This window comes from Eschrichtius robustus, chromosome 15 (assembly GCF_028021215.1).
Source record: "Eschrichtius robustus isolate mEscRob2 chromosome 15, mEscRob2.pri, whole genome shotgun sequence".
Classification (NCBI taxonomy): domain Eukaryota; kingdom Metazoa; phylum Chordata; class Mammalia; order Artiodactyla; family Eschrichtiidae; genus Eschrichtius; species Eschrichtius robustus.
In genome coordinates, this window is record NC_090838.1 from 2,218,767 (window position 1) to 2,507,124 (window position 288,358).

At 44.9% G+C, this 288,358-nt stretch overlaps 2 protein-coding genes and 1 non-coding gene across 3 annotated transcripts; 2 read left to right on the plus strand and 1 right to left on the minus strand.

Annotated features, from left to right (window-relative positions):
• Positions 1 to 16,262: 16,262 nt before the first annotated feature.
• ALLC (allantoicase) lies at positions 16,263 to 39,989 on the plus strand. Its single transcript, XM_068565130.1, is given in 13 exon segments — positions 16,263 to 16,352; positions 18,611 to 18,661; positions 21,048 to 21,187; positions 21,836 to 21,975; positions 23,339 to 23,352; positions 23,354 to 23,465; positions 24,662 to 24,741; positions 25,930 to 26,054; positions 34,128 to 34,291; positions 34,699 to 34,772; positions 35,757 to 35,865; positions 38,490 to 38,611; positions 39,681 to 39,989. Coding segments are annotated over 13 exon segments (1,530 nt in total).
• Positions 37,853 to 38,048, minus strand: LOC137778224 (U2 spliceosomal RNA). Its single transcript, XR_011076801.1, has one exon. It is a non-coding gene; the product is annotated as a U2 spliceosomal RNA (small nuclear RNA).
• Positions 39,990 to 40,371: 382 nt separating the features above from the next.
• Positions 40,372 to 189,714, plus strand: DCDC2C (doublecortin domain containing 2C). The gene is given in 18 exon segments (XM_068565131.1): positions 40,372 to 40,377; positions 40,498 to 40,675; positions 40,744 to 41,134; positions 50,164 to 50,215; positions 64,244 to 64,320; positions 69,057 to 69,185; positions 73,767 to 73,831; positions 73,834 to 73,903; positions 77,563 to 77,605; positions 90,043 to 90,094; positions 90,411 to 90,485; positions 92,707 to 92,807; positions 99,435 to 99,497; positions 146,187 to 146,255; positions 146,385 to 146,392; positions 146,513 to 146,623; positions 189,331 to 189,475; positions 189,577 to 189,714. Coding segments are annotated over 18 exon segments (1,773 nt in total).
• The last annotated feature ends 98,644 nt before the right edge of the window (positions 189,715 to 288,358 follow it).

Here is a 288,358-nt window from a genome sequence, read left to right on the forward strand (position 1 = left end):
AGGTTGCTGGTGGGATTCAGCGCCACACAGGTGGCTGGATCGAGGCCTGGGTTCCTTGCCGGCCACCTCTGCCCTGGGCACCTCCCCAAGGACCGCTGGCCGCCTCAGAGCAGTGTATGTGGCTGACTGAGGAGTACGCAATAAGTGATTTTAGGTCTGTTTGACGTAGACAGATAGAGCTAGTTATGATTATTCCTCATAGGGAGAGTATGAGGAAGGGGTATGCTATGTGTTCCGTCAAGGGTTTGAGCATGGATGTGATCTGTAGCATGCCGTAGCCCCCGAGTTTTAGTAGTACGGCTGCAAGGACTATGGAGCCTGTGACAGGGGCTTCTACGTGTGCCTCGGGTAGTCAAAGGTGTAGTCCGTAGAGGGGTATTTTTACTAAAAAGGCCATTATACAGGCTAGTCATATGAGGGTGTTGGATCAGGAAGTGGGCAGTGGTTGAGCTCAGGATTGTAATAGTAGGAAGTTTAAGGATCCTGTTGTGCTCTGCAAATATGTTAGTGCTACTAGTAATGGGAGGGATCCGATTAGTGTATAGAATAGGAAGTAGAGTCCTGCATTAAGTCGTTCTGTTTGGTTACCTCAGCAAGTAATGATAATAAGAGTGGGGATTAGTGTGGCTTCAAATATAACGTAGAATAGGATTAGTTCTGTGGCGGGAGCGTGCGCCCATCCTGGAAAGTGACCCCCCCCCCCATCACTGTCTGCGTTCTGGTCTCAGAAGCCTGTCCTCAGGTCCAGCCTGCACTTGGGGAGGGGACTCCTGGAGACGGGACTGCTGGGGGCCATTCCAGAAGCTGCCTGCCAGTCACCCATGGTTCTTCCTTTTGTACATCAGAATCCCCAGTAAAAAATAATAAACATCTTCATTTTTCAAAGAAAACAGGCAGACACGCACACACAAAGGCAAACAGCTGGGGCTGGGAGCCAGAAGGGGGCTCTGGGGAAACAGCTCTCCAGGGCTTCTCGTGTGTCTGCGTGTCTTGGGAGCGGGGCCCTGGCTGACCGTGCCTGCAGGATGTTTGTGTATCGACTACTTTGGAGGAAGGGGAGGGTCTGCCTAGAGCTGCTGGGGTGACCGGCAGGCAGGCGCGGTGAGAGCCCAGCGCGGCTTCCTCCCCAGGGGCTGGTCCTCTTTGTGCCCTGCGGACTGGAGCTCAGGCCCCGGTGCTGTTGCTGTAGGTGCCACAGGGGCCAAGGCAGCGGCTCTGCTCCGGGGATCTGCGGGACCCCCGCTGCACCCACGGGCCTGCGCGCCAGCCAGGCAGCCCTGCCCACAGCCCAGGGCCCATGACCTTGAGCTGGCCCAGGTGCCGGCCCCTCACAGGACAGACAGATCCAGTCCCGGGGGCCTGTGCAAGGGACCTGACCAGGTGGTGACTGCGGTTGGGCAGGGCGTCCTGAAGCCGGAGCTTCTCCAGCATCGCCACGACGGCCTCGGCCCATGCGACTGCCCTCAGTCACCTGGACAGAACTGCCCTGGTTCTAGGGTCGGTCAGGGGTGCCCCCCCCCCGGGGTCTTCACCGGGGTCAAGTGCAGCCCAGGGCAAGCCGGCGCCTCCCTGGGTCTGGGTTCCTCGCTCGTGGGGGAGGAGTTGGGATGGGGCCACTTCTGTGCCCTCGTGTCGCCTCGGCTCTCAGGTGAAACCAGGGAGCCGATCCACGTCCCCTCCTGTCGCCGCCTCCGCTGAGCCCTCCTCCGAGGCTCTGTGCCAGCACGAAGCGCAGGAAAGCACGCCGGCCTTTGTCTGCGCCCGGGTCACACACCTCTACAGGGCGGTGACGGTTTCAAAGCGAATTCGATAGGACAGGCGCAGCCGGCAGGAAGCCAGAAGCACAGCCGCTAATTGAATCCCCCAGCTCGGCAGGAAGGGCCCGCGGGGTGGGCCGCGGCCCCTGATTTGCAGCGCAGGAGGGAGGCGGTCTGGTTGAAGGGAGAACCGGGATTTATTACGTGCTGCATCGAGGCGTGACCGAAAAGCTGGTGCGCGGGCCGGTCTCTGAGCCCCCGGTGCAGCGTGGGCGGAGAGGATGGGCGGCGGCGGTGCAGCCGCGCGTCCACACTGCCACCCAGCGGCCGCGGGGGGACGTGCACCCGCGAGGCGATGCTGCAGGGGTCCCGGGCCCCCTAGGCTGCCCGCCGCACTGAGGCTCTGGGGGTTCCTGTGTGTGTTTGTGTGTATGCGCGCGCGTGTGTATGTGTGTGTGTGAGAGAGAGGTATTGAGAGAGTGGGGATCAGTCAGAAACGGAGAAGGGAGACAGATGCAGAAGAACAAAGGGACAAAGGGCAGCAGGGAGGGGAGGAGGGCCCCCCAAGACCCAGCAGTGCCAGACCCTTCACTCAGCCGTGCTCCGTGTGGCTTCTCATCGAGGGCTGAGTGTGACTCCAGGTGGCGGCAGCCATGGAGACCTGACAAACAAAGAGGAGTCGGGAAAAGCATTGGTCGTCTGACCGTAGGGGTCACGGCGAGCTCTAGCATGGGCTTCCACTCCTCGCCCTGGTCCCGGTGCCCCTGCAGCACGGGGCGCCGAGCGGGGTCTCGGGGGGCTGCAGCGAGAATGGCAAGAGGGTGGATCCTCTCGGGCGGGGGACCCGCGGCTCTCCGCCTTCTTGTCCCCGGGGCAGCCTCTGTCTGTCCGTTCCTGCCTCTGTCTGTCCGTTCCTGCCTCACCCAGACTTGACAAACGGCTTCCGCGTCTGCTGCCCCGGGTGTCTGGACGGCGCGCCCACCTGCTTCCTTGGGGGCGGGTGGCAGGCGAGGGCCCAGGAGTGGTCACCAGGGGTAACCCAGTTTAATCTAGCAGATCAGAACCAAGGACAGGTGGCGTTTCTTAGCTGTAAGCAAGAAAATCTGAGTCTGGCTAATGTAAGCAGAAAGGGAATTTGTTGAAAGCTTTTTGGCAGTTCAAAGGAATTTTGGGAAGACTGGAGAATGTCTTGGGTGCTACACGGAAGGGAGAAGCCCATACACCATGCAGGGCCTGCAGGGTCCCTCTGCCGGAAGCCGGCTGCAGACAGGAGTAACTGCCCTGCACGCCCGCACCGAGCTCCGCATTCAGCATTGGGATCGAGTCTGTTTGGGTACCTAGATCTCCAGGCCAATTATGCGTGTCTGCCCAGGTTGTGCACTGCACAGATCCAGAGGCACCACACAGAGAACATTCCACACACAGTGGCTTTGTATGTGTCTGCGCCCTGGATATGAAGAAGGCTGGGAAAGCTTGCAGTTTGCAGTGTTGATGGTGGGACACTTCACAAGGATGGGGGTATCCCAAGCAGACCATATCAGGTAGCTTAAACCACCCCCAAACTTAGAGACTTTAAACAGTAACTCTGGGTTACCCATTAACTGTGATTCCAGAGGTCAGCAGCTGGGCAGTTTTTCTTGTGGCTACAGGGGCGGCGGAGCGTCCAGAAGAGCCCACCCACTGTAGCCAGCACCTCCCATTAATGCAGGATGCATGATCGCTCTCTCGTCTCCTGGGAAACCTGGGGACATGGATGGTGGCTCTAAACTTATCCTGCAGATGCCTCTGCGTGGCCCAGCCCTTCTCACCAGAAATCCTCTGTATCCTGACAGGACTAAGACGGGACCATTTAAGGCCCTTCCGAAGCCCCGGGAACAGCCTCAGAGCGGACTCGGGGCTGCTGCCCCGGGACCACCGCTCTGCGTGCTCCTTTTTCTGAGCCCGCTGAGTGGTCCGGCGGAATGTTCTACAGTGATGGAAAGGCTCTGAATTTGTGCGGGGCCGTTGGGCACGTGAAATTTAGCCAGTGAGACAGAGTGTCTACATTTTACATTTCATTGAACTTAAATTCACTTACATTTTAATTTAATTTTAAATAGCTCATGGCTGCATATCAGACAGTACAGCTTGTAGAACGTTACTCTCAAAGTGTGGTCCACAGGTGATTTGATGCACATCAGCCCTTTGGAGCCGGGCTCCAGGCGTGGACGTGAGGGCCGGGCAGGCTTTGCTACTCTGAGCATCCTTCCGTGGCTGTTCCCCATGCCGGGCCTGGACTCAGAGAAGCGGAGGACGACAAGGCCCTCCTGCTGTCTGGACCCACTGGAAGCAGTGGCCCCGAGCACTGTGGCTGCCGCCTCGGGAGAGGCCGTGGGTGACAGGAAATATCAGGATAGAATCACATCGTTAATTTATTGAAACACAATCTGCTACATTAAGAAGCACAGGACGAGTTTTGTTCTTAAGAATTTCATCTGGAAGGGGAGACATGTGCCCCCTGAGACCAGAGGGTCCAGTGGGAGCCGAATGGGGGAGGGCCAGGCAGGTTCTGGAGGGGGATGGGGGCAGCCTCTCCCGACGGTTTGGTTTCATCCCGGAGGACTGGGGTGCAGGGGGGAGCAGGGCAGGCCAAGACCCGGTGAAGAGAACCCAGGAAGGAAAGTGGGAGGGGTTCCCGAGGCAGGAAACCCCTCCAGGCATCAGGGGCTCCCTCGCTCCGGCACACTTGGTGCTCTGAATCCTTGCTCGGTTCAGCCGCTTACGACTTAGGCTCCCTGGGATAACCTTGGCCTCAGTTTCTCCATCTGTGATAACACCGCTCTGCAGGGTGGTGTGATGATGAGTGTGATCACCTGTGCCCCTCGTGTGTCAGGTGTGGCCACGTGTGTCAGGCATGATCATGTGTGTCAGGTGTGACCACATGTGTCAGGCAGGTGCTCAGCTGTCCCCGTCTCACCGGAAGCCCTTCCCCAGACCCCAGGCTCCCAGGGCTGGGACACGTGTCTTTCTTGCACCACGAGGCACAGGTGTGCTTTCTCAAGGTCCACGAGCCCCTTTAACCCCCCTGGAAGCTCTGTGTGCGTCTGCACTTTCCCGGCTGAGGGTCCTTCCCACTCTCAGTCCCCCAGGCTCTCTTCTCTGCTGGGAACCACTGCTGGGTGTGCTGAACACATGCTCTCACGGAGGCCTCCTAGAGACAAAGCCCAGGGGACCCGGGAACCAGGGAGGAGGGGCTTCAGGCCAGGTTGCTGTTAGGGATGGGGGGCGGACAGTGGCACGGTCAGCGACAGCGGGTGGCCCAGGTCTGCCTTGGCCTCTCACAGAGGTCTTGCAGGGGAGCCCTTGGCTTCTCCAGGGAGGGGCCACTCAGCTTGGAGCTCCAGCTCCCCGCAGCCCTTGTGACATCACACAGGTGAGGCCCGTCCCCGGGAAACTCTGACTCCCCGGCTCGGGCCCCTATAAACTTTCTCCTGCTGGCACCTGAGCACCATGGGACCTTGGCTGGCTAGTGGGAAGCAAGAAACCCGATTCTGAACACTGAACGTCAGGACTCCTGGTGAGCTTGGAGGGCTGTTTATAAACTACTTGCTATTTTAAAGTTGTTATTGCAGAAAAAACAGGGCGACAGAGAGGAATTTATCAGCACAGCAAGCGTTTGACCCCTTTGAGAGGTGACGGTGGGACGGATCTCCGCAGACGTTTGGTGTTGGGGGTGGCTGAACGCCGGGAACGGTATTTGCGGAGCTGGGAACAGCCCGAGTGTGCTGAGTGGCTCTGGGCTCTGGTCCTGCTCTGCTGGGGTTTAAGTCACTTTGGTTTGTACAAAAACACTAAAGAACTAAGCCCACAGGTGAAATGAAACTTTGTCCCAAAGAACAGCCACACATCCGAGGGAAACTTGAACAAATCCCCACGCACGTCCACCAGGGATCTCAGTGCTGACCTTGGGCTCCTCCACATCGCTACTTATACGCACTCTAGTTTTGTCCCACACTTGAATAAACTTCTTTTATTTCACTATAAGTCTCACCCTTTTGCCCAGAGGCTTTTTTATTAGCACTCATCACAGTGATGACAAAAGCCACTGCTCTTGAATGGGAATTGGCAGGACAGCCTGGCTTCCTCAAAGGAACACCATCCTCCCACATTTCTTAGACTCACCCCGTTGCACCTTCCTATGTTAAGGCAAATCCCAAAGGAAAACAGCTTTTGACTGTGTGAAACGTCAAGATTATGCTTTTTCCACCAAGAGAGAATAATGGCCTCACTGCATTGGAATAACCCATTATAATGCTCCTCGCTTCTGATGACCAAGTTGCAGTTTGCATGAAAAGCTTTAGCATATTCATTAAACATCACAGCCTGGCCTCAGTCACAGCCCCTTTTAGAGGGGATCTTGCTCTTTGCCTAAAATTATTTAAAAGCTAATTTTATTTTATTTTTAAAAATAAATTTATTTATTTATTATTTTTATTCTTGGCTGTGTTGGGTCTTCGTTTCTGTGCGTGGGCTTTCTCTAGTTGTGGCGAGTGGGGGCTACTCTTCGTTGTGGTGCGCGGGCTTCTCATTGCCGTGCCTTCTCTTGTTGCAGAGCACGGACTCTAGGCGCACAGGCTTCAGTAGTTGTGGCACGTGGGCTCAGTAGTTGTGGCTCGCGGGCTCTAGAGCGCAGGCTCAGTAGTTGTGGCGCACAGGCTTAGTTGCTCCGCGGCATGTGGGATCTTCCTGGACCAGGGATCGAACCCGTGTCCCCCGCATTGGCAGACAGATTTTTAACCACTGCGCCACCAGGGAAGCCCCTAAAAGCTACTTTAAAATGAACTAGTAAGGGATTCCAGATTTAGACAGATTTAGAAGTAGATGCCATAGGTGGTCTGAGCGGGTGGTCAGGTCTGGGGGCTCCTCCCCGTTTCCCTACAGACCTGGCTGTGCCATCAGTAGAGATGGTGGGGGCCGTGAGCAGAGAGTTTGGTGAGCCCGCAGCCCCTGGGTCCCAGAGCTGTGGACCCCCCACTGAGGGCAGAGCACTGGCTTCCCTGAGACACCGCAGGTGATTAGACTAAACCCACCTGGATCAGCCAGAACTGCCTCCCTCTCATAGGGTCTATGACCTTAGTCACAGCTGCAAACTCTCCTTGCCGTGTAAGGTGACGCAGGCACAGGTTTCCGGGGCTAGGGAGCAACATTGCTGGGGGGCCTTCTGCCCGCCACAGGGCGGACGGGCTGTGCCGACACCCAGGCTTCCGTGCATGTCTTTGTTATTGGGATCATTGGTGTGCCCTGGCTTCTCTCTCCTCCTGGATTCATTCCTTGCAGTTAGGAAGTGTGTGTTTATGGGTCCCCTTATTGAACTCAGACCCAATCAACTAGGGAGTCTGCATATGGGCAAAGTCTGACTGGACACCAGTACAGAGTCCCCGGGCGCTGTGTCTGCATCTCCAGAGAAGATGCACCACCCCCGTCTGTTTCTGGGGAATCTCAGCTGGCCTCACGTTTGTTCCCTCAATGCCCACACAGCAGCCCCCCTCCAGAGGACCTCTCTGCCCCCTCCCACGCTCCAGCTCCGCCCACCTCATCCTGCCCACTCTTCTCCCAGCGTGCTGTCTTTGAAGGCAGGTGTGTCAGTTTAGATTTTCGTCCTCCGTGCCCAGTGGTACACAGCTGGCCGTCAGGAGATGCTCTGGAAATGGATGGCTGATGAGCTACACAGACCGATGACGGGGTGCCTGAGGCCCGTGGGCGGGACGGACAGATGAGATCCTTGTGGGGGGAAGATGCCGTCCTGCCTGTGTCCGGGGGGTGGTCTCAGGAGTAGGTGGTGTATTTTCTTCTCTCATTTTGTGCAAATATGGGACTTTTTAAAAGGAAAACAAATAAATGCATGATTAAAAGAATGCATTATTCTTTAGAGTTCCTGGAGCGTTTCCTCCGGCTTTGGGGCTGAGGCTGAGCTCTAGGTCCACGGTGGGAGGTGGCAGGGCTGCAGGAGTGACCTGCTCTGAGGATATGCGTGTGGCCGCCACCCAGTGAGCTGAGAACAGGGGCGACGCCCCCTCGCTGGCTCCTTGACCAATGCTTCTCAGAGGGCAATGCTTTCAGCCTCCAAAGCTGCTGGGGGAAATTTCCAGAGCCTTCCTTCTGCCAGCAGCTGTGAGATGGTGCAGAGAGAACACCCTGCCTAGCTCTGCCACTTTGGAGAAGTGGGCACCAGGCACTGCAGGCTTCTCACCTGGAAAATGACGGAGTTGGGCAGAGTTAGAGACCCTCAGCCTGGCTGTCCATCAGTCCATCCCACGCTGTCGATTCTGCTTCATCTGTCTGGGGTGCAGCCAGGACCTGAGGTTTCAAGAGCCCAGGAGGTGATTCAGAGAAACCGACCAAGTGGAGAACAACTGCACCCTCGAGCCGCTGCCAGCGTGGGGTCCTGGCCAGCAGGCCTACTCGGGGGCTGTGCACAGACCACAAGGGAGGCACGCAGGTGCCTCAGGCTCTGGTTCCCTGGCTCCGGACGGGATGGTCTCTGCAGTGGGTGTGTGGGGGGCAGAACATGACCTGGCCCGCGTTTTTTTTTTATATAAAGTTTTTAAAAAATTAATTAATTAATTAATTTTTTATCTTGTCTGTGTTGGGTCTTTGTTTCTGTGCAAGGGCTTCCTCTAGTTGCGGCGAGCGGGGGCCACTCTTCATCGTGGTGCGCGGGCCTCTCACTGTTGCGGCCTCTCTTGTTGTGGAGCACAGGCTCCAGACGTGCAGGCTCAGTAGTTGTGGCTCACGGGCCTAGTTGCTCCGCCGCATGTGGGATCTTCCCAGACCAGGGCTCGAACCCCTGTCCCCTGCATTGGCAGGCAGATTCCCAACCACTGCGCCACCAGGGAAGCCCCGACTGTTTTTTTTTTAACCTAATAAATAGGAAAGAAACTAATCCCACGTATAATTGTAAGTAAATATTTGTATATCTGGGGTGCAGTCGGGAGACCGAAGCCTGGTCTGTGGCCCCCATGTGAGTCGCACCTTCCCGAGAGCTCGGGGACCTGAGGGGCCAGGCTCTCTGTCACAGTGGAAACAGGGGTGAAGGGGTGCCCAGTCACCAGTGCCCCTGGCCCTCCAGGCCCTGCGGCTCCACAGCTTTGTATAATTGGTCCCTTTTTTCCTGAAAGGTCTTTTCTTCCCACACGGCGCCTCCCAAGGGTGTGAACGATTTGGGAGTTGTCTGTGCAGCAGAGAGGCCCTCTGGCCTCAGCTCACACCCCCGACTTTCTCCAGACTCTTTTCCATGTGTAGAAATAATCAGACCATCGGCTGGGGTCTTGGAACATCCCAGAGCCAGGTCATGGCCCGGTGCATGGACATGGGCCATGTGGCCATCCTGACGCCCATGGCCGTGAAGCCAAGACAGAGCCCTCGAGCGATGCTCTCACGCCGTCTGCCGGCTGCGTCTGTTTCCCAGACGGTAAAGGCGAGGTGAGGTCACCCTCCCAGGTGAGAAGGTGGCAGAGGCCCCTTGGCGAGCCGCTTGGCCGGGGCTGTGCTGACCGCCAGCTCAGGAGGTGGGGCTGGGAGAGGCCTCGTGCTCATCCAGGAAGGGGACAGGGGCTGAGCGGGGCTGGGAGGTCAAGCGCTGGCCTTCCAGAACTGGAATGAGGCCGGGGTGCGGGTTCCGGGCACCTGCGTTCAGATTGCGGCTGAGGCTCTCATGTGGGTGGGGTCCTCATCATCAGCCCCCAGGGGGGGTGACCCAGGAGAGGGAAGCTCGGGGAAGGAGGACAGGCCCAAGCCGCGGGGCGGAAGGCATCTGTGTGAACAATGACACGGCTCGCCCGGCCCAGGTGGGGAGGAGGGCTTCTGAGGACCACCCAGGGGCCTCACCGTCCGCTGGCCGCCCTCTCGGGAGCCGAGAACTCGCTCGTCCACGGGGCACCCTGTCCTGGGGGACTTAGATGTCGGGGTCACAGAAGGCACAGGAGTGAGGGCATCCTCACTCCCTAAGGCACTGCGGCCCCGCGCTGGGCCACCTGGGGCCCTGTCACCCCCCGGGACCCCACGCCCTCTCTGAACACTTTCCAAGACGTGCACATCCTGCACGATATCCTCAAGAGAAACCCCGCATACAGCGGAGGGAGGTTAGCCCGCCGGGCCCCGCAGCTTGGCCCCTGGGCAGGATGGAGACCTGGGCTGTCTCCGCAGAGACCTGCCCGCCCTGGCCTCCCGCTGAGCCTCGCCCCCCCCCCCGACCCCCCCCGCCCCCCGCTGTCCCCTACCACCTCCAAGACCATCTCTAAGGCTGGTGCTCCCAGGTCTGGAGCCTGGGCCCCGAGCGTCTCTCTGTGGACCCTCTCATCCTCCTCTGGTTTCAGTTACTGACTCTGGGCCGAGCCTTCCCATTGAAGGCTTTGCTCGCAGACGTCTCACCCCCGCGCCTTGTGTCCGGCACTCCGCCGCCCCGCCCCCCTCCGCCCCCCTCCGCCCCCCTCCGCCCCCCTCCGCCCCCCTCCGCCCCCCTCCGCCCCGCCCATCACGTCGGTCACGCAGGCCTCTGGCTCCTCCCTGTCCCCCTCCTCCAGCCGCTTCCTAAGCGTTTCTGAACGTGCGCCGCTCGGGCACTCACCATGTCTTCGTGGGATTCCTCCAGGATGCTCTCCTGCTCCAGCCTGGTCTTTGTCTGGCCCGCCCTTCACGCTGTCTGCGAGGGGGCAAAGCGGACCGTTCCCCTCCTGCCCCCAACGCATCCCTGCAGGACGGCCACGACCTCGGAGCTCTGCTGTTCCTGCATCCCTGCCACTGGCTCATGTTTGCTGCGTGTCTCTCCCTTGTGGGGCCCTTGGAAAATGGGGACGGGGTCTTTTTTTTTTTTTTTTAATTAATTAATTAAATTTTGGCTGCGTTGGGTCTTTGTTGCTGCACGCGGGCTTTCTCTAGTTGCGGCGAGCGGGGGCTACTCTTCGTTGTGGTGCGCAGGCTTCTCATTGCGGTGGCTTCTCTTTTTGTGGAGCACGGGCTCTAGGTGCGCGGGCTTCAATAGTTGTGGCTCACGGGCTCTAGAGCGCAGGCTCAGTATGTGGGATCTTCCCGGACCAGGGATTGAACCGTGTCCCCTGCATTGGCAGGCGGATTCTTAACCACTGTGCCACCAGGGAAGTCCCCAGGACTGGCTCTTATCTGCCTTTGGTCTTTGGTCCTTACAGAGTTCTCAGGAAGGAGATGGTGGGCAACAAATATACAGTGGATGGAAGGTGGTGACAGGCCAGCAGTAGCCGACATCCTACTGATGATTTTTAAAGCTTTTGTGTGATGTACAGTAAGACCAGGAAACTATGCCCGAGGGCCGAATCCAGCCTGTCGCTTTTTTATACAGTCCGAGAGCTAAGAATAGATTTTACACTTTGAAGTGGCTGGAAAAAATCAAAAGAAGACTATTTCCCGACACATTAAAATGATATGAAATCAAATTTCAGTGTCCACATACTTTCACTGGGACACAACTGCATTTTACCATTGATATTGTGTACAGCTGCTTTTGTGCAAGAGGCCGTATGGCCTGTGAGGCCAGAAGTATTTTATTTTTTTAGAGATTTATTTTTATTTATTTAGTCTGTGCTGGGTCTTAGCAGTGGCCTGTGGACTCTTAGCTGCAGCATGCGTGCAGGATCTAGTTCCCCAACCAGGGATCGAACGCTGGACCCCTGCATTGGGAGCCCGGAGTCTTACCCGCTGGACCACTAGGGAAGTCCCGAGGCCAGAAGTATTTTGACCCAGAAGTATTTGCAGCCCGGCCCTTAACAGAGCGAATCCGACAGCCCCTGGTGGTGGATGAGCATTGGCTTTGGAGGCTGCAGAGGACGGTTTGAGCTCACTCTCCTGGTCTGGACCGAGCTGGGCTGTATGAGTGTGGTTTCCGTGGGGAATGTGGGGACAGTCACGGCCAACTTGTAAAGAGGCCATGGGAATTAGAGAGCTTGTATCATCGTCTGAGCACCGTGCCTGGCGTGTAGTAGTTCTCCAATGGTAGGAAGCCAAGTAGATGGCCTTGCAGTACTGCTGAGGCTTTCCTACATTGATGGGAGATTGTTAAAGCCTTCTGAGACTATTACTGAAAATGGATATTGTGTCCAAGGTCCTTCATAAAAAGGGATAAAAATAACGAATGCACTCCTCTAACGTGCACGGACGTGCTTTGCATCCACACACCTGCACCTTGACTAGAACTTTCTATAGCGATGGAAATCTCTCTTCTGGCTGTTCAGTACATACCTGGCTTCTGAGCACTGAATTTTAAATTTCATCAGCTTTAAACTTAAATGGTTTAAATGACAAATGGTTACCATCTTAGCTCAACCATGGAGCATGTAGACACTTCAGCAGCATTAAAACTTGTGCGTTCAGTACCCAGGACTGAAGGTCTCTATTTAAAGGTCTGAATGCTTTGTCTAAACACAGGGTAGTAGAAGAAGGTGTGACTGGCCGAAGAGAAAATGGTGGCTGGATTTCACATCCCCCCACCTCTGCCACTGCTTTGTCTATTAAATCGGGTTAGGAGTTTAATTCTCCTTTGACACTTACCTCTATCCTGGCTCCTCTACAGTATTTCACAAAGGTCTGTTTTTCTTTTATCTCATTGTAACACGTTTTAAACACACTTGAGTAAGCGGGCTCTTAACTGCTAATGGAGCTTTGCCATGAGAATGATAAAGCGTTAAGGTCACTAGATCTTGGAGTAGCTGCAAGGTCCCTTTGTGATGCCTCCGTTCTAGTGAAGCTTGCAGGCTCGGGGAGAGAGCGGATGTCAGCTCCAGGGAAGGCCCAGGAAGATGCTATGGAGAATTTCTGCCCCAAACCAAGTTCATTCTGCCCATTAAAATAGGTGTTTCCAAATGCCAGAGTACGTTAGGAAAAACAAAGGTTAGCCTTGGAAAGAAATTTCCACCTGTTTTTCAAGTGCTCTTTGATGAATATATATATCTGTATATGTATTTTCATGAGCTTGAGGAAAGCATGTTCAGCCCATCTGAGAAACAGGCCATGTTAAATGGCCCTGCGTGTTGGCCCCGGACATTGCCTGTAACACACAGACGACACGGGAAAGGTTATGCCTGCTTTACATGTCAGCTATAGAGGGCACTGCTACGCTGACTAACGTGGACCCAAGAAGGGCTTTTAATTCATTTATTTTCCAAATGGAAACATTCATTTCCAGAAGGAAGTGTTCTTTTTTTTTAATTTTTATTTTATATTGGAGCATAGTTGATTAACAATGTTGTGTTAGGGAATGATCTTTTTTTAAAAAAAAACTGCTGAACTGAAGGGTTTTATTGTCTAAATGGAGTGGCAGTTTTCGGGGGGGTGGGAGTAGAAAAACCTGAACCGGTGATACCAATATCTTGAAAAAAAGTGTGAAATGCCTTTATTTCCCCTGATCTCTTTCTCCCTTGAATCTGCAGCCTTTGGTCCACGCATGTCACAAGGACTGTTTGGTGTAGTCCCAGGCACATCAAAAGAAAAAGATAAAAGACAGCAAAGATGCAAAAGATGCCCTCCACCCCCACTGTTCTCTGGGTGGCGGGGAGGTAGAACGATGCCCGCCCATGTGGTATCGCCTGTGTTGCCATGACACCTGCTTCTCCCATCCAATGGGGTACCGAGCCAGGAACACTACATCCCTGACTCATGCAAATGTTTGGATGCTCTGTCCTGGGGCACCTCGAGCTCACTGCAACTGACTGAGAAACAAAGTCGAGCCTTTTTGAAACTACGGGTACCTCAAATGTTCTGTAATTAGTTAAGAAAAAGAAATACAAGTCTTTGTCGAGTGTGCATGACTGGCCTGGCCCTGTGGGTTTTGTACTGGATACAGGACAGGTACTGACTGAGCTGTCACGGTTGGGGGCGTCTGAGTGACCCGCCGAGTCTGGGACGGGCCCACCTCCTGGCCCGGCCTTGCCCTGCGCCTCTGAGCCCCCATTGCCTCGGAGAGGCCGGCAGAGCTGAGCAGACCATGTGTCTGAGCTCTGACGGCTGCCCCAGAGCATCGTAGGGAGGCTCTGGAAAGAAGAGGCTTGATCAGCTGATGTGAGGGTGCGTGTCTGCCTGGCGGGTTAGTGTTGCCCGTCGTTTGGAATTAAAGGTGGTGATGGGACTTCCCTGGTGGTGCAGTTGTTAAGAATCCGCCTGCCAATGCAGGGGACACGGGTTCGATCCCTGGTCCAGGAAGATCCCACGTGCCGCGGAGCAACTAAGCCCGTGCGCCACAACTACTGAGCCTGCGCTCTAGAGCCCGCGTGCCGCAACTACTGAGCCCACGTGCCACAACTGCTGAAGCCGGCGTGCCTAGAGCCGGTGCTCCGCAACAAGAGAAGCCACCGCAACGAGAAGCCCGCGCACGCAAGGAAGACCCAACGCAGGCAAAAAATAAAAATAAATAATAAATTAAAAAAAAAAGGTGGTGGTGGCTCTGTGTGTGTGTGTGTGTGGTGTGTGTGTGGGGGTGTGTGTGTGTGGTGTGTGTGTGGTGTGTGTGTGTGGTTGTGTGTGTGGTGGGGGTGTGTGTGTGTGGTGTGTATGTGTGTGGTGTGTGTGTGTGTGTGGTGTGTGTGTGTGTGTGGTGTGGGTGTGTGTGGTGTGTGTGGTGTGTGTGTGGTGTGTGGGTGTGGTTGTGTGTGTGGTGGGGGTGTGTGTGTGTGTGTGTGTGTGGTGTGTGTGTGTGGTGTGTGTGGTGTGTGTGTGTGGTGTGTGTGTGGTGTGTGTGGTGTGTGTGGTGTGTGTGTGTGGTGTGTGGTGTGTGTGGTGTGTGTGTGTGGTGTGTGTGTGTGTGGTGTGTGGGTGTGGGTGTGTGTGGTGTGTGTGTGTGGTTGTGTGTGTGGTGGGGGTGTGTGTGTGGGTGTGTGTGTGTGTGTGTGGTGTGTGTGGTGTGTGTGTGTGGTGTGTGTGTGGTGTGTGTGTGTGGTGTGTGGTGTGTGTGGTGTGTGTGTGTGTGTGTGTGTGTGGTGTGTGTGTGTGTGTGTGTGGTGTGTGTGTGTGGTGTGTGTGTGTGTGGGGGGCAGTGGGGTGGTGCTCCCCGCCATGGTCTTCTCCGGCCAGAAAACGTCCTGCGAGGATGGAAAAGTTCTCTGTGCCATCTGACACGGGAGCCACATGTAGCTCCTGAGCAGTTGAAATGCGACCAGTACAAGGAGGAACTGGAATCGTGATTTATTTACTTGTAATTAATTTAAAATTTACTAAGTAGCCGCACGTGGCCAGTAGACTCCAGGTTGGACCTCAAACAACGTCTGGACCGGTGTTGCCCTCCAGCTCCCGGGGCCCTGGAGCCCACCCGCCCACGTGCAGTCTCTCTTACTCCTTCTCCTGGCATCCCAGCTCGGGTGTCCCCTCCTAAAGGGGGCTCACGAGGTGTGTGTCCTCTGTGCCCTGGGAATGCACCTCTGTCACTGCATCTCCTGCTGTGTCTGCGCCCTGCTCTCCGCTGTGAGCCCCTGGAGAGCAGGTGTGACCCCCACGCGTGGCCCCGGGCCTGGATACCGGGGAGCTCCAGCCACGGCTGCTGGATGAACAAGCGCTAACGGAATGAACACCCCTTAGGCTACACTGACGTGTGCCGGAACTGCGTTGAGAGCTTTCAAATATCAGTCACGTGAGGACATATCTGGGTGGAAATAGTGTTCACTTCCTAGCTGTGTGGTTTGGACAGTTTACTTGGCCTCTCAAAGAGGCATTCTCTTCATTTGTAGGATGTGCATAATACCGAACTTGCACGGTTGTTCTGAGGATTCAAATGAGATAAAATAAATGAACTGTGCATGACAGTATTGTAATCTCAAAGAAATGTTAGTAAATTCCTTCTTCTGTAGTTTTCTTTTCCACCATGAGGACTAGGAAGAAACGGTGGGAAGGAGGGGTCACCCTTGGCTCAGGAGTGGGGCGACGTCGGCTGGCCCTCCTTCAAGGCCTTGCTCCATTTCTCGGAATCTGCTTTCTCAACTCAGAAATTAGGGTGCTGGGAGTTGCTGATATGATCTCCCGTTGCTGAGTCCTCCCAGATGGAGAAACCTCTGTGACTCAGTCTCTGCTTGAGAGGCCCAGGCATCTGTGGATGTCTGTTCCCACCGCGGGGGGCTCCCAGGGCGGGCGTACTCTGTCCTCTGTCCTCTGTGCCCACTTCCAGCAAGGACCTGCCACCCAGTGGCTCAATCCATGTTTTTTGAAGGTATCCAAAAACTACTAAAAGCAAATTGTTCTTTTCTAAATTAAAATATTTTTTCCTCTTTGAATAATAAACCTTTGCAGTTTGTGGCTGTAGAATCTGAATATTTTATTCTTAGCTACTTCAGATGGAGGCCGTGCGCTAATTCCCTCCCATTTCAGCATTTGTGCAAAGTCGCCCAGAAGGGACCCTGGAGCTGGCGGGCCTCATCCGGTTGGAGGCACGTGTGTCGTTTCAACGGCTCAAGCCTCGGTCTGGGGGACCTGATGGGGGCCTTGCTCGCTCCCTAGGACTTTCTCCTTGCAGGAAGCATGGCTGACTCTCCCAGGGAAGGAAAAGTGGCCAGGCCTGCGGACTTCACCCAGCTGATTGACATGGCATCTGAGTTCGTAGGAGGAAAGGTCAGTGGGTCTCTCAGGGTGAGAACAAGTACTTAAAGCACCCAGGCCGAGGTTCCAGCTCACTTAGCACTGCAGGGACCCCGAGTAGAAGAGCACGAATCAGGCCGAAGGGCGGCCTGCTTGAGAAAGCCCATTATTGCAGAAGGCCTCCGAGAACTTCTCTTAAATTGGCGACAGTTATGAGCAAAGGCAGCACTGCCCGAGGTTTAAACAAAAAGACATTTTGCACCCGTGAAAAGAATTCCCTGTCCCTCTGTGCTCTCTTACAGTAGAGATGAGTGGGCCTCAGACTTTAGTAGGAGAATCACGTGGAGAGCTTAACACGGTGTGCGAGGCGCCAGGCAAGGCACGGAGGGAAAGACCCAGGCCTGCCCTCCAGAGCTTACACTCTGCCCGGAGACGGGCAGACCAGGGCTGGCATCAAGGCAGGCCAGGGCGCCGCGTGGGGTGGGGAAGGGGGGACGACCATGTAGGTAAGTGATGCTTAAAGGACTCCTCCAGAGGGGAGGGAGCTGGCCTGACTGAGGATGCAGCAAAGGGAGTTGACGTGGGGCGTGAGGGGCAGGAGCCTGGAGGCGTAGGTGAGGGCCCCTGTGTCGAGGGTTTAGGCCCTGGAGCAGGGGAGGGACTCCCAGGTCAGCTCCCCTGTGCTTCGCTCACTCTGCTACATTCTCAGGGGCAGGTGTCAACCAAAAAAACCCCTGCACAACCTAAAAGTTGAGAGTTATGTTTTATTTGGCGGACAAAACTGCGGACTTAAGCCCAGGACGCAGCCTGTCAGTAGCGCTGAGGGACCGCTGTGAAGAGGTCAGGGAGGGGCCAGGATCTACAGGGGTTTTTGCCACAAAGGCCAGGCAGCCGGAACATCAAAGATGACTGTTCATTAAAGAAAACCAGACATCTCAGGTTAATGAATTCAGCCCTTTTCTATGCATGGGAAGAGGCAAGAGTCTGGGCTCACTGGAATCGTTCCATTGATCCGCACCTCAGCTCCCTGGGGCCAGCATCTTGTGCTTTCCCATCCTGAGTCCCCGCAGGGGGCCCCGTCTTCAGGGGGGCGCTGCAGGGGCTGAGGGCTTGGTGGCGGGCATCCTGTGTCCATCCTGAGCTCCGTCAGGGCTCACCGTCTGGGTGGCTGTAATGTGACGGCTCGATGGCCGCGACATCCTTTGCTTACTGATATGGCAGCAGCATTTTTTCATTGCTACAGGTCACACAGAGCAGCGGCCCCACAAGCCTGGTCACAGCTCCAAAATAGCCAGGTCCTCCCCTGCCTTTTAGGTTCTGGCTGGGGTCAGAGGCCAGGACACTGCATCCCTTCCAGACCACAGGTGTCCCTGGGCCCCAGGTTCAGTAGGGTGGTCAGCAGCCAGTTTACACCTTACTCTCACAAATGGTCTGCTTTTCCTATAAAAGGGTTTCATCTTCAAGGAATTCATGGAAAAGACTCTGACAAGTACAGGTTTCTGGTAACCGACTATACTGCTGAACTGAATGAATAAGCATTTTCAGAACTCTAATGGAAAACTAATGAATTCATAAAAGTGCCAACAAAAGATCAAGATTAAAAAAATTAATTGCATGGGACTGAATGAACTGATGAGGATGATTATAATTGTTGTGACTTTCTGTTTGAATAAAAAAAAAAAAATCCCCCCCCCCCCCAAAAAAAAAAAAAAGTTCTGCTTTGGGAGTTCCCTGGCGGTCCAGTGGTTAGGACTTGGTGATTTCACTGCCATGGCCTGGGTTCAATCCCTGGCCGGGAACTAAGATCCTGTTAGCCTAGCAGCGTGGCCAAAAGAAAAAAAAAGTTCTGCTTTGGTTAACGAATCACCAGAGCAAACTACCTGCAGGGCATCCTCTGACGAGCTGGCTAAGCCACAGGGGGGACCTTGTGCCACATTTTTTTTTTTTTTTTTTTTGCCCTTGCTCTGTGAAAGATTCACAAAGCGCAACGTCCTTTGTTCTTGAAAATAAGTTGGTTTATTTTCTTTCCAAGTGTAGGAAGTTAGCACTTTTGCATCCAGATGGTAAAGGGGATTAAGAAAAAAGGGTGGGAAGGAAAGATTAAGGGGGAAGCAGGCAATGAAATCTAAACATTTAAAAAGCATTGTGGCTTAATTGCATTTTGTTTCTCTTCCCCTAGGCAATGTCACGTTTTCTTTTTACTGCATCTCCTAATGTTTCACTAGGGAGTGAAATAAAATGGTTTGTAATTTACGGTTATTTTATCCTTACTTCTTTCTTTCTTTGTTTAGATTTTATTTGCAACAGATGACTTTTTTGCTCCTGCAGAAAACCTTATAAAGGTACTGTAAATTGGCCTCTGCAAAGTGCTGGGGTGGGGTGATCCAGGAAGCCCTGTTAATTAAAATCTCCCTGTGTACTTGGGCTGGGAGTCACATGATGCGAACCAGTGAATTAGCATATTAGAACAGCAGAAAAGTGTAGAAATCAGCCTCCACTCATGCTAAGACATGGCAGAGACAGACGGGGACCTGACACAGGAATTTGGGACCACTTTGCTCTACAAGGGAAATCACTGAGATCTTCCTGTATTTCTCTCTGCCCCACGTGGTGTTCATAATCTGTGATGGGAAGAAAAGTGGGGCAGATCTTGAATTTTTCCGAAAATGTTTTACCTGCCTAATTATAAAAATGTAGGACGTGTTTATTAAAAAGAGAAAATATTGATAAATATGGGGAAGAACTGGAACTGCTGGAACACTGCTACCCTGTTCCACCAGTGAGAGCTGCGAGAGTTCTCTCGTGAGGGATGATGGACGCAGGGGCCCGGCAGCGGGTGTGACTGCCGGCGGGTGGGGTGCGGGCTCTGGCCTGGTGATGTGCTTTCTGGCCACCTGGCCACTCTGGTGGCACAGCTGCTCCTTCTGGGCAGGACCTGGCCAGGTCCAGAGCACGCTGAAGTCTGACCCTCTGAGGACACCTCGCATATGCTAACTTACCCGTCGGAGAAAATGATCATAAAATGAGGAACAGAGATGTTGATTAGCTTGCTCTAGGTCACACAGCCGTCATTGTCAGAGCTCTTACGATTTACCATACGTCTATCTTTGAAAAAACTGAAATGCATCCACACCTTGACTTTGCTTATTCCACAGACTTACCTTATTTGCACAAGTACACAAAGATATGTAGAAAATAATTCATTCCGGTGTTGCTTGAAGGGGAAAAAGCCAACCTCGATGTCCACTAGTGGGGAACTAGTTAAAGAACCCTGGGGTCTTTCAGATATGGAATGATGTGGCCATCAGAACCTGAGCTGGCTGCCCACGCGCTGGGACAGAGGTCCAGGCAGGCCATGTGTGCAGGAGACATGCTGGAAAGGGTTCACGCCAACTGTGAGGCGGGGTGTCTGTGAGGAGCCGGGCTTGGGAAGTTGGGGAGAGAGAGAATGGGCCTTATTTCCTATACTCCACTCTAGTGTACATACATATATATATATATATATATATTCTCTGTATATATACACACTTACATATATTCACACTTACAGACCACTTAAGATGTGTATGTATGTATATATATACACACACACACATTCTCTTTTTGAAAAAAAAAGGATATTACACATAAAGCTAAAGCCCCTTTCACCACCAATTCAATGCCCATCAGCTCCTTCCCTTTGTAGAATTAACACTATGATAAGATTGGCATATTCTTCTAATATATTATGTGCTTTTATATATTTATTTATTTTTTATAAATTTATTTATTTTATTTATTTTTGGCTGCACTGGGTCTTTGTTGTTGCGCGCGGGCTTTCTCTAGTTGCGGCGAGCAGGGGCTACTCTTCGTTGCGGTACGCGGGCTTCTCATTGTGGTGGCTTCTCTTGTTGTGGAGCTTGGGCTCTAGGCACGTGGGCTTCAGTAGTTGTGGCACGCAGGCTCAGTAGTTGTGGCACATGGGCTTAGTTGCTCCGCAGCACGTGGGATCTTCCCAGACCAGGGCTCGAACCCGTGTCCCCTGCATTAGCAGGCCGATTCTTAACCACTGCGCCACCAAGGAAGCCCTATTATGTGCTGTTAAATACCTATGTCCATATCCATGTATAGAAAATAGTACTGCTCTTTAATTTTAAAAGTATATACATATTATCGTAAAGCACTTACTGTTCTGCCAGCGCGCTTCTTCACTGGGTACCCATGAGCCCCATCCACGCTGATGCACAGAGGTGGGGCTGTCCCTTACCTGCTGGGTGGTAACCCACCACAAGCCTGTCCTCCGTGGATGCGTGTTTAGGGCGGTTACTTTTTAACTATGGTAACCGTCCTTGTGCGGGTCTCTGCGTGTGTGCAGGCTTATCCCTGGGATTGGCCTTTGGTTTTCTTTTCTTTTGAGACCGTACTTGTCACTGCAAGTCGAGTACCGTACTGTCTTCTGCCAGCAGCTGTCAGGGAGTGTGACTGCACCTTCCCTCGGGCCCCCCGACCCATCTCAGTCACCGTGACAGCAGTAGCAGCACCACCAGAGCTCAACTAAGCCCCCAAAAGCTTGAGGCCCGAGTGGCCTGGGGTTAAGGGGTGGCGTAGCCCCTCTTCTCGCGCTGGGTTCGGGACAGAGCTTCGCAATTCCTTACGAGCAGAGGAAGGCTGGAGTGTGCATGTTGAATGTGTAATCGGATTGTAATAAAATTCAAAATTCCACCAAGTTTGATATCCTGATGCTGACAGACACTGGGCACCTCCCGTGTGCCAGGCACCACGGCACGTGCTTCCACGCTCAGGAGGAGACTGAGGCACGGGATGGCCGAGGGCTCCGTGCTGGGCCCTCGCCTGGGGGGCGAGGCCGTGGCCCGCTTGCTGGACCCTCCGTGGGAGCCCTGCCCAGGCCCCACTGGCTGTGCCAGGGGCTTCGCAAGCGTTACTTCAACTTGGAAACAGTCTTGGAGGGATGTGCTCACCACTGCTGTCCTCCGGTGAAGCGGTGGGACTCAGCCGTTTGTCTAAGGCTCCACGAGGGGCCGAGCTGAGCCTCCCCTGACCCCGCCCGCGGCTTCCGTGATGTCAGAGTGCTTGCTTTCACACGTGGCCACAGAGCAGCTCGGAGCGTGGGGCGCTGGGGGCTCAGCTGGACCCCAGCATCGAGCCTACTCTTCCTCTGACGTCAGCTGAATTCCTGGGTACGTGGTCTTTTCGGGGTTGCTTTGGGAATCCGACTGCCCTTTCTCGCTTTGCTCGACGGCCTTTTGGGAGGCACCTAGGTTGCAGTCGGGAGTTGCACCAGTGATGGGGCTCATGGAATGAATCCTATGTGGTCTTACCTTTTGCTGTCAGTGGCTAATTCTGTGAATGAAGGCCCACAGACAAGGAAGACTTCTTTCTCTGAAGGCAATACAGAGATAAGGAGGCACCCCCTGATTTGGAGCCGGTTCCCTGGGCGTGAAGGTGGGGCAGACACCACCACGCCTGCTAAGGTCTCGCCTAGAGCCCCTGTCTGCACTGCCCATCTGTCCCTTTAGCCTAGGCTCTCGCATGGATGTTAACGATCCACTGCCACACGTCTTTGCTTTAGACGGAGGGCCCAAGTTTGAAGAACACGAGTACACTGAGTTTGGGAAGTGGACGTCTGGATGGCAGACCAGAAGGAAAAGGATCCCAGGTAAGATGACACTGACTCTGTTCATTCACTCCTGCGAAGTTTAAAACCAGGGGCTGTTGGAAAGCAGTGTACGTTTGGGGTCGATTTTAACCTGGGGCCCTTGGAATGCTCTGTCGCCTCTGATGTCCCTTCTGACCATCAGGCTCTAAGAATTCAGGAGAGGTCGTGCGAGCCCTGGTCATCTGTGCAAACAGGAGGGTGTAAACACTTTGTTAGGAAAAGGAAAAGCTGATGAGGGCCGTGGATGAAGGATCCTGAGCTGCGCAAACATCATTTGGTATGTGCGTTGCATCTGGCTTCAGCACCACTCTCTGAAGCAGGTGTTCTTGTCCCACCTGATTGCCATGGAAACAGCCTCATTCACTTAGCCCAGGTCACATCACTGGTAACATAAACTGGGAACTGAGCCAAGATCCATCCTATCTTCTATGTAACCTTAAGATGCTACTTTCACTCATTGCTACTCATCAATCAAAACACAGTTAAAGAAATGCCTGTAAAAGGAAACCAATCCAGCATTAGGCTAATAACTGGGATTTTTGCTACCATCTCAAGTATTACAGAAATATTGGCTATTTCTAATTTTCTATATTTCTGTGGTACTCCAGACCTTATGAGATTCTAATATGTCTGGACGTTTTAAGGTGGGCCTGCATCTGACTGCCAGAAACCAAGAACTACACAGCGACACATTGATCAAGAGTTCTTAGACTTAGCTGATGCCAAGGAGGGCGTCCTGGCTGGGGCCGTAGGAAACCCCTGAAGCTTGAGATGGCAAAGAATACGATGTTTCTAAGAGATCCAGCTTGATACCGAGCGCCGGCCGAGCTAGACTTGGTGTTCCCTACACCAGAGTCACAGCTAAACTTTTTGTTTCTTTGTTTTGGCCGTGCAGCTTGTGGGATCTTAGTTCCCGGAACAGGGACCGAACCCGGGCCCTCAGCAGTGAAAGCGCGGAGTCTTAACCACTGGACCGCCAGGGAATTCCCACAGCTAAACCTTTTGGAAGCCAACCTCGTCCTTGATTCGCAGTTAGAAGACCTGAGACTCAGAGAGGTCAATTTGCCAAAGACACACACAACTCAGGAAATGATGAGTTTGGAATCAGAATTGCTCTCAGAATCCAAGGCCTATTCACGTTCTGGTCTGATTAGAGTTGAGGAGTCACGTGGGGAATGGTGGTCATGTACGGCCACGTCAGGAGAGATCTTGAAGTCACGGTCAAGAATGAACCCACACACGTCTTTCTGTGATGGGAGGGGCGCGTTTCTGGTGTTTTGTTTTCATTGTCGTTTTGCTCAATCATGTGCTTCGCCTGCCGAATTCAATCTAAGGCGGGTGCTGCTGTTGTTTACGTCTCCAGGTCATGACTGGTGTTATCATCCAGCTGGGAGTACAGGGGGTCATCCGGGGCTTCGATGTGGACACTTCTCACTTCACACGAGATCATGCTCCTCGAGTGTCGATTCAAGCAGCAAACTTTGAAGAAGGTGCCTCGGGAACCAGTGGCCCTACCCCGGGAAGGAGCATCGTGGGGTGGTGAGGCCCCTCTGCCCCCGCCCGCACACGTCCCACCCAGACAGGCTCAGCAACTTGTCTAGAGGCCCCTTTATTGCCACAGGAGCTTTACAGTGAGATTCCCACTCAAGTGCTCTGTGATTTTGGATTTTTAGCTTAACAATGTTCTTCGACCCGATTTAGATTTCATTATTCCCATGCTCTGCAAGCCACCCTTCCCCACCCCATGGCGCCCCTGCACGTCACCATGAGGTTTGGTGAGCAGGTGGCAGGGGTGGGCTGCCCGGACCGCCTGGACGACGTGAAGCCGGGTCTGAGCCACCTGTGCGGCCAGCGTACCTGCCCACTTTTGGCTGCCCTGGTCTGCGTAATGACATGGCAGCCATGGGCTTTCCAGAAAGGGTTCCTTTCCACACCCTGGAATGCTGGGCCATGTGACTTATAAGGCTCTTTAATTGGCATCCTCCGAGGTTGGTCCCAGAGTTAATTTTTTAGAAACATGTACCATTAAGTGCATGTCTGTACATGTACTTGGGAAAGAGAAATCATGTCAGTTAGCAAACGTATTTTGGAAGCACTCTGTGCACAGCACTGTACGAGGCTCCGTGGACATGAATGGGCTCACCTCCTGGAAGACAGCTGGGGAACCCGAAAAGTCACATGATGATAGGAGGGCTGCTCCTTTACAAGCAGGAGTGACTAGTAGACAATGACTAAGATGCCTTCAGCAAGCCCTTCAACTGTCCACGAGTGCTTCTATTTCTGAATCGCCCATGTATCCATTCTAAGGATGCCTTTGGGGGAAGTAGTGTTTCTGGAATTGACTTACAATATTCCAAAACTTTACTAATCAAGCTTTCTGAAAACTCTAGTCATGTGATAAATTTGTTGAAGTTTGACTGAACTTGGAAACGATATTTATTATTTAATGAGCAGATGTACCACCAGATGTTCTGCACCCCTTTTTGAAGTTACCATCGGTAATTTAAATACTGAGGAACTTTAACATGTGTGTCTGTTACTTTGATCATCTGATACTTTGACTTAAGAAATGGTCTTTAGTGTTATTTGGCAAAATGAAAATGACCACACAACCTGCTAAGAGGGTACATATATTCTCTTTGATTTTGAACACAAACCGTAACCCTAACGGTCACTCTAACTTCAGATAAACAACCAGAAATCCCACAACGAGAAGTCAGGACATGAGCCACAGCCAGCCCTGAGCAGTCTGAAGCCATTGCTGAGGTAGGTCTCCCCAAGGAACGGGGTCTTGTCAGGGGCTGTTAGGACAGCAAGGGAGCAGCCCTCCTCACCCGGCCACGCACTCAACCTGGCACAGCTCGTGCATGTGTACTTGCCCTGTGTGACCCTGAAGATGTTTCTGGAGAGGTTTGTGCCACCCCTGTACCACGGCCCATGTTGAGGTCTAGGGCACTGCTTCCCACAGGGCGGTCTGCTCGCAGGGACCCCGCTGCAAAATGATGCCCGATGAGGTAAATACAGAAATTGACGCCTTAAATACTTTTGATAGCAATTGGACAAAGTAACTTTATGCCTGATGAATTTAATACAATAAACAATTTGGATTGTGTTTCGGTACATTCCTGTTTTTCCAAGTTTGTCTAGTAATTAATTTACATTGTGTTTTACAAAAGCGTTGATGCAGCGCTGGCTGGGAAATACATAATGGTAACAACAAATGGGCCCTTCCAGTTGAGGAGCACTGATCTCGGGAAACTGCTGCGAGCTTCAGGCTGACGCATTTATGCCACGGTCCATGGGAAGAGCCCGGGCTTCATGTGAACATTCACATCACGTTCCGGCTGCTTCTTTCTGTGAGCCTCAAGGTGAAGGCATTTGGAGGCTCTTTCCCAGCCCTCCCGGTCCATCCCCTTTCACCACCACCCAGTGGCTATTATTTTTTTAAATTAATTAATTTATTTTTGGCTATGTTGGGTCTTCGTTTCTGTGCGAGGGCTTTCTCTAGTTGTGGCGAGCGGGGGCCACTCTTCATCGCGGTGCGCGGGCCTCTCACTGTCGCGGCCTCTCTTGTTGCAGAGCACAGGCTCCAGACGTGCAGGCTCAGTAGTTGTGGCTCACGGGCCTAGTTGTTCCGTGGCATGTGGGATCTTCCCAGACCAGGGCTCGAACCTGTGTCCCCTGCATTGGCAGGCAGATTCTCAACCACTGCGCTACCAGGGAAGCCCCCCAGTGGCTATTTTGATCAGGGTGAAAAAAAAAAGCAGGCCTTTATTCTGTTTATTACAACTGAGACTTGATCTTTATTAGTATTTTTATTAAAGTGTTCCATTAGGCATCCATCATTAATTTTTATTCCAAAATGTCCTGCCCTGTAAGCCCCACACGGGCATTAGAATGAGAGAATTTATTGTTGCCTAGAGCCATTACTAACATTTTTATATTTACTGCTAGCTAAAGTCCAGCGACTGGAATTGTTTGGTTCCCATGACAGAGCTTAAACCGGGAAATCCTGCTTCCAGCCACAGTTGTTTTCCTGTCAACTCCCGGCAGAGGTGAGGTCACATACGACTCAACCTTTCCCTGGTAAATATGATGTGGACCCCTCTCCAGCGCTGTGGCTTCTTTAGCTAATGTTGGCAGGTTTTAAAAATACAAAATGAAGTCACCCTTTCCTTCTTGCTCTAGCATTTTAGGGTTATAATTTGCCCTTTTAGTGCGCTAGGAAATTCTTGTCTTAGCGTCCCCATCCATAGGGAGTTAGGAAAAACTATCAATTAAATTAGGATGTGATGGAACTAAGTTGTATTGGGTTAGATATCTCCTAACAACTTCTATTTCACAGGTATATTAGCAGTTGAAGTGCTATGTACAAATAACCCTCATTTTATTTTATTTAACAGCTTTATTGTAATTCACATAACATGCAATTCACCCATTTAAGTGTACGATTTAAAGTCTATGTAAATGATATATACGTGCAACCACCCCTGCAGTCAACTTTAGAACAGTTTTTATCACCTCAGAAAGAAATTTGATACTCTTGAGCTATCAACCTTCATCTCCCCCAGCCCTAAGCAACCATTAAGCTTCTTTCTGTCTCGATACATTTGACTACTCTGGACATTTCATATAAATGGTCTTTTGTGACTGTCTTCTTTTACTTAGCATAATGTTTCCAAGGCTCATCCATGTTGTAGCATGTGTCAGTACTTTATTCCTTTTTTTGTGGCCGAATAATGTTCCGTTGTACGGATAGACACAGTGTTTATTCATTCATCAGCTGATAGACATTGGGGTTGTTTCCACCTGTTGAATACTTATGAATAATGCTGGTAACATTCCTGTACAAGTTTTTGTGTGGACATATGGTTTGCATTTGGGTATACACCTAGGATTGGAATTGCTGGATCATATAATAACTCTATGTTTTTAATTGTTTGAGGAATTATCAGACTGTTTTCCAAAATGGCTACACCATTTTACATTCCCACTAGCACTGTATGAGGGTTCCAATTTCTCCACATCCTCCCAACACCTGTTATTTTCTGAATTTTTGATTACAGCCATCCTAGAGGATGTGAAGTGGTATCTCACTGTGGTTTTGATTTGCATTTCTCTCATGACTAATTACGATGAACATCTTTTCAGTTGCTTACCTGGCCATTTGCATATTTCTTTGGAAAAATGTTTATTCAGATCTTTTGCCCATTCTTAAATTGGGTAAAAATCCAACGTTATTATTTTATTATTAGTCTTTTATTACTGAGTTGAAGAGTTTTTCGTATATTCTAGGTACAAACCCTTTATCGGATATATACTTGCAGATACTTTCTCCCTTTCTGTGGGTGTCTTTTCACTTTCTCTAGAACGCCTCCTGAAGCACAGCAGTTCTCAATTTTGATGAAGTTCCACTATGTGTTTCTGTTGCTCATGCTTTTGGAGTCATACCTAGAAAATCATTGTCAAATCCGAGGTCATGAAGAATTACTCCTAGATTTTTTTCTAAGAGATTTATCATTTTAGCTCTTAGATTTAGGTTTTTGATCAATTTTGAATTAATTCTTTTATATGGTAAGGTTTCAACTTCATTCTTTTGCATGTGGATATCAGTTGTCCAAGAGCCATTTTTTTGGGAAAAGACTCTTCTTTCCCAGTTGAATGATTTTGGCAACTTGTGAAAAATTAGTTGACCCATACATACATGGGTTTATTTCTGGACTCTCAATATTATGTGTTTATCTTTATGCCAGTCCCACACTGTTTCGACTAATGTTGCTTTGTAGTAAGTTTGGAAGTCAGAAAGTTCGTCTTCCAAATTTGTTCTTTTGGAAGATTGTTTTGGTTATTTGGAGTCCTTTACAATTCCATACGCAATTCTGTATTTCAGAATCAGCTTGTGAATTTCTACAAAGAAGCCAGCTGGGATTCTCATAGAGATTGCATTGGATCTGTAGATCAATTTGGGGAGTATTGCCATCTTAAAAATACTAACTCTTCCAATCCACGAACATGCGATGTTTTCCCATTTGTTTACATTTCCTTAATTACTTTCAACAACATTTTGTAGTTTTCAAAGTATACATTTTGCACTCCTTTGTTAAATTAACTCCTACATCTTTTATTCTTTCTGAATACTATTGTAAATGGAATTGTTTTCTTAATTTCATTTTTGGATTGCTCATCGTAAGTGTATAGAAATACAATTGATTTTTGAATATTAATCTTGTGTCCTATGACTCTGCTGAACTTGTTTATTAGTACTAATGGATTTTTAGTGGAATCCTTAGGATTTCTATAGACAAGATCATATTATCTGTTAATAGAGATAGTTTTACTTCTCCCTTTCCAATATGAACGCCAGCTTCCTTCCTTCCTTCCTTCTTTCCTTTCTTCCCCCTCCTCTCTCTCTCTCTCTGTTTCTTAAAATCTCCAGTGCAAAGTTGAAAAGAAGTGGCAAGAGCAGAATCCTTGCCTTTTTCCTGATCTTGGAGGGAAATTAGTCTTTCACAATTAAATATGTTGTTAGCTGTGGGTTTCACAGATGCCCTTTATTAGATTATGAAAGTTCCCTTCTACTCCTTCTTTGTTGAGTGTGTTTATCATGAAAGGGTGTTAGATTTTGTTAAATACTTTTTGTCTATGAGATTACCATATGGCTTAATGTCTTTTATTCTGTTAGTACAGTGTATTACATTAATTGATCTTCAGATGTTAAACTTGCATTCCTGGGATAAATCCCACTTGGTCATGGTGTATACTTTTTTGTAATGTGTTGCTGGATTTGGTTTGCTAGTGTTTTGTTGAGGATTTCCATGTCCCTGTTCATAAGAGCTATTTGCCTGTAGTTTTCTTTTCTTGTGATATCTTTGTCTGGTTTCAGTATCAGGGTAATACTGGCATCATGAAATGAGTTGGGAAGTGTTCCCTCCTGTTTTATATTTTGGGAAGATTTTTATGAAGAATTGATATATATTTTTTGTTTACTAATTCAATCTATTTACTTGACATTGGTCTATTCAGATTGTTCTTGAGTCATTTTCGGTAGTTTGTGTCTTGTGAGAATTTGTGCATTTCATCTAAGTTATCTGATTTATTGGTATATAATTCCTCTTTTATAATTCTTCTTACTTCTGTAGGTCAGTAGTAATGTCCTCTCTTACATTTCTGATTTTAATAATTTGAGTCTTTTCTCTCTTTTTTCTTAGTCAATCTACCTAAACGTTTAAGCTTTTCAAAGAACTGGATTTCAGTTTCATTGATACTCTCTATTTCATTAATTTCTACTCTAATCTTTATTATTCCCTTCCTTCTGCTTGCTCTAGGTTTAGTTTGCTTTTTTTCCCAGTGTCCCAAGGTGAAGGTTCTAATTTTTTAATATGGGTATTTATAGCTATAAATTTCCCTTCAATCACTGCTTATTGGACACCATAAGTTCTGGCATGTTGTATCTTCATTTTCATTCATCTAAAAGTATTTTCTATTTTACTTTTTGATTTCTTCTTTGACCCAATGGTTTAGAGTGTGTTGTTTACTTTTCACATATTTGTGAGTTTTCCAAATTTCATTCTCACTGATTTCTAATTTCATTTCATTGTGATTGGAGAACACACTTTGTATTATTTCAACCCATTTGTTTATAACCACATATATGGCCTATTTTGGAGGATGTTCCATGTGTACTTGAGAAGAATGTATATTATGCTGTTGTTGAGTGAAGTGTTTTATAGGTCAACTAGGTATAGTTGGTTTATAGTGTTGTTCTATTTCCTTTTGATCTTTTTTCTAGTTTTCCTATCCGTTATTGAAAGTGGAGTACTGAGGTCTCCAACTATTATTGTTGAGTTGTCTATTTCTCCTTTCATTTCTGTCAGTTTGTTTCCTTTATGATTTGGTATATGTTATTAGGTGTGCAAGTATGTTTATAATCATTATAGTTTCCTGAAGGATTGACCCTTTTATCATTATAAAATGTTCCTCTTTATCTCTAGTAACATTTTTTGTTGTTGTTGTTTTAAAGTCTATTTTGTCTGTTATCAGTAAAGCCACTCCAGTTTGTTTGTGGTTGCTGTTTGCATGATCTAATTTTTCCATCCTATTACTTTCAATATATTTGTATCTTTGAATATATAGTGTGTCTCCTGTAGGCAGTATATAGTTAAGTTTTGCTTTTCCATGCAGTTGGACTATTTCTGCCTTTTGATTGTTTAATACATATTTTGTTATTGTTTGTTATTATATAGTTGGAGTTACAGCTACCATTTAACTTTTTGCTCTGTGTCTCATGTCTTTTTTTATTCCTCTTTTCCTCCTTCACCGCTCTTTTAATTGAATTTTTATAAACAGCATTTTAATTTATTTAGTAATTTTTCCCACTATTTTATTTTTACTTTCTTTCAGAAACATTACTCTTATATAGCTCTATTTCCATGCCCCCCTTTGGTGGCATTGTTGTTTTACAAAGCACACCTATAAATGTTACAAACCCAACAATACACCATTACAATTATTTACATAATTTTATGTCTTATGAAGAAGCTGAGAGAAGAAAGGACAGCAAGTTTATTTACATTTACTTAAGGTTTGTTATATTCGCCTTCCTGTTTATCATTTCTGGTTGTCTTCACTTGTTCCTGTGGATTTAAGTTACCATATGTAGTCATTTTCTTTAGCCCAATACAGCTGTGCTCCCAACAACCTCCGTTGTGCAGTTACTGGTAAATATATTACACATAGATCACATTTTTATTGATCAAAAGCCCAACATGCAGTATATACATATTATTTTATACTATTGTTTTTTAAATCACTTAACAGAAGAAGGGACAGGAGCCGTGTATTTATACTCTCTCTTATAATAATTATATAATCACCTTTACAGGTGCTCTTTGCTTTTTCATGTTTAGCTGCTGGCCGTGTTACTCTAGTGAAGTCAATTTCACCCTCACAGTGTGAAGCTTTTGGTGCTGCCCCTTGGGGGGCACAACCCTGGGGATGCCCACAGTGACCCTGAGATGACAGTTTGGGCGGAGCTTTGAGTATCTCTTTCCTTAACCACATTCACAGTTAGCTCCACTAATTGCCATCCGATTGCTCTATTTTTTCAACAATGCCCTGGGCATAAATTGCTCCACATACCAATCCAATTAAATTTGGGTTTCTTTTAAGTGATATTTTTTGAGGTCAGTGTTTGAGATTTGTTCTGATCCCAGAAAGGCTTCTTTGAGCTCTTTCCCTGTTCTTTCCAGCCAACTGTCTCACTTACAGTTTGTACTGCAGTTTTATAGTTTATATATATATATATATATATATATATACATATACACATATATACATCTGATGAATGCATTAGTCTCAGTCTCCTCTTACAGCTTTTCACCATCACCGCCATTGTTTCTGAGAGAACCCTTAGGCTTGAACTTCTCCATACTCTGTTGCACGTGAAGCCCATTTTCTGGGAAGAGATTTGGAGCTCTCTGTTCTAGGACCCACTTCTCCCTGATCTCTGAGCCCTGGCTCTGGAGCTGGGTGCTCAGTGGAGGGGGGCAGTAGCCTCAGGTCTTCTTGGCTTGTCCCTCTCAATGTGGACCCCCTGCCTTGTGAACTGAGACACAGGCGATCATGGCCCTAGTATCTCAGTGGGGCTGTGTGCAGGGTAGAGCCCCGTCTCCCGAGTGGGGGCTGGGTGGAAGGAAGGTGCCCCCTCTTCTCAGCCACACTCACCTGGAACTTAGCCTCACAACAGGCGGATGGGGCAGAATGAGAACCCTCCTGGGAAGAAAGCACCCAGCTGAGACCTGGGGACCAGCCCTGCGTTCGTGGCTGCACCTGTGTGGAGGGGATACTCCACCCCATTGTAGTGGGAGGAGGGAGTGAAGGTGCTGGCCTGGTTCACATACCACAGACTCTCCCTGGTCTTGCTGAGTTTTAGTAGATTTTTGGAATAAATGTGGCTTCATTTTCTGTGTGCCCTTAGGACTATTCCCAGAGACTTTAAGTGGTTCCTTTTCTCCTAATTTTCACGAGCTTCCCTGGGGAATGGGTCAGCAGAGATCCATGTGCCATCATGCTAGAAGTGGATCTCTTGACCCTCACTTTAGATGCAATGTGTTTCTGGTTATCATGCTTTAAAGTAAGACACCAACATGTAGAGACTCGAACACGTTTAGTGATATTGATTGCTCATGGAAACCATCTGTTCTAAAATCAATGGAAGCAACTGAAAGAGCAAAGCCAACAGGAGAGATTTAGGACTTTTCCCATTTGCTAATTCAACAAACACTCATGGTATAGCTGTGTTGAGCTAGGGGCTAAGCACTGGCCGTATAATCACTTCCCAGATGATGAGTAGGGCAGAGGCAACAGAACGCAAGCTTCCTGAAGACAGGGGTCATGTGTCTGGGTTGTCCTTTGCTCATGCCCACTTCCTAGCACAGGCTGGGGGGACAGAGTAGATGCTCAGTAGCCATTTGTTGTTAAGACTGAATTGACAGGGTCCTTGCCCTTACAAAGTGAACAACCCAGGTGGGAGATGCACAAGAAAAATCCTGCAAAAATAGTGATAAGTGTCACAACAAAAGCACTTAGTAAAGCCCTGAGAAATTTCTATTTGGCAATTTTTGATAGCTGAAATAGCAACTTCATATGTTCAACCCAGTGTGTACAGAGCTTAGGAGTTGAGGGAGGGTCTGAAAAGGTATCGGGTGGGAGCCCTGCTTTGTGGGATTGGTCCTTGAAGTTTCCTGCACACATTAAATCTTGTTCTTGACTGGCAGCCTTAATAGATAGAAGGTGAGGGGTGGGCATGTCTGTATGGAGATTTCTCCTCCCCATCTCCCCCGCTGCACCTTTAACTGCTCCATGAGGATTCTACCTGGATCCAAGTTTAAAAGGGAGAGGAAGCAGTAGGAGACCCCAATGGGACACCTGGGGTGGGAATGGGGTTGCTTTATTGAGGCTTCCTCAAAGTACCAAGAGGCATATCTAATATTCCATGACAGTTTTGATAAAAGTGAGGCTGGATATTAGTTCTGTAAAGAAGAACCTCATTTTTTTAAAATGTAAAACCAGCTTTATGTTAACAGACATTAACATTCTATACCATTAAAGCAGATCATAACGTTCAATGAACCAGAATAGTGTTGTGAATTACTCTCGCTAGTATATTTTCTTGGGTCTTATGCCAACACAGTCTGGTTTCATTTACTGTAAATATCAAGACTTCCACTGTTCTACTGAAATTTTTTCAGATCACTCAATTTCACCAAATTTTTCATGTACAAATATATAGGGCTGGCTTCAGCAGAATACTCTGATGAATGATTTTGAGCTTCTATATAAAAAAGCTTGGCTTCCACCTTCTAGGAAATAATCAAACAAATAAAAAGCATTCATTTTATTAGAATCAGATAATGTGAATGGATCTTGGTAGCTATTTTCTGCTCTGCAAACCTAATCTCAGGCTGCTGTGGTTCTCAGCAGCTTTTTGATTTTGAGAATATTAGCTTTAGTATTCTCAATTGCATTGCAAAGCAATGTGTTGTAAAAATAAAAATGTAAGGCTCTCATGCGAGTCCGTGTAGGATTTAGCAATGCTGATTTCTGGCACCAAACATTTATCTGTGGTGAATTTCCCAATTGCTTTTTGGACTTCCTGGAGTTATTAGTTCAGCAACAACAGAACAATGCAAGCACCTACTATGCGCCATACAAAAAGCATACAAGACAGGGAGTTATTCTGGCCTTCAGAGATTTTATATTCTGGTGTTGGGAGACTGTTATTATCAGGGACTTAAATTAAGAACAAGATCATTTCAGACTGTGATTAGAACGACAGAGTAAGTAAGCAGGGGAGATGATAAAATTAACGTGCGGAATCAGACAGAGGCCGTGGCGGGGTGGGAAGGAGATAATTCTAGAGAGAGGGAAAGCCTTTCTGAGACCACGACACCAAAGCTGAGGCCTAAGAACGGCAAGCAGTCTTTTGGGGAGCTGGAAAAGTTGTTCTAGGACAAGGGGATGGCAAGTGCAAAGGCCCTGGGGCAGCGGGCTTGGTGTATTTGAGAACCAGAGCAGGCGGGTGTGGAGAGCTCTGTAGTTTATGATCTGTAAACCGCCACTTTTCCAAGTAGGAATAACTAAACTTTCCTTTCCTTTTCAGATGGCAGAATTGCACGTCTTAGGGTATATGGTACTGGACAAAAAGACTAGACTGCCAGTGACCCTAAAGAACCGTTAGACCTGGTGACCATCGTTTATGGGGGTGCCTGTGTAGGATTTAGCAATGCACATTTTGGGCACCCAAACAATATAAGAGGTGAGGCGATGCTGTAGGAGCTGGCTTTTACTTGGGACATCTGGGCGCCGCATTAAACACCCCAATGTGGTCTGAATTACTTAAGAGCAAGGGGCCATCTCCAAGCATGAGAGTGGATGAGATCCATCATCCATATATAGGATTTCATGCCTTTATGACGCGACATAAATCAATAGCAATTTTCCTTCCTAACTTTGGCTTAAGCAGTTGCTATAAAAGGAAAAGTAAAATTTACTAACCCTATGGTTGTATGTGAATGTACTGAAACATTAACTTTAATGAAAATAATGTATGTAGCAATGCTCGGGTGCATGGGATCTGCAATTAATCACACCATGCATTCATTCTCACATTTAAAATAAAATGGGATGATCCTGTGATATCCCATTAAACGTTGTTTTTGGTAGCAGTCGGCATGGCAAAGTCTATGGCAGACGGTTGGGAAACAGCACGAAGGCCGGACAGGCCACCGATACTGGAGGTGAGAAGTGAAAACACCATGGCCTAATGCTTCCTAAAAAGTAAAGGGTTTTTTCATTTGATGTGAAGGAGACTTTTATTTTAGAAACCTCTTAGGCATTTTTCTAAATACTTATTACGTCTCCACGTTTTCCAACTTCCCTACTGTTTCATTATAATATCAGGGCCAGACTAAAGACCCAGAAGGCCAAACTTGCTGCTTAATGCTGGCTGTTCTAATGCATTGTTGGAATTATCCCTCTGTTTTTTTTCAGTAAGAAAACAAGAATATCTACAATTTAATGATACAAAACCCACGAATAAATTTGTTGGCTGATCTGGAGAAAAAAACACCATTTCATCATTTCTAATATCTGTGTATCCCTGGGTGAGACCACTTTTGTGAACCTGTGACAGGGGGCTCTAGAGACAGCCCAGCTGTTTAATTTGGCCAGTAACTGACCTGAGGTAAGGCAGTAAACAAGGAAAGGAAACACAAGACTTTTCAATGTGTAAATCTCACTGCAAACATAATCGTAAACGCCCCTTTCTTGGGTTAGTTTTTGTGTCACCCAATGCTTCAGATGTAAATAAACTCTCCTCGCTAGAAACTAGTGTTTGGAGGCAGGTCATATATTGGTATAGTTTTGACCAAAAACATGTCTACTTTGAAAGATCAAAACAAACTGATCACAGGATTATGGGCTGCGTTAGATTAAGACCCTTTCGTGTATAGCATCCTACCTGAATTTATAATTGACATACAAAATCATAACAGAAATTCATAAAAATTTACCAAGTGCCCAGAAAACTCCTGAGCTGGCACAAGGCATTTACGGAATGATAGCAAAGAGGCACTTTATACAAGAAGTAATTTACAAATCAGGTCACAGGAAATACTCTTTTATAGTAAGAAATAACAAGTATTGATACATACCAACATTTTCACATGCTGGTTTTAAGGACTGGTGTCTTGAGTGATGCCAAGCTGGTTTACGAATTCCAGAATGATGAGAATGGTGTTCTCCTGGTTCTGGGTTGTGAATGGGCAGTTTTCTGACTGGCACATCCTGAAGTAATAACTCAAATTGAAATCGATACAAACTATTTCAAAGGTAAATGCAATGCCATGAGAAAATGCCTTATAATCGGTGTGCTGGTTATAAAGACAGCGAGTTCCTACGGGGGTGGGACTCAGGACAGCAGCTGTGGACCTGGCTTCCACTCGTAGGTGTGCGGGTTTGAGCGCGTTACGTTAACCCTTTGTGCTCTGTTTCTCTCTTTATAAAACGTCAGAGTTGAACTAATGACCACAAAAGTCATGAGATTCTATGATGCTGTAAGGCTTTCCACCACAGGGGCCCTGAATTCCACATGGAAAAAGCCTATGAAACACTCCCTGGTTAAAGTCATGAGAAGAACTGGGTGGGGCTATCCTCTCACGGGGAAGGGTCCCAAGCAGATTGGTGACCATTTCTTCTCTGGGCCGGACTTTGAAGGCAGTGATCTACACATTTTTAAAATTGTGCACTTCCATTAGTAAAAAAAAAAAAATTTGGACAAGTACCCTTAATACTCTGTATTTACTTTCTTGTGAAATAGATATGTGTATCATCATATTAAGAAAGTTCAAAAGAGTTTACTAAACTTTTATAACTGTTAGGTGAAATTTTGGTAAGTACTGGGGTGGGTACCTCATGATTGCTTGGCCGTCTCTGAATAAATACAGCAGTTTATATTCATACATTGGATGCCTGATTTTTAAATGTCTTGTGAATCATTATGACCTCACTCAATTATTAACTGTTTCATCAAGGCACGGTATATATTTAAGGTGAAGTTCATCACCAATGGTAGTGGATGTAAATTATTTCAAGAAATCTTGATAATTTAAACTTCTGTCTGGAAGCCTGTGGTTTAGATCTCATGAGCGGTCATTGTTTTTTCACTTTTCAACGTGGCTGACCAAGGGCTCATCCTGAAGGTCCGGAGAAATGTCAGCTCTGCTATTTTCCTGTTGTTCGTGGATGTTTGCAAATCATCTCTCGTCATATCCTTTTTTTTTAATTTTATTTTTTAAAATTGAAGTACAGTTGATTTACAATGTTCTGCCAATCTCTGCCGTACAGCAAAGTGTCTAGTCGTATCTTCAATCCATGGTTCTCTGCATGGATAGCTTAAAATCACTTGTTTATTTCTGTGAGGGATAGTTTATTCAAAACCAGGTAACAACAAGCAAATCCACGTAACCAGGGACCCCAGACTGCAATATGCCACGGATACACTGCTGGTGGTCCTTGGGGTATCTCTGTCACCACGATGACAGTCACGGGACGAGGGAGCATGCCAGTATTCAGTTACGATATCAGCCACGCAAGGCTTAATATACATATACACACATGTGTGCTTACATATATTAAAGGATTAGAAATAGTCATCCTAGTGTTCTCCTCCCGCACCCCAGGAGACCGCTGTTTCAAAGAGTATCCTCTTCTGCCAGGGTTTTTGATCAGCGGCTTCTCCTCTGTTGATCTTCAAGTCTTGGGGACCCCTATAGAAACTCTCCTCACGACGAGTGTGGGACCCTTTCACTAAGATCCTCTCACCCCACTGGGCACACGATTCTGATGAAATTCTAAAGAGAGGAGAGAAACTCAGGACCATATATTTTCACCTAGAGAACGCTTAGAAATCCTTGAATACGGCGCCTTTGATTGCTGCTAAGCCCTGGTTAGTTTAGCTCAGTATTTCTTCCTCTTCTGATTATATGATTTTATTTTTTATATGATGCCATAAGGAAAATATTTTCCAGCCTCATAATAATTTCAGACGAGCCATATAACAGTTTGCAAGTAATTAAATATGCAATCTAGGAAGCTTACCAAATACATTCACCTTCCAAAGTAAAATGCCCTACATTCAAACTCAAATGCACCAGCCTATTAGCATATGCCAGGCTTTCCTGATTCCTGTGAGAAACACTCATTGATTTCATGAGGCACTCCAACTCCCTCACAAACTGGTAGGTTCCTTCTTTCACATACTTTATACCTTTGCTTTTGTTCAGAAAGAACATTGATCTGTTTTTTTGCTGGCTTTTTTTTTTGGTGCACCGTTTCTGGAAGTACTGCAATACCAGGTCGAGGCATGGAATGGACAAAGCAAGCTCCTGTTGCATCTCCTGTTTACCACAGTCCATGAGATATTATATATCGTCCTCGGAGAGAGGACGTATCAGATATTAAACTGATAAGAACAGATACTACACCTGATCTTAGCCAAAAGGCTGAGAAGTGATTTTTTGCTGTTTTTTTTTTTTTAAACTTTTGGGTTTGTTTGTTTATTTGTTTGTTTATTTATTTATTTATTTATTTATGGCTGTGTTGGGTCTTCGTTTCTGTGTGAGGGCTTTCTCTAGTTGTGGCAAGCGGGGACCACTCTTCATCGCGGTGCGCGGGCCTCTCACTATCGCGGCCTCTCCTGTTGCAGAGCACAGGCTCCAGATGCGCAGGCTCAGTAATTGTGGCTCACAGGCCTAGTTGCTCCGCGGCATGTGGGATCTTCCCAGACCAGGGCTCGAACCCGTGTCCCCTGCATTGGCAGGCCGATTCTCAACCACTGCGTCCCCAGGGAAGCCCCTTTGTTGTTTTTTTGATCCAGTTAAAGAAGCTGATATTCTATAAACCGAACTGCGCTGAGTGCAGAGTGGAGAAGGTCACTGTTTATTTTGTTCCAATAGGCAATTCTGACAGCTGTAGGCTGGATGGCTGCAGCCGGACGACTCAGGAGGAGGAAGACATGGTCAAGCAGAAGTGGGATCTTCCGGGCCATAAGTGGGAGCCACTGCTTCCAGTCACAAAGGTTAGAGTGGTATCCGATCCACCAGGAGCTGTGTAGGCCGGCCCTCCCCCTGGGCCACTTCACTCAGCCTGGATTTCGAAGGATTATGCTACAACCCCAAAACTTCTGCTCAGTTTAACAGTAAAATGAATGAGCTTTTACAAACCGCATCTGCACTTTTTTTTCTTTTTTTAGAATTCTGCCATAGATAGCAGCAGGAGGGGTCTACTTTTTTTTTTTTAATTTATTTGTTTATTTATTTATGGCTGTGTTGGGTCTTCGTTTCTGTGCGAGGGCTTTCTCTAGTTGCGGCAAGCGGGGGCCACTCTTCATCGCGGTGCGCGGGCCTCTCACTATCGTGGCCTCTCTTGTTGCGGAGCACAGGCTCCAGATGGGCAGGCTCAGTAATTGTGGCTCACGGGCCCAGCCGCTCTGCGGCATGCAGGATCTTCCCAGATCAGGGCTCGAATCCGTGTCCCCTGCATTGGCAGGCAGATTCTCAACCACTGTGCCACCAGGGAAGCCCCGCATATGCACTTTAACATAACAAAAAGACGGGCTCTGTTTTCTCCTACTTTTGCACCTCTAACAATCAAATTTTGTTTTAGACCATCTTGTCGAAGGATATAAACATGGAAAAATGTTTCTGTATTACATTAACTTTTTAGGAGGGGCAAGTAGCATATTTAAAGCTATCAGGGTATGTCCCCCTGTGGGATGGATGCTGAGATGTTCCAGAATCGTTTTTTTTGGATCACAAGGGAGGGAAGTGGTCATTTTCGGGTCAGAGTCAGGGGTGAGGGCTGCTCCCCATAATGAAGGGTGAAGGCCTCCGGGAGACACCCACGTGCCCCCCTTTTGCTTTTGCTCATCAGTTTGTCCGTTTAATTAACTATTAAAAACGAACACCACAGAGACCTGAGTATTCATGTTGGTCTCATTTGGACATCCTTTCCCTATTAGCAGATTGCTATGTGGTAAGCCAAATTATTACCATTGAATAACTTTTACTTTTTAAGGCCCCCAAGTCCAAGCCGATGGGCAGCCTTGGGCGCGTCAGCCCAACTGGTTACTCCAAGGACCTTTTCAGCTAAACCCCGACGCGAGCCACGTGTTGGACAGCCTAACCCAGGACCTGCAGGACAGCATCGCCCACGCGAAGTTCACCGTCGCCCCGGAGTGGGGCGTGAGCCGCCGCCTCCGACTCAAGGGCTTCCGCAGCTCCATCTGCCTCCTGCGGCCCTGCGGGAGGCCCGCGACCCCTCAGGAGGCCCGCGACGAGGTCCTCAGGGAAGGGCGGGCTTCAGAGCGAACCTCTAATCCCACGCGAAACCAGGGTGGTTACACAGTGGCTCAGTCAGACTCTTCTTCTGAAGGGTTTTCAGCACCCGAACCTTAAGAGTTTTCTAGCAATTACTGTTTTGAAGATCAATATAATTCTTGGTGATGTAATAAAGTGGTCACTTTCACACACTGGTATCTGGGCCATGGAGCTCTTGGCAAAATTGGCTGCGGCTGTGAATGGCGGGATTACTTTTTTTTTTTTAGCAGTACCAGATATTGATATTTATAGTATCAGTATTCTGTGCCTTCAGAGGTATTTCAGCAGGTAATACGTAGCCTATTGTCTTTAACAGTTTGTTTAAGCCCATCAAAGCCACTGGAAAAACATATTCCTAGAATCCTTCACTGTCCCAGCTCAGAGGACTGGCCTCTCTTCACCTAGAAAAGGGCACGACTCTCCCAAGGACATACAGGCCCGTGAATTGTCCTTCCCCCAAATGAAGGTGCGTCCTGAAGCTTACACCTTGGCGATACCACGTGCCAGCTGCGCGTAGTATTCCAGTTTCCCCCACGCTCTGGACGGTTCCTGACAAGTCCTCCCTGACGCAGTTGTAATTGTCAAGCCGGTCCTGCTACCCGCCATCTCGCCACGTCTTGCGCGTCGGAGGGCGGAGGAGTGGTGGGAGGGGTCGCGGTGGGTGCCCAGGGCCGCCTCCCCTGCCCTCCCGCCGCCTTCGCGGGAGCCGCGCCCCGTCCCTTTCCCCAGCTCTGCCGTCCTCACCTGCCCGGGCTCTGATGCGCGTCACCCGGCCCGGTTCTGCTTACCCCTCACGTGTCCCCTCCCGGGCGGCGGCGCGCTCCGGTCACAGTCGCCGGCGGCGTCAGCGCGGGCGGTGGCGGCGGGGCCCCGGCGGCCCGGCTGTCCGGCGGCGGAGCGCATGGGCGGCGCCGGGCCGCGGGGGAGGCGCGGGTCGCGGGCTCGCGCGCGCCGCACGTGCTGGTGGACCCCGCGCCCGCCAGGACCATCGTGCTGTGCCGCAGCGGGGACCCGTTCTACGTGGGCCGCAAGTTCGTGCCGTCGCGGCGCCGCGTGGCCGCCTTCGAGGCGCTGCTGGAGCGGCTGACGGAGCAGGGGGAGGTGCCCTTCGCTGCGCGGCGCCTCTTCACGCCGACGCGCGGGCGCCGGGTGAGCGAGCTGGACGCGCTGCAGGCCGCCGGCAAGTACGTGGCGGCCGGGCGCGAGCGCTTCCGGAAGCTGGAGTAAGTGCCGCCGCGCCCCCCGGCCTCGGCGCCCGCCCCGCGGCTCCATCGCCTCGCCCCGCGGGGCCGGGGACCGCGACCCGGGTCTGCCGCGGCTTGGTGGCCCGTCCTGTCCCCGCAGGGCTGGGGACCGCGACACGGGTCTGCCCCGGTCTGGTGGCCCGTCCTGTCCCCGCAGGGCTGGGGTCCGCGACCCGGGTCTGCCCCGGCCTGGTGGCCTGTCCTGTCCTCGCGGGGCCGGGGTCCGCGACCCGGGTCTGCCCCGGCCTGGTGGCCTGTCCTGTCCTCGCGGGGCCGGGGTCCGCGACCCGGGTCTGCCCCGGCCTGGTGGCCCGTCCTGTCCCCGCGGGGCCGGGGTCCGCGACATGGGTCTACCCAGGCTTGGTGGCCCGTCCTATTCCCCCGGTGCCAGGGAACACGACCCGGGTCTGCTCAGGTCTGGTGGCCCGTCCTGTCCCCGCGAGGCTGGGGAACGCGCCCCACTTCGGCCCCCGCCCAGCGCCGCCGTCCCGTATGGACTTTTTCCGCGAGGCCTCCTCGGGCCGCAGTGCACCCTGCACGCCCCGGACATCGCCCCTGCTCGCCTTGTGGGGAGGGCAGACCAGCTACTACCTCCCGACCCATCAGTATTGGAGAGAATTAGAAAGAGGATGGGCAGAGGGGGCGGCGGGTGTGGCCGTGAAAATAGGGTGCCCAGGGTCGCCTCTTTGAAAAGGTGACCTCTGCGCGAAGGTCTGCAGGAAGAAAGGGAGTGGCCACTCGGAGGGAACCCGGGGGAGCACGCTGGCAGGCAGGACGCCGAGCTGGGTTCCAGCTTGTCCAGGCTGGTGTCCCGGGACCTGTGCACGCCTCCTTCCCTGAGGGCATTTACTGAGCTGTGCTGTCGGCCCCGCTCGCCGCTCTCTATCCTGCTGGTTCAGACCCTGCAGAGGACAGGAGCCCGTGATTTCTGAAATCCTGGCACCTGACGCAATGCCGGCCTAGAGTACAGCCTCTGAATGCTGGCCTGGGAGCAAGGACACCCGCCCCAGCGTCTGCTGACATCAAGACAGCAGCCGCGGACAGATGGCGGCTGTCCTGGTGAGACAGGCCTGTGTATCAACGTCAGGGCCACTCAGGAAGCCATAATGGAAATTGGCCACATTCAGGCTGTCAGTTGTACTTGTGGGTACCCACCCAAAGTGTCAATTTAATTCTTCTTTGTTTAGCCTGAGACTGGTATTGCGTTCTCTTTGAGATCTTACTGCAAATGGGGTTATAGCACACTCTTCTGTTTATACTCTTTTCTTCCCAAGAGTACCTCAGTCTTTTGTGCACTTATAATCCTTATAATTTCTCTAAGCTTTCTTGGTAACTGTCATTATACAAATGTCATTGCAACCCAAAGGTATCTTGCAGGTCCTTAACAAAAGCTATCGTGCGCGTCTTCCCGTAGGGCAGCCTCGGGGCTGCTGCAGAGGGCCTTACAGTGTGTGTTTTGGGGAGATAAGAGACAAACAGAAGTAACCACAAAAGAGAAAGCGGTAACCGATAGGACAGAAGCACAGGTTTAATTCTGTCTAGGTGAAGGACCTCAGAAAAGGCTTCCTTTACAAAATGGAAGGGAGAAAATTGTTTTGTTTCTTAATCCTCCCTGAATTCCTGGGCTGCCTTGGCTTCACTCATTTCTTGTGTCTGCCTCTAAAGATGTTATTACTGTTCCTTACATTGTTGTTAACTCTGTTTCTTTTATTGTGAGATATATCATATATACAGAAGAGTGTATACAATTGTATGTATAAAGAATAGTAATAAAGCAAGCCTCTGTGTAAACTACAACCCAGATTAAGCAAAAGAGCGTTACCAGTGTTTTAAAAGCCTCCTACCTCCACTCCCAACCTTTGCCCACAGGTAACCACTATTTTGGCTTATTATCATCTTTTCATAGTAATCTATCCCTGAAGGATAGATTATTTTCAATGTTTTATGTATTTTATGTAATTATATTGCATATATTTTCTGTTACTTGCTTTTTCACACAATAATATGCTTCTGAGACTCATCCATGTTAATAGCATGTAGCTGTAGGTCATTCGTTTTTACTGTTATGTATTATTTCATTGACTGATATACCGGTTTATTTATCCAATCAGTTGATGGATAATTTGGGTCCTTTTAAATTTTATGCTAAAATAAGCAACGCTGCTGTAAACATTCTTTTACCTGTCTCCTGGTGCACACATGGGTAAGACTTTCTCTGGGAGAGCATGTGAGTTATCAATTGGTGCATATCCTATTAGTGCAAGCTTATTGGAGTAAAACAGCATTTATTATCTCATAGTTCCTGTGACCAGGAAGTCCAGAGCCGCTTAGCTGAGTGGCTCTGGCTCAGAGACTCTTGTGAGTTTGCAATCAAGATGCTGGCTGCAGTCATATCTGAAGGCCTGACCGGGGCAGGTGCTTGCAGGCTCACTCACGTGGCCATGGCAGGGAGCTTCATTCCTGCTGTGAGCCTGTCCACGGGAGATCTAGCAGCTGGCTCTCCCTAGCGTGAGTGATCCAGGCTGAAGCCACAGTGTCTGTTGTTACAGCTGCTTCTCTGTTGGGCTGTCTTCTCTTTTCCTCTGCCTAGTTATCTCCGCGTGCTGGACATTTTTACTCTTAAAACTTATTTGCAGAAATAATTTGAGGCCTGAGATGATATTATCTTTTGCCAAAGTGGATTTTTGTTTGGCCAGCTGCCTGTGTCATCCCAGTTCACGATCACCTAATAACAGCTTCAGCGTGTGGGATGGTTTGGACTGACCAGGTGTCTGGAAGGCAGGATGCTCCCCACTCCTCAGGTGCAGCCAGTGAGGTCCCAGTTCACTAACAGGGTGGTTCACAAGGACCCCCGTCGTTGGTGGGTCCTGAACCAGTGCTTTTCCTGTGGCCACAAAAGGCTGTCAAAACCATGGTTCACCCTGTCAGCTCTCTGTTCCCAACAACAAGAACCCCTGGACCAAAGTGGCCCCAGATGTGGGCCTCATGTCTTTGGATTTCCTTTCTTTCCTGGAGTGTGGCAATTCCTCACTATCTTGATAAGTGTCTTATGTTTGAAAGACATGTTTTTTAGTGCGTCCGGTTTTATTTGTTTCTTAGTGGAAAGGTTGATTGGGGTTACTTAGTCCATGGTTCCCAGAGCAGAGGTCTACTCGCCCTTTTCCTTCACGTATATTTTTGTTATGATTCTGTGGATGGCAGTGTCCTTTAGACCATGAAAGGTATTTTTCATTGTCTTCTAACTTGGTGGTTGCTGATGAGATATCAGCTATCATCGTTCACTTCTCTGAAAGTAATATTTTATCTCTTTTAGCTTCTTAAAAAATATGCTGTTTGATTCTGGGTACTGTGCTTTAAACGATATGTCTAAGTGCAGATTTATTGAATTATCTTGAGTCTCTGGTGTGGTAACTCAGCCATTGTCTCTTTAGGTGATGCCTCTGCCTTATGTTTTCTCTCTTTGCTTTCTGTATCTGGGTCGATGTGGGTTGGCTTATTTCATTAGCTCTAACCTCCAAGAGTCCCCCTCTTTTTCATGTATTTCTGTCTCTCTCTTTTATCTTTGTGCTATAATCTGGGTACTTTCGCCTAGATTTGATTAATTTTTTTCTGCTGTGTATACTATGCTTCAAACCAATTTATTGAATTTTAAATGTAAATCATTCAGTTTTTCATTTCCAAACATTCTATCTGGTTCTTTTAAAATCCTCCATGTTATTCTCTTGAGTCTCTTGGTCCTGCATGTATTTTCAAGCTTGTCTTTTATTGAAATAGTGTCCTTCTGTGGTCTGTGCCTATAATCCCAGTATTTGAAACTCATCTCTGTTTTCTCTTATTTCACCTGGTTTTCTCTCATGATCCTTTCTGTCTTTGTTAGTTTACTTATTTTTTTGACTGCAAATGACTCCCTTTCTATGGGGTTTTTTTTTTTTTTTTTGGGGAAATTCTTTAAGGGCTGAGATAAAGGTGAGATTCTCCAGAGAGGATTTCCATTTTCTTCTCCCAAATGCCAGGAATGCTTCCTCTCCAAAGATACTCCAAATTAAATCAGTAGCTTGAGTTTTTTTGGACCACCCAGATAGTGTTATTTTGTGAGTTAGCTGGCTTGTGATTCAAATTCTTAATGGCCTCTGCAAGGATGCAAACTTGACATCTTACTGTTTTTGAAGAAAAATCATAAGTGACAGACATCACGGTTGCTAAGAGGTAGAGAGTTTGGATTAATGCCATAACATTTTAGATTTACATTTATTCCTGTGTTAATCCTGGTATGTGTGAGAATTCACTGACAAGAATGTATTCCTTTGTAGATGTTTGATTTTGTGATTATTTTTTCAGGGTTAGTTGCTGCATGCTACACACTGACTGTGTCCCCCTGAAATTCATATGTTGAAACTGAATCCCTCATGTGATGGTGTCGACCTGAAAAACATGCACAGTGTAAGAGCTGTGAGTTAAGTTTATTCAGTGTCTCACTGAGGACTGTAGCTGGGAGACAGCCTCTCAGACGGCCCCAGGGAACTGCTCTGGAGAGGGTGGGGGAAGACGGTGTTTCTGCGATCTTGGTGAAGGAGTGTGTGCACTCAAGCACCCATCACAGGAGGAGGTTGCTGCTTGTCCCGAGGAACAGATATCTCAGTGAAAGATTTTCTAAGCATGGAAAGATGCAAGAATCCAGGTTCGTAACAAATTTCTTTTTTTTTTTTAATACCTTTTAAAATTTATTTTTGGCTGCGTTGGGTCTTCGTTGCTGCGTGCAGGCTCTCTCTAGTTGCGGCGAGCGGGGGCTACTCTTCGTTGCGGTGCACGGGCTTCTCATTGCAGGGACTTGTCTTGTTGCAGAGCACGGGTTCTAGGCACATGGGCTTCAGTAGTTGTGGTGCCGGGCTCAGTAGGTGTGGCTCGCAGGCTCAGTAGTTGTGGTGCATGGGCTTCTCATTGCGGTGGCTTTTCTTGTTGCGGAGCATGGGCTCTAGAGCGCAGGCTCAGTAGTTGTGGCGCCGGGCTCAGTAGTTGTGGCTCGTGGGCTCTAGAGTGCAGGCTCAGTAGTTGTGGCTCATGGCTCTAGAGTGCAGCCTCAGTAGTTGTGGCACGTGGGCTCAGTAGTTGTGGCTTGTGGGCTCTAGAGCGCAGGCTCAGTAGCTGTGGCACACGGGCTTACCCCTTCCTCCAGGTGAGGAAACAGCGAGAACACACCGTCAATGAACCGGGAAGGGGGTCCTCAGCAGACACTGAATATGTCGGTGCCTTGATCTCAGACTTCCAGCCTCCAGAGCCATGAGAAACGAATGTCTGCTGTTTAAGCTCCCCCTACCCCAGTCTGTGGTACTTTTGTTAGGGGAGCCTGAACAGACTCAGACATTGCGTATGCTGGATCCTGATTTCCTATCAGAATCTGGTCTTCACTGTTGTTTTATGGCCACAAAAGAAGGTTTCAGCAAAAATTGACTTTAAAATCCTTTTCAACTTATGTGTGATGAAAAGTTTAGTTTTACCCCCAAAACGTTTCCTTGTAAAATTGGCATGTGTTCTGTCTGTGAGCAGGTGAGGAAGGAAGCTTGTGAAGCACCGACTGTCACGCCTGGGCCAAGATCAGTAAATTCTTTCCTCTTTCTGTGGGTTGAGGCATTTTCTAATAGATCCTGTGAGACTTCTCATTTGGTAGAGAGGTTTTCAGTGTTTATTTAAAATGTTTTGGACATGTGGCAGAGATATTGACAAAGACTTTGAGGTGTTTCTCTTCCCAGATTTCTTAATGTTGATTATTTCTCCTGTAGGGAAGGAATGTGATCCAGTTCACTGAGCAGGGAGGGGAGGTGGGTTCCCACGTGGTCGAGACCCTCTGTTATTTTGCGTTTTCCACGTACTTTCATTGCTGTCAAACGGATGGGAGAGATTTGCATGTGAATTTCGACGTGGAGAGGCGTTTGGATTTCATTTTCTCCACTACCTTTTAGATCAATGAAGTATGAAATCGGAACCCAGACTTTGGTGAATGAAGCTCTGGTTTTAATTTTGTCTTGATTTACGCTGGTACCAGTGAGCTAGCATTTGTCAGAATGTATGTTCTGCACTTACTGAGCCACTGAACAGTTAAAATTAATTTTCACCAGCAAATAATCTTCTAATTGTGCCACCAGCAGATGAACTTTGAAGTGCAACCTGATGATACATTAACCGTCCTGGAGGGTTTTTCGTGGTTGTAAAATGGCACATGGAGAAGACAAACACCATAACATCCTCCCCAATCCAATCATCATTCAACCATTTCCTACATTTTCTGGAATAAATTAATTTGAGAAGAGAAGCATAATTTTTTCTCTATAAAACAAAATACTACAGGCTAATAATCACTTAAAAAATGTGTCCCGTGAAGCCTGGAATTAATGATTTCTTTTGTAGAGAAAGTCATATTCACAACAAAATTTATATCAGGGCATTGTGTGTGTGTGTGTGTGTGTATGTGTGTAGGTGTGTGTGTATGTGTGCGTGTGTGTGTGTGTATGCATGAGTATGTGTGTGTATCGTGTGGATGTGTGTGTGTGTTTCGAGAGACCCCAAAGAATTTGAATTATAGTAGGAATTTTTCCTATTTACCTTAGGAGTTTGTTGTTGAGATTCAAAGTGACAATGCTATTTCAATCAAACTATGGCAGCTCGTTGCCACCCCAGCCTGTACTTTGACTCTCCTTACCACCCACTTGTACCCGAGGACTGGTGCATAACCGGGAAAGGGGCAAAGTGTGTGGACAGACAGGCACGCCAGAGGAAGAGGAATGTGGTCTCAGAGCCGGAAGTCCTGGGGTGAACAGAGTCCTGGCTTTTCCCATCTGGGTGGCATTTAGCAAATCAAATCACCTCGCTGAGACTCAGCTTCCTCATCAATAAGACAGGGCTAATTAGTATCTACTCCAATAGGGTGTTGTCAGCGTGAAAGGAACACAGTGCTGTGAAATGCCTGGATTGATCTGGTGGTTGGCCTCTTCCTTTCCTTTATTCTCGGGAAGCAACAGGAGGAACATTGCACGTTAGCATCTAGTCTCTGCTTCCAATTCCTGCTGCCCACACCCCCAGGGAGACCCAAGTCCAGCCAGAAACCTCCTGCAGACACCCGGTTTAAAGACTTGGGGCCACTGGATCTCTGAGGAATTACTCGTTCCCTCTTTCTGTTCTATTTCTGTGTTGTTTGGAAGGCAACATTGAAACAGTAACATTTTGTGGGGTTTTTTTTGATCTTTTTATGCCTTAATTTCTGTATTTATTTATGCCTTTCGTTTCCATTTAATGAGAGTAAGTTGTCTCATTTGGGGGATTAATGTTCGTCATCAAATATGGAATTTGGGAACTTAAGACTAAAATACCTATTTGAAGATGAGCAAAGGGGGCATGGAAGGGAGCTGTAAGCCGAGGGCGTGATTGGAGATTTGCAGGCTCTTTGGTTCACATAGTTTTCAAAGGTTTGAATTGGCTGCCACATTTTATAATGGGGGTGTTCATGTAATATGAAATTTTGGTTTCCATTTAAAAAATAGAGGATTTTCGGGATTTCCGTGGTTGCACAGTGGTTAAGAATCTGCCTGCCAATGCAGGGGACACGAGTTCGATCCCTGGTCCAGGAAGATCCCACATGCCGCGGAGCAACTAAGCCCGTGCGCCACAACTTCTGAAGCCCGTGCGCCTAGAGCCCGTGCTCCGCAACAAGAGAAGCCACTGCAGTGAGAAGCCTGCACACCGCAATGAAGAGTAGCCCCGACTCGTAGCAACTAAAGAAAGCCCGTGTGCAGCAACAGAGACCCAATGCAGCCAAAAATAAATAAATTAAAAAAAAAAAAAAACCGGTGTAGTTAAAAAAAACAAAATAATAAAAAATAGAGGATTTTTATTGTTTAAAAAGACTTAGTTTTATTTATTTATTATTATTATTTTTTGGCTGTGTCGGATCTTAGTTGCGACATGCGGGATCTTCCGTTGTGGTGTGCGAGCTCAGTAGTTGTGGTGCGATGGCTTAGTTGTCCCGCAGCATGTAGGATCTTAGTTCCCCGACCAGGGATCGAACCTGCGTGCCCTGCATTGGAAGGCGGATTCTTTACCACTGGACCACCAAGGAAGTCCCAAGGACTTAGTTTTTAGTTGCCTGCATTTCCACAGGAAAACAATGCCCTGCAATTATGAGCACCTCCCCTAGCCACAGTCCCCACCATTCCCTAATACCACCCTTTGCAAGCATCACCATTTACTTGCCCAGCCTCTGTAGGCATCTGAGCTTGTGACTCTTGACTGTATATTAAGTACTTAAAAATGTCTTTTTCCTTTCATCTACCGGCTCTTAGTCAATCCTTCTCTGACTGTTGCTAAAACCATTGTCAAGAACAATCTCAAATACATTAAAAAATTGTTTTAAATCAGGAAGAAACCCTAACACATATAAATCTTAACATATTATTTATTATCATTAAAAATATCTGTTCTGTTTTTGAGGCACATGGAAGGCTCTCCAAAAGTCCCCAAGGGTCACAAATTCTATTGGCGGGGCTCATACATATTTTATTCCAGTGGCTCTTTTCCAGCATTCAGTGTTGGCAGAATGGGGACAGTGATGGCATTCTGTGAGACAGGAAGGGACAGCGCAAGTGAGAGGGAGCTGGGCGAGGTGTCTGGGACTCTGCTCTGCCTTTGGCCAGTGGTGGGCCCTGGAGCCGTTAGTGACCCAGTAAAGTTCTCTTTGATTGGTCTCCGAGGTTCCTCTTTGATTAATAGTGTTGTATGAAGAAAAGCAATGCCACTGAAGGACAGTTTTCCTGGGTGATGCCCACGGTAGCCAGTATGAACATTTTCCTGCAATGACATTGCTATTGTATATTGATGTGAGCATTTATGGTGCTCTAGATTTTAGTTTTAAGTTGCTGTGGAGTGGCATATTGTACTGCCGAAAAGGAGTCATCCCTATAGAGGCTCAAATTTTCTATCTAAATATTTACCTTCTAATTAGGTTTTTCTTTCTTTTGCAGTTATTTTAATATAGTTCCCAGCAAACCTGCAAAGATGAGAAAGTTGAAGGAAGTGTTCACTACTAACTACTAAAGATGGGATAAATTGGATGATTTGGTAAAAATTAAAATGTCAACATTGACTAATTGAAGTTTGATAAAAATAGCATTTTGTAGGGAATGTCTATAAAGGCATGCTGCTCTTGAAGCCGGAAGTTGCTGTGCAAGCTTGTTCTGTTTGTCAGAGCACTTAAGTCACTAAGATGATGGAAGTCGGTAAGAACGTTAGAAGACCACGGTTAGGGAGAGACTCATCTTTGAGATGCAGAGTGCTAGCATTTATTAAGACTTTTTACCCTCTTTTGGGGATTTGGAAAGACAGGTGACAGGAAAAGTTATTTTAAGTTACACGATGTTGAAGCTAATTATAATGTTAAATTTAAAGATTTGCTCTGTGTTCTCAACATTTTTGTACTTGATAGACATTTGAAATACTACAAGATGGAACCTTCCATCACTCTGTTCACATCACTTGAGTCTTAGCAAAAACAACAACAACAACAAAACAACCCAAATTTCATGTGTAAGTTAAAAGAGATCCACCTTTTAAATAAGCAACAAAAATCAGGTTTGAGCGAGATAGCCTGATGATGATATTTAGAATGCAAGATGATTTCTACTTTTTAATTTTGTAAGTGGACTTTTTGTGGAGTGTTTCGAAAGTGAGCTGTTTTTAGAGTATCTACTTCTCTAAGTGGTGGTTTTGCTATTAAGTTCTCTCCTCTATGGAAAGGAGATGAGAATGTGTCTTAGAGGATTGTTGTGAGGATTACATGATAAACTATACATAACTTACCAGCACTAGATAAGTGTCGGTTCTCGTCCCCCATGTCTTAAAGAAGCAGGGCCTCTCTCTGTCCTTGAACTCCACCCGGTGCTCCAGTAAAGGGCAGTCTAGCAGCTCTTGCATCGCCCACAGGTACCAGCCTGCAGAAGCATTTAGCTGTTTCCTTTGCCTCTGCACTTTAAGGCTGTGCGATGAATCAAATCAAATTTATTACATACCCACCTTAGACTGTAACTTGCCAGGGGCAGGAGGGCGAGTTTCCAACAAGAAAGCAATTCTGGCAGTTGTTGAATTTCAGGGCTACTACCTTAATAAATAGAGAGGAGATGGTATATGATTATCCTTAACACCTAAGTCCCTGCATCCGCCTCTCCTGGTGGGGCGGGAGTGGGATTGAACAACAATTCTGAAGAGTACCCCTCGAGAGACTCTGTTCAAGTTTGAGTCTATGTTTATCCTTTGTACATGTCAATGATTTAAAAACATTAGACATGATTATAAGGTAACATTTAGCATTTTAGGACAGGAAGGGAACTTCTAGATTATCGTATCAAAACTCCCTGTTTCTAGTTGAGGATGCGGTGATGGGAGAGGGTACGAGGGTACCAGCATTGAAATGCCCTCAGGGACCTCATCCTCCCAGGGTCGGTACTAGATTGCCCTGCACTCATACTAATGAGACTATAGTTGCCCAAAGAGTTTTGTAATTGTTCTTTTGAAATTTACACTCTTTTCATTAAAAAAAATCTGATTTTACAGTCGTTCTTGCTGAGAAAAATGTCAAAAATGCTGTGCAGAAAAGCTCAGTGAGGAGAGTGAAGTTCATTCACAATCCTACCTCCCAAAGATTAGCACTCTGCATTTTGTCATGTCCATTTCCAGTTGTTTTTCTCTGCACAAGTCGCAAACATCTGTCTATCTATCTATCTATCATCTTCACAGATACACACATATATACAATACATGCATTGATATGTATACATTTACAGAAATGGAATCCATCAACACGTACTATTTTCTTTTTCTTTTTTTTTAAACTTTTATTTTATATTGGAGTACAGTTGCTTAACAATGTTGTGATAGTTTCAGGTATACAGCAAAGTGATTTACATACTATTTTCGTATCTGCTTTTTATTAACTATGTATCATGACAGTTTAACATAGTAAAGGATCTCTGCCACATGATTTTTAGTGGCTGCAAAATATTCCATCGTGTGACTCTATCATAATTATTTAACCCATTCCCTGTCAACAGACCTTACATCCTTCTTCTTTTTCATTATTGTAACTAGGCATTGGGATGGACCCTGATAGAGCCATCGTGATTGTTTATAAAGAAGTGGAGTTACACGCACAATTTTTACCTGTTTAATATTTACTTCCAGAAAGTTTCTAAGAACATGTATTGCTTCCAGTGGTGCCTGGGAACGCCATCACTGCCCTTGGGTGCTGTGGGGTGCTGCACAGTGTGGAGGCCTGCAAGGTGCTTGATGGTCACTACCCCGGCCCCCTCTCCTCTGGTGGCAGAAGTGACTCCCTAAAAGTGGCTTGTGATGACTGCTGCTTGATAATGTAGTATCTTTGTGGACATTCATCTGTGATGTAGCCAACACTGAATGAAATGGGGCCACCACCAGGAGCTTTGACCGGGACACAAGCTGTGGTCCAAGAGATCTGCTGGTCCCGTGAGGAGCCCATGAGAGCAGCCTGCAGTTTAGATCTGTGTCCTGCTGTCCCATATGAGGATGTAGAGCTGCCAGTCACGGGGCTGAAGTTCGTCAGTCACTTTAGTGGGTGCCTCTCTTTTGTCCTCCATACTGCTCACGTAACTACTAACTTAAACTCTCTTTGTCACCTCTCACTACTCACTACCACTTACTAAACCACGTTTTAGCTGCTTTGTGGTCTGTGGGGATGTACCCATGATTCGGGAGATAATATAATACTTAATGAGCTATAAGACTTGTCTTTTTTAAAATAAATTTATTTATTTATTTTTGGCTGCATTGGGTCTTCGTTGCTGCACGCGGGCTTTTCTCTAGTTGTGGCGAGCGGGGGCTACTCTTCGTTGCGGTGCACGGGCTTCTCATTGCGGTGGCTTCTCTTGTTGCAGAGCACGGGCTTCTCATTGCGGTGGCTTCTCTTGTTGCAGAGCACGGGCTCTAGGCGCGCGGGCTTCAGTAGTTGTGGTGCGCGGGCTTCAGTAGTTGTGGTTCACGGGCTCAGTAGTTGTGGCTCGCAGGCTCTAGAGCGCAGGCTCAGTAGTTGTGGCTCACGGGCTTAGCTGCTCTGTGGCATGTGGGATCCTCCCGGACCACGGCTTGAACCCGTGTCCCCTGCATTGGCAGGTGTATTCTTAACCACTGCACCCCCAGGGAAGTCTGGGGGAGCAGGTCTTAATATCTGCCACTTAAAAGATGAATCAAGAGTTCAAGACAGGTTAAGTGACGTGTACAGAGTTAGGCAGCTAGTTAGTAACAGAACTTGGTGTAAAACTAGAGATGAATCCGGGATCCCCCCACCCCCTTCCTTGGGGAAAGCCTCATTACTGCACTGTATAACCTGTGCATATTAAATGGGTTTCTTCTGTTTAATTCACAGAATTAAATTCCGTGAATTATTTCTGGTGGATACATGAGCGCTCACCTTACAAAAAGAGCCGCACTTTGTGCAGTGGCGTGGGACAGACCGGCCGGTGCCGTGCCGCGTCGGCACAGCGCGGGCTCTGCTGGGGGACCGGAAGCAGAGGGTCAGCGCCACGGGGCACTGGTTCTCCAGGATCTGTGCAGAGGGCTGTGGGAACCGATGCCCCGTAGGATGCGCTGCAGGAGGGGGACCTGGCCCTCCGCAGCGCCACCTCATTCTAGGACAGTGGAGAACAGCTTTGCAAGGACTAAAATCTCCCCAGGCCTTGTGGGTGTCGAGGCCACGGGCAGCCCCTGCTGCACCTGCTCCAGCCGGCTCGGTGAGTTCACACACTGGGCCTTAAGGATGTTTATAGCAACATGTTCTTTTTTTTAGTAATTACAAAAACCTGGGAACCACGTGAATGTCCATCAGTAGAGGAATGGTTGAATGATTCATGACTTGTCATACTGTGATTAGATCTATAGGTATTGATCTGAAATAATACCTCTCGGAATGTTGTTGGGATTAAATGAGATGGTGCTGGGCATATTGCAAGAGCTCAGTAAATAGTTGAAATTATTAATACTATTAATACTGAGTATTAATTGTAAATTAATACTCATAATGCCTTTAAGTCTGGGTAGCTCACCCTATCAGAATTTGAGATCCATGAATGCTACCGATTTGAATACCAGTGCAAAACTCTTAGAAACACTAAATATACTATACTGTAAGCTTTGGCCAAGTCCAAGTATTCAATGTTTAAGTGTTTTACTAAGTTATTCCGCCTTATTTTGTGATAGTAACACAGAGTAGAAGTACCTAGCTTTTTGTAGAGTGCTCTTTCCCAGAATTTCCGTTTTGGTCAAAATATATTAGTGGGAAAATTGAAGACACTGCTCAAGAGACCTTGATTCAGTAAAGAAATTTACTTAAAGTTAATTAGAATGCCATAATAATATACTTCATATAACCATAGAAATGACTTATAAAATGCTTCAATATAATGAATTTGGAATTACGTTTCATTAAACGGAGGGGCAAGGAAAATTAGATTCGAAAGCAGTGCTCTTGGGATCTTGAGTTTCCATGACCGTGTCACGTTGATTTAATGAGAAAAATGTCCTTGCTCTCAGTTTAATTCAAGGAGTTCTGTTCCTACATCTTAGAGTTTGGGTGTGTAATGTCAAATTGTATAAATTTAGGCAGAATTTAGAAGACCTCCCCTGTCCTTTTCTTACAGTTCTAAGAACAAATGAGCCCCAATTCAGTATTTTTTTTGCCCACGAGGACTGTTTTCCGATTCTGTCCTTTCAGTGCATTCATCCTGGTAAATAGCATACTAATGGTAAAACAATTAAACCACGAATTTAGACCTTATTTATCTCAAGTTGTCATGGAAGAGAAGGAAGTGAGTCCCTGAGGTGAATTTTCCGAATAACGGCAGTTACTGATGATTCTAACAAAAAAAGAATTTTAAAATTAACTTTTACTATAAATGTCTATAACGTGTTTTATGTGATTCCCTATCTGATTGAAAAGCAAAGGGAATGAAATTTAACAGTGTTTTGACTCAAGATTTGGCTGAGGTACTTTGCACTGACTGAGCCGATGCCCAAGTCCGTAGTATTCTCTCGGTGGCCTTGCCATTGGCTCTCGTTTTGAACGGTCCTGAACACATTGTTGGAAGCTTCTGTTTCTGTTAAAAAAATTACTATTGTAGAGAAATTACTCGTTGTAGAGAAATGAGAAAATGTATGTAATTTAAAAGGAAACACATAATCCTATCAGCCAGAGATTAGCCACCATGTTTTTCTATATGCTTCTAACCTATGTGGACATATACGCATATATATGCAGTTGACCCTTGAACAATGCAGAAGTTAGGAGCACTGACCCCCTGCACAGCTGAAAATCCATGTATAACTTTTCACTCTTTTAAAACTCAACTACTAATAGCCTACTGTTGACTGGAAGCCTTACAGATAACAGAAACAGTTGATAACATACTTTGTGTGTTATTTGTATTACATACTGTATTCTTGCAGTAAAGTAAGAGAGAGAAAAGGAAATGCTGTTAAGAAAGTCATAAGGAAGAGAAAATACATTTAGAGTACTGTACTGTATTTATTGATACTGTATGCTTATGTCACCTGTTTACATGAATCGTCTGTCAGTGCAGTCAATATTGTCTTATATGATGCAAAACACTGTAGATGTTATACACGTTACTAACACCAGACATCAAAATGAAAAGATAATATGAAAAGGAAATTCATATTTATTTACATGTGTAACGATTCATGCATTGATAATGAAGAAGAAGCAATATGATTGCTTTATGGTAGCCTGGCTTATACACTAATGAATAAATTGTTATAAAAATTTTATGGCACACATTATTACAGTCATATTCATAATACAGTATTGGAAATATTGTTGCATTAAAAAAACCCACTTCCCTGTGATGATCGGCTGATATGCAATTTCTCCAGTTATGAGAGAGAAAGGCCTATGTACGGTAATGTAATTTTTTGAAAGCAAAGTTGTATCAATAAAAATAGAAAGAAAGCTAACACATTATTAATTTTATATTAAATATCACACACCTTATGCCTATATAAGGATAGACTAGTATCTACATATATTTTATGCATTCGTGACATACCTTTTTATTGTTTTGATATTTCTAGGCTATGAAGTTTATGAGTTTTTTCAAAATGTCACAAATGTCCAAAAAATTCTCCAATATATTTATTAAAAAATTCGCATATAAATGGGCCCGTGCAGTTCAAACCTGTGTTGTTCAATGGTCACACGTATATACTTCTTACTTTACAAATACATTAATTTAAGCACAAATGAGAGCATATTCTATGTATTATTTTTTATAAATCCCCTTTTACTTAACAATGAATCATGAAATCTTAATATGTCAACAAATATGCTCCTATAATAATTTTTAGTGGATTCAGAGTATTCTATTAAGTGATATATACCATATTTTTTAGCTTTATTGAGGTATAATTGACAAAAGTGTAAGATATTTAAAGTGCACAGTGTGACGATTTGATGTATGTATACATTGTGAAAGGATTCCCTCCACCCATCAAGTTAATTGACACATCACCTCACATACTTATCTCTCTCTCTTTCTCTCTCTTTTGTGAGAACACTTAAGTTCTACTCTCTTAGCAAATTTCAATTACGCAATGTGATGTTATCAATTAGAGTCACCATGTTATACATTAGCTCCTCAGACCTTATTCATCTAGTAACTGAAAGTTTGTACCTTTGTACCGATCTCTCCCGATTTCCCCCACCCCCAGCCCTGGCAGTCATTTTTCTACTCTCTGTTTCCACTCTCTGCCTCCTGCCCCCCAGATTCCACATAAAAGTGACACCATGCAGTATTTGTCTTTCTTTGGTTTATTTTACTTAGTATAATGTCCTCCAGGTTCACCCATGTGTTGCGAATGGCAGACTTTTCTTCTTTTCTATGGCTGAATAATATTCCCCTGTATGGATATAACGTATTTTCTTTATCCATCCATCCATTGGTAGACACTTAGGTTGTTTCCATACCTTAACCATTGTGAATAATGCATCAGTGAATACTAACTGGAGTACATAGATCTCTTCAAGAAAATGGTTTCATTTCCTTCTGATATATACCCATAAGTGGGATTGCTGGGTCATATGGTAGTTCCAGTTTTAAGTTTTTGAGGCATCGCCATACTGTTTTCCACAGTGGCTGCACCAGTCTACATTCCCACCAACAGTGCAGGAGGGCTCCCTTTTCTCCACGTCCTCACCAACACTTGTTATTTGTTGTCTTTTTGGTGATAGCCATTCTGACAGGTGTGAGGTGATATCTCACAGTGGTTTTGATTTGCATTTCCCTGATGACGAGTGATGCTGAGCAGCTTTTCTTGTACCTTTTGGCAAGTTGTACGTCTTCTTTGGAAAAATGTCTATTCAGGTCCTTTGCCCATTTTTAAACTAGGTTGTTTGTTTTTGTTTTCTGCCATTGAGTTGTATGAGTTCCTTGTATATTTCGGATATTAACTACTTATCAGATACAAGGTTTGCAAATATTTTCTTTCAGTAGGTTGCCTTTTCATTTTGTTGCTGGTTTCCTTTGCTGAGTGGAAGATTTTCATGTATTAAGTTTGATGTAGTCCCACTTGCTTATTTTTGCTTTTGTTACATCTGCTTTTGATGTCAAATCCAAAAAATCATTGCCAAGATCAATGCCAAGAAGCTTACTTACTCCCTATATTTTCTAGGAGTTTTATGGTTTCAGGTCTTATGTGCAAGTCTTTAATCCATTTTGAGTTGATTTTTGTGTTTAGTGTAAGACAGGGGTCCAGTTTCATTCTTCTGCATGCGGCTGTCCAGTTTTTCCAGCATCATTTATTGAAGAGACTATTCTCTCCTCATTGTATATTCTTGGATCCTTTGTGGAATATTAACTGACTGTATACACATGGGTTTATTTCTGGGCTTTCTATTCTGTCCCATTGGTCTCTTGGTTTGTTTTTATGCCAACACCATACTATTTTGATTATATAAAGATGTATTTACAGATTATATTTATAGATTATAAATGCCTCCATCTTTGTTCTTCTTTTTAAAGATAGCTTTGGCTATTCAGGGTCTTTTGTGGGTAAGCTGATAATGGGGGAGAGAATAGGGAGAATTGCTTAGAACGATCTTAAGTGGATGAGAAAGGATAATAAGAGTAATAATAGCTGCCTCTGGATTTGCCTATTCTGGACATTTCATATAAATAGAATCATACAATATATGGTCTTTTGCATGTGACTTCTTAGACTTAGCATAATGTTTTCAAGGTTTATCTATGTTGTAGTGTGTATTGATTTTTTATTCCTTTCTATGGCTGAAGAGCATTCCATTGTATGAACAGACCACATTTTATTTATCTATTCCACATCTGACAGACATTTGGGCCTTTTTGTTTACAGCTGCGCTGGTGGGTGGGAACTGGTCCTCTGTCTCGTTCTCGAAGTGATTTCTTTCCTTGTCATCTGAAACCCTGCTCTCTTCTTATTCCTTCCGGTTGTTTCTCCTAAATTTTTCTTGTGGCATCAGTGTCATTGTCTGTCCTTGGAGTCCCCACTTCCCTCCAGGTGCTACCCTGGTTCCTTCCCTCTTCTCACTCGGGCAGCGTACCTGCCTCATCATGCACCATCATCCTTGTGCCCAAGGCACCCAGGCCTCTCTCTAGCGCAGGATCCGTATCTCTGTCTACAGGGCACTGTCACTTGGATGTCCCAAGGATACCTCAGATTCAGCATGTCCACGTTTGAACTCACTGGCCTCTTCCCGCAAACCCAGTTGTTATTTTGTGTTCCTTTTTTCAGAGAATGGAGCTGTACACTCAACTCCTAAAACCAGAAACCTAGATAATCATCTTAGCTTTTACTTTTCCCAGGACCCCCCCTCCCGCCCCCGTCCCTCCTGTGCCTCCTCTCAAGCCCATTCAGTTACTGAGCCCCATTCTTGCTGAGGGCGCCCAGAGCTGCTCCTAGAAAGAGTCGTGTGCCTTCCACCTGGTCTTCCTGCACCCAGCCCATCCCTTTCCAGTTGGATCTCATCAATTCCCTGGTTCAGACACTTCAAGGCATGCCTCTTTTCTCCAAGGGGATGGGGTCTACACTGCTAACGGCGGATGTGAAGGCCCTCCTTGATCTGGCCCTGGCTTTCTTCTTCAGCCCGGCCTCTCACCACTCCTCCCTCTGTGTCCAGTGTCTAGTCTAGTCTTTTCCGTTTCCCAAAGACCTTGTATCCACGGGGATGTATCCAGAGTCCTCTAACAGGATTGTGTGTATGCTGTTCCTCCTGCCTCATTTAACATGTCTTCCCATCCTCAACGGACTGACTCCTTCTTATAAATCAGGTCTCCACCTAGAGGCCGCTTCCAACAGGAAGCCTGCTTTGTGTCGCTGTGAGGATCGAGTGCGCCCCGGGCCGCCACAGAGCCCTCATCACAGAGCTGCGTGCGCTTGTCTCCTTGTTTACGGATCGCTCGTGCAGTGGTCTGTGTCCCCATGCCTCCCAGCCCTCCGAGGCCAGGTGTGATGCCGGTCTTGCTCGCCTTTGCGTCTCTAACACTTAGCACAGTTCCTCCCATGGAGGGGTGTCCTCGCAAATAGGGCTTAAATAAATGAATGCAACGATGACCGAGTGCCTTCCGGGGGTCCGCAGCTGGGCAGAATTTGGGGCAGGTACTCTCCTCTCCTTGGGTTGGTTTTATTTGTGACCCTGCTTCCGAGTGGGGACTCCTGGGATGGCCAGCAGGCTCCATAAACCGCGTGGCTGTCTGCTGCTGTGGGCTGCTTTCTCTGGGGGGCCAGCAAATTTGGAGTCACTCAGAGCATCAGTTCCAACCTGTAAATCCATCGTCAGCGGGGAGCTGACATCCATTCTCCGCGGAGCGGGGCACGTAAATCAGCTATGGGCCTTTTTTTTAAAAAAAATTTATTTATTTATTTTTGACTGTGTTGGGTCTTCGTTTCTGTGCGAGGGCTTTCTCTAGTTGCGGCGAGCGGGGGCCACTCTTCATCGCGGTGCGCGGGCCTCTCACTGTCGCGGCCTCTCTTGTTGCGGAGCACAGGCTCCAGACGCGCAGGCTCAGGAGTTGTGGCTCACGGGCCCAGTCGCTCCGCGGCATGTGGGATCCTCCCAGACCAGGGCTCGAACCCGTGTCCCCTGCATTGGCAGGCAGATTCTCAACCACTGCGCCACCAGGGAAGCCCAATGGGCCTTTTTTATTTGACGTTTTGTGTGAAAAGGGCCGCGTGGATGTTCACGGAGGGCTGTCGGAGGAGGAGGATGGTGCAGAAGGAGCAAAAAACCACTGCTGTCAGCTGGGCTCTGAACTCACTGCAGGCGCCTTGCTGAGCACCGGAGAGCGAGTCCTCTCACTTTGTGTTACTCATATCGCCAGCAAACCTGTAGCACAGGCACTACTTTTTTTTTTACCTTTTTCCTTTAGCCAAATTTTATTTTATATTTGTGTTTTTTATGGAAGTGTAGTTGATTTACAATATTGTGTTAGTTTCAGGTGTACAGAAAAGTGATTCAGTTATACATATTTTCTTCAGATTGTTTTCCATTATAAGTTATTACAAGATATTGCATATTGTTCCCTGTATTATACAGTAAATCCTTGTTGCTGATCTATTCTACGTGTGGTAGTTTGTATCTGTTAATCCCAAACTCCTAATTTATCCTCCCCCTGCTTTCCCCTTTGGGAACCGTAGTTTGTTTTCTATGTCTGTGCGTCTGTTTCTGTTCTGTGTATAGATTCATGTGTATATTTCTTTTTTAGGTTCTACAGACAAGTAACCTCATGTAGTATTTGTCTTTCTCTGTCTGACTTACTACATATACACCACTTGGATCTGCGTTGCATGCACGGAGAAACAGGTTTAGGGAAGCGAGACAACTTGACCAAGGTCACACAGTGAGAAAGTGACGGAGCCAGTCCTGGAATCGCGGATGACTCAAAATAGGCTCCTAAATGGTACACTGGTGTAGGTTCAAATCTCCATTTTGCCAAAAACTATAATAAAATATTTTTTGTAGGCTTATCATGGCCAGGACGCTTGATAGCTGTGTGTTCTTGGGAAGATTATACAACGTCTCTGATTCTTTGTTACCTGGATATTTTGCCTGGTGATTTTGAAGATTAGGTATGAATGCATATAAAGGTCTGAGTGCAGTGCCTGACACATAGTTGGCATTCAGTAAACCATAGGCGCTACCTGGGGAAACACACCTTTGGTAGCCTTGAGTGTCTTCCATCACTGAGGTAGATTTGGTTCAATTACCCTGGACCCTTGTTAAAGAGCTCTAAAGCCCGTTAAGTCCTGCCTCTCAGGGCAGGTGAATGACACGAGTCTTGAAACTGTCATCACCGTCAGACGGTAACAGAAAAGCACGTTTGCTTGGTACTTCTTCGGAGATTATTATGTGGAGTACAGGGGAAAAAGTCCAAAAGCATGCATTTAATTGCTGGAGTCATTTAATTAGGCAGGTGATATCAGGGTTAATGAATCATTAACATGTAAAAAGGCAATTAGTTCATTGTTTCCATAATTTTATGCAATCAAGCAGAAAACTGCTTCTTAGGGTAGCTGTACCTTAATAGAATTTTGCAGAGGATAATTTCTGTTGTTTTGTTTTCAAACTAGGTCTGCAAATTCACGGTAGTTGTTGATATTCATGGCATTGATTTTGTCACTATTAGTACGCAAGTATATATAATTTTATATATAGTATGACAGTAGGGTAACAATGGATGTAGGTGTGCATTGCCACAATCCTCAATGAGCTCACTTTTTCTGGGATTCTTTCCAGAGTATCAGAGCTGTTTCTCACTTGTCATTCATTCATTCATTCTTCATTCATATCCATGAAATACATATCAAACTCCTACCATGGGCCACTCATTGTTCAGGCACTGGGAATACTTTGTTGAACATGACAAACAAGGTCCCTGCTCTCAGGAGGCTTACACTCTACAAGGAGGAATCAATAATAAGCAAGTAAATAAACACAAAAATATTAGGCAATATCAAGTGCTGTGGTGAACATACATCAAGGTGCGTGATCATCAGGGAAGTCCTATCTGAGGAGCTGGCATCCAAGTTGACTTCTTAATGCAAGAGGGAGCAAGCCGTGCAAAGATCTGGGAGAACATTCCAGGGTCAAGGTCTTGTGCTTGCGGGAACAAGCTTGGTGCTTAAAGAGCTGGAAGAAGGCAGGCATGGGAGGTGGTGTGGGGAGGGAAGAGGGCAGAGAGGCAGCGGTGCCAGGCACATGGCCGCGTGGGCTAGCTGAGGAGTGGGGACCTACTGGAAATGTGGGTCTTTCCACCACTGGGGCCTTAAGTCAGAGAGAGATCGTGTCCTGATTTGTGTTTACAAAGGGTCCTCCACTTGCTGTGAAGAAAGGACTGTGGGGGTGGGGAGATGAGTTAGGGGAGGGAGGGGGAGGCTTGGCCAGCGGGGTGGCAGGAACGGGATGGCCCAGGATGCAGTTTTGAGGTAGAACTGAGAGATGGGCTGATGGCTTAGTTGTGGGTGTCAGGGAAGAGAGGACCCACCGGTGTCTCCCAGGCTTGGTAGTTGAACAAGTGGGTCTAGGGTAGTGCCATGTCCCGAGATGGGGTGTCTGGGGACGAGCAGTTGGCTGTGGGTAAAATCAGCAATTCCCTTCGGGCTGTAATCCAACTGAGATGCCGAAATCGTCTCTCTCTCCCTCCCCGCCCCCGCCCGGCCCGGATTCTGCGTGTCTGTGTGTGTTGGGAGACTCTCACGTTTACTAGATTGTGTATTTATCGTCTGTGATAGGTATGGCATTGTGCCTTTTATAAAATGTTATCTCATAAAAACCCTGCAAGGTATCTCATCCCCATTCCCAAATTAATAAATTGTAGCTCAAAGGTGAAATGCTTCTCCAAAGTCACACAGGTAGTAAGGGGTTGGGCTGGAGTTTGAACCCTGGTCTGTCCGATCCCGGAGGCTGTGGCTTCTCCTCTCCCAGGCCGCCCCCCAGATTTGTTCTGCTCCCTCCGTGACTGAGGCGTTCCATGCTTACAGCGAGATGCTGGGACAGCTTCTCCACAGCGCCTCCGTCTTTCCCCTCTCACCCCCTCGTCCCCTTCAGAAGACAAGGTGACACCGCTCCCGGCTCCTCACTTAAAACACAGCGCTGGGAAGGCCTGCCTTCTCTGTTAGCGGGCTGCGCGGCTTGCTCCTGCGCTCGTGGTGAGCCCCGAGGATACTGGTTGGGTGTTTTTCTCGGGGAAGGAACCGCTGTCGGTGACTTCGACTCAACTTGGGATAATTCAGTGGACCTGCGCCAACATCAGAGGTTGGCTGGCCTGTCTGTATGTGACCGGGCGGCCTGGCGGGTCAGGGAGGTGCAGGGAGGCCGGTGGGAGGCCCGGGCGGAAGCCCTCTGCCGCGGGGCCCTCCCTTCTGGGCCAGGGGCAGAGGGGCCAGGCCAGCCCTGATGTGAGGAGGGGGGACACGGGGCTGGCGGGGGGCAGGCCTCGGGGACTCTTTCCTGCCTGGGTGTCTGGGCCCCGGTGGGCGTGAGGCCGACGTCGAATGGGGCCCCAGAGCTGGCTCAGCCCCTCAGGCTGGGTTCACAGAAAAGAGAAGAGAAGGGTCAGAACACGCTGGGAAGGCGTCCTCGCCTTCCAGGACATCCCGGCTTGAACCCCACGGCCTGCATTAGAAGCCCCCGTCCCGTCTCGGGGCCCCAGCGGAGGTCACCCGGGCTGTGGGGGCATCCTCAGCGTGAGCCACTCGGCCCCGTGCCGGGCGCCTTCAGCGGGGACCTCGCCGCCCCCTGGGCCGCACAGCCCTTCAGCGCAGCCGCCCGCATCTCCCGGGCTGGACTCCTGGCCACCGCCCGGCACGGAGCCCAGCGCTCCCGGTCCCCTCCCGGGTGCCCCCTGCGGTCTCTTAGCGAGGCTGCCTCGCCTTTACCTGGGTTTTGGGTCGAATGCTGTGCCTATTGTTGGTATTTAACAAGCGTTTGTTAGCTTGAACTCAATTCTGAGGCTTCTTTTTTCTTTTTTTCAGATCAAGCCGGTGGTACATTGTGACATAAGCGTGCCTTCCAGGTGGCAAGCGTTCCATCGTTTATCCCGACAAATCACGTGAGTACGCGGGGTGGTGGGGTGAGACACCGCCGCTTGTTGAGCTCCTTAGAGACGTTACGCCCCCTTCTCCCCCCTCTTCTTCCTCCCCCTTCTCTCTCTGACGCTCACCCTTCCTCCCCAGAGCCTTCTGTATGATTCAGCCTTTCAGGTGCTGCATGTTCTTCCCTCGTGAACCTTGATTTTGGAGAAGCAATGCCGTTGCCCTGTCGCGGCTGCCACTTCACGTGGGGTGGAAATGCACAGCTTAGTCTTAGCTTTTTATTTATTTTTGCTAACCTAGCCATTGCAGCTGCTGGATGGTGAAAGGAAATGTAGAAGTTATGTTCCCACCAAAGCCCCTTGGCGGGGGAGACGGGCTGTCTGATGCTCAACGCGCCCTGGTCAAGGTTGCCTGGGGGCTGGCTGCCCCGGGAAGCGGCTGGTGGGGCGGGTGTAGGGGTGCCAGGGGACTCTGTCCCGGTTAATTGGGACCCCTCTGTGGGCCGGCCTGCGTTATGCTTGGGGTTGTAGAAAGAGAACACGCTTGACCCAGGTCAAACATTGGTTCAAATCCCGCTTTTCACCTTGTCGGCTTTGTGACCAGCACACGCTTCCTCTCTCTGAATTGGCGTCCTCATTTGTAAACAGGATGGTGACATGCACCTGCGTAGTCCCAGGAAACCCCGCCCAGTGCTCGTTAAGGGGCAGGAGTTCTCCAAATGGCAGCCATTTCCTCCCAATCCTTCATATGTTGTGCCGTTTTGATATTTTAGGGATGAAAATCCCTGACTTGAAGTTCCAGACGGCACCTTCCCTCTTACCCGGTTCTGTTCCCAACGGAAGGAATTTCAGTGAGTTTCCAGGGTCCTCGCTCTATGTCTGAGGGGCGGCAGCAGCAGGCCAGTCCCAGCCTTGGGTAGCAGAGAGCCCACATTCCGACGAGTCATCCTTCACGCCCCTGCTGACCAGCCAAGGGCTGGGGGCCCAGGAGGCTGGGAACCCCCTGCCAGACACAGCGGAGCCCAGGCTGGGAAGCCCAAGGATGGAGCAAGCATGACCTGCTTATTAGCTACGCTGTTCCTTTCACTTACCTTCCAAAACCCAACCGTCATTTCTTTAAAATACTTTTCCTTAGGCCTCTGCAAGGGAGCCACTCACACGTCTGAGATCCTTCCACTGTGCCTTTTTATACGTCTGAGAGCTGTTCTGAAATCATGAGAGACACAGTATTTCTAAATTTTATGAAGGACATCTCTTTCTGGAGAATGGATAGAAATCTCAGGGAACATTATTGGCTTATGGGTCCTTTCTGGCAAAGACACGTATCACTAGACATACATTTCTTGGGGGGAGCCTGACCCCCGCTGTCAATGGTTCTCCCTTATTTTGATAGACTTTTTTTTCTGTTATAAACCAGTTATTCTTAAGGCATGTGCTCTATTCTTTATATGGTGTGCTAGAAACTCCACTAGATGGACCCAAATATCCGTCCGAATGCAAGGCCTTTTCTCCCAAGGGAAGACCTGATCATGTTTGCTTGGAGACCTTGTAACTTAAAAACAAACAGAAAATAGTTATGATGGCTTTCAGAGTTTTTGATGTTCGAGGCGAAAGGTGTTTTGACCCTTCCCGGTAAGCCGGGAGCTGGGGTAGAGGGAGTGGGGGGTTGCTGAGTGTGAGTTCTGTAGCAGCTGCATGGTGGAGAGAGAAGCTGTTCCCCCTGACTGTCTGCGTGTCCTCAGAACTCAGCTGGTCGAGACCACGTTCAGGGGAAGCCGCCAGCCTGGAGGTGGAGGCTCAGGTCTGTGTCCTGGTCTGTCATTAACTAAGCTGTGTGCTACGGTAAGTGGCATCCACTGCCACTGCCACCACCGTCACCGCGTCACCTGGCAAAATCCATTCCTAGATCCAAGTGCTGTTTCCTACTTTGAAAAATTCAAAACATTTCCTATTTAAAAAATTTAAAGTATGTCTTACTTAAAATATTTAAAATATTGCCTATTAAAAATTAGTGAGCACATTGGGAGGTGTATTGGCAAAGTTGTTTAATGCCTTTAACCTCTCTTATATCAAAGTAATTTTTAAAAATTAACTATTTTTTATGGCCAGAGTAACTTACACCCATGGCAAATATATCGTTTTAAAAGGTATACATTAAAAGTAAATCTTCTGCCCACTTTATATCCCCAGAGGCAACTGTTAAAAGTTTCTGGAGTGTCCTTGTAAGACAGGCTTTGCATATTCAAGGATTTAGAGGCGTATGTATGCTGCAAGCGTTGCTGTGTATCTTCCTTTTTCTTTCACCACAGAATTTAATATGGTTTCTTATTAACACATATAGATACGTTGTGCTTTTAAAAATGGCCACCTAGTATTACAAAAGCGGTCTGTACATAATTAACAATGATGGGCTTTCACTGTGTGTCCAGGGGCTGTGCGTGTCCATTACCTCTCTGTCACAGACTTTCTAGGGAAACAATCTTTGGGTGTATTTCTTGGGGTTGGTCATCCATCTACCCGGATCGTCAGGTGGAAGACGGGCTGCCTGATGCTCAAACAGCACAGACCTAAAATCTGGCAGAGCGAGAAGGGTCTAGTTCATTCTTCAGCTCAACCGGAAAACTTCTGGGGATGTGTTAAGTCCATCACTCCCTCTAAACTTGAAATTTCCTAATTTCTTTATTGTTAACATTTCTTTCTTTATCGTTAACAATTTAAAAAATCCTTTCCTCCGTATTTACATGCTTAGTATAAAAAAGTGGACATCTAGAAATGTGTTAAGAATAAAATAAAAATCACTCGTTATCCTTCCCCTCAGATTCAGCCACTGTTAACTTTGAGGGCCGCTTACTTTTAGTTCTCTCTGTACTTGCTGTTGTGTTTTTTTACCGCATTAATTGTATTTGATCATTTTCCCCCTAAATACAAATTCTGCATAAACAATTTTAAATGGCTGCATTAGTTATTACTGTATGGCTGTGCTATGATTTATTTAACCATTCCTCTGCACTTGGACATTTAGGTTGTTTTTATATTTTGGTTTTTGTAAATACAGGCATACTTTCTACTTCGTTTTATTGCGCTCCGCTTTCTTGTGTTTTGCAGATAATGCTTTTTTTCTTTTACAAATTGAAGGTTTGTGGCCGCCCTCTGTTGTCAGATGATAGTAAACATTTTCTTTTAGCAATTAAGTATTTTAAATGAACATACGTACATTGTTTTTATAGACTACAGTATGGTGTAAACGTAACTTCTCTATGCACTGAGAAACCAAAAACTTTGTGTGACTCACTTTGTTGCTGTGGTCTGGGGCCAAACCCGCGATGTCTCTGAGGTTTGCCTGTGACCCTGCGAGAGACATTTTCACAGGTTCACATATACGTGCCCACGTTTCCGTGGGTTGGATTTCAGGGAGTGGACAGACTGTGTCAGTGGTTCCTGGTCCCACATGTCTCCGTGTCTGTGTCCCCAAGTCACCCTTCAGGAAGATCGTGCTCACTTTTACCCACATCAGCCGTGTATATGTGTGTGTGTATCAGCCTGCGAGGGCTGCCAGAATCTGCGGGGGACACAATTCAGTACATAGCAGTGTGCTTATTTCTCCGCACTCAGCGTGAGAATCTGTATTAAATATCTTAAAAATGTAGACAAAAACACAACATGGCCTTGTCTCCACATTTATTTCTTGTATTATTAGCCGTCTGTGTTTGGAGAGACTTTTGGCGTGCACCATTTAGGAACACGGGTAGGTGGAAACCTTGCAGCAAATCTTCAGGGTAGCGGTAACATCACAGACGAACTATGCTACGACTTGCACAGAATGCCCCTTTCGAGGTTTGTTTTGGGGCAGAGGCTTTAAGTATGGAGAAAGGTGGCCTCCGGGGTGATGGCAAGCCTCCTTCCACAGCACCTTAGCTGAGAAACCTGATTCTTTTTGTTGTGCACAAACGTGTTAACTTAAAATTTATATTTACTCTGAAACAAGAGATGTATTTCTCCAATTTTAAATTATTTACATTTAAGGAAAAACAACAGCAATAAAACAACGGTAATCATAAATAACAAAGTAACAGATTGAAAGCCAGCACCTTAAAGTTGCACTCCTGTATTGTTAAATGCCATCCATGACTTTTAGACTTAAAGAAATAGCCTCATATTTTACAATATTTTAAGAAGAGTTTGAAACTGTTGCTAAGTGGCTTTGACTCTAACACCAGAGAACTAGCAGCTTTGCATTGGGTTTTGTGCGGACCCCAGCCATGTCCCCAGCCCCAGCCCATAGAAATAAGAAAACAAACCCACCAGGACCACAGGGAAGCTGCCTTAAACTGCGAGAGCGAAACCAGCGGTTTCTATTATCTTTCCAGAGGATTGCACGTTATTTCCTCCGGGACACCCTCTTGGCTCCACGGAGGGGACAGTAGCTGCATTTTTAACACCAGATTTCCCCGTTTGTTTTCCACATGGACACAGTTTTCTTCCATGTTACCCGTTGTCACGGAGGCGTACTTTTGAAAGAGTAGAGTTCAGTCCTGTTCATCAGGCTGTCTTCTATCCCATGAGGCCATGTCGCCAGCATTTCTGGCCCCTCCCTGGCCCTGAGCACTAGGGGCTCGGGGACTGTCCTCCATGGGGTGGCGTGTGGGCCACCAGGGGCTGCTCAGGGCTCTGGAATTGGGTATCTTTCGCGAATTCCCAGTGTTTTCCCCCGAAGTGTGAGGCCCTAACGAAGGCTTTTCCTTTGGTTCCTACAGTGTTTTCACAAATGGAAGATTATTTATTCTACCTGTAAAGACTGTTATACCCAAGTTCAGCCTGACGGGGTGGAACTGCGTGCTGGACACGATCCGAGAGAAGGTCTTTCCTCTGAGAGGCGTTCGAAAGTAAGGCTCTGGCCCAGCTCCGGGGACCCGGAAGGAGGGCTCGTTCTGTGCTTTTCAGTGAGAATTTCCTGCCCGGCCAGCAGGGTCTGAAATGATTCCTCGTGAGCTCTGATTTTAATTCTTCAGGCAGACAATAGTTCTGCAGTCTTTGGGCCATACTTATTTTTAACAAATTCATTCATTCATTCCTTCATTCATTCAACAAAGCTTAGCGAGCATCTGCCTCACCCTCGGCGTGGTGAATACAGCTAACAAGGCTGAGATGTGGTCGCCCCAGTCCCCCGGGTCCCCCGTGCCCCTGCTGGGTGGCCAGTGATTAACATTCAGTGAGATGCTCAGGTGACGTCATGAGGCCTCTTGGGCGGGAGAATTCGGGGAGCCACGCAGGGGAGCTGGCGTCCGAGTGGTGACGGGGCCCGTCACGGGGGGATGGAGCCCTTGGATGGAGGAGGTGGTGTGCTGCGCTGGCTGAGCAGTGTTGGGGGCCCCACTGGCCTGGACCCCGAATTTGCAGTGGGACACGCTGCAGGGCTGTGGTTTCCTCTGACGCTCGGCAGCCTAGGACGAGGGAGGGGAAGATGGATACACTCGTCCCTGGTCGAGGGTGGGAAGGACCAGCAGGGGAGGGGGTCGGTGTGCAAGTGACTCTAGGGAGGGCCCGGTGGTCTCAGACCCCGGCCTGGCGGTTGGAGGAGGGCGGGAGGGAGGGAGTGGAGGGCGGCAAGGCTGCAGGCTGTAGCGGGAGGTGAAGAAGACCTGGCCTTGGGAACACACGGGGTGACGAGAAGGCCCGGGTCTTGCCACGGGAGTGGGTGGGAAAGCGCAGGAGGACACAGACCTTTAAAGCTGAGAAGTCAGGTGATGTGGAGTGAGGCCGAAGGACCATTAGAAGCGTCGCCCTTACGGACAGTGGTGGTCCCAGGTGGCTGGCGCTGGGGAGGAAGAGCAAAAGCATTCAGTCCCTTCTCACTTCTGTGTCAATTAACTGTTTCTCGGGGGTGAATTAAAACATAAAAGATCTACTGACAGTCAAGAGTTGTGATACCAGCAATGAAAGCGGATGTGTCTGCTAGTGAGCAGGACATAACTGTCGGGACATTTGGAGCAATGGGATACTCGCTAGCCTGGTGAGGGTGGTGAATAACAGTGAACACCAGTGTTCCAGGAGGACAGCTGTTTACGTAGTAGAAAGGACTGTAAGTGCCCAAGTGACTTCAGGATGCAGTTATAAATATTAGTGTTTTATCCTTAAAGAAATAGGGGCAATTGTCTGGAGCAGATAGACTCGTGCATATTTTTGGAAGAAGCCAGAAACAGCAGTGGAATTAATCATAAGTATCACGTATAAAATCACAAGTATCACATAGTGCTGAAAGGAAGAGATAAAATCTTCGTAAGGGAGAAGCAAGCAAGGAAATAGGATATTTAGAGGGAAAATAGGACACTAGATCAATAAGCTTATTTCTTTTTTTCCCTGGACTTAAATTAGTTCTCTGTGGTTGAGTTTAGAAAAAGTACAGAGCTTGGAAATAAATGCTTAGAAAGTACAAATTTTCAATAGTAATCTTGAAAGGGTGATGTAATATGCACATTACAGGTTTTTTTTTTATTATCAACGTACATGTTATCTTTGAACGGAACCGACAGCTAATAGTCAACATACGTTTGAAAAGTCATTTGTATTTATCTGTATTTATCATTCCTTAGATAATGTTAATATGCTTCAGTGGAGGTTTCTACTATACCTTTTTCTTGTGTCCGTTAGAGACCTAGCCAAGTTCTCAGTGGTATTAAAATTAGTTGATTTATTGGATAGTTTTGAACTTTCTGGGATATATATATATTCCAGAGAAACCATTAAGATTCTGTGTGGGTCTCTGTGTGAGAGATTATTGCTGATCTTGGTGTTAGAAAAATCTGTTTTTCACAGACGTGTGTTGCGTGCTGATTGCACGGTGGGCACCACGACGCACATGGGAGGCCCAGCCTGGTCCGCTCACCCCCGTTGAGCTTGTGGCCCCGCAGGGAAGGCAGAATCAAACAGAATCACAGTGGAGGGCAGAGTGTGTAGGAGAGGAGCACACCCAGGCGTGGAGCCCAGTCTAGGAATAGCCCAGAAGAAGAGGTTCGCCTTGAGAGCGGGGATGAGTAGAGGTAGGAATAGCCCAGAAGAAGAGGTTCACCTTGAGAGCGGCGGATGAGTAGAGGTCGGGGTGTGCTGGGCTTGGGAGGAGATGCTGGTGCACCCCTGAAAGCGGGCACCCCCCAGATCTGCGCCCCAGGTGCTTCTCTCGCCTCACGCTGATCCAGCCCTGGTTGGGAAATGCAGTGTTATGGGTGATGACTGGCCGTGAGGCTGGCCAGACGCGGTTCCGGAAAGGAGAGGCGTTAGCACGGGGAGGAATTGAGGAGGAAAGAGGGTGAATTTCCCACGTCCCGCAGCCCTGGGCTCTGTCCGCCTGGCAGAGCTCTCTACCTGCTGGAAGAGAAGGGTGGTGAGCGGTCCCTGCCAAGTTCTGAGACTCTGAGATACAACCGTTTCCACCCTCAAGGTGTGATTCAATCCGCATTTGTCGGGCACAGGTTGGGCAGTGCTGGTGAACCTAAACTCTTCTCTCTGCTTTTTCACCATCTGTGGACTCTTCCAGTTGCAGGTCTTCCCTCTTTCTTTCATTCTGTGACACGAATCTTCATTATTTCTACCCGTATTTCTTCCTTTCTACTCCTAATTTAACTTATTTTGGGGATTCTTATTATCTGGTTGATGGCACTTCTGCTCATTTTTATTTCTTAACTTCTATATGTTCTATTATCATTCCCTGCTGCTTCCTGGGAGAGGTCCTCTATTTTACCTTCCAAACAGTAATTTGTGCTTCTTTCTTTATCTCTTATTTCCCTTATTTCTTTTGTAACGTTTTCCACGTTTATGTTAAGTTCCTGGTCCACGTGTCCCAGCACTTCTGCTTCCGGTGGAGTCTCCCAAGGCCCCACCCCCGGCGCCTTGCGGTCCAGCCCTCAGCACCCGAGCTCCGGGGGAGGCTGTCCTCGAGGCCGCAGCCAGTCCATCCTGCCGCCTCCCTGGGCCCCTCGCTGCCGAGGGCGTCTGCAGCTCCCTGACTTGCTCCTGGGGACGCTCGTGCCAGCTGGGAGCCCTCCAGGGATGGGCACCGATTGTCCCAAGGTGACAACAGGAGAGGAAGGAAGTTCCAAGCCCTGCTTCTCACCTGGAAGCCCTGTGTTCCACTCCCTGGGGCGTCTCACAGTTGTCCCCTGTCTGGAAGTTCTTCATCTTGGTCCTACAGGGTGACCCGAGGCAGCAGGTCCAGGAGCTGCCCTTGTTAGAAACGGATGCTCAGGCCTCATTTTAGACTCACTGAATCAGAAACTCCGGGGCGGGGGCCCAGCGCCGTGTGTGAGCCAGGCATCTGGTGGTTCCCTGCTCGCTGAGGTTGGGGGGTGCTCAGGGGAGGGAGGTTTGAGTCCTGTGGGTCCCACCTGTTCCAGGTGCCCTGCATCCTTCTCTCCTCTCCCTTCCCGTGCTCACCGCTGTCATTCGTGAGCACGTCGTACACCCTGCGATAGCTCTGCATCTCCTCCCCCAGGTGAGGTGCTTTTCCTCCGTCACATCCCACCCACGATGGCCAGCTGCCTGTTGCTAAAACACAGTGCTTACCCACACTTCCACGCAAATCCCCACTCACTCCGACTAAATCGATGATAAGCTCCTCCCCCTAGAATTCCAGGCTCTGGGATTCTACGTTCAAGTTCCATGTCTGCATTTCACCCTTCGGTGACAGTCAGTCCCCTGTGTTCTGGCTTTTTGCAGGGGCCCCTTCTGCTGCCCCAAAGGCTTCATCCCATGTTCACATGAGGAACTCCTGCCTACCCTTGTGCATTTCACCTTAGTGATGCCTACAGTTGCCTTTAATCTTTCTCCTCTTAGAACGCCGACACTTTGCCCTTCTCTGGTCATACTTGCCTTTATAAAGGCTTTTGTACACTTCTTGACTTTGGGGAAGCAGTGGCTTTCTTATTCATATTTTTTACGCAAGGCCGTGCCTACCTCATTGTATGGTGCCTAACAGATGCTCAGCATTGAATGAATTGAATATTTTCTTAAATACATGAATTATGAATTAATACATGCCAAAAAAGAGTGCAGAATAAAACGTAGACAAACATTAGTCTTTTTGTGCTTATAAAAAGGCGTATTGTTTGCTAATAAATGCCGGGTTGTTTTCCAAGTATTGTTATAACAATATAAGCCAATTTGTATTGATTTTAACTTATTAGTTAAAATTAATTGAACAGCAACCAACAGCTTAAGATGTTCTCAGGGCCCTCTGAATACTTGTACATAATTAAAGATATACTTTAATTAAAAAATCTAAAAATGGAAAGCGAGCCTAACCCTGGCAGAGCCGCTCCCGCAGGGCTCCGTTAGCCCGTTTGGGTTACGTTTGCTCTCGGAGCATCAGCTGTCCTGTGGTCCACACACCAGTCGCGTTATGTACCGGGTGCCCCCAGCCCGATGTCAGGGCTCTTGAGTCTCCAGCTCATTTTTTCTGTCTTTACTCACAGATTATTTACAAAGAATGGGCATCTTCTGGACAACTCAAAGGATTTGCAAGACAACCATTTTTACATTGGGCAGGACTGGAGGCCTTCAAGTATTTCCCTTATTGGAAGTCCCCAAAGGTCCCCAGCGAAGCCCAACAGTGAGCACATTTCATTCCCTCCCTTCCTGCTTGGTAAAATTTGCCTTTCCCCCCAGCTCCTCTCCCAAATATGGTCAGTTTAGGTATCTGCTATTTTTCTGTAGTGAAACTTGATATTATCATTTTATATATGATGCAGTTTTCTTTTTTTTAATATTTTCTTGGCTGTGCCGTGCGGCATGTGGGATCTTAGTTCCCCGACCAGGGATCGAATCCATGCCACCTGCATTGGAAGTGCGGAGTCTTAACCACTGGACTGCCAGGGAAGTCCCTATGAGGCAGTTTTGAGTTTTCCAAATCTTTGGCATGGAGGAGCCACTGCTGTTGGACAGAGTCACAAGGAAAGTGAGATCCCGTTTTGAGTCTTTCTCCGGGGTTCCTGGGGTCTCAGAGGTCAAGAGTCTAAACGTACAGGATAGAGCTGGCCCCAGGCCACGGTCATGGTAGCCCACGCTCCATCTGGCACAGTTTCGTTTTCTTAATTCGACTTGCTTTTCCTTATCTAAAACAGAGTGTGTGCAAGCTGGCAGTCTCTCCTGGTGAACAAAGCAGTGATTTTTATAGTAGGTCCTGGACCCGCGTAACAGGGCACACCCCGGTGTGTGCACCTGTGGATGCGAAGGAATGGCCGGGAGGAAGATGAGACGGTGGGGACTCTTGTCCCGCCCCCTGAGATAATGCGATGGTTGTCCCCGCACTCGCCGGCTTGCAGCTAGGATAGGGCAGGCGAGCGCCAGTAGTGAAGGCACAGTGCTGTCCTGTAGGCTCAGGCCTGGGGGGCGCCCGGGGGTTTTTCCCTGGGGTAGAAGAGCCCAGCATTTGCGCTCTGAGTTGCGTCCTGTGTCCTGCACTGATGCTTACAAGGACAGAGCAGACTCTGTATGTGCAGAGAGCCCTTCTCATGGCTCCCGGTCCCTGAAGTCACGAGATGAGGTGGTCTGGTTACATTCCCAGGGCAGAATTACACTTGACACCTCCTTGGTTTTCAGTGTCTCACCCACCTTGCTTTTCAGGGTGTATCTGTAGGAAAAACCTCAGTGTTCCCAACTCCACATATCCGTAGGTCTGTAGAGTCCAAATCCCTTCCTCACTTTCCTGATGTGCTGGCCAGATACAGACACCTGTTTGTGAGTCCGGGGCTCTCGGGGCCACAGCTCCAGATGAGCTCCTGAGTGTCTGATGCCGGCTGCCAGGGCTGGACCAGGCTCAGCGGAGGGGCGGGAAGAAGGCTGACCTGCAGGACTGAAGTTCTGAGGTACACACTGATCCAGCTCCTCAGTTTTGGTCCCAGATGAAGGCCCCGGGATTAGGACTGTGGCTGGGCTTGTTGCCTCTGGGTCAGCCGAGAAGGCAGGCGTGGGGCATGGGAGGATAGGCCGGTGGCCAGCAGATGCGCTCTGCCAGGGCCCAGGCCTTGAGCTGCGCGGGACCCTGCTGTCCCCACTTCTCCAGCGCTGGGGTGTCGGGCACGCGGGGGCGTGTACACACGAGCCCGAGTGTTCCTTCACACGACGGTCGGTACAGTTTTTAAGGCGGGCACCGAACACTGCTCCCCATCTCCAGGTCTTGCTGAGACAGGCCGGTCTGTGGGATTTCGCCCCCTTGGCTGCTTAGCCCCCGGGGGTGCGTTTGACCCACACTAATGTCGGGGCTATTTGAGGGCTTGCAGGAGCCCTCCCTGTCGGGCTTCTCTGTCGTGCTCTTATGGTCACTGTGTTGAGAACGAGGTGTCAGTTTTCATCTCGCTGTGGGGCAGGCAGGTGGCTTCAGCCTTGCAGGTGGTAGGCCTTCACCCCACCCCGAGGTGCCCTGCAGGAGCTCTGGGTGCGTTTGGGAGACTTGAGACGCCACCGGGGGAACAGTGTCTGGGGGACCTTATGCCTATTTTGGCTCCTACGCTCTTAGGTTTTCTACTCTAAGGCTCCCTTCGTCCTGTTGACAGGTGGTGACCCCCCAGCAGTGTGATATGCAGGCAGATGCTTAGGTTAGGGTCCTGCCCGCGCGCCTGGTGAGCGTGGATATTGCCTGACTTTATGGACATCTTAGTCCATTGCTGACGGTCCTGACAGCGTGGTGGGTGGAGATACGGTGGGGCTGTCGGACTGAGTTGAACGGTTCTCTCTACTCTGTGTCCGCTGCCCCCCGCACGAGTTCCTCTGCCTTTCAGTGTGTTTTGTTTCTTCCTGTCGTCTGTTCATGTGTTGAACCCTGACCTGAATCTGCTGGTTGCTTAAATAGCTTTCTCCCTCGCCAGAGAGGTTGGGCTTGGGATGAGCAGAGTCGGTAAGAGGCTGAGGTCCAGTCACCACACGGGAAGTGGACCAAGCAGGTGCTGGTCTGCTGGGGACCCACGTCGGGGAGGCCTTTCCAAACGTGCACAGCGGAGGTTGGAGTCGGTGAAGAATCAGAAACAGCACGTGGACCTGCGTGGCCGTCGGGCGCAGAAGGAGAACGAGAGCTCTGCGGCGGGGTAGAAAGAGGACGGACCGGGTTTGGGGTGGATTTTGGTCTCAGCTCTTCTGCAGATCAGCTGCGGGGCACTGAGTAAACCCTCATGTCCGGAGCCCGGGTTCTTTACCAGCCCCGGGGGAGCAGTAACGCTTGTTCTGCACGTCATCGTGAGGGCTGTGTGACGAAACTGTGTTTGCAAACGTGATTCATCCACCGTCAAAAACTTAAAAATGTTAGGGTTCCCCTCCTCGCCGCCCCGAGATCATATAGAAGCTTTGGGGCAGAGGTGCCTGTAAACGCACGGCCTTAGGCCAGACGCCCGCCCTGCCCCCCGCCCCCCGTAAGTGAGGAGCCATTGGATTTTCAAGGGTTTCAGGGAAGAGCCAGGGCCCAGGAGGCTCCAGCTGGGAGCCCTTGGGGACCAGTCCACTCTGGCCAAAGGGGTGGGCGCTCATGGCACAAGCATGGCTTCCCAGGCATCGGGGGTGTGTTCAAGGGCCAGCTGGGGTCCACTTCACCCACCCCCCCACCCACCTACTGGCCCCAGACCTGCCCTCCAGCACCTACACTTGAACCTCTTCCCATTGTCACAGTCTTTGTCATTTGCACACCACAGTCACACACACCGGATTACCTCTCCTTTTCTTTGTTAAAAGACGCGTTTTTTAAACCTTATTGTGGGTTTGACCTGTGAGAAATGTTTTTATAATGCAAAAGCACGTGTCAACTACACTGGAGCCTGAGCCAAAAGGAAAAATCGATAATACTCATCCTGCCTTCATTTACAATTTTTATATTTTGTTCATTGTGCATTACTTTTTGCATTTTGGTTTTTCAAGTGCTGCATTCAAGTCGTGTTTATCTTGATGGCCGGCTTGTTTGGTGTCCCCTTAAATTTTGCACCCAAGGCCAGTGTCTCACCTACCTCTCTTAGCCCCTTCCCTGCATCATCATTTAAATAAAGCTTTAAAATACTAAAAAAAAAAAAAAAAAAAAGATTTCAGGGAAGGAAAGTGAACAGACTTCCTTGGGGCCCTTTCTCCTGAGCCTGGGAGCCGCTGTGGATGTGGGCTTGTGTCCTCTGGGGACAGAAAGCTCCTTCCTCGTGGTCGGTGCCTCCTGAGGCTGACGCAGCAGTCGACATTTTTGTTCAGATGTTTTCGGCTGGGCTTCACACGTTTCAAGCTTGACTCTCTTTTGTTTTTCAGAAAGTACACAGACATTGAGAAGTATTCACGAAGAAAGAAAAAAGTGAGTACTTGTTAAAAAGAGATGATGACAGCCGTGGCTGACCCTGGTGTCTTTTGTACGGCTGATTCGTTGTGTTGTGCGGTGGAGGCTAACACAATATTGTAAAGCAGCCATACTCCGATAAAAATTAATTAAAAAAAAAAAGGACACACGACAGGCTGGCCCCGCCATTGTAGAACAAGCTTCTCAGCACAGGCTTACTCCTGTGAAGGAGCCGAACAAGGCATCAGGTGTACCCTTGGAGCTCAGAGTCTAGGGCTGGGAGGCACACCGAGGTGTTAGTGATGCAACACCGTGAGTGTGGGGATAAAAAGACACACAGGTCTTCTGGCACTGGAGGAGCCAAAGGCCTGGCAGGAGCTGGGGGGAGATGTCAGGCAGACTTGGCAACTGGAGGAAGGCACAGAGGGTGTGCTTGTGCTCGTCTGCACACACGACCTGATACTGCAGCACAGAGCACAGGCCGAGCAAGACAGGTAGAAGCCAGACCTTGGCGGCTCCGACGGGCCCTCATCACCTGTTTACATGATGAAAACGTCCCAAACCAGCTTATAGAATCAGTACTTGAGCGGCTCTACTGCGTGAATATTCATTCAACAAAGCTGTTGAATGCCTACCATCTCCTTCCCGGCTTTCTAGTCCCGTCCTTCTAGAACTCACCGGCCTCGAGGCTCTCCAGGGTATCGATCTGTTCTTTCCCAATATCTGGCAGCCAGCCTTTGGGTTTGCTTTCCTCCAGTTGCAGCCCAGATTTCTTACCCACCATGTATCACCTTCCTGCAAGGAGCTCTGGCTTCCTTACCCCTAGGGGCCACCTTGCCTCCGCCTGGTGAAAGCCTAGCCCTGGAGCCCAGCCCCTCACTCTGTCTGCACTTGCCCTGAAGGAGGTCAGAGTCCCTGCAGGGGATACTACAGCTGACCTGACCCTCTTCACACCGGATTCATGGCCACAATCCTCACCCAGCCGGCCTGCACCTAAAAAGCCTCACTACTAAAAAAAATACTTTTCTGAATAAGTTTTGCTAAATGTTGTTAGGGATTTTTGCACGTCTGTTTATAAATGAGACTAGCTTAGAATACCTCTTTCTCTTGTTGTCTGGCTTTTGGTGTCAAGGTTTTTCTGAATTGACTCTATTGTTATCTTGATAGCTTCTTAGCATTATTATTATTTTTTTAAAAATTTACTTATTTATTTATTTTTGGCTGTGTTGGGTCTTCGTTTCTGTGCGAGGGCTTTCTCTAGTTGTGGCAAGCGGGAGCCACTCTTCATTGCGGTGCGCGGGCCTCTCACTGTCGCGGGCTCTCTTGTTGCGGAGCACAGGCTCCAGACGCGCAGGCTCAGTAGTTGTGGCTCACGGGCCTAGCTGCTCCGCGGCATGTGGGATCTTCCCACCCAGACCAGGGCTCGAACCCGTGTCCCCTGCTTTAGTAGGCAGATTCTCAACCACTGCGCCACCAGGGAAGCCCATTTTGGTAGCTTCTTGAGCTCAATGATCATTTTATTTATTCTCGATTTTCTCTAAGGATTGCATTTAGTGTTAAGTGTTTGTTGGATGAATGAATGAGAATCACTGAGAACACAAGAATGACAGACATGATTCTGCCCTTGGGGTGCGCTCCATCTCGTGGGGACAGACACGTGGACTTAACGTCATGACACCGAGTTTGTATAAATGGGTCACGTGCATAGGATGATGGTTTGTAGGATGCGGAGTGACCAACACGTGGAGCTCAGCACAAAGGTGCAGGTCGTGGAGTGTGGTTCAGAGAAGGGGCAGGTAATCCCGGAAGGGGGAACGCCTGCATGAACGCACGGGATTCTAGTGCCGCACAGTTAGTCTTTTCTGCCTTCCCCAGTGTTCGCATGAATTTTCAATGATGACTGTTATTTAGCGTGAACAGTGCAAGCTTGAAATCCCATCCTTTCATGGTTTTGGAAGCCTCTGAGCACACAGATAATTGAATCCGTCTGCTGAAGCTGTAGTGCGGGTTTACCGCTACCTGCTTGTGTTATGTCCTCGTTTCATTGTGTTGACTTTGGCTCCTTATAGGTAGGGATGTAATTTTCTTTTCACTATATGTTTAACATTGGTCTAAAATTTGAGCATGTTTGTTCCGATATTGTCTGCATTTCCTTTTCTCTTCTGGAAATCTATCACTGGACAATTAATGGGTTTTGATGATGATATTTAATACTTTGGAGTCTTTAACAGAATGATCACAAACATGGCATAAACTGCAGTGTAAAAATGTGTTATTTTAGAAAGATTAGATCTATCACTGAAATTCTTCTATGAAGTCAGTGTGACAAGAGCATATAGCAGGCATAGCAAGCACATTTTGTTCTAGAAAACGGAAAGTCCTAGAAGAAAACAAAGGGCATTGACTTAGCAAAGGTTGGTGTACAGATACCTGTCAAGGGCTTTATGGCATCCATCGTCCCGTTAGTCAAGGTCTGTATGGTACGTGGATCTCAGAACTGAGTACTGAAGGAATCCTTGCCCCATTTGAGGAGTGGGTTGCCTTGCTGAGAATGGAAACTACTCCACATGCCGGGCTCCTTTGTTTGGCTGCAGAAGCCTGGATTTTAGGATTAGTCATGGCAACTATATTACAATAAATATATTTGTTCCTTTATTTACTTGTTCCCAATTTTCCACTTCTAACTTATTAGACTTTTATCTGTTTTCTGTGTGAACCACCTCAGCATCCTTTTGGAAAGTGGGGGGAGGAAATTTAAAAATCCGCCTGGAGACCCAGGACTGCCCCTCGATGGGGACATTGCCCTGCAGCACATGAGGGGCTGTCGTGGACCCTTGGTCATCTTCCCATTCTGAGGCTGTTAGGTGGGCAGAGTAGCAGCTCTCTGTAAGATCGAGTGCTGAGTTTTCTTTTAAAAGATTAGTATTTAAAAACATTTTTAAAATTGAAGTGTAGTTGATTTACAGTGTTGTGTTGCTTTCATGTATATAGCAAAGTGATTCAGTTATACACACACACACACACACATATATATATATATATATACATGTATTTTCTTTTTCAGATTATTTTCCGTTATAGGTAATTACAAGATATTGAGTATAATTCCCTGTGCTACACAGTAGGTCCTTGTTGTTTACCTATTATATATATAGTAGTGTGTATATGTTAATCCCAAACCCCTAGTTTATCTCCGCCGCTCACTCACTATCTTCTTCGGTAACCATAAGTTTGTTTTCTATGTCTGTGGACCTATTTCTGTTTTGTAAATACATTCATTTGTATCATTTTTAGATTCCACATATAAATAATATCATACGATATTTGTGTTTCTCTTTCTGACTTACTTTGCCTAGTATGATAATCTCTGGGTCCATCCGTGTTGCTGCAAGTGGCAGTATTTCATTCTTTTTTATGGCTGAGTAATATTCCATTGTATATACCACATCTTCTTTATCCATTCACCTGTCAATCAATGGACACTTAGTTTGCTTCCTTGTCTTGGCTATTGTGAATAGTGCTGCTGTGAACATTGGGGTGCGCGTATCTTTTCGAATTAGAGTTTTGTCTGGATAGATGCCCAGGAGTGGGATTGCAGGATCATATGGTCTAAATCTGCAAGTGTTTTCTTAAATGTACTGACAGTATAAAGCAGAGACTCTTTCCTGACTCTTCTATGAACTGAACACAAATACACACAGAGCTTTTGACCTGCAGACTGTCAGACTTGAATGGAGGCATCCGTTGATGTGTCTGGTGGTCCAGGAAACCTTCATGTGCTGGAGATACAGAGATGAGCTGAGTGTGAGTCTCTGCTTGTGGCGAAGGCAGACATGCCAGTGAACAGGACACAGCGACTGTAACAGTCCTCACCAGGAAGATGGAATCTGTTCCCTGGTTCAGCCCAAGCCCACACATCATCCTGGATCCCACCGGCATCAACCCCTCCCGCTTGCATAATTCCAGTAGAGCAGCAATCCCTCTGCTATTAAACTGCCCAACTTTCCGACGCACCGGTGTCTCTCCATCAGCACTGCGCAAAGAGTCAGGAAAACCACAATACCTGAGATGGGAAAGTGGGATGCAGGTGGCAGGCTGGGAAGGCAGGCTGGGACCGTCATGAGGGCTGGAAGGGCAGGTGAGACACTTGTATTCATAGGGATCCTGACCTCAGCAAGGGAGTGAAATGAACAGATATGCACTTGAGAATCACTGCTAGTGATGGAATAAAATATACGGACTGAAAATGGAGCAAGAATAGCAATAGCGGAGGAGAGGCCCGTCCTGAGGCCACTGTAATGCTCCCAGCGAGTGGCAGGTGGGGCGCAGTTGGGTTCAAGAGCTGCCGTGTGTCACTGATGCTGTGACAAGCACTTTCCCCATCTTTGAGGCTCTGAAGTAGGGGCACATCTTAGGCTGATGGGATCTTGGCCGTCGTGCTGCAGGTTCATCTGTTGTCGCGGTGAACTTGTCCACAGCTGCTCACGTTACCGTCTCTCCAGCTGAGGAGGTGCATGGCTGACATTGCACATGGTGCGTTTACTTGCTGTGTAAATGTCCTCGAAAGGGTTTTGCTGGGATTAGGAATTGAAATGAAAGTTATTATATACGCATGGAAAGTCATAGAGATAGAGACAGCAAGATGTGCTGTTATTTGTTATTAGTGGGGTATATTCTCCTTCAATTCCATATGTTTTTGCAGAACAACAGCCAATTCTTTTGTGGATCCAGGAAAGGGAGATACCCACACATAGCGGAGCTGTCAGCTTCAATAACCTGTTACTGTGTAAAGAGCCATCCTCGGGACTTGCCTGGTGGCGCAGTGGTTAAGAATCCGCCTGCCAATGCAGGGAACACGGGTTCGAGCCCTGGTCCGGGAAGATCCCACATGCCGCGGAGCAACTCAGCCCGTGCGCCACAACTACTGAGCCTGCGCGCCTATAGCCTGTGCTCCGCAACAAGAGAAGCCCCCGATCACCGCAACTAGAGAAAGCCTGCGTGCAACAATGAAGACCCAACGCAGCCAAAAAAAAAAAGCCATCCTCAAACCTAGGGGCGTAAAACAGCAATGATTTGTTATTTCTCTAGGTTCTGTGGGTTGGCTGGGTGGCTTGGGCCAGTTCACCGGGTTACTTATGCAGCTGCATTTAGCTGGAGGATCCGCTGGGCTGGGTTGCCTAAGGCCATATCACCACATCTGGAAGCTGGTGCCGGTTGTCGGCGCCTCTGTTTTCCTCCAAGTGGTCTCAAGGTCCCAGGGGGTGGAGAAATAGGCTCTCCCTCGGTGGAGAAGTGCGGCAGGGTATTCACTTTTCATACTGCCTGTGCATTGGGGGAGGGGCTTTGTGGCCAGGGGCAGCCCACCACACTTGTTTGCGTTTTGTTGCTGAGATTGGTGCAGAGGGTTGCCTCCCATGCTCCAGGCAAGAAAGCACCAGCCTCAAAATGTGCAGAGTAGCTCGGAAGAGAATTCCAGGGATAATGGAGGAGCGCTCTTTCTGTCCTGTGGAAAAGCACAGACGGCTTTGAGGCAGAAATGGTTCAGAAGAGCCAGACTCAAGATGTAAAATCTTGGGAGGATGCAAGTAATTTATTTGTTAACTGTCTCCCCTTCCTTTTTGCACAGGTGTGATATTGATAAATATTTATGTCTAAATAGTTCCAAAAGGCCTTTTTCAGGAAGTATAGATAGAAGAAAGAACTTCTAGGTAATAAGGAAGCACCATGACATGGTTTAAATGGCAGGTTGATTTCTTTATTAGCGACACAGGAAATGACCATGTGTCTTATGGTTCTTGGCATCTTGATTTGGTGAAATGGGAAGGAAAACAATGGGAAGGAGCACGGGTGCGTCTAGATGGCCGTGGAGTGTGAGAAAGTGGAAAAGTCAGGGAGGACTCCAGGTTTCCCGGGGCAACACTGGTGGATGGTGGCGTCAGGAGCAGAGACTTGGGCCCCCGGGGAAGGAGGAGGAGGGTTTAGGTGTTGGTATGTGTGTGTGAGGAGGTGCTTTGTGCTAGATTAGCACACTCACCAAATGAGAGGGAAGGGGAGATGTGCGAGATGATATCCATGAGAAAAGTTTTTGGTTTTTTTTTTTTGGAGCAGAGAAAGGTTCACTGCAGGGCCAAGCAAGGAGAATGGGTGGCTCCTGCTCAAAACCCCCCGAACTCCCAGAAAAGTGTTGTTGATGTCAAATAGAATCCCGTATAACGTGTAGTAGAGGACAAACCTGCTCCTGTATTTGTGTGGGATTATCACTGTGGATTCTTTAATGAGTAAAAAGACGAACCTTCTCTGGATCTAACTGGATGCCTAGGAAGTGGGTGAATCTTATCTGCATATTATGATAACAGATTTTTTTTTTTTTTCCTTAGTAAACCAGTGATTCCCAGCCAGGGAAAGCCCAGGGCTTTAAGAGTAAGCGTTCTGGACTCTGACTTCCCCGGTTGGAATCCTGGCTCTGCTGAACCTCTCAGGGTCTCTGTCAGTGAAACGTGGTTCCCACCTTTTACTTCCTGTTTCCCCCCCACCAGGATTTCTGTCATCAGACTTGCTTCAATGGGCATGAATTTCTAATTTAAGCTAATATAGACACCCTAACAGAGTTTTAAAAAAATTGCAGAGTGAAGCTGTTTGCTTCTTACATCTAGATTTCCATTGAGAACAGAATTAAAGATTTAATCTTGATTTAGCAGAACTTTAAATCACACTGTTAAAAATGCCCATTTCTAAGAAAATGGCAAAGAAATCATATGGGTGCATTTTAACTGATTAGCACACTTGAACCATATTTGGGATGCTGTCTGCCTTATTTGATTGGCTCAGTTCACTTATTGGTTGATTCAAATATTTGAATGTTGGGAACACACATCATCAGGAGGCTGCCAATGCCTTAAATGGTCCAGTTAACAGGAGCCATCACTCTTTTAGTCCAATGAAAGTAACTGAATGCAGCTACTCTTATTTGTTACATTAAATTCAGTTTTATAGCAACTGCATTTATGGTGCAGTTACCTTCCAAAGAAGGTGTCTATTACCTTCCAGAGAAGTTAAGGTTAATTTAATAAGTGCTTAAAATTGCATTCATATATTAAAATGAATATTTTAGGGTGCAAGCCTCTGTAAAATATCAGTAAATAGTTAATAAGCATTGTATTTATATCATACCCACAATCAGAATGTTAATATTACCTACTTCCCTTTGGCTATAAAGCCCAAGTGTTGGTAGCAGACAGTAATGAACTGAGGTCAAGCATTGGCACCCTACGTGTGAGTGCGTGTGGGGTCTGATGCCCACGCTTTAATAACCGGGTGGAGACTGTGAAGCTGAGTGTGAGGTAAATACTTTGGAAGTGACGTGTGCAGGCTGGTGATGTCAAGTCCACACCACGTCGCACAACGGTCAGGCAGTGTTTGTTGCCATCTTCCAGCAGCCTGGAGATGCAGCAGTCAGGTTCAAGTGTCAGCAAGTCTTGTGTGTTAATAATTCTCAGAGCAGGGACTGTTCCATTGGTGGAAGACTTTGACCCGCTTTGGAGTCAGGCCGCTTCCTTGGGAGCGGGGGAAGTGCCTTTTGCCAGCAGGCCTGTCGTTTTCTGCCTGAGGATGGATGGGCTCTGAACTGGCTTGTTATGTTCATCAATTAGATGCTGTCTGATTCATCCCAGGTTACCTTGGGAGGCTGCCTTTCATGTGCCGGAGCCAGATGACCTGTTACAGTGGCATTAAGACAGCTAGATTGATTGACGGGGGCTCTGGAGAAAAATAATATTTCTTAAAGCACCACAGAGAAATAAACCCAGTGTGCCTCAGGTGTATTTTCCAAAAATACTTTTGATGGGAAGAAAGATGACGGAAATTGAAAGGAAGTACTGTGGCCTTTTTAAGTAGAGCCCACGATGATGTCAGAGGGGCTGGGGACGTGAGGACAGAGAGGAGGGGTCGGAGGCGTGACGCTCATTTCCTCGTGTCGGAAAGCAGTGGATTCTGGTTCCTGCTTATCCGCTGTTTTCCGAGAATGGCTGTAAATCCGTGTGGCTCTGACAATTAAAAGACACCAGAGTGTCCACACGTGCCAAACGCCGGGCGTGTGAAGATGCAGGCTGCCCTGCCTCGGTCCTTGGGGAGCTTTCGGGCAGAGAGAGAGAGTTACATAGTGGAAACTGCAGGCCTGTGGCCGTGGAGCTGTGTACAGAGTGGACTGGGAGCGGGGCCGGGTTTCTCTGTAGGGACAAGATGACATTGGAGTTAGGATCTGCAGGTGAGTTTGCCAGACCCCAGAGGAGGGAGCCCTTCTGGAGAAACACAGGGATTTGGAAGCGCTGGCCTGTCGGGGAACAGCGAGGCGTGTGGGCCCGCAGGTAGGGACCCCTGTGCCTGGATGCGGTGCTGGGAGTTTGGGCTTCGTCCTGAGGGAAGCAGACCTGGAGGGCCTGCAGAGGAGGTGTGCATACCGTCCCCTCCCGGACCTGTGCCCCTTCCCTGGAGACCCCCTCCTTGTCTCCCGCTGGTCCACCACCATTTCCCCACGGCTCTCAGGACGCAGACCTGCCCACCCGTCACGTTCGCCGCCAGCATTTCATGGAGTGCTTCTGTCTGCCCCGCCAGGTTCTAAAACCCTTACTGGGGTGCAGCTCTGCAGACCTCATGACCACCCCAAAGAGGCAGTGTTATCAGTCCTGCGTCATCGAGACGCCCTGGGACAGCGTGGTGGGGTGATGTGCCAGGCGCAGAGCCGCTGAGTGAGGGATGGGAGGCGCTCAGCGTCGAGCACCTACTATGTGCCAGGTCCAGTGGGGTGGCCGGAGGGATTGTCTAAGCAAGTCTGAGACACCGGGCCTTTGGGCAAGGCTGCTTCTTCCCCACCGCCAAGTCCAGGATCCGAGCTCCACCCAGGCTCCTATGTCCTTTTCCAGTTCCCGTCACACACCTGTGCTGGGGACGAGCTGGGTGTGGGCCTGCCTACACCTCAGGTCCTGAGTGTCTCGTCCCACTCGCTAGGTGCGGGTGGTCACACTTGCTAGGTATGTGGGTCTAGTCGTACACTTTGTAGGGTCTTAATGTATTTCTCGGGAGTTTATTACATGTTTTAAAGTGGAATTTGTGTAAATATTTTTTCTTTCTATACTTTTTCCAACTTATATTACAGTTCACTCTGTTTAAATAATTAAGATCATCTACTTAAACGTGAGTCATTTACAGCTGGTTTCAAAGGTGAGTAGGTCAAGATTCATGCAGGAATCAAAGCGCAGTGCAGGGAGTTGGGTCAGAGCCGGCAATCTGCTCGTCCTGCCGGCGGCGTTGGCTGGAGGGACGAGGAGGAGGGACGAGGAGGACGCCCCGGAGAGGCTGGTGGTCCAGGTCACCAACCAGGGAGACAGTTGTCCTGAGATCTGGCTGTGACGCCTGAGATGGGACATGAGTGTGTAGGATCCAGTCAGGGACACATAACCTTCACCTAATTATGCAGAAACACCAAGCCAACCTCAGATTCTTCCTATAAAAGAAAAGAAAACAGGCCTGTGTTCTTCAAAAATTCAGCATCACGTAAGACGAAGAAAGTCTGAGGACTGGGTCCAGGTAAAAGGGGATGAAGGGGACATGACACCTGAACACGATGTGTGACCCTGGACTAGTCTGTTCTCGAGGGAAGGTCCACAAAGGATGTCATTGCATGGAGACCAGATGGAGTATGGATGGCGGATTAGCTAGAAAGCCTGCGTCAAGACCGATTTCTTGAATGGGGCGACCGTCCTGTGGTTCTGCAGGGGCGTCTGTGTCTGTTGTCAGGAAACCACCCGAAAGTGTAAATAGATCGTGTGTCTTCAGTACTCATCTAAGGGACTTAGCCGTAAATGTGTGTGATTCATGCAGCCTCTTCCTCAGTAGTTTAGGGAAAATACGTGTTTAATGCAAACATGAAGGGAAGCTACTCCTAGCAGCCCCTCGCCTTTCCTTGTCTGGAGAGTGCCAGATTTTCACCTGTTCTCTTCCTGCTCTGCCTGCATCTTCCTGCTCAGTGCATTGAATCGGCAGACGTTTACTGAGCAGCTGTTACGATCACTGAATTGAACACACGTACGTATCGAGAGCCTGCTGTTGATTTAGGGCCAGGAATGTGCGGACGGTGGGCCTGGGCCCTGGAGCTGCGTGTGGAGGTGTTACAGGACCCGGCAGGGGGGCCCTGGAGGTCAGGCGCGGACCGGGATTTGAAGGATGAGGGGTCTGAGGTCAGGAGGCAGGGCAGGGAGGGAGTTCCAGGTGCAGCTGAGCTCTGTAGGAAGGCGTGGGGTGTGCAAAGCCTGCGGTGAAAGGGTGTGAGGAGTGGGCTGTGCAGGCAGGTAGGCTTAGAGCTTGAAGGGCGTTGGAACACCCTCATAAAGTTGGGACCACTCCCTGAAGTGTTTGAAAGGTGGGCGTGATCAGATTCACAGCAGCCCTGTTCACTTATGCATTCAGCAGGTACTTACTGAGTGCCTACTATGTACCAGGCACTGTCCCGGGCTCTGGGATCCATTATGAGAAAAACAGACAAACACACACCACCCCTGCCCTCATGGAGAGTCTAATGCCTCATGGAGACAGGTGAACAATGAACGTCATAAATAAATTATCTGTAGGTTGAGTTAAGTGCTGAGGAAAATATGGAGAAGGGTAAGGAACGGAACTTTTTTTTTTTTTTGAAGAAGGGGAGTCCAAGGCATTTTATGCTTCCATATTTTTTTCGTTGTCCTGTCGGCATACGATTCCTCTTGTCTGATGGGTTGCTGAAGTCAGTGGTTGGGAAGTGCCCCATTGTGAAAGGGGGGTGGGCAGGGGAGAGAACTGCTGCAAAGTGTCCCAGGGAACCAAGGAGTTAGTACTTCCTGCCAGGTCTAACTCTTGAAGGATGGCACCTTCTTTGTTAACTCAGAGAAATTTAAAGTGGGGGGAAATAGGGAGGGAGCCATCAGGGTGGCTCTCGCCGAGAAGGAGAGGCTTGAGCCAACGCTTGACAAGAGGCCAAACCCATGCAGCTCCGGTTTCCCTGGATTTCACAGGAATGAGGTGTTTCAGAATCTCGCATTCCCTTCATGTGCTTGTTAGGCAAAGTATGAGATTAAACAATAGAACTGGTTTAATGACGTGATGCCCGCCTTCACCTGCCGTCCTGCTCCCCCGGGAGTTCTTGTTTCCACAGCTCCTGGGGTGACGGGGGCGGGTGGTCAAACCGCGATGGGTGTGGTTTGCTCTGGGCTCTTTGCTCAGCATCCTCGCTGCTTTTGTGTCCTGGTGACGAGGTGGGTAATATTTCCTTGTCACTGTCCTCTGAGTGCTGTTTCAGAGACAATAAAATAAATATATGGCCTCTTTATCTTAGAGGCCAAAGATACGGAAAGTGCTTGTGACAAGGAGATGTGAGTGACACCGAGAAGAATCTAGTAGGTTTCCCGAATCCCAGCCCCCAGCTGCCTCTAAGGCACAAGCACCATATATCATTTTCTGTTTCTAAAACCAGTCCTGCAAAGATCTTGTTTCCTATATTCATGAACACAATTTCAACTTGTAGGAAAGCCTCCTAAAATAGGTAGAAAGATTTTGCTTGGCTCCTATATGTGGTTGAAGTACTATTTTCACACTTTAATTTCCACAGGGAAAAAAACCCTAGTAGTTTGCATAATACACACATAATGCCATATATAAATGGCACAAGGTAGGTGTTTTTAGTTTGACATTTTCTTAAGTGACACAGAGAGCTCACGAGAAATATCTATTTATATAGTTTTGCCTGTATTCATTTCCAAATACTTCAGTAAAGATGGAAAAAAGGAGAACTAAAAAAGAGGGTTTGTATATAAAGATGGGATATATCTGGGATAGAATTGGAATAGAATTGGGATGGTGCTAAGAATTAGTTCACCTTACACTGTGATCTAGTTATGCTTTGTTATTATTGTCTATAGATTTCTTTAGAAATCTAAGTTCCCCTCAATTGTAAGCCAGACACACCTGCCATGCATCAATTTTTTTTATCAGAGATGCTCAATCCTGCTCTGGTTCCAGCAGTGATAGTTTGGTGGTTGTTATGGAAGCGATTTTTACTAGGCTGTAAGGAGTATCTCTAAAGCCCCAGCGACCTCTGCAGACCTGCCTGTCCCCCTTCTAATGCAGACCCTCCTTTCCCAGGCACCACGCGGCCACCTTCATTTGGGAAGAGAATAGCTTCCCTTCCTGGTGAGGTGCCGCCCCCTGGGAGGAGGGAGGGGAGTATTTTTGCCACTTTACAGAAGAGAAATGGAGGCGACAGCGTGGTCCAGTTGGTGCGAGAAGGGGGGCCTCTTGGAGGCACCTGGGTCCCATCCCACTGTTCACTCTAGGAGCGTGTGCTTTCCCTGGGCCTTCTCAAAATAACCGATTAGACTCACTGTACGCCTCCGTCCCAACACGCTTTTTGTTCTTCGTTTGTGCCTTAGGAGGATCCCAAGGTGAAAGAAACTCATAAATATGGCAACATTCCACCCAAAGCACTGGATTCTATTTTTATTTTTTTATTTTTTTATTTTTTTAATCCTTTTATTATTCTTTTTTAACAAACGGCCCCAGGGATAGGGGACCAGGGGAGGGGGGAGGAGGGGAAGCGAGGCCCCAGCCCCGCAACCGCTCCCCACCCGCCCCTTTCCCCCTTATATATTTATAATCTATATACATGCCCCGGGGGGGTGGGGGGCAAAGGGCACTCCCTCAGCGGGGTGGGGGCAATCCAGGCTCCTTGTCCCCTCGGGACCCAGGCTCCTCTGCCCTTCGGGATGGCCCTTCTCGAGAAGGTGGCCCCGTCCGCTCCCAATGGATTCTATTTTTTACGCCAAAGAAGGAAAGAAGAAACCAAAGGCAGAACCTTTAATCCAAAGCGGGGCAGGTAATGTGAAATTCTGTGTTGCTGTCGGTAATTCGAAATGCTGCCGGGTCAGGAATCTGCTTTTCCAGACCAATTTCATCCTGCAAAGATATGACTTGTAACGATCTGATTTAAAAACCCGACTCGTAACTGTCTGACTTGTTAATAAATTGTTCGGCATGTAGGGCCATGGTAGGGGGAGTAGAGAAGCAAAATTACAGGGCTGAGGGCGATGGGATTCTCCTACTAGGAAGCCCTCCAAGATAAACGCAGGATTTAAAAGTAATTCTGTCATCTCTGTGGACCTCTGGGAGGGCATATTTTCCCTTAAGGACCAATGACACTGAAAACAACCAACAAACATATCAACCTTTTGAGGGAAACATGAACATAAAAGCCATCTGAACCCGTTGTTCGGGTTTACTTTTTGAGTATGAGAGACATTTAAAAGATTAAACTTCAGAAGTGATGTTAAAATGAAATAATTTAAAATACACTCCTTTCAGTCCTACTCCTATTCTTACTACTATTGCTACTACCACTAGTATTACTGTTACTACCATTATCAGTACTACTGTTCCTACTATTATCAGCTCTGACTGGGGGCCAGGCTCTGAAGGAGGTGCTTTCTGTGACTGTGCCATCTGTAGGTGTGATGGACACTTACAAGACTTAAGTCCCGTGGTTGGTTGTGGAGAAGAGAGGGAGATGACGGGAAGGAGGGCTTCCCTTGCCTTCTCTGCAGCATCTGACAAGTTTGGAAGTCATTTCTCTTAAGCTGTCTTCTCCCCTGGCTCTCAGTACCATACAGAGCGACTCAGGTTTTCTTCTCTTTGCTCCCCGTTTCTTAGCTTCCTGTGTTTGCTTCAGGCTACAGAGCTGGACGTTTCCCTATCGCTTTTCTCTGGCTGCTCCCCCTCTCCTGGCACTCCCCCTCCCATGACAGATGCGTCATCCTGCCATGCACCAGGCGCTGGTCCGGACACGCAGGCGTTCAGGCATGTTCCTTCCATCCTCGGAGCTCACGGCCTGGCAGGCGAGGCAGATGCGTGAGCACAGAGGCCACGCTGTTCTAATCCGCCCTCACGGGGGTCATCACGGAGCCTACTGAACCTATACTACCTGAAATTCTGTAACATTAACAGTAATAGAAAATTTAATCACCGAGTGAAATGTCTTTTTTGGGAAAACATACCCTCCAGGAGTGGCCTGGGCTGCCTGGGAGAGCGTGGCATGCTGGGACTCACATTCCAGCTGTGGCCCTCGTGAGCCTGTGACCTGGGCATCATTCCTTACCTGAAAACAGATGTCGCAGGTGTGTCTGAAGATTGCCATGAGTATTAATATCAAAGGCGTAGATAGAGGAGCCCCTGGGGCACGTGGGTTCCGCCCTCTCCTCTCCTCTCCCATCCCTTATCCTCCAGCCCAGGGCTTGGGGGAAGGTTCTTCCGGGACCGGGGGCCGGGGGAAGGGCAAGAATGGACCCCGTGAGGGTGGGGAGGCCCAGGGCTCTTGACTGAGGAAAGGGATGGGCTGTGATCGCAGCTTCCCGTTTTGGGTCATCGAGCTTGTCAGTGGCCACATGTGCCTCCTTTTGGATGTTGGAGGCACCGGCGAGCCCACTTCTGTTTCTTCTGCTGTCACCTGTTGCTTCTGATATGGGTGAGGATAAACTTTTCAGGAACCTTGGGATGTTATAAGCATTTAATATTGATACATCCAGTTGTAGTGTTACTTAGATGATTTTGTCTGTCAACCAAGCTGAGTGGCTTACGGTGTACAGATTCAACCCCTGTGTCGTTAAAGCCCGGCTCTTGAATATATTTTGAAGTAATACATCTGTGTGTCCTTAAAATCTGATGTTGGTGTCTCGTGGTTGCTTTGCGTTTATTTCTAACTGAATGAACCGAGCGCACACTTGTCAAACGTTCACTGTATTTTGTCTCTGGCCTGAGTCCCGTGGGGGTGGGACACAGGGATGACGGTGACTGCCAGGGTCTGGGACCTTTGTGGAGACAGTGCAGGTGTTGAGGGCCACTGAACCCAGCACCTCGACTGACGCAAAATCAAGGGTGGTGGGGAAATGGAGGTGAGGTGGTGTGTGGGTCCCGGGGTCCCTCGGCCAGGCCGCCTGCCAGTGACACAGGAAGCTCCAAGGATGCTGAGTTGTAACTCTGGTTTGGGTCAGAAAAGGTATAACGAACATCGGTTTGAAAACCCTGTCTGTATTATTTTTCTCCAGATGGTGACGTGTATAAAGCCCAGACTCCTAACAAGGAAACCCAAGGAGCACCAGAAGTTAAGGAGGCCCCGGACGTGCATGTGGAGGTGCCTGTGGACCAGGTGGGTGGCGGGCCCCGCAGGACTGTGCCCACCTCCTTCTTACTGCTGCTCCGTCAGCCCTGCCTGCGTCTCATCCCCAGCCCCTCCCCAGAGCTCTCCCTGGCCTCTAGAATGTTCTTTGTCCCCTGCAGTTAGCTACTGCTCATCTTTCAGATCCTGTGCTGTGCGTTTTCCTGTCTGCCCATCTTTCCCCCCGAGGCTCTTCTGCTGCCAGGACCCTTCGTAGCACACGTCACAGTTTGTGACGGCATATTCAGCCGTATTTGGTACTGGCCCTTTTCCGCACTAAGCTGTAAGCTCCATAAGAAGGCGATGGTCTGCTTTGCTCACTTCTGTAGCCCCTGTTCCTAGCAGAGGTCCTGGAAGGTAGAAGGCTCTTAGGAATCATCGGTGGAAGGATGGCATGATGGTATAATCAGACCATGTGGTCGGGAATCATGCGTCTGCCCCTTCCTAGCTTCCTGACCTCAGGCCTCGGTCTCCTTGTGCATGCGGCGGAGGCGATGTCACCGTGCAGGTCAGCCTGGGCACCAAGTGAAGTAGTGCACGCGTTAGTGCCCGGTCCAGGGCCTGGAGCACAGTGGGCCCTCTCTCTCCGTGTCCCTCCTCCTGGCCTCACGGAGGAGAGAGGTGGAGTCCTGCGTGGGGCAGCAGGGCTGGAGGAGGGAGGTGAGGGGGAGAGGGGCTGACTTCGAGGCCTGGTGCCTGGACAGGAGCAGAAGCAAAGGGCCCCAGGCCCGAGTCGGAGGCCTGGGTTCCAGCTGGCTCTGCCCCCTCCCCCCCCCAGTGCACCCAGCAGGTCTCCAAGGCCCCCGGGCCCCAATCCTGGGCCTCAAAGGGAGTCTGTGCCAGGTAAGCTCCGAAATGCATGACTTTGCTTCTGGTATCTACCTGGAGGCATTAAAGGTCCATTTCCAATTATTGGCTTTTGAGAAAATAATTTATATTCTGTATAAGGTCAGTATTAGCGTTTGAGTCCCATTTTTGTTCCTCTTAAATAAAGTAGGTCCCAGCCCTGTGCTTGCCCCAGATCACAGGAACCAGCGAGCTTTCCTGCTCCTCTTTCAGTACTAATCACTCTTAACCTTGTCATTTATTTTTAACTTCTGCAGTTTTTTCCCTGTGATATATTTTAAAAATGTCATAACTCTGTCTTCATGTAGTAGCCTTCCACTTCCTCTTGACATTTTGAGCACTTTTCTCATATGTCCTTTTGTATTTCCTAAATTACTAGTAATATTATTCTTTTCCTTGACATGACAAAAAATGACCCAAAGATTTGGTCTTCTCTTAAAACCCAAACTAACAGTTTAAAGAATTTTATAGTAATAATATTAAGACATTTTAGGCAGTTACTTTTTTATACCAAATTTATCATCCACACTTCCACCTCCAACATGAATTATTGTTATTGATCTATTATTGTGTGTTTCCTGGGCTGTACACTGAGAGTGTCTGGCACAGTTTTAAACGGAGGTAAAGTCCTAGTGTGACAAATACTGTTTCCGTAACTGTTTGGGAACGGTAAACGTAAATTTCCGTTGCTAGTGTTATTTGAGTTCCCTTGTATTCGCGGCTGTGGAGTGAGATGGATTTCCCCAGGCTGGTGTGTAGTGGGAGGGAAGAAGAGGTTTGATGGGGGGAAGCGGTGTCCACACCACACAACAGGGGCCGCACACCTGGAGACCTGCATGAGAGGTGCTGGTCTTCATTTGTGTTCTGGTGGTGGGTAAGCTCTTGGAGCCACCAGTTTCCTTCTGGAAAGAGGGGAGGATACTTGTTTTCATGCCCTTAGGACTTTCTGGTTCATAATGAAGAACGGTTTGGCCTTTATATTAAACTATTTGATTACGGTGGTGCCTTTTATCATAACCTGGAGTGCTTTTCTCATGCTTTTGAGTGACTGGATTTAAGCTGTGGGCGTCTCATCATTTCCCGAACGGCCAAACGGTTTCCCGAACATTGCGCTTTCTCCACTTTTGTGTTGCCGGAAAGGTAAAATGTTACAAAATATAACAGCCCAACTAGTCAATTTATGAATTTGGAGTCAAACTGAGATGGACGAAGGGAACCTCAAGAATGAGGACCCCTCCGGGTCCAAGGGGGCAGGTGTGGTTTGTTCAGCCTGTTGGCAGCTGATGACACCTGTGAATAACAGGGTCGCAGGTCAGGGTTGAGGCCACTCAGACCGTCCTGCAGCAGCCTCGGCCTGCGACACTGCACTCCCGCTGCTGAGTGAAGGTTGAAGTTGAGGTTCGGATGAGTGTGGAAGGTGGGCTGTCCCTTGTTCCTGCCAGGTGACATCATGTGACATCCGCTTTTTCTGTGATGGTGAGCGAGGCTGACTGTGGCCTCCTAACCTTCCCTTCACTCCAGTGCCGAGAAGCTTCCCCCCAGGACTTCTGAGTCGGTCAGGAACTCCTTGGAGCTGTGCAGAGAGGGCAGGGCAGCTGCGTTGCAACACGGGGCAGGGGTGTCAGGTGCTCAGCGGTAAAGAGACGTCATCAGCTGCTTAGACTGTTAGTCTTCCTGACGGTCCAGGAGGGCTGTTAGCGGTGCCTTTTGACCTGCGCTCTGATTCCTAAGATGCTCCCATTTTTCTGGCTCTGTCTCCCGATTGTTTTCTCTTTAATTTACCCACAGAGTGATACATACTCCCAACCAGATGTGTCACTTTTTCTGTCCTCCTACGCCAGCCACTTGGTTTTCCACCACCTGACACCTTTGCAGTTGATTTCAAAGAGCCGCTCATTTTCCTGCCTACGTTGGAAGGTGCATGCTTACATTCCAGGGCCTCTGGTCGTAAAAGCTTATTCTCGAGCACAAACTTGACATTGAGACCCTCGTAGAATTCTGTTGACACCCATCTTTGGCTCATGAGAGAATCAAGGTCGAGGTGCCGGGTTAGAGAAGCTGTGCTCTGAGTTAATGGAGTGATTTCAGTGCCTGTATCATGAATGGTGAAGCTCAAGCCACCGAACCCTGTTTGTCCTGAACCAAGCGGTTCCTGAACAGGACGAAAGGCTAAGCTGTGGAAAATATAATGAAAGTGAAAGGGAGAGAATGCTAGGGATTGAGACTCTGGCTGTGGCATGACATTAGAAAGCGTTTTACTGAGGGTCAGCCATGGTGACAGGGATTATGGTCCATGGTCTTTAGTCACCTTTTTCCTCTTCTGTGCTGCACTGTCTCCTTTTGAGTTTTCACTTTTATGAAATTATGATTTGCTTTCAGTGTCTTGTTTCTCATTGGCTTTAGTAGCGGTTATTGTATCCCCTTGCCATCCACCGCCCCCTCCAGCCTTTCTCTATCCGAGCTTGAGTGGAGGACAAGGGTGATTGAGTTAACTGTCTGCTTTATCAGCTTTGATTCTCCCAGAGTGTTGACTTTTTACACCAGCTTCTATTTTAAAGTCCTGAGTTATTATACTTCAATGTTAAGGAAACAATTTTTAGCACTTGTAATATGCACAAAAGTGACATCCAGATATTAAGACATTGATGTTGAAGTTCTGTCTGATTTAAGGACTACGTTTGTCACAAAGTAATGTCTTCTGCCAGATTTAAGATTATATTTATTTATTTAATATTTTTAAAATTAATTAATTTATTTTTGGCTGCGTTGGGTCTTCATTGCTGTATGCGGGTTTTCTCTAGTTGTGGCGAGCGGGGGCTACTCTTTGTTGCAGTGCGTGGGCTTCTCATTGCGTTGGCTTCTCTTGTTGCGGAGCACGGGCTCTAGGCGCACGGGCTTCAGAAGTTGTGGCGCACGGGCTTAGTTGCTCTGCGGCATGCGGGATCTTCCCGGACCAGGGCTCAAACCCGTGTCCCCTGCATTGGCAGGAGGATTCTTAACCACTGCACCACCAGGGAAGCCCCCTATATTTATTTTTATAAGTACTTTAAAAAGAGAAAAGTGCCTAGAATTGCAGTCTCTGTTTAGCCAGGACCCTGACCTTTGATTCCTTTTGCGGGAAATAGTTCAGCATCTCTCTGCACATGCTCAACTCTATTTTAGCAGAGTAGCTTTACGATATCATTTTGCAGCAGGCAATAAGCAGGTGTATAAACCCCAGGTCTGCAGTTGATGCATGAGAAGGCTTGACTGAAATCACAGTGGACTGAGTCCAGGTCTGACCTCTGCTGAAATTCACTCATTTTCAGGGAGTCCCAGGGAGTCCGACAGGAAGAGAGAGGGCCTTTCCTTAGATTCTCCAGCAGCTACCAGAGTGGTCACCTTCCACTGTACTTCCCGTAATTCACTTCACTCCAGAGACAAGCTAAGAATAAGACACTAACTGAAGTAAAACCAAAATAATGCGGACTAATTAGGAGAAGGTCCATCTAAATTTGTGTCATCTCTGAATTGTTTAATTAGAAAAAACATAATGCAGCTTTAAAGCTTTGTTACTTTCAGCTACAGAGTGGCTCAGACTAAGCTCATATCTGTCCCTGGGGTTCCCACATTAATGAATAAATTAAAAAGTGTAATTAACACTACTAAGATGCCTTTAGCTGTAAGGAACAGAAAACCTAAGGAGAAGTGGCTTACACAATAGGAGACGCTTACCACGCATGCCCTACAGGTCTAGAGGCTCCCGGCAAAAGCTGCAAAGGTCCCAGAGTTGCAGCCCAGTGGCTTGTGGGGTCACTGAGGGCTCATCTTCCCAGGGCTCCACTGCCTTCCTCAGCACGTTGACTTTCAGCCTCGGGCTTGTTTCCTTAAGACGTTACTTAGGCTCTGGGTGGTACACGGAGACACGTGAACATCCACAAGAAGGAGAGAGAGACCGTTTCCTTCCCTGAGACGTCTGCAAATAGTGAGAGAAGTCTTTACTACATATTGCTGAATCAGTGAACGAGTCAGTGATTGGCATCACGTCAATTATTCTGTGAAAGAATGTGCTTTTAACTTCTCTTTAAGTGCAGTTTGAGCAGCCCCAGCGAGCTTTCTTCGTCACGGTTCCTTCTCTGTGTAAACCATAGGGAGGGAATGCTCATGCAGTCAGGGTCTGAGTTCTCAGAAGGTTTGGGTGACTGAGGTCTGGGCTAATGGGATCGACTGTATTGAACACACTTGTCTACACAGCTGCAGAGCTCAGCGCTGCACATTCACGGGTCAGCTGGCAGGAGCTGTCGGGTCACTAACATCAGTTCTGGTCACTCGGTAAGAGCTGGCTTCTCCACCCACTTTAGCTCAGGTGTAGCTATGCGACCTGCCATCACTGATGACGGGTGACACTTCCAGGCAGAGGCATTAAGAGCCAGCGTGGACTTGGCCACGTGCCTTCTTTTCCTCTGAGGTCTTGGAAATAGCAGGGCTCGGAGTCTCCTGGGTGGTTGATGAACGGGAGGCCCTCACCAGCCCACCTGTTCCCACTGACACAGACATGTAATTGAAGGAGCCCCGATGGGCACCTTTGTTTTGGCCCCAGAACCGAACGATTTGCCCCTGGCGTGGAGAGAGGTTCCAGGATACCAAGTATGATAGCTTGTTGCCTTTTGCCAGCAAGTTATGACAACCGGGAGATTATCCACAAGGGGGGTGCGCACACGGCCAGGTGGGAAGCAGGACCAGCCAGGCTGTGGTGGTGTCTCTTGGGCTCAGAGGAAGAGGGTGCTGCTCAGGGTCCCCAAGGGCGCGCTGAGAAGTACAGAGGTGTCTGCAGTGACCACTCTCTCTGTTTTACACAAAAGGGATTTATAGTGTCTCCAAGTTTTCTCCAACAATTTTATTAAACAGGTTTGTTACCAAAAGTGGCGTCCGGCTGTTCGCTGCTCCAAAGCCAATACTCGAGGGCAAAGTTGGTGGAAAGGAAAGTTTGCTTTATTCTGGAGGCTGGCAACTGGGGGTGGGCGGTGGGAGGGTGGACTCGTGTCTAAAGGCCGATTCCCGCGCCGCTCACAATCAGGGGGCAAGAGCTTTTATAGACGGAGGGCGGGGGCTTCATGCAGAAACAGCACAGTCGGCTCTGACAGTCATCTTGAAATTGGTCATTGGTGCTCTGATCAGCGTCATCTTGGTTGTTTTAAGTACAGTTAGTCTTCAGTTCCAGGGTCGGTTTGTTCCCATTTCTTTGAGGCCAATTCTCGGAATTGTGGCAGCTTGTGTCATGGCTACAGTCTGGTCATCATGGAGTTAACTTCTCCCACCTGGTGGGGTTTTCAGTGTCTACAAGACGGCTCCCAGGACACGGCTCAGATTATTATCTATAGCCCTTGAGGAGGGACTAAAGGTCCTTGACTCTGCTAATGACTAAACTATTATTATTTTGTCCTGTTGGACTGTTTTCCTTCGCTTTGCATTTTCTCACTTCTCTGATTAAAGTTATTCTTTGGCTAGAGTTTTCCTGCAGACAAAAGGCAGGCGGAGGACATGGCGGGGAAAGACTATAGGGTCCCGCTCCGTTTCAGGCTGGCCCTTGGTTGGAGGAGCCAAAGGTAAAAATGCAGAGCAGACGCAGCCTTGAACTTGAAGTAACCACTGTGGAGAAACTGGTGACTTTTCAGCTTTACCTGTAGAAATGGTCAGAAAGTCACATGGCTTCATGCGCTCTTTGCTTCTTTAAAGGACTTTGACATGGGTTGACAGCGACTAAATCTAACACATGGCATATTTTCTCCCCAGAAACCAGCCGAGATCGTGAAAGAAGAGACACATGGTCACATGCCTAATTTTGAAAGCAACAAGGTGAGTTAATTCTACTTTTATTTTGTACTTGACGGCTTGAGGCTAAGGCGCCTTTTTATCCTTTTAACATGTTGGGTGGAGCTCTTGTTTGACGGAAAAGGGGTCAGAGAGCCAAGTCATTCCAGGATACGAATCAGCATAGGGTTGGACCAGAGTGTTCCTCTTCTGCAGGCTGTACCTCACATCAGGTCTCTTGTGTGCCAGAAATTACAGGAGTAGTTTTCATGGCTTCTACACTGGTCTTTACCACCATTTACAATACTTCCAGTCACAGACTGAAAAGCTTTTTTTCCCAACAACTTTCAAGATATATTTTTAGAGGGGGAAGAAGGAGAGGAAGGAAGGAGAGGGGAACCGTGGCAGCAGGCGTGGGGAGGCTCCGTTGTCCCGGATACCTTGGACACTGGTTTTGTGGGTTGTCAGTGCTGTGTAAACGGCACGTCTTGGCTGAGGACACGAGCAGCACACGCGCTATAGATGGCAGCATGAGCTTGCGCAGAATGCGCTCTGTGGTTTGTGTTTGTCCAGTTGCTTTACATGTGCCGTCAGTGCAGGAAGCATGTTTCCTCCATGGTACGTGATGAGATTACGTGACTGATCTGTATAAAATATGTGTATTGGGAAAACAAAATTTACTTTTAATTTTTTAATCAAGGGATATTTGACAACTAAAACTTGTATATTTTTAAGGTGTACAATTTGATATACGTATCCACTGTGAGATAAGCACCGTGATCAAGCTAATTAACATAGCTGTGTGTGTGTGTGTGTGTGTGTGTGTGTGTGTGTGTGTAGTGAGAACATTCAAGACAAAATTTACTTTAAATATACAATTCATGTAGCGAAGAAGCAGACTTTTGGGAGCTAGTTTTTAAGATTCTGTCTCTGGATTTTCTTTTCAATGTGGTTTCTTGCTTTTAAATTTCTGGCCCCAGGCAGGAGGTCATGTAACACATCTGGGCTATTGAGTCTGTTCTGATGACAGACTGTGAAGAAATCTGTGGATGTGATGGCGTCGCAAGTGATCCTCTCCTGCCCTGAGACGTGCCCCGCACTGTCCTGGCTCCGCGTTAAGAAGAGGGAGCAGAGTCGGCTCCTGGGTCTTGCCCACCTTGGAAAGGGGTGTTTGTGGGAAAGGACGTGGGTCCTTAGGAAGTTTGTTCGGGTTTTTCAGCATGAAAGGAGTTTATGATCTGAAACAGACAGTTAGAGGAAATAATCTTTCAGACGATTCTCTTTCCTTCCTTATAGTCTTAAATATTTCTGACCAGGAGGAGGTGTCAGGGAAAGGTATACTGTCTGTGTCTGGATGGTTAGGGAAGCCTTAATGTGGAGGGACGAGGCTGCTCACGGTGGCTGACGAGTGTAAGACCGTGTCTGGGGTGGGAAGACGGCGGTCCCGGGGCACTGGGGGTCGAGGGGCCGAAGGTCACCTGCTTGCTTCGGGGCCGTGGAGGAAAGGGTGCTGTTACGATTCAGCCACGGAGTAGCCGAATGCCATGTTTTAATGGAAACATGGCACCGGGGTATTTTGCCTGCATTGAGTTTATACTGTCACTTGGATATCTGTGCACACGGGCTGTGGACATTCATCATCTGTGCTGTGCTGACTTGTTCTGTAAGTATATCTCCTCGGGCCTCTGGGAGCATCTTGTGCATTAGCCGCTGACATCAGTCAGTAGGCTTAATTTCTTAGCGTGAATCAAAGGGTTTTTCTCAATGCCAGCAATATCATTGGAATAATGGCAAATCCAAGCGCCTCGTTTGCAGATATCTGGGTTAAGAACCTAAGCTTTTGGGGAAGGAAGGTGATAAGGAGCAACTGAGCCTCCTTCTCTTGCCCAAACACGGGTGACTTATGTCGGGCAGAGGGGCTGGATCGAGCAGACGCATCTTCACGGAGCCTTTGCCGTGGGCTGGGCACGTGCCGGCCCCTGTCACTCACGTCCCAGCTCACCCACACATCACTCTTTTCAGGTGGTGTCAATCCCCGCTTTATAGACTCAAAACCAGTGAGATGGAGAGATCTGAGAGGGAATCTGCCGTGCCAGCAGTTAGGAGGCAGGGTGCTTGGCTTTGAACCCAGTTTTGAACGATTCCAAAGCGTGTGTTTCCTCCCCAGCGAACCACGCGTCTGATTCCTCAGAGGAGACATCCCCTGCGTCATGCTTCCTGGTCTGCCCCTCCCAAGACAGGTGCTCTGTGATGTTCAGGGCTGGGTTCGTGGTGTGTGACTCTCCAGGATGTTTTAGTCCTGTCAGGTCCACAGGACTCCGTCTCTGCTTCAGCACGAGCTGAACAAAAACTTCACTGGTGTGAAACGCCCCGTGGAGTGTTGAAGGTCGTCGGCCCTAAAATCTAGCCTATGCTTTTATGGGCTCAGAAAGAGAGCAAGCATTGTATAAGCATGGCAGTAGCTAGTAATACTAATAAAGAGAAATATTACTCAATTAACACTTCCTGGCCGATAGGCCACAGGGATCTGTGTCTCTCAGTGAACTGTGGTTTTATTTGGCATTTCACTTGTCTGTTCACTTGAAAAATTGATCCTGTGATATTTATTTGACACTGAATGCATAGATTTCTCAGGTATGTGGCTTCTGGCTTGACCACCTCTCCCAAACAGATCGTGAAATCCTTAAGGGGCTGATATACATCCTTTACAGTGTCTAGGACAGTGTCTTATATGCAGTAGGTGGTTCATAAATTTTGTGGACTTGCTTCACGTCACCTGTGACTAAGTTGCTTAAACCGAAGTATGTGATCCTGGGGTAAAATGGTAATGACCTTGCGAAGTTGTAAGACAGCATATTGTTATGAACATTATTTAAAAATACATATTTTATTTCTGATGTTGGATCACAAGGGTCTCTGTTTCATTTTGTTAGGATTTTTTAATGGTAAACTATATATAGCATAAATTTTGCCATTTTGACTGTTTTTCAGTGTACTTTAAAAAATTCAATGGTGCCATTAAATTCAGGGACATTAGGTACATTTTCAGTGTTGTACAAGCATCACCACAATCTATAGCCAAACTTTTTCATCTCCCAAACAGAACCTCTGTGAGCATTAAGCACTGTTTCCCCGTTTCCCCTCCTCCAGATCTGACTCTGCTGTCATTTATGCATTTAAAACAACCTCCGACCAAAGGAGTTATTTAGACGTAGGTATTAGGAGCAGATCCCACTCACCCCGGCCCAGGGAATTTCAGACAAGGGCATTTATTTTGTCATTATGTATGCCACGGGCACAGAATTGGGTGAAATCAAAATCAAACACCAAAGTGGACCCGTGCTGTGACATTCCTTCATTCTCAGAATGCTTTAAATATGTTAATTACACAGTCAGGACAACTCATCTGACACTTTACTAATATTTTTCTTCTTAAAAAATGGAATGTTACCGACATCAACTAACTAATTTGAAACTTTATGTGAACTTATAAAGATGACATGTGTACCTTTCCCCTTTACCTATTTCAAACTGCGTTCCTGACACACATTTTTAATTAAATTGGGTGCTTGAAAACTGTCTGCATTGAGGTAGACTGCAATTTCTCCAGTCCTTTTAGCGCCTGATTTGTTTGGATCCATTGATTGTAAGGCAGTTTATGCGCAAGCAGCACTTTTTAATTAAAGCTGCCTGCTAAGTTTGTAAAACAATGTATAAAAATTTTGAAAAGATTCAGTCCCTTTCCAAAGGGCCGTGAAGATGAATCTGCGGCCCATGTGTTTAGGGCTGTCCAAGCCTGGCAGGAATTCCTGTCTGCGGGCAGGTTTGCGCAGAAGTGGTCCGGCCTCTGGGACTCTAAGCCTTTTAATCTGACTCTGAGATCTGGATTATCAACATTTTAATCGGTTTTTAGCTTTTCCTACCTTCGAAAAGGTTATACATATAAAAATTTCATGGGTAATTTTATGTATTCATGAAGCAAAGAGGGAGAGAGATTGACTTTAATATTTTGGGTGCTTGAGTTTTTCTTCTGTGGAGATTATCTTGGCACTTTCTACCTCCTTTTGTGCTGTTTCCTGTGATGGATTAAGTTTCGTGAAGGAAGAGTTCATTTTACTGTATTCTGAGCACCTTTCACATCGCCTGGCACGCAGGAGTATGTGGTCTTGAATTTGATCAAGCACCTTGAGCACAGGAGGTAACTAACTATTGTGTAGTTGTGGCGGCAGCTTCAGGGGCAGTCTGAAGAACTCTGGCCCAGAGGCGGGCTTATGGCAAAGCCAGGGCCGCAAAGTGATTCCCAGTAGAGAGGACTAAAACTGCAGCTGAATAGTCAGTGAATCTCCAGAGACTGTGTCTTAAGACGTAATCAAAGCCTCGACCTTTCTTTACAGGAAAGTTAAACTCTCTTTGGAAAATACCATAAAGTCAAAAGACAAAGTATGGAAGAAACTATTTGCAACACAAATTAAATTTTCTTAATTTATAAAGAGCTCCCTAAGCCATTACTATAACCCTATAAAAGAAAGGCAAATGAGACAAATAGGAAATCCACAGAGAAGAATACAAATCTCCAAAAGATGTAAGAAAGTATATCCATGTTATTCCTAATTAAAGAAATGCAAATAATAAACAATGAGTTTATTTTAAAACTTAGATTGACAATGTCCGGCTCTGGGAAGATGCAGGAAGGGAATGATGCTTCTTAACAGGGCCGAAGTGTAAATTGGTGCAGCCTTTTGGGAAGGGAATTTTGCTCTTTCTATTAAAATTAAATCTGCACATATTTTTTTTAACCATTTCCTTTGCTAGGAATAGGCCACAAATGTACTCATAAATAACAAAAAATAGAAACAAATGAGATATTCACCCTTTGGGGTTGGTTGATGCATTTATGCTCCATTCACACAATGGAAAACACTGCAGCTGTAAAAACAGTAAGGTAGACCCATGTGTACTGAGGGTCAGGGCTCCAAAATATTATATTAAGTGAAAAAAAATCAAGCTGCAACCGAGGATATAATATGCTGTATTTGGTATAAAAATATGGAGCAAGACGCACATAAAAAACAAAGAGTTTAGAATGGGAAAGGGGTAGCGCTTGATGAAATGGAAGGGAAAGAGGAGGCACAAGACCACAGACACGGTAGCAAGGATGGGGTCAAGGCTTGAGACCCAAGTCCTGAGTGATATTTACAACAAGAAAGAACTTGACCCAACCAGGAAGGTGAGAGGAGATAGGATAGGTTGGGGATTTATCTGACAATATCCTTCTTGCAGATAGTTGATTACTATGTTTATTTTTTTAATAATAGGAAAAAGAAGATGAAAGGCTTTATGAAGATAATGAAAGGAAGGTTTGTATCAACAGATTCTGTAGTTTTGTGTTTCCTCTTCTGAAGACAGACCTTACAAGATAATCAGAGGATTCCAAAACCTTGTTAGGTGCTTTTTAGAAATAGAACGTCTTCTCCATCATACACCATCGTTCTGTTCCCCAGAGGCAGAAAACGGACTCAGAGGAAAAGAAACGCTAAGGCACTTCAAGCAGGTGGATGGATCCACTCTAAGGGCAGATAAAAAACAGGACAGGGAAGACTCCTTTAGGGTCATGCATCAGGTGACTGCCCCCCAAGTCATCTGCCATCAGGCACCCGAGACACTCACCTGGGTTGTCCAGGAAGTCAGGGAACCCACACCCTCCCTGCTGTGGGGCTCAGGATGGAACGTGTCCCCAGGGTGAGGGCACCGGAAGAGGGCAGGCTCCCCGTAGCCACGAAGCTCATGGCCCCCCGGGAAGGCAGGGCTCTGGCCAGGCAGCTGGCACCCCGTGGCCGGCGGAGGCGCGTCTGGCTCTGTGGTGTTGCTCTCCAGGAGCTGTGTCCTAGGTAGAGTCAAGCTCTCTCTGTTACTTGTTAAATGATTAAGTGGTCATGATGATTTTTGTCTGAACACATCAGATTTTATTTATTTATTCCTAATTTCACTTAGATTCCTCATCACTCCATAAAAATAAAACAAAACAAACAAAAAAATCCTGGGCCATAAATACTAATATTTGGGAAGGTTACCTAATCAAAACCAGCACATGGAAGCCACTTGGGATTTGACATCAGATTGGCCTAGAGCTGCATGCTCATCTGTCACTCACCCTGTGTGACCTTGGGAAAACCCCTTAATATTTCAGAGCCTCAGTTTCCTCTGCTGCAAGTTTGTTGTTCGATAGTTTATAACCGAATCAATATTTTATCCATATTAGCTCCAGGATTAGAGCTAATATGGATAAAATATTCTCGATGCTACGCTTTTCATTTATGTTATTAGAAATAACGAATCATAGGAGAATCCTGGCGGTGTCTGGGGAGAGAGCACACACGTGAGCTACAGTTCTATCTGTGAATATATTTCTAACATGCAGATGTGCACGCAGCCATATAAAAGAGCACAAATGCCAGTTTTAGTGCCTCTATTAATATGCAGGTGTCCTTTGTTAAGTAATTTTACCTCTGTACCTCATTCATTCAATCAACAATTATTTTACACATTTACAGGTTTACTTACCTCGAAAGAATCAATTGAGACAATGGATTTGAAAGTTCTTGAAAAGTATAATATATCTATGTTTAAAATGATGTTTATATTATTTATATTTAAGCTAAATAATGAAAGTACATGTTTTCCAACTGGGAAGTGGACACTGGGTTGTTCCCACTCTTAACTCTTGTTGAAATCAGCGGAATCAATTTTACCTGGCATCCCGTCCTTTGGAAGGAACTCTCAGTGACCAGCCTGTGCTGGAAAGATCATAGTGTGTGTTCCCCGTGATGTCCCTGTAAATTTAAGTAACATCCACTTGGCTTTTAGTGTCCAGTGAGTCTCTGGAAAATTTATCATTTGTTTGGTGTAGGTGTTACTTGCTCTTTTAATGGGAATGTTTTACCAAACACAGTGGATGAAAAGTGTAGACTTTGGACACATGTCAACTGTGTCGTGAACACAGTTTCACTTCCCTGAGCCTCAGTTTCTTTATTTGGAAAACTGGGATAATTTCTAAATTGTAAAGTCAGTATAAAGATTAGAAATAGTCGTAAAGTGCCATATACAGTGCGTTGAGAGTTAATTATAGCTACTGTTATTACTGTTATTCTCCAGTCTCATCATGGTTTCTACCAGAGGTTTCAGGTCCTGCGAAGCAGGAGTTTGAATTTATATTTTCATTTTTCTCAGCATCAGGCACATATACTCATAGTTGGCATTAATTGTATTTTTAAATTGAATTTTCTTCTATGATATCTCATGTTTTAACATTAAAAATACTTTATCAAACTATGAACAATTCATATTTATTGTAGAATTAGTAGCAAATACAGACAAGAAAAAAGTAAAAACATTGAATTCCTGTTTAGAATCTGATTTCACTTTTGTGTATATTCTTCAAGACTGTTTTCCTTTTATTGTTTTATGTAGCATATTAAAGGGATCGTGACTTTGCTGATAATAGAAAAGTTTATTTGAACAAGCACCATGAATCAATATTGAGGATATTTTTAACATTTAACAATTTTTCTCAATACACTCGGAATGCTGATTTTATTCATTTGAAATAAATTTAAATGTTTTGAACAAAGCTGCCATTCACATTAAAAAAAAAAAACCAAAACACCAAAAAAACCGACTTATGAATCAGGTGCTTGCATTGAATTCTTCCAGAGCAACGTTCCTAGTTTCCCTTCTTGGATGTCATCTGTTTTGACCATTTAATCTCATGCCAGCATTAAAAAAGACAGTTTTATTTCTGTTTTACTGGAATATTCAATTTGATTTCTCATTGGTTATATTTTTGTGATTGTAGTGAAAAATTGAGAGCCTTAAGAAGAGTACAGTTGACCCTTGAACTGCGCGGGTCCACTTATGTGCAGCTTTTTCAATAGTAAATATTACACTACTGCACAACCCTGCCATGGTTGTTTGAGCCTGTGGATGTGGAACCTCGGGTCGGGAGGACTGGCAACCCTAACCCACAAGTTGTCCAAGGGTCAACTGTAAACAGTTGGCAGAATTTAGCCAGTAATACATTTAAAAATGTAAACTAAAGTTTAAGTCATGAAACTAGATGTGGAATTACTCTGTTTCTATCCTGCATTGGCTGATAATAACTGAAACCCAACATCAACAAAGGACACTCAGACAGCCTGGTGTGCAGGTTGGTGGTTTGATTTTATTCTGCATTGTAGGACGTAATCAGAACACGTGGACCACTCTTGACTGATGGGCATCCAGACAGGTTGCCATAGTGACAGGTTCTGGGTACAGAGTGTGTAAGAAGATGAAATGAGAATAGTGAAATTTTTTTTCAAAGGCTTCAAAAATCAAGTATAATCTGATTCATAAGTGTGCTATCAGTGAAAAAACATTTCTTAGATAAGGTTTTTAGCGTGTATATTCTTTGATTGATGAGATGCTCTGTCACCTTGTAGAGGTGCATTTTGTACGTTTTACGACAACGTTATGTATGATTAGATCAAGTTGAAGTCCCTTCAAATGCATGTTGAAGGCGACATTAGGCTAAACCTCAAAACCTGTTGAGCATTATGTATTAAATGCTGTCAATGGGATGGAAAAATAGTAGATACTGTCTGCCTTTGAAGCATTTATAATTTAGCCCACTGGAAAAGCAAGAGAGAAAAAGTACCCAGCAACACATGAATAGAGCTTACCTCTGTTTAAATTTATTCCTTGGGACATATGTAAACTTCAAAAGATGTATACTTGAGTGTCACTTGTTCTGTTAAAATCTTGATGGTTATAAATTGAAACATTGAGAACATAAGCATAAATTGAGAATCTGCTCTCTAGCGATTGATTTGACAGTGGAGCACTGAAGATCATTTTGTCTGTAGGGTATTGCCCTAGGCTAGAATTAATGTAAGGCATCCTTCAAGGGCAAGGCTTGTATTCTGCACATGCGGTGGACTTCATAGTTTAATCTTCTTGTCCAAGAATGCCTTTTAATAGTGCTGGGCTGTTGAACCAGAAGTAGCAGTGCCCAGGTGAGAAAAAGTGGCCAGGGTATCTTCAGATGATGGCTGGCCTTGCCGTGCGTGGGTGTGTAGCCTCAGCCTTAAGTAGGTTGCTGGTGGTCGCTTTCCTCCCTGAGTCCACGCTTCCTTTGAGCCGGGGGGGCCGGCCCCCCATCCTTCCCCTGAAGAAACGCGACTTCTAAGTTTTCACTTCTGGCCCGATCTTCCGCTCTTTTCCTAATGCTGTGTCTCTAATTAGTTTGCGAGTCACCTCTTCCAAGAAAATCTTAAATTACCCTTTCTCGTCATTTCTTAATGCTCTCTTCTTTTGGCAATCATGCACACTATTTTAATCACGTCATTTTTTCTGATTACCCTCCAAGTTATTGTGTGTGTGCTTACAGGATTTTCAACAGCTCTCTCTTGCATGCCTGCTGTTTATTTGTCCTACGAGGTGGCAGCTCCTTCTGTAGGGGCCGTGTCTTCTGCGCAGAGTCTCCCCCTCCTTCTCTGCCAAAGAGCATGAATTGTTCAAAAAATTCTTAACTGAACAAATCTGGGCCTCCTAGGACTAGAATTTGGCATGAGAAGGAGATCTTGTCCCCTCATAGCTTTTAGTCTTCAGTGTTTCACGTGGTTGAAAAACTGGAAATTTCAAAGCATTATGACTTTGGGTGGAGTCATAATAACAAGAAAATTGGAAAACAAAATAGGACAATGGGTAATTTTGGTGCAATAGAGAACAGGGGTTATCTATCATTGATGAATGCTATGTGCTTATTTTCTTATAAAAAAGTCATGTTCTGTTTTGCATTTTGGTTTTCTTGTCATTATGACTCAACTTCAAATCAAAACCTCATAAGATGAGGGGTTTTGAAAGAAATGGGCTCTTCCTAGCGTGTGTACCTCTGCTTCAAGTTGGCTGCCTAGGCTAGGAAATGGTATACTTCGTCCCAGATAAGATCAGATAAACAAGTGACTTGCTGATATGTTTCTAGCTGTAAAATGAATGATAAGACAGTGAAACCTTTTAAAAAATAATCAAAGTAATGGTTTCTATCAATTGACATAAATCATATTTAAGTGATTTAACGTACTTAACAAATGCTGGGCTCAGGACATGAGGCATTTTCCATTGCCTGCAGCTACTGCTGAAAACACCATTAAGCATCTTGCTGAAATAAAATGCATACCAAATCCAAAACAGCAATTTACTCTCGTTGTTATCAGGCAATCAGTAGAGGGATTTCATTTAATTACCTTGGTCAGAAATGCCAATAGAGCCAGGGAGTTTTCGATCTCGCATTGTCTCTCACTCAGGATCTTTGTGACAAAATGAAAACGGCATTGATTCTTTAATTGATTTTTGAAATTCATTGCCTGCCCAATATCTTTACTACTTTTTTTCTTTTTATTATCTTGATACCACTTTGTCACTACAGCTAAGTGTTTTATTGCTTCCCTAAGAGACAAGGTTAATGTCGAACAGCACTGGAGTCTCTAAAACTAAGTGCAAGTCATCAATAATGCTCAGTGGGATACGGTGAATTAAATATTAAGAAACAAAATTTTTAGAGAATTACATGGCTTCAGAAAAATATAACGCTTGGAGTCCTCTATACATAGGAGATTCATTTGGATTCAAGCAAAAAGAGAAATGTTCACTGTTGAATAGAAGAGGTGCTTTATCTTCAACACAACTGTAGGTATATATTCTGTGTAACACTCTTCGTTAATAAAACAGAAGGTATTGAATTGATGTCTGTTAATAGAACAGACACGAATAAACCAATCTAACTTTTCATACAGTGGGCTCCATCCAAACACTTTTGTTGAATTCATGCCAATTTTAGAAATGACATTTAGGGACCTGAGGAAGGAGATGAAGTGGCTGCAGTCTGGCCTAGAGAAATAGCAAGTGAAACAATACCAGCAAGTTATAAGAGGAAGGTGCTCTGGGGACCTGCTGCCCAGCATGGTGTTTATAGCTAATATTTGTGTCGTATCCTTGGAATTTGCTGAGAGCATAGATCTGAGGTGTTCTCACCCCACGCAGAACGAGGTGATGATGTGAGGTGATGGATGTATTAATTACCTCGAGTGGGGGAATCATTTCATAACCTATACATCCATTAGATCATCCTTAGAAAACATGACGCTGTGCAAACTAAATATATACAATTTTTACTTGTCAATCACACCTCAGTTAAGCTGGAGGAAAAGATCAGCAAATGTGGGCCAGTTTCCACCACCACAAGCTTTGGTGCCTTTGCCCCTGGTTCTAGGCTAAGGACTCACGAGGCCCTCCGAGTGCCCCTTTTCCAGGGGACTCAGAATCCCTTTCAGCGTCCGTGGGGCTGGAGCTCCCTGCCGCTATCCCAGCAGCGGCCTGGGCTCCCTTCCTGCCACCCTCCCAGCAGACCACCTGCCCTCTAAGCCGCTGCCTCTGGGCAGAGGGCAGAATCAAGGCAGCGCTCGTAGGATGTGCTGTCACTGGGCTCTCTCTCTCAGATGGGCTCCCGATTTGTTTGTTGACCTTGACGTTGTAAAAAAGGAAGGAGGGAAAATGAAGCCAGATGCTCAGGTAGGTTCACTGCTCCTCACCAGTCTGTGTTTGGCCGTCCATTTAGTAGTTTGTTTTTCTCATTCACCAGTTGTCCACAGTATTATCTGTTATAGAAAATTGATCTTAAGCAGATGAACAGAACTCTTACTTTGGGCCATCTGCTAGGACCCAGATGAGGACAGCACTGAGATTTTGCTGTGAGCAGACTCTTAATTAAAAGTGTCAGCAGAGGTCCCTCCACGGGGTGAGAGCGAGGAACTTTGCGGAACTTCTGCCCAAGTAGCAGGAACAGGGCACAGAGCGAGGAGGAATGATCCTTCCTAGAGCAGCACGTGGTCCTCTTAGCCGTGAGCCTGGCCCTGGGATGTGGGGCACTGTCATCCATTTCTGTTCTCCGTGTGTGGGCATCTCATCACACTTCTGTTGGCCTCAGGTGGAGGTTTTTTTTTATTAAAATAGGACCACATAATACACAAACCATTGCAGTAACAAAAGGAAAGCGTTTTATTCATATTTACTTGGTTTTCCACATGTGTTGTAGAGATGCTGTCTATAACTTTTAAAACATATGAATTATTTTTAATTGTGAGAATTATGTGGTCCATCTACAATGTTTCTGTAAGGTACCAAACGACCTAAGGTTTAGGTCTGTGTAATGTAGTCAGGGCCATAAATATAATTTTTGGAAACAAAAAGTAACGTTTTAAATTTTCATTTCTGGGAAAGCTTAATGAGAAACCTTTATTGGCTGCCTACACCACATTCTGGAAAGGTACTTTTAGGTGAATTTATTACTTAGCTACCTGAAATTGATAGCCATATTTTGGAGGAAAAAATATCTTTTTCCATGAGGAGTTTAGTGGAGAGAAAATCAGATACGTGAAGAGGAAAGGGGCTGGGAGGTCCACGGGCATTCTGAACTGACAAGTGAGATTGTTCAGGGCCCCTTTTATTGATTCCACATATCTTCTGTGGACCTGGCAGCTTTTCCCCAAGAGAGACCTAAGATAGCAGGGTCCTTGGGACTCAGAGCTGAGGTCTGCTGTTGAGATTGCGTGGAGGTACCATCCCCGAGACCGCGTAATAGTGATTCAAGTCAAGGCGTGTTTCTTATTTATTCATCTTCAGGGTTTGTCTATATTGATATTTGAAGGAGGAGAATCCATGGCAGTGCAAAAAATAGTTCTATAAATAAAATTCACATTTCTGCTGTAAATAGAATGAGTAGGAAGGGACAAGCTTTTTTGAAGTTGTAATATATCAAAAAGCAGATTTACACCTTGTGTTGAAATGCATTCAATAATGCATTTCACAGATTGGTAAATATTGTAGGCACAGAACGTGTATGAATTTTAGCAAGCTGTGCGTTTATTTGGGGTGCAGCAAAATGATCCCAAACATCCTTCAGGTCCATCCTCTGTGTCGGAAGCCTGTGTGACATTCAACATTCTCTGTCACTACCGTCCAAACATGTTATCACAAAGTCTCCACACCTATACCTGGTAAATAAGCCTGCATTAGACCAGCCGTTGACTCCCTGACCGTGCCGTCTGTCTGTGGAATATATTGGGTCTATGGGAGCTTCAAATGCTGTGCCAGAAGCACTCTGAGAAATGATTCTTCTCCTGTCCTTTCCTACTACGGAGGAAGAAATGGAAACATCTCTCTGCTTCTTTCAATACTGTAATCTTTGGTAATTTCCCTATCGCAACAGAAGTATTTTAAACCAACTCCAAATCTCCAGTGAGGGTATACTCCACGTTCAGTATCTATTCAGGTGTAAAAGACTCTGTGCAAAGTTCAGACACAGAAAGATGCAGTAAGATGCAGACTTATCACCTGATTCGTGAATTGCTGCTCTCCTGAGTCTGGCAGAAAGGTTGCAGGCATGGGGAGGGAGAGGCTAGCAATTGGGAAGGGGGTTAGGACTGTATTTTTAATGCAAAGTTTCTCTTCTTTCTTGCTATATATAAAAATATGCAATTAAAAAATAAAAAATCAGGTTGAAAATTAAAGTAATAAAAAGCTATCTTCATAGGTGAAGCTGGTGACTTCTTTTTCCTAATTCTTGTTCAGAAATTCTCCTTGCAAATGGTGAGCTTGGAAGTTGCGACTGAGTTTATTTTAGGTCTTGGAGGTTTGATGTGTAAAGTGATAATGGACTCAGGGTACCACTATTAGAACTAATGCACAAGCATCTATTTTTTATAATCTGCTTGGTGAATTAAATGGTACTCTATCAAATTTTGATAAATACTTTAGTGTGGTTCTCAAACTTACTATTCTCAGAACTCCTTTATACACTTCAATATAATTGTGAATCGCAAAGAGCTTGTACTTACGTGGGTGATATCTATCAGTAGTTACTGTATTAGGTATTAAAGCTGAGAAATTTAAAGCCATTTATTTATTCATTTAAAAATAGCTATAATAAATCAATTTTGCCAGATCCAGGCAGCTGGATTTCATATTTGCTTCTGCATCACTTTGCTGCTATATGATATTTTGATAGAAGTAGGTGAAGAATATGTACTTGGAAAAGAGAAGAATGTTTTAAGAGCTTTTTTCAGATAATTGTGGATATTCTTTGATACTATACCAAAACTCGACAAGGGATGGTTTCTTTTTTTTCTTTTATTAAAGCATCGTTGATTTACAGTGTTGTGTTTATTTCTGCTGCACAGCAAAATGATTCAGTTATACATATATATATATTCTTTTTAAAATATTCTTTTCCATTATGATTTATCATAGGATACTGAATATAGTTCTCTGTGCTCTACAGTAGGACCTTGTTGTTTATCCATTCCATATATAATAGCTTACCTCTGCTCACCCCAACTTCCCACACCATCCCTCCCCAACCCCCTCCCCCTTGGCAACCACCAGTCTGTTCTCTGTGTCGGTGACTCTGTTTATGTTTTGTAGATAAGTTCATGTGTGTCATATTTTAGATCCCACATATAAGTGATATAATATGGTATTTGTCTTTTTCTTTCTGACTTACTTCACTTGGTATGATAATCTCTAGGTCCATCCATGTTGCTGCAAATGGTATTATTTCATTCTTTTTTTATGGCTGAGTAGTATTCCATTGTATATATGTACCACATCTTCTTTATCCATTCATCTGTCGATGGACATTTAGGTTGTTTCCAAGCCTTGGCTATTGTAAATAGTGCTGCTATGAACATAGGGGTGCATGTATCTTTTTGAATTAGAGTTTTGTCTGGATACATGCCCAGGAGTGGGATTGCTGGATCATATGGCAACTCTATTTTTACTTTTTTGAGGAACCTCCATACTCTTTTCCATAGTGGGTGCACCAACTTACATTGCCACCAACAGTGTAGGAGGGTTCCCTTTTTGACAAGGGATGATTTCTTTTTTTTTCTTTATTTATGGCTGTGTTGGGTCTTCGTTTCTGTGCGAGGGCTTTCTCCAGTTGTGGCAAGCAGGGGCCACTCTTCATCGCGGTGCGCGGGCCTCTTACTATCGCGGCCTCTCTTGTTGCGGAGCACAGGCTCCAGACGCGCAGGCTCAGTAATTGTGGCTCACGGGCCCAGCTGCTCCGTGGCACGTGGGATCTTCCCAGACCAGGGCTCGAATCCATGTCCCCTGCATTGGCAGGCAGATTCTCAACCACTGCGCCACCAGGGAAGCCCCGGGATGATTTCTTAAAGGTTAGCTGCAATTTGGAATCAGAAACCACATCAGTGAGCTATTTATTCTTTGTTACATTAAAATCCATTGTAATAATCTTGCACTTTGAATGGATTTTTATTCATGCATGATTTTGCAAGATGATGCATTGGTGATTTGGGAAATATTGGTTCAGTAAGTTATGCAGACATTGACACGGTTAATTAAATAATATTTAAAAAAAGATCATATGCAGTAGTATATCCAGGAATATCTTTAGAAAATACTTTCAGTATTGGGAAGCTGTGAAACGCTGTGAATTGTTTTCACTGAAGTCATAACCTTGTTTTGTTCAAGAAAGCATCTGCCCGGTACCCATGACTGAATAACTAGTTTGTCTGTTGTCGGTCCTTTCAAGTAAAGCAGTGTTCCATGAATCTCAGTCTTTCTGGGGATGAAACAACCTTTGAACATTGTTCCTGGCCCTTCCAGCACACGTGGCTGCCACCTGTCACCTCACCTGCATTCATTTACTGGCCTAGAATGCTTACTGTCCTTTGCTTTGTGAACAGCTGCACGTGAAGATCTCTGCATTGCCTTTCACATCAGGTTTTCCACACCAATAACCAATACGCACTAATTCTACCCCCTCCCCTCTACTGTCTCATCAGCCCCTGGAGATGTGGCTTGACCCCTGGTAGCCTAGCATTACCTCGCTCATAACCACTCACCCTCAAATTCACTGCTCAGTTCTTCATCTACTCTATCCTTGAAATCGTTGGGAGGTGTTTTTTTTGACACCGCCTATCAACCCGTAAGACTCCTCTGTCCCCCAGGAAGACCTGGTTCTGACCAGCCCGCTCACATCTCCATCCTGGCTCCGCCCTTGGGCAGGGCCTTCGCCTGTCTTCCCGCCCGGTTCTCCTCCTGGTCCCTCACTTTGTAGGGAGTTTACCCTGATGACTCTGGAAATCACTTCCGTTGTGTTGACTCCCGTTCGTGTGCCACCTCTGTTTCCAGTCCCTCGTCTGTGATGGGATCTCTGGTGGCTTCAGTTCTTCCAGACCTTCCGGAGCAGGGAGAGGCTCATGATGTTTGCGAGCCCCTGCCTTTCCGTCTGGATGTGCTGCTTCCTCTCCAGGAAGTCACGTCCCAACCCCTACGTTCATCCTCGTCTCCGTCCACGGCACCTTTGCGCTTCCTGTTGCCCAGGCAGAGTCTCATCCCTTGCTCTTCCTTTGCCTCACACCCGTTTCCAGCGGGTCCTTCAGGAAGTTCTTTCCACGCCCCTTGCTTGGTCTCTCTCTCCTGGGGGACGTGGGCCAACTCCTAGCCTCACACTGTTCTTCTGCCTCTGTTTATGCCCCTTGAATTGTGTCACTGCTCTGTTCAACAACCGTATCATCCCCCCCTAAGTCTCGTGGCTTCTGTGAAACCAACCTTGTCCACTCCGAACTTTGGTCATTTCTGAAATCCTGCCAAATTTGCTCTGTATTACCGGTTGTACACGTAGTTATGTGCCGTCTCATTGGTGTGCATTTGAAGTTTATTAATCAGCCCCTCGGGATAACCACAAATTCCTTGAGTATAAAGGCCATGCCTTACATTTCCCTGGAGCAGTGGCAGTAGAGCCCTGGGCGCACAGTAGGTGCTAAATAGGTAATTGGTGATTGGCTAATATTTGACATTTCCAGGAAATAGACACTGAAACAGGGATTAAAATCTCTTTTGTTTTCAGTCTCTGCAACTGGAATTTCCTCTATTTTTAAAAAGGAGCTATACTGTATTTCCCCCATTCTTTCTTTTTTTTTTTTTTTAAATTTTATTTATTTATTTTTGGCTGTGTTGGGTCTTCGTTTCTGTGCGAGGGCTTTCTCTAGTTGCGGCAAGCGGGGGCCACTCTTCATCGCGGTGCGCGGGCCTCTCACTATGGTGACCTCTCTTGTTGCGGAGCACAGGCTCCAGACGCCCAGGCTCAGTAACTGTGGCTCACGGGCCTAGTTGCTCCACAGCACGTGGGATCTTCCCAGACCAGGGCTCGAACCCGTGTCCCCTGCATTGGCAGGCAGATTCTCAACCACTGCGCCACCAGGGAAGCCCTCCCCCATTCTTTCTTTGTGCTTACTATATTGAAGGACTATTTTCTTCCTTTTTTTTTTCCCACAACTAAGTTTTGTCATTCTGCTTTTATTTTTATTTTTTAAAAATTTTATTGAAGTATAGTTGATTTACAGTGTTGTGTTAATTTCTGCTGTACAGCAAAGTGATTCAGTTATATCTTTTTATATATTCTTTTCCATATATTCTTTTCCACCCTCCACCCTTGGCAACCACAAGTCTGTTCTCTGTACTGAGAACTATTTTCTATTTGGCTTCAGGTGTTGCCCCTTATTTTATTTCCTTCCTTTTCCCCCTCATTTCTGATTTTTAAAAACTCTACTTTAAGGATGACCATAAATCCATGAAGGAAGGACTCAGTAGGAGCAGATATATTTTTAACTGAAGAAAGTTTTACAGTGGGAATTTTCCCTTTTGCCCTCATTCTGGTCTCTTAGAGAATTGTAATGTAGTTGAGGAAAAGTCTACCTTCTGTTGAATCATCAGTGACCTTTCCTTTCTAGGTCTATTTTGACAAGACTAGATTGTTTTTTAAAAGTTGGGAATATAAGCTAAAGTAGAGATGAATATAACCACCAACGTACTTAGGAGTTAATCTATATTTTTTCCCCTTTTCAACAATGTGGATAACTGAAAATCAAGGAAATCCCAAGTAACTTCACCTAAGTGAACTATCCTTACCTCCAACCCCAAGAAATCATGTACAGAGCGGGTTACAGGTAATACACCTTTAATTCTTCCTGCTCGCTCTCTGAAGGCATTTTGGGTGGGCAGGTTAGCCCAGGCGTGGCGTAAATAGGATCAGAGCAATCCAGGGTGAGCCCTGGAGAGGTGCCCCTTACGTGCTGGGAGCAGGGTCGACCCAGGTTCTTCTGGGTATCAGCTGGGATGAGTCAAACCCCTCCTGGTGGAGGAGGTATCAGGGCATTAGTAAGAATGGATGTGAAGAAAACCCCAATATCTCTTTTATCTCCATTCTTAGTCCTGGGCCTGAGGTGGGCATTTTTGGAGAATCTGTTTCTTCAGTGGTCATGGGAGCAAAGTCAAAAGAGGAGCTTTCTGAGTGCTGCCTTGTATCAGCTGCCAGGGATCCCTGGAAAATGGCACAGAAAGACTGTGTCATCTCATGTCTCTGTTTTCAGCCCAGTGCTTCTGTGAAATGTTTTAGAAAGTATTTTATGACATTTTAAAGCAAGTGATGAGCCTTCTGCAAATAGATTTTTAGTGTTTAATCTTAGAGATGGTGGTAAGGCTGCAGAGATTGCTTACCACACACTTTCAGTGATGCCGCAGGCCAAACTGAGCAGTTTTGAGAACAGTTCGGTAAAATGCAAATACAGCCATACCCCATTTATCTCTCATTTTGAAGCAATGATGAGTGTTGTAAAAGTGGTTTTCCATATATGTGATGCCTCTCCTGATAAGCCACGCTTTCTTCATTTTTAAAACCCATCTCCTGATGCGTTGCCATCACTTTGCACACGGCAAGTCTCCTTGCTGTGCTGCTTGACGTGCTCGGGGATGACCGAGTCCGCAGGCTTTTGTCCCTCGCACAGTGGCTGCTGCCTGCCCGCTTCTTGAGCTCTCCTGTTTACTCTGCTCATTTTGCTCTCCGTGTGCGCCTAGCAGCTCCCCTCATTCCTTTCTGACCCGTGGCTTCTGCTCGGTGGCAGGGAGGGCCCGGAGCTCCGCTTTCTGGAACCGTGCTCCTGGGCTCCAGGCGAGACCCTGAAGGCTTTCCTGCCGACAGAGAGTGTGAACTTCACCACATGGATTTGGGACACATCTTTTGTTTTTGTTTTTTTTTGCTTTTAGCTCTTTTCTGGCTGAGCAATGCTCCGGGCATTACACATCTCAGACGAAGTGGTGTTGCGCCAGGGCCCCCGTGACTTTGGGGGCTGTCTGCTCTTTCTCATGCTGGAAAGAAAACTGGTGATGCAGCTTCTCAGAGGCTCGGCTGACCGAAGCCAGAAACTGTTGAGTGGGCTGGCTCCCGAGTGTCTAGTCTTGGGATGGTTTCTTCAAAAGCTAATTTGTTTTTAACAGCGTTACTGGGGTATAACTGACATGCACTGGAATTTGAGGAGTTTGGGCAAACATATACAAATGTGCAGTTCGTGGTGAGTGAGAGAGCTGGGCAGGCTTTGGATCTCAGACCTTCTGCAACTCTCTCACTTCCGACGTCCCCTTAACTTTCCAGGTGCTCAGCTGTTCTGAGCGTCGTTATTCCTCTGTGGCCGGCCACCTCCCCCTTCTCCCCGCATGACCTGGCAGAGACTGATCTGTCTTCTGTCCTAAGGTGTTGCCTTTTCCAGAGCGTCACATAACTGGACTTGTATAGTATGTACGCTTTGGAAGCTGCCTTCTTTTATTTACCGTGGTATGCGTGGGATTCATCCCCCTTGTATGTCCCACCCAGTCATCCCTTTTAATTGCTGAGTAGTTTCCATTTTATGGACGGCCTGCAGTTTGTTTATCCACCTACCAGTTGAGGGGCCTTTGGGTTGTTTCCAGTTTTTAGCAATTTTGAAAAAAAACTTCTATGAACATTTATGTACAGATTAGGTAAGTATCTAGGGGTAGGATTGTTGGGAAATATGGTAGATGCATATTTAACTTTGTAAGAAACTGGCAAACTTTCCCCAAGCAGCAGTACAATTTTGCATTCCAGCCTGCAGTGAATGAGAGTTTCAGGTGATCTGTGGCTTCACCTGCAGTTTGTATTTTCAATTAGAAAAACAATTTTAGTCGTTTTATACTTGTATTTCATTTGTGATTTGATTTTGCATTTCCCTAATGACTGGCGGCGTTGAGCATCTTTTCATGTGCTTATTTGCCACCCACGTATCTTCTTCTGGCCATGTCTATTCAGATCTTTTGCCTCCATTTTTATTATTGGGTTGTTTGCTTTTTTTTTTCATTGAGTGTGGAGAGTGAGTTCTTTATGTACTCTAGATACAAATGATTTATCAGATAGGTGTTTTGCAAATATTTTTTTCCTACTGTGGCTTGTCTTTTCATTCTCTTAACATTGTATTTTGAAAAGCAGAAGTTTTAATTTTGATGAAGTCCAATTTACTGATTTTTCTTTTCTAAATTGTGCTTTTCATGTCATAGCTAAGAGTTCTATGCCTAATTCAAAGTCTTAAATATTTTCCCCTATGTTTTATCCTAGAAACTTGATGGTTTTATGGTTCACATTGATGTCCAGGACCCATTTTGAGTGGATTTTTATATGTAGTTCAGTGTGTGGAATGAGGTTCATTTTTTGGTTTTACTTGTGGATGTCTAGCTGTTCCTGCACCATTTGTTGAAAAGACTGTCCTTTCTGCATTTCATTTCTTCTCACATTTTTCATAACCAACTGACCATATTTTTGTTGGGCTGTTTCTGGACTCAATAGATCTTCTGTTGATCTCTGTACCTTTCTTTCCACCAATATTGAATGTCCTTGATTACTGGAGTTTTGAACACAGATTATGTGTGATCTCTACTTTTATTCTTCGTTTTCAACATTGTTTTGAGCTATTCTAGATCTTTTGCCCTTCCAAATAAATATTAGACTCAACTTGTCAATTTCTGCAGAAATCCTGGTGAGATTGATTGGGATTATACTGATCGAGGGATCAGGGAGAATCTACATGTTAACAATATTGAATTTGATATACCATGGACATACTCTATCTCTCCATTTATTTAGGTGTGTGATTTTTTAATCAATGGTTTTTAGCATTCAGCATACAGATCTTGCACGTATTTTGTTAGATTTATGCATTAGTGTTTTGTTTTTGGAGCTATTGTACATGGCATTTTAAATTTTAATTTCCAGTTGTTTGTTGCAAATATATAGAAAAACAATTGATTTTTATATTTTGACCTCAATCCTGAGATCTTGGTAAACTCATTAGCTCAAGCTTTTTGTAGATTCTTTGGGATTTTCTACTTAGACAGTCATATTGTCTGTGAATTAAGACCATATTATTTCTTCCTTTCCTAACCATATGTCTTTCTCATTCTTACTTTATTGTACTGGCTAGTGCCTCTAGTATGATATTGAATGGGAGGGGAGAAGGCAGACCTGCTTGACTTCTTCCTGATCTTAAGGGGAAAACATTCAGACTTTTATTACTAAGTGTGATGTTAGCTGTGTGTATGTGTAGGTATATGTTTATGTTCATATATATGTAATGTTTCTGTATATATGTTTGTATTGATCTATATCTATATATGTCTGTTATAGATGTCATTTATCAGATTGAGAAAACTACTTTGTATTCCTAATTTGCTGAGAGATTTACCATGAATGGATGCTGAATTTTGTCAAATGCTTTTTCTGCATCTATTGAGACAAACATGTCATTTCCTTTTTTAGTCTCTTGAGATGTGGAGTTGAGTTGATTGATTTTCAAATGTTGAACTAGATTTGACTTCCTGGGATAAACCCCACTTGTTCATCATGTATTATCTTTCTTTACATGTAGTTGGACTCAATGTGTTAATATTTTATGAAGGAGCCTTGTGTCTGTTTTCAAGAGGCTTATCCATTTGCAGTTTTCTTTACTCATAATATCTTTGGTTTTGATATCAGGCCTCATAAATGTCCCCCAGTGATGTTTTTCTCATGATCAGACTGGAGTTATGGGGTTTTGGAAAGAATACCACAGAGGTGGAGAGCTCTTCTTGTCACAGGGGATATCCATGTGACATCCCTAATGAAATTAACCTTCATTACTTGTTTAATATATTGTTTATCAGAATTCTCTACTGTAGACTTTCTCTTTATCCCTTTCCCTACTCTATTTGTAGAAAGCAAGTCACTAAAGCCTCCAAAAGGAGGTGGGGTGAGAATTAACCATCGTCTCCAGTAGGGGGGATCTTGATCTCTATGTATCCGTTCTTTGGAATTCTCCTGTAAGGAATATTTGTTTCTTATCTCCAATTTATTTATTTCTTCAACCATTAATTTGCATAATTATGGACTCCTGTGTGTATATTTTCTACTCTGGTTTATAATCCAATATTATGTTATTTATTTTATTGTTCCAATTTTTTACCCTACCTCTATATTGCCCCTCCCCCTGTCTCTCTTCCCGCTGGTAACCACTAGTTTGTTTTCTATATCTGTGAGTCTGTTTCTTTTTTGTTTTATTCACTAGTTTGTTGTATTTTTTAGATTCCACACATAAATGATATCATACAGTATTTGTCTTTCTCTGCCTGACTTATTTCACTTAGCACAATGCCCTCCAAGTCCATCCATGTTGCTGCAAATGGCAAAATTTCATTCTTTTTTATGTCTGAGTAGTATTCCATTGTGTGTGTGTGTGTGTGTGTGTGTGTGTGTGTGTGTGTATATATATATATATATATATATACACATCTTCTTTATCCATTCATCTGTTGATGGACATTTAGGTTGTTTCCATACCTTGGCAATTGTAAACAATGCTGCCGTGAACATTGGGGTGCATGTATCTTTTCAAATTAGTGTTTTTGTTTTTTTCAGATATATACCCAGGAGTGGAATTGCTGGGTCATATGGTAGTTCTATTTTTAGTTTTTTGAGAAACCTCTGTACTGCATCAATTAACATTTCCACCAACAGTGTACGAGGGTTCCCTTTTCTCCACATCCTCACCAACACTTGTTATTTGTTGTCTTTTTGATGATAGCCATTCTGACAGGTGTGAGGCGAGATCTCACTGTGATTTTGATTTGCATTTCCGTGATGATTAGCGATGTTGAGCATCTTTTCACGTGTCTGTTGGCAGTTGTTCCTGTTTTGGTCATTGGTGTTCTTTCACCTTGGCTCCTGTGTTCCTTTGACATGTCCCTTTGAAATGTTTTGTTACTTTAAGAACTTCCTTTGTTTCTATTACTACAAGTTTCTCCAGGCTCATCTTGTACTTTCTCTGCCATGGAATCAGCCATTTATCTAAGGAGCTTTGGTTGTATGCTCTCACACTCGCCTACACTCACCAAAACTTTTGGCTGAAATCCTCTTACCCCTTTGGTTGGCGGTCTTTTCCTCCCGTGCTCTGCCCCAGGGAAGCTAGCGCTCTGCCCTGCCTCTCCTTGGAGGAGTCTGTCTGCCCTTAGATCCCAGGCTAGTTGATTGCCCTGTGATCCCAACTCTCTGATGAGTTCAGGAAGTTTATAATTGTCTAGATTATCTGGCTTTTTCTTGTTGTTAGGATGGGTGTGATTCTCTTTGTAGCTCTTTACATTCCAAGGTGAAGCTGGGTCATTTTTGTTATGGGAAATGTTTGGGAGGACAAGATGGTGGTAGAAAACTTGGAATGACCCTTGGGAATCAGTGTGAACTGGGTCCATAAGTCCTGGTCTCCAGCTTGGCCACTGAACTGCCCTGAGTTAAGAGTTCAACAGAGAAGGGCTGGACCCTGAAGCCTGACTAGGGGAGCTTATCTGGTCCGTGGTGATCTGTGGGCTTTCTTGATCTTGGTCTGGACTCCCAGGCCAGGCCACAGTAAGGCTGGCCCTTGCTGGACCAAGGAGAGGTGGGTGGCCTTCCAGCACGGGCTGTGTGGTTTGGCACATCATTGTTGAGTGCGTTACAATCTCCAGTGGGCTAACCTTTGTTGCAAACCTCAGTTCCCAGGGTCGAGTCGTAGCTGAGTGTTCCAGTCCTGAGGGCTCTTGTTTATATTCAGAGAAAAAAGTATCAGCTGCTAACACTGACGGTTTCTATTTCAGGAAGACAATTCACGAATGTCTTTTAAGAAAAAGTTTCCCTTAAGACACAACACAAAGAAAAAAGGTATGTCATGTAGATGCTGAAGACATAGAAATATATATATTTTGTAATAATTCAGCCATGGGTGAGGATACATGTAAGATCAATTATAAACAGCTAGTCAAATTTGTCTCCTGAAAGATAGTTAAAATATGCATAGAACATTTGATAGAGGTCTTATTTCCTGCCCCCCATAAAACCCCATAATAATAACACCACCAAATTAGAAATTCCTTTCCTAAATTTTTCCATAACTGTTTATTTATAATCACAGTTGTTTAGATTTGTAGTTTTAAAAGTGGTTTACAGAGGGTTTTGTGGTGTAGCATATTACCCATGAGGATTAGGAAAATGATATATTACAGTATTAAATGACACAATGCGTTGCAAACTGTAAAAATGGACATGTTAACCATTTGTCTTTTTATTACGTAAGTTGGCTATTTTACAGATGAGGAAACTGAGGCATAGAGAGGGTGAGCATCCTTCCCAAGGTCACAGGGTGATTTCCTACATTACTGAGCTTGTAACGTTGGCCAGAACTCACTCCAGGGTGTGTCTTTCCATCCCAAGGCCTTGAACTGTGGCTCAGATCTCTGTCAATAACCTGTATGCTCCTCGGATGTAGTTTAGTCCTCCAAACAAAGCACCTGCAGCCCTCTGTTCTTTGAAGTGTGGTGATCACAACCCTGTGAGATAGTCGTGTCCCATGAGATTAGCTGGTAGTGAGGATTATCTAACACTGTGTGGCTGTCTCCCCTCTCTTCTGTGGGCTCTATGTGTGAGGACCCGCGATTGTTCCCCTTGAAGAAAGTAGAGGAGGAGTGTTGGCCATGGGAGAGGCTGAAGGGCTCCCTGGTAGCTTGGACGGAGGTAGATGAGCCCCGACTCCCTAGTCCTGTGGGCAGGGGATCACCCATCACATCTCAATAGCTGACTTCTGTTAGCATTTATACGTGATTAAAATGAGATTAAACCAACCCCAAGGGGAGCCTTGAAGGGAAAAGAGATCTGAAAGAACATCTCTAAGGTTTCCTTTGGAAGAGGTGAGCACGGGCATCTTTTTGGACCCCAGGAAGTAGAGCTACCAGGAGCCGGGAAGGATGGCATCTGGGGACCAGCGAGGCTGGGTCAGGGGAGGGTCGGTCATTTTCAGGCTCCAAGAGGGTAGAGAGTTCTTTGTGTGACGTGACCTTTCATGCTGTTTTTCATCTCTGGCTTGGGAGGAAAGACAGATCCAGGAAGATGGGTTTCCTCGGACCGACCCTGCGTTATGACATTTTGGGTTTCAATTTTAAAATTGAATTACAATTGTCAGTGTCCCACAGTCAAAATCTTTCAACAACAATTTCCATTGAATGTGAGGGAAATAGAATTTCCATTGAATTTTGGGAGAATGTGTACCTTTTGATTTTCTCCTCTTCTTGGTAACTTAAGAGAAAATTCATCATCCATAAATGCCAGTAAGATGATCAGAGAAGATTTTTTTGTTTTCACGAAAAGAGGTTTATAAAGTAGACCCCCAGGTATTTAAACATGAAGGTGGTGTTTGCTCCACCGGGGAGCAGACAGCCACTTGAGCCCCAGGTCGCCACCTACTGACCAGAAAGAAACCTGCTGGGGGGTCACACGTAAGTCTGACATGCGTGTCCGTTCGGTTTAGGGTGTGGTCTAACCCCCTGCATCTCTTTTCCTTTTAGTTATTTGATTTTTTGTTATTTGACTTCCCTTTTGTTATTTGCTCTTGAGGTGACAGTTCACCCCAGAGAGCAATCTCCGAGGGCAGAGTCGACCTTCCCTTTCAGCCTCTGCACCGTTCCCTGCAGTCAAGGTCTTGAGTACTTAAAAAAATCCCATTACGTGCTGTCGGCTTTTATTGAGCCTTAAGTATATAAAACATATATTGAACCATCTGCTGTAACAATAATTTAAAAATATGCACGGATTCCACAATTCCTCCATAGACATTTCCTTCTGATTTTTATTTTCATTTTAGCACCCTTGCCAGGTGACAATCCTCATTTTACAGGGGAGGAAACGGAATGATTATCTGTCTTGTCCTTGGTGGCAGAGGTGACTGAAGAAGCAGCAGAAATTCAGGCAAAACCACCTCTCTTCCCTCTCTCCCCTGTTGCCAGCGGGGCACTGTGCTGGGTGCCGGGCGTCGGGGTCAGCTGGGCTGCGGCCCTGGAAGCGTGGGCTTGCGGTGGGTTCGACAGTAACGCCGGCCCTGAGCGCCTGATGAGCGCGGGCTGTGAGTGATGTCAGGACCCCTCTGGTTGTTTTCCAAGTGGCCAGGCTGCCTCTCGGCTCTACCCGACAGCTCTGAGAGTCAGTTACAGCCTCCAAGGCCTCCGAGCAGTGTTTCACTCAAGCACATTACACCGGGCTGTTGGAGTTAAGCAGCCAATCCGAGGCCGCCAGAAACCGTGGCCCAACACAAACATTTATTTGGGGGAAGGGAATGAGCCTATTTCACACCTCGCTTAACAAATGTTACCTTCCCTGCTGAATACTCATGGCTGTTAGCCGTCCATCCTGTCAACTTCTATAGAATCAGGTGCTTAAAAATCTCAGAATTCTTAGCAGTGGCAACACTGTTTCCAAAACACTGCAGTATCTTATATTTTGTGAGAGTTTGCAAGTTTCATTCTTCTAGGAGAATGAGGCAATTTTAAGTCCCTGAAGTTTAATTCAAGTCAGTAATACTTTTTTTTTAAAAGGAATTCCTTATTTTTATTATTTATTTATTTATCCATTTTTATTTTTGGCTTTGTTGGGTCTTCGTTTCTGTGCGAGGGCTTTCTCTAGTTGCGGCAAGTGGGGGCCACTCTTCATCGCGGTGCGCGGGCCTCTCACTGTCACGGTCTCTCTTGTCGCGAAGCACAGGCTCCAGACGTGCAGGCTCAGTAGTTGTGGCTCACGGGCCTAGTTGCTCTGCGGCATGTGGGATCTTCCCAGACCAGGGCTCGAACCCGTGTCCCCTGCATTGGCAGGCAGATTCTCAACCACTGCGCCACCAGGGAAGCCCCAGTAATACTTTTTTTTTCCTCACTGGGAATAATTTTTGGCTGTGTTCTAGTGCAGTTATTTTTGTTTGTTTTTGGGAATTGGGAAGTGGAGGGATATTCAAAGAGAAGGAACCAAAGAATCAGAAAAACAAATCAATTTTTTTCCACTGTGATTTCCACCTGCTTTTCTTTGCTTCAGAGCGTTTTTCATTCACAGTTCCAGGGGCAAAGTCCCAGGAACAGCACGATACTGCCCAGTGCCCAGGCTGCCTGGCTTATAAATCCCTTTTTGCAGTGTAGACACAGGTGGGTCTCCTGGCCGTTTGATTCCCCTGGGTGCTGTGAACCCAAGAACCATGAACTATAGCTTGGCCAGGCCAGATGCTCATTCTAGAAGACCTCATTACAGGTCTCTCTCTCTCTCTTTTTTTTTTTTTTGGCTATGATTTTAGTCAATCTGACAACTTAGGAATTGTTAAAAATGAATTTTTAACATTTGTTTATGATCATAAATTAGCTTGGCTCTCTGATGAACTGTTTTTGTCATTCAAAGAGCTGCGAACAGTTGGTGACGATTCGGATCCAGGAGGCAAGGCAGAACCCTCTCAAGAGTGGGGAGCACAGACCCAGTGGTGGCCTGGCCTTTTTGCTCAACATCTTTTTAGTTCAAAGCACATCGTGGCTTTGCCGTGATTTTCCTGAGTGCTGTCTGTTTTGACAGCCTCTTCTGACCTGTGGTAACAGTTGGTTCTAACAAAATGAATCATGAGGGTTTATTTTTTAATTCTCCTTTTGTTTAAATCTTTGGGTAAAGCTGGGAGCTTACTTGCCTGAGCCAGGCTTCTGTTCGTCTTCCCTGCTGTTTGTATGGTTTTCATCAGAGTGGCCCTGAGCAGAATGGTGGCTCTGGGTCTCAGGGCCCTCAGCCCTCCCCATCTCCCCAGCCAAGGGAATCTTTCCCCCTTCTTTTCTCTTCCTGTCAGGTGGCCAGTGGATAAAGCCTTTGCCCTTGGGAGCTGTTACCAGTTATTCACATCACACAGTGAGATGAAGTCAGTGACTCAGCTTTCCCTGTAAATGGAAGCCACCTTTTCTTTGAGGAAGCTGACTGTTAGTAAGTAGGTGTGGGAGACCCGGTAACTGAGTTCTAAATTCAGATGCTCTGACAGTCACCCCACGCAGGCTTGTGACAGCCTCCCTGCTCTGTAGGTCAGGATGTTAGCCATGCAGGAAATGATTCCACTGAATATGCATCTTGTTTCCCCCAAGGATGAGGAAAACTGAAAGAAAACCAAACGGTTACTGTTGGCTTGGTGGTCCAGGCCCCGATCTCGTGCTGTGAATGCTCACGTGCCCGTCAGCACGTCTGAATGTGTCTGTGCATCCTCACAGGTGTGCGGTAGGCAGTAACTGGCTAGTTGATGTTCCTTTTGCTTCTGTAAATTATGAGCGCTGTTATTTGAGAGGCTCGTGTTTTGGCAAGTCCTTTTAGAGATATTCTGTGATCCTTTACTTAGATGTAAAATAATGCTTGGGTTTGCCACATGGGACAAAGCAGAGTAAGCACTGAGCCTGCATCCCACGCCTGCTAATAGCCCTGGACCCGCTGCGTCGACCCAGACCGGGTGCAGGGCCCAGGGGCTCATTGATAAGAGGAGGTGGTGGAGTCAGATGCTCCTGTAGGTTCTGAGTCGCGCTGAATTCGTGAAACCCGCGTGGGGTCTGCTCTTCCCGTTACCTTTTCTAGACTGATTAGTGTGAGCGGAGAGCTGCCCATCCCCCTGTGCTGTCGCCCGTGCTGAGGCTGGGCAGAGAGTCCGGGAGGTCCACCTTGCCGATAGCAGCCGTGGGGACGAGAGCTCAGTGGTCACTCGGGCTGGTGGTGGGACTGACTTTAATTTGCTGGAGGTTGTTTGACTTTTGAATCCAGAGTCTTTGCCTTTAGACAGAATGAGTTCCAAATAATCCTAGAGAAAAGTGTTCACGTACTTTTTTTTCCTTGGATACTTTCCTTACTACTGAAACACAAGTCGTTTATGAGAATCTAAAACCTCTCTCTCTTTCTCGTGCTAGTGGAGCTAACTCATTTCCTGTGTAGCATTTGATCTATATGAAGCCCCTCTCCAGTCTCTTAGGCTAAACAATCTGAGCCTGATTAAATGACCTTTTGAGTTTCATAAACATTGTTTCTTAGCGATTATACAACAAGTTAGATCTATGCGGCAGCTTTCCTCTTTAGAGGTTCAAGACGACGTGCTGTACTCATAGGGGTGCATGAAGAAGGGGTCATTTCGTTTGCCCTCCTGGTAGCCAGAGGGGGTGTGGGCTTTCTCCTGTTTGTACACAGCCCTCCTCCAAAACGGTCCTGGAGAAGCCGTCAGAGGATAAATTAAAATTGCTGGGAAGATGCTAATATGTAATTAATTAAAAATTGTTTTAAAAATATTTTAGAATCGAGAAGAAGCAAAAAGGAGGAACCGAGCATTAAAATGAACCGTAATGGTTTAACTCACCCATGTGTGCCGCGGACAGTGTAGTAGACCCAGGGCTCTGGGGACACGTACCAGCCTCGCCCCGTTACCTGTGGTGTCCAGAGCTAGTCATTTCACCTCTCTGAACGTTATTTCTCTCACCTTCAGATTCGACAGCACATGTTGTGATGCCAGATGAGAAAAGTAATCTGAAAGTATATTGAAAACTCTAGAACTGTACGCAAATGCAGGGTCATTCTTTGTTCTTCACCTTGCTCTTCTGAAGCATCCCCGAGTCCTCCACACCTGTTTTACTGTGCTGTGTAGTGGGGTCTCGGCTGGGGGAGGGCCCTTCTCTGCGTGTGCTGCACCTTCATCACCGCCCTACTCTGGTGGCCAGCCATTTCTGTTCACCTGATTTTTAAAAAAATTTATTTATTTTATTTATTTATTTTTGGCTGCATTGGGTCTTCGTTGCTACACGCGGGCTTTCTCTAGTTGCGGCAAGCGGGGGCTACTCTTCGTTGCGGTGCGCAGGCTTCTCATTGCGGTGGCTTCTCTTGTTGTGGAGCACGGGCTCTCTAGGTGCACGGGCTTCAGTAGTTGTGGCACGTGGGCTCAGTAGTTGTGGCTCACGGGCTCTAGAGCGCAGGCTCAGTAGTTGTGGTGCACGGGCTCAGCTGCTCCGTGGCATGTGGGATCTTCCCGGACCAGGGCTCAAACCCGTGTCCCCTGCATTGGCAGGTGGATTCTTAACGACTGCGCCACCAGGGGAGTCCTGTTCACCTGATTTTGGCTCGTCCTCTAGTTGACATTTTACTGTTACTCTGCGCTAAATAAGTGTTCAGCTTGAAACATCTGCCAACATTGAATGGTCCAAGAACGCATCTTATCTGCTTTTACCATATACTTTTGTTGCATTTCTGGGCAAATTTTATAGGAATAATACCTATAGCATAGTGAGTTCTCATTTCTTTCAAATGAGTCTCTGATATGTTTTTATCAATATGACTGAAAGAAGGGTAAATAGCTTATAACATGATTGAAATTTAGACTAGGGAAGGACCTTAAAGACCCAGTAGCCAATCTCTCCTTTACAATTTTTCTTCTTTTGGGATTCTAGTCCCACTAATACTAATACACAGTGTGACTGTGAACATGACTTATTTGAAGCCTTATCTGAATCTTATTTTTTCATGTGCAAAATAAAAGGTAAGCACAAGGTCACTGGTTTTCAGTCTTTGAAAGAAGACATCAGAAAACTTTATAGTAGAGAAATCTGACAGGCGCCACCTACCCGAGTGATCAAGGTTCCTATCACCAGTGATAAAGTGATGTTGATATAATATACCTCTTGGTGTGATGCAGTGAGAGGGCTCTGGTGTTACTCCCCCAAATCCATAACTCCAGTCCAAAATGAGAAAGTATCAGCTACACCCGAATTGGGGGACATTCTACAAAATACCCAACCAGCACTCTTCAGAAGTGTCAAGTCATGAGAAATAAAGACTGAGAAACTGTCACAGTTTGGAGGAGATTAGGAGAGAATATGAGTAAGTGCAAGGTGCTATCTTGAATTGGATCCTGGAGCAGAAAAAGGACATTAGTGGAAAAACTAGTGAAATCCAAATAAGTCAGTTAAATAACATCGTCCGAATGTTAATTTCAGTTTTTACAAATGGACCGTTGTTATGTAAGATGTTCACAGCAGGGGAATCTGGGTGAACAGTATATTGGAACTCTCTGTACTATCTTTGTAACATTCCTGTAAGTCTAAAATTGTTTTAAAATAAAAAGGTAAAAGAAACACCAGAACTTCTTTTTCCCCAAGTGGAAAGGGAAAAAAGGAACTGTTTGGTGGAAGAGGATGTGGGTGGGTTGAAATCCACACATTCAGCCTTCCCTTTGCTTCTTACTGACGTTCTCCCACCGAGGGCCAGCAGGGTTCCAGGGAACACAGTGGGAGTACAGTTTATTGACCAACCTCTTCAGGGCCTTTCAGCTTAAAAAACTATGGCTCCAAGTCTTCCAAGGAGTAATATTTGAGCAGTAATAGAACTCAATCAAGTTAAATTTTTCTGACCAATTGACCCTTGGGTTTGATAACATGGAAGTCATTTGCAGCATTAACAATAGATTGTTCCTATAGAAAGATGACCTCTAAGCCGGATAGGAGTTAATCCAAAAAATGGGAGGAGTGGAAATGGAGATGTCCAGCACAGGCAACACTTCCCGGGTGTTCAGGCTGGAAAGGGCAGCACAGATTGGGGCAGTAGGTAGAGGTGGACACGTGGTCAAGGTTGGATCCCTTTTTTAAAGGTAGTGGGTGTTCCAGCATGTTTGTCCTGATCTAAAGGGGAACAAACTGATGGTGCAGGAAAGAGAAGGGATAATTGCCAGGAGGATGTGCTTGGGTAGGTAAGAGATGTGAAATCTGTGTACAGTTTAGAAATAGGACAGTCCATCCGGAGTGATGTGCAAAGTAACAAGAGTGTATGGATACAGATGCTGGTGGGTTGAGAAGTGCAGGGGCGGGAGCCTGTGGGAGGTCTGTCTGATCGCTTCCGTCTTCACACATAGACACAAGGTCATCAGCTGTGGATGCAGAGGGAGGGAGTGGAGTTTTGAAGAGAAAGATCATGAGACGGTTGCTTGGAAGAGCGAGCTACTGGATGGACCCAGGGATGGTATTAGGGTTATGCTGTAGAGCTAAGGGATCCTGGGAAGTTAGTGATCATGAATCAAAGGAATGAGTCCGGTGATGGACCGTAATCTCTGGGTGGGATGAGGAAGGAAGCATGCCCAAGGTGGGAGAGGGCCAGAGGGATGGCGGCAGGGTCAGTGGGGCGGGGCGGGTGATGACCAGGTAGAGGAATCAGAGTTGGGGCATTAAAGGGAGAGGGCTGTAAGGACGGGAGGGTGGAGCTGAGAGGGGTTAGCATTCTTGGTAAGGACGAGGTCTAGGGTGTGATCGTGGGAGTGGGTAGAGTGCAGTATCCTTGGATGAGAAGCCGTGATTGGAAGGTGGCCACTGAGCTCCCCCAGGATGATGACGGGGGTTATGTCAGAGGGAGACACGGGAGCCACGAGCTAGGGTGGTCCAGAAGAGGAGGGCGTGGCTACTGCAAGGACAGGGAGTGAGCGGTAGCGAGGCTGAGGGCTTTTAGGGCTGAGGAAGGGATGAAGCCTGGAAATGCCCACTTCCAAGCACGTGAAGAGTGAGTGAGCAGCCTTCGCTCAAGAGGGCTACTGGGGAGACCGTGTCCTCAGGGGGATGTGACCTGGGTAACCTCTCCTGTGGGGCACTTTGAAGTACGCATACCTCCGAACCAGCAATCTACATCTAGGAGTTTATCTTGAGGCTATAAAGTCAGAGATAAATGCTGATTTTATACTCCAGACTTCATTTAGGTTACAACTTACAACAAGTGGTGGGTCTATGACTTAAATTTATTTCCATTTGGGGAGGTGCTATTCTCTATTTTCCAAATTTTCTATGATGAGCAGCACATTTGAATACAGAAAGTTAGAATTATTTTAAGAATAAAAAAACTATACTGGTTGCAGGAGAACTCATTAGGTTAATCTGTGATTCTAGGACTCCGGTTGGGATCTTCAGACCACTGTCAAAGATTTTGTGAATTCAAACTACTTTTTGATTTGATATGTAATCCCCTGAAAGGACTTGGTAAACGTCTTTGCTGATTTATCTAAAAACATGCCTAGCTCACAGAGAAATCAGATGCCTACGTAGTTGTTACCAAACACAAAAATTAAATGCTGTCTAACTTTGGGTTTCTGACTTTCATAAAGTAATTACACCTTAAACCAAAATATTGGATTTATTTTCACAAATTTGAGCCTGACATCTTAATTCATAACTAGCAGCTGCCGTAGATTCTGGCAGTCACAAAAATAAGTGGCAATGAGGAAGAGGTTTCAAAGCAAGTATTGAATACAGTACTTAACAATATGTTCAAATCACATTATACTTTTTTTTAAAAAAATTATTTATTTATTTATTTATGGCTGTGTTGGGTCTTCGTTTCTGTGCGAGGGCTTTCTCTAGTTGCGGCGAGCGGGGGCCACTCTTTATCGCGGTGCGCGGCCCTCTCACTATCGCGGCTTCTCTTGTTGCGGAGCACAGGCTCCAGACGCGCAGGCTCAGTAATTGTGGCTCACGGGCCCAGCTGCTCCGCAGCATGTGGGATCTTCCCAGACCAGGGCTCGAACCCGTGTCCCCTGCATTGGCAGGCAGATTCTCAACCACTGCACCACCAGGGAAGCCCACATTATACTTCAAAATGGGCCTTGGGGGAATTCTTGGTGGACAAAGGCAGTGGTTTTTCTGATGTCATTCAGCTGTTGTGATTCTTGGTGGCTTCTGACCTCCCACAATTGTCATCAAAACCAGCCTTCTCCTGAAACTGTGAGTTCTTGTTGGTTTTTTCTCTGCTCCAGCTTTCAGATCCCTCGAGCTGCTGCTGCTGGCAGTCTAATCTCTCCAATCAACTCTCCTAACAGCTTCTCGCATTTCTTCTTCTGTGACTGGCAGCCCCCCGCCCTCCAGCTTCTCTCGCTTGTCATTTTCGTCTCACTTGCCAACATAACAGGTCTTCAGAACAGCTTCAGTCTAGTTATTTGGCTCCTGGGTTCGTTTTAACTGAAGTGCATATTAACAAAAATATTTCTGTGTTAATTATGTCAGTGGAAACGACACACATGTGTGTTTAGGAGCATTTATCTGCAATAGAACAACTCTTTTCATGCCATGTTGGTGAATCGGCAGAGACTCCCACAAACTTTAAAATGCCTGAAATCAAAGCAGAATTGTCAGATAAGAGGTGAAATGGGTGGATCTGCAGAAGTTTTATTGCATTTATTTATGCTGTGCTTGTGTGTACTAGTGCCTTGTATCTTGTAAGTACTGATGTAAATTACACATTTCTAGGTTTAGTAGTTTTCACTGTAGACTGAATATTATATTTTTACTGCTCTTTTCTGTTGAGGTTTTTGACGAGCAGCTGCCGTGGAAACTGAGCAACATTTTCTGGTTGTTGGTGGGCTACACCCAACACCTGCACTTTACAGTTTGCCGGTCAAACTGGAGAGCCCCTGTTACCTATTACACCTTGTTATGGAGCGAAGGAAATGCCACAATATTCCCCCTGACTTCCCACTGGGAAACTGAATGAGGGGGGAGTTTAAAAAAAAAACTTAACTAAAATATGCTTTTTTTTCTTAGAGGAAGAAAAACAAGAAGATCAAAATTCTGTTGCCCCATAATCTCAGAGGCTACAACTGGCATAACGTTGGCCTGACTTCCTGTGTAATAAATGCAGGACTGTACTTGTACCAAAATGGCCCTAAATGCTGTCTGCCCTCCTCAACGTGCTGACATTCCGCTAATTCTTTTAGCTGTAGATCTCACATCACAATCTCATGGTATGTAAACCCTTTGGTCAGTGTATTAATATTAATATCTGGGTTTTTCTTTCTTTTTTTTTTTAGCATCTCTCAAGAACCTCAGCAAGAGTAAGAAAGTGGTTCCGTTTCCTGGTAAGAGAGCGATTATCGTGACCATTTATGGGGCGTGTGTGAGACAGGCACACGCCTGCTGTGCTCACTCTGTCCTTGTCAGTTACCCCCGAAAACGTGTGCGGCGCCTCCACTGGGCCACCACCGGGACTTCCATTTGAGGGCAGATGGCTACGCGGTCTGGCTTTGAACAAAAGCTTAGCCTTTCGTAACTGTGCCCTGACCTCTGCAAACCCTCTTGCGTGGCACCGTTTTTAGGTGAGTTGACAAAGGAAGGTTTTTTTTAAAAATTTTATTTATTTATTTATTTATTTATTTTTGGCTGTGTTGGGTCTTTGTTGCTGCGCGCGGGCTTTCTCTAGTTGCGGCGAGTGGGGGCTACTCTTCGTTGCGGTGCGCGGGCTTCGCATTGCAGTGGCTTCTCTCATTGTGGAGCACGGGCTCTAGGCGCGTGGGCTTCAGTAGTTGCGGCACGCGGGCTCAGTAGTTGTGGCTCATGGGCTCTAGAGCGCAGGCTCAGTAGTTGTGGCACACGAGCTTAGTTGCTCCGCGGCATGTGGGATCTACCTAGACCAGGGCCCGAACCCGTGTCCCCTGCATTGGCAGGCGGATTCTCAACCACTGCGCCACCGGGGAAGCCCCAAAGGAAGGTTTTTACTCAGCACAGGTGACACTGTCCGTCAGCCAGCAGCTCAGTCCAGGCGGAATTTGCATTGTTCAACTCTACAGTTATTTTAAGATTTTACTGCATTTGTCTTTATTAACATTTTGTAAGAAAAAAGGAGAGAGGAGAAAAAAAACCTTGAACTTGGGGTAAGAAGGTGCAGGTTTCAGACAGGAAACTTCAGACAAATATGGTAATTCTTAGGTGCCCTGAAGTGACACATTTTTAGCCATATTTAGGGGCTTATTGGATTATGGGTTCAGTTCTGAAAGAAAACAATACAGAACAAGTATGCAGTGCCGGAGACATCTCATCGGCCATTGCATTTAAAAGGCAAACTGAACTCAGGGATGTTTGAAATACATTTTATTACATACCAATGCAGCAACATATTATTTTACATTAATGTTTAATGCAATTTTATATTAAATAGTAGGGTGATCTGTTATTCATATAAACACACTTTAATATCTTAATACCATTTTTAATTTTGCACATTCTAATTTTTTATATCTTTAGGGATGCTTCATGTGTGGGACTAGGGACTGCTGGTCCATTTATTATTTATTCCCTTTTTTTCATTTATCGGACATTTTCTGAGTACCTTCCACGTGCCAGGCTGAGCTGGGTGCTTGGGAAACAAAGATGAATAAGACACAGCCCCCGCCCTCAAGCAGCTCTAGGTCTAGTAGGCGAGACAGGCTAAGCAGAGGGTCAGCCTGCGTGTGGAGGGAGCCTGTAGGGGGCGCTAGGCTGGCACGTGAGCGGTGAGCAGCCTCAGATCTTCCTGGGGGTTTGCAAAGGGCAGTTTCAACTCCTCTTGCCTCTCACCGTCTCGGCCTTTCATTTCCATATAATCGTATAATACCTTGTGACAGTTCTCAGTTTTTCTTCTATAATCCCCTTTTTTGCTCTTTAAACTTCTTGTGATAATAATAAGTGTCATACCACATGCACAGTTTGCCTTCCTCATTCATGGATTCAACCGACAGCGGATCAAAAATATTTGAAAAGACATTCCAGAAATTTCCAAAAAGAAAAGCTTTAATCTGCCACGTGCAGATGACTATTCACATAGTATCTAACCATATTTACACCGTTCACGTAGCATTTACATTGTATTAGGTATCATAAGTAGTCTAGAGGTTATTTCAAGTTTACAGGAGAATGTGCCTAGGTTGTATGCAAACACCATGTCATTTTATGTAAGGCACTTGCTATCCATGGGGCTCCTGGAACCAGTACCTGCAGACACCGAGAGACAACTGTGCATCAATTTTTACAGCTCACTGTGTGCTTTAATCACTTAGCACCATAATCCTACATTTCTGAAGATCCACACTTTCACTCGTATTTTTCGAGAAAGAAATAACTGAAACCCAGGAAGGGAAGGTGATTTGTCCAAGATTATTCTGAAAGTAGGTAGGGGAGCCAGGACTCAAGTGTCATTTTACCGTTCTTTAAAAATGAAACAAAATAGTATGGAGCTGCTGACTCTGAGCTCGGCATTGATTGTGGAGAGAATACACATGAGATATAGACTCAGCTTTGTTGTTCTCAAGAAGCTTGTTTCTATCGGGGTTGGGACCCAGGTGTATAAACAGACAGAAGTTTGTATTGGCTACCCTGGAAATGTCCCGAAGAGAGAATGGCTGACTGTCCGGGGCCAGGAGAGAGGCTGCAGGGAACGATAGAAGGTGTTACAGAGGAGAGGGTTGCTCAAATGACTCGTGCCTTCACAACTCAGGAGGAGTTTGCCAAGGAGGCAGTGCTGAGAAGGGATGCGGGGCAAGGGGTCTGTATGTGCAAATGCGTGGAAGAGCGATGGCACATTGGGGGGTGCGGCTGGAACAAAAAGAGGGTGTCAGGGAACAGTGCGAGGGGAAGATGGAGACACAGGTGAGGCTCAGCGCCCAAGGTCTGCTGTATCAGTGACAGGCGGTGAGGCCAAGTTGTAGTAAAGGTGTCAACCCCAAGTCTCAGTGACTCGACACAATAAATGTTTATTTCTCGACCACACAAAGGCTGCTTCGGGGTGGAGGCTGTCCTGGGTGTCTCCCCTCCCAGCGGTGACTCAGGGGTCTGGAGCCTTTGTGATGCCGCCATCTTCCAGAGGAGAGGAGAGACAGGAGGTTCCATCAGACACTTACCCGCTCAGCCCAGAGGAGGACTTCACGTTCACAGCCCTGTGGTCGGGCGAGACATTTGGCCCTGCCTGGGTGCTAGTTGGCTGGGAGCTGTCCGTGGCAGCTCGACACTAGGGCAGGGGAGCACAGTCTTGGTCTGCTGGTCGTCGCTGCCACGCCCTCGTGTGTCACTCGAAGGGTTTGGTCTTTATCCTGTAGATAATGTTAAAGCAGGGAGATGATGTGATCAAACTTATGTTTTAAAATCATCACTCTGACAGCGGGAGGGGGAAGCGTTACGTGCACCCACCATTCCATCTATTAGATGGTGGCGTCGGGACCGTGGCAGTGGGGCTGCATAGGGAGAGACAGTTTTCTGGAAGTAGACCATATTGACCAGACTTAGCCACAAAAGGGATGTGAGAGATGAGGAGGAAATTGGAGCTGGGGTTTCTGGATTGGGGTCTGGTGTTACTCCTGAGAACAAGAGGAAGAGCAGATTTGGAGTGAAGGGAAGAAGTCGGGTACCTGGCTTCTCTCAGATTCTGTGAAGCTCCAGCTGAGGATGTCTTTCCATGTGTTGTTTCAAACGGCGGTGTTTTCAGTTTTTAGGAGTATCCTCTGATTTCCTACAACAGATGGCATTTATCTCTGTAGGATCGTGTTGGCATTGGCGAACATGGTTTGGCTGGCGGAAGGTTCATAAGTACATGATAATCTTCCTGTACTTGATGGGTTGTTCTTCATCTTGTTGGTGCCTCTTCTGGGAAACAGTGGCTCTGGATTCTCCTGCACTGATTCTTTTTTATTTTAGTAAAAGTGCCTTCCCTACCTCAGTGACTCGTAGAAAAAGTAAGAGTCTTTCCAGTGGTTTTTAAATATGTAAACAACGAATGGACTGTATTTCTAAATGAGAGTAAAAGTGATAAGACAAGTAAAAGCACATTGTAAGTGTAATATCCTATGTGAAAACTATTTTATTTATTTAATATTATTACTGGCATTTTGAAATCAAGTGATACAGTAGCAATGCTTGTCATTTTATGATTTATTTCACCTGGTTTAGACGGCTACTATGTTTATTGGTGATTTTGTTTTATTTTGTTTACGGAAAACAAGAAAAAGAACCATATGACATTCTAGAGGAAAAAAATACACCTGTACTACTAGACAGCCCAGTAAAAATAGAAGACCAAAGAGAACCACCAATGAGACAGCAATCACAAGAAGAGTCATCACCAAGACAACCAGAAGTAAAACTTGACAAGCAAGAATTGCTTAAACAGTCATACTTGGGACAGTCATCTGATGAACAGATACCTGAGAAGCAAGAATCATTTGAACAGCCATCCCTGGGACAACCATCCCAAGAACAGATACCTGACAAAAAAGGACCCCCTGCACAGCCATCCTGGGGACAAGCATCCCAAGAACAGATACCCGACAAACAAGGACCCCCTGAACAGCCATCCTTGGGACAAGCATCTCAAAAACAGATGACTCAGGGAGAACACAAAGAAGAACATATACCATGAAAACAAAATATCAGCCATAGTTGTGAAGAACAACAGTCTGAAGCTAGAAAGGATTGTAAGGCAAATGAAAATGAAATTAAGCCTTTTTTCACATTACGCTGAAGAGGTGTGCTAGTAGACTATTAAAATTAATAAATTTCATATTTTGGTGCCCAGACATAGTGTTTTAAAACAATGATTGAGACTAAATGTATCTGGAATTCTTTCTTCTGTTCCCTGAGTGTAAAGCTGGAAGTGGAGGGGTGTGGTTGATGAGATTTGATGGACGTTGTCGCGGGACCCAGATCTTCCCTTTTTCTTAGAACATCACCCGTATCTGGCATTCCAGAGTGACTCAGCCATCCTGAAAATTATACGTATTTACATAGTTATCTATAATTAATTATTCCTATTTAAAAGTGAATTAAGACATAATTATTATTCATATTATATATAAATCCACACACAAACCCATCTACTTTATATATACATATACATAGACATACATGTCAGAAATAGACAATAGAACCCCAGGGAATGGTGCATTTTTGGTGACGAAGGGAATGGACTTTCAAGTCAGACTACACAAGTGTGTGAACTAGGTCTGTGTCTCATCCATAAACTGGGGCTAATAATAATGCCTACCTCATAGGTTGTTGGGATAGTTGAAAGTGGTAATGTTTATTGCTGGATACGTGTGAGGCACAAAAAAAAGTTAACTATACCGTTATTTCATTTTGGTGGTTGCCTTTTTTTCCATTAAATGAGGGACGACAAGCAGATTGTTCCATCCAGAGCTTCTGCTAATATTATTGCCAGATTTGACTCTTAGGAGGGTTAACTGTTAAGCTTCTCGACTGCCAGAACAAAGATGGCAACAAAGATTTCAGGATTGTGAAGGTCTAGTTACAATCATACCAGTTCTTCACCATCTGTTGATTAGTAACACAGTGTTGGCATGTGGAAGGAGACAGGAACGCTATCATTTCACCATATTTACGGTTTCTTGATTTCCTGTTAGACTTGACCGTAGCATTTGTTACGCCTTACGGAGGAAATTGTAACCAAATGGAAACCATCTCCATCTTGTCTTTAGATATTTTTTCAGTTAATTAATACATTTCTGGTGGAGAACCCATCAATTTTGATCTGTCTCCATTCTTACAACATGTTTTGGTGCGTGAAAAGGAGTTTAGAGCTGCATTTCTCATTCTTCTTGCCTGAGCCCTCTGTTCCAGTGTCTGGTGCGTGTTATCGTGGGAGAAGGATGGATTCGGGGTAAGAACCTCCGGTCTGGTCCAGGTGTCACCCTTTATTGACCCAACAGTCTTGGGCACTCACTTGATCTGGTGTCTTCTGTAAAATGAGAAGCGTAATATTAGAGCTGGGAGCAGATCCAGAGATCACGGTGTTTACAGCAGACATTGTACCATGAGGTCACCATAGGGATTAGTTAGTAGGCCCAAAGGCACATGTGACCTGCGGCTTATAGATAACAGGGCAGGACCTGGACTCATGTTTTTCCCTCTCCTTTAAAATTTATTTTTTTTAGTTCCAAATCCACTAAAATACTTAATCTGCCTTAGTATGGAATTACTGTATGACAAATGAAATTAAACTCTCTAAAAGTCATAGTAATATTCTGGTGTAAAGATAGATTCTTTTTATTTTAGTGGATACATAAATACTGCTTCATTTAAAATATTGCATCTAGATGATACCCACATTTGGGGCCTAATTTTAGAGTCATCTGGTTTCTGGGGGATGGATTATGTATCAGTATGTAGTACTGAATCACTCCCTTAGGGATTAATTCAGTATTAGTCAAACACAAAAATTCAGATTCAAACAATGCCAAAGCATCTCAGCACATTTAAGGATAGGAGCTGGGGGTTGGGAGGGGAGAAGGTGGAGAAGGGGCAGGAGGGACAGAAAGGGGCCTCTTCAGATCAACTGAAATAAGGTGACCACTAACCCTGAACTCATTTCAAAATCATTTCAAAATAAATTTTCAAGGTTGTTTTTTCTGCATCAGTGCCTGCCTGGCAGAAAACTTCTGCCTGGATGCCTTGTGATTACTTTTTCTCTAATACTGTAGATCCTGGACTCTCAGCATGACAGAGATTGTGGCCCAGAAAATCGCCCAGAATCCAGACTTTACAGAAATACCAGCTCTTGTGAGAACTGGGAGTAGAATGTGCCCAGATCACAGCTGTAGAAAGTTTTTCCTCTTACCTGCTTTTTTATGTTTTTCGGATGGCCTGGGAGTAGAAATCAATAACTTTAAAAAGTCACCCTTATATCCACTTGAAGTCAATTTTTCTTCCATCATGGTGCTTCCATCTCACATACGGACAATTTTTTTTTTTTTAATAAATTTATTTATTTATTTATTTATTTATTTATTTATTTATGGCTGTGTTGGGTCTTCGTTTCTGTGCGAGGGCTTTCTCTAGTTGTGGCAAGCGGGGGCCGCTCTTCATCGCGGTGCACGGGCCTCTCACTATCGTGGCCTCTCCCGTTGCGGAGCACAGGCTCCAGACGCGCAGGCTCAGCAATTGTGACTCACGGGCCTAGTTGCTCCGTGGCATGTGGGATCTTCCCAGACCAGGGCTCGAACCCGTGTCCCCTGCATTAGCAGGCAGATTCTCAGCCACTGCGCCACCAGGGAAGCCCCCGGACAATTTAACAGCAAGAAAATCATGTCTGGGGTGAAGCTGAGGCCCCAAGCAGTAGGGTCTCCTCAAAAGCTAAAGGTGAGGGTTTTCCAGTGGATTCCATATTGTTCTGATTCCTCTTCTTGGTGATATTTCTTTTTAGTAAACATTTAAAAGAGTGAAATGCGGTTCTTTATAATTAAGTCTCACAAAGATTGTTCAGAAAACCAGAAGGGTTTAGAATAACCTGTGCACATTTCCCCTAATGACTTTTTTTTCTTGGAATGTGTATTGGAAGGTATGGTTTTATTTTTATGCAACTTGGAAGTTCTCACAAAGACGTACGTAGAACCTCTTGTACGTGAGGTTCAAAGTATGAAAACGTGTTACCTAATGAATGATTAATTCCAAACAAAAAGAAAAAAAATACTAAGGCCACCTGGGAAATGGATTTTAAATTCTATTTGCTTATTTTTATGAGAAAATACCCACGTGGCTAAGTGCAAAGGTTTAACAGTTTTCTTTAGCAAAGATTTTAATTTTAGCAAATAATGTAAATGAACATGGGAAACATATTTCCCTTTCACAGAAAGAAAAATATGGCAAAAGAAACTATTTCTGATTCCATTGAGGTAGCACAGGTTACTTTGTACACGAGGAGTTGCTTTTTTCTTACACTTTTAAGATTCTCTCTTTGCCTTTGGCTTTTGATAGTTCAATTATGATGTGTCTAGGTGCATAACTCTTTGAGTTTATCCACCTTGGAGTTTGTTGAGTTTAGTGTTCAGCTACTGATTGGACAGAGATTCTCTTAAGCACCTTGATTCAGTACATCCCCAGCCTTTTCTGAGGGGCTTCATATGTGCATTGGGTATCCCTTCAATACTCCAGCAGGGAATTTACAACTCAGCTGTAACCTTCACTTCCTGACCAGAGCCTCAAGGTCAGACAGAGGTGAGGGCTTAGGGTCTTCTCAGGTCTTTCCTGGGCATGCACACAGCTCTGCACATGTATGTGGCATTCTAGATTCTCAGGAATATGTCAGAGCTTTACAAAGCCCACTATAGATGTCTCATTCCCTAGTTTTTTCTTAAAACTAGAACTTAAAATGTAAAAATTTTTTGGCCAGCCTCTTGTTAGTCCCAGTTAGTGTTGCCACATCAGGCAGCTGTGATGTTAAAAAACTGCCACTGATTGATTGTTTTTGACAAATGCCCAGAGATAGGGCTGTTTATACAGAGTGAGCTCCGAGTCAGGTCAGACAAAGAGAAGCCTTGAGAATGGAGCTTTTTTCGGAGCTGCCAGAACGGTCAGATAATGACAGATTTCTGGGTATGAGTTTTGGGGAGCTCCAAACCCCTTCTGCCTTCTCCAGTGGGTGCTAAGCTGTGGTTTTCACAACTACCAAGAAACAGTTGTGAGGTGATTCTTTTTCAAGGCTATTGTTGAGCTGGAGAGAGGGAACTAAGAATAGGTCAGGTGAAAACGTCACAGAGTTTGCTGTTCCTACTGAATAAATGCTCCTTGGATAGCTACAACCCTTTGATTAATTTCTAGAGTCCTGAAAAAGTTGATTTTGACCCTTTTTGCTGGTGTTCTCCTTACTTTTATGAAGAAGTGGACTTTTGATGGTCCTTCCTCTGCTATTTCAGAAATGCTTGTCTTGAGGCATTCTTGACATGGCAACTGGTGGGAATGCAGATCGTTCCATTTCTGCACCTGCCATATGTTTTAAATTCTGTTCTCTCTTGGTTCATGCAAATACAGAGAAGCAGATCAGCAATCCCATACGGCCACTGGACTGGGGAATGGCATGTCAAGTTCTCTCTCTTGGGAGTCCTCAATCTCTGTGATTGGTACATATGACAGTTTCCTTTATTTGACTTTGGGTAGATGTGGGAAGAGACATTATTCTTCCTCCACCGCAAGGGAAGCAGGGAAGGAAAAGCTGAAGCATTCTCCTTTGAGCCAGTGATTAAGATGACCGTATAAATTTATTATCTGAACTAGGGTACTTTTGATAATGAGAAGGGCTACTAAAAATGATTTAATATATGTATGTGTAAGTAAAGCGAGAGAGAGAAAGAGGGCTGGAGAGAAGAGAGGAGAGAGAAAGAGAGAGAGACACACACACACACACACCCAGGCTCACACGTGCACACACACGCACATACAGATTTATTGACCACAAAATTAATTTTATCACATTGCTGCATCTGAAGATGGTTTTATTAAAAAACAAGTTTTGAAACTTTTGAAAGCAAGTTTTTATATAAAATAAATAAGATATATCCATGTGCATTAAGACAGAATAGGGGTTTTTTGATATTGATGATCTGAACTTAAAAAAAAGCAGAATGACCACTCTTGGTATATATTCATGTGTGTGAATTGCATTCCTAAAATTATATTTATTTAATACCATGTCCCTGGAATTTTTCAAAAAATATCTGCTTTTAGTATGGTGTAATTATTTTAAATTTCGTATAAAATTTCCTTTAATATTCTTCAAAGTAATATTTTGTTGGTTAATAAATTTGAAATTTCTGACACCTCCAATTTACTCTTCTCTACATACTGTTATATTTTTAATTCAGAAAATACTCTCTCTAGAGGTGCTGAGGGACCTGGTAATCTCATAGCAAATTTTGCTAAGGTGAAAATTCTCATTGCTATTTTAAAAATATTAAAATTGTAAATATTTCAGGCAAATATTTTTGTAGTTATTGTCTGTTGCTTCCAGTCAGGATGTCTTTTGTTGACAAATATTTTTACAAAACAAAACTCAGCAAAGGGTTGTTTCTATTGATGATTCTTTTAACGTTTTGTTAAAATTATATGCTGCCTCTCAATTTTATGTTATTGTGATAAAAATACAAATTAATCCAATTAAAAATAGGTTCTTCATAAACTTCCTACTAGTTGAGATACTTCCAGGCAAAATTATAGAGTTTCCAAATTAAGTCGTCCACTTGAACTCTCGTCATTCAATATGTTGAATGCCTTCTTTGCTTTTTCTTTTTTTTTTTTGGCCGTGCAGCGTGGCATGGCCTGTGGGATCTTAGTTCCCCGACCAGGGATCAAATCAAACCTGTGCCCCCTGCATTGGAAGTGTGGAGTCTTAACCACTGAACCACCAGGGAAGTCCTGGTTTTAAGCTTTTCCCCACAAAATTGCAAACTTGGAATTCTATGAAATATAGTTGCAGTTGTATAAAATAAGATTGAAGGCTTTATTTGGCTCTATTTGTTGGATAATCTGATCAAAGCTTACAACTGATTTTGAACAGACAATAACCAAAATTTAGAAAAATTTGAGAAATGTTTACTCCACTATGGATTAGAAACAAGGTAACGAAACATGTTTTGTGTGCGGTGCAGATCAAGAGTACTGGAGACCGTGGGTGAATGCTGGGGCTCTTATCTGTGGAAAATGCATGAGTTTGAAGCACAGATGTTGTGTAGGTGACCCTGCCTTCAAGCCTCTGCTGCTTGCTTCCTGGATCTCGGATGTGTCCGGATACGGTAGAGAAATGGCCCATCTTCCCTCATTCTGAAATAGGCAGCTCCCTTTAGTTGGCTCCCTGGTCATTTCCTGCAGCCCTTCTGGGGCTGTCCAAAGGGGCACCTTGTCATTTCATGAAGTATTAGTGATGTGGCAATCAATTCGAACAGGTGGGCACAAGTTGTATCCAGAAATGGCGTCTTGGCTGGAAGAATGCTGCCTATCACCAAGATGATGGATTTCTTTTAAGCAGTATCTCTGCTTATTATTTATAAGGTGCATCTAGTATAAGTCACTGCTTGTAACTCAACTGAACAATTGAAAAGAAAATTCAGGGAAGGCTCAGCTTTAACTGTACATCATGGACTCTTTGGATGTTGCGTTTGTCCCTCCAATTCTGCACTTTAAATGCTAAAATAAAATGCTTAGAAAAGAATACGAGACTTAACTGTGAACTCTGAGGTTGAGAATGGTCTACCCAGAGAATTTTTAAAAAGTTAAGTGTAGTGTGTTGGTGGCATTGTTCACTGGTGACACCAACAGGCATTAGTTTGAATAAAGTTTGCATCTCGTATTTCTCAGTGGGAAAACAAGGTCACATGCCAATGAGGCTGAATTCCTTCCTCAAAAAATACACATAGGATATTCAGAATTTTAAGAATTTGAAAATCGGCAAGCTTAAATTTTTTTTCTTAATCCTCGAGTGACATATTCTGACGTATTTCTGGAATTCTGCATAATGGGCAAATTCCAGATTGCAATGGAAGAAGAATCAGGGGACACCCAGCTCCCTAGGGCACACATGCTGGTGAGCTCGCTGGGAAACTGCAGCACCTAGATGCAATTCCTTTTATTTTTATCTAAAAAAATCTGACCAGTGAAAACTTAGAATTTTTCATGCATCACTGATTTGGGGCACGTTTTCATTTTCCCTCCCCCCCCCCCTTTTTTTTTTAACACAAGATGTCATTGTGTGATTCTTTCAGCAGATCAGAGCACAGCAAGGAAATGGGCCTCTGGCACCCTTTCCTGGGGCAGGATCGATTGCTTCGTGCTCTCTGAGAGGAAGGATGTGGCAAACTAATCACCTAAATGCCCGTGAAGCTCAGGTCCCCCTGCTCCGGAGGGCATCCCTCTCTGATGTCGCAGGTGCACAGCATGCACCTTCGTGGCACTCAGGTGTGCCTCTTTGAGGAGTTTGAGGACACAGGGCAGAATGTGAGGTGGGCTTCCCTGGTGGAAAGGGTGTCGGGCAGGAGAGCAGCCGCAGGGCTGTGCCAGACCCCGCAGGACTAGACCTCCATGTGGTCTGATCTGCTGATTTTCCGTGGGTTTGTTCTCGGCCAGGGCCCCAGGTAAGCCCGCCCCCCCTTACAGGAATGTGAGTTAATTCTAATTTTAGATGACTTTTTTTTCTATCTAGTTTACCGCCTAAGATTGCTAATTCTGACTTTCAGTCTGCCATTTGACACCAGTGGTGTGAGTTATGAATACAAACAATACATTGACAGGCAGGAGGAAGAGCTGGCCCTGGTCGGCTGGCTGACGTCTCTGGAGAAATTTCTCAGGCCCCGCCTGCTGTATAGGTCAGCACCAAGACTGAACAGCAGGAGACAGTAAATCCCGTCATTCCATTTAACCTTTCCTACCTTAGCGCAGTAATTTCAGAAGGCTCCAGAGAGGCAGGGTAAGACTATTTCTAGAGGAAATAACTTAACCAGAGCAGCTCCCAATGATCTCCTAGATGGAATTTGGAATTACGAGTCTCCCTGGCTTACTCGAGTATTGATGGCTCTGAGGCTGTCTTGTGGGACCAAGCTTCATACGGTATTTCCATGGACACTGTAGTCAAACTGCAGCAAGCAAGAAGCCAACGGGCTTTCCCTGGTAGTGGCAAACCAGCCCTTTATTATTGCTCATATTCTGAAATATCACAACATACAAATAGTTAATCTTTTGAGACCCTTAGAAATGTCAGATCAGAAAGTCAAAGATCGAAGTCTACATATAAGTCCAGCCTGTGAGCTGCTCTGCACACGTGCCTAGTTTTGCTAATGGAAAAGATTTTAAAAACATTTGCTCTCAAAGTGCCAGCAGTGGTATGAAGTAGGGCATTTACGTCCACGTGACCCCCAACGCAGCCAAAAATAAATTAAAAAAAAAAAAAAAAAGAAAGAAACCTGCTTAGTCGCATTGCTGGTGATGAATGGCAGGTGCCAGCAGAGCTCCTGTTGCTGCTGGGAGGGTAGCAGCTATTTAACTGTGCTGTTCACTGCTGCCTCCAGGGCTGAGGACCATGGCCAGCACGTGCGAGCCCTGCAGACGTACTTGTTGAACCAGCCCCTCCCGGCAACATCCCAGTTCCGTGACAAGACCTAGCTAGAGTCTGCTGCGTAACGTGTTTGCGTCTCCCGAGCCCACGTCAGTTGAGGGTGAAGAAGGGATACCAGAACCTTGTGGTGTTGCTGCCAGAGATCACGGTCAGCAGGAAGTTTGGAAGCATCTTTTTTGTTGGTAATCCATCACACTGGGTGAGGTATACGTGGAGCTAGCCAGGTGTGCATAATTAATAACCAGCACCAAGGGACATTAGGAAGTCCTTGAAACTACTCTCTTTCCAGTTAAAACAATAAGACTGTTCGCTCACGATTATATTGATGAATCCTGCTTCTCTGCAAGACAGGCACAGGCTAATTGGCCTTGTTGTAACAATTACTCAAAAGAGAGATCCCTCTTCTTAAATGACATCTAGCCCCAAGGAGGGCCTGGGGGGAGGGGCGGCGGCTCCCTTTGTTCTTGCATGTGACCCCCCCCAGGGACAGTCTCCTTGGGCTTGTGTCCTCCGGCTTTTCAGGGAGGTTGGTTTTCCTAAATAAAGTACGGAACACATATTTCTTCCCAATTATATTTCATCTCCAGCCAGTTTCTGACAAGACTACTGTTCACCTTTATTTTTCCTCAGTGTAGTGACCTAATCATGGGAAGAAAACGCCACATCTGATAGTAGTAACTGTGATTAAGATCGCGTTTATTCAAGGGGCTTGGCCTGAGCAACAAGGTAGATGGTCATTTACCAGGATGGATAAATGCAAAAGGAGATAAGAGATAAAAGGAGGGAAGAGCAGGTTTGGGACGGGGAAGGGAGAACTAAGGGCTCCATACATGTGGACAACACCAGCATATAGATGCTGAATCCCTTCCCTGACCGTTTTTCATATCTACATTGACCTTGACAGAGTTTCATTTAATGGTCCCTGTTCTGTAACTCTTAATACAGTGAGGGAATAAAAAAAAGAAGACTGAGCTTACTTTTCTCTCCGCCAAACACTGAAACAATGATCTTTTCTGTCACCATCTCGATTGTGATCTTGTTTGTTTTTTATTTCGAAAGATGTTAGAAGTATCCAAAATGATACAGTGTCTGAGAGTCGGGCAGCCCCTGTGCGTGGGAGGATAATTGTGCCGCTCAACATGAGTTATTTTCTTGCCGTGAAGGGTTAAGACAAAAGCATCAGAGCAGCTCTGTTCAGCCCAAGAATTTCCTTTTGCTTAGATTCTGAAGAGCTGCAGGTCACTGAGAGAGGTCTGTCCTTCGAATTCTCGAAGCTGACAGGTGGATGTCTATAGCCATGCTGAGAAGTCCTGTGAGATGAATATCAGCAGAGGTGCAATTCTGGAAAAAGGCTCTTACTTATTTGAGGGAAACTCTGTGTGGTTCGCAGAGTGAAGTGGGTAACCTGTCTGTTAATAACTGTTTATCAGAGCCAAAGCTGGGTTAGGTTTGGTCCTATGTACTTAGGTCAGCAAACTGCGGAGGATTTGGCCACCCCTGCCCCGTGGTCTGTAGGTGGGGGTGGGTTGAGAATTTCACTAGTCCTGGTTTCATGGCCAATGAAAAATTAATGCATTTAAAAACCCAGTATGACATCACTAACACATAGTTTTACTTGAAAGAATTCAACCTTGTCTGAATTATCTTAAAAATCTGACTACAGTATTATAGTGCTGACATACATTTTATGTAGCATTGGACTTGTGCGACAATACAGTAGGCAAAGTTTCATGTTGACGCACATCATCTGTAATTCTGAACATTTATGGGGCAAACCATCATCCTATCAATTGCCAAGTAATAATTAAGTCCCACCTTCTCCCAGTCTCTAGTTGCAAGATGAAGGGGTGGGGTGTGGAAGAAAAAACAAAGAGAAGCGTGTACAGAATATCATTACTGATCTTGATGGTCACCAAATGTACCCTTTTTGTCCAGATGTTTTCTATTTTTTTCGAAGAATCTCTTTATAGTATTTCTAACTCCGTGCTCACCGGAATTCCTGGATTAATGGTGATGTATATATATCGATGGTTAGTTAGCCCCCAGGCCCTTGTGGAACCCCTTGAGAATGCCTCCATCTTTGACAGCTTTTCTTTTGGCTGAAAGGGATCAGAATTCTTTTGGCAACAACAAAGGCACGCCCACTACCTGGTAACTCTTTTGTGTATGTGGTCACTCTTTAGCCAAAAGGATGCAAAATCTTTCTGGGATTTTACGTTAATGATGGATGATGCCATAGTCTCAAGGTACAAGAAAATTGAAACTCTCTTGGGTCATTGAATTTTTATCAAGTTCCGATGATATTTAAAATATTTTCACATCATTTGCTTAATCTCTTGCTATGCCAAGGACATTTACGATTAGCCTCTGATTTTTAGCATTTTTTTTTAGGTGAAGTATTTGTGGTTCATTCTTTTTCATAGTGTATCTTAAATAGATATGACCTATCTAACCAAGATTTTAAAGACTCCTACATTTGGTGGTTTGTTTGCATTGCTTATTTCCACCTGCTATTTCAAATGGCTGAAAATCAAACGTGGAAGAATGCTTAGAAAGTGTAAAAGAAATGTTAAGTGACCTACCAGAATCATGTAATGCATTGTGTGAAATATTTAAAGGGTGAAAAAAAAGATAACCATAAATATGCTAAAAATGAAACTCTGACCTGAATGCAATTTTTAAAAATGTGTTTTTTGTTAACATTAATCTTTTAATTCATTTTACTGTGTCTGCAGCACAAAAATATTTCCTTAAATTAAAAATGATAAACTCTATGATACATTGTGGGCCTTACCACTCGGCACGGAACCCAGTTTGAGCAGCTGAACTGGTGGAAGTTGTGTGACTGTTCAACTCTGCTGATGCCAAATCTGGGTAAAGATTATTCCATTGGCTTAAAATTTGGGGAATAATATCTAGGTTTATTATAATGCCATATTTTAATTGTTTTCTGTCAACTTGAGTGGCACACACAAGGAATTGCATCCATTGGAAGAATTTTGAAACACTTAACAGACCTGTGAACTGGCCACCGATTCCGAGTACGGAACATTTCCATCAGCCCCCAGAGTTTCCTGGTGCCCTCAGTGGTCCATCTCCATGTGGTCCACGCCTGGCCCCAGGTAACCACTGATGAGCTTTTGGTCACTAGATTGTGTTTTTATAAATGAACTGTACATCATGTATTCTTTATATGTTTTGTTTTAGATGTTAAGTTTTACAATTGCTGATAAAATGTGTACTTTTTCAAAAAACAGTTATTTGGTTATGAACCTGCAAAAAGAACTCTCTTCATTAGATGGGAGAACGCGTTCGCTCTGCATGGGGGTCCCTCTCCCGACAATGTGTTCATTTCCTAGGGCTGCTGTCACAAAATACCACAAACTGGGTGGCTTAAAACAACAGAAAATCATCCTCTCACAGTTCTGGAGGCCAGAGTCTAAAATCAAGGTGTCGACAGGGCCACGCTCCCTCTGAGACGCTGGAGAGAATCCTTCATTGCTTCGTCCACTTCTGATGGTGGCCACCAATACTTGGAGTCCCTTGTTTGCGTCACTTCAGTCTCTGTCTCATGGAGTCCTCTCCTGTGTGTCTCTGTCTTTACTTGGCAACTCCTCTTCTTACAAGGACACCAGGCATTGGATTTAAGGTCCACTCTAATCCAGCATGGCCTCACTGTAAGTGATCACATCTGCAAAGACCCTGTTTCCAAATAAGGTCACATGCATAAGTACTGGAGGTTAGGACTTGACCATATATTTTTGGGGGGGACACAGTTCAACCCATAAGAACCAGTTATGTCATTGGTCCTAGGATTAGACATATCTTTGGGAATGCCCATTTTAAATGATACCATGTGGAAAGCCTGAAGATTGACAGCAGAGGTTTCAAGGACAAAAGGCAAGAAAGGCTATAGATTGAGTTCTTGCTGATATGTAAAGATTCCAGTAACAGTAAGACTGAGGCCAAGAGTTCAGCTGCTCTGGACAAGCCACCTCTTCCTCCTGGCCCACTGTCTCACAGTGGGCGCTGCTGATGCAGAGCAAATCCCCCATGACCCAGAGGCTGGGCCAGGCAGGGGATTAGAACAGACCCGTCTGAGAGGAAGACAATGTGGGAGCCACACGTACAATTTCAAATTTTCTAGCAGCCGCATTAGCAGACGTGAAATGAAACAGGTGCAATTCATTTTAATAATATGTATTGTATTTAACCTCATAGACCAAAATAGTCTCACTTTCATGTCCAATCAATATAAAATAGGAGCGAGAAATTTGACTTCAAGTCCAGTGTGTAGTTTACGTTTACAGCACATCTCAGTTTGGAGGAGCCATGTTTCAAGTGCCCAATAGTGACGTGTGGCAGTGGCTGCCATACTGGCAGTGTGGTGTTACAGCGGCCATCAAAGTCTTGCTCTTTTGGGGTGAGTGACTCGTGCCATCTTTGGACGTCAGTGGTAGGACGCCTCAGTGCTGTGAAGGTTGAGTGACTGAGCCGGCCTCTAACAGAGTGATGTATGGTGTGACCGTCTCCATCCCAGCGGTGCACCTGTCAGAAAGGAGGTACCATGATGGTGATGAGGAGGAGGAGGGTGAGGGTTTGCGATAAGGAAATAGGCTGGGAGCATGTATATTGCTCGCCGAAGTCATGCCTTTCAGAGACGGGGGAGTCTGGCCAAGGCTCATGCTTTCTTGGGCCTCGCCTACATCCTGCTGCCCTCTTCACCTGGGAAGTGAGGGGGAGGCCTGGATGACCCCTGACGTTCCTTGCAGCACTAGCACTGCACAGTGATAAGTGTTTACACCATCTTTGGCCCAAAGGCTGCACGAGCAAACATGCTGTTTGGCAGTAAGTCTTCCACGCTCACAACAGCTGGGAGTTTGGGATCTCTGCATTTCCATAGCTTCGGTGTTTGGCTGGAGGAATGATTAATGATAAAAGCAGAAAACAAATGGTCTGAAATCCAGATACCTCAGCCAAGTCTCACATGGCTAGGTCCCAGTAGTTATAAATAATAGAATAATGACATCACTCTTCTCTGTGATCCAATATGGTGTGAAAGGAAAATAAATTGCTTATCATTTGCGAGTCCCAGCTATATTTTATGTTGTTTTACTTCTTCTCCATGTGTTTTTCTCAGTTGCTTCGACACGATGAGGTGTATTCCTGTCGGTTTTACCCCAGCGTTCAGCCTAGAAAACATTCCTCGCCTCACTTACAGATACGTTTAATTCCCTTTTCCAGTTGCTGCAAAAGCTCAGAACACAGTCTGGACTTAATCACCCTGATCCCCCCATGCTGGTGACAGAAGAGTGTGGGTGCCTTGGGGTTTAGGTACTGGGCCCCTGAGCCCTAAAAATGGAAACTTTGGAAAGTAAGCCCGGTGATGACACGGCTTAGGTAGAGAAATGCAGTCTAATGCACGACATTTCGCCATTTACTTGAGTCTGGTTGAAATAGTTGATCAGACACAGGAGCTGTTTGCTTTAAAAAGGCCCTAATGTCCTATGGCTTACTGAGTGCAAGGCTCAGCCATTCACCTATTCATTCACATGACTGCATTCAATAAATGCCACCAAGTGCCAGGCGTGGGGCAGGTTAGGGGGAATCAGACCCGAATCAGAAAGTGTTTTTGACTGTCACACAGAGTGAAGTAAGTCAGAAAGAGAAAAACAATGATCGTATATTAACACATATATGTGGAATCTAGAAAAATGGTACAGATGAACCGGCTTGCAAGGCAGAAATAGAGACACAGATGTAGAGAACGAATGTATGGACACCAAGGGGGGAAAGTGGCAGGGGGGAGGTGGTGGGATGAATTGGGAGATTGGGATTGACATGTAGACACTGATACGTATAAAATGGATAACTAATAAGAACCTGCTGTATAAAAAGTAAATAAAATAAAATTCAAAAATTCAAAAAAAGAAAGTGTTTTTGTCTTTAAAGACTAATTTTTCTGTCGGTGGGAACGCACATCAGCAAATACAGCTGCCCTTTGAACAATGAGGGGTTGGGGTGCTGATCCTCTGCCCAGTCAAACAATGTGTATAACTTATAGTCACTGGCTGGTCTAAGTACCTGAGGTTCTGCACCGTGGATTCAACCAACTGCCGTTCCGATGGTGTAGACCTGTATGTATTTACTGTTGAAAAGAAGTCGCATGTAGATGGACCCGTGCCACTAAACCTATTTTGTTCAAGGGTCAGCTGTGCATGTTTTTGGACCTGACAGCTCAGGTGGGTGGGAAATGTGTGCGGCACAGTGCAGGGTTCCCTGCACGTTGACTCTTGTCATCCGCGCGTCAGCCGAGCCTCCCCTGCTCTCGCATCTTCTCTCCCTAAGATGTTGTGGAGGAGGAGCTGCGTGCCCACCTGAGACCCGGGCGGTGGTCCCCTCCTCCTGGGCGCCTTCACCACCCAGGTCAGGGATGGAAAACACCCGGTCTCGCGCCACTTTTCAAGGCAACGAGAGGACACGTTAAGGGTACAAAGAGGAGGTGACTTTCTGGGCTATAGAAACACCTTTCTGATATTTTTTATTAACCCCCAGTGTCCTCATCTTAACACCGGGGCAGTTAAAGTGCCGGCCTCCCAGGCTTCGCGAGGATCGCGTGAGCGAGTCGGACGAGCACAGGCCCACGACCTGTGGCGGGCGGATGTCCATTTCCAGGATTCCCGTCGCCCGTGGCGCCCATCAGAGCCTTGGTCCTTTGTTGGAGAACAAATACGCTTTGCGGGCATAGGGAGAACCTGAGAGGTTCCCAAACTGGAGGCAACTTGCCCAACCTTTTGTTAGTGGGACCTCTGGTCTAATGGAAGATGCAGAGAATCAGAGAAGAATTCTTTTGGTAGAGGTAAAGATTGGTGATTCCTTAGCTGGTGAATTATTTTGAAATGAAACCCTGATCGTTGCTCATGACACTCACTTTACCTGCCCTCTGGGCTCGATGGTCGGTCTTAAAGGTGCCTCAGACTAGGGTGCTTTAGGGCAAGACTGTTTGCGTCTAGGACTTTCCCGCAGGATTTTGGATATTCTATTAAAGGGAGATCTGATGCTTCCCTTCCTCGTGCTAATCCTGCTCATTGGTAAACTAGAGAAACTGGCTTCTGTAGGGACGCGTTATCCTGAGACCTCCGACCAACTCTGGGCTCATGGTTTCAATTCTGTATTGGTTTTAAGGACTTACATGAAAACACATACATAAGAAATCCATAAATAATATGGAAATTACTAACATAAACTGTTGAAAATCTTCCAAGTTCAGCCCCCTTTGCCACTTCACACAACTTCCCGGTGTCAAACTAGGCAGCAGTTTTCAGAAGTGGGCCTCATTGCAAGTACTATGCACCTTTCCTTCTTGGGTTCCTCCAGAGAAACATGTATTTGGATGGTTCTGGTAACTGTGAGAAATCTATTCATCTATTGGACCCCTATATGTTGGGTAATCATGTTCTTCACCCACCTTGTACCTGACCTTTAACTCATGAGTACTTAAGTCCGTATTTTGATTTGCGTTTTCTTGATGATGAATCTTTCACTGAACTGGAAAACAGCAATGGTAGGTAATAGAGAATCATTTCCGTGTTCTGGATACAGATCCTAGACCACGGCAATAATTCGTCTTATTGTTTTTAGAGTGATTGTGCTGAGTCGATGATGACTGTAAATTCCTCTAAGGGCTGCGAGAAACTACAGCTAATGGTGTTGAAAGTGATTAGTAAACTGGAGGAGAAGTGCAGCAGGATTAGTCTAATAACTGTGCAGCTAAATTAAGAAACGTCCTTTCTTAACCACGCTCCTTCTGTCATTTTCACCAAATGAGACGAGAATAAGGAAGCCAGACGCCGAGGTTCTTAGAATTAACAGGTTCAAGAAGGAGCAATACAGGTCTGGCCTAGTGTGAGAAACTGGGACGGGATTTGTTTCTCAGAGATTTGGGATTAATCGCTGACTCCTTGCTGGTCCCTGAATACGCCGTGTGCTTTGCTCCCTCTCCACCTTTGCTCCTGCTCTTCTCTCTGTTGGGAAGATCCTTTCCCCCTTTCTTTGATCGAAACCCACGTACCTTCTGGAGACTCTTGTTTGTACTCCGCAGGTTTTCACAGAGCCTGTCTGACCAGGAGTGTGAATATCTTCTCCTGCTTCCGAAATCTTTCTCTCTTATTTCTGCCCTGCCTGGTGGAGACAGGGTTAGAGCTGGTGTGAAGATGGGCGTCCTTGGCAGGAGGTATGAGTCACTTGCTCCTTGAGTGACCCCTCACGGTGCTCACACAAAGGAAGAGTCCTCAAGGTGTGTCCACTCCCATCACGCCCCCCTTTCCACAGTCCTCCTTATCTATCAGAGTCACTAGGACAGAAGGGGTCACCCATCCACCAAAACCCTATGACCTGATGATTGGTAGCTGATTCTGTTTCTGAAGTCCTTCTGATTTCTTCTGTTTCTAGACTAAATGAAGGGTGATTATGGAATAAAGAAATGGCAAGAAATCAAGGGAAATTCCTTCTTTTACCGTCATGCCAACCAGATAGTCTTAGAATAATTGTTCCCATTTGGTGGGATGTAAGCTCCACAACCTTGTGACAGGTTAACGTGGGGTAAATTTCACCAGGTGAATTTTATACTTAGAGACCGACCTGCCACTGTTGTTTGTTTTTAGCAAAGATTACAATCATATATATTTCATCTCAGGACTTTGCCCATGGGATCTTATTATTTTTGAAGCATGTTGAGTATAAATATTTTTAACGCAATTGTAGATAATATCTTGGAAGGAGAAAGTATTTCTTCATTAAATGGCCCTAAAATGACTAGTGATCACATGGAGGGAAATCTATCACCTAAAAATAGCTCTAAGGTTATTTTGGAAAGATATGTAAAAAATTAAGATGTAGAAACATAAGAGGTATAATAAGATGACATTAATAAAACATTTTTTAAAATTTTGGATTTTTATCTTGTTTTGAAGCCTCATAGCCTGTTTTCCTGGGATGCAGAGCACACAACAGGAAATAAATAAGGTACAAATAGATATATTTGGAAGAATGAAGAATTAGAGATGGTAATCTACAGTTTTCTAATAATTTCCATAGACTTTTAGAATTGAAATTACATACGCAGGAAGTAACTCATAGTAAATATTTCTTCTTTTCCTGTTTAAAGTAAGGAAGTGGGTTTGGGATCTGTTTTTGAGCCCAGGGAAAATTTAGCATTGACTAAAAATGGGAATACAGAAAGCCGGGTATCATCAGAAGCAGACTATTAAGTAAAATCATGGATAAGTTGATGCAAAATGAGACGGAATCAGAGGAAACGGCATTGTTGGGCAGGAAGTAGCCAATCTCTATTACTAGTTGGACCACCTAGGGAACAACGTTAAAAACTGGGGAGGGGAAATAGAAACCAACAAGGACCTACTGTATAGCCCAGGGAAATATACTCAATATTTTGCAATAACCTATAAGGAAAAGAATCTGAAAAAAAATGTGTAACTGAATCACTTTGCTGTATACCTGAAACTAACACAATATTGTAAATCAGCTAGACTCCAATAAAAAATAAATTAATTTAAAAAACCGGGGAGGAGAAAACCTGCCTCAGAGAGCAGTGTTGTGATGGTGCAGAGATGCGCTGGGAGCCTGGCTAGATCACCACACCGCCGAGCTGCCCGGAGAAGATGTTGCCCCCCTCATCCTGCAGCTCCAGGAGATGCTCAGACAGTGAACAGGGCCCTCAGGTTCACACAGCCCTGGGGAAGCCACTTCTAGCTCTGCCTTGTGCACGTCCTCCGGGGCCTTCACCTGTGCAGAGACGTCACGCTGGCCTGCTGTCCTCGGGCCCAGCGGGGTGAAAGCGGTGGGTGAGGCTCTGTCCCGGCAGTTACGGGTTCCCAGAAGAGGCTGCTTTTGTGGCTGAGAGGAGAGGGGGGCAGGGCAAGCTGTGTGCATTCAGTGACTTGCTCTCATTGTCTGACACGTCCTCATGGAAGGTCAGGCACAGACGCAAGGCAGGCTTCTGGAGCCCAAGTCCCTTTATGCCTGTCGTGTCCTGTTCAACCCACAGGGGAAGGACCTGGCAGGCCTGTGGTCCAGGCTCTGTGCATCTTCCTGAAGAGCTGGCTGTTGACACCTGCTGTAGCCCGGCCATTTGCCTGGGGTGACAGAGTGCAGTGGTGACAGCCACTTAGATCCCGTTCAGATAAGCCTCTATTTGGTGGAGTCAGAGCCACCCTGGCGCGGCGAGCCCCCAGCCCTCCCCTGGGCTGGCAGCTGGGGTGGCAGCTAGTGTAGTGAGGGCTCCAGCCCCAGGTTTTACCTGGACCCACCTGAGAACCAGCTGCAGTCACGTTGGCCCTCTGTCCCCGCTCTGGTCCACGTGCTACCCTTCTTGGATGTGATTTCTGGAGTCGCCTCCTTCCCCGAGCTGAGACAGCACCAGTCACCTGCTTCCGAGTCCCAACCCCTGCCTTGCCTCTCTCATGGCCCTTACCTGTGGGATGTTCAGGAGTTAAAAGGCTGTATGTGCAGGAAACTCGTTCTGTAAGGGGGAGCAAGTTGAGGTAATTTGGGGCCCCAAACACCAGCATCGATGCCTGAACTCTATTCCTGGGGGGGGGCCTGGTATTCATCGTCCTTTTAATGAAAGCCCCTACCCAGAAATCTGGAGAGTATTCTAGCTCTGGGGCCTTCAGTTGCAAACAAGCTATGCACAACATATCAGGAGGGTGTTTTATTTTAAAAAAAGGCAAATCCTCCAACATTTCATGTGTAACTTATAAGTAGGTTAAACTACCCAAGTCCCATAGTGTCCCCTAGTTTCTCATGACCCACAAAGAGCATCTCTTGGCTGAAGAATATTCTCATCCTGGGAGTGCCTCTCTGTGTCCCTGCAGGCTTGGACCTCTGCTGTGGGCAGGTTCTACTGCGTCTTGATGCCCCTAGAGCTGGCTTGTCCTCCAGGCTGGAACTTAGGGGAGGCTGTCCCCGTTTTATTGCCAGCAGGGCTGGAAGAACAGCAGGATGGTCGCGAGGCAGGTCCCTTTGCGTAGAGGGTCCCAGACAGCCCCTCACGAGTAGCCAGGTGAGGACCACCTCTGGGAGGGATGGAGGGCACATCTAGGGCATGAAGGCCTGGAAGGTCCTTTATTTCTTTTACTTCTTGTCACATACGTTTTAGGAAGTAGTTTGTTTGGTGACTGCTACATGGTCCTCTACGAAGCAACCACTAACAAACGTTGTGCTTGGGTTTTAGGGCGAAGGTCGTATTTAAATGCTTGCTGGGGGAGTGTGGCAGCACGTTGTCTGTTATTAGTGGGTATCTGCATGCACACGCACGTGCACATGCACAGTATGGTACTCTCACCATCAGAAAAGATCTTTCTTTGGACTGATTAGCAGTTTTAAACAAGGGCAGTGGTTCCAGAGTGGGCAGGCTTCAATAGGCAATATTTTATTGCTGAAAAACCAACTCTGGCCTAAACCTGCCCTAAAAGTCAAGGAAACTACAGCGAACACCTTTAGTTAATGACTTAAAAGGACCCCAGAAGACTAATGGTAGGACATAGCTTTCTCACACCCACCCTGTACCTTGCCCCACTTGGCATTTATAGTAACGCTATGAGAATATAATGCTAAGGAAGATCACAAATGGATTAAAGTAAAAAACTAGTTCCTGTTGCACGTTCAGGGACCGGAAGGGGGCTCATTTGAGCAGAGATTACAGATAGTGTACAAGGCCCCTTGGATGGGGGCTCACACAGGTTTGTTGAATGAATATTACATGCGAGGAGATGTGCATCACTGAGCTATAGACCTGATTCTTTTGAGAAATGCGTAGAAATTATTATCCAGGAGCTGCCGTAGAAAACCATGGGGGTTATATTATTACAATGAATAAGCAAAGTGTAAACACAGTGAAGGGTCATGTCATCCTCTGTGCCCTTAAGAGACCTTGACCTCTGGATTCTCAGGGTTGACGCTCCTGCTGAAAGAAGCTGACTGCAGTGAGGGTTTCAAACACAGTTTTACACCCTGTCTGACTCAGTTTGGCCACCAGTGGGAGAGATCTGCTGTGTACACGCTGCGTGCTGCTTACTCGCGACCTGGGAGTGGAGCAGAATGGCTAGCTTTTTACATAAAGAGTTGGAAATACTAGAAGTTGTTATTTGAGTTCTCCCCAATATTGTATTTCTTCAACATAAGGCTATCCTTAGATGCAGCTCGCAGCGACTACTTCTGCAGTATAACTGGCAGAGGTCCCCTCCCCCTTTCTCAGTTAGTCATTTAATTAATAAAGAAAGCACCCAGAGATTTCTGTGTATTAATTTTGAATTTTGCAACTTTAGCGAATTCATTGATGACCTCCGGTAGTTTTCTGGTAGCATCTTTAGGATTTTCTATGTATAGTATCATGTCGTCTGCAAACAGTGACAGTTTTACTTCTTTTCCAAGTTAGATTCCTTTTATTTCTTTTTCTTCTCTGATTGCTGTGGCTAGGACTTCCAAAACTATGTTGAATAAAAGTGGTGAGAGTGGACATCCTTGTCTCGTTCCTGATCTTAAAGGAAATGCTTTCAGTTTTTCACCATTGAGAATGATGTTGGCTGTGGGTTTGTCATGTATGGCCTGTATTATGTTGAAGTAGGTTCCCTTCTCTGCCCACTTTCTGGAGAATTTTTTTTTTTTTTATCATAAAGCGGTGTTGAATTTTGTCAAAAGCTTTTTCTGCATCTGTTGAGATGATCATATGGTTTTTCTCCTTCAGTTTGTTAGTGTGGTGTATCACACTGATTGCTTTGCGGATGTTGAAGAATCCTTGCACCCCTGGGATAAACCCCACTTGATCACGGCGCATGACCCTTTTACCGTGCTGCTGGATTCGGTTCGCTAGTATTTTGTAGAGGGTGGGTAAGACTTACAGCCTGAAGCGGGATGGCTGCGGTGTGCTCGGCTGATCACAGGGGTAACTCCAGCTCCCTTGTCGTTTATATTTGCCGTCTCCTTTCACAGTGAAGTATCCGAAGGCCCTGTTGGTGTTGAGGTTAAGACTCCCCTCTCTGTCTGTCAGAACTTGTCTGCAGGCTGCCTGCACAGAGCTCCCAGCCACGAAGCCTGAAGTTCAGATGATCTTAATAGAGCTTTAAGTTCTTTGATCAGAGCCATTACCGTTGGAATTTAGGGTATAGTGTCATGATTTCAGTGAGGTTTTTAGCACAAGCCCTTCACACTGTTTGCATCAGGCAGAGAGAAAGCCGTGTGGGACTTACTGGCTTTCTTAGAAAAAAGGAAGATAAATGAAAGTCCCGAGGACCAGAAGGCCTGGGGACTCTGTCCTGCCGCCAGGCCAGCCTGGGAGGACAAAAGCCGCTGCAAGCAGCAGACGCGTCCCTCACTGGCCCTTGAGGAGACACAGACACTAATGAAATCAGTGAAGAGGAAAGATAAATAAAACAGCCCCTCATTACCGAGAGATGCCGTGAAGAAGCAGAGAAGGGCTGAAAGGGGTCTCACAGGTGCGTCTCCCCCCAGAGCATCAGGGTCACTCTTGAGCGGCGGCGGCTGCAGCGGAGCTCGCTCAGACTCGTGGTGGCCCGGTGACACGTCACCTCGGAGGCTCAGGCACAGGCCTGACTGGAGTGATAGCCCTGTTGCCGTGTGGTCAGGGAGAGAAGCGGCCTTTCATGTTTCTAGTAAGATCTGGGATCCAGTCCAAACACAGCCAATATTATAGGTTCAGGAAAAAGGATTTTGTTCAAGAAAGAGAATCTGGCCCAGCTCAGAGGCAGCGCCTGGGTTCTACCTAAAATGCCATGATTCTACGGGGGTTTGCTTGCTGAGAGACCACAGCGCACTGTCTCCTGGTTCTCTGAGAGTGTGAACGTGTCTCGTCCTGAGGGGTCGCGAGTGTGAAACTGCGTCGGAGTGCACGACTTAGTGGGAAAGGAAAGGAAAGCAGCACAATATTGACTTCATGTTTACATGATACTATTTCTGTCTATGTTGGGTTAAATAAACTGTATCATTAAAGTGAACTGCATCTCTTACTCTTTACTTTCCGAAATGTGGCTCCTAGGACATTTAGGATTGTACCTGTGGCTCACGGGGTGTTTCTGCTGCTGGCACCGCTCCAGGGACACTTGCTTACTTGGATGGAGCCTCAGAGGCTGTGGAGGAGGTTGTCCTGGAGGCGGCTCTCCCTCCTCCCTCCTTCCTTCCATCCTCCTTCCCTCTCTTTCTCTCTCTCTCTCCCACCTCTACCCTCCCTCACTTTTTTCTCTTCTCCCCCGTGTTTTCCTAGGATCACCCTGGTTCCTAACCCAGGCTAAGTGGACGGAATTTAATCAATGTGGTCGTTTATAAATCTCAGCATTTCCCAGCAGGGGTGTTGCTGGGAGGGCCTTCTCAGCCCTGGGGTTTAGCCTGGTCTGATGGGAGAGTCACCAAGGCTGTTGAGGGGCTGGGAGGGGCGGGGGTGGGGACCTGGGAGGGGCGGGGGTGGGGACCTGGGGGGGGCTGGGAGGGGGCTGGGGAGGGGTTGGGAGGGGGGTGACCAGAGGGAGACCCTCCGTCCTCCACTTGCTCCCCTTATTCACAGATTGTCTGCTCTCCGTCCAGCCCTCCCGGGAGTCACTGAACCCCACATCAGACTTTCTTGTCGCATACCCATTACAGAAGTTTTAGGAACTTCAAGGCAAAAATGAGAGTGTCAGCTGCGTGCCTGAGTTTCCCGGACCAGCTGTTAGCATTTTGCCTTAGAATTCAAGGTCACAGAAAACAGAACACGAGCAGAAAGAATTGTGATTGAATGGGGAAGTGAGTGTTCCTCCACTGATCCGTTGACTTTATTTTGTGTATCAAACTTTCTGAAATTTAGCCAGTCTTTCAGTTGGGGTTTCGATATTCTGGAATCCCCAAACCTGCGTGAGAGTAGGGCTTTGGGTCCAGGACTTACTGGTCCAGAAAATGGTAAACTCCTTATAGGCAAAGAGGATGTACTTTCCCAGTGATGTCTGCAGCTCTTAGCAACATTCCTGGTGTATACGGGGTGCTGAGTACATGTTGGCTGAAAGGAAGCTGTAGTTAAGATCTGAGTAGTCATTACAGTAGCGCACACACGTAGGTCTCTTTTAGTGTAAACTTCTCTAAAAGAGTCGGGGGTGACATGCTATGGTTGAGGGACACCGTCTAAACGGCCGCACAGAGTAGAAGCCGGCAGATTTGCATGTGATGTTCGATGTGATGCCTTTGTGACTTTTCTTACCAGTTTTATCTGAACATATGCCCCCAGCAAAGGAACGACTGAAAATAGGCTTTTACCTCATCATCATATTGCAAAGCACAGGCATGAAATCCCAGGGGCCATCAGTAAGCAAGATGGATCGGGGAAATGAACCGTGAGATGAAAATGGAAACCCGGGACCTCCTCTCACAGTAGGAATTTGCTATTTAATGTGAAAACCTAAATCACAAAGCAAGGGACAAGCCCTAGTAAACAGATCCCACGTCTGAGCATGCCAGCTTTGGGAAAGCGACCCCTGGAAGGCGGCTTAAGGTGGGCGAGTGAGTCGCTCCTCTGCCTGGGGAGCCCCGAGCCCTCTCTGCCTGCTCCCCCGGCGGCCCCGCCAGGGACATCCGCTCGCTGCGCGGTGACCCCGCACGTTGGCGGCAGTGACCTGCCCCCCTTGCCTTCCGGAGCCCCATTCCCCATGGTGCATCGACCCAATTACATCTTCCAAAATATAAATGAGTTTCCATTCTTTTCACTCAATACCAGGGCTACTTACAAATGGAGGAAGTTCTTCCAAAGGTCATGACCTCCCGGTAGACTGTGTGACCTTTGGCTTTCTGCTGTCATTCCAATGTTAAGACCCCGTGGGAGTTCAGTGCCCTTTAAAGCACAGTGACTTTCTAATCCCTGGAGAAAGCTTGGCTCCTTTTTTTTTTCTTTTCTTTTCCCCTTTCCTTTCAGGCAGGATCACAGCATTGTAAGGGATGCTGTGTTTTCAGGGTTTCATTCTCTTTTTCTCCACATGAACTGATTTTTTTTTTTTTTTCACTCCTTAGATGGATGTTCCATCTGCCAAAGACATTTCTTAAAAGCATTAAGGTGCATCTGTGTAGTGTTAATTTTTGAAAATGCTTTGCCTTCTGGAACGCCCTTTCCTGCTCAATCGATAGGACGACCTTGGCTCAAAGGCTTGGAATATTTATTTCCTTGGGGTCTTTGTAGAGAGTCCATCACGTTACACGAGCACTTTGAAATTCAGTGTCATAGTTTACTCTCATGACATGAGGTCCGTCCTGAGTTTCAGGATTCATCAGGACAGTGGATGCCAGCTCATGATTTTTATGAGCATTTCTAAATTGTAGCTGAAAGAAAAATTTGATACTAAAACATATTTTAACTTACTTTTTACCAATTACATTGGGATTGTGGTAGAACCTGGATGATAATTGTAGGGTTGGTACTGAATTACTTTTTTCTTTGGTCTGATTTTCCTGATATATATTATGTTGGTAATTCCTTGTTCGTGAACGAGGGGGAAATACTTTTTTCTCCACCATTTCTCAGAGAGCTGTTTTCCAGTCTGGTCAAGTGAATTAATGAGGGTCTGACCTCCATCAAGTCTGAATTTATGTGCACTCAAATGTGAAGACACTGGAAAAAGACACAACAGCAAATCCGCATACCAAGGCACGCCAGAAAATCTAGGGCTTGGTTTATTACTTCTAAAAAAGATAGATTGGGACTCTGAAAGTTAATCGTGTACAAACAGAGCATGGTGCTAAATTCCCCTTTCTCTGCTTTTCCTGACTCAGCGGTTCCCAAAATCATGGGTCACAAATAGATTTTAGGTTGATTTCGTTTGTATCTCTGCTTCCATCAAATTAAAATGCGACACCTTCAGTGCTGACGTTTTATCCTCTTTGGGGACCAAATCATGCACTATCATCAGGGTCTCAGCTGAGAGCCAAAGGGCAGGAACTTCCTATAAAGCGTGGTGTAGATGAAGGGTGAAGTAGTTTAGCACTGGAAATTAATTTTGTAATTCAATCATTCTGGTTATTGGAAGGGTGGAAAAAAAATGTGCCCGTGAAATGAGCCCCTTCTTAATATCTAAGCATTAAAACAACAGTTGAAAAGTCAGTTAAAAAACCTAGTATATACTTTAATTTCCTGTTTGAAATGGTGTGAAAAATAAATCAGTCGGTGGTTGGCGTGGGTGCAGCCTGCAGGCGGGGTGCATGGCTATGAACTTGGCACACGGGTGTGAACACGGCACATGGCGCTTCACCCTTTCCCTCCCGTCTCTCAAACTTCCCTTCGTATTTCGTTTCTGGAATTAAAAATGTTCTTTGTTCTACATTAGCCTCTTATAGTCTTATAAGCATACTTACCAAGGCAGTTAGTGAAATTTTAGAGAAATGGAAATATTCAACTGTAGCAAATCTATTCTGCAATTTGCTTGCGTAGGGGTGTGTGTGTGTGTCTGTAGTTTTACATTTATGTATTTCTGAATAGGTTTCCCTGCAGCTTTTATAACCAAATGGCACAATTCTGAGACAAAAATAGGATTCTTTTCCTTTGCATAATTTTCATCATCCTAGGCACTTAGGGGCCTACACCTTTAATAGAAATGGCCATGAGCTTGTGAATGCAGGTGACATTCGTGATGACAGACATCACTTCATATAACCAATCCTGGTCACGCTTGCCATTTATATCAACCAGTAGTTTCTTCTTTTTCTGTTGTTTTTTAATGAAACTGAGATGGCCTCATTACTGAGGGCTTCCATAGTAATTAGGGTGAGGAAGGAGGAGCCTGGCCACGTCCCAGATTCACAACAAGGGTGTTTGCAATTATCTGCTGTTTCTTCACTCGCCGAGGCCACACACCTGGGGGCAGGTGCGCCGCGCCAGGCAGTGCGTCAGGCACGGACGTGGCCAGGCCTGGCCTGAGCTCCCGGGGGCACGTGCTGGCTTGGCAGGACCTGGTGGGCTTCTCTTGGAGAAATAGACACAGAATGTAAAACTTGGTCCACGCTCTTAGTTTTTGCTTATGCAGCTGTTGTCTGACTACTGATCTGTGAATACTATTTTGTGCGGTTTTTTTTTTTTTAAATAAATTTATTTATTTATTTTTGGCCGTGTTGGGTCTTCGTTTCTGTGCGAGGGCTTTCTCTAGTCGCGGCGAGCGGGGGCCACTCTTCATCGCGGTGCGCGGGCCTCTCACTGTCGCGGCCTCTCCTGTTGCGGAGCACAGGCTCCAGACGCGCAGGCTCAGCAGTTGTGGCTCACGGGCCCAGTTGCTCCGCGGCATGTGGGATCTTCCCGGACCAGGGCTCGAACTCGTGTCCCCTGCGTTGGCAGGCAGATTCTCAACCACTGCGCCACCAGGGAAGCCCCCTTGTGCGTTCTTAAGGACCAGGTATGTGCCAGGCCTGTGCTGAGCGTGGGAAGCAACTCTGTAAAGTTGCAATGAGGACACAGTATGGGCACAGGTTTAGCTCAGGGTCTCAGAGTCTGCCTGGCTGGGTTCGGAGCTCAGCTTCACCGAGCTAAGATCCGTGCACCTTGGGCAAGTGGTTTCACCTTGCTGCCCCGTGTCCACCGGTGAGATGGAAACGACAGCTGTTCTCTCCTCAGTTTCTTTAGTTACACTAAGCGTAGCTCACTGCTAAGATTGAATGAAAGTAGTGTCTGGCCGACGTGAGGGCTTCGGGCATGTTCTGCGCAGTCAGAGAAGATGGTGACGACTCACAGAGGAGCAGCCCTTGCGCCCCGAGGGCCCATCCTCAGCATCTCGGCCTGTGCTGGGCACACGGCAGGGGTTCACAGCTGTCTGTTGAAGGAAGACACAGTCCTTCTCTTGAAGAGTCAGGGTCTGTGGAGACGTCCAAGCCCGGCCTTTACAATGACCCGTGAAAACAACTATTCTTGCCGTCTTTTAGATGAGAAAGTGCAGGGCTACCCCTCCTAGAATGTAAACTGAATGTAAATGGCAAGGATCTTGTCTGCTTTTTTTTGAAGCTCACGGATCGCAAGTGCTGACACAGAACAGTGTAGACAGTGGGTGCAGGTTCTGCTCCCCGACTTGGCGGGGACTCTTGCCAAGCTCTCTGGGCTCTGAATCCACACCTCCTCCCGCGACGCTAAGTCCCTGACCGAACGGCAGTGACGCGCAGGGTCAATGATGGTGAAATACAAGCGTTGTGACCTGCGGTCATTTTGCAATTTCCTCTTTCGACTTAGCCTTTTCCTGGGAAGAGTCGGGTGTCCTGACCTGTTCCTCAATCCCCATCCTCCCTCCCCGCACACACCCTCCTTAAATCAACGGACAAGATGTGATTGCCAGGTTCCTACGTAAATCTTCCCCATCCTGCCCTGTCTGTCCTCCCTCCCTCCCTCCCTCTGTCTTTCTTGCTCCCTTCTTTCCTCCTTCTTCTCCCCTCCTCTTCCTCCTCTCGTCCTCCCTGCCTCCTTCCATCCTGCTCTCTTTCTCCCTCCCTCCCTCCTCCCCTCCCCTCCCTTTCCCTGCCCAGGAGCTGAGCCCTGGAGACTGTTGGCTAGCAGCTTCCTGGTAACTGTTTTCCCTGATCTGGGGCATCTCTCCCCGCACAGTGCTTGCAGGTTGGTACTTGGCCAAACCCTCTAGGGGCCTCTATGTAGGTTTCTGGAGCTCAGCCTCTGCCCAACGCTGTCCTCCCAGGCTCCCTCTGCCTCCTTGCCTGTGGTCTGTGTTCTTATTTGCTTATTTGTCTGAGAGCCCTGGGGCCGGAGCAAGTGCTGGGGCTCCTGGAGGGGGAAACTCCTCTCTGTGTCTTTTCTATACTGAAGATTTTTTAGAGCAAATCAGATGACCACAAAAAATTATTTCTCACATACAGGGATTCTACACCTTCACACTAAGAAAACTTAGAAAGACTTGGAAAATTTGGAGAAGGAATAGTAAGCAAATTGCTGAATGCTAGAATCAGAAGGCACATGGGTGACTGAGTCACAAGCAGGCTGGGGTCCAGAGAGGAATTTTCAAAACACAGCTTGCCAGCAGTACCAACCTCTGATGTCAGTGTCTCAGCGTGTCTAAAATGAGAGAATAATTAGGAAACATCACCAAATAAGTGACATTTAAGCATTGGTTATAAAATAATGCAAATTCTAGCTTTGAGTTGTTACTGTGATTCCTTCTGCAATTAAGAAAATTGCTAATAGCTTTTACTTAATGTGGAGATTATTGTAATTCTTTACAAACTTGACAAATTAAAAATGGTTTTTAATAGGAAATATAATTATGAAATGGAAATATGATACTTATTAGTGATAGGTTCTTATTAAATGAAAATGTTAATTATCACCAGTGGACGTAAGATGAAATGCGTTCCACAGGTAAGGCTGAGAATGAGCCACTTCATTTTGGGCAATACCAACGAAACTTCCAAGGGCCTGGGAGAAATGCTAGACATGAACAAAAGTAGCATGTGTGATTTTGAAGGGAAGGCAGTGAAAGGGAAAACTGTGTCCCTGTGGGAAGAGCCCCAGAGAGTAAATGATGGTTGCTATAAAAGTTAGAATGGAGACATGTTTCTTAATCAATACATTTAAGTTTCCTTGCTTTATGGGAAAGTTTGGTGGTTTTGTTTTTAGAATGTCCTATGATATTCGGATGAAAGTGGCCAAAATCAGGTTGACTTTTGATGGTTAAACCTTAAGACCAAAACAGAATGGAGCGGATCAGAGATGGGCCCAGACGTAGAAGAGCTACCCAAAGAAACTGCTGCCTCAGCCCCCATTCTGCTCGTGGGGCTGGTGGCCGGACACCGCCGACCCTCGGCTCCCGCTTTGTGGGCTGGTTCCCAGCATCCTCCTCCAGCATCTCCTCTGGTCTCCTGCCCAGCTTTGGGTCTGACTTTCACACTTCATCTGTCACCTTGAGCTTGGTCCTTAGGTGGACTCAGCCTTCTCGCACTGGCTGAAGCCGGTGCCACGGTTCCAGACCCCCGGTTCCTGAGATGGTGACCCTGAGCCCCTGGTCAGAGTGTTTAGACTGTGGTCACATTGAAATAGGCTGATAAACAGGTGGCTGGTCACCATGGAAACAGTAAAATGGAGAGCCACAGGCACCCCATCTGCCGCAAAGTTTCTCCACTCCGTCTTCCAACTCTTTCACTGAACTTAAAAAATTCCCGCTTTCCTAGTATTAACTTTCAAGAGCTATTTTTGTTCTCAAAATATTTGTTTTCCAAATCTTTCATTCTCCACATATTCCTTTTAAGAAATTTCTTTAATGGTCTCTTTTATGGTTGCACTATCTTTTCACGTTCTCTGATACTGGTGTCTAGGTGACTTGGAAGTGGGAGGGGCCGGGTCAGACCATCCTAACTCATGTCTGGAGAGCCAGGCGTCCAGTCTCAGAGGAGAGTGAGCTCTCGGGTAGAGATGGACGCTGGCATTGTGTGTGTGTCAGGTGTGTAGATGGTGAGCGAAGCTGTAGGTCTGGATGAAAGCACCAGGGAGAAGAGATGCGGACTTAGAGTCCAGATGTGGCGTGGAGGAGGCCGAGCCCCGGGGGAGATGGGAGGAGGGTGGGCCATGGAGCCAAAGGAAGGGGGGCTTCAGGGAGGAGGCATTGCTGCCTGGTCACACACAGCGAGAAGGGAAAACTCCCCGTCACGTTCAGTAAGCAGAAGCCACCGGAGGTGGACCGACGGGTGGGAGTGAGGGGGACGTAAGGAAATGCTGATGATTTGTCTGTGAGGATGAGGAGAGAGAGGGCTCCCTGCCAGAGGGCTGTGAGCCTAAGGCATCTTGCCTTCTTGCTTTTGTGGTTGGGAGACAGCGCACCTGGTCAGACTCTGATGGAAGCTGTGTGTAGAGGAGAGGGGAGGGATAACTGAGTGCAAAGCTTAACTCTCCACAATTCTCACAGTTTCCTGGTGGATTTTCGAATACTGCTGCTTGGCAAACTTATTCCGGTGATTAGATGACAATGTTCGTTTATGGATCTTGCTAATACAATGTCTTATTTGTAAGATTAAAATAATCATGGTGTTTGTCTCCTGCTTGTGCGTGTTCCTTCCAGCTCAGTACCGGGCGCTCTGTGGGTCTCACTGGGCACCTGAGGAGAACAGCGCCCAAGTGCAGCCTTTGAAATAGTGGTGGTGTGTCATGGAACGCAAGTTTGTGTGCCTGACGCACACCAAAACGTTGGGAGTCGGGAGCAGAGAAAGGTTCATCGCAGGGCCACGCAAGGAGACGGGGCCGGGGGCGGGGGTGGCTCGTGCCCAACAAACCTGAACTCCTTGAAGCGGTTCAGCAAAGCTTTTTTAAAGGCCAGGTGAGGGAGCGGTGTAATTGATTGTTGCAGGCTTCTTGGTGTTGGATCCTTTGTTCTTGCATCCGTCCACATAGGTCAGGTCACCATGTTCCTGTAAACCTCCAGCAAGACAAATGTTATTCTCTGTTCTGCAACTTTTTATCTCTCTATGAATGGACTCTTAAAGGTCAGAGCCCTGGTAAGTGGCTCTCCTGTATATTTCAGGCTATAGGCAACATACTTTTACAAAAGGTGCAGAGCCAGCGTAACTAAGCACAGGCAATAGAGCGCAAGTGTTAAAAGGAAAAGGAACAGGTCTAATATGGGATCAGATTTGTTCTTCTCTATTACAGTTAGTCCTGGGCCAGTACCCATTTTTTGGTGATTAAGTGCTGCTGAATTCTAAATTCTCGAGAGTGTTTTTATCTAACAGATAATAATGCAAGATATGTTTAACACCACCACGGCCCTGCTGAGTGTGTTTCCTTGAAAAAAAAAAAAAGTAAAGCAAAACAAACAAAATACTCCTACGGCAGTAAGAGGGAAGCTCCTTCCTCTGTCTTGGGTGAGGCTTAGGGGGCTATCAGAGCTTCATTCTCATCAGGACAAGAGAGTTCCTTAAGATATAGTTCCATTTGATTTTTCTCAAGGGATGTATCTTCCATGCTAAGTCAAAGGCAGTCAGAGTGGGAACCAAGCTACGGTCTTTACTTGCTGGTCTAGTTAAGATTTTTCTTTAATGCATGCCGATAATTCATTTCTTAGAGAATTTCATGCTTTGATTATCTTTCCCTTTAAGCTAATCAGGAAAATCATGTACTTTAGAAATGCTTCGGAGATTTTTAAAAAATATTCAGGCTATTTCCTTAATAGACTGGGTCATCATTTAACTGCACGCTGTATCCGTGGTGGCTGGTCTCCAAAGATGACTCCCAGCAACCCTGGCCTTGACATCTTTTTAGCAGTGCCCTTCCATGCTGAGTCAGAGACTCACACTAACAAACAGCATGTGTGTCACTGTGCCGGTCCCAGGGCTGGGCCCTAAGAAGTCTGGGCGGCTCTGCTTTTGGGCTATTGGAAGCCTCGAGTCACCATCTAAGAAATGTAGCTACCCAACAGGACCACGTGGAAGGCCCACATGGAGAGGGAGGCCCTGGGATTCCGTGGAGAGAGGAAGAGGCCCAGCTCTCCTGGTGTCCCAGCCGAGGCTCCAGGGGGGTGATGGGTCCATCTCAGAGGTGCCAGCCCAGCTGAGCCCCCAGGTGTCTGCAAGCACAGCCGAGCTCACCCGACACGACAGGGCCTCCTGGCTGTGCCCAGTAGACCCACAAACTGTGGACAATACAAGATGGTTATGTTTGAGACCCCTGAGTTTTAAGGGGAGTTATTACACAGTAATGGGTCACTTTATAAATGTACATGCACGTGTGCATATATGTGCCAGGACCTATATTATTGGATATTTTAGCATGTTGATCTTTTCAAAGGTGGCCACACTTGAAACCACAGAAGATACCACATGATCACATAATTTTATACTTTCTTGGACTTGTCTTCATCAGGGAGAGCTCATAGCAAAATAGTGACTGGATAGTTGAAATTTTTAATACCTTCCCATTTTTCTCCTTTATAGATGATTTTAAAGAATCCCTTTGAAGTCTCTGATCTTTTCATTGAACAGGGAGTGGCTATGCTCCACTGAGGCTTGGTGGGTGGACCTGGCCTTGGTCAGTGATGGAGTCTACAAAGGAAGTGCCATCTCTCTGCCTCTCATGTCCTGGGTTTTAGTGCTGTTATTTATTGAAGTGCATCACACTTAATATTTCTCAATGAAGGTTTAAAGAATATAATTTCTTCGGAGAAAGTATCTACATTTCCCCAGAATACTAACAGCACAGCTCTGTCTAAAAAGGGATCATTTGACACCTGTTCCGTTGCCGCTAAGTTCAGACGGGTAGTCACGCGCCCATTCACAATGAAGTTCTGACAAGGGCAGGCATCTGTTTGTCACACTGGGCTTATTATATGATGCTTTACTTTTTCATTAGCAAATTACAGTGAATAGATAATAATGCACGTCGTCATATGCGTTATATTGGCATCCGTAACAAAGGAGGTTTGGGAACATTGTTCCAGACATTGCCAGCTCCTCCAAAGGGACCCTGGCTCTTCAAATGAGAGGACTGATACAAAAAAAGGTGAGATTTTCTGTTTCTTGCCACAGGTTGAGTAAAAACCATCTAGAGGCCGAGGACTGAGATGGCCAGAGTCTGTGTTTTATTCTTGTCTGTGTTCTGGGGGGCCCGGGGCTGGGATTTCCATGGGTGTCAGTCGCCCCTTGGACCCCACAGCAGAGCTGCCCTAAGGGTTGACACCCCGAGACCCCGACGTGGACTTGTCTTGTGTTCCCGCATCCTGCACTCTCTGCTTTCTGAGGTGGGTTCAGTTTTTAGCTCCGATTTACCAATGACCAAACTGAGACTCAGAGTGATTAAGTAACTTCTTCAGAGGCACACAGCAGGTCAACGGTGCTGGAGTCTGATTCTTAACCACTGGGTTATTCTGCCCCCGGGTGGTACCGAAGCTCCGCAACAAGAGCTAAGGTCGCCTGCTAATCCCGAACCCGCGTATCACACGACGCAGGTGAGACTGTGAAACGCCCAGGCCCTAGTGGAAGAGCCCACGACCTGAGCGCTCCGTCTAACAAAACGCTGAAGTGCCAGCGCGTCCCTTGTCACTTCTGACCCAGACGTCCTCCAGGACGGCAGGAGGTATAGGCTGGCTGGATCTGGCCAGATACTGTCACCGGCTGTGCTCCGGGCTTCACAGCTTCAGAAAGACAACTTTGGAATTTGATTTCTAAAAACAAAACCATGGAAAAGAAAACATGGTTCTTCCTTACATTGAAGTAGGAATGTAGAAATATGCACATAGGTTTTTACCTTTAGAAGATTTACTTCAGCATAAAATACCTGACAGGATCGCTTCACCTGGGCCTTAAGAAACTCCAGGCCAAGGAATCAGTCAGACAACCCCACAGAGCTGCTTACTTTTATGTGTGGTGAGGGTGGGAGGAGTTATTCTCTCCCCTCCACACAGCTACACACACGTATACACCCTACACACTCACACACACCCACACACACGTATACACCCTACACACACACACCTACGCACTCACACACACGTATACACCCTACACACTCACACACCCACACACACCTACGCACTCATGCACCCACACACACCTACGCACTCACACACCACACACACCTACACACACACACATATACACCCTACACACTCACACACCACACACACATGTATACACCCTACACACACACCACACACACCTACACACTCACACACCACACACACCTACACACACACCACACACACGTATACACCCTACACACACCACACACACACACGTATACACCCTACACACACACCACACACACCTACACACACACCACACACACCTACACACACGTATACACCCTACACACTCACACACCCACACACACCTATGCACTCACGCACCCACACACACCTACGCACTCACACACCACACACACCTACACACACACACACATACACCCTACACACTCACCACACACACGTATACACCCTATACACACCACACACACCTACACACACACCACACACACCTACACACACACGTATACACCCTACACACTCGCACACCACACACACACGTATACACCCTACACACACACCACACACACCTACACACTCACATACCACACACCTACACACTCACACACCCACACACACCTACACACTCACACACACAATGTATACACCTTACACACCACACACACCAACACACACACCACACCCTTACACACCCCACACGTATACACCCTACACACTCACACACCCACACACACCTACGCACTCACGCACCCACACACACCTACACACACACCTACGCACTCACACACACATATACACCGTACACACTCACACACCACACACACCTACACACACGTATATACCCTACGCACTCACACACCACACACGTATACACCCTACACACTCACACACCACACACACACGTATACACCCTACACACACACCACACACACCTACACACTCACACACCACACACACCTACACACACACGTATACACCCCACACACACACCACACACACCTACACACTCACATACCACACACACCTACACACGCACACACCCACACACACCTACACACTCACACACACAATGTATACACCTTACACACCACACACACCAACACACACACCACACCCTTACACACACCCCCCACACGTATACACCCTACACACTCACACACTCACACACACCTATGCACTCACACACCACACACACCTACACACTCACACACCCACACACACCTACACATTCACACACCCACACACACCTACGCACTCACACACCACACACCTACACACTCACACACCTACTCACACACCTACACACTCACACACACCCCACACGTATACACCCTACACACTCACACACCTACTCGCACACACTCACACACAACAGCCCGTAGTGGGGACTCCTCAGAGCTCACCTTCCGAGGAGAGGACCGCCCTCCATCTTCCCCTTTCCTCCCCGAGTCCTGCTGTGCTCCCAGGCAGGGGGCACAACACCCACACAGCTCTCCCTCCTCCCGGAAGTGAGCTGTCCTCTTAGAGGGGATTCTCAAGAGGAAGATAATATTGGCCGGTTAAGCAAATGTCACAGTAACTGCCACAGAAAGGGGAGCAGAACTGAGCCATTGCCAGTGATCATGACAAAGGCTGGTCCATTTTGTTTGAGCCCATTTTCATGCTGCCATTATCGCTGTGTCTTTTAAAGGAGCGAAGGCTAAGTGTTGATTTACAGGGACAAACAGAATAGACCAGGAGGGCTCAAAGAAACTGTTTTGCTCCACTGGACACATAATACACATTTAAAAAAAGATCCGAACCTCCATGTACACATGACAGATGGCAGTAATTTCAAGAGCACTGTTGCAGCCAGGCTATCAGGTAGCTAATATGCATTTTTAAAGTTTTCTAAGTATGTACTCTGATGATGGATGGCACCTGACATGTAAATAATCTCTGTTATGAAAGCCCTTAAGTGCACTATGTAAATTTGATGTTTATTTTTTAGCGTTCTGGAGCCAGCCGTGGTCTCATTGTGACTCCTTTGTGCTGGAAGAATGGCCCTGCTCACACCGTGTCAGATCTGCGGGTGGGTGCTGTGGTGTATTACGCGCTGATTTATGACCTGCTTTTCAGAACAACCGTGCCGTCCTCCTTTGCCTTCGAATGCTGGCTTGATGCTTCTATAAACAAAGAACACATATCCAAATATCGTCCCTGTCAAATCAAATTGTCCAATATGGAGATGTGTGCATTGTAACAGTATATCCAGAGGGCTGGCTGATAAATAGGGAAAGGTTTTGACAACTCTGGAAAGAAAATGAAATTGTCCAATGTGGAAACAGCAACGGGAATAGTAATCAGGATGCATTTTATCGTAAATGCATTTTCTTTTCTTGTTCAAGACACACACCAGCCTCTCACCATAGCTCACCTAAAGGTGCCCTCAGTGTATGGAAAGCAGCTTACTGAAACGTCACCCACAGGGCACACTCCAGGTATTCTATTGTGATTTTCTGCCACCTCTCATCACAGATTCCAGCCTTCTGTCTTCATGACAATGTGATTGCAATAATGCCTCATCCATGGTACATTATGGCTAATTTCATCTTTCCAATATTATGCTTATCACACCACACCTTTGCCTAAAAACCTCAATGCAGATTTCGCACAAAAGGTGAAGTTCATATTCCTTCACTTGGCCTTCAAGACTTTTCAGAATTGGAATTTGAAATTCTGAATTTGATTGAAATTCAGAATCAAATTTGAATTTGATTTTTCAAGCTCATCTCCTATTTGCCGAGCAGTTTCACAGTTACACCCACCTGAGCACTGGAAGAGAACTTGTGTTTCCAGCATCTAGGCTGGTCTCAAAGCTGGATGTCCTGCCTCTTTTTCTTCTTTTCTACATCCTCCAAGGGCTTGCCCAAATTCGTTTTTGACCAGTATTCATGTTTGAATACATGGAGCGTCTATAATGTACCCAGCCATGCTGGATGTATGGAAGAAACATGTACAAGCACACACACACATATACACACCTCCATAGGGTTGAAAAGGAGGCAAACACAGCCCTTGCAGTTTAAATACGAGATATGCTAATGGCCTCGTGCTCCCCCAGGGAGGAAGTGTGGCAGTCTGTTTTCAAAGCTAAGGAAGATTTTAGAGAGGGTTCTGAGGGATGAATAAAAGTTTATGCAGAAGACCAGGATGAGGAAGAATGGTACACTAGGCAAGGGAAGAGCGTATGCAGAAACACAGACAGTTGAAGGGGGTGGGGTGGAGTGACAAAGGATTCCTTGGAAAAGCTGGGTGGGGCAGTGCCCTGTCCGCAGGGCCTCAGGTCAGGCTAAGTAGCTTGTCTCTGTACACAGCAGAAAATGATGCAAGGGTTTGAGGCAGAAAAATGACCAGTTGGAAAGTCAATTTATATGGGAGTGGGAGGGAGGAATCGGAAGGGGGTGGGGTTGGAAGCAGGGAGTGGATGACGTCTTCCCAGTGACGTGGGTCTTCCCTCCCAGCTCCCCACACTTGGGTTTTCCCTTCCTAAGTCCTAAGATCCGAGTGGTAGTACCATTCACTTGGCAATTAATACTGCTTTCTTTCTTTTTCTGTCTATGTAGTTGCGAGATAATAAAGAATAGATATTGGTCTCTGCCCCTGACTCCCGCACAAGGCTGCTGAAATGCTTGTAATTTCCTGGGTGATAAGAGTGTCTTTTGTTCTAATGAGCTGACTCTGGGTTGCTCCTGGATGGGGGCTGGTCACAGGAAAGACCTTCCCATAATTAGAAGCTTGGGATTTCCAGCCCCGCCCTCCATGTTCTTTTGAGAAGGGAGAGGGGCTGAAAATGGAGTTTGTGATGGATCATGCCTACGTGATGAAGCTTCCAAAACCCCCCAAAGTACAGGGTTTGGAGAGCTTCTGGGCTGGTGGCCACGTGCATGTGCTGGGAGAATGGCCTGCCTGACAGCGCAGGGAAGCTCTGCCTCTTCCCCGTACCTCTCCCTAAGCATCTCTTCCATCTGGATGTTCATCTGTATCCTTTATCGTATCCTTTAATAAACTTGTAAGCATAAGCAAGTGTTTCCCTGTGACCCGTGAGTCACTCTAGCAAATTAATGAAAACCATGGAGGGGGTCTGGGAACCTCTGATCTATAGCCAGTTGGTCAGAAGTCCAGGTAACAACCTGGACTTGCACTTGGCGTCCTGATTTGGAGGGGGTTGTTGGGACCTCCCAGCTTGTAGCTGATCAGCTAGGGGCACAGGTAATAACCTGGGCTTGAGACTGGCACCTGAGGTGGTGAGGGGCAGCCCTGTAGGGCTGAACCCCTAACCTGTGGGATCTGGGATCTGATGGGATCTCCAGGTAGATAGTATCAGAATTGAATTAAATGGTTGGACACCCAGTTGGCGTCCCAGAGAATCGAACACTTGGCAACTAGAGGTGTGTGAGTGTGGTAGTAGTGTGACACACAGGGAAGAAACACACACAGTAGGGAAGACTGGGTTTTTCCCTATGTAGGAAGGAAAAAGTTGAGTTCTTCCTTTTTAAAGGCTTTTCTTTTTGCTTGCCCAGTTAGCTTACAGTTATTAGTGGCAACAAAGACAGCACTGAGTATAAATTCCATGAGGTCAGAGCTCTGCTTACTTTTGCTTTGTATGGCGTCTTACACAGTTCTATGGAAACAGCTGATTCTAAAAATTATTGTGGTTGAAACTAAAGTCAGGCTACTTTGGAAAACTCCCCGCCAGGATAAAATAATATGGGATTGTATTCAATACTAAGGATTCTTTAAACATGTATGCTATTTGGAAATTTACCAGTTCATCATAAGGCATCAGTCACATCTAAAAAGAATGTAAAGTAAAAATGTAAATGTAGGACTTCCCTGCTGGCACAGTGGTTAAGAATCTACCTGCCAATGCAGGGGACACGGGTTTGAGCCCTTGTCCGGGAAGATCCCACAAGCTGCGGAGCAACTAAGCCCGTGTGCCACAACTACTGAGCCTGTGCTCTAGAGCCCGCGAGCTACAACTACTGAGCCCACATGCCATAACTACTGAAGCCCGTGCCCCACAACTACTGAGCCTGTGCTCTAGAGCCCGTGAGCTACAACTACTGAGCCCACATGCCATAACTACTGAAGCCCGTGCGCCTAGAGCCTGTACTCGCAACAAGAGAAGCCACTGCAATGAGAAGCCCGTGCACCGTAATGAAGAGTAGCCCCCGCTCGCCTCAACTACAGAAAGCCCGCGCGCAGCAATGAAGGCACAACACAGACAAAAATAAAATATAAATAGATAAATAAATTTAAAAAAATGTAAACATAAAAAATAGAAATTGTTAGGATTCTTATGAGAGGTGGTGATGCAGGGAGATATTTCATTATATCCTTGCATTTTGACATTTTAAATGATTTGAAGGTCTCTAAATCTCTCAAATTTTATATATCAGTATGAATTAAACAAAAACAGCAGTGGAAATTCCAGTGCTGTAACTTTCTGAATTGTTTCATAAGCTAAGAAGCTTGTAGCTGAGCTTTTCCTGGGTGGTGATGCCATTTCTGCCTTTCTCTTGCTCACATCTTACAATTCTTAGGAGGAGAATGTGTTACGAACTCAAAGCGTTAAGGTAGTTTGCAAAGAAACAATAGAATATGATTTGGTCCTGCATGCTGGGTGGCAGAGAAACATGGAAATGACATCATTTGGAAGAGGATGTGTTGAAGTTGGAGCTCGAAGACCCAAGTGTGGCTGCTTTTCCAGTGTTGAGTCAAGGCTGATGGACGTTTTCTGACCTCAATTCTATTGATACCCATGTGTCATGTGTGTGGGTTTTGCTGGTGTTGTTTTAAAAGATGGTTCCACTGGTCACTCACACTTCTTTGGTCCTGGGTCCCTCTTAGATGCTCCCACTCAGAATTTTTCCAGTTGACTGAGGTGTCAAAGCCTTAATTTTAGGTGAGCATTTTCTTCCTGTGTCCAGAGGCTGTGCTTTACTTTGTTCCCAAGTATGTTCGGTTTTTTGAAGAATTTCCCTGAAGAGTGTCACATGCTCTGATGTATTTTGTGTTCACAGTGAGGTCAAGAAGCCAGGAAACTGTAGCCTGTTTCCAGGTAGGCATTTGTTGGAAATGGCCTTTCCATCTGCCTTTGTCACATTCCCATATGTCTGGGCATGTATGGCTTAATGATACTATCCTGTTTCCTCCAGACCTGGATGTAGAGTTCTTTATTTAGCTGATGAGACACTGTATTTAGCTTCTTTCCCTTAAAATTGTTTGTGAAGCCTCTGTTCTCTATGTATTCTGGCATGTTTCCTCTTTTCTTCTGCCAGCCGAGATAGATATTCCCTCTGCTCATTTTTTATCTTTCAGACAGAGGAAGATAACAATGTGTAGCCTGGTCCTTATGAGGAAATGTATCCTGTAACAAGAATGAAGTTTAGCAACAAAATGGAAAACAAAAAGACACATATTTGATCTTTGGATTTTGAAGAGAGAAATAATAAAAGAACCCTCCCAACACCATTCTGACTGTACAACCTTGAGTGTGCCTGTCCTGAGCCTCAGGTTTCTCATCTATGAAGTGGTAATAATAATACCTACTCCATAGGGTTGCCATGAGAATTAAATAAGAATTAAGTAAGGTAATTTAAAATGCTTTCACATTTCTGGGCATACAGTGAGGGCTCAAGAAAGAGTTGATGTTAGACTGAATTTTTTTCAAGGGGGAAAAAAATAGGAAGACCAAAATTCACCTTTCCTTCAATGCTTTTGCATAATTACAAGGTGAAAGTTTTCAAACATATGCTTAGGTACAATTTCCACTAATATCTAAGAGGCCCACGTGTCAGTACAATAGTGATGTGGAAAGTGTGGTGTGACGTCCACACTTATCAGAATCATTTGGAATGCTTGGGGGAAAGACACATTCTTCGGTTCTACCCCAGGTCTACTAAATCAGAGTTGCTTATTAACTAACAGTAAAGTAACATAAACACCAATGTTTGAAAACCAGTGCAAGTCAAGGATTGAGTCAAAAAAAAACTCATATAAAAAATAAACAGTTCCATCTCATTAACTAGTGTTCAGTGGAGATATTTTAGGGAGGCACTGAATCTCTTGCTAGTATCCCTCAGATGACATGGAGACCCCCAAGGAGGGTGACAGGGAGATCCCCACAAAAGAATGCTACAACCCGTCAGATGACATCAAGACCCTCAAGGAGGGGAACACAGTGCTGTTTTGCCATACGCATACGTGGTTGAAACGCCAGTTCTCATAAGTTGTCCATTTTATTGATGTATAACTGTTCTTAGTAATCTCTTATGATCCTATGTATTTCTGTGGTGTTGGTTGTAACTTCTCCTTTTTCATTTCTGGTTCTATTTATATGGGTCCTCTTTTTATTTTCTTGATGCGTCTGGCTAAATGTTTATCAATTTTGTTTATCTTTTCAAAGAACCAGCTCCTAGTTTCATTGATCTTTTCTATTATTTTTGTCTCTATTTTATTTATTGCTGTTCTAATCTTTATGATTTCTTTTCTTCCACTAACTTTGTATTTTGTTTCTTCTTTTTCTAATTTCTCTGGGTGTAAGGTTAGGTTGTCTATTTGAGATTTTTCTTGTTTCCTGAGGTAGGCTTGTATTGCTATAAACTTCCCTCTTAGAACTGCTTTTGCTGTGTCCCAGAGATTTTGGATCATTGTGTTTTCATTTTCATTTATCTCCGGGTATTTTTCGATTTCCTCTTTGATTTCTTCAGTGACCCATTTGTTGCTTAGTATAGAACATGTTTTTTAACCTCCACAGGTTTGTGTTTTTCTGCAGTTTTTTCCCTTGCAGTTAATTTCTAGTCTCATAAGTTTGTGGTCAAAAACTATGCTTAATATGATTTCAATTTTCTTGAATTTACTGAGGCTTGTTTTTGTGGCCCAGCATGTAATCTAACCTGGAGAATGTTCCATGTGCACTTGAAAAGAATGTGTATTCTGCTGCTTTGAGATGGAATGTTCTATATAAATCTATTAGTCCAACTGGTCTAATGTGTCACATAAGGCCAATGTTTCCTTATTGGTTTTCTGTCTGGATGATCTGCTCTTTGATGTAAATGAGGTGTTAATGTCCCCTACTATTATTGTGTTACTGCCAGTTTCTCCCTTTATGTATGTTAATATTTGCTTTATGTATCTAGGTGCTCCTATGTTGGGTGTGTATATATTTACAATGCTTATATTTTCTTCTTGGATTGATACCTTTATCTTTGTGTGATGTCTTTCTTTGTCTTTTGTTCCAATCTTTGTTTAAAGTCTATTTTGTTTGACAAGACTATCAGTACTCCAGCTTTCTTTTCATTTCCATTTTCATGGAATGCCTTTTTCCATCTCCTCACTTTCAGACTGTGTGTGTCTTTCAATCAGAAGTGTTCCTTGTAGGCAGCGTAATATGGGTCTTGATTTTGTATCTATTCACCCACATATATCTTTTAATTAGAGCTCATTACATTTAAAATAATTATTGATACGTATGTACTTATTGCCATTTTGTTGTTTTCTTGTTTTTGTTCCTTTTTTCTTCCTTTGCTCTCTTTCCTTGTGAGTTGATGACTATCTTAGTGTTATGTTTGAATTCCTTTCTCTTTTTTTGTGTATATCTATTACAGATTTTTGGTTTGTGGTTACCATGAGGTTTATCTCTCTATATCTATCTATCTAGTTGATCTCTTAAGTTCAAATGAATTTAATGACCCTGAATTGTTAACATCCCGCCATGTTTAATGCTTTTGACCTCATGTTTTACATCTTTCTGATTTGTGTATCCCTTAACTACTTATTGTGGATATAGATGATTTTGTCTTTTAACTTTCCTAGTAGCTTTACAAGTAGTTAATATATGACCTTTATTTTATATTTGCCTTTACCTATCATATTTTTCCTTTCATAATTTTCATATTTCTAGTTGTGGTCTTTTCTGCTTAAAGAAGTCCCTTTAACATTTCTGGTAAAGCTGGTTTTGTGGTGCTGAACTCTTCTAGCTTTTTCTTATCTGTAAAACTCTTGATCTTGCTTTCAAATCTGAATGAAAGTTTTCCTGGGTAGAGTATTCATAGTGGTAGGTTTTTCTTTTCATCACTTTAAATATATCATGCCATTCCCTTCTGACCTACAGAGTTTCTGCTGAAGAGTCAGTTGACAGCCTTATGGAACTTTGGAAGTGGCTTCTTGGGCTTAGTGCACACTCGTTGACCAGGAGAAGAGATGGTTTTTCCTTTTTCTGTATGAGGCCCTGACCCTGCGAGCTTCATTTCATTAACCCTGGGCCGCAGTCTCTCAGCGCTGTTTTGCTCTGGGAGCCCGTGTTGGAGCTTGACACCGTCGCTTGGACCACAGCCTGGATTGACCTTGCAGTTTCGTTTAGAGGAGGACAGATATGCTCAGAGTGGCTCCTGTGCTTCTCCACATGGGAGTTGGATTCAAGAGAGATTTTGTAGCAGAAGCTGTCAGTTGGCACTGGCCCAGTGTGCGCCCTGATGATGCGATGGAGATGAGGGTGAGGAATGTGGTGATGCGGAGGCGTGGGATGTGCATCCGTGTGGCTCTGCGTCAGCCCCAGCTGGTGTGGCGTCCACTTCGTTCTCTACAGAGCATGGCATGACTGGAGCTTTAGGGAACGTTCAGATCAGCTGGCCCACTTTCCAGGACAGGAAACTGAGGCCTAGACAAGGAAGTGACTGAGCCAGCTTAGCTGCAAAGCTGATTGCAGCCTCTGAAGGGTTTCCTTCCCTAATCCAGTCATTTCCCCACTGCAAGTCGTTTTGAGTTTTTCATGGAGTACTTGCCCTTGGTGGAGGCATAACTTTAAAATCCCTGTCAGCTGGCATCTCTCACGTTCCTCTTTATATTATTTCCTCTCATTGACTTTGTGCATGAGGTCTAAAAATAAAGTATGTATTAATAATTATAAGTATAAATAAGACTATATTAAAAATTATCATTCCCTTTCTACCTGTCTTGTGAACATGGAATTAGGTCCTATGTGATACTCCTTGAAGTATTGCTGTTCTTTTTTTAAATTGAAGTATAGTTGATTTACAATGCTATTCTTGTTACTGTAGTAAAAAAAAATTTTATACATTTAGTTTACAAATGTATAAAATATTTCTCTCATTTTTCCTTCTGAACTCCCTCTTTCTACCTTATTCACATTCATTCACAACGTTTACTTCCCTACCTTAGAATTTATTAATCTCTCCAATGAGCGAATTGGGTTGAGAGCACAGATTTATTTAAATATTTGTACGTCAGTATTGCTGCTTTTTAAAAATTTTGAATGTGTTTTAAGGTGTTAGTTCATAATATGGCATGATCCATTACAAATAAGCACTTGAAAGAAAACTGGCTGTTCCAATTTTATATTTTATATATATATATAAACATGATTTGGTTGATACATATATCTTGTAGTGGAAAGAGAATGATAATTTTTAATACAATCTTATTTATATTTATAATATTAATACATATTTTATTTTTAGACATATATATATATTGTATATCTATATCTTGTGTGTATATATCTATATCTTTTATATATATATATATATATATATATAATCCTAAAGTCTCTATATATTAGAAAACAGGTTCATCCACTATGTTCTAAGCAACCAGCAACTAAATTTACAGAAAACATTTTTCTCCATGAAACTACAGAGCCACGTTATTACTGGATAAGGCATCCCAGGGCTTCCCTCTTTAATGTCCTAATTCTATTTTAGAGTCAGGCAAGAAATATTTCTGAACTTCCTGGGTTTATTATAAGAACACAGAAGAATTCTTTTACCCACTTCTTAATTCTTGGGACAATAGTTCACGATAATTTCAAACACTTTAACGTGAACCATTTTGAAGCGTCCTGTCGAGGGGTTGTGCACGTCCACTGACGCTGTGTCCATGACATTAGCCAGTCACCTTTCACAGGGAGGGCGGGGCGGTGTCCAGAGCTGGTGCTGGTCTTTGTGAGACAGCATTTGTAGAGCCTTTTGCCAAAGTCCCAGAAATGACTCACTGATATAGTCAATTCAGAAAGATATACCATTCAGGAAATGGTAGTAAATTTGGAGAATTAAATAGGCCCCATTCATAATTAAAAACCTGAATTACTGTACTGATGAATTTCCTTCCTGAAACCTGGAGGCCGATGCCCTGAGCCACGGGCTGCATCTCCTCCCATTTTGTCTGTTACTTTTCTTGTTATGCAGCAGGGTTCCTGTTTTCTCAAACTGAGGTCACTCCAGCTCATTCCCTTTCGTTTCCGTGTACACCTTTTGATTGTTCTCCTACAAAAGTATATTTTCACCTATTGGCTAGAGAGGAATTTTTACTGTACTTCTGTGGGCTTTTTGTCAATTAGATTAGAAAGCAATAAGGAGAGAGTGAGAAAAGATTTTTGTCTTGCATTTCACATGTCACAGATAACAACCCCAGCACCCATTCCATGGCTGTATTCAGCTACAGGTGACACTGAACATTTACTCAGCGTTCTGTCCTCGCCCGGAGACGCTCCCTGGATTTCTCAACTCTGTCTGACTGGCTGAGGTCAGTCTACCCAGTGCTTTGAAGTGCTGCAGTTTACAGCTGGTGGGCAGGGCGCTGGGTGCCAAGTTCTTTGAAAGCGGGCACCGGGTGCTTTTGATTAAATATAGAAAGGCTAGCTAGAAGCCTTGGAATGAAATTTGAAAGGAGACCTCCAAGAATCTTTCAACTCTCTAGTGCTTTAATGTCTTGAACAGGTTGAAATTAATGCAAAACCTGAAATGACAAAACGAACGAGCCTGAGGATTCCATGGAACCGCGAGGAACACGCTGTAGCCTCAAGAACCAAATGGACAGCCTTCAACTTTTCTCTGTCGTGAACACTCACAACCCCCTTGATCTGGGACGAGAGCCTGGTTTGGGGGATGCGGTCACTCTTATTCCCCGGAACTGCTTCTGACCATGCCAGCAAGAGGGCTCTTTCCCTTGATTTCCTATAAAACGTATCATCTGTTTTGCTCAGAATGGTGGGCTCTTCCTCATCTGGCCACATGTCCACTGTCACTCAGAAACCAGCCTCTGGGGTCTGCATGTGCTTTGACTTCCATTGTAAACTGTTTTCATCTCCTTTTCTGTTTCTCCCCATCTTTCTCGTCTTCCAGGCTCTGGACCACAAGCACATGAGTCAGATTCCTGCTTTCCCTGCTCAAGCATCATCCCTACAAGCCCCAGGGATGCTTGCCTGGCTGGGCAAGGAAGCAGAGCCGTCTACCCTCAGGGCAGGGCTGGCCAGTCTAACTCCTTCAGCCCTCAGCATACGTATCTTACGGCACTTTTCCATTTTCTTTTTTTTTTACTTTTCCATTTTTTATGTGTGAAACGGTTTAAGTACTTAGTGCCAGTCAGATCCCAGAAGACAGAGCAACTGTTTCCTACTTACTCTTATGACTCCCTGAGCCTCTATTTTCTCATCTGAAAAATGGAGCTAATAATACCTTCCTGTCTACCTTGTAGGTTTCAGGGAAAGCTTGAGATGAACGGGGCGGGGGGGGGGGGATGGGGTAGCGGGGAGAACCTCCTGAATTGTAGATGTTGTACAAACATGAGGTGCTAGTGCTGCTTTGTTTTTGGAATACCGGGCCCAAGTCCACTCAAAGTGTTTGCTCTGGAATCATACTAAAAAAATTAACAAGAGATTCCCTTGATAGGATTTTCTGTTTCAGAAAATAAATATCATAGTTTCGAGAATATTCTCTGTTAACTACATTTTTTGAGGGCTCACAAAAATGACACAAGGTAGAAATATGCTGATTCCCTAAAATACTTAGAGAATGGTGTATTCTAATTTACCTGATTTCTGGCTAACTGGCTAACGGAGAATCCCTTTCTTTGAACCTTATTCTTGAATATGTAAAGCCCTCAGTTGAGTTTTTAAATTGGAGTAAGTGTAATATATAACATGAATCTTTGATGCTTCTCATCTAAGATGAAGAATTGCTTTATTTAAAAGTATTAACTGCTTCTCCTGGGGCCGTACTCCATATTCAGTTAAAAGATGTTGGTTGAAATCCAACGACTATGGGGTCTCAACTCGGAGCATTTGTAACTTATCTTTTTTTTAAGGTGGATTTTTAAAATAATGTTTTTATTGAGAGTGAGGACACCTCACAATGAAGTGTCACACATATTACTTTCGTGTTCCCTTTACCTCCCAACTGGAATAAGCAAATCACCCTCTTATTTCCGGAGGGCAGGTTCAGTGTGGTGAGGGGAAGAGACCCCAGTGTTGCAAATGCCATAAACTCATTCTGCACAATGAGTCTGGTCAAACCGTTGGTTAATTAAATCAGAACAAAGAGCACAATTTATTTTGTTTTGACTTGGTTACCATTTGGGGTGAAATCATTAAGGAACAAATTTTGGAATAGCTGGTTCTTTGGCGCACTAGTCTTCAACCGGGCATGCCTTAAGGTTTGGAAGAATTTGATCTAAAATGAAAATAATAAAGTTCTGTGCGACACCAAGTTCATAAATAAAGTCTAGGAACCGCAGCATCCCGAGACTCAATGCCTTTGTCACGGGTACGATTTATACGTTTGAAACACAGGCTTTCTGATTTAGTGGTAAATACTGGAAGCGACTTGTTATTCATGGCCTCTTTGCTCCTGCTTGAGCTGCGGTAGGAAGGGGGGGAGTTCTGTAGAAGCATAGCTGGTCGAATTGGAGGAAGGCTTGCAGCGATGCTGACTCTTAGACAGTAAACTGGGGCGTGGAGCGGAGGAGAAGGCATCGTTTGCTGGGTGATGGCGGGGCCGAAGCTCGCGGCCGGGCGGGCACTGAGGGTGCTCAGAAAAAGGGAGACAACTTCATCCAGTCCTCACAGCGTGTGAGGTGAAGCAAATGACCTCGTCTCATAACGAAGACCTTCAGCCTCACCGAGGTCAACATCTTGCCTGAGGATGCCAAGGTTACAGCCCGCAGTGGAAAACCAGGTCTTTCAGCTTCTTTTAGGGTTTGTTTGTTACAGCTGATTTCCCCAAATCATCTATAACGGAATTATGAAAGTGCTAGTTTACTCATCACAAAAGTGGAAGGTGGGCTTCCCTGGTGGCGCAGTGGTTGAGAAGCCGCCTGCCAATGCAGGGGACACGGGTTCGAGCCCTGGTCTGGGAAGATCCCACGTGCCGCGGAGCAACTGGGCCCGTGAGCCACAACTGCTGAGCCTGCGCGTCTGGAGCCCGTGCTCCGCAACAAGAGAGGCCGCGATGGTGAGAGGCCCGTGCACCGCGATGAAGAGTGGCCCCCGCTCGCCACAACTAGAGAAAGCCCTCGCACAGAAACGAAGACACCCAACACAGCCATAAATAAATAAATAAATAATTCCCATTTAAAAAAGAAAAAAAAAACCAAGGCGATAATATCTGAATATTTAAAAAAAAAAAAAAGTGGAAGGTAACGCAGCTCGACCAAGTTATGGAACGATTGGCCAGGGGAAGTCAGGAGAACTAAGTACACTTTTCCGTGTCCTGAGATTAATTGTGGATGTGTGCAAACAGCTACTATTGGAATCAACGTGCACAGGGCAGGACTTTGTGATTTGCACTCAGCTGGTCACCTGGGCCCTGGACGGGGTGGTGAACCCAGGCAGAGTCTTTTAATTCCCTTGTAATTCATTGACGTCTGGCTAGGTCACCTTGGGCATTTGGAAGAAGATTCAGGGCCCCAGATATTTTTGTTTCTTTTTTTTTTTTTTTTTTTTAAATTTTATTTATTTATTTATTTACTTATTTATTTATGGCTGTGTTGGGTCTTCGTTTCTGTGCGAGGGCTTTCTCTAGTTGTGGCAAGCTGGGACCACTCTTCATCGCGGTGCGCGGGCCTCTCACCATCGCGGCCTCTCTTGTTGCGGGGCACAGGCTCCAGACGCGCAGGCTCAGTAGTTGTGGCTCGCGGGCCCAGTTGCTCCGCGGCATGTGGGATCTTCCCAGAGCAGGGCTCGAACCCGTGTCCCCTGCATTGACAGGCAGATTCCCAACCACTGCGCCACCAGGGAAACCCTTGTTTCTTTTTTAGGCGTTGGTTTTGGCGCGGAAACTTCTGTAGGTCTGAAGGGTGTTATATGTAATGTCTATCGTAACATCTAGTATCTTCTAGTTATTCAGTAGAAATCTGTCAAATAATAAAATACATGCTCTTACATTTTTTTTCTGTGTAGATTAGTTGAATGGAGAGACTGCGATTGGTAAATTTAATTGGCCACTGGATGTCGCTGTTTACCCACCTACAGAGGATCAGCTCTTTCCACCCGCCCCCCCCCCCGCCCCCTCCCCCCACGCCATACCTGGTCAGGACAAAAGCCTCTGGAACTGCTCCAGGTGCAGAGATTTCAAGCTTGTTTCTCGTAAGTAACTTGTTTTCTCTTGGGAAAAGAGCGAGTCCTGAGTTATTCAGTTCAGGATGTTTTCTTCTCACAGCAATTTAGATGGAGAACTGATGTGTTTTCTCTTCTCCTGTCATCCCCCCCCAAAGAAGTTTTCTTTCGCTAACACAAACAAGAGTTATCTTGCAACTCATCTTGGAAACAGTGACATTAGTTCATGCAACACTGGGAAATTTCATATATAACTTTCATATGAAACTACTGAAGGCACTTGGAATAAATGCCCACCTGGTTAGTCTCAGCCAATCCCCATCATTGGTGCAGCGAGGGTCCCTGGAAACTTGGGGTCATTCTTACTTTCTGGGGCAGTAAAAAAAAAAAAAAAGATTTGTATTCCACTGCTGCCACCACCGTTTGTGATCTGTGTGACCTTGGAGGTGTTACTCAACGTCTCTGATCCCCAGTATCCCTTGCCCTTGGGCAGGCCTTCCAATCCTACCTCCTAGGGTTTGGGGGCCGAACCAAGTTCAAACTGAAAATTCCTTAAACTTCCTTCTTTCTCTGGGGCTCTCTGTTAAATCCTGGGTTGATTGGATGGATTTCTTAGATGGATTATCCAAGAAATATCACATTCCCTTTGCTCTTCCCTAAAATGGTCTAACATAACCCACCATGTCTTTATAACACAATCTAGTATGCGTTGGTCCAAATAGCTGGAATTCCCAAGTCGGAACCTCGCTGTGAAAGGCATGCATGTAATGGACTGACTTTTCTCTATTATCTTTGTGGATTTCACTGCTGTAGCACAGAACTAGAAAAGGACAATCTTAAGATGAGAAGGAGCCTAGGGCTCATGTAATTGAGCCCCTTTCTTAATGCTTTTTACTCTTACTCCAGCATTCCGTGGAGAGCCACAAAATGGGAGGTTTTTCTTGAAATTTCCATAAACTGTAAGACCAAGGATGTGAATGAGAAAGACCTGTGGAAAACAAGAAGCCCACTGTGACAGTTTCTGGTTACTGCGTCCCCTGCCCCCTTTCCTCCCCACTCCTTCTCTGTAAGACTTGTGCTCATCCACACCGTCTGCATGGTGCACAAGATCCACACCATCCACATGGTCCACAAGATCCACACCGTCCACGTGGTCCACAAGATCCACAAGATCCACACCGTCCATGTGGTCCACAAGATCCACACCGCCCACATGGTCCACAAGATCCACACTGTCCATGTGGTCCACAAAGATCCACAAGATCCACACCGTCCACGTGGTCCACAAGATCCACACTGTCCATGTGGTCCACAAAGATCCACAAGATCCACACCGTCCACATGGTCCACAAGATCCACAAGATCCACACTGTCCACACCGTCCACTCCACCCAAACTGTCCATGCCATCCACACCATTCACATCGTCCATACCACATCCTCGACTTTAAAGTGAGGAGAAAAAGATCACTTCTGTTTCCTGAATCAATGTATTCCAGATGGAGTAGCAACAGTAGGCACCATTGATTGAATCCTCTCTCTGTGCAGGGCCTATGTCAAGTCTTGTATTTCCACAATTTCATTTGACCCTCACTGCAGCCCCATGAGCTACTCTGAATGATCTCTAATTTACAGGTGAGAAAACTGGGGCACAGAGAGGTTAAAGGGCTCGCACAAATCACTTGGCTAGTTACATAGTACAAGCTGGTTGAACTCCTGCTGGCTCTGACGCCTTTGCTTTTAGCCACTCAACTGCTCACAGATATGATGGTTACAGTTTTATTAGAACCACCTGATGGAGCTTGGTTAAACTTGTGAAAAATAAAAGACACAACAACGATGGCCTGCTTAGTGTACTTGTGTTTAACCAAAGCCTCCGATGAGTGGCAGGCCGGGTGTATTTGTGTTAGGGGTGTTGAGAGTGGTTATCTCTGCGAATGAATATATATGGAAAGAGAGCAATCCTACTCATACGCTTTAAAGGCTTAGCTCGCGTCTAGGAAGAGAGTTTGTGAATATCTGGGTTCATTAGAGGTGGGGGGGTTGCTGCCATTTGTAGCGGAAGCTGCGTGTTGATTGCCTGAGGGCTTCCATTAATGTTGATTTAGGAAATGCCTACCGTGTTTACGCTGCTGAATACTCATCCTCGTTGCCATTGGAAATATGTCAGTGTGTACTGAGGTGAGGGCGGCGCTGGGATTTCAGGGACTTGGGGACGGGCAGGTTTCGCGTCAACTTGAACTTTCCGCTCGAGTCTTAATTGCTTCTTGCAGGCCATCAGACATTCCCTTAACCTCCTCTTTCCAGGAACTCTTAGATTTTTGTCGACTCTGCTGTCTTTTAAGCGGCCAGGAGGAAGGGAATTTTCGCAAGGCTTAGGAGCTTGGTGCACAGGTTAGAAGCATTGGAATTGCACCTGGAGGAGAGAATTCATTTCTGCACTTATCCCCAAGGACTTATGGAAACCTTTAAAATGGAATAGTTGGCCAAGTCCAGAGTGAGGGAAAGAGCCATAGAACACTGTTCAAGAACTCTCTTGGGAGCGTAGCCTACAGGCAGACACATTCGACCCCATCCTTCTCTGGACGGGCGGCAGGAAGGTGGGCTTTTGGGGGCACAGGTTCTAGTTTCTCTGCAGGACAGGTGCAGGGAACCCGAGTGGTGCTGTTGTGCCCCTGACGGTAGAGAACCTACGGTCCGGCTCTACCATGCAATACTGGGGTGGAGCCAGCCTAGGCACTTAAACCTCTTGGCCCCAATTTCTTTACTTCCAAAACGGGCAGATTCCTATTTTAACTACTGCCCACGGTTAGTGGAGGAATGAGATATTATAAAAATGTGAAGAACCTAGAACATTTGAACATCTGCATAAATTTAATGGGCATCACAGCGTCTTTTGGAGGGAAACACTTGTAGTTGGATGGAACGTTGATGCCTTCTTACAGCTTTGTGACGTTAGCCAGTCACTTATTTCTGAGCTTCAGTAAAATGAGTCTCATCTATAAAATAAGAATAACGAAACCTACTCCTTAGGGTTACTATATGTGGAATACTGTACACACAGTTACTTGGTACACAGTGTGTACTCACATCATGATATCTTCCTTCCTTCCTTCTCCCTCCTCTGTCCTTCTTATTAATTGATCTGTCTCTTGGAGAGGGAATTAGAGAATCTGATGAAACGTGGGAGTGTGGCTCCTATTTATAGATCATTAATCCATTGGCCTTTGGGAAAATTGTTAATACTGCTTGCCAAATCACTTGTCTTTTCTCAATCTGCAGTTGTAATCCTATTTTCCCAATATAATTGGTTAGATATGTTTAGTTCATGTGTTTTGACGTGATCTGAAGAAACGATGGAGCGTATCACAACATTTGGATATACAGCACAGTTTTTCTTGCCCAGGAGCTCTAAGATAATTCAAGTATTTGTTCTGTTTTGACGGTTAATTATTTACCGTTATTATCAAAAAGAACTTGTGGTTATTTCCAATGAATGCCAGTAGAGAACACAGGAAAAGAGAAGGAAGGGGACTTCCCTGGTGACGCAGTGGGTAAGGCTCCGCACTCCCAACGCAGGGGGCCCGGTTTGATCCTTGGTTGGGGAACTAGATCCCACATGCATGCTGCAACGAAGAGTTCGCATGCCACAACTAAAGAGCCCGTGTGCCGCAACTAAGGAGTCCGCCTGCCGCAACTAAGACCCGGCACAACCAAATAAAGAAATAAATAAATATTTAAAAAAGAGAAGTAAGGAAATAAATAGCAGAAAAGTGGCAATAATGCACCAAGAATTGGCTAGCAGAGGATCACCTCTCTTGAATATTATGTTCAGCTCTAAGCTTCCTAGCACTGTGGGCAAAACTGGGTAAAAATAGTCAATAGGTTTTGCGTTTTTCATTGTCAGATGAAACATCCCTAACTATGCTTTTCATGAAAGCCAGCTTTTTCCTGGCATAAATTCCAACATGATTCGTGGAGAAACTGATGATAATAATGGGTAATGGCAGCTTTTTAAAAAAAATAATTTTTAAACTCTTCTTTTCTTAAATTTATTTTTTTGTCCCCACCCCTGCAAGGCATGTGGGATCGTAGTTCCCTGACCAGGGATTGAACCTGCGTCCCCTGCACTGGAATCACGGAGTCCTAACCACTGGACCACCAGGGAAGTCCCCAGTGGCAGCTTTTTGAAAGAGCCAGGATCCGCCATCATTTGGCTTCCCATTAGCCTAGAGCATCTTGTGTAAAGAGGAGCTGGGTGAGGGAGGCCGGCCTAAGGGGTCCAGGTGCACAGTCCCTCCATCCAGGCGTGGGGCCTCAACACTTCCTGGGTGGGAAGATGGTGGGGACAGGCAACATTGCTTGTTCAGTTTGTGGACGATTCCAGCCCTGAACGTCTTCTAATCCATTCGATCCTGCTTGCACGTTGGTTGGCCTGAGGCACTTCATCTGCGTGGAGGCTGAAGAGGAGAGGATTTGGATGTACTTACTTAGCTTCTAAGATGGAAATCCACAGACATCAGAGCACTACGTGTAAACCATTTCTGTTTGATTCGGTTCAATTCAGTTTAATTCCACACTGCTGAGTTTCAGTCAGTTCAGCTGCCCTCAGCGAGCTCCTGCTACGTGAAGGAGGACAAGCTGGGCCGTAGTGGGGACGCCAAGGTGATGGAGGCCTGGTTCTTGTCCCCGGGGCATAGCCTTCTGGCTAAGGAGACGGACGCACGCACAGCTGCCTATGTGGAGGAGAGAATGGAAACAGCGCTTTACGTGGACCCAGGGCAAGTGTCGCTGGAGCAGCTCAGAGGAAGCAACAACTCTGTGGCAACATTCTTTTCAAATTTATAGCGATAGGGTACCCTTCGGTGTAACGATCCCTGCTCCGTTATATATTATTGTGGAGTTTCCAATTATGCTATAGTTTAAAAAAATATTTTTTCCCGAGGGTTAATGTTTATATTTACAAATGTGTACAGCCTAACTAACAGTTTAAATGGAAATTTTAATGTAGTCTATGAATTGTTGGCTCATTTGCATATTTTATCAATTCACCATCATCCTGGGTTGTATATAGTGCAGTAATTAGAAATAGAAAGGACTGTGCATTTAAAAATTTTCATTTCAGGATGCAAAACACTAGTTGTTTACCTGCTGCCTTATCAGTAGCATGTTGTGCTGCGTGTGTGGTTAGGGGCGAGATATTTTGGAGACTTTAAATAAACATATACATGTAACATAAGGATGCATGAGGTCTAGGACCAGCTGACGCTGCAGAGAACACGCCAGCTGCGGGGTCAGGGCTGCTGTGCTCTGTCTGCTCTCTGCTCGCTTTCCTTGCTGTTCTCATCGGCATTCACTCTTCCCCGTGTCTTGGTTCAAACTCAGAACTGCAGGCCAAACAGCTGTGTAGCGTGGAAGCTGCCCTGAAAACCTGAAGCGTGGCTGTGTGAACGCTTCGTCCAGGTACACAGTTGCATTCCCAGCGAAGGTGCGCTCAGGACCCAGTGTGTTCTGTGTACAGGAGATGACCGATTCGGAGGAATGTCTCCAGACTGCATGCAAGAACTGAGTGTCCTGCCTGCTCTGGGTCACTATTCTCCTCTTTGTAGATGGACTGGCCAGTGCACGTGGCCTCCACACACGTCAACAGTCCCCTCCGTGAACGTGTGGCGTGCTGTCTGAGTAGCGTGACACCGAGAGGAGGCCAGGTTCTCTCTGCTGGCCGCACGTGGATGCAGACTCCTGACCCCAACGCGCCACAGCCCAGCGTCTTGGGCTGTCCGGTCCTACCTCCTTTAGCTCCTCAGCTGTCTTCCTGAAAGACCTCGGTGCTGCTTTCTCACCAGGTGGGCCTTGCTTCTCTCCAACAGCAGCTGCCCTGACCAGCTGCATCTCCTGAGCCTAGAACTGTGCCTGGCACTTGCAAGATGCTCAGCGTATCAGCCAGGGCAGTCTGGATTTTGCTGCGTAGCAACCCTCACCCCCCGCCTCAGAGCTGTATTTCTCGCTCAAGCACGTATCCCCACCTGGTGGGCAGTGGCTCTGGAACATCACCTGCCATGAGGCCAAGGGGAAGGGGAAATGGTGAATCCTGTCTTAGTTTTTAAAGGCATCTGTCTGGAAGAAACACAGCTACCTCTGCCCGTACCTTGATGGCCAAAGTGAGTCAGGTGACCTTGTGCAACTTCAGAGGAAGGAAGCACGATCCTACATTTGCAGAAAGGGGAGAATCGGACGTATCCGTGGGCAGCGTTGATTTATAACACACTCAACCTGGCTATCAAGTTGGACAGACTGTGAAATAAATGTCTGCCGATGATTATGCTGATACTTGCTCCTACTTCATGTAAAGATAATAACATCTCATGAGATGAAGCTCTCTCGATATAAAGTATAAGCCCCTAAAGACCTAAGAACCTTAAAAAAAACCCATAAAGCTTGTCTAGCATGATTCCACTTTAGTCATGAGAGTGAGTGACTTGCCCAGAATCTCCAGGCCTGGCCTCCTGGCCGACGCCCAGCAGGGGGTTGTTGTCACCTTCCTCTGCGCCCCTGGGAAAGCAGAGGGGGGTCTGATTCAAACACTGTGCTGTTCACGCACCGCCCCTCGGGAAGCCAAGCGCTGTGGGCACCCACCAGGGCACCGCTGTCCTTGGGCTTGCCCAGGCCAGCTTCTCCTGTGAGGGTGAAAGAAGAGAATCCGCATAGAATGCTTTGTTTAGCACTGGAATAGTTAGTGTGTGAAGGCGTTGGCTTACTGTTACTCCTTGTGCCTGTTGTTAGAGGTGGGACTGGGTTCTGAACTGAGGCCCCTCTGGCCTGGTGGGGAGGGGCTGGGGGCTGAGTGATGCTTTTCTCCAGGTGTTGCACTGAGTCACCGACAGGTCGTGACTCGTCTTCTTTACTGTTTGAATTTTAGTCTCTCGTGTTTTCCAACAGTGACGCTTTGGAGTAGAGAAGGAAAGAGAGGGCTCAGAGGAGCTGGAGAGAGCCAGGCAGTGGAGAGGGGTCGGGGCCCAGGGGAGGTGAGAGGACGGGGGGACAGGGAGAAGCTAGAGGCTTGAGGCTGTCTTGGAACCAAAGACACTGGGGGGCTGAAGGGCTCCCGGTCACATGGGGATGCGCAGAGCCCAGGAGCAGACAGACACAAGGGAGGGAAGGCGCTCAGACAGACCTCACCATCGCACGTTGGTGGCAGGTGCCTCCCTTCTCAACAAGCTGAAGCTGGATGGCCGTTTCTGCCGCGTCCCCCAGTGTGTTCGGCGGATGGGTTGGGGCTTCTGGGACCCGTGCTGTCCTGCTGTCTGGGCCCAGCCTGGTCAGGAGGCATCCTTACCTCCCTCAATTTGGACTGATCTCCCGAAAGAAAGATGCCCCTTGAAGAGAAATGATACCATGTTACAAAGGAAATCACACACTACTGTACGTAAAATAGGTAATCAACAAGGCCCTACCGTACGGCACAGGGACCTCTACTCAATACTCTGTGATGACCTACATGGGGAAATAATCTGAAAAAGAATAGGTACATGTATGTGTATGACTGAATCACTTTGCTGGACAGCAGATACTAACACAACGTTGTAAATCAACTCTACTCCAATATAAAATAAAAATTACATTAAGAAAAAGGAAATCCCAGCTTCCAGACAGCCTGGGGCGGGCTTCCCGGGGGTGCGAAGGCAGTGCCACTGCAAGAGAAGCAACAACCGCACTTAGCGAACACCTGCTGGTCCAGGAGTTGGGCTCAGTGTGCTTTTCCTTCTTCATGTCTTAATTGTTTGAGTTTTTAATCCTCATCATCATGGTAGTAATGAAGACGCCAAGAAAACAACAACCGCCATTGAATGAACTCTTCCTCCTCTGTGTTTTTGTCTTCTGTCTTCATAGCGATGAGGTAAGGCGGGGGGTGTTATTCAAAAGGGGAGAGCAAGGCTCAGAAAGGTCACTTGAGTTGCCCACAGATACGTGTCTGGCAAGTCTCCTGATCCCCAATGTAAATTGTATTTATTTAGTCTTCATTCTGAAGGAAAACAAAATTTCCAAAAAAGAAATTTTGTTAAATCCAAAGTAACCAAAGTCATGGCTTTGTTTAATTTATTTTTTCATAGCAGACACATATAGCTGTTTCTTGCTTTAATCCCTTGAGCTTCCGTGAACATTTCCTAGGTCAATCAGTCAATCTGTTTTCTGAGCAAAAAAAATGTATGGCAATCCAGACATGAAAATGCCTTTTTTGTTTCCTCCAAATAAAACTAATGCAATGTCACAAGTACTCCCTAGCTAAAACATCTCTCTTACTTACTTAGTCACGATGAATAGATTTCTGTTGGAGCCAGGCTGAGCTCCACAAGATATGAAAGCTCTTTATATAAGTACATCCTGACCAATAAGCAGCCTAATATATCTTAGAACCACTGGAAAGAAACAAATAGAAAAAAATAAGAAAAATATTACAAAATGTTATGGAACAGTTTGTGCATTTCCTCTCTGTCTTCAATCTAGCAGCATGTTCTTGATCTAAAAGAAATATCACCTTTCAAGTTTCCATGTTGTCAAATTATTTAAAACTCCACAGCTGGGAATCCAGAATTGTGTGTAGGGTGAGGGGTAGATTTTTCTGTTCAGGCACAGTGAAATGAGCTCGTGTGTAGATCGCCGGTACGAAGTTTGGATTATCTTTAGGCCTTGTCAGATACGCAGAAGAAAAGGGTAAACCTGTCTTTGTCTGGATAAATCAAATGACAACCAGAGGACATAGGATGTGAGTGCTCAAAATAAGATGCTGTTCTTCCTTCATAAATGTTTTCTCGGGGCAGCCACGTGGCAGGCACAGGCCTGGTGGTGGTGAGGACAGGACCAGAGCCTGAGGTCTTGGACAGAGAGATGGAGAGACTCAGGTTGGATGCTATTTACAAGTGCAAATGGCCTGTTCAGGGTTGGAAACTGTATTGATGGGCATAGAAACAGAGGCATTTCTGCTGATTTACAAGCCAGAATGCAGACAGGCTTACTCTTCCAAGCATCTGACCATCTCTGCTGCAGCAGCTTTGCAGAGACTCTGGCCGGGACATGGGGGACTCAGTTCTGCCCTCAGCAGCCCAGCTCTTGCAGGGATGAGGCAGGAGAAGTTCCGGCCACCTCACCGTGTGATGCCACCTCACGGCCACTCCGGGGACCATTAGACGTTGCCCTCCTCTTTCCATCTGAGCAGGACACACTTGTGTAGAGTTGCTGCGGTGGGCAGTGATTTCTGAGGCCAACACCTACACAAATTGCCACTCTCCAGCCTCCAAGTTGTAACTCCTCCCTTCTGTGTCCACCACCTGCTTCCTTAACTTCCCTGGACCACGTTGGGTTCCTCCCAGGTGTGGCCAGGAAAGCGCCGGCAGGCACTTCTGTCACATCTGCAGGGTCCTCCCTGTGTGCGGCCCCAGCTCATCTTGTACCTACATACGAGGTGGGCTCATTTAAATCTGACGACAGTCTCATTGTGGGGTGGTGTTTATCTTCCCCTTTTGCAGATGAGCAAACCAAGGCTCTGAGAAAAATGAAGTGACACGTTGGGTCCACGGCAGAGCAGGACCAGGATCCAGGTCTGGAATCTGGCCCAGAGGACGGAGTCACTGGAGGAGCCAGAGCTGTGGGTCTGGACTTGCATCCCAGCTCCGTCACCTCCCAGCAGCCCTGGGCCAGCGTCTCAGCCTCTCCAAGCTTTGCTGCATTGTCTGTGGAGCAGGATGGACACCCCCCCGTCCCCCCAGGGATGCCGCTGCCCTGTGGTCCCGTCTGCATCAGAGGCAGAGCCCAGCACGGGGTGGCATGAGGCCTTTGTCTGACAAACGCCAGTTCCCGTCTCCCCTCCACATTCCTCCTTCTGGTGCCCACACAGGCAGAGGTGGAGCAAACAAGTCACACTTACTGTTAGAATATGGAATCCACGTTGGCGTTTTACCCAACAAATTATTTACCCACGGGGATAACAATTTTTAGAGAGTTTATTCTGGACATGGTCCCAAACCTGGAAGAAGCCAGAGGGATTCAGGACAAAAGCAGGTGCCCCTCCAGCCTGTGGCACAGCCGACATCATCCCCGCATGGGATGGGGCTCCGTGTGGTGCTCAGCGTGACGTCCTCCCTCCCACACTTGCCCCACCTGTGTTTCGGCCAGGCGCGTCCACAGACCCACCGAGGGCATGCAGGCCTGCGGGGGCACACGGGTGGGTGCACGTCAGCGGACGCCCCCCCCCCCATCAGTCCCCCTCAGTCCTTCCTCCAGCGACTCAGAGCAGCAAGTGCCACTACAGCCTCGAGGACAGCGGGTGAGGGGTCAGGGGAGAGGGGGAACTGGAAGAAGGGAAGGAGGACCAGAGGGGTGAGCTGAGTGAGGGCATTCGTGACCGGCAGGCACGAGACCTGTGTGTGCGTGTGTGAGTGACATCGGGAGGGGAACCAAAAAATAAAGATCCCAAACAACTTTTTAAAGGAAAGCCATTGCTTTCAAGCACCTGCTTCTTTGGAATCGCCAGCCCTGGCGGACGTAAAGAAAATCCGTCCAGTTTACACCTGGGATCACGGGTTGACGCTGGCTGGTAAGAGGCAGCCCTGGGTGCCAGGATGCGTGCCGTCTGCTGGAGCTGGGCAGCGCTGCCTGGGACACTGCCCGAGCCTGGGACTTGATTTGGGGCTTTGAGGATCAAACTTGCACCATGTGCGGTTGAACTCAGATGTCAAATGTGTCCACGGCTCTGAGGCTTTTGACACTGTGACATCCATCACAGTTGGTGATGGGTGCTTGTGTGTATATCAGGATACATGGTCAACTAGGGCTGCAGAGACGGCAGTTTAGGAAAGCAAAGATGCATTTTCCCTTTAGAAATATCAACAGCCCGTGTTGCCACAGGAAAACGTATCTGGGGTAACATTACTGGACCTGATGCCCCCCTGGTTCCTGCCCACGCAGAGACACCACAGATCGTGATGGAGTAGGCTGTCTGGTACAGACAAACACAAGGGGTTGTTTCTTCAAAGTCACTTCTTTAATTTGGAACTAAGGACTGAAAGCAAACTGCAAAATTTTAATTGCAAAAAAGAGTATGTACATGTGCATTTGATCATGATAAAATAGGGGTGTGATTTTATTTACTCAGCTCCATTCAAAAAACCCTTGGGGTGCTTCTGAATGTGCTGGGTCCTGTGATATTCAGTGGGGATAAAAAGAAGGTCATAGATGTGACAATAGGGAGGACCACCTGCAATCCTAGTCACGGGTAGATGTGCAATCATTACACTACTCTTCCAACTTTTCTGGATGCTTGAAAAAATTTTAAATTGAAGACTAGAAAATAAAGAAACATTGTTTTTCTTGATCTAGGTTTGGGGAGGGATGAAAACAAAATTTCTATGGAGATTTTGTAACCATAGGCCATGTGTAGGTTTGAGATTTGAATTTATTCTCTCCGTGATGTGGGAATCTGGACTGAGAATTGAACATGAAAAGTAATACAGGCTGGCCAGGCTGGTGAAACGCCTGACAGAAGGAAGCCTAAACCATCTGGAGACACACCTCGATCAGGGTGCACAGTGTATCAAGATGAAGCCACATAAAACAGGCTCACAATCCACAATTACAAAACACGTCAGCGTGACCCGGGTCAAGCAGGAGCTGCTCCTTAAGATGATTAAAATAAAAAAGTCAAAGGGAGCTTTAAAAACACAGTGAAACATAATAAGTGGAAAAAACATTATGAAGCTAGCATAGCAGATATGCAAAATAAACCACATAACTTTTAGAAATAAAACATAAGCTTAGTAAAACAAAAAAACTGATTGGGTTGATTACAGTGAAATGAAACAATAAATCCGTGACCTGAAATGTGAAGCTGAGAAAATTACAGAGTACGTTGTAGAGCAAAGAAGAGATGGAAAATACAAGAGAGGCTGGGACATTGAGGGACCATGAAAGGGTCAAATACACATAAGATGAAATTCAAAACAGAGACAAATGGAAGGAATATTGACGAGTATACAGTATAAAAAGAACCATAACAACTCAGATTCCATGATTTCCAATAAGCCCAAAGCAGCCCATAAATCTGCATGTAGATACATCGATAATGAAACAGCAGAACACCAAAGACAAAGAGAATTTTAGAAGACAGAAAAGACCGGTCACCTACGTAAAAGCTACAGTCAGGAGGACAGCAGAGTGTCAACTGAAACAACAGAAGATACGACAAAGAAAATATCTTCAAAGTGCTAAGAGAAAATAATGATCAGCTTAGGGCTTTATACAAGGGTAAACTACTATTCAAGAATGGAAAAAGATAAAATATTTTAGTGTACTTCTTAGAAAACATAAAATTTACCTGAACTGAGACAAGAACAAATAGACAATTTAAATATACTTTTAACTTTAAAGGTATTGTATCAGTAGTTTAAATTTATCCTAAAACAAACCACCTGCCCCAAACACTAAGCCTAAGGACAATTCTATGCAGGTTGCAGCAAACGTTCAAGGGATACGCATTCCGATTGTGAGAGCAGAATAAGAAGACAAATGTGCCGGTTCATTTTACGTGCTCAATATTACCTTGATGTCCTATCGAAAAAATTATATACTAATCTCTTATGAACATAGACTGAACTTTCTTAAGTAAAATATTAGCAAACCAATTCCAAAAGTGTATACAAAAGTACATTCTGACAAAGTGGGATTATCACAGGAATGCAAAGACACTTATGATTAGGAAAAAATGTATGTAACTCAGCACATTTCAATGACTAAGTGGGAGGAAAACATATATCACTTCAATAGATACAGAGAAAAGGATTTGGCGTGGTGTACATTGTGATGGAAAGACTCAGCGTTGGAAAGATGTCCACATTTATTCCCAGTTCAAAGCAATTCTATTAAATGTTCTGCAAGGTTGTTTTTTTTCCCCCAGAATGTGCCAAGCTGATGAAAGCAAAGGGCTGAGAATGTCGTTCTTGTTATGATGGTTGTGATACAAACCACCCCAAAGCTTGGTGGCCGCAAGTCTTTATTTTACTCACCAATCTGCGATCTGGGTGGGGTCTGGTGGGGGCGGTTCATCTCCCCTTTCCTTGGTGTCAGCTCCGGGGCTCAAGACTCACGTTGGGCACCTGGGCTGGGCAGATGCAAACTGCTGAGCACTGCCCCAGGTGGGGCTTCCGAGCACCTTCCTCTCCATAATCTTTCTACATGGTCTCCCCACCATCGGGGTAGCTGGACTGTCTATATGTTGGCTCAGGGCTCCAAAGCATGTGTCCCAAGAGATCCAGGCTGAAGCTGCATCCTTTCACCATCTAGCCTTGGAAGCCACAAAAGCATCATTTCCACCATTCTCTGTGGTGGGGTCCATCACAGGATGCCTCTTAGATTCAAGGGAAGGGAACGTACACTCACCTGTCGGTGGGAGTGGTGTCAGTAACATGTGGATTGTGTGTTATACTGTCAAGCTTTCCTATCCGTGAACGTGGGCATTCTCCTCTACTTATTAGGTGTTTTATGTGTTAGAATATATCATTTCAAAAAAGATATCCTTCTCAGTAGTCACAAAAAGACCACAGAAAAGATGACCAATGTCTTTCAATGCCATTTAATATTCTCCATAAAGAACTTATACATCTTTTGCTAGATTTTTTTTCTTTAGGTGTTTTTGTTATTGTTGCTGTGGAGAATTATAGGTTTATATTTTCTAACATTTATTGCTGGTTACAAAAATGTCGCTGACATTTACATATTGATTTCTTGTCCAGCAAACTTGCTAAACTCCCTTAAATCCTAATAAATTAACTATTCTTTTAGCCTTTCTATGTGCAATGTTCTTCCTTTTCCATCCTTTTATCTTTTCAGTTTTTTCTTTTCTTCTTTTTTTATAGTTCAGTATTGAATAGGAGTGGTGACAGTGAGTATTCTTATCTTATTCTTGCTCCTAAAGGGAATGTTTTAAACATTTTCTTGTTGACTTTTCTTCCAAGCAATTGTTTTTAACATCCTCTATTAGTTTATTCCTTGTTTGCTAAGAATATTTATCTTGAATGGCTATCGAACTTTATTGAATTATTTCATCGCATCTATTGGATAATCATTAGTGTTTGTCACTTATTTCGTTATGAATCTATTAATGTCATTAATTACATTAATAGCTTTTTATTTTATTTATTTATTTATTTATTTATTTATTTTAAACATCTTTATTGAAGTATAATTGCCTTACAATGGTGTGTTAGCTTCTGCTTTATAACAAAGTGAATCAGTTATACATATACAATATGTTCCCATTTCTCTTCCCTCTTGCATCTCCCTCCCTCCCACCCTCCCCATCCCACCCCTCTAGGTGGTCACAAAGCACCGAGCTGATCTCCCTGTGCTATGCGGCTGCTTCCCACTAGCTATCTATTTTACATTTGGTAGTGTATATATGTCCATGACACTCTCTTACCCTGTCACATCTCACCCCACCCCCTCCCCATATCCTCAAGTCCATTCTCTAGTAGGTCTGTGTCTTTATTCCCGTCTTGCCACTAGGTTCTTCATGGCTTTTTTTTTTTTTTCCTTAGATTCCGTATATATGTGTTAGCATACTGTATTTGTTTTTCTCTTTCTGACTTACTTCACTCTGTATGACAGACTCTAACTCCATCCACCTCATTACAAATACCTCCATTTCATTTCTTTTTATGGCTGAGTAATATTCCATTGTATATATGTGCCACATCTTCTTTATCCATTCATCTGTCGATAGACATTTAGGTTGCTTCCATGTCCTGGCTATTGTAAATAGAGCTGCAATGAACATTTTGGTACATGACTCTTTTTGAACTATGGTTTTCTCAGGGTATATGCCCAGTAGTGGGATTGCTGGGTCGTATGGTAGTTCTATTTGTAGTTTTTTAAGGAACCTCCATACTGTTCTCCATAGTGGCTGTATCAATTTACATTCCCACCAACAGTGCAAGAGTGTTCCCTTTCCTCCACACCCTCTCCAGCACTTATTGTTTCTAGATTTTTTGATGATGGCCATTCTGATCGGTGTGAGATGACATCTCATTGTAGTTTTGATTTGCATTTCTCTAATGATTAATGATGTTGAGCATTCTTTCATGTGTCTGTTGGCAATCTGTATATCTTCTTTGGAGAAATGTCTATTTAGGTCTTCTGCCCATTTTTGGATTGGGTTGTTCGTTTTTTTGTTATTGAGCTGCATGAGCTGCTTGTAAATCTTGGAGATTAATCCTTTGTCAGTTGCTTCATTTGCAAATATTTTCTCCCATTCTGAGGGTTGTCTTTTGGTCTTGTTTATGGTTTCCTTTGCTGTGCAAAAGCTTTTAAGTTTCATTAGGTCCCATTTGTTTATTTGTGTTCTTATTTCCATTTCTCTGGGAGCTGGGTCAAAAAGAATCTTGCTGTGATGTATGTCATAGAGTGTTCTGCCTATGTTTTCCTCTAAGAGTTTGATAGTGTCTGGCCTTACATTTAGGTCTTTACTCCATTTTGAGTTTATTTTTGTGCATGGTGTCAGGGAGTGTTCTAATTTCATACTTTTACATGTAGCTGTCCAATTTTCCCAGCACCACTTATTGAAGAGGCTGTCTTTTCTCCACTGTATATTCTTGCCTCCTTTATCAAAGATAAGGTGACCATATGTGTGTGGGTTTATCTCTGGGCTTTCTATCCTGTTCCATTGATCTATATTTCTGTTTTTGTGCCAGTACCAAACTGTCTTGATTACTGTAGCTTTGTAATATAGTCTGAAGTCAGGGAGCCTGATTCCCCCAGCTCCATTTTTCGTTCTCAAGATTGCTCTGGCTATTCGGGGTCTTTGGTGTTTCCATACAAATTGTGAAATTTTTTGTTCTAGTTCTGTGAAAAATGCCAGAGGTAGTTTGATAGGGATTGCATTGAATCTGTAGATTGCTTTGGGTAGTAGAGTCATTTTCACAATGTTGATTCTTCCAATCCAGGAACATGGTATATCTCTCCATCTATTTGTATCATCTTTAATTTCTTTCATCAGTGTCTTATAATTTTCTGCGTACAGGTCTTTTGTCTCCTTAGGTAGGTTTATTCCTAGGTATGTTATTCTTTTTGTTGCAATGGTAAACGGGAGTGTTTTCTTAATTTCACTTTCAGATTTTTCGTCATTAGTGTATAGAAATGCAAGAGATTTCTGTGCATTAATTTTGTATCCTGCTACTTTACCAAATTCATTGATTAGCTCTAGGAGTTTTCTGGTAGCATCTTTAGGATTCTCTATGTATAGTATCATGTCATCTGCAAATAGTGACAGCTTTACTTCTTCTTTTCCGATTTGGATTCCTTTTATTTCTTTGTCTTCTCTGATTGCTGTGGCTAACACTTCCAAAACTATGTTGAATAATAGTGGTGAGAGTGGGCAACCTTGTCTTGTTCCTGATCTTAGTGGAAATGGTTTCAGTTTTTCACCATTGAGGACAATGTTGTCTGTGGGTTTGTCATATATGGCCTTTATTATGTTGAGGAAAGTTCCCTCTATGCCTACTTTCTGCAGGGCTTTTATCATAAATGGGTGTTGAATTTTGTCAAAAGCTTTCTCTGCATCTATTGAGATGATCATATGGTTTTCCTCCTTCAGTTTGTTAATACGGTGTATCACATTGACTGATTTGCGTATATTGGAGAATCCTTGCATTCCTGGGATAAACCCCACTTGATCATGGTGTATGATCCTTTTAATGTGCTGTTGGATTCTGTTTGCTAGTATTTTGTTGAGGATTTTTGCATCTATGTTCATCAGTGATATTGGCCTGTAGTTTTCTTTCTTTGTGACATCTTTGTCTGGTTTTGGTATCAGGGTGATGGTGGCCTCGTAGAATGAGTTTGGGAGTGTTCCTCCCTCTGCAATATTTTGGAAGAGTTTGAGAAGGATAGGTGTTAGCTCTTCTCTAAATGTTTGATAGAATTCACCTGTGAACCCATCTGGTCCTGGGCTTTTGTTTGTTGGAAGGTTTTTAATCACAGTTTCAATTTCAGTGCTTGTGATTGGTCTGTCCATATTTTCTATTTCTTCCTGGTTCAGTCTTGGCAGTCTGTGCATTTCTAAGAATCTGTCCATTTCTTCCAGGTTGTCCATTTTATTGGCATAGACTTGCTTGTAGTAATCTCTCATGATCTTTTGTATTTCTGCAGTGTCAGTGGTTACTTCTCCTTTTTCATTTCTAATTCTATTGATTTGAGTCTTCTCCCTTTTTCTCTTGATGAGTCTGGCTAATGGTTTATCAATTTTGTTTATCTTCTCAAAGAACCAGCTTTTAGTTTCATTGATTTTTGCTATTGTTTCCTTCATTTCTTTTTCATTTATTTCTGACCTGATCTTTATAATTTCTTTCCTTCTGCTGGCTTTGGGGTTTTTTTGTTCTTCTTTCTCTAATTGCTTTAGGTGCAAGGTTAGGTTGTTTATTCGAGATGTTTCCTGTTTCTTGAGGTAGGCTTGTATTGCTATAAACTTCCCTCTTAGCACTGCTTTTGCTGCGTCCCATAGGTTTTGGGTCGTCGTATCTCCATTGTCATTTGTTTCTAGGTATTTTTTGATTTCCCCTTTGATTTCTTCAGTGATCACTTCGTTATTAAGCAGTGTATTGTGTAGCCTCCATGTGTTTGTATTTTTTACAGATCTTTTCCTGTAATTGATATCTAGTCTCATAGCGTTGTGGTCGGAAAAGATACTTGATACGATTTCAATTTTCTTAAATTTACCAAGGCTTGATTTGTGACCCAAGATATGATCTATCCTGGAGAATGTTCCATGAGCACTTGAGAAAGATGTGTATTCTGTTGTTTTTGGGTGGAATGTCCTATAAATATCAATTAAGTCCATCTTGTTTAATGTATCATTTAAAGCTTGTGTTTCCTTATTTATTTTCATTTTGGATGATCTGTCCATTGGTGAAAGTGGGGTGTTAAAGTCCCCTACTATGATTGTGTTGCTGTCGATTTCCCCTTTTATGGCTGTTAGTATTTGCCTTATGTATTGAGGTGCTCCTATGTTGGGTGCATAAATATTTACAATTGTTATACCTTCCTCTTGGATCGATCCCTTGATCATTATATAGTGTCCTTCTTTGTCTCTTGTAATAGTCTTTATTTTAAAGTCTATTTTGTCTGATATGAGAATTGCTACTCCAGCTTTCTTTTGATTTCCATTTGCATGGAATATCTTTTTCCATCCCCTCACTTTCAGTCTATATGTGTCTCTAGGTCTGAAGTGGGTCTCTTGTAGACAGCATATATATGGGTCTTGTTTTTGTATCCATTCAGCCAGCCTGTGTCTTTTGGTGGGAGCATTTAATCCATTTACATTCAAGGTAATTATCGATATGTATGTTCCTATTCCCATTTTCTTAAATGTTTTGGGTTTGTTATTGTAGGTGTTTTCCTTCTCTTGTGTTTCTTGCCTAGAGAAGTTCCCTTAGCATTTGTTGTAAAGCTGGTTTGGTGTTGCTGAACTCTCTCAGCTTTTGCTTGTCTGTAAAGGTTTTAATTTCTCCATCACATCTGAATGAGATCCTTGCTGGGTAGAGTAATCTTGGTTGTAGGTTTTTCTCCTTCATCACTTTAAGTATATCCTGCCACTCCCTTCTGGCTTGCAGAGTTTCTGCTGAAAGATCAGATGTTAACCTTATGGGGATTCCCTTGTGTGTTATTTGCTGTTTTTCCCTTGCTGCCTTTAATATGTTTTCCTTATATTTAATTTTTGACAGTTTGATTAATATGTGTCTTGGCGTGTTTCTCCTTGGGTTTATCCTGTATGGGACTCTCTGTGCTTCCAGGACTTGATTAACTATTTCCTTTCCCATATTAGGGAAGTTTTCAACTATAATCTCTTCAAATATTTTCTCAGTCCCTTTCTTTTTCTCTTCTTCTTCTGGGACCCCTATAATTCGAATGTTGGTGCGTTTAATGTTGTCCCAGAGGTCTCTGAGACTGTCCTCAGTTCTTTTCATTCTTTTTTCTTTATCCTGCTCTGCAGTAGTTATTTCCACCATTTTATCTTCCAGGTCACTTATCCTTTCTTCTGCCTCAGTTATTCTGCCATTGATCCCATCTAGAGTATTTTTAATTTCATTTATTGTGTTTGTCATCATTGCTTGGTTCCTCTTTAGTTCTTCTACGTCCTTGTTAAATGTTTCTTGCATTTTGTCTATTCTATTTACAAGATTTTGGGTCATCCTTACTATCATTATTCTGAATTCTTTTTCAGGTAGACTACCTATTTCCTCTTCATTTGTTAAATCTGGCGTGTTTTGACCCTGCTCCTTCATCTGCTGTGTGTTTTTCTGTCGTCTCATTTTGCTTATCTTACTGTGTTTGGGGTCTCCTTTTCACAGGCTGCAGGTTCGTAGTTCCCGTTGTTTTTGGTATCTGTCCCCAGTGGCTAAGGTTGGTTCAGTGGGTTGTGTAGGCTTCCTGGTGGAGGGAACTAGTGCCTGAGTTCTGGTGGATGAGGCTGGATCTTGTCTTTCTGGTGGGCACGTCCACGTCTGGTGGTGTATTTTGGGGTGTCTGTGGCCTTATTATGATTTTAGGCAGCCTCTCTGCTAATGGATGGGGCTGTGTTCCTGTCTTGCTATTTGTTTGGCATAGGGTGTCCAGCACTGTAGCTTGCTGGTCGTTGCGTGAAGCTGGGTCTTGATGTTGAGATGGAGATCTCTGAGAGATTTTCGCCGTTTGGTATTACGTGGAGCTGGGAGGTCTCTTGTGGACCAGTGTCCTGAAGTTGGCTCTCCCACCTCAGAGGCACGGCCCTGATGCCTGGCTGGAGCACCAAGAGCCTTTCGTCCACACGGCTCAGAGTAAAAGGGAGAAAAAATAGAAAGAAAGAAAGAAAGAAAGAGGCTATAATATAGTGAAGTAAAATAAAGCTATCACAAAGCAGAGCTATACAGACAAAATCTCACCCAGAAGCATATACATATACACTCACAAAAAAAAGGAAAAGGGGAAAAATTAATATATCCTGCTCCGAAAGTCCACCTCCTGAATTTGGGATGATTCGTTGTCTATTCAGGTATTCAACAGATGCAGGCACATCAAGTTGTTTGTGGAGTTTTAATCCGCTGCTTCTGAGGATGCTGGGAGAGATTTCCCCTTCTCTTCTCTGTTCGCACAGCTCCTGGGGATCAGCTTTGGATTTGGACCCGCCTCTGCGTGTAGGTCGCCTGAGGGCGTCTGTTCCCCGCCCAGACAGGACGGGGTTAAAGGAGCAGCTGCTTCGGGGGCGCTGGCTCACTCAGGCCACGGGGAGGGAGGGGTACGGAGGAGGCGGGGCGAGCCTGTGGCGTCAGAGGCCGGCGTGACGTTGCAGCAGCCTGAGGTGCGCCGTGTGTTCTCCCGGGGAACTTGTCCCCGGATCACGGGAGCCTGGCGGTGGCGGGCTGCACAGGCTCCCGGGAGGGGCGGTGTGGAGAGTGACCTGTGCTCACACACAGGCTTTTTGGAGGCGGCAGCAGCAGCCCCAGCGTCTCACGCCCGTCTCTGGGGCCCGCGCTGATCGCTGCGGCTCGCGCCAGTCTGTGGAGCTTGTTTAGGCGGCGCTCTGAATCCCCTCTCCCTGCGCGCCGTGAAACAAAGAGGCAAGAAAAAGTCTCTTGCCTCTTCGGCAGCTGCAGACTTTTTCCCGGACTCCCTACCAGCCAGCTGTGGTGCGCTAACCCCTTCAGGCTGTGTTCACGCCGCCAGCCCCAGTCCTCTCCCTGCGATCCGACCGAAGCCCGAGCCTCAGCTCCCAGCCCCCGCCCGCCCCGGCGGGGGAGCAGACAAGCCTCTCGGGCTGGTGAGTGCTGGTCGGCACCGCTCCTCCGTGCGGGAGCCTCTCCGCTTTGCCCTCCGCACCCCTGTGGCTGCGCTCTCCTCCGTGGCTCCGAAGCTTCCCCCCTCCGCCACCCGCAGTCTCTGCCCGCGAAGGGGCTTCCTAGTGCGTGGAAATCTTTCCCCCTTCACAGCTCCCTCCCACTGGTGCAGGTGCCGTCCCTATTCTTTTGTCTCTGTTATTTCTTTTTTCTTTTGCCCTACCCAAGTACGGGGGGAGTTTCTTGCCTGTTTAGAGGTCGGACGTTTTCTGTCAGCGCTCAGTGGGTGTTCTGTAGGAGCAGTTCCACGTGTAGATGTATTTCTACTGTATCTGTGGGAAGGAAGGTGATCTCCGCGTCTTACTCTTCCGCCATCTTCTCTCCTCCCAGTACTCTTCTAAATGGTACCCCAGGCCTAAGAGTCTCGTTCAGCCCTGGATTGGGCCATCACATGGAGGAATTATTGTGGCTTGATTTGACTCAGGTTAGCTAAGATCTACGGCTGGAACACTGTGTCAATAGCTTTTTAAATGGTAGACGAATGTTGTATTCCTGGGATAAGCTGATTTGGTCATAGTTTATTTTTATTTTCCTTTATTTCTTATTTCTTTATTTCCTTTTATTGTCTTTTTGCACTAGTTAGGACTTCCAGCATGATGTTAAATAGGAGTGGTGAGAGGGAATATCCTTGCTTTGCTCCTAAACTTAAGGAGAAGGTGTCCAGTTTCTCACCATTAAACATCATGCTAAGTGTATTTTTTTTTTTTTTTGTAGATGTTTTAACAAGTTGAGGAAATTCCCCAGTAATTTTGTTGAGAAGCTGAATGGTGGTTGGATTTTTGTCAAATGCTTTTTCTACATTAGTTGATATATGGTCATATGATTTTTCGCTTTTAGCCAGTTCCTATGGTGTGTTCCAATGATTTATTTTCAAAAGTTGATCCAGTCTTGCATACCTTGAGCAAATTCATTGGTCTCAGTGCATAATTCTTTTTATACTTTATTGGATTTGACTTGCTGATATTTTATGGAGGCTTTTTCATCTTTGTTCATAAGGATCTTGGTCTGTAATTTTCCTTTCTTGTAACGTCTTTATCAGGTTTTAGTATTTGGGTAGTGCCAGTCTCATAGACTGGGTTATGAATGTTTCCCTCTGCTTCTGTTTTCTGGAAGATATTGTGGAGACTTGGTATAATTTCTTCCTTAAATATTTGGTAGAATTTACCAGTGAATTTATTTAGTAGATAATAGACCTATCCAGATGATCTATTTCACCTTTGTGGACTTAAGGACAGTTTGTGTCTATCAGTTAATTGATCTATTTCACCTAAGTTAACAAATTTGGGGGTGTAAAGTTGCTCATAGTATTTCTCTGTTATTCTTTTAATGTCCATAGAATCTGTAGTGATGGCCCCTTTTTCATTTCTGGTATTGGTAATTTATGTCTTCTCTCATTTTCTTTGTTAGTCTGACTAGAGTTTTTTTTTTTTAAAGATTTAATTTTACTTACTTTTGGCTGTGTTGGGTCTTCATTGCTGCATGTGGGCTTTCTCTAGTTGTGGAGAGCAGGGGCTACTCTTCGTTGTGGTGCATGGGCTTCTCCTTGCGGTGGCTTCTCTTGCTGTGGAGCACAGGCTCTAGGCGAGCAGGCTTTAGTAATTGCAGCATGTGGGCTCAGTAGTTGTGGCTCATGGGCTCTAGAGCACAGCCTCAGTAGTTGTGGTGCATGGGCTTAGTTGCTCCGCGGCACGTGGGATCTTCCCGGACCAGGGATCGAACCCATGCCCCCTGCATTGGCAGGCGGATTCTTATCTACAGTGCCACCAGGAAAGTCCCTGACTAGAGTTTTATCAGTTTTATTGATCTTTTCAAGGAACCAGCTTTTGATTTTGTTGACTATTTTTCCTGTTTCATATTTCATTGATTTATGCTCCAATTTTTATGACTTCTTTTTTTTCTGCTTAAACTGCTCTTCTTCCTCTAGTTTCCTAAGGTAGAATCTTAGGTTATTGATTTTGAACTTTCTTTTTTTCCTAATATATGTGCTTAATGCTGTAAAATTTCCTCTAATCCCTGATTTACTGCATTATAGAAGTTTTGATAATTTATATAATCGTTTTTGTTTAGTTCCAAATGTTTTAAAATTTCTCTTGAGACTTCTTTTTTGACCTGTGTGTTATTTAGAAGTGTGTTGTTTAATTTCTAAATATGTGAGGATTTTCCAGCTATCTCTCTGTTACTGATTTCTAACTTAAGTCCATTGTGATCTCTGAACATATTTTGTATGACTTCTGTTTGTTAATGTGTATTCTACAGCTCACAATGTGGCCTGTCTTGGTGAATATTCCAAACTGTGCTTGAGAAGAATGTGTGTTCTGTTTTGAATAGAGGATTTTATACATGTCAGTTGGATCAAGGTGATTGGTAGTGTTGTTTACGTCAGCTCTAAATTTACTGATTTTTTGCGGAGTTGGTAGATCAATCACTGAACAAGTGGTGTTGAAATCTCCAACTAGACTTGTGGATTTGTCTGGTTTCCTTGTTCTATCAGTTTTTACCTTGCATATTTTCATGCTCTCTTGTTTTGTGCCCATTTCTTTGGGATTGTTATGTCTTATTGGAGAATTTTTTACTTTATCATTATTCAATGCTGCCTTTGATTCCTTAGAGTTTTCCTTCCCCTGAAGTCTACTTGCAACTTCTGTGTGACCTTCTAACTTGATGAACATCATCTAAAAGGTAAATGTGTTTTTCTTCATCGGTTACTGGGGAAGTTCAGAACTGCTCCATTTTAGTAATTGTGAAGCATCCTAAGCATACATTTTAGTACATCATTTTTCCCCTCTAAACTGACTATGGTAAAAATATGTGCAGTTAGCACACTTTTTGCCAAATAGAATCTCATCATTTTGTGTTTCTTAAGCTATTTCTAACAGCTTCTATGGAACAGGTAGGGATTTAAACAAAAGCCAACCAACAAACAACGAAAAAAATAAAAGACACCCATATATAATCCTATCTGTTCGAATCATCTCAATGCTCTCATATTCCTTTTCTGTCTAAATTTGTGGCCTTGGGCACTGTCTTAGTCTGCTCAGTCTGATATAACAAATGCCGCAGACCAGGTGGCTTAAACAACAGAGATTTATTCCTCACAGTTCTGGAGTCTGAAGCCCAAGATGAAGGTGCCAGTATATGCAGTGTCAGGAGTCGGGGCCAATCTCTCTTCCTGGTTTGAAGATGGCAGCCTTCTTGTTGCGTCCTTACATCGTGGAGAGAGAGAGAGACAGAGAGCGAGAGGGAGATCTTGTGTCTCTTTCTCTTTTACAAGGGCACTAATTCCATCACTGGGGCTCCTCCTTCATGACCTAATCACCTCCCAAAGACCCCACCTCCTAGTACCATCACATCGGGGGTAACGCTTTCAACCTACGAATTCTGGGGGGGGACACAAGCACTCAGCCCATAGCTGACACCTACAAATAGTCTCTCACATCAGCACATCAGGTTACTTTCTTGCTGTCTCTTCAAACCCTAGCTCTCTCCCTCCGTGTGGATTCACCTTCACTCTTCTTCTCCCTCCTGTCACCTGCTTGGTTTCCTTGGCATCTTGCCTTCTGTCCCAACATTCCAGGTCAACTGGATTAGGAAAATATTTCTTAGTTTAAACATGATTACTTTGTTTACAAGAGGAAGTCTATGAACATATTGACTATGAATAATCCTTATGATGACAAATGCTGAAATGCAAGCGTATTTGTGAATGCAAACAAATGTCAACAAGGAATGAACACAAGCAAATAATTAACACTCACCAGGGTAAATAAACAGGACTCTGTAGCATTTCCGATTGTTTTTCCTCCCCACGGACATGAAGCTCCGTTTACCTTTTGCTGCTCACTTGTACACATTTGTACACAAGCAGGTAGAGTGGTCCCCTGGTAGTCTGCAGTGCTTATGAGTGTGGTACTCCAAATAAGTGCTTTTGCTAGATGATTAAAACCTAACTTTTTGGTACTATACTCTGTATCTACTTTTTTTTCTAAGCTTTCTGCTGTCATTTCTATTTTCTCCATGATTCTTTTCCTCTTATCACCCTCTCTGGGAGCCATAAAGTCAGGTTTACAAGAATTTTTAAACATTGTCTCTGATTCAGATTTATGATATTTGAAGTCTGCTTATTTTCAGTCCTTATTAGGACAATTTTCTGGTTAACTGGCTCAGCAGAAAAGGAAAGGGATCTCATATTTAGAAGGTGAATGAAACCACCTCAAAGAAAATGTGGATCCTTGGTTGGGCTTTGTTGACCTTTATTTCTTATTCTCTGGCAGAAATAACTCAACCCCCTGGGCTTTGGGAAGACTGGGCATCAGAATTTCATGGTTCTAATCCTTGCGGTCTCACTGGATTCCTGTGATTTCAGATAAGTCACCCTTTTTCAAAAGATGGCTAATCATGCTGCATTCACCTTATATGAAAGTTAAGTAAAAGTACCAGGCAAAGAATTGATAGTTTAGAACTTGGAAATATCAGTTGTGTTCACATTAGGCGGTGGTTGATAGTTAAGAGCCTTGACCAGGGGGCTTCATGTATTTTTGTCCATGTACACTCAAAAATAATTTAGAAAAATTATACATCTATACATTTTTAGGTTGAAATCTACAATTTTTCATTCACCATAAACTAAAATATTTACAGAGGAATTAGTTTCCAGGGTCTGTAAATATGAACATTTGAAAATACAACTATTATATAATACTTTTCTTTAATGGAATCTGAATACATAGAAATTTGATACCACCAGATGATTTAAAAGTCACATGAACAGTTCTCTCCTTTAATTAGAAATATTGCATATTTTTTCCTCCTTGAGCTCATAATTCCAGTGTATTTTCCCCCTTAATGTAATACTTTAAAGAACCAAAGTGTTTTATTGATCATGCTCTCCTATTTCTTTACAACAAATATATGTGTATGGACTGATTTAAAAAAATTTCCTTTGACTCTAAGCCTGAAAGTATTAAATTTTTTTCCGAAATTAAATTATCATCATAACAATTATTAGTGCCAAATTGCTAAAATATCTAAATATATTAATTTAGTCACTTATTAAATACAAAAAGTCAAGTATAGGATATGCTTCTATTAACTGATGGGTGTGCTGTTTTGTTTATTTTTCCCACTTTAGTTCATGTATTCATATGTAATATAACTTATTGCTAGAAGACAAGAAGACTCACCATCAATTCTATTCTTATTTACTCTTATTATAGATGTGAATAGTGATAAATGTTGTTCTCAGAATTAAATTGATGAAAATAGGAGTTTTTTTCCCAGTAATGCTATTCCCCTCTCTGAACTCCTTTTCAGTAAGAAGCCAAAAAATTACATAATTGATGTATTATGAAAGATATAATGATGTATCGACTAACGTCAATCAAATCCTCCTTTAATTTTGTTGAAAACAAAGACTTGGAAAACATCTGACTTGAGGTAGGATTCCTTGCCTTATGATTAGAACCATTCACTTTCCCGGGCCTTACATCGATATTTAGGACTGCCCTCTGTCTGACCCCTGGAAGGTTTTCCATCTCAGTGGGAGAGAGTCTTGCTTTTCTTCCATAGGTGGGATAAGAGTATTGTGAAAGGTCTGATGGAAAACAGAGCCACGGGCTTGATCTCAAGTCGATACATATTAAGAAAACCCACGTTCAGAAGTTGAAGGTTTGAGAATGGAGTCCCTCAAATGCATCCATGCCTGTATACCCTAAGGAAAGTCTTTAGGTCACCTTGGTTGTACATTCAAATATCTCAGAGTGTTTTCAAAAATACCAGTGCCTAGGTTGCAACCATAGGAAAGCTGATTTCATTGCATTGGGGTGGTGCTGGATGTATTTTTTTATTGAAGTAGTTGATTTACAATATTGTGTTAGTTTCAGTTGTACAGCATAGTGATTCAGGGTTTTTTTTTGCAGATTATATCCCGTTATAGGTTATTACAAGATATTGGGTATAATTTCCTGTGCTGTACCATAAATCCGTGTTGCTTATCTATTTTAGGTAGAGTAGTTCAGGATGTCTTTTAAGGAATGCTCTCCAGGTGATTTTAAAATGCATCCAGGGCTGGGGACTCCCACTTAGATTCTAAGCTCTGTGAGGTCAAGAACCTGGACCCACTGCTCAGGTGTGCACCTTTGCTGATTTGCCTGGTGTCTGGTTAATAAACAAGGATGAATAAAATCACCAACATCAAAACACAGGCAGGCACTAGGGATTCACATGTAAAGCACAGGCTGTTTACGGCTAAATGTTCAGGAGTCAGGAGACTTCAGGAAGGTAGGGAGGTAAGCGGGGTAAGCGGGAGTAAAGACCCGTCCTGGTTGCCGAGACCTGGGGCTGATGCCGGAGACACATCAGCCTTGCTTGCCCTCAAGTCCTTCTCAGGGAAAACCATCTGCACCTGCCCGACCTGCAAAGACTGGGACAAGAGGACCACACAGTTTCACCAGCAGAAGCATCGCTCAGAAGGTTGCCAGCTAGGAATTCACCCTTTCATCTGTCAGTCACAGAAAGGGACTTTGTTCTGGGCTGTGAGAAACATGTTATCTGTGATGTCAACCTTAGGCATCAGATTTTCTGGGGTTTCAAATATCCTATCTCGTTGATTCCAAAGGACACTTTTCACTAGTTAAGTAAGCAAACATTCGTTGTCTACTCTGGGCCTGATGCTGGGTAAACCATCGGTGGGCGATATGCTCCTCATCTTGGCTTGGAAAAGAGTCCCCTCTTGCTTAGCTATACACACGGAGAGGTTCCTCTTCCACAGGAGCACTTCTCCTGGCCGCAGGGGTACCCGGAGAATGGGGAGGCATGGAGTAAGGGTGCTTCCTTCATCCTCATCAGGCATCCCAGCTCTCTGCATCCTCAGCCGGACTCCACGCCTATCACTCGGACCACCTCCTCCCAGACCTTCTCCACTTCTTTATGCCTCTTTTGCTTGGCTTCACTGCACACATCTCTCCATAAGGTTATATTATGCATCTGCTATTTATTTATCTATTTACTTATAAGTGTCTCTCCAACTAAAACGTAAGTGTCACAAGGCGGGGACTTTGTTTTGTTCATTGCTGAGCATCAGATGTATGTTGGGTGCTCAGATGTACAGGGAAGGGAGGGGAGGTGGGAGGGGAGGGAAGGAGGGAGGTGGGGAGAGGGGTGCGGGTACTGCGGGGGCCCAGGTGCCGTCCCTGTGGGGCTGGACTTCTGCCCTGGGCAGCTCTGCTGGCAGCGGGACCACTTCAGGGGAACTTCTAGGAACGGCCTTAGTTTTTTTAGGACTCCTGTCCCCTCCTGGACTCCTGGAATCAAGCCGTTCAATGCCGGCCTTTCAGAGCGGGAGCCGCTGGGAGCAGATGCGGCCCTAATGCCTTCCTGAGGTGAGGTCTCCTTGCCTGTTGGCACTTCTGTTCCTTAGTCCCCTCCTCTCACCAACCTCCCCTCCGCACCATGCAACGTGAATGCTAAACCTCTGGAATCAGCCACAGGACTCACTGAAATCAGCTAGATAACGTTCTGTCGTGGCAGGGACTCTTTTGTAAGTTTGTCACCATCATATTCGTGAAACCCACTGCGAAATCTGGTTCTAGAAGAACGACTTGCTGTGACTTAATAACCAAGAGAGAAAGGTCAGTTTGCAAGAATTAGCAGACTAGTGATCCCATGCTAGGTGTCCCATGGTTGAAGGGGCCTCCATCGATTTGCTGTCTCACAGGCTTCGATTACTTGCACGTGCAAATCATTATCCCCGTGGTTGATGATGCCAGCGCACATCTGGAACCCGTTAAGCAGAGGGCCAGGGGTCACGGGTCCGTGCAAGCTGCTTCATTCACTCTCAGTCTTGAGCCCACAGATGGTCCTGCTGCGGAGTGAGCATCTGTCCACGCCAAGACGCTGCTCTTTCAGGTTACAGAAAATGAAATTACCTGGCATCCCAAGGTAATGACCACTAAGGCTTTGTGAAAGCTTGGAAGGAATCAAATCAGAGAGCTAAGCTAGTCGCGGAATCAGGTCGTCGGGGAGTTCAGCCTCTACTCTGCTTTCGTGTAGGAAAAACTTTCAGTGTGGGACTCTCTAACTTCCTTAGGCTGTCTCAGCCCTTTCAAATTTCTTTTCCTCGTATTTTGACTTCTTTGCTTTTCTTCGTATTTTGTATCTTTGCATGAGCTCTGAGGGCGAGGGAGGCTGCAATTATCCAGTACTAATGTTACTAATATTTAGACAATGACATCCCAACTTATTCAGGGATATTCACTGTCCCAGGTGACTCTACCTGGATCATCTGGGAAAGAATTTCTGAAAAATGTTTTCTTCTAATGAGTCAATGAATGACTCACATAATCACTAGTAACACTTACTCTTAGAGTAATTGTTACTAGTAGCTGTTACTCCTTACTAGTAACAGTTTCTCTCAGGATCAGCATGGTGCTTGGTGAGCACCTCTAGGGCCCGTGGAACATTCTTACAAGTGAGAGCAAGCATCCACATAGGGGCTGCACGGAGCCCTCACCTCTCTAGTGAGATGCTCACCAGCTCCAAAAGCAAATGTGACGTATACTTATATTTGCGAACTAGTAATTGCATCTTGTAGGGACATGCTCATTACCTTTCAAGCAAATATGGTATTTTTATACCCCAAACCCAGAACACTAGGCAAAGGGTTAATGACCATATTTCGTGCTGGTGCCCAAGAATCAGCCTTCCTTTTCTTCTTAGCAGCTGCTCTGCTTAGAGATGTAATGAGATGAATGCACATACCTCACGATTCACGCTTGTAACGTGTTCAAGTCAATGCTTTCAGTATATCACAGTATTAATTTTTAAACACTAGGTAAAATTATTATAAAATTTGTTGCCATTATAACTTTTTTTTTTTAAAAGGCACTTTTTTTTTTTTTTAACTTTGGGTTTATTTATTTATTTATGGCTGTGTTGGGTCTTCGTTTCTGTGTGAGGGCTTTCTCTAGTTGTGGCAAGCGGGGGCCACTCCTCATCGCGGTGCGCGGTCCTTTCACTGTCGCAGCCTCTCTTGTTGCGGAGCACAGGCTCCAGACGCGCAGGCTCAGTAATTGTGGCTCATGGGCCCAGTTGTTCCGCGGCATGTGGGATCTTCCCAGACCAGGGCTCGAACCCGTGTGCCCTGCATTGGCAGGCAGATTCTCAACCACTGCGCCACCAGGGAAGCCCCCATTATAGCTATTTTTAGTAACATTAATCACATTCACAATGTTGTGCTGCCATCACTGATATCTCTTTTCAAAACATTTTCATCCCCCCAAACAAAAACTCTGCCCCCACTAAACAACACCTCCACTTTACCTTCTCCCTGCCCGCCTGGTAACTTATAATCTGTTTTCTGTCTCTATGAATCTGCCTATACTAGGTATTTCACAGTTGTGGAATCACACAATATGTGTCCTTTTGTGTCTGGCTTGATTGACTTAGCATCATGTTTGCAACGTCCAGGCACGTTGCAGCATGGATCAGAACTTCACTCCTTCTTATGACTGAATAACACTCTGGGGTATGCACAGACCAGATTTTGTTCATCTCTTCGTCTGTTGATGGACTCTTGGGCTGTTTCCACCTTCTGGCTATTGTGTATAACACAATATTGCAATGAACAGGGGTGTGCAAGTCAGCCTTAATTTTAAGGTCAATAGTCATCAGCACGAGAAGAAGGATGTAAGTTGCCCCTTACATCCTCGTGCTGTTGGCTGAAGGTCTCCCACTTGTGCCCCCATCACCCCCCCCCCCCAATGCTGTTATAAACACTGCTGGTGAAGCTTCTCTCCCAGTTCTCTCCCACTTGCTTCCTATTGGTTATGAGGCAAATGGCCCTTCAGTGCACACTATTCAGATGATTCATCCAGATTATTCAAGTGAGTGCTGTGTGTGCCCAGCCCAGTGGGGAGAGTTGCAGGAACCCAGGGCTAAGTCTGTGATCGCCTCTCCCTCAAGCAATGTGCACACACGGCAGGCGGTGGCTGACGCCTTCTGCCAACTTCCAGACAACAGGCTAGTTGTCAGGAAAACAGAGGCGCTGTTTGGAGAGGCTTGCGCTCGTCCTTCCTAGAGGTTGAAGATGGTCCCAGGGGATGAATGAGGGTCCTGGGATGTGGCTTAAGAGTCAGCCGCCACCAAACGTCCTGTTGGCTATTATTACTTTCTTTCCAGATCAAAGACTATGTTTTGGGGACAGCAAAATAAGGAAACATTTGGAAATTAGCATTTGAAAAAGTATGGGAGCTAAGGTAAGAAGTTCTAGATTTGAACCAAATTTCTGACACAAAATAGCTTCTCCAATTTACCTTCATGTATTGATTCTGACTATTGCTCTGACTATACTTTTATCTTTTTTTAAAATTTAAAAAAATATTTATTTATTTATTTTTTAACATCTTTATTGGAGTATAATTGCTTTATTGTGGTGGGTTAGTTTCTGCTGTATAACAAAGTGAATCAGCTATACATATACATACATCCCCATATCTCCTCCCTCTTGCGTCTCCCACCCTCCCTATCCCACTCCTCTAGGTGATCACAAAGCACCAAGCTGATCTCCCTGTGCTATGCGGCTACTTCCCACTAGCTATCTATTTTACATTTGGTAGTGTACATATGTCCATGCCACTCTCTCACTTCGTCCCAGCTTACCCTTCCCACTCCCTGTGTCCTCAAGTCCATTCTCTACGTCTGTGTCTTTATTCCTGTCCTCCCCCTATGTTCTTCAGAACCTTTTTTTTTCTCTTTTTAGATTCCATATTTATGTGTTAGCATACAGTGTTTGTTTTTCTTTCTGACTGACTTCACTCTGTATGACAGACTGTAGGTCCATCCACCTCACTACAAATAACTCAATTTCATTTCTTTTTATGGCTGAGTAATATTCCATTGTATATATGTGCCACATCTTCTTTATCCATTCATCTGTCGATGGACACTTAGGTTGCTTCCATGTCCTGGCTATTGTAAATAGAGCTGCAATGAACATTGTGGTGCATGACTCTTTTTGAATTATGGTTTTCTCAGGGTATATGCCCAGTAGTGGGATCGTTGGGTCGTATGGTAGTTCTATTTTTAGTTTTTTAAGGAACCTTTATACTGTTCTCCATAGTCGCTGTACCAATTTACATTCCCACCAACAGTGCAGGAGGGTTCCCTTTTCTCTACACTCTCTCCAGCATTTATTGTTTGTAGGTTTTTTGATGCTGGCCATTTTGACTGGTGTGAGGTGATACCTCATTGTAGTTTTGATTTGCATTTCTCTAATGATTAGTGATGTTGAGCATCCTTTCATGTGTTTGTTGTCAATCTGTATATCTTCTTTGGAGAAATGTCTATTTAGGTCTTCTGCCCATTTTTGGATTGGGTTGTTTGTTTTTTTTTGATATTGAGCTGCGTGAGCTGCTTGTAAATTTTGGAGATTAATCCTTTGTCAGTTGCTTCATTTGCAAATATCTTCTCCCATTCTGAGGGTTGTCTTTTCATCTTGTTTATGGTTTCCTTTGCTATGCAAAAGCTTTTAAGTTTCATCAGGTCCCATTTGTTTATTTCTATTTTAATTTCCATTTCTCTAGGAGGTGGGTCAAAAAGGATGTTGCTGTGATTTATGTCATAGAGTGCTCTGTCCATGTTTTCCTCTAAGAGTTTGATAGTGTCTGGCCTTACATTTAGGTCTTTACTCCATTTTGAGTTTATTTTTGTGTATGGTGTTAGGGAGTGTTCTCATTTCTTTCTTTTACATGTAGCTGTCCAGTTTTCCCAGCACCACTTATTGAAGAGGCTGCCTTTTCTCCATTTTATATTCTTGCCTCCTTTATCAAAGATAAGGCGACCATATGTGCAAGGGTTTATCTCTGGGCTTTCTATCATGTTCCATTGATCTATATTTCTGTTTTTGTGCCAGTACCGTACTGTCTTGATTACTGTAGCTTTGTAATATAGTCTGAAGTCAGGGAGCCTGATTCCTCCAGCTCCATTTTTCTTTCTCAAGATTGCTTTGGCTATTCGGGGTCTTTTGTGTTTCCATATAAATTGTGAAATTTTTTGTTCTAATTCTGTGAAAAATGCCATTGGTAGTTTGACAGGGATTGCCTTGAATCTGTAGATTGCTTTGGGTAGTATAGTCATTTTCCCAATGTTGATTCTTCCAATCCAAGAACATGGTATATCTCTCCATCTGTTTGTATCATCTTGAATTTCTTTCATCAGTGTCTTATAATTTTCTGCATACAGGTCTTTTGTTTCCTTAGGTAGGTTTATTCCTAGGTATGTTATTCTTTTTGTTGCAATGGTAAATGGGAGTGTTTCCTTAATTTCTCTTTCAGATTTTTCATCATTAGTGTGTAGGAATGCAAGAGATTTCTGTGCATTAATTTTGTATCCTGCTACTTTACCAAATTCATTGATTAGCTCTAGTAGTTTTCTGGTAGCATCTTTAGGATTCTCTATGTCTAGTATCATGTCATCTGCAAACAGTGACAGCTTTACTTCTTCTTTTCTGATTTGGATTCCTTTTATTTCTTTTTCTTCACTGATTGTTGTGGCTAAAACTTCCAAAACTATGTTGAATAATAGTGGTGAGAGTGGGCAACCTTGTCTTGTTCCTGTTCTTAGAGGAAATGGTTTCAGTCTGTCACCTTGAGAATGATGTTGGCTGTGGATTTGTCATATATGGTCTTTATTATGTTGAGGTAAGTTCCCTCTATGCCTATTTTCTGTAGGGTTTTTATCATAAATGGGTGTTGAATTTTGTCAAAAGCTTTTTCTGCATCTATTGAGATGATCATATATGGTTTTTATCCTTCAGTTTATTAATATGGTGTATCACATTGATTGATTTGTGTATATTGAAGAATCCTTGCATTCCTGGGATTAACCCCACTTGACCATGGTGTATGATCCTCTTAATGTGCTGTTGGATTCTGTTTGCTAGTATTTTGTTGAGGATTTTTGCATCTATGTTCATCAGTGATATTGGCCTGTAGTTTTCTTTCTTTGTGACATCTTTGTCTGGTTTTGGTATGAGGGTGATGGTGGCCTTGTAGAATGAGTTTGGAGTGTTCCTCCCTCTGCTATATTTTGGAAGAGTTTGAGAAGGATAGGTGTTAGCTCTTCTCTAAATGATTGTTAGAATTCGCCTGTGAAGCCATCTGGTCCTGGGCTTTTGTTTGTTGGAAGATTTTTAATCACAGTCTCAATTTCAGTGCTTGTGACTGGTCTGTTTATAGTTTCTATTCCTTCCTGGTTCAGCCTCAGAAGGCTGTGCTTTTCTAAGAATTTGTCCATTTCTTCGTGGTTGTCCATTTTATTGGCATATAGTTGCTTGTAGTAATCTCTCATGATCCTTTGTATTTCTGTAGCATCAGTTGTTACTTCTTTTTCATTTCTAATTATGTTAATTTGAGTCTTTTCCCTTTTTTTCTTGATGAGTCTGACTAATGGTTTATCCGTTTTTTTTATCTTCTCAAAGAACCAGCTTTTAGTTTTATTGATCTTTGCTATTGTTTCCTTCATTTCTTTTTCATTTATTTCTGATCTGACCTTTATGATTTCTTTCCTTCTGCTAACTTTGGGGTTTTTTTGTTCTTTCTCTAATTGCTTTAGGTGTAAGGTTAGGTTGTTTATTTGAGCTGTTTCTTGTTTCTTGAGGAAGGATTGTATTGCTATAAACTTCTCTCATAGAACTACTTTTGCTGCATCCCATAGGTTTTGGGACGTTCTGTTTTCATTGTCATTTGTTTCTAAGTATTTTTTGACTTCCTCTTTGATTTCTTCAGTGATCTCTTGGATATTTAGTACTGTATTTTTTAGCCTCCTTGTGTTTGTATTTTTTACACATTTTTTCCTGTAATTGATATCTAGTCTCATAGTGTGGTCAGAAAAGATACTTGATACGATTTCAGTTTTCTTAAATTTATCGAGGCTTGATTTATGAACCAAGATATGATCTATCCTGGAGAATGTTCATGAGCACTTGAGAAGAAAGTATATTCTGTTGTTTTTGGATGGAATGTCCAATAAATATCAATTAAGTCCATCTTGTTTAATGTATCATTTAAAGCTTTTGTTTCCATATTTATTTTCATTTTGGATGATCTCTCCATTGGTGAAAGTGGGGTGTTAAAGTCCCCTACTATGATTGTGTTACTGTGTTACTGATTTCCCCTTTTATGTCTGTTAACGTTTGCCTTATGTACTGAGGTGCTCCTATGTTGGGTGCAGAAATATTTACAATTGTTATATCTTCTTCTTGGATTGATCCCTTGATCATTATGTAGTGTCCTTCTTTGTCTCTTGTAATAATCTTTATTTTAAAGTCTGTTTTGTCTGATATGAGTATTGATACTCCAGCTTTCTTTTGATTTCCATATGCAGGGAATATCTTTTTCCATCCCTCACTTTCAGTCTGTATGTGTCCCTAGGTCTGAAGTGGGTCTCTTGTAGACAGCGTATATATGGGTCTCATTTTTGTATCCATTCAGCCAGTCTATGTCTTTTGGTTGGAGCATTTAATCCATTTACATTCAAGGTAATTATCAATATGTATGTTCCTATTACCATTTTCTTAATTGTTTTGGGTTTGTTATTGTAGGTCTTTTCCTTCTCTCGTGTTTCCTGCCTAGGGAACTTCCTTTAGCATTTGTTGTAAAGCTAGTTTGGTGGTGCTGAATTCTCTTAGCTTTTGCTTGTCTGTAAAGGTTTTAATTTCTCCGTCGAATCTGAATGAGATCCTTGCTGAGTAGAGTAATCTTGGTTGTAGGTTGTTCCCTTTCATCACTTTAAATATGTCCTGCCGCTCCTTTTTGGCTTGCAGAGTTTCTTCTGAAAGATCAGCTGTTAACCTTATGGCGATTCCCTTGTATGTTATTTGTTGTTTTTCCCTTGCTGCTTGTAGTATTTTTTCTTTGTATTTAATTCTTGATAGTTTGATTAATATGTGTCTTGGCGTGTTTCTTCTTGGATTTATCCTGTATGGGACTCTCTGCGCTTCCTGGACTTGATTGACTATTTCCTTTCCCATATTAGGGACATTTTCAACTACAATCTCTTCAGATATTTTCTCAGTCCCTTTCTTTTTCTCTTCTTCTTCTGATACCCCTATAATTCGACTGTTGGTGCGTTTAATGTTGTCCCAGAGGTCTCTGAGACTGTCCTCAATTCTTTTCATTCTTTTTCCTTTATTCTGCTCTGCAGTAGTTATTTCCACTATTTTATCTTCCAGGTCGCTTATCCTTTCTTCTGCCTCAGTTATTCTGCTGTTGATTCCTTCTAGAGGATTTTTAATTTCATTTATTGTGTTGTTCATCATTGTTTGTTTGCTCTTAAGTTCTTCTAGGTCCTTTTAAACGTTTCTTGTATTTTCTCCACTCTATTTCCAAGATTTTGGATCATCTTTACTATCATTACTCTGAATTCTTTTTCAGGTAGACTGCCTATTTCCTCTTCCTTTGTTTGTTCTGGTGGGTTTTTACCTTGCCCCTTCATCTGCTGCATATTTCTCTGTCTTCTCATTTTGCTTAACTTACTGTGTTTGGGGTCTCCTTTTCGCAAGCTGCAGGTTCATGGTTCCCGTTGTTTTTGGTGTCTGCCCCCGGTGGCTAAGGTTGGTTCAGTGGGTTGTGTAGGCTTCCTGGTGGAGGGGACTGGTGCCTGTGTTCTGGTGGATGAGGCTGGATCTTGTCTTTCTGGTGGGCAGGACCGCATCCGGTGGTGTGTTTTGGGGTGTCTGTGAACTTATTATGATTTTAGGCAGCCTTTCTGCTAATGGGTGGGGTTGTCTTCCTTTCTTGCTAGTTGTTTGGCATAGGGTGTCCAGCACTGTAGCTTGCTGGTCATTGAGTGGAGCTGGATCTTAGTGTTGAGATGGAGATCTCTGGGAGAGCTTTTGCCATTTGATATTATGTGGAGCTGGGAGGTCTCTGGTGGACAAATGTCCTGAATTGGCTCTCCCACCTCAGAGGCAGAGGCCTGACACCCGGCCAGAGCACCAAGACCCTGTCAGCCACACGGCTCGCCTAGATTAGCAACCATGGACTTCAGTTTCCATGTGTTCTCTCCTCTTTGTAGTCTTTAAGGGCAAGCCCTGACTAAGCCCAACTCCCATCTTCCTTCTGACTCCCTATCTGGAAGCCCCTATGGTCCTTCTAATTCCTTTAGAGGCTTTGAAATCCCTATACTTTTATCTTTTTGAGTCTCAGTTTTTCTTACCTGTAAAACTGGCATAATTATACCTGCTTCAAACCACCTACGAGGACATGGTAAAAGCCAAAGAAATAAGCTTTGTTACAGTTCTTATAAGGTAAAATAAGGGGCTGTTTTTGTTGCTGATTGTACAAATGAGTGCTGTTTTCCAGGTGGCACAGATGAGGTGTCTCGTAGTTTCCTCTGTGCCCAATTATTTTTAAGTGTGTGGAAGCCTGTTCCCAGGTAGTTGTTTAGCAACCCTTGAGCCATAAATATTTCTTGTCTTGGACTCAATCATCTGTGTCCTCAATCAGACCATAACAACAGAACTGGGTAGCAAAACCTCTGGTCTGTTTTTCAAGATCATCAAGCCCCTTGTTAGAGGGAGCTTCTGCATTCTTTGTAGACTTTGGGTTTAAATCAGTGCATTTTCACTGATTATCAGTACATTTTCACATAGCCATTATAGGCATTCTTGTGATGTGCAATTAGACCCTTAGGGAATTCATTTGTACAAGATTTAAACTATGCAACAATGCTTATTTTTTGCTTTAACTTTATTGTGCTTAAAAAAATTATATAAATAATGTGGGACAGTTCTAACAATACTGAAACTGAGAGAAGAAAGTAACTATCCCACCAAGTGAGATTACCCTTATTAATATTTCAGTGACTACCTTTTATACATTTCTTTACATACATATTATAATTTTACATCAATGAGATCATATAATCATACATTATTTAAAAGAATCTTGGACACTTTGTGAGGGTTTATTTTGGCTTGATGTTGCTTATTTCAAAAGAAAGGAAGAGTACTAAGTATTGGCCAATCATTATCTTAAAAATACCAAGGATCTTTATGATTGCAATGTTTGTCTCCCAGGAGGGAGGTCTACTGGGCCATCTGCTAGAGTAGCTTGCAGCTGAGGTTTAGTCCAAACTCTTACTCAGCAGCTGTGCAATATTTGGAGAATCACTGAGTGTTTCTGGACTTCAGATCTTTAGTCTAAACATTAGGGGATTGGGAAGAGTAATCTCTGTGGTCCCTTCTCACACTATTCTTCTGAGAAAGTCTGTTTTGGCTGCTTCACTTGTATAAAGCTCACTTTGGGTATTTGGATGTATGGCTGAATGGGTGGCTGGAGGGGAGGATGGTAGATGTATGGATGGATGGTTGAGTGGATGGTTGCATGGATGGTGGAAGGATGGATGGATGGGTGAGTGGATGGATGAATTGATGGGTGGTTAGAAGGATGGGTGAATGGATGCATAGATGGTTAGGTGAATGGATAGTAGAATGGATGTATGCGTGCATGAATGGAGAGGTGGATAAATGGATGAATGGGTGGATGAATGGGTGGGTGGGTGGATGGATGGATGGATGGATGAGTGCAAGGACGGATAGGTGGATGGATGGATTGATGCTTGGGTGGATGGGTGGACGGATAGTTGAATGGATGTATGCATGCATGGTTGGATGGGTAGATAGACGGATGGATGGCACTGGCTAGTGCTGATGGTGCCAGTGGGCTCTGGTGACTTCCTGTCCATGGATCCTTTTTCCTGTGGAGGGTGAGTACTGATCTGCCTTGTCTCAGTGCTTGTACCTCAGTGTCACACCAGAACACAGCACCATAGACGGTGATGCTTATGGCTACTATTCAGCCTCTGTGCTCTGGCACTGACTCTTATTTTTCCAGGGAGGTGATATGGTGGCAGAACATAAAGTCTGGTGTCAGAACAGTCTCAGGCCTCCTCCATGCACTCTAATGTTACCTTGGACAGACTACTCTGACCCTCAGTCTCTTCATTTTTAAAACAGGAATACTAATCTCCTCCAGGGTTTTTGTAGAAGGATAAATAAAATAACATTTGGAAAGTGCTTGAAAAATGTTCAGAAATGATTAGTGGTTTTCCTCTCTCTGTTCTTCAGAATAGGATGTATATTCTGGTTTCCAGCTCTGTTGGTCTCCCTATGGATCTATTTAATAATCTCCTTTTCTTTAGAGAAGATGAAGCGAATAACAGCAGTCACACTTCTTCTTTACCAAAAATCATTTAGATTGGATAAGAAATGTTTACAAGTTCTTCTTGCTATTGAAATGTCATTTTGATTAGATCAAATATGCTTAGTCTGGTCTCCTTGGAGTAGCATTTACTAAAAGAAGCCTTAACTATTAAACATTAGTCTTTGAATTTGCCTCTTGGTTGGATGTTTTCAACTCAGCATAGTTTTGGCCTATGATTAAGACTTAGAATTCAGTCTGATTATTACTTCCTTATTCTTAATTTGAGAATATTGCTTATTCTCAAACTATTTTGCCTCTGATGCTCCCTAGTAATTTTCATGAAACCCAGCAGATCCCTAAAAGAAGACTCATATTATTCCCAGAAGATGTCTAGGTGTCTTTCATGTAGCCATCCTGAATCACTTTTTGTAGAAAGGAAGTTGGATTGGATAAATAAAGGTAGGTTGTCCTGCTTTAATTTTCAGATTCTTTCAAGGTCTTCCTGGCTCCTTTCCCAGCCTCTTCTCCCACCGTATTTTCCCTACACCCTAGGTCCCAGAAACAACTGTCTGCTTTGTCTTCCTTGAGTCCTTTTGAAACTTCATGGCGTCAGCCTGGACACCCTTCTCTCTGTTCTCCCCCCTTCCCAAATTCTTATCTGTCAAGAACCAGCTGGTTAGCACACCCTTGTTGCAATTTCCCTGACCACCAGTAACAGTTTGTCACACGTTCCCAATTTTTTTCTGTTCATTGACTTTTAAGCTAGTGTGTGCTTCAGGCTCCACTGCACACTTGCGAGCTCCTCGCTCACAACGGGGGTCATGTCCATGTCTCTCTATATTCCTGCCACTGTCCAGAGTGATGGTGATATGGCAGATAGTCTTCAAAAGTGTTTGCATTAAACTGAGGGGAAAGATACATAAGGTCCTGTGATGTGCAGAATAACAGTTCCCAAAAGATACCCACATGCAATGCCAGGACTCAGGGTCCACGTTAAACTAAGACTCAGTGTCAAAGCACACGTCCCGGCATGTGCGCTGAAAAAAAATTATTTTAAATATTTTGATTTAAAGTTATTTTTGAAAATAAACAAAATTGTGTGTGTTTGTGTGTGTGTGTGTGAAGCACAGGTTCTAAAAATAAAGCCAGGAGATTTTTCTTAGCTAGCGAGCATGTATAGAATCCCACCCTCCCTAAGAGGTGGGGACTTATCAGAGTGCTCTGGGTTTTGTGTGAGATTTTAGTTTATGAAAAGGAATAATAGATTAAGATTATTATTATTATTATTTGGGAAAAATGTCATGAAGCCTGGAACCCCTGCTAGAGAACAAACTATTTGGGGTCATAAGGGTTCAGAATAGGCCTCCCCAAGATGTGTCCCTCTGGCATGAGGATTATTTTGACCTAAAGGCGATCAAGACCCTGCAGGTTCAAGAGAAAGTACTGCCCATCCCTTAACTACCTAGAAGAATTTAAATTGGGGATTTTTCCCAGAAAAGAGTTACTACTGGAGATAAATTCTGTCCAAGTGGCCCCAGCTGTGTGGCAGGACAAGCATTTAATTACCCGACATCTGCTCTTCTGCTCACGTCCTGTGAACGACCCTCCTGACCTGGCAGCCCCAGGCCCCATCCCATTCCTCAGCTCAGGATAGTACGTGTACCCCATTTTACCTTAATGTCTCAGACCCTCTCGTGTATGTGAGGTTCCCGTACGTAGGAAATTAAATTTGATTTTCTCCTGTTAATCTGTCTCATGTCAACTGAATTCTTAGACCAGCCAGAAGAACCTAGAAGTGTAGAGGAAAGTTTTCTCTCTCCCCAACTGTTTGAAGATAAAAAGTTACTTTAGGCTGCTCAGAGGTGGAAGGAAATGATGGCTTTTGAGAGTTTAGATAATAAGGAGCGTTCCACCAAGGAAAAACGGACAGACGTGGGCCGGGTTGGGGGACTTTTAAGCTCCAATGCAGCTGTGGCCTCACCTGTGCAAGATGCTGAGAGGATCTTGGACTGAGACGGTGCGGGAGGTGACCTGTCGAGACAGGCTGCACCCTCATTATGACGCCCCATGGAGAGAGCGGAGTCAAGTCCAGTGACATGGACGGCTCCGTCCATCAGAGCACAGCATCTCCCCATCTGTGAGAAGCTCACTGTGACGGGCGTCTCGGGCCACCTGTGAGTGTGACAGAGGGTGCACTCAGAAGCTCTGGGGCCTCGGTCCACCCTCCCGCAGATACTTAGCACTGGAGCCCAGGCTGGGCAGCCCCTTCTTCTGCCCACGACAGAGCAGGGGGGATGCAAAGAAGAGCAATTTCTACTCTTTACAGAGATGGAGGGGAGAGAGTCCGGGTTCCTCCTGCTGCCCCCATACCCGGAGCTTTGAGGTGGGTGATGCCACTTGTGCTTTCCGAGGGCACAGGGACACGGCTGAGACAGCTCAGAGCTCAGAGACCTCAGACAGGAGGAAGATGTGTCTTCAGGTGTGTTCATCAGGGTTCTCCAAGAAGCAGAACCAATAGAAGACATCTATCTATCTATCTATCTATCTATCTATCTATCTATCTATCTACCCAACTATCATAAATATAAAGAGCTAATCACAGCATTTGCTCCTGTGATTACAGAGGCCGAGACATCCCAGATCTGCTATCTGTAAGTTGGAGAACTAGGAGACGGTGATGTAATTCAGTCCAAGGGCGGGAGAAGACCTGTGTCCCAGCTGAACAGACAGAGGAACTCCTGCCTCTGCTTCTCCTCTCCCCAGGCCCTCACTGGACTGGATGAAGCCCCCATCTTGGGGAGGGTCGTCTACTTTACTGAGTCCATCAATTCAAATGCAAATCTCATCTGGAGCTACCCTCACAGACACACCCTGAAGTAAAGTTTAATCTGGGCACCTTGTGGATAAATTTAACCATCACACTATTTCAGACTTAAAGTGAAGTCAGGGGCCGTGGTTCTTCAGGAGACGAGGATAATTATCAAGTTTATTTCATTCCCGGGATTAATGATCTGGAGCCACATGGGAAGAGTGCCCCCCACTCAGAACACGCGCTCATGTCAGACTCGAGCTTCAAATGAAGAATTGAGTCTCATGACAGCTGGAGTAGGAGGTAGTATTGCCTCCAATTTCCAGATGAGGAAACAAAAGGTGAGAAGTGAAGTGACTTACAAGGTCTCATTGGCACTGAGGGGCCGGGCAGGCATGTAAACCCAGGGCTCCTGACTCCAAATTCTGTGTTCTTTCCCCACCTCCTACGACTTCTTCTTTCCATCTCATTGATGAAGTAGAAAGCGAAGAAGAAAGAATCCCGACCACGGGCCTTTATGCGTGTTTTGCTCGGGTGTGTTTGGGTTACCTCACTCTGCTCGGTCAAGGATGCCCTCCTGAAGGAGGTCGGTCGCTCATCGAGTAGGTTTTACTGTGAAAACAACGTTTTGGTTTTTTTAACATCTTTATTGGAGTACAATTACTTTACAAGGGTGTGTTAGCTTCTGCTGTATGACAAAGTGAATCAGCTATACATATACATATATCCCATATCTCCTCCCTCTTTCGTCTCCCTCCCACCCTCCCTATCCCACCCTTCTAGGTGGACACAGAACACCGAGCTGATCTTGCTGGGCTATGCGGCTGCTTCCCACCGGCCATCCGTTTTACATTTGGTCGTGTATATAGAAAACAATGTCTATAACCAAGCTCCTTTGCTGTCAGGAAGCCCAGGAGCGGGCAAGTCAGGAAGAGGCCGCTCAGACCCTTCTGTGTGGTGAGGATGCAGGAGGGGGACCTTCTTTCTCGGGATCTGCTTTCCTCCCGCGGCCCCACCTTCCCTTCCCTCTGCGCCCAGCAGTCAGGCCACGGCTTCTCAGGGCCCGCTGTGCGCTCAGGTCAAGTACAGCCCTGGGTCAGCACGGCCTCCTTTGCTCCTGGGGGCCTTCCCTGACCAGCCTGGCCCCGACCCCGGGCTCCGCGAGGCCTGTGAGGGCTGAGGCCGTGTCACAGGGCTGGCACCCATGGGTTCCTTCCTGGCGTCCCTCCCTTGGCTCGGAGCACCTGGCCACGGCTTTGTTAGTCATGCTTGTGTTCCCATGGCCGTACAGCCTGCGGCCCAGAGCAGGCCCTCCATCAGCGCTTGATAAATGAATAAACTGATGCAATAAAAACAGTCTGTACTTCCAGCCATTCGGTTGGAGAAACTCAACGACACGCGTGAAGTGGAGAGGGAGCGGCACCAGGTTGTAAACCTGCGGATGGAGCGCAGGTGAGTCAGAGGAAAGGCGGGGTCGTGGAGGGTTGCGGGCAGGACCTCTCTGTGCGAGGGGTCAGGAAAGAGGACAGCAGGTGTGGGACGTTGTGGGCGTGCTGCTGTCGCAGGGGACCGCGACCTGTGTGTGAGGGCGGCGTGCCGAGTCCCTGGTGGGAGATGGCACGGTCACCAGGAGGGGCTGGATGGGGCAAGGCTGAAATGCCAAACGCAGAGCCCAGGGTCGAGAGGGAAGAGAGGTGAGAGTGGCGCTGGGACCCACCGGGAGGGTGTGAGGGTGTGTGGCCAGCTGCCAGGGGCAGGATGCCCCGCTGGCCGAGAGTGGGCCGGGTGACATGTGCTCCGATGGCTGAGGGCCAGGCCTGGGGCGGGCAGTCCAAGCGAGACAGAGAGAGAGGGAGAGAGAGAGAGAGAGAGAGAGAGAGAGAGAGAGAGGGAGGGAGGGAGGGAGGGAGGGAGGGAGGGAGAGAGAGAGAGAGAGAGCGAGAGAGAGAGAGAGAGAGAGAGAGAGAGAGAGAGAGAGAGAGAGAGAGAGAGAGAGAGAGAGAAAGAAAAGAGGCCCAGCGTTTACGTATTGGGAAGTGCATTCCGTGGAACTTTCTTTTCCTATCGTGAAGCATAGTTGACTACTGTTTGTCTTCCAGGTGTTGAAACTGTTTTCAGTCTTCTGTCTTAGGAGCCTTCCTGCAGAGGCCCATTAGTCATCATTTGGTGAACGGATTAGACGCTCCTGGGAACCCAAACGCTCCTTAGCTGATTCAGGCGAGGGGGCTCCTCCCACGTTTGCAGAGACTGTCCCGGCCGTGGCCCACGCTGATGCATAACTGAGCGAAGAGAGAGAGTTCTCCCACTGCCAGCTTTGGAGACTGGGAAACAAGGTCACGTTCCTGTTCTTTGTTACGCAGGTATTAGGTGCGGGTAGCAGGTGACTCCTCAGACCTCCAGCCAAACTAGTCTGCTCCTTGCTCCGTCCCTGCAGTGGCCTCCGCCTGCCTCGGCCAGTGGCTGCCCCGGCCTCCTGCAGGGGGAGGACACAACTGCCAGAGCCCCTGCAGGCCACCCCTGCGTGCTGGCAGAGGCAGTAAAGGAAGTTTCCCCGGCCCGTGGTCCACCCCTATGCATTCACTCTTTTAACCAGGTGCTCGTCTGCAAAGTTTTATAGAAAAGTGGCAGAAAGAGCTCTTCACAGTGCTCTCGAGCAGCTCGCCTGCCCCCTGCTGCATGACCACTGACCCAGGACTCGTGTCCACCTTTCCCACTGGCATCAGCACACACCTTCCCGGGAGCCTCGGGCCTCGCCTCAGGGCTGAGCCTGCAGGGTAGGGGCCGGCGGTGGTCTGACAGCGACTTCTGACCGATTAGGGCAGAGGGCATCCAAGCCCATACTGCACTGGAGACAGTAATTACATTTGCCAGTTTAGTTTTTAGTCAAAATCCATTTTTCACTCTAATTTTCATCTTATGCACGTTGTCATAAATGGAAGGGAAAAAAAGACTGCCTTGTCAGAATCACTGAATCTTCCATAAAAAGAAAGTCCTTACCTGAGACAGTGTCCGCTCATAGAACAAAGAATGGGCAGAATACTTTAGCCACCAGCCTTGGAAACGTGGGTAGGCTTGCCCTCAAAATGATGGCAATGGGAACACTTTTACCAATCCGCGTGTTTCCTTATTTTTAAAAATTGCATGGATAATATAAGACTGATGAAAATTTCTTGCAAATCTATTACACGCTGATGAATTTCTGTTCCAGTGTGATATTGGGAACCAGAGAATCCCAAATATTCTCCCTAGAATTTATATCATCAAAGCCATTTGACAAACAAATTCTCAACTTGCCATTTGGAAACTAATAAAAATAATTCTTAATGTATGTATTACTTTGAGCTCTACTTTTCTGTTTTTTAAAACTTAAAAATGCTATTTTCTCTTGGCAGTGATGTGAACAGGTCAAATATTTAAATACTTGATTGCTTTCTATTAAGTATCTGGGCATGCAGTATTCACTTGGATACTTAAAATAATAGAATGATGAATAATTTAGTCATGGGATGTGTATATCAGCATTTAACTAATACAGAGCACATTGAATTTCCTTTTGATGAGTGTCAACTGATAAAAATAACCACATTTACAACCGTAATTTTGGAAGCTGCCAGGTGATCATTAGAATCTATTCTGGTAGCATGAAACCATTTGGACACCTTCCCCCAGCCTCCCATGCTTGGCTTCAAGGGAGTAATTCAAAACTCATACTTTCATTTCAGCATATGTAGCCCTAAAATTGTGTTTTACCGTGGTTGCCTCTTACCTGTATCATCAATCCAAACTCTTCTTCATTCAGATATCCTGCAGATCTGGCCCTTTTATATGATCTCAGAATTATAGAATGCAGACTCTGGAAGGATCCTTACATCTAACCCACACCAGTAATTTTGAAAGCGCATCATAAACAATCAGCTCCAGGTCATACACTAGTTGGTAAAGCTGATAATGTGGAGGGAAGCTGGGGGTCAGCTGCTCAGCTGAACCTGCCTTTTCCAGCTGTGCCCTGAACGAGGTCTGCGTAGAACATGCTTTCAGAACCACTTCCTTAGACACACTCCCTGAGGCCCAGAAAGAGGAGGTGAATATTTTTTATGTATTACACAAGAGCGTGTATTTAATTTTAATGAAGTGATTCAACCTGGTAGACTTGGAGAAGAGAAGTTATAAGGTTCTTTTTATTGAAATATAGTTGACGTACTATATTATGTAAGTTTCAGGTGATTTGACATTTGCATACATCATGAAATGATCGCCACGATAAGTTTAGTAACCATCTGTCCCCGTACAAAATTTTTATAATATTATCAACCATTTTCCTTATGCTGTATATTGCATCCCCTTGACTTATTTATTCTGTAACTGAGGGTTTGTACCTCTTAATCCCTTACACCTATTTCACCCACCCCCACCTCCCTCTTTTCTGGCAATCACTCATTTTTTTCTCTTTATCTATGAGTCTGTTTTCATTTTGTTTTGTTTGTTTTTTAGATTCCTCTTATAAGTGAGCTTATGAGGTATTTGTATTTTTCTGTCTAACTTATTTCACTTAACATAATGACCTCTAGATCCATCATGTTGTTGTCACTGGCAATATTTCATTTTTTATGGCTGAGTAATATTCCATTGTACATATATACCATGTCTTCTTTATCCATTCATTTATTGATGGAAACAGGTTGTTTCCATATTTTGGCTATTGTAAATAATGCTGCCATGAACATTGGTGTGCATGTATCCTTTTGAATTAGTGTTTTTATTTTCTTTGGGTAAATACCCAAAGTGTAATTCTGTCTGCATGATCCTTTGATGTAAGTGGGGTGTTAAAGTCCCCTACTATTATTGTGTTACTGTCAATTTCTCTGTTTATTCATGTTAATGTTTGCTTTATGTGTTTAGGTGCTCCTATGTTGGGTGCATATGTATTTACAATGGTTATATTTTCTTTTGGATTGATCCCTTTATCTTTGTGTAGTGTCCTTCTTTGTCTCTTGTCACAGTCTTTGTTTAAAGTCTATTTTGTGTGATAAGAGCATTGCTGCTCCAGCTTTCTTTTTGTTTCCACTTGCATGGAATACCTTTTTCCATCTCCTCACTTTCAGTCTGTGTGTGTCTTTCGGTCAGAAATGAGTTTCTTGTAGGCAGCATAATATGTGTCTTGTTTTTGTATCTATTCAGCCACTCTGTCTTTTGATTGGAGCATTTTGTCCATTTACATTGAAAGTAATTATTGATATGTATGTACTCATTGCCATTTTGTTTATTTTTTTTCTTGTTTTTGTAGTTCTTTTTTTCCTTTCTTCTTCTTTTGCTCTCTTCCCTGGTGATTTGATGACTATCTTTAGGGTTATGTTTGAATTCCTTCCTCTTTTTTTGATATCTATTATATATTTTTGGTTACCATGAGGCTTATATCTATCTTTCTATCTCTCTATCTCTGTCATCTATCTATCTATCTATGATTATATAAAATAATCATATACATGATAATTTTAAGTTGTTTATCTCTTAAGTTCAAATGTATTTAACAACCCTGCATTTTTACCTCTCTCCCATGTTTAATGTTTTTGACATCATATTTTACATCTTTCTGTTTTGTGTATCTCGTAACTAACTACTTACTGAGACTATAGATGATTTTACTACTTTGTCTTTTAACCTTCCTACTAGCTTTATAAGTGGCTGATCTACTACATTTACTGTTGTTTGCCTTTGCCAATGAGATTTTTCCTTTTGTAATTTTCACATTTTTAGCTGTGGTCTTGTCTTTCCCACTTAGAGAAGTCCCTTTAACATTTCTTGTAAAACTGGTTTTGTGGCACTGAACTCTTAGCTTTTGCTTGTTGGTAAAACTATTTATCTCTCCTTTTAATCTGAATGATAGCCTTGCGGGGCAGAGTATTCTCAGTGGTAGATGATTTCCTTTCAACACGTTGAATATATCATGACACTCCCTTCTGGTCTGCAAGGTTTCTTCTGAAAACTCAGCTGAGAGTTTTATGGGAGTTCTCATGTAAGTAGCCAGTTGCTTTTCTCTTGCTGCTTTTAAGATTCTGTCCTTATCACTTTTACCATTTTAATTATAATGTGTTTTGGTGTGAAACTCTTTGGCTTCATCTTGTTGGGGACTCTCTCTGCTTCCTGGACTTGGTTGAATGTGTCCTTTCCCAGGTTAGGAAAGTTTTCACGTATCATTTCTCCAAGTAAGTTCTCAGCCCCTTTCTCTCTCTCTTCTCCTCATGGGACCCCTGTAATGTGAATGTTAATAAACTTGATGTTATCCCAGAAGTCTCTTATACTATCTTTACTTTTAAAAATATTCCTTTTTCTTTTTTCTGTTCATCTTGGTTGTAGGGTTCTTAAGAGAGGAATAATACTTTTATTTTTGTATTCCTAGCATTTTGTTAAATTTCTACCCAACAAGAGGCATTTGATGAGATGGAAGAGTGAGGGAGGGGGCAGTGAATTAGTGGATTGAAGGAAGTCTTAGGACCATGAACAAGCTCATAAAGAACCAGTGTAGACAGACTGAATGCAAAAGTTTCAGAGGGAAAAAAGCATTGATTTGGAGATGGAAGCTTGTATATATTTCGTAAGGGAGGGAGTGGTTTCTAATCCCCATAATTTAATGACCCAGGACCCACAGACGGGGCTAAGGAATACAGCCTTGTCCAAGAGTTGTGTGAAAATGTCTTCCTAATGTCAGTTTTTCTGGACTATAAGGCAAGAAAGCACATAGCAGCAAGCACATAGGCATTTTTAGATATGTACCCTCTCACATTTTCGGACTCATTCATTCCCAACCTGTTGATGTTGAGGACACTGTGTTTTGAGATTGGCAGGTTAGATGCTGGGGGATTCAGGAGAGCACACAGGAAGAGCAGGGTCATCCAAGAGGGGTAAGGAAGTGGGCTGGACCCAGAGTTTTCTCTACTCCTGAATGTGGAGGGTTCTTGAGAAAGAATTTTAGGAAGGTATGAAACCTGGCATATCCATTTTGCTTTCCCTGTTGAGTGTGGATGAACGTGCCAGCTGCCGTCTATAATGAGATCCTTTCACTTGAAGCCTGGAGAATCTGGGGAAGAAGTGCCCACAGCTCATCACCAGAAGTACTTGGGAGGCAGGCCCTTCAAACAGATTCCTGGGCCTTACCTCCAGGAATTCTACTGAGCTGGGGCCTGGGGATCTAATGATTAAGAAGCTTCCCAGGGTATCCGAATGACTAGCCAGGTTTTTTGAATGGAGGAGTGCATTCTACTGAATATTCCTTTTTTCTCCCTATGCCCATTTGTCATCCTGCACCGTGGTTCTTTGGCACATCAGGTGTTGGAAGAGCATTAGCTGCTCAAGAGTCCCAGAATGTCACTGGGGTACTTAGGGGTTGCTGGTCTCAGCAGAACGCCCATTGCCAAAGAGCACATTTCCTTAGGAAATTGCTCTAAAATGCCCTCCATCACTCTGCCACCTGAAATTATTCCTCTCCCCAATCCTAGGACACATCGATTTGCCAAGGCCCTTTGCTTTGTAAGCAGTGGACTGTGACATTCAGGGGTTCTTTAGTACACGGTGGAGCCCACCCTGGCCTTACCAGGCTGGTTGCCCTACTGGCTTCGGAGGACCACTAGTTCCTCCTTTACTGTCCACCATGGAAACCAGACAGTACCCTTGCCTGTCACCAAGAGCTCCACTCCACATGGCATTTAAAATCCCTCCAGATAAACCTCAGTTAAAGGTTTGCATGTCTGTTTATGGCCTATTTACTCAGTCTATTATAAGTATTCATTTGGAATCATATACATTTAGACTAGAAAAAAGCTCAGGCATTATGGTGTCCAATTCCTCTTTTATAGGAAAACAACCCAGAAAGAAGAATTCTCGACCAAGGAGACCTGTGTGTTAGAGCAGAGCCCAGAATCAGGACCAGCTTACGCCTCTCACTGCCTGGTTGCAGACTCAGGTAATGAACTGTTAGTAGATTTAATATGATCACCTATGAGAAGAGCCTTCTTTCCTCCGTGTCTGTGAAAATCTGGAGGCTGAGCTGATCAAAACTGCTGCAGCCTCAGGCAAAAGTTCTCAATTCTGACAGCAGATATCATGCTCTGTGATGTATCCACCGGCAATATCTTCACCACCTGAAATGGTTTTTGGCAGAGCATTTTATCCCATTTGCATTTTATCCCATTTGCATTTTATCCCATTTCTGGTCTGGAGCATCTTTTCAGAAGAAATTCAGCTTGTTCTACTTGCTTTGAGGGACATGAGCTCTGGAGAACCGAACGGGGATGGGAAGAGTGGGTGTGTGCTGGTCCTTCCCTGGATGTGTCCTCGTCATTGAGGGGAATTCACGTGGCTCCTGTGTGTGGACCCACCACCAGCGGGTCTCAAATGAGGGAGTGGAAACCACACCTCCTGCCCCTGTGCTAAAGGCTACCTGAAATCTCACAGGTGCAGAGAAAGGGGGCGAGGCACCCAGGGGCTCTGAGGACTCATGGCATGTAATCGACTTCACAGCCTCAGTATTTTTGCCATTTCAGTAGATGAGGTAACTAGGGCTTCGTGAGTATAAGTGATGGGCTGGTGAAAGCACCTGTTTCAGAACCAGACTGAGGGCTCTGTCACTGATCAGCACCCTTTGCATCGTTTACTTAATTTAACACTTGGTTTCATCACCTGTCAAATGGTGTCATTTACAGAATTAAGTGAGATAATATATTCAGATCACTTAGTACAGTGCCTGACATACAGCAAGAACTCAACAAATCATAGCAATGGGTATTATAACAGCTGTAGACCAAGGGTAGATCCCTAACAAGTGACATCGGCTTGATTTCAAGTAAAAATAGTTCACATTTGTAGAGCATTTACTCCATCAGGTACCGTGATGATTATTATTTATGAATGGTTTTGACCTTTTTCAGTGCAAGACCACAGATAGTTAAAACCCATATTTTGCATCTTTTGCATCTGCCAAACTCATCCCTCAAAATTCCATATCTGTCTTTGAATTGTACCTCATTCTCAGTGGCCTCTTCTACATTAAAAGGTGAGATGAATTTTCAGTCTTTGACGTGTTTTATACCCATGAGTCAGTCTCTTCTTATTTCTCCAAGCAGCTGTGTGAGATTGACTTAGGGAACACACTCTCTGGGTGGGGAATGGAAATGGTGTGTGGTACACATACAATGTAACACGCACATGTTACATGTGGAAGAGTGATGGTGAACACGTCTGTGAGGTGTTATTAAGAAAATCCCACCAGCTCTTGTTTCCTGGGGACTGGTGAGGGCTGCCCTGGTTTGCAATAGCTCTGTTTGTTGGAAAGTTCTTCTTTACGCTGTGTTGAATTGCCTTGTGACAATTTTTACCCACTACTTCTGGTCCTGCCTTTGGACACAATGTGGAAAATATAGAACCCTTTTTATCTGACAGGTTGTAGTTATTTGATGATAGGTTTCCCCTGAGTCTTTCCTTTCCAGCGAAATGGCTTTGGTTTGCTTAACTATCCCTCAACGGGCACCCTGGTTTTCCTGTGTGTCATGGTCTCATTCTGTGTGACATTGTGGATATAATTGAAATCCCCGATATTCCCTGGTTCAGTCCTGAATAGGACTGTTTCCCTAGGTTATGTAGCAATAACAAAGCCTCTAAATTTTCAGGGGCTCACAACAACACACCGTTCTCATTCATGTTAAATAAAAATATTCACCAATATTTTGTTCTAATAGTTTAAGTTTCTTTTCATTTATAGTTCATTCGGCCATTGAGAAGTTATTTCATTGTATAATGTGAAGTTGGTATTTAACTTTATTAGTATTATATTTTTTACCTGTGGGTAACTGTTATGCTAACACTGTTTCCCAAATATTTGTAATACTTCCTCTATTGTATTCCAAGAAACCACATGAGTTAGTCTGGGACCCTTTTTTTTTGTACCAGTGATCTATTTGTCTATCTCAATTATTCTTAATATCTGGAGGGAAAGCTTCGACCTCATTTTTCCTATTCAGAATTTTCAGAGCTATTCTTGAACTTTTTATATTTGATCTCACCTTTAGAATCAATTTGTCAAGTTCCAGGAAAAATACTATTAGAACAACCTTGTTAATTTCATTTTTTTCCCCCCACATCTTACAGATCCTTACTTATTTTTTTCAGGTCTGCTTTATTTATCAATTTTGGATAGAGATGTGTGAAATTTTCTCATGATTATTTCTTTTTGTTATTCTTTGTAATTCTGTCAGTTTTTCCCTGATATATTTTGAAGTTGCTGTTAGGTGCATAATTGCTATATCTTATTGTTCTATTGTTTTATCATGTTTTTTTCATGATTTTCCATGCTTTTTTACTTAAATTTTAATGTTGATCCTTAATTTTACTACATTGGCTTTCTCTTGGTATATTATTTGCCTGGTTAATCTTCATCCATTTCCTACACTTTCTTCCTTTTTTGTGGGTTTATTATCTTTGTGTCCTTTGTAAACATCTTAGTCCTGAGTTATAAAGTAAATACAAGTTGATGATGGCTTTTAAAAATTTGAATTTTTTATGATTAATGACAAATTAATTAATTACTTCTAACACCTTATTTTACATAAATATATTTTAACCAAAGTACTATAATTTTTTTATCCTTTGCTAATTTTTTTTATTGTTGTTGCTATAGTCTTTAAACAATTATTTTTATTTTATTTATTTTCTTAAAACTTATCAGCTGTATTTCTACCTTTTTAGGGTACCTTTGCATTTTAACATAATACTTAATTTTTAAAACCTCTTAGCCTGATTTATCTATCAAATATATTTTCCCATCTTATCTTCTTTGTTGCTGTTATTTGTAAGTTGTTCCATATTCTTAACACAAAGTTTAGTTTTTAAATGATTGGTTTTCATCTAATAATTAAATGAATACTAATATACTCTTCCAAGCCATGCACTCACTGTGGTATCTTATATCCCACTTCCTCCCTCTGTGTCCACTTTTCTTCTCGTTAAATGTCTGTTTAGGAAATCTTTCAGCAAGAGTCTGTAAGTAGCTACTCATCTTGACTTCTGCATATTGAAAGTGCCTTTATTTGCTCTTTATATTAAAAATAGTTTAACTAAGTATAGAATTTTATGTTGAAACTTTTTTCCCTCAACTCTCTGAAGATTTTAGGCATCTATTTTTTACTGATGACATTTCTGCTGACAATCTGATTGTCATTGTTTGGAAGGCAGCCTGTCTCCCCTGGAAGATTTCATGATTTTCTCACCCTTAATTTTCTGAGGTTTCACTTGAATATACCTTGATATGAATTTATTTTATCTTATAATGCTCAATAGCTGGTGGTTTTTCAATCTGAAGATTCTCATCTTTGATTCTGAAAAAAAAAGCACTTGCTTTTGTCTTTTCAAATATCCTTCTTGCAGATTCTGTCTTATTTCTTCTTCTGGAACTTCTTATCAGATGAGTTTTGGAACCTTTTAAACTTTCATCCACATCTCCTAATTGTGCTTTCATTTTTTTTATCCCATATTTAGGTGAATTACTCAGAGGTAGCTTTAACTTTTACTGGTTATTTCTCTGACATATCCAGTCTAGAGGGTATGCTACTTTCACAAAATTTTATTTTAATGAATATGTTTTACATTCTCAATATTTCCAGTTGGTTCTTTTTCATATCTGCTTGTTTTTATCTTAGTTGTTTCTTAAATTCTTATTCTACTTCTATGGCTGTTATGCCTTCCTTTACTTCCTCAGGATCTCAAATATACTTATTTTACATTCTCTTTTGTATTGCGCTTTTATTTGCATTTTGTTTACAATACTCACAGCCTGAGTATTGATATTTGGGCTATCTTTCTTAGTATTCTTTTGTTTTGTTTTTTGTCTTGAAATTTTAGTTTCCTACTCTCTCTTTCCCCATCTCCATCTGTGCTTACCCCTCCCTAGATGTTTTGTGGTTCTTTCTAATCAGACATCAGAACTGAAGGGACACAGAAAGTGGCCAGCTTCATGTTCTAGTCAGAGCAATCATGAATGAACCAGGTACATGGCTCAGGACCTCATGCCTCAGCTGTATCTATTCTCCCTTTCACCTCTCAGGTATGAATTATCATGTAAATTACAGCCACAGGCAGTACTTGCAGCCTTTTCTCTTTTTGTTTCCAGAGCAAAGCAGACCCATCCCAGGAGCCAAAGCATCCACGTTGGTTCTGGCCCTTCAGTTCATGTCAGGCAGTGCTGGTGCCTTTTTGGTACCTGCTTTTTCATGTGTCTGGATGGACGGCCCAGCAGATTCATGGCTTTAACCCTCTTCATCACCCGATGTCTTCTTTCCTTTCTAAACTATGGGCATGTTTCTCTTAGGGTTGAGTATGGATAAGTCTTTATCATAAAAAAAAATTTGCCTTGGCGAATAGTCGTTTTAAAGATTGAACTCAGTGCCATCTTGAAAACAAGCACAACTTTATTTTTATTTATTTTTTTAGGAGTCATGTCATGCTGCTGGCTCTTGCCAAATTTACAGTTGAGAGAAATCCCTAGATCTTTCACAGATTAAATGCTGTCGACACAAAATTTCTTCTAATCCTGCACATTGTCCTGTGATGTTGGAACTAAATGTGCTATGACATTTGTCCTTGTTCCAGCTTGATACTGTGTTTGGAAATCCCATGAGTTTTTTAGCAGACACTCCAAGCTCTTTGAATCACAGGCTCTGTGTCTTTGTAGGACTTACGACTTGGACAAGGGCAGGGCATGAGACAGAGCCCTGTGGCAGGTCCCCCAGAGACTGCTTCCCTGGTCCACACCAGTTGGCACCTCGGCACCGTTTGAGTGTGTTCTTTCCGTGGACTATGTATTCACTCACAGTGGAAATTTGCTAAATAACTGAGTTATGGAGGCAGGCAGTGTATTTGCTATAAGGATATGAATTTCAAACTTGATTGTGCCACTTATTAAGGATTTGACCTTAAACAAGTTGCATCATTTTCTTCAGCTTTCGATTTTCTCTTGTAGCAAATGCAACTTACAAAACAGAGGCTCGTGAGGTCCCAATGGAGTAATGGGTAAAGCTCCTGGCACACAGCGGTGGTGAAAAGAACTGCCCTCCCTTCCTGCCCTTCCCTTAATCAGCCCCCACTGTGTCCACCACATTTATTCATTTTGTCTCCATGCCTTGACTCAGCCAAGGACTTGTTTGGAATCAAGGTTTCTACATCCCTGGAGTGATGCTGATCTGCTAGTCTCTTAGTTTCTAGTGATAGGTCAGGGTCCACCTAGATCTCCAACCCTCACAAAGGAAGCAGCATTAGCAAAGGAGCAGAGAAGTGATGTAGGTAGGGGATGCTGTGTTGTAACACGGCTGGAACACAGTGGGGTGGTAAGGGAAGCTGGTGTCAAGACGGAAGGGCCTCTCAGGCCAGGCTAAGAAAGTATAACTATCCTTTGGGCCATGAGGGACCAGCGCACATTTTTAAAAAGGGAGTGATGAAGTGTGGTCAAGTTGGTGCCAGTGTGGGTTTGAGGGGGAAGGAATGAGAGCGTGAGGACCTCTAGGTAAAAGCACACGACGGCTGAATTAAGCCAGGGTCAGTGGGGATGGAGGAAGGGTCGAGAGGTGACTCAGGATGTACTTTCCTGGGTTAGCATCCATAGGACTTGGTGACCAAGCGAGCACGTGGGGGGTGAGCGACAAAGAGTAGTCAAGAATGACCTTGAAGCTTCTTGCTTGGGAAACTTGTTGATGGATAAGATGATGGATAAGACAAGGGTTCTCCAGTGTGGTCCTTGGACCAGTGGCAACAGGGTCACTGGGCACCTGCTGGAAATGCCAATGCTCTGGTCCACTCCAGGGCTACCTAATCAGACACTTTGGGGAGGGGACCCAGCGATTTGTTTTAACAAGTCCTCAAGGTGATTCTGATGCAAGCGAAAGTCTAAGAACCACCGAGATAGGTAATGCAGGGGAAAGAGCAGGTTTGGGAGAAAATAATAAGCTGTTTGATTGTATATTTTGGGCTTTGAGAAAACTGTGAAGCATCCAGACCATGCCTGGCATGCAGTTATTACATGACTAGTGATTAAAAGAAATATTACATTTTTAGATAGAAATTTGCTAGACCCAGGTGTTTACGTTTTAAGGATTGGTTCATTTTTCTAGAATTTCTAATCATTTTATTTTCTCAACTGAAATAATGTGGGATGATCAGTTGAATAATTTTGATACATTGCAAAGTTTCTTACCTTGAACTTCAGTTAGAAAAGATATAAAAAGAAGAGAAAATAGAGCTTTTATTTCCTTAAGCATAATTGAAGTGCTTGATTCAAATAATATTTGACTTTCCATCCTGGAAAAAAAAAAAAATGTGAAACTAAACTTTAAAAACTACCTCTTGAGCAAACGGGGGATATTTCTTCCTGACATTTCAGAAGGATATTTACACCCTGGTGCCATTACACATTGTAATTTTGTAATTGCACATTATAATTGCACATTCTAATTACATGATCACACATGTTATGCTAATTATATAATTAGACTTAATGATAGCAATTGTGCAAGTACATAGTATCAGAATCAAAATGAATGAATTAAAAAACCAGGGTACACATGAGAATTATAACTTTGTAATATAATCCTCAAAAAATTTAAAGCGGCTAATGGTCGTTTCAAACAACATATGAATGGAAGCCACCTCCTCTGTTGGTTATGCTAACTTCTAACATTTTGCTAAAATTTGATAAAAATTAATGTAAATTGTAAAATTTGGAAGGAGAATGAAAAAGAGAAAGATGGAGAAAGAGAAGCAATTGTAAGAGTAAATAAGATTTTAAACAGAACAGAACACAGTTCCATTTTTATCCTTATTCATATTTTCCCTCCTGCTCTGACAGCCATCAAGATTTTAATCATATCGGAATTCCTGGGCTTTTGTCATTTAACTGCCAACTTTAAAATTCGGTGAATGGGACATTCACTGTAATTACTGTTCTCTGGAAGTTCCTCAGGATTGCAAATCTTTAGATGGTATCTCGGAAATGTTGGAATGTTTATTTTCAAGAGTTTCAACTGATCTCCATCCTGGGAAAATAAAAGTTTGCTAATAGTTGTTCCTTTAATGTAGTGATGTGATCACTTTTGCTTATTTTTTAAGCCCAGGGTCTTAATGGAGAGAGAAACCACACAGACTTTCTCCTTCCCACTGAGGGCTATGATTCCCCGGTTATGAAATGACTGGGAAAGGGCGCACATCTGCCTCCAGGGGTTTTTCCAGCTGCCAGCTACAGAGCACAGAGATGGAAACTTCATTTCAAAAAAAGGTAATTTTAATTGCATGTTCTCCTGAAGATTCACCAAAATGGCTGGTTTAATTTCCCAAGGGAACATATTTCCTCCCGTCACAGAATATGGAGACTGTCTCCTGGCTGACAGAGAGCGTGGATTTATTCTCTCTCCTTTGGGTGTGCAGGAGGAACCTGGTGCTGGCAGTTACTGCCTGGAAAATGAACGCACAAGATTCCTCCTATGATTTATCCTTTCCTCATTAGGTTCCCCAGAATATCTCACGCCTTCTGTCTTAGCCCCTCATTTGTCCTGAGTAGATGACGGTCCCTGCAGCTGGCAGGCTGGAAAGGGGACCAGCATCCCCTCTGCAGGCTGGTCATTATGCCACTGCAGCTCTCTGCTTTCCGGCTTGCTTTGGAAGGTCTGCAAGCTCCTGATGGCAGCCTTGGCCTCTGCTGCTTCCAGGGATGGCTGAGCCCAGGCTTCTGGGAAACCTCACAGATGTAGCAGAAGTGTGACCCTCAAGCATCCCTCCCCGTCCATCCCCCGCCCCCCAGTGAGGTGCACCCCAGGGTCACGTGCTGGCTTGTGATAAATGGCACACTTCCTGGAAATGGAATGTGGGGCTGCATTTCATTTCCCACCCCCTGAATGTGGACAATGTAGCTCCCTGTGCTTTGGGTAATTCTGTGTCTGGGTGCTATCGCCATTATGGTTTTGATGATCAGAGTATACGAATCCTGGGACTGTCACATGCCTTGGGGATTTCCTGGGCTTATAGATTTTTATACATCTATGGAGTCATATTCATTCTCTTCCTGTAATTCAGAGTGATTAAACCCACCTTGTAAAAAATGTTGAAATAGGATGTTGTGAGACCAACTTTCGGTTATCTGGGGTATCTGCTGCATGTGATTTAGAAAATTTTCGAAGACTAGAACCTTAGAGAATATATATTACAGAGGCTACACTTTATGCAAGAGGGGCTGCTTCCTAGAACTGATAAGTGATTGTTCGAGGAAGGGAGAGCCATAAGCCATGTCTTCCTAATTCTAATTCTGTGCCGTCTCTGCGAATCCACCAGTCTGTCTCCCTTGAATCACGTTGGTTCATTCATTCATGTACAAAGCGCTTATTGAATATCTGATGCTATGCTGAGCCTCGAAGGAGAACAAAGGTGAGTGAAGTGTGCCCATCGCTCTGGATCTTGTGACTGATCAGAGATACGTAGGCTGCATCTGAGTCAGACGAGGGCCAGGACGAGGTTAGAGAAACGTGGAGTGAGGCTGGGAAGGAGGACGGGCTCCCAGAGGCTTAGGAAGCAGCAGTTATTTGAACTTGGTCAAGAGGAGGGATAGGATTTCAGGGTCGGCTCAGGGGACATTCGGGGTGGTGGGCAGGGGGGAGGGGGGAGTGAGAGCAAGAGTCCCGGCTGTGGAAAGTGAAATCAATCAGAACCCAGCATGACCTGAGCCGGAGGAGTCGTCAGAGGTGAGCTTTGCCAAATTACGGAAGTCTCGCTTTGGGGTTGAGCACTTTTAATTTGGTCTGGAGGCGAAGGGGAGCCGCTGAAGATTTTTGAGCAGGAGACGGAAAGCATCAGAGGTATTATTTGGAAAGGTGGGTCGATCTCTGGAGCATGGATTGGGGTGGTGTGAGTCAGGAAGATGGATTCCCATCACACCTGGTTCCCTGTTCTACTCCTTCCCCACGGTTCGTGATCTCACACGTGACTGACAGGCTCCTTCTCTCAAAATTTCCCTCTCTCCCCCCGCCTCTTCCCCCTCCCTCCCCTTCCTCTCCGTCTCTCTCTTTTTTTTTTTTTCTTTTCCACACACACACACACTGTATTTTATTTTTACAAGAGATAAATAGACTGACACCAAGCATTGTAAATGGATGACCACAACTAAAGCAACAATGATTGCAATTACCAAACACGAAACACACTCATACTATGTCATAATATTGACATTCAGTCCAGTAATCCTCCACTGTAACAGCTCCTTTACTTTGCAGTGAAAATTGATTTGTATATTCTTTGCCTCTGAGTCCTTGTGGGATTTTTTTTTTTAATTCAAACAGAAAGTCACAAAAATTATAATCATCCTTATCACATTGGGAGACTTTAAATTGAGAATTCTTCAGTGTCCTGTAAAAGCAGATAGTTGCAGGGAGTAGAAAACTTCTGCCCAAGATGATAGAACAAAAATAATTTTCTGGCTCCCCATTATCCTATTTCCTTATTTCCTCTTCTCTAATCTTGCCTACTATTGTATATTAACACCTCATGTTGACCAAATGAATGATTTCTCAACAAGTTCCCTAAGGGAGCTTTTCTTTGTCTTCTTACTGTTGACACCCTATGGTCTTCCGTCACTCAAGGAAAAATAAAATGATACTGTGCATTATCTTCAGACAATAGCTACCACTTGTAGTTATCTGATTGGCAGGTCTGTTATCTCCTATCTGTTCCTGCTGTAAACCATCTGATAGCTGTTCCTTTAAAACATGCATTCTCAAATAAAAAAGATGTGGCACATATATACATAATGGAACACTATTCAGCCACAAAAAAGAATGAAATAATGCCATCTGCAACAACATGGATGGACCCAGAGACCATCACACTAAGCGAAGCAAGTCATCTCCGTCTCTCTTATCTGTTTATCCCACCGTTTCCTACAGAGTCCCGACCCCAAATGTTTGCTGCACTGAGCCAGGTGCGGATGACGTTGAGAGTGGGTGCTGAGTGGAGCACAGAAGGGCCCCCCGTGCTGATCCCCCTGAGAAGGGGTGGGAAGGCTTCTTGGGAGACCTGCCTGTCCTCCTGAGTCTTGAAGGAAGAGGGCTGGCTAGTTAGATGGACGGGGTTTGGGGCAGGATGACACTCCAGGCAAGGGAGGCTGGGGTACAGCCAACAGCAGCAAGGGTGCCCACCCCAGACACACAGAGTGCAGAGTGGGGGTTTCCTCGCCCACAACGACGTCTCCTCCAACCTCTGCAGGGGCACAGAACAGACCAGAACACAGCCTCATAACCTGCAGGACTTGACGCAAAAGGCACCTGCCCAGAAAGTCCCATCCAGACCACCTTTTCCAAAATTCCAAAATGACCCTCATCCGGGTCATTTATTTTTACCTGCTCATTTATTTTTCATGTAACATTTCACCTTCTAACATATTATAGAAGCTACTTTGTTTGTTTTTAAACATTTTTATTAGAGTATAACTGCTTTACAATGGTGTGTTAGTTTCTGCTTTATAACAAAGTGAATCAGTTATACATCTACATATATCCCCATATCTCTTCCCTCTTGTGTCTCCCTCCCTCCCACCCTCCCTATCCCACCCCTCTAGCTGGTCACAAAGCACCAAGCTGATCTCCCTGTGCTAAGCGACTGCTACCCACTAGCTATGTATTTTACATTTGGTAGTGTATATATGTCCATGCCACTCTCTCACTTTGTCCCAGCTTACCCTTCCCCCTCCCCGAGTCCTCAAGTCCATTCTCTAGTAGATCTGCGTCTTTATTCCCGTCTTGCCCCTAGGTTCTTCATGACCTTTTTTTTTTTTATATTCCATATATATGTGTTAGCATATGGTATTTGTTTTTCTCTTTCTGACTTACTTCACTCTGTATGACAGTCTCTAGGTCCATCCACCTCACTACAAATAACTCAATTTCGTTTCTTTTTATGGCTGAGTAATATTCCATTGTATATATGTGCCACATCTTCTTTATCCATTCATCTGTCGATGGACATTTAGGTTGCTTCCATGTCCTGGCTATTGTAAATAGAGCTGCAATGAACATTGTGGTACATGACTCTTTTTGAATTATGGTTTTCTCAGGGTATATGCCCAGTAGTGGGATTGCTGGGTTGTATGGTAGTTCTATTTTTAGTTTTTTAAGGAACCTCCATACTGTTCTCCACAGTGGCTGTGTCAGTTTACATTCCCACCAACAGTGTATGAGGGTTCCCTTCTCTCCACACCCTCTCCAGCATTTATTGTTTGTAGATTTTTTGATGATGGCCATTCTGACTGGTGTGAGATGATATCGCATTGTAGTTTTGATTTGCATTTCTCTAATGATTAACGATGTTGAGCATTCGCTACTTTGTTTCAAAACGTGCCTGTCTTCACCCACCTCCTTCCTACCCCCTCCTCATCCCCCCATCAGTAGAACATAAGCTCCAGGAGGGAGGGGTTTTTGTTTTTGCTCGCGGCTGTGTCTGTGGTGCCTGCAGGGAAATGGGGTGCGTAGTCCGGGCGGATGGTATTTGTGGGGGAATGAAGGGACTGCTGCTTGTGCTGTGGCGTGCCCTCCGTCACCTGGGCAGACGCACTGCCACGTCTGCTCCTCTCTCTCCTCCTGCCCTGTGCAGAACTCGCGTCCTCTGAGCCACCCTCCATCAGACTTCACTCCGCCAGCATGTGCTTCTCCTCCGCATCTCCAGCTCCTCCTCACTTTCTCTTGGGTCCTTCCCTTCCACTCACCATTTAAAGTAATTCATATCAAAATTCCAGTTAGCTTTTCTGCAGAACTGACAAACTGATACTAAAATTCATATGGAAATGCCAGCGACTCAGACTATCCAAAATAATCAACACAGTTTTAAAATTATGCTTTTGTGACGCTCTTTTTAAAGTCAATTAGGAGAAGCAAAGGGTAACAAAGTGTATCTATGCCAACTGTTGCATTTATCTATCTAGTCACCTTTACCGGTGGGGGTTTTTTTTTTTTTGGTAACTTTTTTTTTTATTGAAGGGAGGACTCTTTAAATTCTATAGTGCTTCACAGTTTTCAAAAGTTTCACATACATGATTTCATATAATCCCATAATAACGCTTTTTTTTTAATGCACTACCCCTATACTGCCCCTCCTCCCTTCCCTCTCCCCACTAGTAACCACTAGTTTGTTCTCTATGAATCTGCTCACACCCTCTCCTGAGCCTTGTTCATGACCGTGAGCCCAGCGTAAACTAGAATCAGGAGGTTGGAAGGCTTCCCCCTCCTGGATCCCCACTTTGGGACCTCGTCCAAGCCCCTTGGCCTCGTTTCCCTCATCTAGGGGATCAGAGCCCTGGACCAGAATGATGGCCAGCCCCTGACACTGGTTCCGTGGCTCTGAGGGTCCCAGACACGTGCAAGCTGGCTGGAGACCCACAGAGCTTTTGCCGGAGGAGACAGTGGTCCCAGCCCTGGGGCTGGAGCAGGTGCACATGCCCCCGGGTTTAAGGACGTTCTCCAGAGCGCTTCCTAAACCCCACCGTGCACACACATCACCCGGATCTTGTGAAAACAGACTGTTTCAGTGAGTCTGAGGTGTGGCCCCAGGCTCGGCTTCTCTGCCTTGCGATGCTGTCCCACCAGCCACACTTGGAGCAGCGAGGGTGACGCAGAACCGGGGAGTGATTACAGCGGAGTATATGGGTGAAGGTGGATGAGCTTGGCGTTTGCGCAACAGGTCATGAGGGGCATGCGTGCCAAGCTCAGAGCCAAGGCTGTGGGTGGGAAGATGACAATAAAGCAGGCTGTTCCCTGCCCACCCTTCCCTACGTGAGTGACCTCTGGATTCTCTTTTCTCTGCAGCAGCTTCCTTCGCTGTGGGCCTGCGCTTGCTTCTCCCGAGCGTTTAGGCCCCAGTGAGAGCCTCCCTTTGCTCTCATTTTCTGGAGCAGCGAGCGCAGGGCACTTAACAAGTTCTGGCCGGTGTGTCCGATGCTCTAAAACAACGTAGTGAGAAGACTGTGCACAGTCATAAAGCAGGCGATGGGCCAGCAGAGCCCCCAGGCCACCATGACAAAGAGTTCTCGTTTTCCATGTTTCATTCAGTTTTCTCCTTAGGCCGGCTGGCTTTGACCCTACTTACTGACTCGTATTTCAGTGCAGGATGGGCGTCTCACCTGAGTCCTTGGTCCTACGATTGCTCCCTACGAGTGAGCTTGGAAGGCAGACACCCTGTATCTGTGATCTGATAGCTCAAGAAAAAATGTTCATAATCTTTAACTTTGTGAATTGCCTGGGAGCAATATCTCTGTCTTGAATTTGATGGCTTTGGCTTTTTGGCCAGGATTTTCAGGCGGGTCCCAGGTCCAGAAAGAGCTCTTTGGCTGTTTGCTTGTGGCATCAGGTTCCCCCGGGAGCAGGCTGGCTCCGGAGTTAACATGGAGTCGAGTTAATACAGAGCCGTCACACCCGTCCTGGCCTCTCCCTGAACCTGGAGGCTCCTAGGGGGCTGTGAAGGGTGGGCAGGAAGCTGGCAAGTGCTGCTTAAATGTGCGTTTCTGTTGTTATCGTGAGAGGGAGTGTATACTTGGTGACAAAATAAACTGTAACAAAATATTGCTTCACTGCTGGAGCTCAAATGCACATCACTGCATTCCTTCTCTCTTCAAACGGCTTGATTTACGATCTGTAATATGTTCTATTTCTATACACCATGGATCTACATGACCTAATATAGAATACATGCATATATGTGTGCATCTATGCATATATCCACACACGTGTATATAGGTAGTTGCTGGGTATAACATTATAAAAGGTATGGTTCCTAATACGATTCCACTGTAAGATTTGGGCATTGGGATACAGTACACAAAGTCAACTTTGAACATGAGGTAGGTACAGATGTGGAAATTCTGCCTGAATGAAAGCCACGTATTTGCATAATGGGGCAGTCACCGGGAACCTCAGGAAAGTTGTGCCCTGGTGTGTCCCAAGAACTTTTCTTGGGTTTCTCCCTGTCCCTTTGTTGGAAAGATATTAAGTGGGTTTTATGGTGAAGTTTTTGAATGCTTTTTAAGTATATGAAACCATTATATTTGTGGAATTTGTGTTCTGCGGTCCTATTATAATTATAATGGATGGATTTTAAATGATAACTGGAATCCATAATTTCAGTAGATGTCTGTTAAATATGTCACGATGCTATGGCTACCCTGTGTCCAATCTTATCCCTAATATGACAAATATCACTGTCATCATCACCATCACTTCTGAGTTCCTACTACGTACTGTTCAAGTTTTATCTCATTTTGTATGTCATCTCATTTTAATTTTTTTTACCTTTAGTGCATTCTTAGGAAGCAGACATAATTGTAAAACTCTGCCTTATGTTTGTTCTGTGTCTTAAACTACCCTGCAGAGGACTACCCTCTCAGCAGGTCATCGGTGAAGATTTAATGAATCAGTTGAACGGGCACAAAGGCTAAAATTCAGTGATCTCTGCTTATTGGACACTCCCCCAACCTCATCACACACAGCCATACTTCACATCGACCTCCTGGCCTCCCGAGATGAAAAGATCAGTGTCAGCTTTCAAACACATGGTTGTAAGCACCTGTGTTGATTAACCGGATTCCAAATACCTGCCATATTTAGAGCAGCCTGTGAGGACTGTGATATTGACACTCACCTTCGTCTTTCTGTTTCGAATCTGTCCTGGTCCCTCCCTGTGATTCTCAGGTCGTTTCTCTAGTTCAGTGCTCAGTAACCAAAGCAGCATGTGTCTACAGCTCCCCAGGGGAGAACACGTCACAGTCTGCTGGTTTCACTTTGGAAAAGATGGTGCTTAGGATGGGCTGGCAGGATTCCGGGAGAGAAAGGGGGACAATGGCATGTCTGTGCCCCAGAGAACTTGGTAGAGGAGTGTCAGGTGACAGAGGAAGACGGCGGCCTTAGGTCTGACACTGGGTCACTCCGATTGGGCTGAAGAAAAGCTTGTGCCATTTAATATGTGATAGGGGCAAAGGAAGCACACTGGTGGCTTAGGTCGATTGCGCTGTGAGCATCTTAGCCAACGCATTGGCTGCATTGTTGTGTCAGCGCTGGGGCAGCCCCTCTGGGAGGGAGGAATTGACATTAATTAGGACAACCCCGTCTTCTCATGCAGTGATAGTTGACGTTCATAGCGATGACCCAGAGGACCTCCAAGACCAAGAAATGCCTCTTGCGTCATCAAAGAAAATTAAATTATGTTCTGTAGAGTTTGATATTGAGGTTACTTTTGTAATCAATAAAACTCGGCAACTCACGTGGCTGCATATTAATTCTCTAGTACATTGAAGCATGTATTTCTCACTCTGAAAAGCACATTTCCACACCAATCCGTAAAAGTAGCTCTAGTTCCTAAGGCTGTGGTCTGAGTGAATATTCTGTTGCTTGGTTCCTGATTCTTTTGTGGTCTCATTTTATGCCCTGTTTGTAGCTCTCACCCTTTTCCTTATTTTCCTTCCACCTTGAGTTGTTCCCCACGTCCTGGGAGCCTGTGATGAAGCAAGTCCCTAAGTGAACTAATTGACAGGGAGGTGCAAGGGGGAGACTTTGGTTAGAGGTGGAAGTCCTGGTTTGACTTCTCCCTGTTGCATTTGTGCAGCTTTAGATAAAACAGCGACTCATATTTTAGGGTTAGTTGCTCTGTTTGCCGAGGAGGAATGCAGTTCCTTTGCGGTGTGTCTCCTAGGATCTAACTATACGATGCCTGTGAAAGCAATTCGTAAACCCTGTAGCTGCCAGGAAAATGACTAGGATTGTCCCCTGAGAGTTGCTTTATTGTACGTGTTCTCTTCCCTACTTTTCGCCCCTTATCTAGAATGGTTTGGCAGCTGCCCGAGAAGCTTCCCTGATGGGAAGGCCTGGAGGAAGACTGACCCATCTGTTTGGGATTTTGGACTAAGGTCAATTTCAAGGCTGTGTTTACCAGTTGATGTGTGTCATGGGATTGTAAGGCAAATACCAGCATCAGGTCCTGGGGGAGAATGTTGAGGTGATGACAGAAAAGCATGTTCAAGACATGTGTTCAGCGAAGGGGTCTGGACGGGTATCAGGGAGTGAGCATAAGAAATAACAGGGAACCAGGGGAACCTGGGCAAAGCAAGATGAAGGAGGGTGTGCTGGAAGGTGGTCTAAAGACTTCCAGAGGGTGAGAGGTGCTGCAGGCCTTCAAGTGGGTGGTTTGAGCCTAGGTAATGGTAATGGGCCAAGATAGGCTGACATCTCTGTGGTGGGATTGGAGGATCTGTCCCAGAGTGGGAAACAGAGCTTGAGATGGGCAGGGTCACAAGAGTGTCATAGGAGATTGTATAGGGTGTTGTGCACAGAGAAGCACCTTGAACTAAGCAGAATCGTCACTTGGGCTGTCAAGAGGCCGCAGCCTAAGACTAGAGCAGAGGGGAAACTGGTGACCAGAGCCAGTGGCTGTGGAGCAGGAGGTAGGCGGGTCTGAACTGGTGTGGGCTGGTCATCATCAATACCGAGCCGCATTTCCTACACTCTCTTTAAGGTCAGGATAGTGCACTTCTGCCGGCTTGGCCGTGATTCTCAAAGTTAGCAGGATTTAGCTGAATACGAATAAGAATTTTCCTGCTACCTGGTATTCTATCATTAAAGCACAAGTTCATTAAAAAATATTTTTAATTTTTAAGAGTCGCTTTGAAATGAATTTTGTTTTTCAAGTTCCTCATATCACTTTCCGAGAAGCTCAAATGAAACCAAGAGGGATTCAAGATTGATGTTTAGGGGGTGAGGATAGAGAGTTAGGCTCAAGAAGGTAGAAAAAGTGTTGCTCATTTCACACAGTCATTTTGGGGAGGGAAGTCACAAAGGTTCCCATTTAGGACTCTGATATCAGTGGCCAATTTGTCAAAGCACAAACAGAATGTAGCCTTTAAAGTTACATCCAATTCTAGGGTCCTGTGACTCCGGAAATGAGCGTATTGAATTATTATCATCTCCCCAGACATGAGTCAGTCTCCTTTTATACCAGTGGAATCTCAGACTGATTCAACTCATCTTCGGCTGATGTGAACTTATATAGTAGCCTCACTGGACAGATCAATAATTCTAAAACCAGTTCTTTTCTGGTAAACTGGCATCTCTCCCAACTTCTCTAGAAATGCCTTTCCTCAGTGGTTGCATATCTTCTGAGTAACTTATTTGTTTTTATCTCTTTAACAGTGTGATTTGCATAAATGTGACTCCTAGAAATATAAAAGTCATATTTTTGTCCAGCCTTAGCAAGAATATAAACCCTTTTAGCATACATGTTTGTATGCTTTATTACTAGTCACATTTCATGCCCTAATTTTCCAAGAACAACAAACAAAACAAAACCCACCAAAAACCCATCTAGTTTGTTTTATTTACCTATGTCTAATTTAAGTTACCTTCTTGTATTTAATGTATCCCTTAATCACTAAAACTTTTTTCTGGAAAGAAGTCAATCAAGCAAATATGAGCAAACACTAGAGTCATAGGTAGATCCCAAATAGACTTAAATCATCATAGCCATGGAGAGCAGTCCTGTAATATTTACCACCATAGATTCAAACTGAATAAGCAATGCATTCAAACATGACCATGCAGCACAATCACTTGAGTAGCACTGAAGTAATTCATTTTTATGTTTCTATTTACTTATTTTAAAACTATGACAATAAAAATAATTCACAAACATACCTAAAAAATCAAACTTTACCAAATGGCTTATGATTAGGATAAAAGAATGTTCCCTTTCCCAGCTCGTTTTACACCTCAGACCAGCTTCCCAAAGATACCCACGTTTAACTCATTTCTTTTGGGAGTTTCCTTCTGATTTCTATAAAATATGCTTTGATTGGGATTTCTTAGTTGATTAAGCTTAAACGTAGTCAGTTGATTTCCTGCTACAGAAGAGAATTTCATTCTCTTTCAGCCTTCACTTCTCCCTTCTATCCTCTAACATAAAACTATTTTGGGGAATTCCCTGGCGGTCCAGTGGTTTGGACTCTGCCCTCTCACTGCTGAGGACCTGGGTTCAATCCCTGGTTGGGGGAACTAAAAGCCCACAAGCTGCACAGCCAAAAAACAAAAACAAAACAAAACTATTTTACCTAAATCAGGATTTACTATATAAACATTATTTACTGCAAGATTGAATTGCGTACTAAATTGCATTTTACTTTCTATACGGCATTTTGCTTTTCGTCAATTTTCCCAGTTTTTTTTTTTTTAACTTAGATGATTTTCTAGCCTCAGAGTGTTTCTTAAAACTCTACTATGTCACCTGGGAGTTTTCTCTCAGAGCCCTCCACCCTCCTTCTCTAGTCTGAGCTGGTTACTCCCCAGATCTGTAGCACAGTTTTCTTCATGGACCTCTCTCAAAGAATTCCATGGCTGGTTCCCCTCTTTTCCTAGATTTTGTTTCTTCCTTGTCTTTGGCTCACTCCCTGTGTTTCTGCAGTCCATCCTCCCACCTCTCACGAGATGTATTGCATAAGAATTTTGAGTCATTATGTATCTGAGGATGTCTTTTTCTGCCATCACACTTGACTGATAGCTGGGTATAAAATTCTAGAGAAAAGGATCATACCCTTAGAATTCTGTAAGTATTCTGTATTATCTTTCCTCTTTGGTGTTACTGTTGTCATATTACTGTCATTCTGAATCTTGTTCCTTTGTATGTAGTTTTGTTTTCTCTTTGGGAACTTTTAGAATCTTCATGTTATCTTTTGTTTCCTAAAATTTCACATAAATGTGCTTTGTTATTCTGTTCCTATCTCCTGTTGTGTTGAGGTAAATGATAGATATGAGAAGCCTTTTTGATAGAAGACATATTCTTCAGTTCTGTGAAATCTTTGTGGAACTTTCATAGATAAGTTTCTCTATAACTTTTTCTTTGAACTCTTTTTCTGGAACTACTGTTAGATGGTGGTTTGTTTGCATTGATTCTGGGTCTCTTATCTTTTCTTTCCTTATGTTTTCTGCCTCTTTGTCTTTCTGCTTCTGCAGATATGCACTTGACTTCATTTCTGACTATTTACTGATTGTTTTGTGGCAGTCACATTTAAAATTTTCAAGAGCTTTTTCTTGCTGTCATATTGTTCCTTTTTAAAAGATACCTGATCCTGTTTTTGTTTTTATTTTAGTTGTGGATTCAACATTTCTTTTGTCTCTTTGAAGTATAAGCTATCAACTTGGATAGTAGTCAGTTATTTTTGTTGTTATTTATTTGTTTTTGTTTTCTTACAATTCAGGCATTGTCTGTTTCCATTCTTTTGTTTATTAAATTAGATCTTTTCCTATGATTGGTTTTCCTCAAATGTTTGAGGATCCTGGTTGTTAGTGCCAGGATTGACAAACGTTTTCTGTTAAAGGCCAGATAGTAAACAATTTAGGCTATATTATCTGTGTCACAACTACTTAACTCTGCTGTTGTAGTGAGAAATTAGCCATAAACAAAACATAAACAAGTGGGCCTGGCTATATTCCAATAAAAGTTCATTTGCAAAACCAGGCTGTGGGCTGCATTTAGCATGGCGGCCGTAAATTTGCAACCCCCTGGTTTAGCATAAATAGTGGTACTAAAAAGCTTTTTGAAACCTCCATGTGCATAGGTAGGATGGCTGACCATTTAAACTGATGGGGTAAGAAGCATGACGTTTTGCTAGGGTCCCAGATGCCATATCCAGAGGTCTTTGCTCTAAGCTTAGACCTGTTCTGTTTTTCCTCAGTAGAAACCTCCATTGGCTTGCCTGAGTGAGGAAGTCTGTCTGTACTCTACATGCAGGCTGGAGTGGGGTGGGGTTCTTCCCTTTTACTGCCCCTCTTGTTTTCTGTCTTGGATTCTTAAGCCTCTACATAAAAAATGGCTTGGTTTACAAAAAAGCTTCTTGTCCCCCTGCCCCAGAACTACTGCATTAAAACACTGGAAGACAGAGTTCAGGCATCTGGTAAAAGCTCTGCAGGTGGTTCTAATGGACACACAGAGTTCAGAATCACAGCTTTCTGAGGGATGTCTATCTTTCAGAGGGGTTTGGGTTACAATTCAGAGAGGTTGCCACCTGGTGGCAAAGACATATTATTCTGGTATTTGAAAACCATTTAATAAATAAACCGTTTAATCTAAATTGTAACACCCTAATTAAAAATGAGAGAGAAGAATTCATTGCAGGAAACAGAAACCACTTCAGTTCAGAAAGTTGAATGCTTATACAATTGTCTGAATGATAAGAAGAGAGTAAATTGGGGAGTTACCACTAGACACTTAGCTTCAGGATCAAACTTACCAGAGTTGCAATCCCAAAGTCAAGAAAAATAATATAGAAACAACAATTGGAAAAATGAACTCTGATTTGAAAAGTAGATAAACTATACTAAACCATGACATGTGTGCAAACTCTTCAAGTTCAAATCATTTCACACCAGCTCCTTCAGACCCATATTTTCCAAGATAGGATGGTAGGCAAACTGATTTAACAGTGTCACTTCATGGGTTCATATGCTCTGAATGCTGCTGTCTCCTCTGGAAATCCCTGACCCTTGCAAACTTCTGCCTAACACTACCCTGCATCTGTCTAATCAGCCCTCTAGACCCTCTAGAAGTTACCTTCCACCATTTCCCCCTTTTGAAACACCATTGAAACACATTCAAGTTTAATGAGCCGAGCTTTGTGTAATCAGCAGGTCTTCCTGGTCCACTTTGTACAGGGGTGTCCATAATCAGGAAGCTGCAGCCTCCACAGCACCTGCAAACCAAGAAAATGATGAATAAAAAGCAAAACAAGAGGTCTAGATGCCGCCCAAACTCAGCACTCAGCCATCACTGCTGCAGGAAAGATGCTCTCTGCCCACCTTCCATTTTCTAAATCTTGTATGTGTGCATCTCATTGGCAGAAACTAAACCACATCTAAAACTCAGCTGTAAGGAGTCTTGGAAATGTTGCTTTTAACTTTCTAGCTTCTATGAGCTGAGGGCAAGGAACATAAAATGGAGTGGAAATAGAAGCCATTGCCCAGAGATAATATCTAGCACAGGCTCTCTGTCATCTATATATCATATCCTATCTATCTATCTATCTATCTATCTATCTATCTATCTATCTATCATCTATCTAACTGGAGGTCATGTTGTAGGTGGAAACAGTAGTGACTTAGAGGACCTGAGTTTAGTACCTTATTAGTTGTAACCTAGGAAAAATTCACTTAACCTGGATTTTTCCTCTATGTGTGAAGAAGATTATAATATTTATTTCCCAGGATTTTTATGAGGATTAAATGACCTCAATTCAAAATTTTGTGAAATGTCAACACTTCTTGAAAGGTATTAGAGGCTTTAAAAAATAAAAACAATATGAGTCTAACAGAGCACAATATATTCTCTATTACTAAGTTATGAACAAACAACAGATATCACTGGATTACACACACCATGGAAAAGATTATAAGGAACAACCTCAGTGCTAGCTGTGCTTCCTTAATGGACTCTCGCTTATCTCTTCCTTTCTTGTGAGTGTTTGGGTAGCATTTTCTTGTTACTAGTTACTGTGCCTCATAATCACTTGGCATTCTCTTATAGCTGGCATTCTCAAAGCAAGTGACTTGGCTTGCTTTTAAAAATTGTCATTCTGCAGATAGGTTACATATTTTAAGCAATACAATAAAACCACTTTTAAGCAGATGTGCAGATTTATTTCCTCTAAAGCTTAGGTGCTTTATAAGCATATTATTCCTCAATGATTATTATAGATTGAAAGAATGCGACATCCAAGGAAAAGGAAGAAGCATAAGATGAGATTTCTTCTTTTCTTTGCCATTTTTTGGGGAAAATAATTTTTGTCATATGGTTGGGTCTTGACTATAAAAAATTTTAAGTATGGGTAAAATATTTGCTTTAGAGGCTCAGTGTAATTTAAACAATTATTTTAACTTTCTTTGTATTGGCCCAGAGAAGTGATGGTTGTCTAGAGAGGATTTAAATTGGGAACTTTAACTTGGTCGTACTGGATCTCCAGTCTGGAATTAAGACTTCCTTGAGGGGAGCCATGCCCTAAGGACCCCAGAATTTCCTATGGGAATGGACTGCTCAGGTGGGCTTTAACTGGGGAATCTTAATGTTGGAAGCAGCCATGAGACTTTTGGTCAAGAAAGCAGGTTCCACAGCTGGTATTCATTTCCTTTTCAGGAAGAAACTGCTTGATAAGAGCAGTTTGTAGTGCCACTGAAGACTACAGATTTTCCAAATCCTTTGGAAAGGATATATGTCTTTCCATATACAGGTAGAGGGTATATGTCTCAGGATAGCAGTGACCCTAGCAGTTATATAAATCTCAATTAGAGGAAAGGAGATACCACACAGATGAGACTCTATAGTTGTTGACCTTTGGTTGTCAGTTCTTATAAAGGGCTGGTGCCTGTTTTGCAGTGTTTGAGTTGGAGGGCAGCTCTGCTTATGCTGGAAGCACTCCTAAATCCCTTGTTTACTGAAAGAGTGCAAACTACTCTCATATTTCCCTCTGTATTCTCTTTATGATCTTTTAAAATATATGCCTGGTATACACAAACTAATAGACATGTCCCATATAAGTTACAACGCATTACAACGTGGTGAACACCTATGAACCCATCACCTCATCCAAGGCCCAGAATTTGTTCTCTGTCCTCTATCCCATCTCCTACTGGACCCGGAGCTACCTCTTAATTGTGTGGCTCTCATCCAGTCACAGTTTATTGTAAATAGTTTCATCACATACACATACGTTATGGGTTGAACTGTGTCCCCCAAATTCATATGTTGGAGTCCTAACCCCCCGGACCTCAGAATGTGATGATATTTGGACATAGGGTCTTTACAGAAGTAATCAAGTCAAAATGAGATCACGACGGTGGGTCCTAATCCAATATGATTGGTGTCCTCATAAAAAGGTGAACTTTGGAGACAGGCACAGGGAGAATGCCGTGTGCAAGTAGATAGACAGGCGTCTACAAGCCAAGGAGAGAGCCTGGAACAGCATTTCCCTCACGGTCTCAGGAGGAACCAAGGCGACACCTCAGTCTCGGACCTCCAGCCTCCAGAACTGGGAGACAATAAATTCTGTTGTCTAAGCTGCCAGTGTGTGGTACTTTGTTATGGCAGCCCCACTAATACAAGAACAAATTCACCTTTATTAAAAAAAAAAAAAGTTACGAATGAGTGTGATTTCAGCTATAGCTCAGCCCCACAGTTATAGTAAGAAGAGGTGTAAAATATCAGGCTCCTAGTATTCATCAGGGACTTCAAACATGTTACCTACAATTCTGAAAGAAACTTGCAAAATAAATGTTATGCTTGCAGGGTTCTTGGTGGGGAACTTGAGGTTCAGGAAAGCTGAGTATTTGTCTCAGACCACAGCATAAGTAGCTGGCGGAGCCAGGTTGCCGTCAACCCCCAGGTCCCTGGGCTTCCAAGACGTGGGCGCTGGTCCTTGGCCATTCATCAGAGCTCCAACATGTTAATATGTGTCCTTGATCTCCTGAGTGTAAGAAAATAAAATGAGCATTTGTTGGTTTTTATTAATAAATACCTTCTAAAGATTTTAAGAAGCTAAAACAAGTACTCAGTTAAGAGAGGTCTAAAAGTGCCTTGAGATGCGTTTAATATGGAGTGGCTTAAATATAAGCTATGGATTACTTTTCCCTTAGCCCAATTAATCCAACAAGTATTCTCTCATCTTAAAATGCTGACTTTGGTGTTTTCTCAGGATGTGCTATCAAGTCTCCGGGTATTCATGTGACACTGATTCCGGGAGTGAGGACCACATGTATAACAGCAGCAAATGATTCGCAGCACTTTGGTGCCAGGCATCATTCTAAGCGTATTCTATGTGTGAACGCATTTGACTGCCTCAAAGAATCAGAGTTGGGCACCATTGGTGGGCAGGAAACCAGGTATAGTGGTTGACTTGCTCCACAAGACATGGTAGTAACTGCCAGTGACAGGATCGGGTCCCAGACTCCACTTTCACACACACCCCGTGAATCCATCCTACAGCAGCAGGCAGTCTGCTGTGGGACCCAGCTCCGTCTGGCCTTCAATTCTTGGGCCAATCCCACGTGCTCTGGGAACCTCAGGATTTTGTCGGTAACAAGGAAATTACATGTCCCGACCCACCTTGCCTGCCTCACACTGGAGCAGGTCCATGAGTTCATGGGCATTAGTGGTTTTTCAGTTCAACAAAATTTAAAACTTTTTTTTTTTTTTAAACTGTGAAGTGCTGCAGAAGACTAAGGTGCTATTATTAATAATCTGCCTGACCCTTCCTGCTCTGAGGCCTCTCCTGGTGGGCCTGTCGATCAGGCTGCTGGGGTTTCGGGTCCATGATTCTGAGAACTGGCTACCCGGGCTTCCCTTGCAGTTAATCGAGACCCAGATCTGTGACCTCTGGGTGCAAAAGAGGGCTTTTGGTTCAGTTAAGCATTCACTTAAAGAAAGAGGGTAGATGCACAGTCCCCCTTGAGGCTCTACTAAACAGAGCGGCATCTCTCATGTTTTTAGTCTTAAGTAAAAAAACCTCTCACAAACAAGCTAATTTTATAACTGTCTATATGTACATATATAAATGTATATATCTGAATTCCTCTGAATTCATTGTGCTATATACTTAAAAATATACATCTATATATATTTCTGAGAATATATGTCTCAATATTCATCTGAAAATCTGTTTCTAGGTTTAATCTACTTGGATTTTCTGCTTTTCTTATTTTCTATATATAGATTGCTTTTCTTTTGAATAACAAAGCCAATCCATCTGAAATTACAAAAAGAAATCATTCTAATACAGATTGCCAACAAACACATGAAAGAATGCTCAACATCACTAATCATTAGAGAAATGCAAATCAAAACTACAATGAGGTATCACCTCACACCAGTCAAAATGGCCAGCATCAAAAAACCTACAAACAATAAATGCTGGAGAGAGTGTGGAGAAAAGGGAACCCTCCTGCACTGTTGGTGGGAATGTAAATTGGTACAGCGACTATGGAGAACAGTATAAAGGTTCCTTAAAAAACTAAAAATAGAACTACCATACGACCCAGCAATCCCACTACTGGGCATATACCCTGAGAAAACCATAATTCAAAAAGAGTCATGTACCAAAATGTTCATTGCAGCTCTATTTACAATAGCCAGGACATGGAAGCAACCTAAGTGTCCATCATCGGATGAATGGATAAAGAATATGTGGCACATATATACAATGGAATATTACTCAGCCATAAAAAGAAACGAAACTGAGTTATTTGTAGTGAGGTAGATGGACCTGGAGTCTGTCATACAGAGTGAAGTAAGTCAGAAAGAGAGAAACAAATACCATACGCTAACACATATATATGGAATCTAAAAAAAAAAAAAAAAAAAAAAAGGTTCTGATGACCCTAGGGGCAGGACAGGAATAAAGACTTAGAGAACGGACTTGAGGACACGGGGAGGGGGAAGGGTACACTGTGACAGAGTGAGAGAGTGGCATGGACATATATACACTACCAAATGTAAAATAGATAGCTAGTGGGAAGCAGCCGCATAGCACAGGGAGATCAGCTTGGTGCTTTGTGACCACCTAGAGGGGTGGGATAGGGAGGGTGGGAGGGAGATGCAAGAGGGAGGAGATACGGGGATATATGTATATGTATAGCTGGTTCACTTTGTTATAAAGCAGAAACTAGCACACAATTGTAAAGCAATTATACTCCAATGAAGATGTTAAAAAATTTTAAATTAAATTAAAAAAAGAAATCATTCTAAATAAGTGTGTTGGATACATACGTTATTCTGGGATCAAACATACACACACACATATGCACATGCTTACACATGACAAATACATACTTTATTTTACTCCCACCCCCCAAATCCTTGTACCTAATGTCTCATTAATGCCATGAGCCAGACTAAAATCAGTACTTTCCCGTCCTAAAATTTTCTAATTGTTCAGGATTTGAAATGAGTGTTTTGTTCTAGCAGAAGCTACTACTTGCCATTAGAGGTAAACCTGTCGGTAGTATTCCTGTTTTCTGTAATTTTATTTCTTTTGGTTTTCGTTGAATGCTGCTGTTTAACAACAACAAAAAAATCTTTGACAGCTGATTTGCACTATTTCAGCAGATTTTAACCAGCCAGAGGAAAAATAACTCATGTGCAAACTTTCTCAGTCCAAAGAAAACGTGAAGGCACCAGCTTTGGGCACTTGAATTGGGAAAGCAAACCAAAAGCTATTTAGTCTGACATGTGTGCGGGCGGGGCGGTGAGATGGGATTAATGGAATGCTCAAATGGATTATAAAAAGCAAGGCATTAAGTATTGTTAAGGTCTAGCAATTGGTGTTCAAAAGTAAACGGTGAGGTCGTTTCCTTCCAAGCAGGCATGAGACCACCCAGGAGAGGCAGGCAGGCGTGCTGAGCCGCACTGCGCAGGCGCAAGGGCTGGCGTCAGGCTCTGCGCTCTCAGAGCTGGAGACTCAGGTTCGAGGTCAGGTTCGTCCATGAGACGCGCCCTAAGAGAAGCCTTTGTATTTTGGTTTGTCCCATTGTAACTATTCCCACCCCAGCCAGGAACTTCACAAGGATTCTGAGAGGGTGTATGAAATAAGGTGGAAAAGTTCCATTTGACTTTTCAAAGAGAGAGTGCCACACTAATTATCCATATTATTATTAATCATATTGATATTTATTTAGAAACACTAATTTATTATTGTAATTAACTATATTCATTATTTAATATGCTGTTGATAGTATGTTGATATTACATGTCCTATATTAATGTTCTATAATGCATTACTATACACAATAATTGTGTATAAATATTTATATAATGCGTTGTATGTACTGGTATTATATATACTTCTAATATATAATATAATACTGCTTAGTATTATCTATGTTAATGTAAGTCATATTAACATATATTATATTGTAATTAATTATATTTAATTGTTAATTATTATTATCTTATTACTGATCATATTAATTATAGGTATGTCCCTATATAAGAAACCCTGATAAAGACTGATGAAAGAGAGGAAGTTGGGCTTGAGATGATTCTTTAAACCTGATCTTTTTCCTTTACTTACAGACCCTGAATGCTTACAAAAGCGGCTGGGAAGACAGAAAGGGCAACACAGCTGAAATAATGACTCCAATAGTTACAGATCAAACATGCACTAAGATAAATCATCTTTGAAATAAAAAAATCAATTTAAACATATAATTTAATTTAGGACAAAGATTTACACAGATTTGTATCGACTCTCTATTTTGTGAGGCCGGGTGATATGGGGGAAAGGACACAGGGTTAAGCATTCAGAAATCTTAACTCCAGTCCTGGCTTTCCTGCTGCCGGACCTTCAAAGCCTTCAAGCTCTGCTCGCTTCCCAGGACGGTTTTAGGCAGCAAAATGCTGGTAGGGATGTGCCCTGACGCTGTCTGCACAGCATTGTTTCATGCTCACCTGGGAAATGAGCACACGCCAGCACGGTGCAGCGGCTGTTACGGGATCACTGATAAGGAATTCCAGGAAGCACAGGTGAAAATGCCTCCTTTTTGTTTAACCCTGACAAGTCTCTTTTTTTCTAACAAAAGTAATGCCTATTATTATCCCCATATAAAAGTTATTTTTGATTAGGAATTAATTTATATTTTAAATTGCCGTGTCAAATCTATATAGATTCCTCAGCACCAACCTGAGGTCAGAGTCCTAAGGGTCCATTTATAACTATAAATCCACACGAGACCGGCTTGGAGGTTGTGGCTTTGACAGCATCAGAAACCTCTCAAGAGGCATCTTTGGTGCTAAATGGGATCCGCTTTGATTATTATAGGGAATAATATATGTTACTCAAAATTTATCTGGAAACAATTACAGGATTAAAAATTGTGGGTGGAACCAACATCTTTATCTACATATGGCAAATGAAATGATTATTTAAGTACTTTCAGGCCCAAGGCCACTTCACATAGAAAGGACAAGGCAAAAGTGATATCATAACTTGAATATTCAAGAAAAGAAAATGACCCTCAAATCCCCTTGTCAACTTGTAGACTGATTAGGTGGAGGTTTTGTAATTTTGTGAAAATATGTTTTCCTACCACATGAACTAGAAAGAGAAATTAGGTATAAAATTGCTGATGTTCGGTGAATGCTTCCAGGTTCCAGGCACCATGCTGACCACTGAACACCCACTGTGACATTCACTCAGGATCCGGCCTCGTGAACCCCCGGAAGGCAGCCTGGGTCTCTTTGACCTCTGAGCGTCGCTCTCCTGACCCCAGGGCATCTGGACCTTAAGCGGTCACTCCTCATGTGAGAACTTGAGATTCCATGGTCGAAATCGGCCAAGTGAGGCTTCAGTCTCAAATTGGGTTGGCCAAAAAGTTCATTTGGTTAAGTAAAAATAAAAGACACACTTTTCATTTTCACCAAGAACTTTATTGAACAATGTATTCCTTAGCCGAACGAACTTTTTGGCCAACTCAACGCACCTTCCTCCAATGGGCCCGTGTAGCAAACGGATGGATGAAGTTTGGACTAACCAAGCTAGGCTGGGGCCAGCTGACGAAGGATCAGCAGGGGCCAGCAGAGCATCATTGGATGTTTTCCCGTCGGGATGCGGTATGACCAGATTTATCCCAGGAACTTAACTCCAGAGACCTGGCAACTGTGTGGACAGCTGGATTAAATGGAGAGGAGTGAAAACAAGAAGACACCACAGGCCGTTCCCCAGCGGGGACTGAAGCCGCTGACTCGGCCCTGGCCATGAGGCTGGAGGAAGGACCAAGGTCCAGGGTGATTTCCTTGCCAGCGTTAACCGGGTTGGTGATCAGGGGACGGGGGTCAGAGGGAAGCCCAGGGTGAGTTTCGAGGCATCTGACTCGGGCGGCTGGCAGCTGTCAAGGGGCTGGAGCGAGGCTGGGCTGAAGAGGACACCGTCTACTGCCCATCGGCAGCCTGGAATATTCCCTGCCGTGACCACCGGCATCCTTGCCTCTGAGCTTCACTTCCTTCCACCTAAACCTAAAACAATCTCGAACAGGGAAGGGAAGTCCTGTTATCATGCTTTCAGATCAGTTTTCCATTAAGAATAAAAGGCAAACTAATCCATAACTTCTGAACAAGTTGAATATGCAAATATTTGAAATGATGGTTATTAGAACTCATAACTCAGTCTCTGCAACCTGCCATGGTCTTTATTAAGGAAGTTTCTCAATTCCTCAGCTGGTATATACATAATGTGAGGTAGGGGGTGATGATATTCATCTCAAGCTCTGAGAACATTCCCCTTCATCTGAAGGGTATAAACACTGAATACATATATTTTAAAGAAAAGGATGAGTTATGCTGTATTACTTTTCAATAATTTTATATGAATTCAATAAAGAGATTATGAATATCATAAATCTCAGTTTATTAAATAATGATATCTGCTGGGTAAAGTGACAGGTTATTCAATCAAATAAGGAAAATACCAATGTTGGATATATTGTATAAGATCTTTTTCATGAGTTTCCATTTGTGTTGGTGTCTATGGGCCTAATTTTTCGGTCTTCCATATGAAACACTAAGACACATAGGGAGTCAAATGAACTTATCTATGAAACACAAATAGACCCACAGACGTAGAGAACAGACTTGTTGCCAAGGAGAAGGGGGTGGCGGAGGGATGGAGTGGGAGTTTGGGATTAGCAGGTAGAAATTATTATATATAGGATGGATAAACAACAAGTTCCTACTGTATAGCACAGGGAGTTATATTCAATATCCTGTGGTAAACCATAATGGAAAAGAATATGAAAAATATTGTATATATATATATAAGTATAACTGAATCACTTTGCTGTACAACATTGTAAATCAACTATACTTCAACAAAATAAATTTAAAAAAAAGACACATAGGGAGAAAAGCAATCAAGCAAGCATCAGCCAGCTCATAGACATGCCTGGTCAGGAGATAAGTTAACAAGGAAATAGGAACCATTTTCATAGGCCGAATTCTGTATCTATGGATCCAGAGCTAAGATGTTTACGCTTCCCAGGCCTGAATTTCCTCTCACACACAATTTCATACTTTCAGGAATCCGTTTTTAGGAAGGCCCTGCATTGTAGTATATCTCTATTTCCGATGGGCTGTCTCCACGCAGGTACTGGGGTTACTGGGGGATAAGCCTCTGACATAGGAATTTGTGGAGGGCATGCTATTCAACCCATAAAACTTCTATTAAACATTTCTCACCTCAGAGCTGGTTCAAGATGGCTTTTCAGTCTTTCAAATGTCCTTATATACTTAACAAAATAAATAACCTCCTTGATTTTGTTACTTTTAAAAAAGTTTATTTTATTGTACTAAGAACAATTAATATGATTTTTAATTGTAAGGAATGGTACTGTTAATTACAGGCGCATTGTTGCACACCAGATCTTGAGAACTTGTTCATCTGGCTCAGATGAAACTTCATACCCGTTGAACGACTGCCCAATTCTTTCTCCCCCGGCACCCATTGTTTACTCTCAGCTCCTAGGAGTCTGACGATTCTAGTGACCTCACATGCCGTATTTGTCCTTCTGAGACGGCTTATTCCATTGAGCTTAATGTCCTCAAGGTGCATGCAGGTTGTCACATGTTGTAGGATTCCCTTCTTTTTTAAAGCTGAATAATATTCCATTGTTTGTATGTACAACATTTTCTTTTTTTCTTTTAGCATCTTTACTGGAGTATAATTGTTTTACAATGTTGTGCTTCTGCTGTATAACAAAGTGAATCAGCTATATGTATACATGTATCCCCATATCTCCTCCCTCTTGTGTCTCCCTCCCACCCTCCTTATCCCACCCCTCAAGGTGGTCACAAAACACTGAGCTGATCGCCCTGTGCTATGCAGCTGCTTCCCACCAGCTATCTATTTTACATTTGGTAGTGTATATATGTCCATGCCACTCTCTCATTTTGTCCCAGCTTACCCTTCCCCCTCCCCGTGTCCTCAAGTCCGTTCTCTATGTCTGCGCCTTTATTCCTGTCCTGCCCCTAGGTTCTTCATGTGTTTGTATTTTTTACAGTTTTTTCCCTGTAATTGATATCTAGTCTCATAGCATTGTGGTCAGAAGAGATACTTGATATGATTTCAATTTTCTTAAATTTACCAAGGCTTGATTTGTGACCCAAAATACGATCTATCCTGGATAATGTTCCATGAGCACTTGAGAAGAAACTGTTTTCTGTTGTTTTTGGATGGAATGTCCTATAAATATCAATTAAGTCCAACTAATAGTCTAATATGTCATTGAAAGCTTGTATTTCCTTATTTGTTTTCATTTTGGTTGATCCATCCATTGGTGAATGTGGGGTGTTAAACTCCCCTACTATTATTGTATTACTGTCGATTTCCCCTTTTATGGCTGTTAGCATTTGCCTTATGTATTGAGGTGCTCCTATATTGGGTGCATAAATATTTACAATTGTTATATCTTCTTCTTGGCTTGATCCCTTGATCATTATGTAGTGTCCTTCTTTGTCTCTTGTAATAGTCTTTATTTTAAAGTACATTTTTTCTGATATGAGTATTGCTACTCCAGCTTTCTTTTGATTTCCTTTTGCATGGAATATCTTTTTCCATCCCCTCACTTTCAGTCTGTATGTGTCCCTAGGTCTGAAGTGGGTCTCTTGTAGACAGCATATATATGGGTCTCATTTTTGTATCCATTCAGCCAGTCTATGTCTTTTGGTTAGAGCATTTAATCCATTTACATTTAAGGTAATTATCAATATGTATGTTCCTATTACCATTTTCTTAATTGTTTTGGGTTTGTTATTGTAGGTCTTTTCCTTCTCTCATGTTTCCTGCCTAGAGAACTTCTTTTAGCATTTGTTGTAAAGCAAGTTTGGTGGTGCTGAATTCTCTTAGCTTTTGCTTGTCTGTAAAGGTTTTAGTTTCTCCGTCAAATCTGAATGAGATCCTTGCTGGGTAGAGTAATCTTGGTTGTAGGTTGTTCCCTTTCATCACTTTAAATATGTCCTGACACTCCTTTCTGGCTTGCAGAGTTTCTTCTGAAAGATCAGCTGTTAACCTTATGGCTATTCCCTTGTGTGTTATTTGTTGTTTTTCCCTTGCTGCTTTTAATATTTTTTCTTTGTATTTAATTTTTGATAGTTTGATTAATATGTGTCTTGGCGTGTTTCTTCTTGGATTTATCCTGTATGGGACTCTCTGCGCTTCCTGGACTTGATTGACTATTTCCTTTCCCATATTAGGGAAGTTTTCAACTACAATCTCTTCAAATATTTCCTCAGTCCCTTTCTTTTTCTCTTCTTCTTCTGATACCCCTATAATGCGAATGTTGGTGTGTTTAATGTTGTCCCAGAGGTCTCTGAGACTGTCCTCAATTCTTTTCATTCTTTTTTCTTTATTCTGCTCTGCAGTAGTTATTTCCACTATTTTATCTTCCAGGTCGCTTATCTTTTCTTCTGCCTCATTTATTCTGCTGTTGATTCCTTCTAGAGGATTTTTAATTTCATTTATTGTGTTGTTCATCATTGTTTGTTTGCTCTTAAGTTCTTCTAGGTCCTTTTAAACGTTTCTTGTATTTTCTCCACTCTATTTCCAAGATTTTGGATCATCTTTACTATCATTACTCTGAATTCTTTTTCAGGTAGACTGCCTATTTCCTCTTCATTTGTTTGTTCTGGTGGGTTTTTACCTTGCCCCTTCATCTGCTGCATATTTCTCTGTCTTCTCATTTTGCTTAACTTACTGTGTTTGGGGTCTCCTTTTCGCAAGCTGCAGGTTCATGGTTCCCGTTGTTTTTGGTGTCTGCCCCCGGTGGCTAAGGTTGGCTCAGTGGGTTGTGTAGGCTTCCTGGTGGAGGGGACTGGTGCCTGTGTTCTGGTGGATGAGGCTGGATCTTGTCTTTCTGGTGGGCAGGGCCACGTCCGGTGGTGTGTTTTGGGGTGTCTGTGAACTTATTATGATTTTAGGCAGCCTCTCTGCTAATGGGTGGGCTTGTGTTCCTGTCTTGCTAGTTGTTTGGCATGGGGTGTCCAGCACTGGAGCTTGCTGGCCGTTGGGTGGAGGTAGGTCTTAGTGTTGAGACAGAGATCTCTGGGAGAGCTCTCACCAATTGATATTATGTGGGGCTGGGAGGTCTCTGGTGGTTCAATATCCTGGACTCGGGTCTCCTACCTCAGAGGCTCAGGCCTGACACCTGGCCGGAGCACCAAGACCCTGCCAGCCACATGGCTGGGAAGAAAGAAAAAAAGGAAAATAAAAACCCAACGAACTGATAGAACCCCAAACCAAATGGTAAAAGCAAAACTGAACAGACAAAATCACACAAAGAAACATACGCACACACACTCATAAGAAGAAAACAAAAACAAACAAACAAACAAATGAACAGTCACAACCCTAGGACAAATGGTAAAAGCAAACCTAAACAGACAAAAATCATGCAAAGAAACATACACATACACATTCACAAAAAGAGAAAAAAGGAAAAAAATAAAATAAATATATAAAAAAAATTTTTTAAAAAAGGAGAGAACAACCAAACGAATAAACCAATCCACCAATGATAACAAGCACTAAAAACTAAAGTAAGATAAACATAAAAACCAGAAACATATCAGATGCAGAAAGCAAACCCCATGTCTGCAGCTGCTCCCAAAGTCCACCGCCTGAAATTGGGATGATTCGTTGTCTATTCAGGTATTCCACAGATGCAGGTACATCAAATTGATTGTGGAGATTTAATCCGCTGCTCCTGAATCTGAATGGAGAGATTTCCTTTTCTCTTCTTTGTTCGCACAGCTCCTGGGCTTCAGCTTTGGATTTGGACCCGCCTCTGTGTGTAGGTCGCCCTCAGGCATCTGTTCCCCGCCCAGACAGGAGGCAGTTAAAGCAGCGGCTGATTAGGCCATTTTTGCTCACTCTGGCTGGAGAGAGGGAGGGGTATGGTAGTCATAATTGGAATGCGGAGTGAGCCTGTGGTGGCAGAGGCTGACATGATGTTGCACCAGCCTGAGGCGTGCCGTGCGTTCTCCCGGGGAAGTTGTCCCTGGATCACGGGACCCTGGCAGTGGCGGGCTGCACTGGCTCCCGGGAGGGGCGGTGTGGAGAGTGACCTGTGCTTGCACACAGGCTTCTTGGTGGCTGCAGCAGCAGCCTTAGCATTTCATGCCTGTCTCTGGGGTCCGCGCTGATAGCTGTGACTCGCGCCCGTCTCTGGAGCTCGTTTAGGCAGTGCTCTGAATCCCCTCTCCTCGCGCACCCCGAAACAATGGTCTCTTGCCTCTTAGGCAGGTCCAGACCTTTTCCCGGACTCCCTCCCGGCTAGCTGTGGCGCACTAGCCCCTTCAGGCTGTGTTCATGTGGCCAACCCCAGTCCTCTCCCTGTGATCCGACCGAAGCCCGAGCCTCAGCTCCCAGCCCCCGCCCGCCCCGGCGGGTGAGCAGACAAGCCTCTCGGGCTGGTGAGTGCTGGTCGGCGCCGATCCTCCGTGCGGGAATCTCTCCGCTTTGCCCTCCGCACCCCTGTTGCTGCTCTTTCCTCCATGGCTCCAAAGCTTCCCCCTCTGCCACCCGCAGTCTCCACCCACAAAGGGGCTCCTAGTGTGTGGAAACCTTTCCTCCTTCACAGCTCCCTCCCACTGGTGCGGGTCCCGTCCCTATTCTTTTGTCTCTGTTATTTCCTTTTTCTTTTGCACTACCCAGGTACGTGGGGGGTTTCTTGCCTTTTGGGAGGTCTGAGGTCTTCTGCCAGCATTCAGTAGGTGTTCTGTAGGCGTTGTTCCACATGTAGATGTATTTCTGATGTATCTGTGGGGAGGAAGGCGATCTCCACGTCTCACTCCTCTGCCATCTTGCAGGTCTCCCTGTACAACATTTTCTTTATTCATGTGTCCATTAGTTTGTTTCCACATCTTGGCTGTTGTGGGTAGTGCTGCAATGAACATAGGAATGCTAATATTTCTTCAAGATCCTGATTTTGATTCTTTTGGATAAATGCCAGAAGTGGGATTGCTGGGTCACGTGGTAGTTTTATTTTTAGTTTTTTGAGGGGTCTCTATACTGTTTTCCATTGTGGCTACACCATTTTACATTCCTACCAATAGTGGACAAGAATTCTCGTTTCTTCACATCCGTACCAATACTTGTTGCCTTTTTTTTTCTCTGATGATCACCATTCTAACGGGTGTGATGTGATATCTCATTGTAGTTTTGCTTTACGTTTCCCTGATGATTAGTGATATTGAGCATTTTTCCATATGTCTGTTGGCCATCTGTAAGTCTTCTTTGAAGAAATGTCTATTTGAGTTGTTAGCTCATTAAAAAAATCATGTCATCATGTTTTTTTGCTAATGAATTGTAGGAGTTCCTTATATACTTTGGAAGTTAACCCATTGTCACACATATATACAGTTTGCAAATATTTTCTCTCATTCCATAGGTTGCCCTTTCACTCTGTTGATTGTCTCCTCTGCTGAGCAGAAGCTTTTTAATTTGATGGATATGACACCAGAAGCAGAGGCATTAAAAGTAAAAATAGACAAGTGGGGATACATTAAACTATAGCCTCCTTTATGCTTACAAAACCTACTGAATTCCCAGAAGGTCCAGTATGTTTTGTGGTTCTTACTTTTTAATGATTCTATATTCATACAAAGTGTGGGCACAGGAGACAGCCTTCCTGTTTTGTGAAGTTAATCTGCTTTCTGGAGAAATGCTACACCCAGATGCAATCCAACAGCTAAGAGAGGTAGGGAAAGGAGTTTCAACTTTGCTACTCAGTAAACAAATGAAAATTAAGCCAGTAGTGTTAGCATATTTAACTTACAATATTGGGAAATAGAAAGTAATAATCTCCAGCATAGGGACATGAACACTCCCTTCAAGGATGTTGTGTTGAGTTGGTGGGAGGGACTGAGTTGGTGCAATTTTCCTGGTGGAAAATTTGTCTCTCAGAGGTATTATCCGTGTATCTTCAAAGTCTGTGACTTGGCCCTATCCTGAGGAAGTACTTGAGGCTTAAAGAAAAAAGGCTTTTAATTTTACATTGTTTATTATATTTGAAACTAGGGATTGTCTAAGTATCTAATGGTATGGAATTGATTAAATAAATATGGTCCACCTATACACTGAAATACTATCTAGCCATTTAAAATTTTATAGATGTATATTTATTGATATAGAATGTTGTTCACAAAGTTGCAAGTTAAAAAAAGGTAATGTGGGTTATAAAATATTATGTGTGTTACAATCCCATTCTTGTAAGGATATGTATGTGTGATAATAAAAATCTGTCTGGAAAGATATATACTGGGGTGCCAACAGTGGTTGTATCTGGTGTTTTATTTTAAAATTTTCTTTTTACTTGCTTCTATTTTTTTTTTTACAATGAGACTATATTGTTTTGTAATAAGAAAAAGAGTTATAAATATGTGGTCTCCTCTCACCTTTAGCCACTTTTTTTTTTTTTTTAATTAAGGGAAGCTTTTTTTTTTTTTTAATTTATTTTATTTATTTATTTTTGGCCATGTTGGGTCTTCGTTGCTGTGCAGGCTTTCTCTAGCTGCAGTGAGCCGGGGCCACTCTTTGTTGCGGTGCGCGGGCTTCTCATTGTGGTGGCTTCTCTTGATGCGGAGCACGGGCTCCAGGTGCACAGGCTTCAGTATTTGTGGAGCACGGGCCCAGTTGCTCCGTGGCCTGTGGGATCTTCCCGGACCAGGGCTCGAACCCGTGTCCCCTGCATTGGCAGGCGGATTCCTAACCACTGCAGCACCAGGGAAGTCCCTAGCCACTTTTTTCTGGATCTGAAGCCTCAAGTACAATGAGATTTCTGTTAGCCATTTATAACCTGGCAATAGAGTTTATGTCCTGTTTGTTGTTTTAGGCTGGGAGGTGCCTTAAAATGCTGTTTTCTTAGCATTTCTTGATTCTGCATGAATTATAATATGTGGCTTGTGGCCTGATGACTGGGTGGCCTAATGATGTTGATGCTGTAATGATAACCCTTAGGAAGTCAGAGTTTGAACTCAATTGACCAAATGCGGTTTTTCTTCCTTTAACGCTGCTTAGGTTGATAGGCATATTTCTTCAGCAAAGACAGAACACGACCTAGGAGAGTTCTCTGGAGTGGCCTGGGAGTACCATCACCTTACAAATCTGGTTTAACTGAATAGAATCTGAAAACATTAAACAAACAACACTTTCTCCTGGAGCTTTGCCTGAATTAAAGAGTGTATGAAGTATCGACTGCCAGAGCTCAATAGAGCTATTATTTGTGAGTGAATGCCAAATGAAGTGAGGAGAACAGCCAAACACTAGGTTGTAAATCTATAGACTTCAGGAGTCGCAGAGATCTCCCTTCCACCACCCCTGTTTCCTTCAGGTCCAGGTGAATGCCGCCGTGCCTTATTGCCCTTCATTCCTTACCTTTTGAGATACAACCAGCCAGTCTCCCCCGTCTGATGCGCCTTGAGAGGAACTACACTATCCTCAGAATTCTTCATTTAAACAATGAAATAGCTCATGGATCTGCAAAGACTGACCCTCTGGCTTCTTCTTTTTCTGATTCCCCATCTCATCATGAGGTCTAAGGAATATCTTGCTCAGTAATTCCTCACTCTCTGAGGGCCAGGCTGCAAGGATTGGAGAAGAGTCCATCGTTAGCAAGAACTAAGCAGGGGCCCAATGCTAGGGACCATTTCTTTTTATAATTCTGATGAAAGCGTACACCTTATCTTGCATTCAGAAACAATTCTGTAGAGCATAGAAAATGCTCTTCTACGTGCCTTAGCTTTTCTCTGAAAACTTAAATATTTTTCCATTTGATTCTGTCCATGGTAAGTAACTATCGTTGCGAGATTAGAAATATTCCTGGAGTGCTTTATAGTTTGCTAAGTATATTTAATGTTTGTTCTCTAATTTAATTCGAACAGCAACCCTTATTTTATCATTGACAGCTAAGTTTTCCCACTTTACTTATAGGAAAAGTAGGAGACACACTGTTAGAGATATTATAAAAGATTACATTTTAGCTTTCCAACTTTTAGAACTTTACAACCCTAGTTCTCAAAAACTGTTGGCTCTTACTTCATAGTCTAGGAAACTATGATAAAGTGGTCACACATCTCAGGGTTTAGGCTAGAACTCAAAATCTGTTTTCTAAGTGATCTCAACTATAGCAGGAACTCTTTATGGGGGATGCTGAAACCAAACAAGCAAAAATGGCTTAGTATAGACATGTAAGTTATAATTACAAATTGAATCAGAAACATAGCTTTCAATAGCAACTTTCTTATTGAACCAAACTTCATGTTATTTGTTTCAGTTTCGGGGAATTTATATCACTCTTACTTAAAATTTCCCGGTAACTGTATGTATTTAGTCCTTAGGTTTTGATGAGGGAACTCAGCCCAGCCCCAGTGGCAACCACATTGGAGAACCTCTGGGCAGGAGGGACCGAGTGCCTCAAATCCCTTGGCAAAGTGGTAGGAGGTTAGATGGGACCATCACTTCCTGGTGTTGAAAATCTCATCAAGAGGCTCCACATAAATGCTGAACAGCCTGGGAGATAAGAGATGCCTGGGGTGTCCTGCATATTTAACTCCTTGTCAATGACAACCATTTATTGATATGTGTGAAATGGAGAGAGCTGTGACCCTGTCAAGTCTTATTATTATAAAGTTCTGTGAGGACTCTTCCAGGACATGTGCCAGAACATTTGTTTTCTGTGACTAATTATATATGTATATATACTTTGTTGATGTGGACCATTTTTAAAGTCTTTATTAAACTTGTTACAATATTGCATACATTTATTTATTTATTTATTTATTTTTGGCTGTGTTGGGTCTTCGTTTCTGTGCGAGGGCTTTCTCTAGCTGTGGCGAGCGGGGGCCACTCTTCATCGCGGTGCGCGGGCCTCTCACTATCGCGGCCTCTCTTGTTGCGGAGCACAGGCTCCAGACGCGCAGGCTCAGTAGTTGTGGCTCACGGGCCCAGTTGCTCTGCGGCATGTGGGATCTTCCCAGACCAGCGCTCGAACCCGTGTCCCCTGCATTGGCAGGCAGATTCTCAACCACTGTGCCACCAGGGAAGCCCCTTGCTTCTGTTTTATATTTTGGTTTTTTGGTCATGAGGCATGTGGGATCTTAGCTCCCCGACCAGGGCTCGAACCTGCACGCCCTGCATTGGAAGGCGAAGTCTTAACCACTGGACTGCCAGGGAAGTCCCGACTAATATATTTTTAATAACTTTTCAAAACTCCCCTAAATAAGGAAAATATTATTATTGCTTAGCAAAAGCATTTGGGAACAACTTCCCATGAGCCAGCTGTATCAGTTCAGGAACTTGAGAGATGTGTATCTCATGCAGAGTGAGGGCTCAGCTGGCCTTGTGTATTTTACTCATTGAATCAGGCAAAAGCTTTATTTGTCAGCTAAGGTATAACTTGGAATCGGCCATTATTTTCCCAGGAGAGTGGCCTGGTTCTCTCTCCCCAGGAGCTGGCTCCAGTGAACTCGTTCTCTTTTTCTATCATCTTCTTGGTTTGGCTTTTAAGAAAGCTTGTCTTCCCAGATGCACCCCATTTGCAATACAAGAGCATCCACTCTGGATCTTTTTACTCCTTGCCCGGAGCTCCCCAACTGGGCCATGCAATGCCCCGAGTCCAGGACTGGAGATGGGCTTCCCACTGGAAGGGTGGGCCCTTAAACCCTTGGGGTTTGGTCCTCTTCAATGCACCCACCTTTCTGATCTCGAAGTGAAGACGGGGTGCAATGACGGCTGGTCTGTATCGAGTACATACTCTTCGCCAGAAGTCTTGCAAACCTGGTCTCGTTCAGCCTAGGGGGGCAAGCAGTAGACTAACAACCGCATCATGGCTCAAGCCCAGTAGAAGTTTATTTCTCACTCACTCACCTCCTCTGTGTGGTCATCCAGGAACCCAGGTGACGGATGTCCTGCCGTCTTCCACGCGTGCTTCCCAGTTTTCTCTGCGCCATCGTCCTTCCTCCTTCCCCAGAGCGGACACAGGGGAGTGTGTGGGCTGCTCTGTCTCATGGGCCAGGTCCGGAGAGGCACGCATCACTTCCACGAACATTCTGTGTCATGAAGCCATGGCCTCCCTAGCATGTAGGGAGATGGGGACAGAGTGCCTGTGTACCCAGAGAGGGGGAGGACGTGGTCTGGGTGCCCGTCAGATGTCCCACCACTCCCCAGGCTTGTCTGGAACATTAAGGTGTCCATAGATGGAACACGGAGAAAGCGCTCTGCTAAATAGCAAGCAGTCTGTAAGTGTTAGCTCTCACCACTTGTTATTATTAATAGTAAACCCAATATTTAGGGATTATAATTCTCTTCTAGCCGATGAGGAAAGAGAGGTTCTGAAAGACTAAAATCCTAATGTCAGGCCACTGATAAGAGATGAATGTGGGACTGAAGCCAGGTTTGCTAAAGCCCATAATTTTTTTCACTAAGCGTCACTACTTGGAGTTGATATTTCAATATTGTTTACTGTGAAATCCATTCCTTTCAGGGCTCGGACGACCACGAAGGAAAAAATAACCCAGTTAAACCATTAACTGATGTTGTGGAGAATAAGCCTTTTCAAAACATTTTTATCCACTTTCCTAAGAGAAGGAGAAGATGTTTAATTTGGTGAAAAGTAAAGCGGGTGTAGACATCGATTACACTCAAGGTTTAAAATCCCTTGCCAAGTTTGTGATGCACTTAGCACGTCCCCCAGCACATGGTGAGAGCTCCATAACCCTTGAGTTCCCAGCCCTGTCATCTCATAATTCAGGTGGTACTGACATAAAGCATGTCAACACAAATAATGTTGGAAGCCTTTGCCCAGAGGCAGTGAAGTTTTCACTGATCCGAAGCACACATGCTCCCACTGTTGGTCAGCTCGGGCTGTGCTTCTCCAGGTCCCCCTGCTCGGTTCCTCGCTGCCTTTGTAGAGCTCTCCTTGCACTTCCAGGTGGACGCAAGCAGTAAATATGATGTATAGGGGTGTGTTCCTCTCCATCAGTCTCTCCTGTAGGCTCCTCTGTATACTCTGGCTTTTGTCTGAGACTTTTACAGGAGTGACGGTCTTTATTGCATTTTCCATCTGTACTATCATATCAAGTTCTTGGGATGTATTTCTGTTGACAAGGAAATATGTGTGATTGTGACTGGAGTTGACAACTGCGTGAAAACGTGCTTTACTTTGTCTCTTAGGCAGGTTTTAAGTGTTCTGTTTTCGTAGGAGTGCTTTCTCCTTGTCATGGCAAACGTGGTAAATGATGATGTTGATTTTTAAGGCCCATTGGTGTAACTAGAAGGTCTGCTGTGGCCTCGGGTCCTGGGTGCCCAGTGAGCTGAAGGAAGCGTATCTACCGCCCATCATGGGACACTGGGGCGCCCCCAACACTAGTCAGAAGCTCTGTTTGGGGGTCTTTATTCATAGCATCTCACCCTGGAATTTGCGGGGGAGCTCAGTGCCCTAGAAGGGACTCCTCTGCTGAGATTTTTGGGGTCAGAAATCAGCAGCGTTCCCTATGTCACTCTGTGAGAGCAGAGACTAGGCTTGTTTATGTAGATTGTATTTATACACAATTATTTATATTAGGTGGGATCATGAATTATGAACCCTCCTAGAAAGCATTGTTTTATTTTCAGGAGTTAACTTTAAAGAAACATAACTAATTGTCGTTGAAGGTAAGAGTTAACAGTATGGCTTTTGGTGTTTGCCAACGTGAAAAAACAGATGCAGATCGGATCCCTGGAGAGTCATGAATTCCTGTGATCCATTCCTTTTGCTGAACGTTCAAGAATGTGAAGGATTATGACACAGGATGGCAAGCCATCTTCCACTCTGGTGGAAACAAGTACAGGAGACGATAGTCGTGAAAGTGTGTTTTGTGAAGATGATAATCACATCCCATGCGTTGTTGAATTGCACGCGTGCTTTTATTTGACACACAAACCTTCCAAGAGAGGCAAGGCTTCTCTCCAGTGCAAAAATTGAGGCCAAAAGATGTGAAGTGGAAGCATGTTGCTGCTACACTAGTTCTTATATCTCCACCTTCGTATCCAGAATTCTAACCAGCACCAAAGTGTGTGGCCCTAATAGTTACTAAGCTTCAGGATATGAGTGTAAAGGAGATCTCAGTATTATCTGCTCCAAAGAACACTGAAAGTAACTTAGGTATGTTTGCAAATACTATTTAAAAAGGGGAAATCTCCATGGCCTTTTGAGACTTTTTTTTAGTCTCATAATGAATTATTTGAAGCGTATGTTATGTGATTTTCTGATTATACACACAAATATAACATATATTCACTATTAAGCTGCTGACAGAATTGTGATCAGTATTATATAAATTTAATCAGAATAGAAATTGGCCTTACCCTTGAATATACTTATGTAAAAAAAAAGGGGCAGAAATGAAAAAATGAATTCCTACTATGGGCAAGTAAGCTGCATTGTGGGGAAGTTATACCCACTTTTCAAATGAGGAAATTGAGGCTCCACACAGGTAACTTGGCCAAGATCACACAGTCAGAGGAGTTGGCCCCAGACACATGCTCCTCTGAAGCCCAGGTTTGTTCTCCCCCAGGCTGTGTCCTTCCTCTCCGCTCCGGAGCCCGTGGTGATGCCGTATCGCCTCTGCCTCGTGCTCTCAGCCAGGCGCTCACCTCTCTCAGTCTTGCTTTCTGGGGGCTAAATTAGACAGAGACTGACTTAGCAGACTGTTTCTTCAGTGATGTAATTGTCTTCTATAGCCTGAGGGCTAACCGAAAGCCAGAGAATAAACCATTTTAGGATTGCTCAGAGATGTAGATGTTTGACCAATATATCGTATAAGAAACGCCTTTTCCCTGTAGGGTATAATATAATAGGTATTCTCAATGTATATAATGTGTAATATATAGGTAGACAATCCTCTGATTTCAGTTTCTCTTTACCATAGCACCAAAAATTAGTCTACATTATACCTACATCTAAGCCTATGTATGTATGTACGTGTATATGTAAGCATGCATCCCTCACCTCTCTCTCTCATCTATCATTATCTATCTATATCTATCTATCTATCTATCTATCATCTATCTATCTATCTATCTATCTATCTATCATCTATCTATCCATCCATCCATCCATCCATCTATCTTCTATCAGGTATCTATCAATCCTCCTGTTCATCTATCACGTCTCTGATGGGGTCTGTGTATCCTCAGGGCAAAAGGGCGGGATTCTCGGGGGAGATGGGGTGAGGCTGCTGTCACCGCCAGCTGCCCCCGTTGCTGAGGGTGTCACATCTGTCTCTCCACCAGCTCTGGCACTGATGTCCTGAGTTCACTGTTGATCAGATTCTAAGTGCTTCAGGGTTTGGGCTTCACTCAACATCAGCGCTTGGGTCCCTCCTCCAGGTCCCCATGAATAAAAATAAATGGAATGGAAAATGCTCTAAGACGAGTTGTTGGGCTTTAAAACTGCTTATTCAAGGAGCTGCTCCAGTAACTCTGGACCTCGGGGGACGAGGGGAGAAGGCCCACATTGGTCCCCAGTTCCAGCTGGATCCAACCTAACACAGTAAGGCTGGGGTCCTCCTACTGGTTTTCACGGCCTTGCCCTTTATGGTCTCAAGCTTCCTGTCAGCTCGATTTCTCAGCCCCCCCTAAGGATCCCATTCATTCAGTGGACACTTAGTGCAGCCCTGTGAGAGCCTCGGCCTTGCTCGCCCCTCCCGTCCCGGGGGCCAGACTAACACACATGCTCACCAGTGAGGGGGACCTGACACTCAGGAGCCTCCCCTTTAACTCCCGGAGGCCCCGGTTCCCCAGGTGAGGAAGCCCCGCTGAGGAGTCGGGGAGAGACAGGTAGTTACCGCTCTGTGACGGGTGCCTCGCCAGAGGGTCTGCAAGGTCTGAACGACCGCAGGACAAATGGATGTGCGGGGTGACCTAGGAGTGCCTGAGGGTGACGGGGACAGTGGGGTTGGATGACTTAGAAAGGAAGGGATGAAGAGGAGGCGGCATGGGCGTATGTGCAGAGGCGGCTTTGTTTTGTACGTGTTGAGTCTGAGACACCTGCGAGGTCTTCTCGTAAAGGTGCCCTTAGCAGTCAGGTGTGCAATGGGTGCCCAGGTCAATGGGCAGGCAGGTGGATTATGTCATCAACGTGAGAGAGCAATAGATGGGCGCACAGACCTCTTCTTCCACGTGCCTGTCAGAGCTGCCCCACTCAGACCCCACGCTCACCTCCTCTGTCCCCAGCTGCCTGTCACCTCCCCCGCCCTGGCCTGCCAGAGATGTCCATGCTCCTGTCCATAATCTGGTCTCCATTCTCCCAGGACACCCTCTCCGAATCCAAGCCATGCTGATGGCCCCCCAATTTCACCTGTTGATAATGCTAACCTGTAATACCATGTTTGGCACTGTTCATTCTCTCTTGAAAAGCTTAGTGAATTAGAACCAGACCTTAAAGTCACAGCCTGGGTTTCTTTTCCTTGTTTGCCTCCAGTTTTATGATTTACTACCTGGATGACTACCGGCAGGTTACTGACCTCTTCCACCTCAAGTTTCCTCATCAGCAAAATGGGACAAATAGTACTTTCTCAGGGTTGTTATGTGAATCAAGGGAAGCAATGGGTCAAACACTTTGCCCAACGTCGAGTATATATAAGTTCTCAATTGGTATTAGCTATTAGTTTTATTTTCCCCAATACTTAGATATTAGTAGATCCCAAGGTTAAAAAAGACATAATCCAGATGATTAATTGAAGGTCTCATTGTGCATTTTGTGTTATGTTTTCTTCATAAAGACAAGTGTTTACTGAATTCTTTCTGTGTGCTCTGGTCTTAATTGGGGATCTAAGGACATGTAGTCACATTGGGTGCTTTCCTTGTCCTCTAAACGATTTATCATCATTGGGGATTTAGGATGTGCAGACCTAACACTGCAACAATATAACAGCTAATGATGGGAAAAGTGACCGTGTGTCTGAATTAGTAATTTTCCTGCCGGAGGGAAAGGCAGTGCTACTCTACCTTGTTGTTGATTCTCATGGGCACAGCACAGCTTGGCCACGATGATCTGTGCATTCCCACTCTTATTTCTAGCTTTAGGAGAATGGGGAGGTACATAAGGAAATCTGTGAACCTTGAAATATGTGAATCAATGATTTCAGTTATGATGGTTTGAAGCAGCGGATTGGGAAGAACTCTTTGCATTCTTCAATCCCTTCAAGTCTTGTGTTGCATATAAACAAGGCTTCTTGTTGCTTGAGCCACATGTGGTCTCGAGGGATTCTGTCATTTGCTCAGGGCTCAGTGAGGCAAGGTCAGGCCCCGAACGGTGGTGAGTGAGAGTGGGTGATGGAGTGCGGGGAGCCTGGACACCTGGAGTCCACAGGGTACCCCCTGCTGTGGTCATGGGTTATTACAACTGCGAGATCAGCCCACATCAGTACAGTTTATTTCCGGGAGGCTGCACTTTTATCCGGCGACATTAATGTCTTCACAAAGAGGCATTCACTTAAGAGGTGCAGCAGCCCATGTCAAAAAGAAGGGACTTATTCTGACACTTATGTATGGTATTATCTTGAACTGAATTTAAAAAATCAATGCAATTTGTGCTTAGGCTAGCCGATCCCTCCTGTTGTCATGGCTACACCTTAAGGTATCGACTCATCCTGAGAGATTCCAGGCTTGGAAGGGGCTGGGCAAAGGTAAGAGTATTATGTTCAGCAGAAACTAAACAGACCCAGGAGCCAGCTGACCCTAAGAACAGAATAACTTCTCCTGTGCACATGGCACCACCCCTCGCCCCCTCCCCCCGCCAATGCTACTGAGCTCTTCCTCAGAGGTCTGGAGGCCACTCGAGTGTGTGTCAGACCGCGTCAGGCCAGGGGAGCCTGTGACAGGCTCAGTCACATGAGAGCAGGATGGGGTGAAAGGCTTGGGAGTCAGTGAGAGGAAAACGCATGAATGAAACCCCAGTCGCTGTCAGCCATTAAGGTCCCAGGCCAACATCCTGACTTACCCTCAAAGGCACGAAGCCGTCAGTTCAAAAGCAGGTTAGGGGACACAAAGATTTTTAGAGTGTTTTTAAATACACGAAGTGCTACCTTTGGGGATCTGTGCCCACTAGTTTATTTTTAATGTGTATGTCCTTAAAAGTGATGCTTCTTGCAGAAAAGGTTTTCAACTGGTTGAACAAAATATATAACATCCAGTTCACCAGAGGCATGGCTAGTCTGACTTTAGGAAGTCATCGATATCCGCTGTTTCTAGTCTCTTATTTTTCAGTCTGTTTCTGGAATGGATTAGGACTGAGGTCACTCCCTGCAAACACAAGACAAAAGGGAAAACACCCACAAGTTCAGGGGAGACTGCTCTCGACTGATACAAATAGGAGGACTGGTCAGCTCGTGGCGAAGTTGGCTGATAGCCGGTTTCCAGCCTGGACCCTGCTCCAGGGTCCTGACATATCTGTGTGCACATCCCTCAACATCTAGAGCTTTCTGTGCCTTCTAGAAGCGGCTTCTGCTCTGTGGTTTGAATGATACCACTGATATTTTAAAAGAATAAAAGTGAGTAGAATTTTAAGGGAACAACAGAAAAGACAGAAGACAGACTTTTTTTCCCACTTCATTTAAAATAAAGAACAGGGCTTATTTTGAGTTTTAAAAAAATGTTACCTAACTTTTCTCAATTGAGGTAAGTTAACATAAACTTGTGGTAGCGCTACTGCTGGGTTTGGTTGCATGCAGTGAAAAGTCGTCGTTTTCAGGAAGAAACATTTATGCAAAATCAGTTTCAAATCCAACTTTGGGCTTAAATAAAAAATGATAATAACATAGTCAACACATTTTGGGCTTTTCTACGTGCTAGCACTGTGCTCAGTGCTTTACACTTAATTTTTTTGCACAGCACAAGGAGGAGGATATTATGCTTCCATTTCATAGATGTGGTGCTATGGAGGGAATGTGTTGCCCCCAAATTCATGTGTTGAAACTCTAACCCCCGATGGGGTGGTATCAGGAGGTGGGGCTTTTGGGAAGTGATTAGGTTTAGAAGAGGTCATGAGGGTGGGGCCCCCAGTATGGGATTAGTGTCCTTATAGGAAGAGATGAGAGATCTCTCTCTCTCTCCGCATATAAGAAATGAGAGATCTCTCTCTCTCCACACAGTGAGAAGGCTGCTTCTGCAAGCCAAGCAGAGGGCCCTCCCCAAGAACTGAATCTGCCAGCACCTTGATCTTGGACTTCTATTCTCCAGAATTGTGAGAAATAAATGTCTGAACATCTAGCCCTTCTGATGGGCTTCATGATTATTCAGAAAGGATGTCCAGGAGAGCTACCTTTTTTGCCTGCTCACGGGCCTCCAGTCTGCTAACCTGGTTCTTGCTAAATGCCACTGAGTTGACATTATTTCATGATGATTGCAAACATCCTTGCAGATATCAGGAATCATCCCAGTTATTAATTGTGCAGCTAATATTGTCTATTTCATATCAACCAAGTAGATACACAAGTGGAAGTGGATAGAATGCCACATTTATTTCTCTGTGGTCCAGGAAAATAGAGCAGAATCGTAAATCCAGATGAACTGCCTTGTGGTTGAGTGGTCTGTGTTCACTGAGAGATGTTGGCAATTAGAATTCTACCCGTTGCAGAGATTCACAGGAAAGGGTACTGCTGGTACTGCTAAGGCCATATGTTCCATAGAAGAAAATGTATTACTTTAGCTCAGGATCCCTTTTAGAGTAATTTAAATGGAGTCTAGAATATTAATGTGGCTGTTATGACCAGAGCTGCTAGTTGAGTGACACGCAGAGAGCTACCCTTTATTTTTATTCATGAGCATAAATAAAAATCACTCTTTGAAACCAGGTGGCTAACACAGTCTGGTTCCTAAAAGCAGAATGTTTTTTCCAGTGGCTCCAACATTTACTTGCTGGGAGTGAATAGTTTATATTTGGTTTCAGTTTTAAAAAAAAATGCTGCCCCAAACATTCACAGTTAGCTTCCTTAAAATTCAGATAGCAAGCAAACAAGTAAGAAGTCCAGCTCAGAATGGTTCCCCACGTACTGTACATGGCATGAACGGGGGCAGAGCAAGTTCTGTGCACCGACAGTTATAGAACGTGTGAGGAAAGATGCTCCAAATTACGTGGGGAAACCCTCGGAGAGAGGGATCTAAGTATCAGTGTGGAATGCATTAAATATGTTCTTGTTATCTGAGATAGTCCATTTGACTTTGTTTTGTTTTCTCCTCTCTGTGCATTTTATTGTTTCTATCTTTCTAGATTCCTGCAGAGAAATTATGCTTCTCCTCGTCCCAGGGAAGCACTGGAAAGCTATTCACGCTCTCTCAGGCAAGGCAGTCGTCATCATTCTTATGCTGTGACAACACTGGCTTACAGTTTTCAAAGACTTTTCCCATTCATGATCTCACTTGAATTTCACTATTTCAAGAGGTGGCAGAATAAGTAGAATTATCATTGTTTCAGTGACTACGGGGCTGGAGCTCAAAAAATTTACATGAGTTCACTCAGTCCCATGTAATTAAATTTTTTTTTTTTTCATCTTGATCTTTTGTTAGCACTTTTATGAGTTCATCAGTTTTTCATTAGAGTTCTGAAAATGCTTATTCATTCAGTTCAGCAGTACAGTCAGTTACCAGAAACCTGTACTTGTCAGAGTCTTTTCCATGAATTTCTTAAAGATGAAACCTTTTTATAGGAACATATTTGCAAAGTGAACTGAAGAGGATGAGTATAATTTTTGTGACTTTCTGTCTGAATTAAAAAAAAAAAATCCAACAAGGACTCAGAGGCAAAGAATATACAAATCAATTTTCACTGCAAAGTAAAGGAGCTGTTACAGTGGAGGATTACTGGACTGAATGTCAATATTATGACATAGTATGAGTGTGTTTCATGTTTGGTAATTGCAATCATTGTTGCTTTTGTTGTGGTCATCCATGTACAATGCTTGGTGTCAGTCTATTTATCTCTTGTAAAAATAAAATACAGTGTGTGTGTGTGAAAAAAAAAATCCTATTTCAGAAAAAAAAAAAAAATTTACATGAATTTGCCCAAGTTAATAGGGGTTAATCCATGTGGATCTAGAATCAGGACCCAACAGACCTGTTTTCCAGACCATTATTTTTGCTGCTGTATTCTGCTGCTTCTAATAAGAATTAAGACATCAATTTTGGGTCTAATTTCTATTGGTATCAGTAGAATCTTGCTTGTCCTGCAGGCGGCATAAAGGAGTCTACTGTACTGGGTGAGAAGTATGAGATTCAGAGTTGGATAGATCAGGTTGAGGTACTAGTTTTATGCGATTCTTTTTTGGGGAAATCCCCTAATTTCTTTGAGCATCATTTCTCAATCTATAGGAGGTGAATATTTATACCTATTTCATGGGGTTGTAGGAAGGATCGCGTGAGAAGAGTCCTGCACTTAGCCCTGTGCTTGGGACATAGTTAATGCTCGGTGTATAGTCAAATGCGTCTTTGACTCTGAACCTGGGACCAAGCCTTCCTGAGTGTATCTGATTTGTTTGCAGGACAGGCAGCACTGTTACTGAATGCAAATTTATGTGCCCAATGCATGGTGAGGTCAAACAAACTGAAATGTTGGGATTTGGAGCAGAGAAAGGTTTATTCCAGGGCCGAGCAAGGAGAACAGGTGGCTTGTGCTAAAAATACTCTGAACTCCCTGAAGGGTTTTGGCAAAGTAATTTTAAAGGCCAGGTAAGGGAGGGCTGTCCCGGGGTATACGATCAGCTCATGCACAATTCTCTGATTGGTTGACAGTGATCAATCCTTAGGTGCCAGAAAGTCTGAGGGCTATGTGCTCATGACCATTAAGTAGTTAATGTCTTCCATCTGGTGGTGGTTTTAGCATTTGAAAAACTCAAGAAATAGGCATGAGATACTATTATATGGGTACTTCAGAGAGGAGCTACAACAGAGGATATGGGGGAGGGGTCTGTCCTGGGAAGGCCTCATAGGATCCTGCTCGGTTACAGCACCAGGCATTTGTATGATGATTTGTTCAGGGTGAAATCTGGGGAAAGAGGTGGACGAGGAAATGACAGCAGAGGCTG